Here is a 237,197-nt window from a genome sequence, read left to right on the forward strand (position 1 = left end):
AAAGGGGGAAAGCCTGGTGCCTCTCGGGTGGTCTTGAGGTGGGGGGCTGCAGCCCCCCTATGGATGCAGATGGCCGGCAAGGCAGAGCTTCCCTGGCGCTCTTCCACGGCCTGTTCCCAGGCTGAGCCAGGGAAGTAAGCCAAGAACATACGCAGCGTGTGAATCGGCAGAAGGATCCGGAACAGAATTCCCCTACAGCCACCGAGAAACAGTTGTCCTTGCGGACGGCGCCAGGATCAGGAGATGCCAGGCCTGGCTTGGCCACTTCACCCACTGCCCTGTAAAAATGAACCGAGCTGAGCTGGGGACCCAGCAATGATCAAGCTAGCCGTGGGGTGATGGGGGCTATAGGGCAGTGTTTCCCAAACGTGGCCACTTTTAGAGGAGTGGACTTCAACTCCCATAATTCCCCAGCCAGCATGCTAATAAAGTCAAAGACGGGTGGGCTTCAATCCCAGAATTCCCTAGTCGGCACTCTAGTGAATCTGAAGACGTGCGACCGACTCTCAGAATTCTGGGAACTGAAGTCCACACATTAAAGTGTCCAAGTTTGAGAAACAGTACTACAGATTGGGGAGGAAGTCTCAAGAAGACCTCTGGCTGGACAAAAACCCCCATCATCCCTGAGCCGTGCTGGAAGGGGCTGATGGAAACCTTAGTCTAGCTCCCTGGCCCCATAGGACAGAGAAACCATGCTATTCCTCGGGTCTACGAAGCCGAGGATTTTTCTCCGCACACCCTGAAATCCAGTTGTAAAGATCTCTGGTTCCACCCCGTCCCTCTTTGCAAAAACTCCGGTTTGGAAGCGGCCCCAGCTGAAATCTCCCCAAAGGAGGCATTTCCGAATATTGATGCTAAACCTTGGTTGACCTTCCAACAGGCCGGAGAGGCAAAGGAAAAGCAGCCAGCAAGCCAGCTTATGCTTTCCCCACCCCTTCCCGAGCCCCCGCTGCTGCATTTCCTGACCAAGAGATGCATGCTCAGCAGGCTTAAGTCAGGGGAAGGCAGAAAGATTTGAGGAGGGGGTCTCCTGGGTAGAAAGGGAGTGCCTCCCCCAAAGGCCGGCTGGTAGTCCTGGCTAATGATGCCTCTGCAGAATGCCGGGCCGGGAAGTTCCTAGCCCACCGCCTGGAAGACCCTCACGCGCTGTCTTTGCACCAGCCCGGCTGACTGGGGGAGGCTGCGGGCTCGAGCTGGCCACGCGGGCAGCCACGCTCCGGGGCCCTGCGGCGGCACGGTCTGCCTGCTCGCCACACACCCTGGCAAGCCCGCTTGCCGTGCACCAGCCTAGGCCTGCCGCTTGCACTGCCATGCCTTCTGGATTCTGCAGAGACCTGAGCCGTTCCCCTGCCCTCCACCCACCACCCCACCCCCGCCTGCTTGAACGGCAGCCCAGAGGCCCCTCGCTCGGGCCGGGCCTACGTGAGCCGAGCGACGGGCGGGGGGACAGGGCAGGCCACGGGCAGCCAACCAGCGGCCGGCCTCTTTCCTGTTTGCTTGCTAATTTCGGCTGGGAACACGGCTCTGCCATTCGACGCCCGGCTGCAACGCAGAGCCCTGGGCCCTCTGCCAACTGGGCAGGCATTGGGCTGCTGCCGAGGCTGGGCTGGGAGGCTGGAGGAGAGAGAGGCGGGGAGGGTGCAAACGCCCCCCCCAAGCCTGGGAAACTGAGGCAAGGCAGGCAAAAGCAGATGCAGCCCACCCCTCTTGCTCTCACCCCAGTTTTGCTTCCCCCCTCCCCCCGCGCCCCACTGCTCAATGCACCGTGCAACTTTGGATTCCTCCCCCCACCGAAGAGGCTGCAAGCATCTCCGCTGCTGCTCCTTCATTTTAGCCTCCATGTCTCCCTCCTTGCAGACGAAAAGACCCCCCGCCCGAAAACAGAGGGATTAGTCACCAGTGGGTGACTGAGACGGAGGCAATGAGATCGCGCACACCAGGTGGGAGACGGTGCCAGGATAAAAACGGGTTTCATGCCAAAGAGAGCAGAGAGACGAGAGGAAGCTGGCGCTGCCCCAGCTCCTCCGTGGACATGTCGAGCCTCCCCCCCTTTCCGAAGCCATCGGGATCGTAACAATACAGGCAGCCCTCGACTTACGGCCACAACTGAGCCCCAGGTTTTTGTGGCTAAGTGAGACATTTTGCTAAGTGAGCTTTGCCCCGTTTGATGGCCTTTCTCGCCACGGTCGTTAAGTGAATCATTGCAGTTGTTCACTTAGTAACCCGGAAGTGGCTTCTCCCCGCCCCATCGACTTCACTTGTCAGCTGGTCGCAAAAGATGATGTGGGACGCTGCGACCGTCATAAATGTGAGTCAGTTGCCAAGCGTCTGTATTTCGATCACATGACTGCGGGGATGCTGCAACAGCCGTCGGTGTGAAAAACGGTCATAAGTCCCTTTTTCCAGTGATGGCATAGCTTCGAACTATTGTAAGGATTACTGGCATTAATGGGTTTTTTCCCCCCAGGGAGTGATCTGGCCTTGCCAGCGCCAGTGGGTTGTGTACACACAACCACGCTGGATTTCCAAGCGTGCAATTAAAGGGGGGAAGGCAGGGGTGGCCTTTCTCCTCTCCTTAATCAGCCAGCAATTAGCAGAGGAAGTGCGGTGGGTGAACCGCTAAACAAGCTTGAGTCGTGCACACCTGGTGCGGCAGTTGCGAGCTGTTTCACCTGGTCTGAAGTGAGATTTTGTGAAGGAGCTTTGGAGGCAGGTGAGGGTCTCTTGGGAAGTGGGGGGGGGGGAAATACGGGGGGTTAAGAAAGCCTGTGGGGTGTCCAGGACCCGATGACTGAGGCTGCCATTTTGACTTTTTGGACCTCACCCCACGGATACCCCAAGGACTAAGTTCAACTCCAAACTTGATCCCCAGATCTGCCTCCTTCGGTTAGTGCTCTCTTACACTGTGTCTCAACCTTGTCAACTTATGATGGCTTTGCATCCTGATGGGTATATGTGAACTTTAAGACGGGTGGACTTCAGCTCCCAGAATTCCCTGGCTAGCATGCTAGAATTCTGGGAGTTGAAGTCCACCCGTCTTAAAGTTCACATACAACCATCAGGATGCTGCAATGGTCATAACTGGGAAAAGCCATCATAACTCATCTTTTTCACTGCTCTTCTACCTTTGAATAGTAACTAAAGAAACTGCATCTCCCAGTAAGCAGAACTCTGGACAAACATCGGGGTCGCTGGCATCAAAACTCAAGAGGTGCCCAATCCTGAGAGTTATACCAAAGATGGTTAATCCCAAACATAGTTTGCCCTGATGGCAAGCAAACAAGGTTGGCTGTTTTTATGACACCTTAAACCAGAACTCTCAAGAATTCTAGCAACAACTCTAACGGGAGACAAAGTGCCAAGTGTGTTTTATAGATTACTTAGCGGGATGCCTGAACCAGAAAAGAATTTTCTCAATTCAATAATAACACAATTGTTGTTATTTAGACCGAGAGGCTGTCCTTGGAACAACTCTGAGCGACTTACATTCAAAAAGGGGGAAAACAATTAAAAAGATGATGTTACGGTCCTGGGGTACATAACCACATTGGAATAAATTTGGAGGTAAATGCACCCCAAAATGAGTGACGAATGTTGAAAGAATTGCCAGAAGTTAAACAACAATAAGCATTAAACTTCAAAAAAGGCAGACAAAAAAATGTGCAGTGTGCCCCACATCTGTTACCCAGGAAAAAAAACAACAACCCTGGAGCACAATAGTCTCCAGATCGATGATCAGGACCCAGCCAACAGAGAGAGAAATGCGATAGAGTAATTGAAAACACCCTTGGCCTCCTACTCAAAGCTTACTTATGCTCTGTAGGTTATTATTCTCACTTTAAAAACCAGGAAGAGTCTCTGACGGTATAATGGCAGATGGGCGGGGAGAGGAACACAATCTATCTTACAACACAAAATATTGTGTATCGCATACAGTTAGGGGTCTTAGAAGCCAGCATTCTTACATGCCATTTGCCAATTCTGGGAGAAAAGCAGAGGCTAAACCCGAGGGGCGTGTGATGTCATAAGAAGGGGCGGGGCTTCAGGTGCCCGATTGCAGCTGCCATCTTGACTTTTTTGACCTCCCACCCCACAAACATCCCTACTAGTTCTAGTTCTAGAGGTCCTGGTGAGAGACACAGAAAACAAACAATTGCAAATACAAAGCAGTTCTCGACTTACAACAATTTCTTGGGTGACCGAAGTTACAAAGGGTCTGGGGGAAAAAAGTGCCTTTTTTAAAAAAAATGACCGCTATTCACACGACCGTTGCAGCATTCCCCAGGGTCAGGTGACCAAAGGCCAGAAAAGGTGACCGCATGACTCAGGGACACGACGACCGGTTTTGCCAAGTTTGAACATGTGACCGTGGGCTGCAACCATCGTGTCCCGGGGTCCCACGATCCCCTTTTGCCACCTTCTGACAAGCAAAGTCAATGTGTCCCTAACTTAACTGCAGTGATTCACTTCATAACCGTGGCAGGAAAGGTTGCAAAATGGGGCAAGATGCACTTTTTTAATGTAATATTATTTATTTTCTACTATTACAATTCATTAGTGCGTAATGAACGACGTGTTGTCTGGGTTGCTTAGTAATACAAGTTGAGTTTTTAACTCTCCGTCCCGTTTTTCCAGCCACTGATGAAATAAGTTCCGTGTTTGAAAATATTCTGTATCTCCTTTTTCTCCGATTCTCAACGTAAGTCTGTCCATTTCAGCACAGTCCAGTATTGTCTTGATTCTCTCTTCATCCAATGGTGTCCCTTCATTTTTTTCCAAAATTTCACTTAACCACCGTGTCGCTTAGCAACCTAAACGCTGGGCTCAACTGAGGTCATAACTGGAGGACCCACCGGTGCTTCCCAGCTGCTGCACCAGCTTATCCAGGACCTCTTCAACCCCCCCTTCCCCCCAACCTTCATACCGGAGAGCCTTCCGGCTGAAATGACGGACGCCTCACCATCCCCGCCGGTCAACACGGAGGGGCCAGGCTGGCCGGAAAGAGGGCAAGTCCCTCAACCGTCCAGGTTATTTGGGGCAGTCCTTGGCAAGCCTCCCTTCCAAGGGTGTGGTTTGGCACATCTTGTACGCGGCCTTTGGGGGTCCACCTTAATTATTTGCGCTCGGCTTCTCGTCTGGCGAAAGAAATCGGCCCGGGCATTAAAGCAGAGAAGCTCCCCGAATTCAGCAGAGAGAAGCCGTGCCAGAATTCTTTCCGTTTCCTACATTGTGCTCTGGGGCTCTCTAGGTCTTCATTCACACCGGGCCCCTCCAGTTTCCCAGGTGGCTGGGGTTGGCTTAAACAGAACAGAGCTGGAAAAAGGGACCCTGGAGGTCTTCTAGTCCAGCCCCCAGCTCAAGCTAGGGCATTTCTGACAAAATCTGTTTACGTGTTTTCTTTCTGCATTCTGTTATTTATATGCTCTGTATTTGCAGGCAGTCCTCTCTTATGGCCACCACGCAGCCCAAAATTTATGTCGCTAAGCGAGACACTTGTGAAGTGAACTTTGTCCCGGTTTGCAATTATTATTTTTTTGCCCCAGCAGTTAAGCGATTCACTGTAGTTGTACTTGGGAAAATGTCCGAAGGTTGCAAAAGGGGATCGCCTGACCCCTGTCATAAACACGGACCATTCGGCAGGCATCCGAATGTGGATCAGGTGACCGGGGGGGGTGGGTAACGGTCATAAGTGTGAAAAATAGTCTCAAGTCCCTTTTTTCACTGCTGTTGTAACTTTGAACAGTCACTAGAAGAACTGTTGTGTAAGTCAAGGACAATCTGTACTTGTTTTCTTTCTCTTTCTTTCTTTCTTTCTTTCTTTCTTTCTTTCTTTCTTTTTTCTTTCCTCTCTCTCTCACATCTATTTAACTCTATTATGTATTTCTCTCTTTCTCTCTCTCTCTCTCTCTCTCCCACCATAATCTGAAACTTTTAGCAACCTGCAGCTGGCAAAACAGTGCCTCTGGACATGTACAGAGAAGATTTCCGTCGCAAGAGCATAATCCGATCCTGTCATTGCATCTGTGGCACAAGAGCTTGCAACGTAGACCCTGCTGATTTTTATAGTGCATATAAACCCAGATTCTTATTTTAGAAAATTAATCACTGCTTGTCCGACAGTCACACGCTCCGAAAGGCCTTGGCGGCTGGCCCGCGTGCCTTTACAGCAGTCTGCCAGGTGTAGGGGGGACTCCTGTATTAGATACGACACATGCAAGACTCCTCTGCCGCTACGCTCTTCTTTTAATCCCGTTGGCCTAGTTAGAATCGCTGCCCAAGCAAAAAGGAAATAAATAACGGCACCCACAAAGCCACAATTCTCACGTTGTGAAGGCTGAAATATCTCTCTCCTTCGCAACACCTTGTGGTCCCCTTTTCTTGCTAAGCGTGAGATGGGAAGGCCGACGTCTGCTGCCCCCCTGGGTTCATCCAAGGCCACAAACAAGCCAGTGTTAAAAGCGCCGTACTGGGTAGATCTATAACCCAATTCACAGAAGGGGAAGACTGAGACCTTAAAGGTGCAGACAGATCGGCAAAGAGTCCTCACAACGCTCCCATCTTTGGGACTGCCACGAGACCCATCTTCTCCGGAGACCCACGTCCTGCCCTGGCTCTGATTCTCCAAGGGGTCGTCATCCTCATCCCTCAAGTCTCAGCCCCCCCTACAAAGCGCCTCTGGCCTAGATCCATCCAGTCCCATTAGGAGCTTGACAGGAAATTAAAAAAGGAAGAGAATAACAGAAATCAAACCAACTTCCTTCAGGTTCTAGGTTCACGTGCCTGACATTATACTGTTTCACACATGGAGAGGCAAACCGTCGTTTTGCAAGCAACAATTGTGCATCACTGCTTGTGTACAAGCCGAGAGAGGCACCCCAAACAGGGCCTAAATGCCAGAAGCCTGAATATGGCTGGAAAGAGACAGCCGATTCGGTTTGGACAGAGTAGAATAGAGGGCACAAGAGAGAGGGAAGGAAGGAAGGAAGGAAGGAAAAGAAAAAGAAAGGAAAAAAGAGGAAAGAAAGAAAGAAAGAAAGAAAGAAAGAAAGAAAGAAAGAAAGAAAGAAAGAAGAAAGAAAGAAAAGAAAAAGAAAGAAAGAAAGAAAGAAAGAAAGAAAGAAAGAAAGAAAGAAAGAAAGAAAGAAAGAAAGAAAGAAAGAAAGAAAGATTGATTAAAATAACGGGAAAAAGAGACGGGAAGAAACTAATAAAAGATGAAGGAATGGATCGTGAAAGACAGAGAGAGGAGAAGAAAGAGAAGATCTACGAAATGGCGAGCAAGCAAAGAAACAGCCCAGAACGAAACACATCGCAGAAGGAAAGGACAAAATGTGCCAGAGCAGCTCAAGGGACAGAGAAGAAACGGGAGAAGTAGAACTGATGGAAAAGCCAGAAGAGAAAGAGGGAAGGGGAAAGAGAAGGAAGAAAACAGAGAGGAAGAGGAGGAGATCTGCCAAAAAAGCTGAACATCAAAACGCAGGAGGAAAACGGAGCAAAGCCTGGAGGGTCCTGAAGCAAGCAGACGCGAGCCAGGGAGAGGGGACGGCGGAGGGCAAAGCCACAGCGGCCGAAGAGTGCCCGGACTTACCTGCCCCGGAGCCCCCCAGGGGGAAGGCGCCCTCGGGCCCAGCGTCCTGCCTAACTGCCCCATCCGTCGCTGCCATCCACTGACCGCCGACTCCTTGCCAACCCCCGAGCCGAGCGGGCTCCTCTCCGTATGTGGAACTGGATCCTACCTCCACCCACCGCGTCACGGCCTGGCACGGGGCCGGGAACACGTGATGTACACAAGACCTGTCATGTGTTCAGCCTCCGGCACACGAGAGCCACCGGCTTCCTTGCCCGGAGGAAAACAGCCCACAGCGAAGGCTGGGGAGAGGAAGGACACGTGGGAGGAGGAGGAGGAGGAGGAGGAGGAGGAGGAGGAGGAGGAGGCTGGCTTGGGACAGCAGCCAGTCGACATGCCTGCAAAGGGGAAAAGGCCGAAGCAGAAGGCAAGAGTCAGAGAGCAGCGGCCGCCAGAGGGTGCCCACGGAGCTGTGGGGGAGAACCCGGAGCAGTGCCAGGATGTGAGGCAGAAGAGAAAAAGGCCAATCCGGGAGCAACGGATTACGCCGGTGCAAAGCGCTTGCCAGGCAGCAGGTTAATCTTTTGAAAAGGTCCCTCCTCCTAGCCCAAACAACTTTCCAGAAGTTTCAACCACTGGCTGGGCAGAGCCGTGGGCACCCCAAACAACGGTCCCAGAGGCTGCGAGAGTTTGCAAGACTGATGCGGTGCTGGAAACACACCAAGGGCTCCTTGCAAAGTTGCCGACGGCTTCTCCTTAAGATGAACGTCCAGGGACTCCCAGAACTGCCCTTCGGGAACGAGCAGGAGCCGTGCCCTTTCTGGGCAGGGATGGCTCAGGAGCCCTGAAAAGTAGCCAGGGTGGGCAGGAGATCAGCTCCGGATTCTGAACTGGGTAGGGCTGGATTTAATCCATCCCAGCCACCATCCTTTGGAGGGAAGGAGACCGATCCCGGGTCCTTAGCCGAATGGACAGGTGCCGATTTCCCCAGAGCCACTGCCTTCTTCCCAAGGACGGAGAGGGTGAGTGGCTGAAATGGCCTTATTCATTTCAGCTCACCAAAGCTTCTCCTTACCTTTGATGCTTTGACCAGGACATCCCTGCGTTATACAGTCATGGTCAGGGCCGACGCACGCCTCCGCCCCGCAGGAAGCTCTCCCCGCTCATCTCAGCCAGGCTCCGCCGGAGACTGGAACTCTTATGGGCTAGTAGCAAACACTTCAAAAGAAGGAGAGGAGGGGCCAAGCGAGGTCTGCCTTGGCCCCGTGCCTGCTACGGGTGGAAAGGTGCCAGGTTTGTCCTCCCCAGGCAGAGCAGCCAGTGCGGCAAATTCTGCAGCCCGGGAGCCATGCCGAGGAGCGGGGCAGCGCACCCCCTGGGGGGCAACGACTCTCCCGCGGGCACACACACACACTACCCCCTCCCAACCGGCCAGGCGAGGACCCAATTGCACGGTCCCCAAGCAACCTATTTATCGAGGTCCAAATTCCTCTCAGCAAGCTGAACAGCACACACCGGTGGTCGTTTTCATTCCTTTCTGGCCCCCAAAGCCTCCTGCCGCCCCATAGGTTCTCTCCATGACCCACTTTTGGGAAGATCCGGCTGGATTTGACCTACATCCTGATCACCTTATCTCCCACACACTACGGGAGCCGGTCTGCCGGTATGGCTTCAAGACTGTTTTTTTTCCCCCCAAAAAAATTTAAACCCTCTCTCAAACTCAGGGTGCCTAGAGCACTCCTGGCAATGCCGGTCGATCCCAGAAGCCCCCCCTCTCTTCCCCCTCCCCAACTCTCTTGGAGACTTAAACTTGAAGCCTCCAACCTTTGTGAAAGCTTGTTGCCAGACCAACATTCCTAAACACGACCACAAAACGGGCTTCTTTCACAAAATTTCTGCTTGTTAATAATATGACTGCCACAAGAAGTGACATGTAGGGATTGGCTGGCTCGGTTTCTCTACAATCCTACTGTACCAAAATCCCTGCCAGTTGCAAGCTGTGCACTCTTGTTCCCTTGCTGCTCGTTTTTCCCTTTGAGAGTGCCTTTCGATATGAACATACAAATATCTATCTCTATCTATCTATCTCTATCTATCTATCTATGTATCTCATAGACACTGATGCAGACAAACACAATTGTGTGTGTGTGTGTACACACACACAGAGACGCGCACACACATACATATATACAGTAGACTATATCTCACTCACATATTCACACAAGTGGAGAATGCTGCAAAACTATCCAAGCAGAGATATTTTTGAAAAAGAGTTTTTCATGAGACCTCTGCTCCCCCTCCCTTTCTCTTGGGCGGATTCCCTGCGCCCCCCCTTCTAATCCACACGATTAAATAACCCATCTGGGGTCTGAAGGCAGCAGGCAGAGGCCATGATAGGAAGCCTGCCGCACTGTAAACAAGATGCATAGGGGGGGGGGGCTGAATTGCATGCACACAACCAGGGTAGAGGGAAAAGTCCGCCTTGGGGATCTGGCTGGCTCCTCACACTTACAGCGGGCAGCCCAACAGGGGCTCACCTCCCCCCTTTTCTCTAATTGCTGTAATCTAGTAGGTCTCCTTGCAGCCAAGAAGACTTCCCCCCCTTCCTCTTCTTCCACAGAACTACAGGCAGAGGAAGGAGGGATATATATGTCTTCAATGACAAACCTGGCCAGTTTATTTATCGCCCCCACTCCGATCCACATTCCAAAGGAGCTCAGCCACCGAGGATGCCACGACCCTTCCCCCAGGACACTTTTACCTGGAAGGGGCGGCAGTAGAACGGGGTGAGGGTCTTCTGTGCAAAAGGGAGAAAAAAGGGGGGGCTTCCCGACGCAAATTTCGACCAAACGAGGGGACGGGGACGCGGCGGGGGGGGGGGGGCTAAGGGGTCGGATGTTATTCAAGAATTTGCCGAGTCTGCGAGTCGCCACTCTCCCCACCCCCCGCGAACTCATCCATCACCTGGCCGCTCCGCGCGCGTGCCTGCGTCTCGGGGGTCCGGAGACCCCTGCAGAAACCCACCCACCCACGCCTACCCCTCGGCCTCCTCTGCCCCCTGAGCAGCCGGACTCTCCTGCCCGCCGCCGTTGGCGCATCCTGCCCGTCCTTGCAAAGGATGCAGCAGCCCCACGCGCGGAGCTGGCCGCGGGAGCTTTTCCGCCGGCTTTACCTGGGACCCTGCAGCCCATTCTCCATGGCTGGCCGGCTGGTTGGCTCCGCTTCCTTCCCTTCCCTTCCCGCCCGGGTCCGGCTGCTGGGCTCGGCGCGCTCTTCCTCCGCTCTCTGCGCCCGCGCTCCTCCGGCCCCCCGCCCCGAAGCCCACTCCCCTCCAGGCTACTCCCACCGCCCCTCCCCCATCCGCGCCATTGGCTCCCCCCCACCCCCGAGGAGGCCTCCCCCCCTCCGGCCGGGCAGGATCGCGACTCTCCGGCACGCCTCCCTCGGCGGAGCTGCGCGGCCATTGGGCGCAAGGCTGTCACTCCGCCGCCCGGGGGGCTCGGCCCCCTCATTTGCGGGCACTTGGCTGGGTCGAGGCTGCCCCCCCGCGGCTGCGGATGGGAGCTCGGAGGGGGGGGCGCGACCGGTGGGAGGCCGAATTCAGCGCAGGCAGCTTAGCCGCGCAGAGCCTGCCCTGAGCCAGCGCCGATCCGGAGCCGCGCCGGTTTCTTTGGACAGGTGGGAGCCTCTGTGGAGACACCTGGGGATGAAGGCCGCTGAGTGCGGGGGGGGGGGGGAGGAGGCAGCCTACTTCGGAGTCTGCAGCACCTTGCAGGACTGCAAGGGAGTTCACTCCGGATTAAGCTACCCTGGGCGCGGCTTGGCATCGAGACTTGCACGAAGCGCAAGTACAGGAGAGGATCGGGTGGAAAAGGGAAGGCGATGACAGAAGAGATCACACACACACACACACACACACACCGTGCATTGGTAGGGTTGGTTGGGCCCCTTTGCTTTCCCTACGCCCCCCAAACCCGGACGCCCGCCTCCAGGTTTATATGGTTACTGCACTTCAAATGGGATAATTCGAATTAAGCCCTAGGAGGTTAGCAGAGGCTTTTCCCCACACACACCCCTCGGGAGAGCAACCGGCTAAGACTATTCCAGTGTCCCGAGCCGGGTCCAAAACCCGCAGCCCTCATCGGCCGTTGGAGGAGGAGGAGGGTGTTTGTAGTCCAGCGCCCCTGGGACGGAGTTCCCCCTTTCCCCGCCAAGGGCTTTGCGAGGCGAGGCGAAGCGAGGGACCTGCTCCTGCCGCCGTCCCGCAGACACCTGTCCGGGCGCTCTCCCGGGCCGAGCCCGCCAGCATCTCGGACGGCGGAGCGGTTGTGTGAACGCGCCCCCTGGCGGGCCAAGGAGGAAACCTCTCCGTTCTCCGGCTACGAAACCCCTTTCCGCGAGGGGAGACGGACGGGTGGTCCTTCTCGGTGGAGGCGCTTAAGGCAGGATGTATTTGGGGAGGGGGGGGAGACACCCACTCGTTAACCATTCCTTCTCTTACGACGAAGCCCCCCAGTCGCTCAAAGGAAGCAAACGGGGAGAAGGCGCAGAGCCTCTGGGTGCCCCCAGGAACCGGCTTTCCGTCTCCCCTGGCCTGGCCAGCCCTTCCGATGGCTGCCTTTCCCAAGTGGGCGCCCTCTGCATTTCAGACTACAACTCCCATCCCTTCCAAACAACCAAAACATTCCAGGATCAACTGGGGCCGGGAATGAGGGGGCTTCGTTTTGGGGTTGCAGAATTCCAGGGAGGGGGCAAAGGGGGAAATCCTGGGAGGGGCTCTCCATGGCCACTGTCCACAAGAGGGCGTCATGGGATCTGGGGCTGGGCCCCTTGAAAAAGTCAGCTTGTTCTCATCTTACAGAAGGGAATACAGGAAAGAGCGGAAGGTGTAGGAGAATTGTAAAATAACAAGAGTTAGAAGGGACCCTGGAGATCTTCTAGTCCAGCCCCCTGCTCAAGCAGGAGACCCGGCCTATAACAATTCAGACAAATGTTGATCACGTGACCATGGGGATGCCGCAACAATCATTAAGTAGGAAAAACAGTCATAAGTCATTTTTTTTCAGAGCTGTTGTAACTTCGGTCGGTAAATGAACTGTTGTAACTCAAGGATTACCTGCAGCCAGTGCTTTTTTTTGTAAAAGAAAAAGGTGCCGGAACTCACACACATCATACAACCTGCCTTGCCTACCCTAAAAGGTTCCATCCAAAAAAGGTGCCGGAACTCCGTTCTGAGCGTTCTGTGACAAAACAGCCCTGCCTGCAGCAGATGCAGATTCTTTTCCATGCCCCCTGAGCCCCAGCTGGCCAAAATCCTGGCTTAAGGTCAGATTCCTGACCCTCGTTCAGTCTTTTGGCTCTTTTCCAGAGTTCATTTGTTTGTGCTTGACTGTTTTGTTTCACCACATTCTAGTCCAATGAATAATCCCTGCTACCCATTTGTAGTTTCTGGGACTGGCAAGTGTTTTGGCAACTCTTGTTTATTTTAAAATGAAAACATATTGTGAGCTGACAGCTTAAGCCTTAAGCAGTCAGTCTTGTCTATGAGTTCAATGTGAGTCTTGGTAACAACTTGGACATGTCCGTTCTGTGCAACACGGGGAAGTAAGATTTGTTGTTGTTAGTTGCGAAGTCGTGTCCGACCCATCGCGACCCCATGGACAACGTTCCTCCAGGCCTTCCTGTCCTCTACCATCTTCTGGAGTCCATCTAAGCTCACGCCTCCTGCTTCAGTGACTCCATCCAGCCACCTCCTTCTCTGTCGTCCCCTTCTATTGCCCTCCACCTTTCCCAGCATTGGGCTCTTCTCCAGTGAGTCCTTCCTTCTCATTAGGTGGCCAAAGGATTTGAGTTTTAGCTTCAGGATCTGGCCTTCTAAAGAGCAGTCAGGGTTGATCTCCTCTAGGTTTGCTATGGCCTTATTCTGGACTCTTTTCTCAATTTTTCAGCCCAGTTTTTGGCCCTTCTGAAACTTGGAACTTTTGTCCAGGTTTTAATCAGGCCCGGCCAGCTCAGGTTTTCAGCCCAGACAAGGTCATCTATCTTCTTCTGTGTCTTCCCCATTCTTAAAAGCGAATGAAAAAGTTGTATTATAAGGTAGGCTACAAAAGAAACAGGTGATTCAGTTCTTCTGAATCAAAAGTCTTAAGAAAAAGGCTGCAAAACTCAGCAGCAGAGGCCTTTTGCGTAAACAAGCTGGTGAGGATGCACTGCCTTACCGCAGCCTGCCTGAAAAAGTCTGGCAATGTTTGAATGTCAAATGTTGCTTTGGGAGTCAAGTTGAGGAGAACTGGTTTTTCATCTCTATTTTGGACAAGGTGCTTAGATTTTGAAAAGGAGCTAAACCAACTCAAATCAACCTGTCTAGCTAGACCTAGCACACCTCAGCTCCCCCAATTACATAAATGGAAATAAAGTCTTTTTCTGCCGTCAGTTTTCTATGTTTCCATAAATGGGACATGAAGTATTCAGGTACCAGAGCAAAAAATCTGATTTCCAAAAGAGATAATTAAAGATATGCGAGCAGTAGCAGAGGTTCAATAAGCACAGCTAATTTGGTCTAATGAGCAAAGTATCAGGCTAGATAGAAAGCAGACGACCATAAATTCCAGTCCTGCCTTAGCTAGGAAAGCTGACTGGGTGACCTTGGGCTAATGATCAGGAAATGGTGAGTTCTAGTCCAACTTTGAGCAGGAAAGCCAACTAGGTGATTTTGGGCCAATGACCAGGAGATAGTGAGTTCTAGTTTCGCTTTGAGCAGGAAAGCCGGCTTGGTGACTTTGGGCCAATGACCAGGTGACGGGGAGTTCTAGTCCCACTTTAGGCACAAAAGCCAGCTAGGTGACTTTGGCTAGTCACTCTCCCTGAGCCCAACCCACTCAATAGGGTTGTTGTGGGGAAATAGGAGAAGGAGCACAGGTAGTCCTCAACCTACAACAGTTCATTTAGTCACCAAAGTTACAACCACATTGAAAAAGTGACTGGTGACCATTTTTCACACTTACAACCGTTGCAGCATCCCTATGGTCACATCAAGATTCGGGCACTTGGCCACTGGCTCGTGTTTATGACGGTTGCAGTGTCCTGGGATCACGTGATCCCCTCCTGACCAGCAAAGTCAATGAGAGAGCCGGATTCACTTAACCACTGAGTTGTCAGCTGCAGTGATTCCCTTAACTGTGGCAAGAAAGTTCGTAAAATGGGGCAAAGTTCACTTAACAACCGTCTTGCTTGGCCACAGAAATTTTGGGGCTCAACTGTGGTCATAAGACAAGGCTCACCTGGTACATTTGCCCCCTTGAGTTATTTGTAAAAATATTAAAGGCAGGATACAAATCAATCAATCATTAGGCTTAAAGGGATTCCCAGCAGAAACCTCAACTTGCTGTTCCATTGCGGTGTTGCAAACAGCCCTCCGTGGTAGATCAGGTAACCAGCAAAGACGGCTCCGGCATCCTCTCCTCTCCTCAAAGTGTGTGGGGGGGCAGGTCCCTCTTTCCCAAGCCAGCGTCTGCCCCAACCTCCAAGAGTGGAAAAATGCAGAGTTGGACCTGAAGCAGAGAAGAAGCGAAAAGGCTGGGCTCTCCAACGAGGACGGTTGGGGTGCATCGAAGGCTGACCCAAAGGGCCATTTTTGACCACCAGCCAGGGATGCCAGCTGCCCCTTTAGCTAGTTTGGTGTCCTGGGGAAGTTGCTGGACCTGGAATTTCGAGGCCAAGTTCTAATCCTCCTTCAGGCATGAAAAGTGGCTGGCTGACTTTTGAGCTGGAGTTTTTCCCTCAGCCCAGCCCACGTCGCAGGGTTGTTGTTGTTGGGGAAAACTGCTACAGGGAGCATCCTATACCCCCACACACACACACATTTACGCAATAAATGTGCAATAAATAATTCACCGAGCCCGCCAGTAGCCACTGGGGTCTAATTTGACCAAAGGGGGAGACACAGCTGCTGGGTTGCAAACTCCGCTCGGCCACGGGTCTCTCATGAGAGCCTGGCCCACCGCACAGGGTTGTTGTAGCAAGTCAGTTCAGTCAAGTCCAGTCAGTTTAGCCAGGATGGCACAAAATGGAGTGAAAGGCAAGCTCTTTTCTGTTCGGCCACTTTCAGGCACGACCGTCTTGCTTTCCCGCGTGGACGCTTCGCGTTCCCCACGCTTCGCCTCCCCTCAGCGGACAGAACTCCTGCGCATGCGCGGTGGAAAACGTGGTGTGTTGGGGTTTTTTGACCTGCTGGGCTCGCCGTCGCCGTTCCCACGCCTGCCGCCAGAGTGAGCCCAACCCCTCCTAGCCCTGTTGCCTTGACGCATGCGCGCCCTGGCTTTAGCCCGGAAGCGGAAAGTGTTCCTTTCTCAGAGCGCCGGAGTCGATTCTCGAACGAGCGGTGGATCCCTCGCAGCGGCATCATGTGAGGAAGGCGGGAGGGAGATTAAGGGGCTGGGGGGGGGGGCGGCGACGGACTTGTCTCTCTCTTTCTTGTATGTGTGCGTGTGTTTTTGTGTGTTTGTGTCTGTGTAAAAAATGTATAGAGGCTTCTTATGTGCCTTACCGTAAATCTTGGAATAGACGCGCCTCTTGAAAGACTGATCTCTCTCTTCTGGAATAGCTCCCTCCTCTCACTTTATGGTCTGCGTTCTCCCCCTCCCCTCCAGTCCTCCTGCTTTTTTGGGGGGGGATATTTCCTTGTATGGCTGGGATGAACTCACCCAATTTGGGGGGGGGCTTTGTGGTGGGGGTGTAGATCTTTCCCTGGCACCCACTTACTGAGTGATCGTATTTCTATGCCCCCCCCTTAAAACGTGACTCTGGAGGAGCATACAATAAACAGCATAAAAAGGTAAATTTCAGAGAAATTATACAATTAAGAGCTTATGATGAAAAGGGAGAGAGCGCTAGATGCTGGAAACAATGTACTTCATCAAGTCACCATTTCCTCGAGACCCTTAGAGCTCCTTTATTTGGAAGGATGGAATTTTATTTGGGTGGAAACTCATCAAGGAGAGAAGCAACCTAGAACTAAGGAGAAATTTCCTGACAGTTGGAACAATTAGTGGAACAACCTGCCTGCGGAAGTTGTGGGTGCTCCAACGCTGGGAGTTTTTAAAGAAGAGATTGGACAACCATTTGTCTGAAATGGCATAGGGCCTCCTGCCTGAGCAGGGGGTTGGACTAGATGACCTCCCAGGTCTCTTCCGACTGTTATTCTCTTCTCTTCTATTTATATTTTTCGGTTCTGTAGTATGCCGATTACCAATTAGTGTAATGACTGATGGTTACATTTCAGGAATGTTCTTCTCTGCAGTTAACCTTGGTTCAACCTGTTTTTCTCAGATTCCAAGGCATACAAAGCCATAAATGAACCCATGGGCATGTACTGAGTTAAAACAAGACTGGCTGATTCGTAGGTTGTGGAAACGCAGTCTCTAGAGTCAATAGGATTGGGTGGCCATAATGACTTCAATGAAATAAGGAAATAAATTATGTCTTTTCAATTGCCCTCAGACACAGGGAGTGGGTTTCCCACTTCAGGGGACAGCCATAGCTTTTAAACCTTGCTGTGTTTGACCAGGAGAGATTCAGCACTGACTCCTGGTTTCAGTATCTGGTAGCTATACCGTCTTCCATCAAACAGCCCTTTCTTAATGTAACAGATCATTGCTCCCATTATTCTGGACCTATTTGGCTATTGGTTGGAGGAAAACATAGGTGGAGATTCCAGGCCTTGCAATCCATACATTTTTTTCCTCTTTTAAGATATACAGTAAGTTTGTGTCTTTGTAGTTGGAAACTAGAGAGCATGGACCCTAAGTAGGCAAATAGCAGTAATAACTTTCTACTGTATTCTGAAGAACAGCTGTAGTCTGGTGATTTATATGTGTAGCATCTTGTTGGTAATTGTTCTAAATTAGTGCAGGACAGAAGTTGGTGCTTTTCTGTTGCAGAATTACTGGGAGAGATTAATACGAGACTTTGCCTCTCGTTCCCCTTTGGTTATGCATGGTGGTTATCTGAACAGGCGGCATAATTTATCTACTGCATTTCCCCCCAATAATTTGGAGTATAGCGCTGTTAAGAGAACTTATTTCCATCCAATTAAAGGCTTATGGCATAACCCCAAAATCTAACATTACCTATTTATTTCCTTTTTTTTTTAGGAGCCTCTTAAACAAGCCCAAAAGTGAGATGACCCCCGAGGAACTGCAAAAACGGGAAGAGGAAGAGTTCAACACAGGGCCTCTGTCAGTGCTGACACAATCCGTTAAAAATAATACCCAGGTGCTCATCAATTGTCGTAATAACAAGAAGCTTCTGGGGCGAGTCAAGGCCTTTGATAGGTAGGTTCTCATCTGGAAACATCTGCATTCCGTCAGATTATCTCCGGGCTTAGTTTATATTTTCAGTGAAACGATTCTGTCGTGTTCTCATTCATTTGAGGTTTCTTGTTCAGGACAAATACAGGTGGTCCTCGTCTTAACAACCATTCGCTTAGTGACTGTTCAAAGTTACAATGGCAGTGGAAAAAATGACTTATGACTGTTTTCCAGACTTACGACAGTCGCAGCATCCTCATGGTCACCTAATCTGGACTTGGTGACCTCTAAGGTCTCTTCCAGCTCTATTCTAATCCAAATTTGGCATGCGCTTACGAGGGTTGCACTGTCCTGGGATCGTGTGATCACCCTTTGTAACCTTCCCAGCTGACTTCCGACAAGCAAAGCCAATGGAGGAAGCCAGATTCGCTTAACAACAGCATGATTCACTTAACAACTGCAGTGATTTACTTATCTGTGGCAAAAAAGGTCACAAAATGGGGGCGCAACTAGGTTTGCAACTGTCTTTCTTAGCAATGGAAATTTTGGGCTCGGTTGTGGTCCTAAACCGAGGACTGCCTGTATGCAATTGTGGGGTTCCCGAGAAGCAGAGGTGCTTTGGATCCAGCATAGGTACACACACAGCTGTCAGAACTGGTGCTTTTCCTGGCCTCAGGTGGGGTTCGTATGGACTGCAATGATGTGGCTATCGTGAATTCCCAGGAAAGCTCATAACTCCTTAAAGTAGCTGCCAGCGGGTAGCATAAACACATGGCACAGTGGACTCAAAGTTCTCTTCCTGCTTCAGATCCGTCTATTTTTCAGCCTTGAATTCTGGGGGGGATTCGAGGAACAGCAGGGTTGTTGGGAATTTACCAGAAGCCTCTCGTGGAATCTTGTCTCTGTATAACAGTCCTTTCTTCCACTAGGCACTGCAACATGGTGTTGGAGAACGTCAAGGAGATGTGGACCGAGGTGCCCAAGAGTGGGAAAGGCAAGAAGAAGTCCAAGCCGGTCAACAAAGACCGCTACATCTCAAAGATGTTTCTGCGGGGAGATTCCGTCATTGTAGTGCTAAGGAATCCCCTTATTGCTGGCAAGTAAACAGGCCGAGGTGGGTCACGAGCCTGGCAGCGCTAAGATGCCATAGACAGGATCCTTGTCAAGAGACTGGAATCTGTTGCCTTTAGTTTGAAGGCAGGGATATCTTATACTTGGCTCTCCTTCAGATGTTTCTTTTGTCACAAACGCATGGTTCTGAGGTGTGCTGGCTCATGAAATTCCCGTCATTTGAGTTTGTTGGTGGGGTTTTGATGTTTCCTTTTTTTCCCCTTTTTGTAATAAACATTTTGTTGAATTTGTTGAATTTGCTTCTTATTTACTGGCGCAGGCGCTTCTAGCCACTATTTCATGCTGTTGGAGAGAGTTACGAATAACTGGTTTCCCTCATCTAGTGATGTTAGATGGTTAGAGGATGGATAAAACTTGTTTGCACTTGGAGACAGTACAAATTTTAACCCATTTCTGACAGGGCAAGTCATTTTGGCCTTCTTTCCTCATGTCTTCACCACCTGGTTAGGCAGCATATCTTACAAGATTCTTGGATCAGACTGAATGAAGAGTATTTTGGCAGCCAGATGTCTTGCCGAGTGGAACAGAGTTTTTTTATCCAGAGGTTTGAGACTGGTCATGCCTACATGTGTTTTAGTTCAAAGAAAATAAGTATTTTTAGTTCTGTAAATGCCCTTTTCTTGCCTCCTTAAAATGCTTGATTTTTTTTTAATCTCTGGTAAGGAAGGGATATTTGGGGATATATTTACTAATTCCAGCATTTTCCATTAAATACTATCATACCCCTGATCAAACCCTAACACCAACAGAAAAAAAATCCTAATCCTGACCCCAAATCTCTAGCTTTAAGAGCTGAAAGTGGCGAGGCAAGAAATAGTCTAATACCAAGCGGATTTGTCTAATTCTCAAGGGGGGGAAATGGTAAAAATCAATTCACTCAAAAGGCCATGCATTTAAACGCTGAACTCGCACACAAATGCACATAGTTTGATTGCTACCCTCCTGCAATACAGAGTTTTAATATATGACTTCTTGTTTGCAATAAAGCAACTGATCTCAGTTTTTGATTCTGTAAGCAAGTACCAGATTTTTGGGGTTGAATGTCTGGAGAACAGATTTATTATGTCTGGTATGAAGTCTCATATCACAGTATCATAAATTTAACACAAATAACTTGTTAATTTAACCCTAACACACCTACAGTCTCAAAAATCAATTGGAGTTGGGTGTCGTAAAAAAATAAAATTAATGTAAATTTAACCATAAAAGATTAAGATTTGATGTGTTGCAGAATTTAATATTTGTAGCCAAATTGAAGGATGAAGTTTTTCTTCAGTATTAAGTTTGTGTGGAAGAGAAAAAAGTAATTCATACTAAAATTCCTCAAATTACTGCAATTCTGGTGTTCTTTCTACTTTCTTTTCCATAGTGTGTTGTCTGTTGTGCCATATGTGCCTTTTCTACCCAGCTCACTCCCCAGCCTCTGAAAGTGTCTTTACTGCTTTGATATTGGACCTTTTTACCACTTCATGCATCGTCTGATTATGTCTTTTGGAGCATCACCATTACATAAAAACACATTTATTTAAAATATCAATTATCTCCCAGCGAACACTCAGCTGAATACATCAAGCAAAATCTCAGGGTCACATGGGACAAACTCTGAACGGGGACAGATGTCTTTTTCAGAAGGGTCTTGGCAGGACTACTGCAGACTTTTCATCACACATGGGGGAACGAAGATAGAAATATGGAAAAGTACTTCCACCCTGCATTTCTGGGAAGTGACACAAACCGTTGCCTTTGAACATTGGTGAGATCAGTAGCAAGGCTTGTCATGTACTCAGACCGGAACAGGGGTGTCCAACCTTGGCCACTTTCTAAGACTTGTGGACTTCAGCTCCCAGAATTCCTCAGGCAGCCTTGAGGAATTCTGGGAGTTGAAGTCCACCAGTCTTAAAAGTGGCCAAGGTTGGACAACCCTGTCTTAGAACATGTCCTTACTCAGCACCTGCTCAGTAAATGCAACTCATCAACAGCTACGTGATCCAGAAAGCAAATTCTTAGTTTTCCAAGAAGCTTTTACTTAGTTCTGGGGAAGTGGGTCCAGTGCAGTGTTCCTGGTACCATTGTGAAGAATAATTGTGCAGTGAGCTGGTCACTGGCTGATGCTCAGGGTTTTCCATCACGGCTACGACAGCAAAGAAAAAAATCCTTTCAAGTCTTCCTGCCCTCTTGTGGAGAGACCAGTAATGGCTCTGATGTTTCCTTCCCAATCTAAAGAATGGTTTGCTAGTTCCACCCAAACGCCAGACTTTTAAATTCACTTGCCTGGCAGGAAAGTGTTACGAAGTGGCGGCACCTCTAACATGTTGGCGGGCATCCTCCCAGATGTGGAAAGCGGGCTGGAGCCGCAGATGCAGAGCAGGGTGCTTTCAAGGGCGTCTCGGAAGGATCGCACGCGGAAGACATAGACCACCGGGTTTATGGCAGAGTTGGCGTGGGAGAGGATTATGGTGGCCAGGGTCAGCTGAGTGGGGATGCAACAGGTCGGGCACAGGAGCATGACGGTGTTGAGGATGTGAAGCGGCAGCCAACACAGAATGAAGAAGAAAAGGATGAGGAAGAGCGAAGTGGCCATCCGCACCTCCTTGCGCATGATGATCTGGCGTCTCTTTTGGGCACTGATATTGACTTCCCCTTCGGCCACTTTCCGGATCTGACACCTGACCTCCAAAAAGATGCGTCCGTACAGCATCAGCATGACCACCAGGGGGGCCAGCATGCACACCATGAAGTTGAAGTAGACCATGTAGGTGTTGGTGATGATGCTGTTGAAAAGGCATTCCCTGGTGGGGGGCAGGGGGCTGTGCCAGCCCATCAGAGGCACCAGGCTGGTCAAGATCGACAGAAGCCAACAAGCTGAAATCACCAGCAGGGAATTGCGAGGGCTCAGGAGAGACTGGTACTGGAACGGTTTCAGGATGGAGATGTATCTCTCCACCGCAATAGCCAGTAGCCCAAAGATGGAGGCTTGGGTAAACATCAAGAGCAAACATAGCATCAAGAGACACAGCTGTGGCTTGGACTGGGGCAACCCCACATCAGTGAACTGGGCACAGGGGATGACCACCGCCCCGACCAGGAAGTCTGCCACAGCCAGCGAGAGCAGAAAATAATTGGTGACGGTGGAACGCAACTTCCTGTTCCGCAAGATGACTGTACAGATGAACAGATTGCCCACGATGGACAGCAGAGCGGTCAGGCTGTCACTTAGCAAATAGGGGATGTCCACCACAACCGGGGAGGTTGCGTTAGTGGCTAGCGAACACTGATGCACCTTCGCGAAGGATGAATTCTCCAAGCTACCCATTACAAGAGTGGAGCCATTTGGACTTTGTCAAGGAGAGTCTTCCCTTCCGTTTTTTGAAACTCTGCAGATCGTCGTCCCATCACCTTCCATGCTTGAGGAAAGGAAGCCTCGGTAAAATGGGGCTGGGTGAGGAGAAAACTCCGCTGAAAATTCCGCCAGGTTTTGTCATCATACTCGCTGCTTTACCCACATCTGTGAATCAGAAACATTTAAATTGTCCACATGTATAGCAAGGAAGCATCAGATGTACAAGGTGTCACGGTTCCAACACACAGAGACAAACAAAGAATTTGTGAGTTGACACAAGGTGCTGTATTTTGGGTCCTTGCTGCTCTCTGAGCTTGGTGGTTTCCTTGCAGACATTTCATAACCCAACTAGTTAACATCATCAATGCTTTAAGGGAGTGGGGTTTGTGGAGTGGAGGAGGAGGAGGAGGACTGTAGGATCCTTGGTGCTCTCTAAGCTTGGTTATTTTCTTGTAGACATTTCTTTACCAACTAAGTAACATCATCAATGCTTTAAGGGATTGAGGTTTGTGTAGAGGAGGAGGAGGAGGAGGAGGAGAACTATGGGGTCCTTGGTGCTCCCTAAGCTTGGTTATTTTCTTAGTTTTATTTAGTTTCATTTCCAAACTAACTTCATCAGTGATAGCCCACAGTTCTACCCCGAGCTACAAATATTCTCTTCTATCGGAAGGTGATGTATGTTGCAAGATTTAGTCTTATAAAAGCAAGAGCTTAGAATCACACCCTCAAGTTTGGAAAATAAATACTCCTTACAAAGAAGTGACAAGGGAGAGGATTTCTTTGGAAGACTCCAATTAAAGCTGGTATCTGACTTACCTAACGATCTTGGCTGTCATCCCCCAATGCAAAGGGGTGCCATCAAAAGCGAGAAACAACACCTGCAACCCTCCAAAAATCACCTCCTGTGCAATCAGAAACGTCTGGTCCAACTCCGTCTCATTTCTTCCTCTGCCTTCTGATGTTTATAAAAATTAGATCTGATAGGTCGCAGTCGGCATACAAAAGCTGCTGCAAAAGTAATAAAGCAAACAAACTCTGCTTTACTGCAGAAAAGGGAAAAAGAAAAAAGATGTACAGGAACAACAAACACATTTTAGATTCTCTGGGATGAGATGTGTAGCAAAGTTGTGATCATATTGCAGAGTTGCAGCCCTGAAATGGGGGGGAGGGGGACAGCAATAAAGCAGGGATTGATCTTCTGCTATCTCAAAACCCCTTAATTTTTCAGCCTCTTGGCTGCTGTGAAAAAGCCACATCATTCACACAAACATTCCCTTCAAAGAAACTCAATTCAAGGTAAACATTACATCCTCTTGCTTTGTTTTGCTTGTGGTGTTAGTATTAAAGCTAAAGGAACAGAGGCGGGGGGGGGGGGGGAATCACTTAGGAAATTTCAGCAAGTAGGTATCTCCTAAAAGTTTTTTAAAAAATTGTTTTACATCAGGGAAGCCTATATAAAATATATATTTTATCTGCGGAGAAAGAAATCAAAGGCACTGTAAAAGCTTTTATCGAATGCATAGTTCATTAAACCTGTTAAGCTGCTCAGATGGCGAAAGGAACCAAGCACAGCTGTGAATACAGCCTGGATAAATATACAATCCCAAACAGCAAAATACAAGCATAATCTAGGAATATAAACTTGGTGAAAAGGTCACTCATTGCAGGCTAGTTTTCCTATCTGCAAAACAGATAGCTTTATGTGCGTGAAATTTCATAGATTGATTTTTGTTTGTTACACAAAAGGGTATGAAGGATAGTTGTATGAAAACCACAATTGCCTTGGAGAACTAAATCAATATTGTTTGAATAAACATTCATTATTTGGGGGCAGAGAAGATTTCAAAGCAAATGAAAGAAGAAGCAACCTCTCTTTGGGTGGGCCCTTTTTCTCAAGTGTGTATTTATATTATTTAGTTCAAAGATTATCAAATTTATTTGCTGGCCATCTCATGGTTCAAGCTAAAATTAAAAATATCTATTTTTGGAAAACTCCCCCCCCCCCGCATATGATTATGCTTTCTTTCATATTATTTCTTGGCTAAATCCTTTTATTGGCATTATGCCAATTACTTATGGCTTGTGTGGGTTTTATTTTCCCTCAAAGGTAAATAAAAACGTAAATGGAATAGTGGAGCCTAATAGGCTAGAAACATCAGGACCTGCAAATATCTTTTACCAGACCAGTTTTGGCAAATGCATTAAATGTGACTTTTATTGAGCATATACATGATTTGCGTGTCAGGCTGGGATGCATTTGTGTAAATATATTCCACCATTTTGGTTCAAAATTGGGAAAGGAGTCCGGAAAGGCTGTATACTGTCGCCTTGCCTATTTCACTTATATGCAGAGCACATCATGAGAAAAGCAGGGCTAGATGAATCAAAAGTTGGAATTAAGATTGCCGGAAGAAATATCAACAACCTAAGATATGCAGATGATACCACTCTAATGGCAGAAAGTGAAGAGGAACCAAAGAGCCTCTTGTTGCGAGTGAAGGAGAGTGCAAAACTTGGGTTGAAACTTAACATTAAGAAAACCAAGATCATGGCATCCGGCCCTCTCAATTCCTGGCAAATAGATGGGGACGAAATGGAGGTAGTGACAGATTTTATTTTCCTGGGCTCCAAGATCACTGCAGATGGGGACTGCAGCCAAGAAATTAAAAAAAAGACGCTCATGGGGAGGAAAGCCATGGCAAATCTAGACAGCACACTAAAAAGCAGAGACATCACCCTGTCAACAAAAGTGCGCATAGTCAAGGCTATGGTCTTCCCAGTTGCAATGTATGGCAGTGAAAGCTGGACCATAAGAAAGGCTGAGCGCCAAAGAATTGAGGCCTTTGAACTCTGGTGCCGGAGAAGACTCCTGCGAGTCCCTTGGACTGCAAGGCGATCCAACCAGTCAGTCCTAGAGGAGATCAACCCTGACTGCTCTTTAGAAGGCCAGATCCTGAAGCTAAAACTCAAATACTTTGGCCACCTAATGAGAAGGAAGGACTCACTGGAGAAGAGCCTCATGCTGGGAAAGGTGGAGGGCAAGAGAAGAAGGGGACGACAGAGAAGGAGGTGGCTGGATGGAGTCACTGAAGCAGGAGGCGTGAGCTTAAAGGGACTCCAGAAGATGGTAGAGGACAGGAAAGCCTGGAGGAACGTTGTCCATGGGGTCACGATGGGTCGGACACGACTTCGCAGCTAACAACAACATTCCACCATTTATTCGTGGATAAGTCTAATAGTACCACAGTTATCCCTCTGAAATATAGTATATAAATTAGTGCTTCAAATGGCATGGCTGGAGTATTCTGGGAGTTTAAGCCCACCCATCTTCAACTCGAGAAGCTTGAGGAGCGTTGCCCTATCGATCAACAGCGACGGACGATCGAGGCCGCTCTGCAGCCATCCCTCAAAAGAAACCAACCCTGACATCCCATCCCACAAAAAAAGCAGCACGTCGCCCAAACCCCCGCCTTTATACTGGCGTCTGCTCCTGCCTTTTGGCGGGAACGAGAGCCACGCCAGCGGATTGGCCAGCCTCTCTTTCCCTTAAATTCCTCCCCCCCCCTCCACCTAGGAACCAATCGGTTCCCTCCGCCTGCCCTGTGAGGGGAGGGGGCGATTGCTCTCCCGCCGCTCTGGCCTTTCATGGGCAAACTCCGCCCCTCCCGCGAGCGCTTCTCCCTCTCCGCCCACTCCGGCACGCGCCCCCCCCCCCGCGCGCCTCTGAATTGCGCGGGCCCCGGGCTGGCACGAGCACGCGCCTCTGTGATTGCTGCTTCCAATTCCCCCTTCCCCCCCTCCCTTCGTGCTCGTGTCCGCCACAAAGGCAGCGAAGGTATCCTGAGGAGATCGTATCAGCTGCTCTCCTCCCTTCCATGAATGTCTCCCCCCCCATTGCTAGTTTACTGAGATCTGAGGAAGGGGGGGGGTCCTCGTCCTTCATTCCTCTCCTTTCCTCTTGCCCCCCCTCCCCTCAAAAAATATACATCAACTGTTATCCTCTCTTTGGCTAAAGCTCTTCTGGATTCTCTTTTCTAACTCAGGCCAAGCCTGGCTGGATGGTTTGTAGCCTTGAGCAGCCAAACTAGGTTTTTGGGAATAAGCCATGATGGTCAGGATGCATGGTACTGCCCATCGTGGTTTATAAGTCTTGGGTGGGGGTTCAATTTTGAGCAAGCTGGTCAAAGGAGACGAGGGTGAGCTTGAAATGGGGTGCAAAGGAGATCCCTTGGCTGAATCCCTTAGATGGATCTGTTCCTCAGACAGGCCGGAGAAGGGCTTTCGATGCCCTCATAGAGACGAATTAGCTATATTCTGCCTCATGAGCATCATCATTATCATCATCCTCTTTTCCTTCTCCTCCCCCTCTCCCTTCCCCTTCCTCCTTTTCTCCTTCCCTTTTTTTCTTTCCCTTCCTTTCCTTCAATTCCCCTTTCTTTTTTCCCCCTTCCCTTCTTTTTCCTTCTTTTTCTTCCTTTCCCCTTTTCTGCGTCTGATCCTGACATCTATTTGCCATCCTTACCAACTTTGGACCTCTCCGAGGGGAAGCCTTCCAGCAAAATCTGATGAAAGTGGCCAATTTTCAAAATCTAGACTGTTGACATCTTCCTTTATTTTCTCCTCTTGGAAAGAAAGTTTTACTTCTATACTGCCCCCTTCCCAAATAATCTTTATCCACCAGGACTTCCAGGCGGGACCTGGGTTCACTCTCAAAAAAAGGATTTTTAAGGGTAGTCACAAGTGGCTGTTATTTCCTTTCTGGCCTTCAGTTTGTAGTGCGCAGGAAAGTTAACCAAAGTTTACCTTTTGGATGGGCTATTAACTGCTGTTTGATTATTATAGGGTCCCCCCAAAAACAAATCTGTTCCCCTAGGCTGTCTCATGCTGTCTCTCTCTTATATAGTTCGTATAACACAATGTTCTCCACTTTTCTGTTCTTCCTGGAGAATCTTTCTAGAAGCTTCACTGCCATTTTGAATCCCTAAATTCACTGTTGTTGTTTTTTTACTGTACTGGTGTTTTCCCCCATTGGATCAACTGAATTTCGTTATTTATTTAAAACATAGCCAATTTTCCTCTCTATAGTTCTCCCCCAGTCATCTCAGGGTTCCCTGTCTATCACAGTGGCACTTTATTCCTCCCATTAGCAATTACAACGTCTGTTTCCTCGGGATCCTCCAACAGAACAATTGCATAATACTCAATACTTTCTTGAGTGTTGATCAATTTGGTGCTTTGACCAAATCCTGTTTCTGGAACAAAACTGTACCACTTGTGATCTTCTCTTTGGAGGGCAGCTCTTCTTGGTGTCTGGAATGAGTTTCATAGCTGATATATTGTAGTCTTGAGGCCCCTGCATATATATAGTAGATATTTGGTATATGAGCTCTGTAGGTCTGGTTTCCATTTAGCCCATGCAAAGAAAATATAGCATTCTTTTCCATTTAATTCCAAAATGGAGCATTCCATTCAGGGAACAGTTTGTTTGTTTTAGGGGTCTTCCTCTGAGGAACTCCTAATTCCTTTACTCTATTATATATGCAATTTGCCCTTTCTATTATAGCAATGTTTTTTAATCTTAGCAAGTATGCTGGCTGGAGAATTCTGGGAATTGAAGTCCACACATCTTAACGTTGCCAAGGTTGAAAAGCATTTTCTTAATAGGTTTCCTCTCAAACTCTTTTCACTTTCCCCATCACAGTTTTTTTTCCTCTTGTGTTTCATGATCCAGGAATCAAGAAACTTTCTCTTCACTTCTCTCGTTACAGATGTGGAACCAAATAGGGTGGGTTTGCTCTGAGGAAATGCAAGCAAACAGTAACAATTTCAAACAAAATTGTGATGACAGGTAAGGAAAGAAAGCAACCTAAAATCCAACATTTTCAATGATGATGATAATATGGTGATGTTAATAACCACTACTATCAAGTTAAGCAAATTGTTTTAATACAGCCCTAAGTTATATATGATATAGTACATATATGCATCTATCTGAGACTGTTGCATTGAATAGCATGAAATGGAAGGCATTAAAAGTTCTTCCAGTGATATTAATGTATTAAATATTAATATTTTACAATTTAATAACATCCAAAGGATGGTACTAGGTTGCTTAGGATGCTAAATTCTGTATTTGGACAATGAGAGTATTGCATCTGGAAAATAAAAATAGCAAGTGCTAATGTATATAGAAAGGGAGTCTATGTATGTATTTATAAGAAATATCTAACATTCCTTCTCTCTTTTTAATAGAAGGAAACGCAATAACTACACCAACACACTTAAAGAATTGGCTCAGATGTTACCCATACCACTTCAGACCAGTTGTAAGAGGTTGACAAAGGTATTATAATAATATAATTTATCATAAATGTTAAAGGAATGTTCTATAATTTTGGATCTACACAGAAATTCAAATTGGGCCCAATTGCACAACAGTGTTAATGTCCTGATTCCAAACTGTACTGAATACAAATGGCAGATGTTTCTTTTCCTGTTTCTGTTCTTTAATTTTGCATTTTTAATATTTAAATAGAAAGAAATCCTGCTCCGAGTCCTTCGCTACATTGAACATCTGCAGACAAGCATTGATAGAGCCAGGTCACTGCTCCAAGGTCGTGGCAGGGAGCAAAAAGGTAGGAAATGCCAGAATAGAGGCAGAGAACACCCATGGTTAGAAAGTGCAGAGGATATACAGTACCTGAGCAAAACTTGTGGTCCGTATTTTTTCTTTCTTAAAAGCAGTTGGATCTCAGCAGGTGGTGACACCTGCCCTGAAGAGAGAGCACAGAGAAGTCACACCACGGGCAAAAAATCCCAAACCTCTGGGCGTCTGCAAGAAACCCAGAAAGAAGAGACGGACCCGCAAATCAGGTCTGGGAAGTATTCCACAAGTTTGGGGTTTCCACACTTGCTGCTTCGGTGTGTTGTGCTTTGTAGGTTTTGCTTCCTTCCTCTGCATGATCAGCCAATGCAGCACTGTCTGTTACAGCCCATGGCTCACATCCATTGATGACCTCAGTAGTTTTAGACATTCCTTGTCCTCTATTTGGATCTTGAGTTGATACCAGGCAGAGGCAGGTAATGGGTGTGACATAATATGCTTGTTGCTTTTTGATGGACAGCAGGTATTGTGCAATAGTTGCATAGCTCATCCAAGAAAGAAATTAGATATGTGGGGTTTTGCCTTTCTGGGGAGGTTAAAAAGGGAAATAAAAAATGTGGGAACTGATTGAGCTAAGGAAATTGGTACTGCAGCTGGATAAACTCAGTGCAGAATTTTCTTACGGGAGAAGTGTCTTATGGCTCCTGCTTTGATGAGGCAGATACTGTCAAACCTGAGATTCAGCTCCTTGAGCATGGTTGCATCATCATTGTTTTATAGACCGGCGTGGTGGTGTCAACAGAAAAGTGTGCAAGTACCTTGCTTTGGAGGCTGGAAAGGACTCTGCCCATGCTGTCCCACACCTGGAGGAAGAGAGTCTGCCTGATGTGGGAGATGTGTCTTCTATTCTTTCATCCTTCCAGAAGCAATCAACTTCCTTTCCCAATTTTAAGGGTCCATTACCAGAGCCTAACCAGCCTGCAAACACTAATCTGGATATTAGCAAAATTGGACTCCCATTTGATCCTGCAGGTGCAATTTCTTTGTTGCTTTGTAAAAAAAAAAATCAGTAGAGAATAAATTGCTCTTTTGTGTCAGACATCTTATCTTGTAATATGGGAGAGGTTAATGAGGGTTTGTTTCCATCAAAGGAAAAGAAATGATTTATTAGATTGTGTCGGTGTCTGGACATAAGAAATTCTGTTTTGTAAGATCAACCATTTTCTTAGTCTGGCGTTCTGTTTCCCACAATAACCAATCAGCAGCCGTTTGATGTTTGCAATCCTGATGTTCAGCCCAAGGTCTGGCAGTCAGTACTTTACCCTGCCATGTGTCTCTAAACAAGTTGCTTCACTCTAATTACTAACAGGCAAGGAATATATCCTTTCCATATGTTTATATAAGCCATTACTGTCTGTGTGGCATGGCAATGAATTCCAAATAATTATGAACTGGACAGGAAAAAAAATATTCTGCTAGTTTCCAATAAGTCACTTTAATAGGGAGGCTCCCTCACCCGCTGAAGTATTTTTAGACAGAACTTGACATTAAGATGCAAATATTTTTGGTTGCTTGAAATAGATTTTCTCATTAAACCCATGGCATGCAGTAGTTTAGCAACATCCTTGTTAATCTCTGCTAAATCCACTAGTCTGTTAAAAACAATCCACCCTGGATACTTTACATTTTTTATTTTCCAGAGTTGTTTCATCTATATTAAATATTAACCCATGCATGTATACATGAGCATGTAATCCTTCCTTCCTTCCTTCGTGATTTAGCTCTGGCTTTTATCAATTTTCAGAAACATGTTCTTAACATAGAAAAAACGTTATTCTATTCCAATTTTGTTTACAATAAAACTTATTTTTTATAATCCACAGAATATAAATACAATTCTGACGAGTTTAACTTTTTTCCCCTCTCTATCCTTGAAACTGTTATTGACAGGTTGGAATTTTGATGGTGACCAGGAATGTAAGGATGAGAATACATTTTCTGTGTATTCAACACAAATGGCTTACAATAAACCGCATCAATATAGTGGGGGCCCTGGACACACATTGGTGAGGTAGGAATTGAGTGCTGTATTTTCATATTTTGTAAAACTGAATTCCTAAATCACTGTGGGTTTGTATTAGACCGTTTGTAAAATGTTTGTGGCTCTTTAAAACAGACAAGGACTTTTTGAAGTCAAGAAGCACGCCATCTCCATTCTAAAGCAGATGAAACACAGGTCTTTTTAGACCTCCTATTACTGACCTCAGTTGCTTACTTACATTTGACTGTGTCTTACTGTGTTAATTTTATCTAATAACAAGTGTTATCAGACATGATTAATACAAGTTAGACGTCTTTACCTGCCTTCATTCAAAACAGGAAGTTTACTTTGTAATAGGTGGTTTGAGGGGAATTTAAGATGGGGAGAATAAAATTGTAACTGAAAAAGCTTTGAGGATGGTGTTCAAATGGAACCTCTGTAAGCCAAAAGCAGCCATTAAAAGATTAATTACATCTTGTTCCCCTGAAATAGGAAAAATCCCCTGTAGTTCCTTCCTTTTCTTGTCTCATATTGTCTCTTCATTTCTTGATAAGCATCTCAATTGTTTTCAGGCAGGAGCTGGTGCACTATTATTCTTCTTGTGAAGAAGAGGAGGAAGAAGGACCCAAAGCCAGTCCTTGGCTCTCTATTCAGTCCCCTATGAAGTTCTCCAGTAGTAAGTGTTTGACTGAAAATAGGCAGAAAAGTTCAAAAAAAGCGCTGCTGAAGGGTTGGTGGGGATCAAGGCATCAAGTTTCGTAAGAATGAAGCTCTATGAAATTTAGTATGCTTTAATAGTTAAGAGGCTTACTAAATACGACTGAGAGGTAGCGGTGCTGTTAATAGGTTTGCGTCTTATGACTTCATCTGATTTTAAAATGAGTGCAGGTAGTCCTTGACTTAACAACCACAATTGGGACCAAAATTTCGGTTGCTAAATAAGACGGTTGTTAAGTAAATCTCCCCTGATTTTATGACCTTTTTTTTTGCTATAATAAGCGAATCCCTGTAGGTCATGCAGTCATTAAGCAAATCCGACTTCCCCCATTGACTTTGTCTGTCAGAAGCTAACTAGAAAAGTCACAAATGGCAATCACGTGACCCTGGGTTGCTGCAACTGTTGTAAGTGCATGCCGTTTGCCAAGTGTCCAGATCTGATCATGTGACCGTGGGGATGCTGTAATGGTTGCTGAGGACTGGTCGAGAGTCGCTTTTTTCAGTGCCGTTGCAACTTTGAACATTGCTAAATAAATGGTCGTAAGTCAAGGGCTTCCTGTATGTGGAAATACAGGTCCTCAACTTAAAATAGTTCATCTAGTGACCGTTTGAAGTTACAACATCATTGAAAAAGTGGCTTATGACCATTTTTCACATTTATGGCCGTTGCCGCATCCCTGTGGTCACATGATTAAAATTCAAACACTTGGCAACTGACTCATACTTCTGACGGTTGCAATGTCCCGAGCTCATGTTTTGAGACCTTCTGACAAGCAAAGTCAGCAGGGAAGCCAGATTCACTTCACAAACAGGTTACTAACTTAAACAACTGCAGAGGTCCACTTAACAACTATGGCAAAGAGGTCATAAGATGGGGCAAAAGTCACTCAACAAATGTCTCACTTAGCAACAGAAATTTTGGGAGGTCATAAGTTGAGGACTACCTGTAAATAGTAGCCTGTAAATTTGATTCATCTGATATTGCAGTGGGAAATATGCAGCTGTGTTCCCCTGGGATTGGAACCCGAAGCCACAGCTGCTCTGATTTGGGGCTGAGCCCTTCGCTTTTCTCTTCTCCTGCTCGGCTCCTCCCCCCACATATTCTCCAAGGTGTTCAAGAGGAACTTTCTCCAGGTAAATTGGCAGCAAGGAGGGAGGGAATCCTTAACCTGGGTGAGATCAGTTTGATAGGCAGCCTTTTTTCAAAAGCTTATCATGTTTCTTACCCAAAAGGATGGGTTTGTAACCATAGGCCCATTCCCTCCTGAGCTGATTTGTTGTCCTCTTTAAATATGAGCAGAACAAGTGGATTTAGAAAGATTTCCCGGGAAGTGGAATATTTTAAAACTGTCAACTTTATTGGCCTGTTATGGACAACAGTTTCTGTGGGAACTAAACATGGAGCGCCCCAAGACTTTATGAATCACCGGAGGCAGGTATCTGCAATGTTGCAGTGTGATTCTTAAGAAGAAATGTTACTCTCCAGTAAATGTGACATATGAACGAGATGAAAAGAGGGAAATGGGAGAGCAAATGACAAAACTTGCTTCTCTTGAAATGGGATGAGGGAAGCAGATGACTTTTAAAACATTTTTCAAAGAACATTTCGCTTCTTTGCAGTATTATTCGAAGATGTGCATTTGTCTCCTCAGTCCAGCAGTTTTTCTCATAATCCTGCTGGAACACACTTGAGAAAGGTAAGGACTTTGTTACTCAGCTTCCTATATTACATTCGTTCTTCATCTTCTATTCGTCTATTGCAGCTTTCAGAGTCTGAATTCCAGCTTTTCTCCATCTGTTGTTTTCCAGAAACGTGGAACTACAAATTCCATCATGCAACATGATGTGTAGTTTCTCGTATATTTGCTAGATTTATATCTTTATTTGCTAGATTCGTATCTTCCCTTTCACAGAAGAGGTCAAGGCAGTGTACAGGTAATCCTCAACTTACAAGCATTCATTCAGTGACTGTTCAAAGTTACAAAACGATTGAAAAAAAGTGAGTTAGGATCTTTTTTCACACTTACTACCATTTCAGTATCCATATGGTCATGCGATCAAATTTTGGAGGCTTGCATTTGCTCGACAACCATGCAATTCACTTAACAACCCCAGTGATTCGCTTAACAACTGTGGCAGTTTGAAGAAGTGACTGTTGCTTTATCCCATGCATAATCCCAAGACTTCTGACTTATGAACAGTCAATTGTATAATACAGGTAGTCCTCAACTTACAACAATTCATTTGGTGATGATTCAAAGTTACAATGGCATTGGAAAAAATAACTGATGACAATTTTTCACACTTATGACCATTGCAGGATCCCTGTGGTCAGGTGATCAAAATTTGGACTCTTGGCAGCTGACTCATATTTATGACAGTTGCAGTGTCCCACGATCACGTGATCCCTTTTTGTGACCTGACCAGCAAAGTCAATGGGGAAGCCAGATTCACTTAACCGTGTTACAAAGTTAACATCTTCAGTGATTCACTCAACAACTGTGGCAAGAAGGTCGTAAACGAGCAAGACTCACTTAACAAATGACTCACTTAGCAACAGAAATTTTGGGCTCAGTTGTGGTCATATGTCGAGGAGTACCTGTACATAGTCTTCTCCTGATTTTCCCCGCCACAATAACCTGTGAAGCAGATTGAGTTGAGAGTGTGTGACTGGTCCAAAGTCACATAGTGAACTTCTGTAGGAATATGTCCATGAAGATTCTCAGTCATCCAGGCGGTTGTTAAGACCACCTCCCTGGTGGTCTTAATCTTCCTAAGGACTGATACAAGAGCAGCATAACATCTTCCTTCAGGACTGATGCAAGAGCAGTATCCACCTAGGAGAAAGGATTTAGAACTCTTAACAACTCTGCCTACTCACCTAACAAGCCTGTTCAGATTAGGTGAGAAATGAAACCACCCTGGAGGACATATTTGGGGTCCCCCTAACCAACTTGCTCAGACTCTGGTAACTACTTGGATAAGCAGCGAAACATTTCAAACCAGCAAGAAAAGTCCAGTCGCCATGATTCAATTTCCAGTGGATTTCTGCAGCTGAGACTAGACTTCTATTTGGGCTTCCCGGCTGCTAGTCTGACACCTTAAATCTCCCCGTCCTGGGTCGCTGTATTGTTGTTCCAGATATAAATAGCCAAGAATGAAAAAGGCAGCCTGGTCTGTTGTGTGTCCTTTTTACTTCTCTCCATCTGAGGGGGTTCTCACACACTTGTCCTTTGCAATTGATTGCAATATCAAAGGTTGACTTGGGAAAGTTAATGAATAACTTAATGCAACACTGTTTCCTATTGTTAACTCACAGGATATTTTTCAGTAGAGATTGGTTAACATACTTGGCTTGAGGCTAATTGCATATATGGTATAATTGTCTATTGAAAATTTTTTATGTACTAGTATGTGCACTTGCCTGAAAAGCAGTCTGAGAAGCTAGGAATGGCTTAATGGTGGAGCAGAGGTTTTGCATTCAGAAGACCATCAATGTCCTTGTAACCTTCAGTTACAATGTAGGGTAGCTAATAATTCTCTGAAGACCTTGGCGAGTTTGGTCAGTTGCAGTTGATGGCATTGGATTATATCTGGAATATGCAGGTTTCTTTTAAGATAAAGGCCACCCTTGGCATCTGAGTTGTGTGCCAGAGACACGCTCTCAACAGGGTAAAGAAATGAGAAGACATAGGAGTAAATTATTCTAGAACAGGAAAAAAAAACTAAACACAGTTACTATGGCATTTCAGAAACATTTTTAGAGTGTCTTTGGGAGCCATGTGCTGTCTTAAGATCTACCATGTATAATATCTTGGTCCATATGCAGTTTCTTCAGCGGTCAAACTTTTTGGCTCTTACTGTGCCCAGCTGCATGCTTATTTATTTTTATTTTAATAGTGTTTCTAAGTTTAAGTAAGCAACTCTGCAAATCATGCATCGTTAAACTGATCCAAGACTAACTTCAGTTTAAATGATAAGGAAACAAGATTGAATGGTATTTTAGATAGGGTTTTGTGTTGGTGACTTATATACGTTCATGTAAAATCTTACATTTTAAGCCTAATATTCTTTTCTGTTCTTTCCTTCCCCTGCCTTCATTAATTCCATTTACAATGCCATCCCTCCGATTTCTTCCTTCTCTTGCAGTCAGCATTCACGCTGGATCACTGTTACCTTTCCTACAGTGAAGCAGGTAAAACCGAGTCCAGCCCCATGTCAAGAGTGAATGAAATAATATCCTCATGGAGAGAACAAATCCAAGAGGTGGGAAATGGTTTGTGAAGAATGGAACTGGTTATTTGTGAGCCAGAGAAATCAGGTCATGGAATCTTCTAATGTTCTTATTAAGGCCTACTCCTATATACTATATATATTTTCTGTCCAAAAGGTAGTCATTGTCACCCATATTTCTGTGGCTTTAAAACAGAACTGAAGAAATTAATTGAGACCCTATTGGTACCGCAGCTGTAAATCAGTTGTATATTGGTTAAAGGATCAGAGGCAGCCTCTTGAGCTTGAACAGCAGTGGTTAGAAACAATAGATGTTGTGATTGTTCAATCTTTTGGTCACTTCTGACTCTTCATGACACAATGGACATAATGTTTATGTCATTTTTCTGTCTCACTAAAGACATGTAGAATTCAGACAAGGTCACCTTCCTCCCATTTATTTTAGTAAGAGTTTCACAAATCCTACCAACTTTTAATAAAACCTTAACCTAAATACCAACAGAAGAGACAGTTAAAATACCATAGAATAATGAAATCCTTAATTTGAATCAAATATGTGGTACCAAAAGTGTTGCAAATTTGGAATGTTTTATATACTTTTTAATGTTTATAGGCAATTAAGACCCACATACCCATCTGTACAGGAATTTTAAAAATGAGCCCTGCGGGATGATCAAACCACAGCCATATCAATTCTACGGGGGTTTGGATAATGTTTGTAATAATCTTATACTGCTTTCTTAATTTGCTGACTATTATGAGTATCATCCACTCATATTAGTGTAGTAATTAAGATATGTTGATCATTTTAGTACATGTGTGTATTTATTCATATTTCAAAGAGGTTTTATGAGAGGAAGATGTTGACGGGAAGGTTTGTGATACTCTATAGAAATTGACATCCAAGGACATTACAATCCCTGGTACTAGATCTAGTGTATGTTTTACTCCTGTACGGTATTTCTTCATTAATTAAATGTCATCAAGTACATCTTACAGGTAGCCCTCACAATCACAATTGAACCCAAAATTTATGTTGTTAAATGAGTTATGCCCCGTTTTATGACTTTTCTTGCCACAGTTGTTAAGTGAATCACTGCAGTTGTTCAATTAGTAACACAGTTGTTAAGTGAACCTGGCTTCCCCATTGCTTGTCAGAAGGTCACCAAAGGTGATCATATGACCCCAGGACATTGCGACCGTCATAAAATGAGTCAGTTGTCAAGCATCTGAATATAAATCTTGTGATCATGGGAAAGCTGCAATGGTCATAAGTGTGAAAAATGGTCCTAAGTCACTTTTTAAAGTGCCGTTATAACTGCGAATGGTCACTAAATAAACTGTTGTAAATCGAGGACTACCTGTATTACATCCTAATTTAATTAGGGATTAAGTGACTTGTCAGGGAATTCCACAGCAAGTGTCCAAAATAAAGTCAGGGAGACTGACACAAGCTTGTAGTTATGTAGTTATATATTTCTCTATATATGTTTGTGTGTGTGTGTGAGAGAGAGAGAAAATATTAAATATATATATTCTAGAATATTAAATTATAAAATTCAAATATTTCAATATTTTCACACACACACGCATGCACACACGCACGCACAATATAACTACATATAGTTGTACATATATGTTAACATTTATAGCAGCCAAGATAGTCAGGCACATCCTGAGGTAAATCTAAACAGCAATACAGAGCCCAGACAGAAGAAAAAAAGGCGGGAAAAAGGGAAACTCCCCCTTTGCACCCCACAACCAATCACAGCGTAGATGGCCACATGCAGGAGCCCACCCTCTCCAATCAATCAACTGGCCAATGGTTATGCTTTACTGTTCTGCCTAGTAAATTCCACATCCTAACATGGCTGAAGTTATGTTCATCCTAGATCAAGTTCTGTTTTATTATCCGGGCAATTATTGGATATCAGCTCCCATGTCCCAGGCCTCTTTTTGCCCCTCGCAGTTTCAGGAGGCCCCCCCAGTGAGACCCGAAGGCCCGGCATCCCCCAGTGAGGAGGACAGCGACAGCACCTGGACCCCCTGCCAGAGGGGGAAGGCGCCGCAGGGAACCCAGCCGAAGAGGCAGAAGAAGCAGAAGCAGAAGAAGAAGAAGGCAGGCAGGAGAGCCCGGCGCCCACCAGCCGGCGGTGAGAAACGCATCCACGACTCGTCTCCCCTGCCGCTGAAGAAGAAGTGCGTGAACGGTTTCATCATGTTTTGTCGCCTGAACCGCAAGCACTTCATCCGGTGAGGAGAAGTGGAAAAGCAAATTTCTTTCAGGGAGACTAAACTGCAGCCAACTAAGGCATTTCCTATAATTAGCAGGTGTGCAGTATTTTAGTTTCTCTCAGTATAGAGGTAGTCCTCGACTTACGATCCACAATGGAGCTCCACAGTTCTGTTGCTGAGCGAGACATGGGTTAAGAGAGTTTTGCCCCATGTTACGACTTTTCTTGCCAGAATTGTTAAGTGATTCACTGCAGTTGTTAAGCTAGGGACACGGCTGTTAAGTGAATCTGGCTTCCCCATTGATGTGGCTTGTCAGAAGGTCACAAAAGGGGATTGCGTGACCTTGGGGACACTGCAACCGTCATAAATGTGAGTCAGTTGCCAAGCGTCTGAATTTTGATCACATGACCCTGGGGATGCTGCAACGGTTATAAGTGTGAAAAATGGTCATAAAGTCACTTTTTTCAGTGCTGTTGTGAGTTTGGTCACTAAACGAATGATCGTAAGTCAAAGGCTACCCATATATCTTCACCGCTAGAATAGACCTGTGATATCAATTATTGTCCCTTCTTCCTATTCTTATAGAGTGGAAGTTGGGGCTAACTTACTTACAGCCACAGTGAGCTCTTTGCTATGGCCAGATTTAACTAGGGACTTTTAAATTCAAGGCCAATATAGATTTGAAGTCTCGTTACTACTATATTGCCAACAGGAATCATTTAATTTTAATTTAATTTAATTTAATAATTTGATTTCTATACCGCCCTTCTCCCGAAGGACTCAGGGCGGTGAACAGGGCAATACACAATAAAAATCAGATACAAAAATTAAAAAAACATTAAAAACCAATTAAACATCATGCCCATAAAATCAATACATATTAAGTTAAAAAGCTAATTTTAAAAAACCCAACCCCATCCCGTCAGACCAGGCCAGCTTGTTCGAAAAAGAATGTTTTAAGATCGCGCCGGAAGGAGCGAAGGTCGGGGGCCGTCCGGAGCTCAACCGGTAAGCTGTTCCAAAGGTCTGGCGCGCCCACAGAGAACGCTCTCCCCCTGGGGGTCGCCAATCGGCATTCTTTGATCGGCGGCACCCTGAGGAGGCCCTCTCTGTGGGAGCGCACTGGACGGAGGGACGTTGACGCCGGTCGCAGGTGTTGCCGTAGGTAATCCGGACCCATGCCATGAAGGGCTTTGTACGTCATAACTAACACCTTGAACCTCACCCGGAGAGCAACCGGTAGCCAATGCAGCTCGCGGAGCAGAGGTGTAACATGGGAGTATCGGGAAACTCCCAAGACGACTCGCGCGGCTGCATTCTGCACCAGCTGGAGTCTCCGGGTGGACCTCAAGGGCAGCCCCATGTAGAGAGCATTACAGTAGTCTAGACGAGAGGTCACGAGCGCATGAGTGACTGTGCGCAAGGCATCCCGGTCTAGATAGGGCCGCAACTGGCGCACCAGGCGAACCTGGGCAAAGGCCCCCCTAGTCACAGCTCCAATATTTAGGGAAAATTTACAAAAAATGGACAAATAAATAAGGGAGCAGGTCCTCAAAGACCAGGCTTTTTAGCAATAAAGCAACAACATGTAATAAATATGTAAAAAAAATCACACAATACACTTACCAAGGTTATTTAGGCACGAAGAAACTATTTGCAGAATATTTGGCCTGGGTTAGCAATAACATTTAGACTTATATGCCACTTTACAGTGCTTTACAGCCCTATCTAAGCTGTTTACAGTCACCATATTGCCCCCAGCAGTTTGGGTCCTCATTTTACTGACCTCAGAAGGATGGAAGGCTGAGTCAACCTTGAGCCCTGTCAAGATTGAACTCCTGGCGGTCAAATTCCTGACTTGGATAATGCTCACTATGGAAACATTGTTTTCTTGAAACCTTTGAGGGATTTAGGGACATTGATACCTTGGCTGCCTGCTTCTCGTGAGTTTGATCAAACAAATGTTTTCTCTTCATAGCACTTGCCCAGGCATGGCTTCCACTGCAGCTACAAGGGAACTGGCCCAGCTGTGGCGTATGATGACAAAGCAGGAGCGGAAGCCATATTGGTATGTTTGTTTTGAACAATAGTGAATAATGGGATCAGGTAATTCTTTGGAGAATCAGTTGGCCATGTTGTGGAACTGGGGTGTCCAATCTTGGCAGGACTTGTAGACTTCCTCTGTGTATCACAACATTTGTTAAGTGAATCACGTACAGGTAATCCTCAACTTACAACAGTTCATTTAGCAACTGTTCAAAGTTATAACGGCACTGAAAAAAGTAACTTATGACCGTTTTTCACATTTGTAGCATCCATTTAGTCACATGATCAAAATTTGGATGCTTGGCAACTGATTCATATTTATGACTGTTGCAGTGTCCAGGGGTCATGTGATCAGCTTTTGTGACCTTCAGACAAGCAAAATCAATGGGGAAACCAGATTCACTTAACAACAATGTTATTTAACGACTGCAATGATTCACTTAACAACTGGCAAGAAAAGCTGTAAAATGAGGCAAAACTCACTTAACAAACATAAATTTTGGGCTCAATTGTGGTCGTAAGTCAAGGACTATCTGTAGTTGTTAATCAAATCTGGCTTCCCCCATTGACTTTGCTGGCCAGAAGGTCGCAAAAGGTGATCACATGACTCCAGGACTACAACTGTCTTAAATACATTCCAGTTGCCAAGCGCCCAAATTTTGTTTATATGACCATGGAAATGCTGCAACAGTCACGTGAGGACTGGTGATAATTCAATTTTTTCCCCAATGCTGTTGTAACTTTGAATGGTCATTAAATGTATGGTTCTAAGTTGAGGACTACTTGTATAGTGTGACTAGACAGATAATTCCAGCAGGAGACCTCTTGTTAGCTTCTAAACTTTCTTTTTATGCTCTTTCCCTCTTTCTCACAGCATGAAAGCTCGCCGATTCAGCCGCCTCAACAACCGAATTGTGAGAGACGACTTCTCCAGTGGTGATGAAGAACTAGAGCCGCCCAAACCCTTCCATCTGCTGCTTGCTGAGAAATCCATTCCCAGCATCCAGACAGTGGGCAACATCTCTTTGTTAGGCTGTATTCCATGATTCTTCCCCACTGGGATGGTAATGTATATCTGTTCAGTGGGGTCCAGAGTCCTCTCTCTGCTGATGAAGTTGGAACTTCCCTACCCATGGTTCTGCAATAGAGTGTGTGCCTACTCCATTTTTAGCAAAGTATCAAGCAATAGGAGCTTTACTGGTCTTGTTGACAGGGGGAATGTAGAGCAATAGAGAAGCAACAAGGAAGGAGATAATTTTACCCTGATGTCTCCCCAAGACATCAGCTTTCCCCATCTATTTTCCTTGTTTAGCTTTAAATTGTATTCTACCACCAATGTTTCATCTGTCGTTATGTGTTTGGGTTTCCTGAGCAGAATGAAAACAGGTAGATGGCCTTTCCCCCCCCCCCCCAGATTTCCAGATGTTCCAGTTACTACTATGTAGACTGTTCTACCTGTGTCCAAAGTTGATCTCTAGTGGTCTTGCAGGATCAACTGCAGGAAGAAAACAGCAAGAGTAAAAGGAATCTGTAGCTCTAGATGACGGGAAAACATGCCAAGTTTAAGATTTTATATTAAGTTTTATCCTTGATCTAAAAGCACAAAACCATTTGAAAGGATCTACTTTTAAAAATAATTCTAATGAACTGGAGACAAAAAAAACCAAGATTTATATATATTGTCTAAGCTTTGATCTTCCTCTCTTCCACAGCTTTGTGCCATAGATGTTCTTAAAGGCACCCCTTAGTTACCAGCAATTTAGTTCTATATTTGGCGAGTACAAATGGAATTTTTGAGGTCCATATACACTTGCTTGTTTCACACCAAGTTTGAAGCTTTATTATATAGTATTATTATATAGGTCTCTAGGTGTTTTAAACTTTTAACTGAGGCAAGTCCATTTGAGAGCTTGCTCTGGATGGCATTGAGTTTCCACTGACCCTTTTAGATGGGCCAGTACTTCAAAATCCCAAGGAAGGAATAATTCTTTAGGTTTGTTCAAGGAGAGTTAGGAGGTTTTAAAGAGACTAAACTGGTTCTGAGCTAAGGAGTTCTGAGTTAATGCTTCATATTAAGAAGGGAGAATTTTGTCTTTAGGAAGAGCTTAAATCAGGCTCTTATATTTTTGGTTGGTCTGGAATTTGTTTCAGCGGAAAACTGAGTCATCCCTTTATTCTTTTGGATTGTGTCCTCTATGCACAGATCAGTTTCTGTTTGAAATACTGTTTTAAACGTCAATGGGTTTTCCCATTGTTTTTACCTATTTATATATTTATTGGTAGTTTCCCCCTCCCCAAAACTCTATTTATAATTAAAATAAAATATGGCAGTAAAATTAACTGATTGGGTGCCTCTGTGTCTCTTCTCTGATCTGAGCTGGGTGATTGTGAAAGTGAAAGGCAACAGGGAGCAATCAATACATATTTTGATAACTCCATGTCATGTAGACCGCAGAACTCCTAACCAGACCTTAACATGTAGTCCTTGACTTACAACCATTCGTTTACCAACTGCTCAAAGTTATAACGACACTGAAAAAAGTAACTTTCAGCTATCCCTCACATTTGTGACCATGGTGGTATCTCCATGGTCACATGATCACAATTCTGGTTCCTGGCAACTGGCATATATTTAAGATAAGTGCCTTGGGATCACATGATCGTCATTTGCAGTCTTACCAGCCGGCTCCCAATAAACAAAGACAGTGGGGGAAACCATATTCACTTAATAATTGTATGATTCCCTTAACAACTGCAGTAATTCACTTAACAACTATGGAGAAAAAGTCATAAATTTGGGCAGAACTAGCTTATCAACTGCCTTGCTTAGAAATAGAAATTCTGATTCCAATTGTCATTGCAGGTCAAGGACCACCTCTACTTTGGAATATATTATTGTATGTTCTTCATTAATATGATCTTTAAATCAGCTTTATAAAGTAAGGATAAAGATTTCCCTGTCAGCTGTGTCCAGCTCTAGGGCATGGTGCTTATCTCTGTTTCTTGTTTGAAAAGCCAGCATTTCTGAAGACATTTTCCGTGGTCATGTGGCCAGCATGGCTATACACCAAAGGTGCACGGAATGCTGTTACCTTCCCAACAAAGTGTTGCCTATTAATCTACTTGCATTTGTATGCTTTCAAACTGCTAGGTGGGCAGGAGTTGGGGCAAGGCATGGTATCTCACCCTATCGTGTGGAGCTGAGGTCTCGAACACAGGCTGCCAGCTCTCCAACTCACAAGCTCAACGTCTTTAACCACTGAGCCATCCCGGTTTATAAAGTACAGCAACGTTATTAATACTTTATCCCCATTCTACAAATGTAGATCTGGGCCTGAGAGACTGATGATGTACTTCACGAGTTTGACATAGAAATAATATTTGCCCTAGAGATTTCTAGCCCACAGTTAGGACATATCCTCAAATAGAAAATTGCAGCCTCTGTCACTAATTCCAGAAATTACCAGAGAATATCCTTGTACCTAACATTTTTCTTTGGAGCCATGTCAGGTGGGTCAAGAGGCAAGACAGACTGACAACCACACAAAGATTTGTGCAAGAAGGAAACAAGTGGACAGTAGGTTTTTTACCTGGACACAAACCAAGAATTAGTGAATCTGGCTGAAGATAAACTTGTTTTTCAATTTTACATTTATTAAAAAAAATGGCAGAAAAAGGTGATTTGGCTTTGATGAACTACTTGCATACCAGTGGATTCCATTCAAGCAATCCGTACCAAAAGGCCTAAATGCCCATCCCACACCTTTCAAAAGGGATATTCCAGGGTTATCCCAATCCTACCAACTCTTGCTGAATCTCTGCAAAAAGAACCACCAGCAGAGGATCAGTCACAGGCTGTTTCTGTCTCCTTCCTTTCCAGGTTCCATTTGAAAACCCCTCAAATACGGTTCTCTGTCCAAATCATTAAAGTTCTTGGCACTGTGGCAAGGTACACAAATTGCATCTGTTCTCTCTAGGGGATAAGTGTTTGTATGTGCTCAGCTGTCCAGGCCTAAGTCCTAATTAACCTTAATTGGATGCTTTCTACTTTAAACAGATGTTCCTGCGGCAGACACCCATCCTCACCTTAAACTCCTGATTCTGTCATTATCTTAGGGTGCAGAGAGTGGAAAAATCAAGAATCTGGCCATTCAGAGAATGTGCAGATAGAGGAAATTTCAGATCAGATGGCTTCAAGCTTTTCTCACAATTAGAAAAAACACATGACATTTTCCATCCCGTGGAATGTGGTTCGTTTTTCCTCAGCATCCAATGTGATGATTCAATATGGTTGTAGCAGTTTCCCCTCTTACAAAGAGACACAATGTGATGATCCTTTCAATTGGAAATGGGAATACTTACATGGGGGGGCGGGAGGGCTAGAACAAAGAAGCAATCCACTGAGAATGTGGCAGTGTCTTATTCTATTGTTTCAGGACCCCAGATTTACGAGAGTGGAAGTGAGGGACCCCAGGAGGCTATTGTGGAGAGGCTGGTTCTGCAGGTAATCCACCCGTTGGGCATTGTGAAGAGAGGATCCCTTGGGAACTGAAAGCTGCAAGGCAGGGTAGAGCAGTGAGGGGCTGTCAATGGGGGAGCTTTCGTCCTCAGAGCTGGGGATCATGTGTCTGTCTCGGGGCAGGCCCTGTCCTTCCTTCAGAACGCCACCCTCGCCATTCTCCCTGCAGCCAAAAAGAAAAAAACAATGCCTAAGTCCACATGATTCCGAAATTCTATTGCCAAGATGACAACTAAATCAGTTGGTCTTAAAGTAATCTAATCAGTTGCACGTGCTAAATAAATATTTCAGCCTTCTTTGATCTGGGATATTTCAGGGGTGACTGCAGCATATTGTCAGAAAAATCAAGAGGGTGGCCATAATGGGGTGATTAAAGCCCCTCCTGTTTTTTATCCTGTGGTTTGATTCCATCTTTACTACTTTGGAATTAACTCAAGGCAGCAAATATCATAATACTCTTTCTTTCTCCTATTTTATCTCTGTGTTACATAAAAACTAGGCAAAGCTTCTGCTGATCAGTCATTGCCACCTTCTTGACTTTTGGGATTGTACTGTACTTTGCGGACATTTTTTTTTAGAAATTCATTGATTATCCATAACATATAGTTAAATCCACACATCTTAAAATGGGTTGAGAAACGCTGTCTTAGTGGCAGAAGCAGTGGCATGGAAGATGGAATAGCAAGGGAAATCTTTCCGTCTGCTTCCCGGTCATCTGAGATTCCCCCAATCCTTCTGTTCTACACCTGCTCATTTCCTGGCTCACCGTAGCCACCATCTGTATGTCTAGCCCCTCGGCCATTTTCTTGCCTTTGGCCCCAGGCTATTTTCTGTATGCTGCTGCCGTATTTAAAATTTTTAAAAACTTAATATTGTAAGCTGCCCAGAGTTACTCTGTGGCAAGATGGGCAGCTACCAAATTTTACAAATAAATAAATTCAAAATAGCTGCCTTGAATTCCCTGCTGGCAGAGAAGCCCCCTCACCTCTCTTTGGTCTCTGCTGCACGGTCTCTCTGGCGCCGATTCTTGAACCAATTGCTGACCTGAGTTGTGGTCAGCCCAGTAGCTTCTGCCAGCTCTCTCTTCTCACAAGGGGATGGGTAGGGATTGTGGATATACCATTCCCGTAACACACTTCGGGATTTTTCCTGTAGGAGAGCAGAAAGTCATTGAACTTAACATTACAGGTAGTCCTCAACATACAGACCTTTGTTTAACAGTTCAAAGTTACAACGGCCTCAGAAAAAGTGACTTACAATCCATCCTCAAAGATACCACCCCCTTTCACGTGATTGCAATTCAAGAGGTTGGCAACTGGGTTGCATTTATGATGGTTGCAATAACTTGCAGTGATGTAATTATGATTTGTGACTTTACATGTTGGCTTCCCGAAAGCAAAGTCAATGGGGGAAGCTAGATTTGCTTAACAAAAGGAGTAAAATTGGTCAAAAAATTGGGTCTGGTCACATAGTGATTTGCTTAATAATGACATCATATAGCCACTGAAATTCTTGTCCCAGTTGTGATCATAAATTAAGGACTCTCAATAATCAGACCAAAATTGTAAAAGCAAAAATTTCTTCTCTGCACTAATTGTAAAACCCCAAGGCCCCATCAAATCCTCACTTAAATCTCCCCCCACCCTGTTAAAACAGAGATTCTAAACTCTTTAACCTTCCCAGACAGAAACAGTACTTCAGGGTTTTTTAGCATTTTTATTGTTAATTTCTAAACATTTTCCAGCTGGGGCAACCAAATCTTTATTTGCTATAAATGTATTTAGTGGTCTTTAGCTTCTTTTTGCAGGAATCCGGAATCAGTAACTTAACTGCGGTTTTCTTCTTATTCCAAAATACTTGAACTGCTGCAAGTAACTTTGTCCTCTTTTGTGGTTAGACCAACTTCAAAAGCACACAGTATTGTTTTAAGTGTATATATTTCAAGGTCAGGTTAAATGTTAGAATGTAACCCATAGGGGGCAATGTCATCATTCTTTGATATTGGTTGTCTCCCAAAAATAAGCAATCGACCATCCCCTTTTATTTTTAATCAAGGGCGAAATTTTGCAAAGCCTGAAGGCTTGGGCCATTTCTGTAATTTAATGGCAAAGGAAAATCTTGCTTGACTGTAATAACGGAGCTAGGGCATATATTATCTCTCTTGCCTGCCAAAGGCTGCATAAAATATATGCGTTTTGAAACTTTTCCAGAATGTTCTTGGAGATGCACAATTATGGCCTCCCTCAGAAGATTATTCCAGAATGTTTCTGGAAGAATTTAGAGGAAGTAAGAAATGGCATGAAAGACCAAAGCAGGCAAGAGACCCCCCTCTCCAATAACCCCCCCCCCAAGCTAAATTTTGCAGTAAATAAGATGAATAGAGGCAAAGGTAACAGGGAATGAATGGCAGGGAATCTTGAATTGTGTATTTTCAGTAGACTTTTAAAGATGCAGGCAAGACATTAAAGAGTTTTGAGCGCTGATGTAGGGTGAGATTTCTGAACCTTACACAAGCCCTGAAAGTCTGGGGTCTACCATCCAGGGCACCTTTAAAACAGGCTACAACTTTTTCCTTTTTTTTCCATGATAAAAAGAAAAGGGAAAGTGTAAACCCAAGGGAGAGATCCTTATTCCTGTACAGATCTTTAATTATTTACCAAATTAAATTAATGAGAATTAAGCCAGGCAAAATTTTAATCTTCACCCAAGAAACATTTCTGTCTTGTCCCCTTTCTAGTTTCTGAAATAGAACCCCAGTTTCCAAAGACCGACGGCAGCGCTCAGCCTGAAAAAGTTTTATCTCCCAGTGGTTAAAAGGACATTTCAAAGGGCAGGTTTCTTGTATCAAACCAGCATTATGGCAAGACTAGTAGGAAAAAGAGTGGGATGGAAGGGTTGAAAAGAAACAAAGAGATGGTTGTCAGCGTAAGAGATTTTTTGGCAGGAGAAGAAAGCAGGAGTGTAGGTCCATAAAGAGGAAATAGAGGCAATGCAGAGGCTTAAAGATTAAAATAAAATATCCTAATGGCAATTAGGTAAAAGCTATTCCACTGGAAATAAATTGCCCCAGGGAGTTGAGTGTGATAGAAATACAGAAGGATAATTAGAAGAACATAGTAGATTTAGGCAAGAAATGACTAATTATAACCTTACTGGAATATCAGGTGGTTTATCCCAAATATAAACTTTTCAGAGAACAATTGAAGGTTTTTGTGCTTGAAAAATGGAAATGTCTGGGTGTTGGAAACAGAGTTTTCTTTGTTAGGAGCGGGATGTCCACAAGAGTTGAGAAATGCCACTGGACAAAACGCAATTCCAAGAAGACCTACCTTGAAACAGTAACTGGTTTCCTCCCCGTCCCAGATGGTCCGAGGCAAAGGGAATTTGCGACGCACCCGATATTTTCCAACAGCTCCCAGCGGCCTCCCACGCAACTTCTCCGCTTCGGTGTAGTGAGCCTTGAGCCAAAGTTGCTGAAGTTTGGGGTGGTTGTGCGGAGAGAACTGATAGCCCTCTAAGATCTTGTAGAGCTCCCGAAAATTGCCCCGGTGGAAGGCCACCACCGCTTTGGCCTTTAGGACGCTCTCGTTCTTGTGCAGGTGGTCACAAGCTGGCAGGGACCAGAGGAAGCGTCCTAAGCGCTCAATGTTGCCCCCTTGTTGCAAGACTTCACACACGCAAGCCACTTGCTCTTGCGTGAAGCCAAAATTCATGGTTAAGTGGGAAATGACGTGCTCTTTCCCCCAGGACCTCAAGTGGAGGCTCCAAAACTTTGTGGCTTTTCAGTTTATGGCGGTCCACCAAGGCCACTCAACATCTACTCTGTAGAAGAGGCTGCTGTCCTTGACACAAAGAAGGGAAGGTGGACCTCTGTGGTTGGATGACCAAGTCAGCTCTGCCTCCCTAAGACAAGAGAGTCCAAGGGAAGTGGAAGGCCACACTGGTGCCTTCCACGTTCCTCCCTTTGGTGGCCATGTCTTTTCTCCTTTCTCCCGGTCTCGGTACTCTCAGGACTCCTGTCTCCGTCTTCTGGCTCTAGAGACAGTTGCCCAGGGTAGATGTCTTGGGGGGTATCGGTTACAGGCCCAGCCCACACAGCCTGCAGCTGTGGCCAGCCATTGGCCAACTCCGCAAGAAGAGCGAGAGAGACTTTTACCATGTCACCCTGGGATGGTAAACCTTTCAGTGGAGGAGGTTGTGGGGGTATGGAAATGTGAGATGCCCCCTACCGAGGGGGGAGCAGGAGACCCACAGAAGAGGGAAGACCTGGCAGATCTGCTCAGAGATCAGCCCGTTTTTCCAAAATCAGAGCTTTTTTTGGTTTGCCCCTTATTGCCCCTTATCCGGCGTGGTTATCGTTGATTATTGTTAAGTAACAAAGAGCTAAATAGGACACAGATGCTTCTATAGCCACTGCTCATCTACTGTCCCTAAACTCTGAAGATGTTATCAAATGTAACCCGTCTTCAAGGTCATCTTATCCCTTTCAAGGGCTTTGCACTTCTTCTGAAAAAAAAGGGAGAAAGACAATAAGAGCGAGCGAAGTTCCTCTTTTCAGAACAAACAGGTGTGAGCAAGCTGGTTGCTGGTTCATCTTCCTCTTTCTGAGCAAAACAAGTGGAATTTTTCATGGGGTGGCGAGAATCCCTTCCACGACGGGCTTTTGTCTCCCTTTGTTCCTGGCCTCGCCAGGTGGTGACAGTTCAGGCAAAGAGCAAGGTTGCTGCCTCTGCCGTTTCCTGCTTTTCCCATGCAGAGATCATGTTTCGGACTCAGCAGGCAGCTATTCTCAAGACAAATAACCTGTTGCAACTTGCAAAAAAACAAGAGGCTTTTTGCAGCTGCAGGCGAAAGCAACATCCATTTCCAGCAAGGGATGGCTGGGAGGCAAGGCTGTATTTGATTTGTTGGTTCATGGTGTGAACTGTGCAAGATCTCAAATCTCTGCATGGAGGATCCTCCTCTCCCTTGCTGTGGCTTATGGGCTGTCATTGCCCCATGCTCGGTTGGCATCCCCGAGCCTCCGTTGGTGGACTGCTTTCCCCTTCCTCATTCAACAAAGGGAAGCAACATTGCTTGAACAGTAATTGCAACCTTGTTTCTCCCTCATTTCCAGCACACAGAAGCTAATCATTCTGAAAGATGGTTAAGATGGCTGGAGAGTCCGCAGCAGGTGGACCAAAATTTCAAAAGAGAGTAGCCATGGCAGTATGATGAAGCTTGATTTGTTTTGGACCATGTCTTGCAGATACATTTTCTGTTTCTGGAACATCCCTCAAGCAGGAAGAATGAGTTTCCTTAGAGTGAGGTACCCCTTGAAAAATAAGGATTCATGAAATTTTGCAACCTGTGCATTTTTTGGGGTGGTGGTGGGTCTGGTTGGCACACATTCTGGTTTGTCATCTGTTTTTCTACGACTGCTGAGACTAATTGGCAGGAAACCCACCTTAAATGTGGCATTTGCAGTTTTAAGGACTAGAAAATTGGTGCCTTCTAAATTCTGTTTTTTTTAAAAGCAAAAGATTGCATTTTTATTAGGCTGCCTTAAGCAGCTGAAGGCAAGGTAGAGTATTCATCTAATCTAATGGAATGTTTCTCAACCTTGTCAACTTTCAAATGTGTGGACTTCAACTCCCAGAATTCCCCAGCCAGCATACTATTGAAATTCAGTATATATTACATTCAATATTCATCTAATATAGCTTTTTTCAACTTTCAGATGCATGGACTCCAACTCCCAGAATTCCTTGCTGGCTGGGGAATTCTGGGAGTTGAAGTCCACAAATCTAAAAGTTGAGAAAGACTACATTAGATGAATATCGAATACGATATATACTGAATATACTATATATTCCATATATGCATTGGATATAGATGCGTGTGAAGTTGACAGGACTGAAAAACAGATTTAATGAATGAATCAATAACCTTACATACATAAACCTGACTCTGGTTTTCTTCTGCTGCTTCATGTTGCTATTCTTTTGATCTAATTTTCATCCCTATAAGCCATTCTCTTTCCTGCGTTTTTCATACAAGATTTAATCTCTGCAAAGGGTTAACCTCACCTGAGATTCCGTCTGGATCTCTCCAGCCCCCTCCCATGCTTTATCTTCCAATTCAAGGATCAGAAAGGCTGCCTCTGGCTGCCACCCAAGTTGGTATTACTTACACAGCCATCTGCGTAACACGATCCAACCTGGATCGCCTTACTTCTTCCCAGCAACTCAACTCTCAGGGGGAAGGACCGGCTTTGTTCCCAGGTTGAAGTCGCCCCAGGTTCACGAGCCCATTTTCCACAGGAAGCTCCCCATGCACTGGAATGGGCATCTGTCCAAATCTTTTATGATTTACAGGAGGCATAGGGGTCCATGGTGGTCGAAAAAGGCAAGATGGTGACCCTGAGTGTATGTACACACTAGTAACTGTAGAAGCTGGGTCAAAAGTGGCTCTATCACAGATTTCAACATCCATTAGTCCCAGCCCACCAGAATAATGCCAAGGGAATGTGGGCTTTGTAGTCTCAGCAGTCTAGAGGGCCAAGTGACAACCCGATGCAAACTTGAAAATGGGCAAATTTGAAAATGTGGTTTAAACATTGAGAACTTAACAGTCCTCAGCTATGGAAACAAACTGTCTCATAAACCAGTGTACAATCTCAATTCCCCATAGAATGAACACAGGCACAGACATAGTTTTAGGATAAAATATATATTTATATATATTTATATATATAAAATATATATAAAAGACACAAAAAGACGTAAAAAACAAAGGATATAAAAATATCTTATAGAAATGATTGCTTCTCACAAACGGTGGGAACAGATGTGTTTCTTTAGTACCTGACAGGAAAGAAGGCATATTTAGAGAAATTCAGAGAAATTACAATGCTATATTTGCATACACCAAGAAGGTGTCCCTTGTTGGAAAACAATTGCTTTGCCGTACTGATGGAATTTCTCTCAATAGAGTGAATTGTAAAGTTTCCCACCTTGCAACACAATAGGTCTCAAGTGGCAATTCCACCCAAAGATGGTTTCTGAACTGAGTGTACCTCCACTTGGTGAAAACCTTCATAGATTTACTTGAGTTATATGTTTTTGTCCTGGAGGACTGGATCTAATTGCAATGCAGACAGCATCTCAGCCACAAAGGGGCCCAACATTTCTGTTGCTAAGCAAAACATTTGTTAAGTGAATTTTGCCCCATTTTATGACTTTTCTTGCCACAGTTGTTAAGTGAATCACTGCAGTTATTAAGTCAGTAACCTGGTTGTTAAGTGAATCTGGCTTCCTCGTGGACTTTGCTTGTCAGAAGGTTGCAAAAGGTGATCACTTGACCCTGAGACACTGCAGCTGTCATTGAGTCAGTTGCCAATTGTCCAAATTTGGGTCACGTGACCTTGGGGAGGCTGCAACAGTCGTGCAAAAAATGGTCATTAAGTCCCTTTTTTCAGAGCTGTTGTAACTTTGAACGGTCACTAAATGAGCTGTTGTAAATTGAGGACTACCTGGGTTTCTTAGCTTGAGAGTTAATGGACAAATATGTTACATGTAGTCTTGACTTACGACTGGTCATTTAGTGACCATTCAAAGTTAGAAAAAAATTACTTTGGGGTTACTTGTGATCCAGATTCAAAGTTCTGGCAGTCATCAAATCAGACCTCAGGCACTCAGGAACACAGCAGTTTGCAGCATCCTGTGGTCACATGACTGCATTTTACGACGGTTTTGTCAAAAAGTGGCACTTCCGGTTTTCAGCAAAACCACTCCCCTAAGCAAAGTAATTTGCTCAGTGACCCCCAGAAAAAAGATTGTATATAATCGGGTCCATTATATGATGGATCTGTTTTGACTGTCACAACTGATGAGCATGATGGCAAAGCTCCATTACGGTCATAAGTTGAAGACTACCCATCTTTGAAAATGTCAGGTTGGTCCTAGTCAGAACCTGGAACGGATAAGTGTGTAAAAAATACATTTCAAAGTACTGTAGAGCCGTTTTGCAAGTGGAACTGGCAATCCAGCCCCAAGTCAAGTGATTGGAAGTGATTTTATTACCTTTTTGCCAGAGGTCATTAAGCGAACATGATGGTCCTAAGTGTGAATCCATTCATTTGAATAGGATTTTTTTGCCAGAATACTGTTAAAAAATGTCACAAATTGCGGTCAACCAGTTGTCAAGTGCCCAACATGTGCTCTTACCACAGGGGAGGGCAGGGTGGCGTGACCATTTACAATGGCCAATGGTTGCTTTACAGGCCATAAAGTCACTGTTCCTTAATCACTGTAAATGTGAATTGTCACGAAGCAACTGGTCATAACTCAAGGACTACTTGTAGAGATCTGGGCTATCTTATCTAGCTTAATTCTGTTCATATTGGCTAAAGACAACTGTCCAGGTATCCCTTAGTTCAGTTTCTGCTAGAAAAACCAAAATTTCCATCTGCAGTTTTTCTCTGCAAAAATCATCTTTAGAACAAAATATTTTTGCTTATATGGAACATATTTTAATGCTTAAAAAAGTATTTATATTTCTGAAGGACATGTAAACAGGTAGCCTATTAGGAATGTTTAATGCAAGATTATTCTATTATGGCATTGTTTTTCAACCTTGGCTACTTTTAAGATGTATGGACTTAAATTCCCAGAATTCCCCAGCCAGAGTTCTAGGAGTTGAAGTCATACGTATTAAAAGAGCCAAGGTTGAAAAGCATTGCATTAACACTTGACTTTCTCCACTCTATATGTGGCATCTTCAATTTATAGTAAATTCCAACTTCATTTTATAACTGGGATAGCTTTGGTTCTTAAAATCCATTCTCACATGTCACTCAACATCTTAAAATTTCCCAAAGGTTGTATGAATGTAGTGTGAATAAAATGGTACTTATTTTCCTTATATCCACATGATAGAATCAAACATACAGGCAGCAGAATTGCATCTAGTTTACACAAAGTATGGGGAATTTGTGTTTTTAGAAGGCCTGTCTTCTAGAAACAGATTTTATGCATATTTTTTTTCAGCCCTGGTTTTAGGATTTCAGCATGTTCAAAGAGAAGCAATCCATTTTGGGGTCCTCGGGGAGGAACTCTGTTTTGCAATAATGCAGAATTATTTCCATCTCTCAGGCCGTTCCATCCATACCATGTGAAAGTAACTATGGTGGACAGCTGCCTCTGGCTCTCCGTCCAAAAATGCAGAGATGTTCTAGAGTAACTCAAGATCATTGTGATTTAAGAAGCTTGTTCTGTATGTAAAATCTAGGTACCATTTAGCTGTAGGGCCGACCTGTGCAGAATCCACACCATTTTTGCATTGTCCATGGATAGGATTGTCATGGTTAGCCCAATGCTTTTGTAGTCCTCTTATCTTTAAGATTCAAAACATTCGTTCCACCAACAAGGCACATGTGCAGATAGATTGGAGAGACGCCCCAGCTGGCTTTTTCTGCTCTGGAGGACTAGGATCTATTTCGGAACAGGGTTATTCGAACTAAGATTGCACGCTCATCACCCAGAACGGCCTTCTCCAACTGATCCATCGGGACGCTCCAGGTGTGCTCGTTTCCCCCCCATCGTTCTCTCCATACTTCCAGAGGGGACGTTTCTGAAGGATGACAGGCTGTCCTCAACGGCACCAGAAAAAAACCCAGGAATGAAAGCATGGAAACTGGATAATTTTCCTGCCTCTTCAAAGGGGGATTTGAGATCATTCTTAGCACCATGGACGAGAGAACAGGAAATATTACTTTACAAATTTTCCTTGGATCGAGTGGGGTATTTCCAGCTTCCAGCTGTAGCGTGACTTTGAGGAGTATTTTCTAGAAAGGGAAGTTCAAAGAGGACATGGAAGCGTCTGACCTTCACCATGAGGAAGGGAAGCAGCTCTTTCTTTTCTGTATGAAGCATAAGTAGTCCTCAACGTACGACCACAATTGTGATTGGAGTTTCAATTGTTAAGTTGTTGCGGTCATAAATCAAGGCACCACGTGACTGGACTTGATTTTTAAGACCATTTTTGCAACAGTCGTAAAGTGAGTCACCACAGTGGTTAAGTGAAACACATGGTCGTTAAGCAAATCCATTCTTCTGAATGGACATTTGAAAACAATATGGAAACTGGCAAAAACGTAGCCACTGCAGGACACTGCAATCGGTTGTAAATGTGGGTCAGTTGTGAAGTGCCCGAAATGCGATCACATGACTCCAAGGGAGAACGCCTTGGTCATAACTTTAAGGAGAGATCATAACTAGCTTTTCAAAAGTCCATCGTAACTTTCCATGGTCATTAAGCGACCAGACATAAGTCGAGGACTCCCTGTACTGTAGTGTTTGCTATTCTGACAACCACAAAGAGATGCCCGGGTTGGCCGCACCAGCAGCATTTTGCCATGGCCAGCATGAAGGGCCGTGCAGTGAACCCCTGTAGTGTGACACCATTCCTGTGCAAAGATGGGACCGCAAGCGCCTTCTCCGATCGAGGCACTTTGAGTACTCGCAAACTCAGTTACTCTGGGAAGGATCAGGAGGTCCGCATTCTCAGTTTGAAGAAGGTTGTCCAGAAGGTGACGACTCACCAACTCTCCAAGTCTCACAGGTCCAGAGGCTCTTCCACTGGGACCGACTGAAGCTGAGTCAGCACTTTCTCGTCCGAGTCCAGAGCTTCGGGACCCAGGGCATCCCCCCCAGCAGCATCCAGCAGAAGACCCTCGCCCTCAGGCAACCGGAGCTCTTCCATTGACCCCTTCTCCATCTCAAACAGCCCCTCAGAGTTGTTCCCCTGCAGGTCCAGGCTCGCCGGGCTGGACCACACCCCCTGCGGCTGGGACATGGACAGGGTCTCTGGCTGGGAGAAGCCGGAAAGAAGGGAGCCTGGGCTGGCGTCTGGTCCAAAGGCCACACTGGCTGGCCGGGTGCTGTCGGAGGACGAAAGAGGGGAGACTTCGGAGGACAGCACTGAGGGGACTCCAGGAAGCAACCCACTATTGCCTTCAGAGGCCCCCAGAGCTGCCGGTGTGGTTAGCGCCACCTCCTGCTTGATGGGAAGAGTCAAGGTGGAGGCTGCCGGAGCGGAGAGGACAAGGGTCATCAGCATGCTAGCTGGGAAGGTGGCGGTGAGGTTAAGTTTGCCTTGCTGAACGGCCATGCCGGTGACGATGGTGCTATTGCCGGTGGCTGGGTTGGCCAGGAGGAGGTTACCTGGAGCAGAAAGACAACAGAGGATCCATTTTAAACAAGTTCCCTAAGCATTCTGGCTCCCCATCACTCAACCCCAGCGTCTGCCTCCTCTCCAGATTTAGGAGATGGCCTTGGGAAGGAAGGAGAACTGGTTAAGGGAGGCAACTTGGTCCCCAGAAAGTAGAACACATGACAGAGGAATTCACAATAACCCCACCTAGGTTTTTGTCCGTGATGACCAGAGGGACATGTGTGTATGTGTGTGCACGCTAATCCTAAATTACAAATATTCTCCTCTATTGGTACAGGGACCACCATTTCTAGAACAGGAACCCTCTTCCAAATTCTGGACTGCACTTTTGGTTTTCTGGAGAGCACTTAGCCTTCCTGTGATGTTAGGAGAGGTCTTTAATTACGGTTGGACAAGGCTCAGCCACCTCTGAAGCCGGGGTAGATAGATACCTTGTGCTGGGCTTGGAAGCTGCAGGGCTGTGACGCCGACGCCGGTGTTAAGAAGATGGACGTTGTTCTGGCCAAGGCCTCCAGTGGCCCCTGTGCCTTGTGGGGTCCCAGCCACGGGCCCCACCTTGATGGGGGTGGCACTTGTCAGGATCTGGATGGGGCTGCCCACGCCCTGTTGCAGAGTCACCACCTGAGAGGTGGGCACCACTTGGGGCAAGGAGATGAGCTGGGAGCCCTGTGCCACCTGAGGAATGGAGACCAGCTGAGCTGGCGGAGCCCCATGGGACATGGTGTAGATCTGGGTGGGAGACACTGGGACCATCTGAGGTGGAGACAACAGCTGGGCCCCAGGAACCGTCTGGGACAAAGGGACCACCTGGGAAGGGGGTGATATCTGGGTGAGCGGGAGAAGGGATGGGGCAGAAACGTGGAGGACGGTGGCCTGGGCCGTAGAGGACCCAGGGACAGAGAGGAGGGGGGCGGCGGTGACGGCAGGAGATGCCACCACTGTGGACCCCTGCCCGCCGCCTACTGGCCCTGTTCCCTGGGAAGTGGGCAGCGCCTGACCGACAGGGATCAGTTTAGCAAGAGGCACAATCTGTGGATTTTGGGGCGCTGCCGGTTGAGGGGCTACGGGCAACAGGGGGAGCGTGGGACTTTCTTCATTCGAAGGGACCACTTGGGGCATGGACACCGCAGCCAACAGCGCCCCCTTGTGCTCAGAAAGGAGCGGGGAGGTCTCCGGGAGAGACAGGAGGGGAGGGAGGGCTGCCCCCCGCCCATCCTCTGACTTCATTTCCACCCCGAACGCCAGCGGGTCGACGTTCTCTGACTTCACCTCTCCCTGGAGAGCCAGCGGGTTGAGGATGACCGTGGCGGGGGAGAGGGTTTCCGAGGGCACTTTGCCCATCTCCTCCGTCTTGGAGGGCTTGGGGCTCAGCAGGCTGGCAGAGCCGTTCAGGAGGACGGGTGGGCTGGGGGCTGCTACGGGGCTGAGGGTGATGGTTTGGTTGTCTCCTAGAGTCAACCCGTTCAGGATGACCCCTCCGGTGGGGGTCTGGATCACCGAGCCCCCGTTCAGGAGCATGGCCGGGGGGGAGCTGGCGGTGATGAAGTTCCCGTTCAGAAGGATGGAAGAGGCGCTGGTGCAGGCCGCCGGCAGGAACAGGCCGCCAGGGGCCGCGATTCCCTCATGGCTGGTGGACAGCCCCCCAGCGGCTTCCATGTCTTCAGGACCACGGCTGCACTCGTCCTCTGTGCTGGGGTTCCCATCAGATTCACTGCAGGAGAAGTCAGATGGTCAGTTCCCTAATACAGGCAGTCCTCAACTTATAACCCTTTGTTTAATGACTCTTTGAGATTACCATAGCACTGAAAAAGCGACCTATGTCCATTCATCGCACTTACAACTCGTACCACCCCCTAAGTTCACACGATCAGATGCTTGGCAAACGATTCACATTTATTACGGTTGCATAGTGTCCCGGGGCCATGTGATCCCCTTTTGCGACCTTCCGACAAACAAAGTCAATGGGGAAGCCAGATTCACTTAACAACCAGGTTACTAACTTATCAACTGCAGCGATTCACTTAAGCATCTGAGGCAAGAAAGTTCATAAAATGGGGCAAAGCTCACTTAACAACTGTCTTGGTTAGCAGCAGGAATTTGGGGCTCAACTGTGGTCGTAAGTCGAGGACGGCCTGCGATGCTGGGGTACAGGTTGCCCACCAAGACAATCCTTAAGGAGAAACAATCTTCCACCTCTCTACAGCTCCCCAAATTCAGGCCACTGCTTAGGAACTCAGGCGAGGGACCTCATTTAGGGATCCCCGTTTCTCCGGGCCAGAACAAGCTTCTCACTTTCTTCCTAAAAATTTTCTTTAGGAGCTGAAGGGGACCTGCACCAAGGAGCAGCAGCTCCATCTCATCCGGCAGTCAGCTTCCACCCTGCAGTCAATCACTTCTCTTTGCCAAGCTCAGAAGAAAGTTCTGGGGATTTCTAGAAACCGGGAGATGGTGAGTTCTAGTCCTACCTTAGACATGAAAGTCAGTTTCGTGACTTCCCTCTCAGCCCAACCCACCTCACAGGGTTGTTGTTTTGGGGAATATAGGGAGGCGGAAGGAGTATTAAATATGTTTGCAGCCTTGAGTTGGTTAATGAAAATAATCAAGGCAGGACATCAACAAATAAATAAAGAATATGTCGATCCAATTTCCTTGGATACTGGCGGGCTGGTGCAAAGGAACAGTTGAGTTGTTTTGTCATCAACTAAAAAAAAATAACCCCATATTTCAGCCAACCTGAAAAGTGTGCTGAGATAAACGGCATATAAATTTAATAAACAAACAAACAAACTTAAGCTGCAGGGATCCAAGTAGTAATGCAAATAATAATAATAATAATAATAATAATAATAATAATAATAATAATAATAATAATAATAATAATAATAATAATAATAATAATAATTTTATTTGTATACCGCCCTTCTCCCGAAGGACTCAGGGCGGTGAACAGGGCAATAAATACTAAAATACAAAGATGCAGTATGGAAATTTCAGCCTCCTCTTTCCCAGGTGTGAAGTCCTAACCCTGGTTGAATAAACCCCCTTTCTGTTTTCCTAGAGTAGGGGTCTCCAAACACAGCAAGTTTAAGGCCTGTGGACTTCAACTCCCAGAATTTCCCAGCCAGCCTGTTGCCAAGGTTGGACACCCCCGCTCTAGGAAAATCGAAAGGCGGTTTATGGACTGGCTGAGGAATTCTGGGAACTGAAGTCCACAAGTCTTAAGCTTTCCAAGTTTGGAGACCCCTGTGCTAGAGCCTGGTGCCCCCAAAGCTATGGCTGGATGGCTTCCTGTGGCTTCCGCCCTCAACCTGTCCACCTCATGGCTATGTTCCACCGCAACCTAGCCAGCTTCTTTCAGGCTTACTCTAGAGCAGCATTTCCCAACCTTAGCCATTTGAAGATGTGTGGACTTCAACTCCCAGAATACTCCAGCCAGCCATGCTGGCTGGGGTATTCTGGGAATTGAAGTCCACATATCTTAAAATGGCTAAGGTTGGGAAACGCTGCTCTAGAGGTTCTGCACGCCCAGCCCGTGTTTGTAAGCATTCCCAACCCTTGAGGAAGAGGTGGAGCTCCGCTATCTGGAGGAGGAGGAGGAGGAGGAGGAGATGGCTCTGGGTCCCCACCCTGGGAAGGGAGGAGATCAGGAGAAAAAGGCCCAGCGAAATTCAATGCCCGGGATTCAGATTTCACAACAAAGGAGAACAGTCTTCCACGTTGTGTGGGCTGAAGACCACGGAGGCAGGACTTCAGCTGGGGAAAAGGAGGACCTACACAAGCAGGGAAGGAGCTGCCGCAGGGACAACTAAGCAGGGACAACTAAGCGGGATGGAGGCTCCATCACACCTCCCTCGAAGGGAGGCCATGGGCGGGGAAGTTCTCCCCCTTGAGGTTCTCCTAAACTGCCACAATACCCAGAAGAACGATCAGCTGCCTAGAGCAATGCTTCTCAAGCTTGGCCACTTCCGGCCAATTGTGGGAGTTGAGGTCCCCATGTCTGAAAGCAGCGACCAAGGTTGAGAAACGATGGCCTAGCATTTCATGGCTTCATGGAGTAAGGAGGAGGAAAACTCTGGGGTCCTTGGTGCTCTGCAAGCCTGGCGTTTCCTTGCAGACGTCTCGTGGCCCAACTAGGCAACATCATCAGTGCTACTCCTGCTGATACTGAGCACTGATGATGTTCCCTAGTTGGGTCACGAGATGTCTGCAAGGAAACCACCAAGCTCAGGGGGCACCAAGGACCCCCTCATTTCACTCCAGAGCTACAAATATTCTCTTCTATTGGTAGCGTAGGCTAATCCTGGAGTCCCCAAGGCGGCATCAGGGTCTCTACCCCCGCCCCCCGTAGGTTCCCCACCTCCTCTGCTTTTTTTCCTGCATTCAGAAAGTTCTCATAACTCCAAAGCGGAAGCCAGCTGACACACTCGTCTCTAGCACCCCAAGAATGGTTCCAGGCACCCAGGGGAATGAAATGATTGGTGGATAGACCGGGAAGTCGGGGGGGGGTCTCCTTTGCTGGCATGTGTGCCCACAGGCAAGGCGAGGGAGGGCTGGAAGGGAGCGATCTGTGCACCTCTGGCTGCCTTTGGGGTGGTTGGGAATTTGCACCTGGCCAAGTTGCAGCCCAGGAGCCATTTTGGGGGATGGGGCGGGGTGGGCAAGCCCTCCCAACAACCATTTTGCAAAAACAGCCCCCATTGCATTCCCCAGATTCCACGGGTGTCCCCTCCCCAATGCAGAAATGGCTGGGGGCAGCAGGTGAAATCGACTGCAGGCCTCCTCGGGCTCTGGCTTCAGATTCATCCTGGTTTGGAGCTTGCTTGCAGAGTTGGGGGGCTGTTTATGATCCAGACGTGCAGGAGTTGGAGACCCAAACTGTTAGGGCTGCACGCCCCGTCCCATTTTGGGGTGCACTGGTCCAGGCTTTGAACCTCAGCCTCGCCGGGGATTATGGGGAGCGACCTCCCACTTCCTTCGCAACCCTCCGCCTCCCAGACCTTCGCAAGGGGCCCGGAGAGCCTGCGCAGGCACGTGGAGGCTCTACCTCTAGCCCAGCGTTTTCCAACCTTAGGAACTTGAAGATGCGTGGACTTCAACATAGCTGGCTGGGGAATTCTGGGAGTTGAAGTCCACGCATCTTCAAGTTCCTAAGGTTGGAAAACGCTGCTCTAGCCCTGCCTAGCCGGACCCCAAGGCGCAGCCGAGCGGGCGCGCTCTGCCCACGCCCAGAGGGCCGCCTGCCCCGACCGGCAGCTCCCGCTCACCTCTTGCTGGGCGTGCCTCCTCCTCCTCCCGCGGCTCCTCCAGCCGCGCCGCCGCCGCCGCCGCCCCGGTCGCGCTGCCGCCGGTTCTTGAACCAGTTGCTGACCTGGGTGAGCGAGAGGCCGGTGTCGCGGGCCAGGCGGCGCTTCTGCTCGGGACTCGGGTAGCGGCTGCGCCCGTAGGAGTCGCGCAGGGCGGCGCGGGAGCGGCGCTTGAAGCAGTAGACCGTCTCCTCGCCGTCCCAGATGGTGGCCGGCAGCGGGAACTTCTTGCGCAGCCGGTACTTGTCGACGGCGCCCAGCGCCCGGCCCCGCGCCGCCTCCGCCTCCCGGTAGCGCGCCCGCAGGTAGAGGTCCTGCAGGAAGGGGTGGTGGGGCGCCCCGAAGGGCCGGCTCTGCACCAGCCGGTACAGCTCGCCGAAGTCGGCCTGCTCGAAGGCCAGCAGCGCCCGCGCCTTGGCCAGGCTCTCGCCCGCCGAGCCCGACGCCTCCAGCCGCGCCGCCTCCTCGGCCGGCAGCGAGCCCAGGAAGCGGCCCAGCCGGCCCGGGTCGCCCGCCTGCAGCAGCGCCTCGCACACGCACGAGACCTGCTCGGCCGAGAAGCGCGGCAGGCCGGCGGCCGCCCCGGCAGGAGGAGGAGAAGGCGCTGCAGCCACCGGAGGCGCGCCGGGCTCCGCGCGGGACGGGGCGGGCGGCGAAGTTGGCGAAAGTTGGCGCGGCTCCGCTCCGCCGCTGCCCGGGGCGGCCGGCGGGGCTGCGGGTGGGCCGCGGCCGGGAGGCTCGGCGGGCTCGGCGGGGAAGGAGGCCATGTTCGGGCGCGGGAGTCCGGCCCCCCTCGCCTGCCCGCCCGGTCCCCTCCCCGTCCGGCCCCCTCGCGCCCCTAGCCGCGCGCGCCTCCCCCCGCCCGCATTCTCCCTCCCGCCCCGCCGCTGCCCCCCCCCAGCCCCTCCCTAGTCCGCCCGGCCCTCCAACTTCACTTTCTCCTCCTCCCCCCTCCTTGGGGCGGGGCTCCTCCTCCTCCTCCTCCTCCTGCGGCCAGGCGCTCTCCCTTCCGGCGAGGCTGCGCCCAGCCCAGATCTCCCTGCCCCCTTCGGTTGGGATCCCCCCGTCCCGCGCCCCGCGAAGCTCCAAAGCAGCTCCGGACGCGCCAGACGGGTCCTTTCCAAGATAAGTTGCTTTGCCCCCCCCCCCCAGTCCCCTCCCTCAAGGAGGGGGAAACCTGCTTGGACTGCACTTGTCGGGCCCCTGGGAGCCCCTCCGAACTCCAAAATGGGGTGCTCCGTCGCTGGAGGTTTGCAAGAAAAGATTGCACTGCCTTTTGTCCCGGGTGGGATGAGGGTTTTCCCACCATGAGCATGGGGTGGACTAGAAGACCTCCGGGGTCCCTTCCAGCACTGGGATTGGAAGAGAGCCGGGATGGACTTGAACGTGGGTTTGCCCTATCCTGGATTTCAAATTCCACAAAGCTCAGCCAGAGTTGGGTGGGGGGAGGCTTGAGGCTAAGGAGAAAGTGCCCTGCCCTGTTCAGCACCTGCCTACTGATCAAGGGGCCTTGGTTTCCCAGGCCATGGGTCTGTTGCCCCCTTGTGTGTCCCTGTCCTGGTTACTGTTTAGCTCTGGTTCAACTTCTCTTACACCAGCGCTGTCCCAACTTCGTCAACTTGTGGCTTTCAACTCCCAAAATTCCCCAGCCAGCTTTTGTCCTTCAGGCTTTATCCACAAGTCTTAATGAGGCCAAGGTTGAACACCACTGTCTTAGACAGTCTACCTCTCTCTCTCTCTCTCTCTCTCTCACACACACACACACACACACACACTAACACATACGGTGCACTTAGTTGGGGAAGGTTGCTGTGAAAAGCAGGTATAAATTCCTTGCCTACTTCCAGGTGTAATTTGGAGAGGCAGCCATTGAAGGACAAAGCTGCAGGAGCACAATCCTTCCTCCACAGCCTGTGTGGCCAGGTCTGGCCAGGATCCATGGGGCAGCAAGTGCTGAAGGGTCAGTGAGGGCATTCTGGGTGGTGGCATCTCCACTCAATAGGGCCCCAACTGCTGTCAACATGGCTGCCATCTGTATTCAGGGACAGCTGCCTACCACGAATTCCCTTTATCACAATTTTACTGCCCTCGGCATTCCTTTTTTTTTTATGGCGGCTTGAAAGCTATTGAGATAACAAAGTTATAAATATTTCTGCAATACAGAATATAACACAGTAATAATGTAAAGGGAGGGGACTTTAGAGCTTTCAGAAAACCCCTAATCAGGGCATAAAAGCACTAACGTTGTGGAACTGTGAGCCTCTAATAGTGCATGAATTTGTATGAAACCCCCACTGCCCCTGTCTGTGGAGACCTCAATATTATGTATTTATTGGTCTCCCTCCCTCCCTCTCTCTCTCTCTCTATCTGTCTGTTTCTGTCTCTCTTTCTAATCTATCACATCTCTGTCTCTGTTTCTGTATCTGTGTATATCTATTCACCTGCTCTTTCACTCTATTCAGTGTCTATTATCTATCTTATCTATCTGTCTGTCTGTCGTGTCTGTCTGTCTGTCTATCTATCTATCCTTCTTTCTATCACATTTACAAACGAAAATGTCACAAATGATACATTTTAAACTGTTAATTACAACAATGCTCAAATATTGTGGCCCTTCTGAGGGCCAGCTGGCTTGGGAATTCTGGGAGCTGAAGTCCACAAAGTTGCCAAGGTTGGAAAAGTGCGCTCTAAAGAGATAAAAGCCCTGGTTCTGATCAAAATCTCTTCCCCTGTCCCTCATCCCCATGCTATCTCAATCCTCCCACAGACACACTTTTCATTGCCTAGTGTTCGATGAAGACTTACGAGAAACTTGAAAATCTGCCATTGTTATATGAAGTTGGCCTAACTAACCACTTGAAGAGAGAATTCTAGAATCAACTGCCATTCCCAGGCTGAGCACTAGGGGCCGCTGTTGGCCACGCACATTTGTTAATGATTAATGGAGAATTCTGGTTACTTAGAAACAGGAAAAAAACAGGGACAAAACTTCTTAATATCTATAGGTAATAAGTCCTGTTTGCAGATAAGAAATTGCAGTGGTATGTTGGACATCCAGGCATGGGATAAAAATGGGGCAGGAAGGCTGCATCTGTTTTAAAATCAGAAATCTGGAAGCGTCTTTTCTGACTAATCAATTTTAGTAGAAAGTTTTGTGAACTGCCTTTTAATAAAATCACATTTTATTAAATCTATTAATAAAATAAAATAAGAAAGTGCACTCCCAGAGTCGTGATTTTTTTTTGCTAAATGGAAGCTCCTCAAATATCTAATCTGTTTTGTTATTTGAAAAGATACATAGCATAACAAAGTATTACTAAGTATTCAGTGTTTCCTTTGTTTCAGTGTATAGGAAACCAAACAGCAGGAAATGCTTAGAAAAATAAAAATAATTTTTTGGAAGTATTTCTTAGGTGCAATATATAAGGAAGAGTTAGATGGCCAGAATTTTTTTTATGACTCTATCAGAAACTAATAATTTATTGATGTTGGATGCAAAGTTCATGCTGGCTGGGGAATTCTGGGAGTTGAAGTCCACCCATCTTAAAGTACCACCACAACTGTGCAATCAAAGCCCGCAATCCATATAAGTGGAATTAATCACATGGCAGCCATTTTGATGTTTTTGAACCCCCCAGCTCTTTACTTTGCTCCTGATGAAACCAGAGAGAAAAAGAGCTGTGAAAACTTTGCCATTTAGCTTTTGCTGCCTGTGAAGGCAGCCTGGAGGGTCTCTGCTGTCAAGGGGCAGTGTGAAGGTCTCTAACCTATGGCCCCAAATGTTCATTGGGGCAGGAGGATGAAAAGGGGAGGCTGAGAACGCCTGCAAACCATTCCCAGCCAGCTCCCCCTACTCCCCAAAAACGCTGGCTGCTCCATGGTTCCATTTAGGCTGCAGGAATGTTGCTGCGCTAAACATAGCTTGGTGGAGCCTGGCCAGAAACAGCTTGCAAGGGGGGGTGGGGGTGGGGTGGGATGCCTTCCAGCCAGCTGACCCCATCACAGCAGGCAGTGGGGGGGGGTGTTAAGGGCACTCCCTCAAGCAGAAGTAACCCCCCTCAAATGTCCTCACGGCCTGGATGGGTGGGGGAGAATCCCACCCCTCCAATCCTCTTCCCTGTTTACATCCTTATCGCTCTTGTGCACATAAATGGGTATTTATGAGTTTGCACTGAAGGGTTCTGTCTGTCCTCTTTGCAAATGAAAATTCCAGTCTTTCCATGCTGTTCCAACAATCTCAACTCCATCCTACCCGACATCCTAAGGCAAGGTGTATTTTTCCCACATGGTAGGAGGAAGCCATTGGTAGAAAATGGCTTGGTCGGATCAGGTCAGACCACTGATGTGTGAATGAGTTAACCCCTAGCAAGGAAGGGTTTGCACGAGATCTGTTGGAAGGCTGGTCCTTCAGGATCCTAGTAGGTGCGGGAGTAAGCCAGACTGGCTTTTTAATTAAGGTGGTGTCAATCAGAATAGACCTTGGAGGTCTTTTAGTCCAATCCCCTGCTCAAGCAGGAGGAGTTGTTAGCTGCAAAGTCGTGTGTCCGACCCATCGCGACCCTATGGACGACGTTCCTCCAGGCCTTCCTGTCCTCTACCATCTTCTGGAGTCCATTTAAGCTCACGCCTACGGCTTCATCAAGCAGGAGACCCTATACCAATTCAGACAAACGGTTGTCCAGTCTTTTCTTAAAAACCTTCAGTGTTGGAGCACTTACAACCTCTGGAGAGAAGCAGTTCCATTGATTTAATTGTTCCAACTGCCAGGGAATTTCTCCTTAGTTCCAGGTTGCTTCTCTCCTTGATGAGTTTCCACCTGTCGCTTCTTGTCCTGCCTTCAGGTGTTTTGGAGAATAGCTTGGCTCCCTCTTCTCAGGGGCAGCCCCTCAAGTCCTGGAAGACGGTTATATCACCCCTAGTCCTTCTCCTTAGAGAGCTGAACAGTGCATCAGGAGCAAACAATGTTCCAGACCCCCAAAGTCGACAGCATAACTGTGCTTTGCTGAGGGGCTTTTTAACCCCCCTGCCAGAAGCTGCAAGACTCATAAACCTGATGGACCCCAGGCAGGGAAGGGTTAAAAGGGGAAGATCAGCCTCTTGGCCTCTGACTCCATTCCTGAGACCTCTGAACGGGCACCCCAGCCTGATTGCTCCTGCACAGGCCTTGGCACAGGACGGCAAGCCAGGCTGGACTGGGCAGGAGGGCAAGGTGTGGCTTGTGGGGGGGGGGGGCTGAGCCTGAGAGGGAACCCAGGTGGGGGGCAGAAAGAGGGCTGGTGCTTTTTTTCCCCAGAGGGGGCCTGGGGGGAGAGGTTTTGGGCGCCTGGAACTCGGCAGACCAGCCAGGGAAGGCCAGCCGCAGGGTGTGCCAAGCACAGGCAGCCAGCCACGGACAGACGGACAGACGGGGTGGGAAGGGAGCGTACAAGACCCGGAGAAGGAGCCTATTTTGGCTCGAAAGGCAGCGCACTTGGGACACTGGGAAAGGCGTGGAAAAACTGGCGCCTTGCATGTTTGTGCGCTCCGGGAGGGAAAAGAGCCTCATCGCTTCCACTCTGGATGATCACAAGGCAGGCAGGAGAGCCAGCGTTGGGGGCTGTGTGCGGGAGAGACCCTGTGTGTGCACCAGGAAGGGAGGAACGGCTAAGGCTGGCTCAGGAGTGTGCGGGAAAGAGTGTGAGAGAGTTGTAAAGAAGTTGTCCAGCCCTGCTGTTGTGGGACAGTGAGCATCCCTCCCAAGAAGCCGGTGGATTAAAGAACGTGTGTGGACACCCAGGAAGGAGATGACCAGCCAAGTGGGTGCCCGCTTGATGTAGCCCCTCCCCACAGCTGCAGCCGGAGACCCTAGGCTGCAGCCGGAGACCCTGTGGACAGTGCACCCAGGCTGGAGGGAGCCCACTTGGAGCGTCCCCAGCGTCCAGCTGAGCTGGCCCCATGGCAGCAGAGGTCCGACTGAAGAAACTGGAGGAGCTGGTCCTTGACCCCAGGGTGGTGGGCTTGGAGACCCTGGTGGACCTCCTGCTTTGCGTGCATCATGAGCTGAGCACTTCACCCCTGGCCCAGGAGAAATACATCATGGAGTTCCTGCAGTGGGGTGAGTCCTGTTGGTATCTGTCATGGGGGGGCTGGGGAGATCTTGATTTAGGGTGGTTGATGTGCTACTCCAAAGGGGGCAATGAGAAGGGGGGAGCACCAGATTCCCGGAGAGTTTGTGGCTTTTGGCCACAGCTGCCCAGAGTTGCTTTGCAAACTGAGATGGGTGCCATAGCTAGTTTGGTCTAGTAGTGAAGGTGCCAAGCTAGGAACTGGGAGATGGTGAATTCTAGTCCCATCATAGACCTGAAGGCCAGCTAGGTGGCTTTGGGCCAATCGCTAGGAGACAATGAGTTTCAGTCCCTCCTTAGGTGTGAAAGCCAACTGGGTTACCGTGAGTGAATCACCAGGAGACGGTGAGTTCTAGTTCCACCTTATGCATGGGTGACTTTGGGCCAGTTCCTCCCTCTCAGCCCAACCCACCTCACAGGGTTGTCGTTGTGGGGAAACACAGGAGGAGGAAGCAGTACTCTGTGTATTGGATGCCTCGAGTTATTTATAAAAACAATAAAGTTGGGATATAAATAAATACAAAGTAACCCCCCCCCCATTGAACAAACAAACAAATAAAATACCCTCAATTCTATTTTATCTTAGACTTTGGTTAATCTGAGCTCTGAAACTTGGGAAAAGATTCGTTTTGGGGTGCTGAAAGCGATATCTACCAGCCTTTCATAAATTAGGCCATGACTAATTGTGGGTTGTGGGTCATGCTTCTGGGAATTTGTTTTCAAGCTGAGAAAGTTGTCCCCAGCGTCGTTTTTGGTCCTATGGCCTTCCCTCTTTCAGGCAGGGTGACTCAGGCCTGGGGGCGCCCCAGCAAACCTTTTCTGGATTGTGAGCTTTGCTGAAAGGCTGTGCTGTCCAGAGACCGAGATTTTAGTTGTTAAGGACAAGTTTCTCTTCAAGAGCTGTCAAGGCGGTTCATCTACACCTGAACATTTGGGAAAGTAACCAGTTTGAAGCAGGAGGAGATTATCTAAATGTTTTATGTTTTACTTGGGCCCGCCCAAAAGGAAAGACTCGCACAGATGACAAAAACGGCTTAGCTGATTGCTTGGAAATAATGACCTAATGCCTGTCCTGAACCTGGAAACCCCGAAATCAAACTGACAGCAGCAGCAAACTCTTTTGCTCAAAATCAACATGAAGGACATGCTTTGTGCTGCAATTATTTTTAGCCATTCAAGATACTAACTAAGAGATGCAATTTACTTTTTAATTTTTTTTATTTACCACGTTATTCTTTTTTTAAAACTTAACCCTGAAGCCTTTTTTGAGGATCATCTTGGTTTTCCCCCTCTTTTTTCCCTTTCTTTGAATTCCACTTTGCCCTTTTTTCTCTATGCATTTTTTTTTCATAATAAATGCTTTTTAAAAAAGAAAAGAAAAGAGAGAGGGTTTCTTCCCAACTTACCCAGGGAAGCTTGAAAAATCAAACATGAAGAGTTAAGACTAAAGTGATAGAGAGGAATGGATACAATTAAACCTGTTCTTTGAAAGTCACCATTCAATCATAATCACAGTGGTCAAGTTGGAAGGGACCTTGGAGGTCATCTAGTCCAGCCTCTGACGAGTTGGGTTTATCACTGAGATCCTGGAACCTGGAAGCCTGGATTTGTGGCTTTAGGGTTGAATTTACTTTTGAACTGGCACTTCCTTATTTCCCTACGACTGGAGGCTGGACCAAACTTTGAATCCCTTCACACATCCTTGTTTCTCTCTCATCTGTTAAGCATGGTCTCCTTAGAGGAAGGGGGGATTCAATCCATGCGACTGCCTGTTTTCTCGAATAAGGACTGACTCCTGCTGTGGGCAGGAGATTGGACTGGAAGATCTCCAAGGTCCCGTCCAACCTTAGGCGTCCATGATTCTTTGTGGTCTACTCACGAGTTTTTCTTGTAAGAGCAACTAAGATGATTAAAGACCTGTTGACTGAAACATACGAAGAACGGTTGCAGGATCTGGGAATGGCCAGTCTAGAGAAAAGAAGGACTGGGGTTTGGGGGGGGGGACATGATAGCCGTGTTCCAGTATTTGAGAGGCTGCCACAAAGCGGGGGGGGGGTTGTCAACCTATTCTCCAAAGCCCCAGAAGGCAGGAGAAGAAACAACGGACGGAAAACTAAGCAAGGAGAGAAGCAACCTGGGACTAAGCAGAAACTTCCTGACAGCGAGGACAACGAATCAGTGGAACGACCTGCCCCCAGAAGTTGTGGGGGCTTCATCATTGGAGGCTTCCAAGAAGAGACTGGACAGCCACTTGTCTGAAATGGTTCTGGGTCTCCTTCCTGAGCAGAGGGTTGGAGCAGAAGACCTCCAAGGTCCCTTCCAGCGCTGTTCGGATTGGCTGTGGAATTCTGGGAGTCGAAGTCCACACAGGTCTTCCAGTTGCCAAAGTTGGACACCTCTGATGTAGACCAAGATAGCTTTGATTTTTATAGTTCCCTAATGCCGGGCGAGGCGTGATCTGGAAGATTTGTCCGGTAGAGCAGAGCCTGGAGCTTCCTGGACTCCAGTGAGAAGTTTCTAGGCTGCTGTGACTTTGGAAAATGCCATAAAAGGCCTCCTGCGTAGGGCAGGCTGGGCCTTCTCTCCGGTCTTTGCCTTTTCTGTTGCTCCACGGCACTCTTTATTCCCCCTGGGAAGAAATTGCGCATTTTTCTTGCTTTTCCTTGCAAAAGTGGCCCGTGGGCTTGCCGGGAATGGGGCAAGGGCTGCTGGCGGATGGGCTGAAGTGTGGGGCAGGGGGAGGTTGTGAAGGGCAGGAGACTGGCCGGATTTGGCTGTTAACTCTCGGGATATTCAGATGAACACAATCAGCTTCTGATGTCCTTAATCTTAAAGAGAAATAAGGATAGTCCTCGACTTACAACAATTCATTGAGCATTCAAAGTTACAACCAGATTGGGGGGAAAAATGACTCATGACCGTTGCAGCAACCCCACGGTCACGTGATCAGAATTCGGACGTTTGGAAACTGACTCGCATCTAAGACGGTCGTGGCGTCCTGGGCAGTCACATGATCCCCTTTTGCGACCTTCTGAGAAGCAAAGTCGACGAGGAAGCCAGATTCACTTAACCCACTGTGTGACTCACTTAACAGCTGCAGTGATTCACTTAACAACGGTGGCAAGAAAGGTCGTAAAATAGGGTACAATTCACTTTAACGACTGTCTCACTTAACAACAGAAATGTGGGACTCAATTGTGGTGGGAAGTCAAGGACTACCTGTATGTGTAGAATTTCACCCTCAGCTTCAGGCCTCATCTGGAGACTAGCTGCACCATGGTGAAAGGCACTCTGCACATGCTTCTTTGCTCTTGATGGGGGCTCTAAGAATCACTTTTTCCGAGACTGAACCCAGCCGAATCCGGATGAAAAGCTGCATCTTTGGACTTTGACAGTTTGTGTACAGCATAAAAGTTTCCATAGGCAGGAATGCTCCACGCCCCCCTCCCTCCCCCCCTCCCCCCCAGCCATGAGCAGGCGGTCTCCCAGGGCCCAGCTGGAATCTGAGAATTGTTGCAAGCCCAGATTCCCAACCCAGCCGGTGCCCGAAATAGGCACCCAGCGGAGCAGCTTCTTTCCCTGTGTCTGGCAAGCCGTTTGGCTGGGCTGGGGAGGGAGGCTGCTCCCCACACACACTTGGCTGGAGGGTTGTGTATCGGTTGGAAGAGGCTAAAAATAATCCCAGGTCTCCAGGATCCCAAAATATCTTATGGCCTGTGTTTATTGCAGGAACTGAGCGCCTTTGCCAGTGACGGATAAGTGCAGTCAGGCAGACTTATAGATAGATGATATGATAGATAGATAGATAGATAGATAGATAGATAGATAGATAGATAGATAGATAGACAGACAGACAGACAGACAGACAGACAGACAGACAGACAGACAGATACATAGATATAGATATGGGTGGAAGGATGGATGGATGAATAGATAGATGAGAGAGAGAGAGATGATGGATGGATGGAGATAATAATTGATAAATAGATATAGATAGATGAGAGACAGATGATGGGTGGATAGATGGATGGATGAGATAATAGTTGATAAATGGATAGATAGATATAGAGATAGATATGGATGGTGAGTGGATAGGTGAATAAATGAGCATGGGATGGATGGATGGTATGTAAATAAGATAGATGATATAGATTGATCGATAGATGATAGATGATGGAAGGTAGATTAGATAGATAGATAGATAGATAGATAGATAGATAGATAGATAGATAGATAGATAGATAGATAGATAGATAGGATGGATGGACGATAGATAAGACAGACAGATAGATGGGAGTTGCAGAGCCAATCTGAGAAGCAGCAGGAAAGCTGGGTTACTCTGCATTTTCAAAATAACTCTTTTTAAGTGCTTGGTCTTTACTGCTACTTAGGCTGACCCCAAATGAATCTTGCTATGCAACAGGATTTGTTCCCAGTATTTAAGTGCCATTACAAAAGTTATTTATTTATTAGACGGCTCATTGCATAAATTCTTCCTGAAAATTGCATCCAATTGCTCAACGTGACTATGTCAGAAATTTAAGAAATATGAGAGTGGGGGGAAAAAACAGCCCTGCTTGTTTCCCTTCTGCCCTTGGAATTTGGTCCTATTTTTGTCCTTTCTTGGCCGGTGCCAAGCATCGGCTCCTGCCAGCCTTTTCTCTCTCTTGCCCTCGCAGAAGCAAGCAGGAGGGGGCTTCTGAGCAGCTCTGCCTGAGTTCTCAGCTGCCCCCACCAGATCCTTGGGGAAGGAGGGGAAAAAGGCTGCTTGCTGGGCCGTTGCAGACTTCCTCTCCAAATTTGTCCCTTCATTTTTAATGCCTCTCCTTTTTTTTAAAAAAAAGAGTTGCCTGAAATGAGGTGGTTTTCTGTCTGGAAGAATTTATTCATTTATTAAGAACATGTTTCTTTATACACCTGTATCACCAAACGCTGAGTGGTATATAAAAACACAGAAGAACCCCCCCTCCCTCTCTTCTTCTTCCCCTCCCTCCCTCCCTCCCTCCCTCCCTCCCTCTCTTCCCCCAGTCTTTGAGGACCCTTCCCCAAGGTGCTGGCTGGGGACGATGAGTCTGGTCACCTCTTCCCCTCCAAGGTGCCTGCGTGGCCTCTGGGCGCTCCACTTCCCCTCCCCGAAGCGTCCCATTCCAGCTGCCTCCATCACATCCTGCAGCTATATTTACGCCTCTTCTTTGCCAGCAGGCTGAGCTGTTCTCCTGCCAACCCTCCCTGCCCCCCTCCCCCCCCTAGATCTCTTCGCTTGATCTTTGGGTCGCCATGTGAGGAAGTTGTTTGAGATCCTTGAAGACTTTATCCTCCTTCTCCGCTGCCAAATCTGGAGATCTGGGCAGGCTGGCAGCGGAGTCACCCGGGGAGGTTAAATTTGAGGGCCACCTGACCTCTTCCTGGTTGCAGGTCACGTGGATTCCCCACCCCCACCCCAGTCAAGTTGGCACCCACGCATTTATTTTTAAGGCCTGCGGGCAGAAGGCAGACCTTGGCGCCCCGGCTGAGTCACAGATCCAGGATGGTCGTGGTGGGATGCCGATCCTCTCCGCGGCTACTAGTATTTGTGGACACAAGAGTTTGGCCAGGGCCAGGAGGGGATTAAGGGGTCTGGCCGTCGCAAGCAAGGGGAAAAAGGGCTTATCGAATGATTGATCAAATGTATATGACACTAAGTGTATTTCACCGTTGACTGATTCCCTTCCTGCCGTTTTGCTGAGCTCAAATGGTCATCTCACATAGAGTGCAGGTTGTCCTCAACTTACAATAGTTTGTTTAGTGATCATTCACAGTCACAACAACAGCACTGGAAAAAGTGACTTGGGACCTTTTCTACACACTTATAACCGTCGCAGAGTTCCTGTGATCACTTGATCAAAATTCGGACACTTGGAAACTGACTTGTATTTATGACGGTTGCCGTGTCCCGGCGACATGTGATTCCCCTTTTGTGACTTTCTGACAAGCCAAGGGGGAAGCCAGATTCACTTAACAAGCGTGTTACTCACTTAACAGCTGCAGTGATTCACTTAAGAATATTAAGTGATTAGACCACAATCAGCCAGTTGACATCCATGCCTAAGGCTGGACTAGAACTCCCCGTCTCCTGGCGATTGGCCCAAAGTCGCCCAGCTGGCTTTTCATGCCCTAAGGAAGGTCCAGAACATGCCGAGATGGTGTCTCACTTCTCCTCCTTTAATCTCTCCAGTTCAGGGCTGCCGGATAATTTAATTAACCCAAAGTGGGCATTATACGAGGAACCCCAATAATCTCCTTTTCCTTCTCTCCAGCGGAGCCAGTAACCTCCAGACTGAAACAGCTCCAGCTGCGGCGAGATGACTTTGAGATCCTAAAAGTGATCGGCCGAGGAGCTTTCAGCGAGGTGAGGAAGGAAGATGGGCCACCCTAGAGAGTAGCTGTAGGGACCCCCAGAGGGATGTGCTTGCTGGTAAAACCCAGCATTTGTGGGATCCTCTGTCCTAGCAGAAGTGGCCATCAATGACTAAGAAATCTCAGGTGGGCGGAAAAGGATGAAATGAAACGGTCCCTCTGTTTTAGGAAATTATTCCAAAGATTTTAGACAACTCTGGGGTGATTGGGAGGAGGTGTGGAAGGACGCAGCTAGTACGTCATAATGGCTGCGGGAATAACCTTGAGGAACAGGAGGAAGATCCGGTTAACAAGACAAGAGTCGGATAAAAGAAATCCGAGTCCCAGGGCAGAAAGGCAATCTGAGAAAGCGTCTCACAGTCTTGACTAAAGGGAAGGAGGGGAGACGCACATTCAGACCGGCAAGATTGGTGTCAGCCTTCTGAGGCAGAGCAAATTTGGAAACCAACAATGCATAAGCTAATACAGGTTTCAGACCTGGAATAATCTAAACCTTTAAATAGAAACAATCTTTGGCTCCATTTGTTCAGAAAGGTATTGTTTTATTAGAGATCAAATATATTGCAGTATTGCAAAGCCAGAACTGAGAATCACAGGCCAAAATCCCTAACTTCTATTCCCCCCACCCTTAACTATCTCTTATTGCCCACCCCAGTGTCACCAATCAGGTTCAGGCAAAAAGTTTTCTTAATGGACCGTCCCAGTGTAGTTTGGCTACCCTGCTTCTAGCTGGGTGACCTTGAGGCAGCTTCTCGAGGAGATGCAGCACTTACTTTCATTTTCCCAAACATTTCCCCCCTTTCATTCCGCCTCCCCACAGTTCGTGGCAGTCTGTAACAGCATAGCAGCGAAGCACAAGCGAGCGTAAGGTGGCAGCTACCGTAACAATAGGAGTTTTGTTAGTTTTATCTTGCACGTGTCTCTCTTGGCTGTTTTACCTGTGCAGGTGGCAGTGGTGAAGCAGAAGAGGACCTCTCAGGTGTATGCCATGAAAATAATGAATAAATGGGACATGTTGAAACGGGGAGAGGTAAGAGTAGAGGCAGAACATCTGCCAAGCCATCATGGCTACCTCGTCAGGATTTCAATCAGTTCCCAGCCAGGTCCAATTTTGCATGAGTCCCTCCAGCCGGATTCCTTTAACATTTTGCTGCTCGAGAATCCAAAAAAAATTGCCTTGAATTTTATTTTTCAGTGCAGATTTTCTTAAGACGTGCTCTTTGCTGTCCACCTTTTCCTGAAGTAAAGTCTGTAGGTTCCCACAACCACAATTCAGACCGGGATTGCCATGGCTAATCAAGATGCGCCTGATTTTTCCAACCTTTTTTGCCACGGTTGTTAAGCTAATCATTGCAGTCGTTAAGTAAATCAGGCAATCACTAAGTGAATCTGGCTTCCCCCCTTGGCTTTGCCGGTCAGAAGGTCGCAGAAGGGGATCACGTGACCCCAGGACACTGCAACTGTCGTAAATACATCTCAGTGGCCACGTGCCCAGATTTTGATCATGTGACCATGGGGATGCTGCGACGGTCGTAAGTGTGAAAATCGGTCCCTTTTTTTCCCCAGTGACATTGTAACTTCAGATGGTCACTAAATGAATGCTTGTAAGTCAAGGACAGCCTGTGTTTCCCACGCTGATGGCAGGGAAGTTTTGTTTGAGATTATGTGGCCTGAGACCAAAAAGTGTAGATAGAGCCTCATCCACTTGTGCCCGTCACTGTACGAAACAGAAGGTTTGTCCAAGGACGTCCCTCTCTTTGAAATCTCAACTCTTCTCCAGGTTTCCTGCTACAGAGAGGAGAGGGATGTGCTGGTGAACGGAGACAAGCGCTGGATTACGCAGTTGCATTTTGCCTTCCAGGATGAGAATTACCTGGTGAGTCCCGTTCTTTGGTGCAGCTGAAATTTATTTATTTATTTTTATTTTATTAAATTTATATACCGCCCTATTCCCGGAGGACTCAGGGTGGTGTACAGGGAAGATTAAAACAAACATACAAAAATTAAAATCAGATTAAAACAATTAATTAAAGTCCCCGAAATTTAAAACTAAAGCCTAATAAAAATTAAAACCCCTCAGCCTGGGCCAGACAGCTCAAAGAGCCAAGTTTTCAGGTCCCTGCGGAATGAGCGAAGGTCGGGGGCAGTCCTAAGTTCCATGGGGAGCTGGTTCCATAGGGCCGGCGCGCCCACAGAGAAAGCTCTTCCCCTGGGAATAACCTGCCGGCATTCCCTAACCGGCGGTATCCTGAGAAGGCCCTCCCTGTGGGAGCGCACGGGACGAAGGGAGCTTGATGCCGGCAGCAGGTGTTCCCTCAGATAACCCGGACCCAAGCCATTTATGTGGATGTGGCTGACTTTGATTTACTTAGACAAGAGCCAAGGTTGCCTACCCCTGGAAGAGTTTAAAATATTATATTATATGAGCCGTGGGTTAGAATGCAGGATTGCAGGCTACTTCTGCTGAGTGCAGTTTGATTTTCAGCCACTCAAGGTTGACTCAGCCTTCCCAGGTGGGTAAAATGAGGATCCAGATTGTTGGGGGCAAGAGGCTGATTCTGTAAACGGCTTAAGAGAGGTGTGTAAAGCACGGTGAAGCGGTGTAGAAGCCTAAGTGCTATTGCCATGTTATGTTATGTTATATTACATTACATTATGCTGTTAGGTTTTATGTTATAATATATATGATATGTATGATATATATGATATATGATATACTAGGGTTGAGTCTATAGTATGATGGAGGTGGCAGTAAGCCTGCCTAAGATCAGTCTCATCCCTCTACCTTATCTCCTACCTTTCTCTAGTACCTGGTGATGGACTATTATGTTGGGGGTGACCTCCTGACCTTGCTGAGCAAATTTGGTGACCGCATCCCACTGGAGATGGCCCAGTTCTACTTGGCCGAGATGGTGATGGCCATTGACTCCATCCACAGCATGGGTTATGTGCACAGGTACATGGGCTGGGGGAAGCGGGGTTCTGAAGAGGCAGAGGTCGACCCATGAGATGTTTACAATCTTCAGAACATCCTTCTTTGTGTATACAGGTCCTCAACTTACAACAGTTCATTTAGGGACCGTTCAAAGTTACAACAGGACTGAAAAAAGTGACTTATGACCAGTGGTCACATGACCATTGCAGCATCCCGATGCTCACATGATCACAATTCAGACACTTGGCAACTACCTCATATTTCCAACGGTTGCAGCGTCCTGGGGTCATGTGATCCCCTTTTGTGACCTCCTGGCAAGCAAAATCAATGGGGAAGCCAGATTCACTTAACAACCACATTACTAACTTAATAACTGCAGTGATTCACTTAACAACTGTGGCAAGAAAGGTCATAAAAGGAAGCAAAACTCCCACTCAACCACTATCTTGCTTGGCAACGTAAATGTCGGGCTGCATTGTGCTTCCTGTATTTCCTGAGTTCCTCTGTGGTCCTTCCGCCCATCCTTTTGCCAATCCTCTCCTTCTCCGCCTGACAGAGACATCAAACCCGACAACATCCTGCTCGATCGATGTGGACACATCCGGCTGGGGGATTTTGGATCCTGTCTCAAGCTACGAGAAGATGGGACGGTGAGACATTCACCCGGGTGGGGTGGGCAACTCTCGGAGTGCGGAGTTTATGGGGAAAATAACCATCATGGCTTAACAATTGTCAAGGAGTGTGCTTTTGATCCAAAGAGCTTTCTGATTTCCCATCAAACCTACGCACAAACCATGATTACCAGTGGAAGGCTTATACTTCATGGCAGTCTGGCAGGGACGGCTGAGGGGGATCCCACCTCGGTCCCCCACTTGTGGGCTTTCCAAAGACCCCCACCTGGGCCATATCAGAAATAGGATGGGGCAGATCGGACTCTGGTTCCGAGGTTCTCACCCCCATTCTCACGATGGCAGGTCTGTTCCACAGTGGCAGTGGGCACCCCGGATTACCTCTCCCCGGAGATCTTGCGAGCAGTGGAAGATGGGCTTCATTCCTATGGCACAGAATGCGACTGGTGGTCTCTGGGCATTTTTGCCTACGAGATGTTCTTTGGCCACACCCCCTTCTTTGCCGACTCCGTCGTGGAGACCTACGGCAAGATTCTGCACTTCAAGGTTGGTGGCCAGAAGGCAATCGGATGGGTTGGGAGGGTTAACATGGCCCATTTCTGGACTGAGATGTGAAGTTGTTGGCGATAGCCTGTGCTACTGATAGAAGAGAATCTTTGTAGCTCAGGGTTGAGCTGTGCGGTCCTTGTTGCTCTCTGAGCTGGGTGGTTTTCTTGTGGACATTTCATGATCCAGCTAGGAAACATCATCAGTGCTAGAGGGAGTAGGATGTGTGGAGTGGCGGAGGAGGAAGAGGAGGACGACTGTGGGATTCTTGGTGCTGTCTGAGCTCGCTGGATTTCTTGCAGACATCACCAAACTAGGCGACATGGTCAGTGCATGCCCCAGACCCTAACCCTGCTTTCACTTACTTGTGGCTTCCTCCTTTGTCCCAATGATCTTTTCCAAGGAGCATTTCCAGTTTCCCCTCTCGGCCCCAGAGATCCCCCCGGAAGCCCAGGCCTTGATCGAAGGGCTGATCTGTTCCCGGGAGACGCGCCTGGGACGTAACGGCGTCCAGGACTTCAAGGAGCTCCCGTTCTTCATCGGCATCGATTGGCAGGGCCTGCGGGACTGCACCCCGTCCTTTGTGCCCGAGTTTGCCAACGCCACCGACACGTGCAACTTCGATGTGGTGGACGACTGCCTCACCGACATGGTGAGCGGGGGAGGGGTACGTGATCTCTTATTTTTCTCCCCTCTCCTCCCTGCTGCACCCAGGGCCAGCCCGTGCCGTGCTGCCCTGCTGTTTCCTGACTGGGCTGAGTTTGAGATGAACTTGCAACAGTTCATCTAGTGACCATTCAAAATTACAACAGCCCTGAAAAAAGGGACTTATGACCATTTTTCACATGACCGTTGCACCATCCCCATGGTCACATGATCGAAATTCCGACAGTTGACAATTGACTCATATTTATGACGGTCGCAGTGTCCCAAGGTCACATGATCCCCTTTTGTGACCTTCTGACTAACAAGGTCAATGGGAAAGCCAGAGTCACCTAACAACCATGTTATTTACTTAACAACTGCAGTGTTTCACTTAACAACTGTGGCAAGGAAGGTCATGAAATTCACTTAACAATGGTCTCACTTAGCCACGGAAATTTGGCGCTGAATTGTGGTCCTGAGGACTACCTGTAACAGAACTGGAAGGGACCCTAAGCCAGGGGTAGGCAACCTTGGCTCTTTTAGGACTGGTGGACTTCAACTCCCAGAATTCCTGAGCCAGCATGGCTCAGCATGGAAACCTCTCCCTTTCCCCTCAGCGTGGCTGGCTCAGGAATTCTGGGAGTTGAAGCCCACGAGTCATAAAAGAGCCAAGGTTGCCTGCCCCTGCCCTAGACCAGGGGTGCCCAACTTTGGATCTTTAAGACTTGTGGACTTCAACTCCCAGCATGCTGGCTGGGGAATTCTGGGAGTTGAAGTCACAAGTCTTAAAGTTCCAAAGTTGGACACCCTTATCCTAGGACCTACACCATTTCAGACAAAATGGCTGTCCAATTTCTTCTTTTATAAAAATTAAGAAAAAAGCTTAAGCAAGCGGGATGGTTTCAGCAGTTTGATATCCAGAAAAATCCTCTAACCCCCCCCCAAAAAGACCCCCATCTCTTACATCAGGGGTGCTGCCTTTAGTCCTGGCTCTCTGCTAAAGGCTCAGCTCCGTCTGGAAACGTCCCTCCGTTTCTTTGCTTCTGCCTCCCTCTTTTTTCCAGGAGACCCTGTCGGACGTCCTCGAGACCTCCCCCCTCGGAGTGCAGCTTCCCTTTGTGGGCTACTCCTACACTTACATGGCTGTGAAGTAAGAAGCACTTTTCTGCTTTGGGACAGTTGCGTAGGTTTGCGCTAAGGCTAGGCTGGAGCTTGCGACCTTAGGGCTTCTTCCCGGTGCCAATTCCCGCGATAGTGTTGGATCCAAAGATTGTCCTAGGCAGGTACTTCACCTGCAGAACTGACCCTTCCAGGTGCTCCTAGGGCGGAGTTTCTCAACCTCAGCGACTCTAAGACGGATGGACTTCATCTCCCAGAATTCCCCAGCCGTCACTCTAGCGAACTTTTAAGATGGGTGGACTTCATCTTCCAGAATTCCCCAGCTTTATGGCACGGGGTGGCGGGGAGAGTCGTCGCCTCCCTCTGCTTTCCAGTAAAGGTCACACAGAAGGTCACGAAGCCCTGGCTTTGGCCCCCGGAGCTGGGCCAGGAGCTTAAAAAAGGACCAATGCGGTTGGTGGGGGCGGGGCAGCCCCCCTGCGATTGCATTATGGATATTTTAACTCTGTTTTTTGGTTTTTCCTCTAAGAGGTTTTGTGACAATTGTTCTCTTAGGAGTTGTTACCCTCCCATAGTTATGTAGTGTGACGAGCGGCCATGGACCTGTTCTCCACAAATAAATATACCCAGGGGTGACGGGGTCAGAGAGGAGCAGCTGGAGATACAGATAGTCCTCGACTTATGACCAAAATTGAGCCCAAAATTTCTAGTGCCAAGTGAGACAGATGTTAAGTACATTTGGCCCAGTTTTTGACTTTTCTTGCCCTGATTGTTCAGTGAACCCCTGCAGCTGTCAAGTTAGTCACACGGTCGTTAAGCAAATCTGGCTTTCCCCCATTAACTTTGCTGGTCAGAAGGTCACAAAAGGGGATCACGTGGCCCCCACCAGGACACGGCAACCTTCATAAATTTGAGCCAGTTGCCCAGCGTCCGAATGTTGGTCACGCAACCACAGGGAGGCTGCAACGATCGTGCGAATAATGGTTTTGTCCCCCATTTTGGTGCGGTTATAACTTTGAAAGGTCACTAAAGGGACGGTTGTAAGTCGAGGGCTACTTGTGCAGATGCCGTGGCTGGAGAGACAAGGTCTGTGAGACTCTCCCTTCCTCTCAGACAGAATCATCCCGAGGGACGAGACAGAGGTCCCATCGCTATGGAGGTGGAGGCTGCTGGGAAGACGCCCTCAGGCCATGCGCAGAAAGCGCCTCCAGAGGAGCTGGTGGGTAGAAAAAGGGGAATTCTCTATCCCGTCTCGGGTCAGGCAGGAGGTGGCAATTGTGTATTGGTTATTATTTATTTGGTCAAGCGTGGTTACACACACAAGGAACTTGCCTCCAGTACACAAGCATTTGGTGTACTCGGAAAACAAGAGGCTATAATACAGCTAGTCCTCAACAGTTTGTGTAATGGCCATTCAGAGTTACAAATGGAAAAAGTGAGTTAGGACCGCATTCATAGTTACGACCTTTCCAGCATCCCCACGATCACGTGATTAAAAAAATTCAGATGCTGAGCCACTGGTTCATCCTTATGGCGAACATTGCCTAACGCTTAAACGCAGGGCTGAGTTTTATTAGCATAATCTGGAGATGCAGCGGAGGCCATAAAGACTATGCGACACTCAGTTCGGTGTTAACACAACCACCCTTTGTGTTTCCTGCTAGGCATGTAAACTGCCCGATGGGCAGAAGCTGGACCAGTCCATGTTTCTCGAACTGCAGGCAGCCTTCGAGGAGGAGCTGAAGAGCCGGGAGATGCTGTGTCAAGAGCTCAACGTGGTCAAGGTGGCCAACCAGACTGTTGCCAGGTGAGTTGTAGAGGTCTGTGTGTGTGCGGGGGGGGCCCTCTGTGGTCCAAAAAAGTCAAGTTTTGATCACGCCTGGCATTGTCTTGACTTTTGAATCACCCCTGCTGGACAACCCCTTAGGGAGGCATCAGGGAGGGATCTAGGAGATCTCCCTGGTTAGATGTCCCTCTGGATCTTCACCATCTTCTCCAGGTGAGCAAGGAGGCTTAGAAGTCCACAAAAGACCAGACCGTTTGGTCCAGTCATGTCCAACCTTGGCAATTTGAAGACTTGTGGACTTCAACTCCCAGAATTCCCCAGCCAGCGTGACTGGCCCTCCAAAAGACCCCGACTATGTTGACCCTCTATTTTTTCTCCTCCCTCCTCCCCACCCAGCCAGCTAAAGGACGCCGAGAGCCGAAATGTGGAACTGGAAGCTCAGATCAAACACTTGAAGGACCAGATGGCAGCCATGAAAGCAGCATCTGAGGAGGGCAAGTCCTGTCTTCTCCTGTAGACCCCTCCCCATCCTGACCAGCTCTGGCCTTACTTGCTCCCCGGGGTGACTTGGGGCACCCCCAGAAGTACAAGTCGACCTCAACTCACAACCATTAGTTTAGTGACTGTTTGAAGTGACCCACAGCACTGAAGAGAGAGACTTGGGTCCCACTTATGACCGTTGCAGCATCCCTATGGTCACGTGATCAAATTAAAATGATTGGCCACTGGCATGTATTTATGACGGTTGCGCTATCCCAGGGTCATGTGATCGCTTGTGACCTCCCCAGCTGGCTTCCAATGAGCAAAATAAATAGGGGAAGCCAGATTCGCTTAACAACTGCAGTGATTGGCTTAACAACTGTGGTAGAAAGATGATAAAATGGGAGAAAATTCATTCAACAACGCGAAGAGGATCCCTAGCATGGAACACATGAGGCTTTGCACTTTGGAGCGCAGTGGTTTTCGCCCGAGGCAGCTGCTTGCATGCCCAATACCTCTGAGCATGGATGCGTGTCCCAGCCCCCTGCCGAGAAGGCCTCGGCCCCACATTTTTCTTTTCCTTCCAGCTGCTTTAGGCTGGAGCCCATCCTGGCCCCCCAACCTCACCCAGCCTTTCTTCCACTCCGTGGAACGGACAGCTCATGTAAGACTCTGTGGAGAGGACAAAAAGGGGATTTAGGGTGAAGGTACTTTGTCGTGGGGAAGGAGACCCATTTGGGCTTGCTTTGCTGGGATTTTAGGGGTGGGGGTGGGGGTTGCACCTCTTTTCCTGGGCTCTGGTATCTTCCTTCCCCCATTTGAACATTTTGTCTCTTTTAAAGAGCCACCAGCTAGGTTAAGAGCCGGAGAAAGTGGCAGTGAGGGGTTTTCTTTTCAAGAGGACTAGGAACTTGGTTTTGTGAATGTTCTGTAGGTGCTACAGGATTGTGCAAGGAATACAGGCCACCCCGCGGGTGTTTCCTGCCCTTTGCTGCCCGTCGGTGGACGCTGCGCCCTGCTGACGTTGACCTCTGCTTTCTCTTTTCAGCCAAGTGGCACCATGGCATCCCGGCTCTGTGAATACCCGCTTGTGGTACCTCTGTACCGGCACTTGCTGCTCTTTTCGAGGGTACGTGGGCTGCTCTCTTGGGGCGCACGCTGCTTCCTCTTCTCGCTCTGAGCACTCACTCCCCCAGTGCATGCCTTCAGCTAGTTGTGGGTCTGTGTCCGTCTTCTGCACACTCTTTCCTTCCTTTGTGGGTACCAAGCCTGGTGGCAGCACGAGAACTCTGAAGCCCATCGGCCTGTGCCCCGAGAGCCAGGACACTCTCGTTTTGCCCTTGCGGGTCAGGCCACAAGTCCGCCTGTCGCAAGACCTCCGAGGCACCTGCAGGCTTATGAACCTGGGGAGGTTGACAGTTCTGTCTCTGCGTGATTGACCGTTCTGCTTGGCTGCCTTCTCCCTTGAGAAGCTTTGTTCCAGCTTTAAGATTCTGGAGTCAAAAAACCAAGGAATTGCACGATGGATAAACTCATAGTGCCCGACTCCCACTAGAGTTTCACAGTCTTGGAAATAAGCGAGCCGGAAGGGACCTTGGAGGTCTTCTAGTCCAACCTCCTTCTCAACCACGAGACCCTGTACTGTTTTCAGACAGGCGGCGGCTGTCCAGTCTTTTCTTAAAAACCTCCAGTCTTCCTCGATGGGTGTTAGGAAGCCCACCCAACCCATCATTCTTTCCCCCACCTCCGCACCAATATTTCACAGCCCCTCGGCTCAGAACCTTATAACCTCTGACCCCAGGATATATTTGAAGAGGCTAATTTTGAAGCTGTTCCAGTTTGCAATCATCCCCTTGCCTTGCAGAACTTTTACAGACTAACCATAAATGGTTTCCTTAGTCCTGAATTTTCCACCAAAATTTCTCTCTCCCCACCCCCATAGTTTTATAAGCCTCTTTCTATCCCCCCGCCCCCCAAGACACTTCCTTCCAAGCTAAAAAATCTCTCCCGACATTCCTAAGTCTTTCTTTTTCAGAGCGTGGCCCGAGCGGATTATTTGAGGTGACTTCCAGATATTTTGGCCAGGCTGAGTAGACTTTTATCTTGAAGCATCCGGACATCCGTTGCTCAAACTGGGCCGAGAATATTTGCAGCATTGAAACCTGGGTTCCAATTGTGTAATTCAGACGAAAGTGTGTTTCAGCTGCGGAGACTGGGGATTTAAGAGGTGGACCTCAGATCTTTCAGCCGCACACGGCGTGGGCCGCTTCTGGCATGCCCTACCCAGGCCAGGAGGGGCGGGATGGGGTCTCTGCCATCCCGAGAGCTCTTTGGGGGCCTGGCATCTTGACCAGTCTGCATTTCCTTTCCAGGTACGTAGACCCTGCATCGTCCACGTGGGATACTTGCTCCTGTGCAACGGTGGGCTGGGACTGGATGCCTCCAACTGGGGCCGAGCGGAAACAGTTTGAACACTGGCCAGGGCAAGGAAGAGCCGGGCACACCAGCTGCTTGCTGCTGCCCCAGCAAACCCTAGAAAGGGGACAAGCCCCTTGGACGGAGGATTCCCTTGGGCCAAGACGGCGAGGCCTGGTCCCGGAGGTCCAGCTGCCCCTCTGCTTCTCTCCTGGCTGCTTCCTTTGCTCCCAGAGGCCAAGACCACCGACCCACCGTCTCCACGGAGAGCACCAGGGGAAGCAGCAGGGACTGGAGTCCGTCCAGGGATCCTGCTTTTCAAACATCTTTGCACTCTCTGTACAGACCCTGCTATAGAAAACACCCCCGTCTTGGATGGCACTTTGCAGTGAAAACGTGCTTCGTTCCCCCCAAGGCTATCAGGGGCTCCCAAGAGCCGAGACGGAGCAGCTGTGCCAAAAATGCTTCGTCCGGGACGCTGTGATTCTTCCCACCAGGCCGCTGCAATGAATTTTGAGCTGGCAAAAAAAAAAAAAATTCTCCCCGTGACTTTTGCTGTTCTGGGCACACAGGGGTCATTCTGCACCTGATGCCCCTTTGGGAGATGAGGGTCGGAAGGGCCGGTGGCAGGAGAAGGGCATCCCGATCCTGCCTTCCTCGGTGACCCACCAGAAGTAGCAACATCCCAACAAGAAGGAAGGTGACGGCGCCCACCCGCCCCAGTGGGCTTGCAAAGCCCGACTCTTTCAGAATTAGCCGAATGAGGCACTCGGCCAGCTGTAACCTGGCCCTTCCAGTCATGCTTCGAAGTTTGGCTTGAAGGCCAGAAGCAAAAAAAAAAATAATGCCCCCCCCCCCCCCCGCAAGGCCTTATGGTGCCTGTGGACTCCACAGGGGGATGCTAGTTTTAAACTGCCAGACACCGTTTGTATCTGCACTTCTCCACTTTGGAAACAGCCAGCTCTGTAGCACTCCAGGGTTCAATCCACCCACTCCTTAATAAGTTATTTCGAATGGTGAGGCAATGTGGCAGCCTTTTCTGCCTCAAAGCTGGAGACCCAAGTCTCTAGTCCCTATGTTTGGAAGATTGTATGCATGTTTATATAAAACAAAAGTGCATGGAAGCAAAACCTAGCTTGTGTGTGTGTGTGTGGGGGGGGGCAAATTGTTAGTTTAGCATCTTTCACTTAAGCTCCTCTGGGTGTCCCTCACCTTCCACGCCCCCGTATTTATTATTCCTCCTCTGTGTAACGTGGCGGATTGGCTGGGTGCAAGAAGACACTGTACATTCTGCCACTCTTGAGTTGAGGATGTTCTCGTTTTTTTAGTAGGAATAAACAAGATTATTTCCTGGTTTTTGTGGGATGGCTGTGATAGAAGTGCCCTGTATGTGTGGGTGTGAGTGTGGACAGATGCGTGTGCACACACACAAGTGCAAGGAATCAAACTCAAGCACACAATCCCTTCCCATCAGGATTTCCACTCTTTGCAGGTGCTCCTTGACTTACAACAGTTTAGCAGCGGTTTGAATTTACAGCAGCAATGAAAGAAGTGACCTAGGGTCTGTTTTCACACTTAACGACCGTCGCAGCATCTCTGTGGTCACGTGATCAAAATCCAGGCGCTTGGCAACTGGCTCCTATTGCAGGGTCCCAGGGGTGTGTGTCACGTGATCCCCCTTTGCGACCTTCCGACCAGCAAAGTCAATGGGGGAAGCCAGATTCACTTAACAACCGTGGCAAGGAAGGTTGTAAAATGGGACAAAATTCACTTTTAACAACTCTCTCTAGGCAAGAGAAATTTAGGGCTCAATTTGGAGCTGTAAGTCAAGGACTACCTGCAGTCTCGCTCCCAGATTTGATTCCCCCACCACCACAAGCTGCCTTCCCAGATCCCCTGCCAGCAATCAACAATCCTCGGGGGAGTCTGAGCTGTGAAAACGGTCTCTTTAGTATAAATAGGCATTCACCATTTCTATAATTTAAACGCTTTTTCAGACACAACAGTAACAAACGTTTAGAGCAGGTAGTAAAGTGACGAAAGGCACGGGGGGGGGGGAGGGCATCGGCAGCTTCCAGATGTGTTCTTCTGCAAAGTTGGGGAGTGGGGAGGGCAAAGGACGGGAGGGGGGAGAACTTGGCTGCCAGACACCAGCTGGCTTCTTGCAAAGAGGGCCAGACATGCATGGGGAGGGGGGTGTCAGGGAAAGCAAATTAATACTGTTTTTCTGAGGTCCATCTGTCTCGCCACAAAGAATCCAAGCAGATCGGGTGGGAAAAGGGATTCTCCTTCCCCCCCTCTCTTCACTTCGGGATGGGGGTAAAGGGGGTCCATGGTTGTATGGCTTTTTAATCCTGGGGGAGAGGAGACAGGCCTGTGGTCATTAAGTCCTCCGTCTGCCCTGGGGTGGGGTGGGGGGGGCGTCTTTTTGCCGGGCTGAATTTTTGCAACCTGCAGAGCCTGAGATGAACTGAACAAAGCCGATGGTGCAGCGAACGGTTCCTTGTCGGTATGGAAGTTTATCAAGTGACCTCACAGCCAACGGGATAAACCCCGGTCCACTTGAGAAACGAATGCAGGCTTTTACGGCTTTGACCCAAGATGAGCCAAACCCCGCCTGGATCAGAAAGGAAATTGCAAGTGATGAATGTTCTCCGAAGCCGGTGTACGGAACAGCCATGATTAGAACTAGCTAAGCCACAAACATTTTAACCCACTTCTAGGATCAACTGGCTTTTAAAAATCAGTCCTAGCGGGCGACTCTTCCTACGGCTAACTTCCTAACCCAAACACTGCCTCGGCTACCAGCACGATCAGATGGAGCATGTGTGAATACGCCAAGACGCAGCTCTGACTGCGCACAGCCTACAAAGACGACGGAGGAGACCAATTTGTAGAGACCCAGAGTCTCTTCCCATGGAGTGCTTTTTCACGAGGCAACTGGACTTGGTTTTCCTTTGAAGACGTTTCACTTCTCATCCAGCAAGCGAAACGTCTTCAAAGGAAAACAAGGAGGTCCAGTTGCCTCGTGAAAAAGCATCTTTGGGACAACTATGACCTGGAGGACTGGGAATCTCTATAAACCTCTAATGCGCTGTTTCTCAACCTTAGTCACATGAGGATGAGTGCTCTTCAACTCCCAGAATTCTCCAGCCAGCTGAGGAACACTGCTCTAACAGAAAAAAAACCCCCAAAACAATTCAATGGGGCACGTGTAGAAATCCTACTTCATTTATACCTTACTTCTACCTTACATAGCCTCTAAAAGTGAGCCCAACTCTTTTTTTTCCCCACTGATCAAGTTCACTGGGAAACTAAACTGGTTAAAAAATCTGCACTGTTGCAACCAACCACTGATTCAAAACCAGCCATAAATAACCATAAATATAAAAAGACACGAAGACTATCCTTAATTGTCCACTGGCCCAAAGCATAGTTGGGATATTTTTGAGATTCCATGCTAAATTTAAAACGCTTTTAAAAATGTTTTGGTTGGCTCCGAATCTGGTTTTGGAGAAGCTGTTTTTTTTCTCCTAAACATGGCACAACTTCTCAAAATTCACCTTCTGCAACCCGAACCCTAAATCAGACCGAAGTCGAGTGACCCAAGAGAAAACCGAGAATTCAAAATCTATTCCATTGTTTCCTTGGCAATGTCAAGATGTTTAGACTCCCAACTCCCAGAATGCATCCTGGCTGAAAGTTGAAAGTCCACACATCTTAAAAGTTGTTGAGGTTGAGGAACATGGCTCTACTCTACGGACTCAAATAGCCAACCCAGGAACAGGTAAGAGTTCCCCCGCACGTGCGTGCTAGTCGTTTCCGACTCTAGGGGCCGGTGCTCATCTCCTCATCTCCGTTTCAAAGCCGAAGAGCCAGCGCTTGTCCGAGGACGTCTCCGTGGTCATGTGGCCGGCATGACTAGACGCCAAAGGCTCATGGAACGCTGTTACCTTCCCACTGTAGTGGTCCCTATTTTTCTACTTGCATTTTTTACATGCTTTCGAACTGCTAGGTTGGCAGAAGCTGGGACGAGTGACAGGCGCTCACTCTGCTACGCGGCACTCGGGATTCGACCCGCCAAACTGCCAACCTTCTGATCGACAAGCTCAGCGTCCCAACCCACTGAGCCACCGCATCCCATGACCACATAGCAATAAAGGAGAATATTTGTAGCTTAGGGCTGAAATGAGGGCTCCTTGGTGCTCTCTGAGCTTGCAGATGTTTCATTACCAAACTAGAGAACATCATCAGTAGATGGCAAGGAGGGAGGTTTACAAGCACTGATGATGTTACTTAGTTTGGGTAGTGAAACGTCCGCAAGACAAGCAAGCTCAGAGAGCACCAAGGAGTCCTCATGACCACAGAGCCTTGGTCCACTGCAAGGCCATTGTTCATGAAAGACCAAGCCTCTTTGAATTAGTCTGGCACATCAAGATGGAGAACGGCAGCTCCAGAAGCCGGGATTTGCCATGAACCATCTTAAATATTGACTTTTGGTGAAACAAAAACCTTTGACAATTTCCACAGCAGGCCATCTCAGAGTCTACGCTAAGCAAGCTAAGCAACTGACCGGACAAGCATCAGATGCTGCCGCTATGTAGCCTAGACTGGTGCTTCTTGGCCTCAGCGACTTAAGATTTGTGGACTCCGGTTCCCATGGCTGGCTGGGGAATCCTGGGAGTGGAAGTCCACACACCTGAAAACTGGCTGAAGTTGAGAAGCACCGGTCTGGATGCAGACTGGTGTGTGTGTGTGTGTGTGTGTGTGTGTTTTTAAAGATTGTAGCATGAGTCTATGCAAATCAACAGTGGATGTGCTGGGATCGCTGATGCATAAATACGTACGTTTGTCAATCGGCAGGACAGGCAGCCATGACAAACTAGTGTCAAGAGAGAAAGGATCGGATTTGGCCAGAGATTGCTGTCCCAGCCATGAGACCCCAATCGGAGGGAGGGGGTCGGGGACCGGAGCTGACCGGTGAAGCAAGCTGTCCTTGAGTAGCATCAGGTAGTAGCCAACGGCACGAGGACCAACCGGTGGAAAGAAAATCCGTTTCGCTTTGAGAGGAATTCTGAGGATCCTTCTGGGCTGGAAGCGGAAAACCGAAGCCGAGGTCCACAACACAACAAAAGACGTCGGAAACAACGAATGGCAAGAATTCCCTGGCAGTATCGTGCTGGATCTTGAAAGACTGAAGGGGCGTCTTTAGGAGTCCGTTGGCTGAACTGGGGGGAGGAGGAGGAGGAGGAGGAGGAGGAGGACCGTCCACTTGGAAAGGAAGAACTGTCTTCTGGACAGAGGTATGACGGCTACCTCCGGTCAGCAGAAATACTGGGACTTCTTGGGCAAAAATGGAATTAGGGTTGTCCATTAAAGCAAAGGGGGCAGACAAGGACCGTTGCACACGGTAGGGAATCATTGTTACCTCCCCTGTACAAAACAGATTCCTTCTGGGTTTCCCCCCCCCACCCCAAGCCGCCAGGAAGATGGAGTTTAGGAAAGGTTGGGCCGGGTCAGAGCAAAGCGGGCCGAAAGCCGGCCAGAATTTGTGTCTGGATGAAGTGGGGGAGGGGGGGAAGAGGAGGGAGTGGGGGCAGCTCAGTTCACCCTTGTGCAAAATCTGCCCCTACAGCACCCTGTGCTCAAACCTTAGCATTAAATAATGAGTTTGTTAATTAATACTTTTAAACAGCGGAGAGGGGCCAGTCGTCCTGCGCTACGTTGTTGTTCTCGAGAGGTTAACGGTTAGGATTCCAATGGCCACACAGTTGGGAAGAGACAACCTGTACACACATCGAAAAGGTCGGAAAACTTTCCCCTCTCGGTCAGGTTTGCTCTGCGGAGGAAACACTCCCCTCTCCGGGTCCAAACTGGAGAGCAGCCAAGCGTTGTTAGTGCCGATTACACGATTGTGCCGCTGGGAGAGCCCCCGTTGTGGGAATTCAGGGTCTGAAAAACGAAAGTTGAAGACAGGTTTAAATATCCAGGTGGCTTTTTAGTCACGTGGGATGAATCAGCAGACATGAAATTAATCTGCGGTGGTCAGGCCTGCCTTCTGCCTACTAATTAGCACGCAACATCTTCCTGCTAGTCCAAGGGTAGGCAACCGTGGCTCTTTTATGACTCGTGGACCTCAACTCCCAGAATTCCTGAGCCAGCTATGCTCAGGAATTCTGGGAGGTGAAGTCCACGAGTCATAAAAGAGCCACGGTTGCTAGCTAGTCTGTCATTCTGGCCATTCGCAGTCATGCAAGCCATCGGGAGGGAAAAGGCAGGCCCACTTACCGCCTGGCCCGGCCTGGCCCAGGTGCAGATCAGCCCTTCTTGGCAAGCGGTGATGATGCAGTCCTCCAGGAAGAGCAAGACGGTCAGCCGCTCGTGGGCGATCTTCTTGCACACCAGCGGCTCCAGCAGGGGCACCTCGTGGATGCGGGGGCACAGGGCCGTGCCCAGGACCTTGGCCGTGTCCAGCTTGCTCTTCGGCACCACGTTCAGCTTGTCACTGCTCTTGCTGATGTTGCCCAGGCTGTGGTAGCGTTTGTGCTCTTTCTCCGCATTTTTGTCTCGCCGCTCCTGCAAGGTGAGGGTGGCAAATTTGCCGATGCTGAAGGGCACCGTCCCGTCGGCCGCGTGGCTCTTGGCAGCGCTGGTGACGGCCGGGTGCGGCAGGCTGTTGGAGCGCGACAGGGAGCGGGGAAGTGGCCCTCCTCCGCCGCCCGACTCAGCGGCCAGGTTGCTGCCCCCGCTGCCCGAGGGAGGAATGCCGGCGCCGAAGGCATTGGTGAGAGTTCGGGTGCGGGGCAGAAGATGGTGGGAATAGAGGACGTCTTCGGTCAGGTCCCAGAGGCAGAACTGGGTGTCCTGCCCAGCGGACCCAAATCGGTAGGTGACCGAGGGGGTACTTTTGGCGCTGTGCTTGGACAAGTGGGAGAGGGTGCTGCTGGTCCTCACCCGCCGGAACTCGGACGTTTCCTGGAGATCCTCGTCGCTGCCGCTCAGCTCCCCACTCTCGTCGTCCTCCTTGCTGGTGGTGTAGGGGTCGAAAGCCACTGCGTTGACCCAGGACTTGTGGCCGTGGCCCCGGGCGATGACCCGGCCCTCTGCAAAGGACCAAACCGTGACCAGGTCGTCTTCACCCCCCGTCACAATGTAGCGTCCGTCAGGGCTCCAGCAGACGCACAGCAGCCCCCCAAAGTAACTCTTCATCATGCCCTGCAGGAGCATGGAGTCGAAATGGAAGACGCGCAGGCAACCGTCTTGGCTGACGCACGCCAGGTAGCGGCCGTCGGGCGAGAAGGCGAACTCGTTCAGGGCCCCCTCACCCACCGCCCACTTCAGGAGCGGGTTCCGGGCGTTCTTGCTCTTACAGGCGTAAACCGTGAAGCCCTCGCCTTGCTTGAGGAGGGTGTACTGGGGGGCGGCCGAGACGCAGGGCTGCTCCACGTTGTATAGGTACAGGTGACCGCTGGCGTGGGAGGCCAGGAAGAGGCTCTCCGATTCAGGGATCCACTTCACAAAGGTGACCTTTGACTTGTCGATGAGCCTCTGAGGAAAGACGGGGAAGGCAAAAAGAGCCAGAAACCAAGATGAAAAAGACCCTCGGGATTCGGTCCCCAGTGCCCCTCGAGCAGGCAAATTCTGAGCAGGCCCAAGAAAACCCAGCCCGCTCCCCTTTTCTGAAAGTCACTCCCAATTGGCTAGATGATGGAGATCTTCTAGCATTATTATTATTTATTCAATTTCTGTAGCTGCCCATCTCAGTGAATGAGTCTGGCCAGCTTACAATTCCAAAAAATACATTATAATTAAAAATACTAAGTACATTTTAAAACAAGAAAACAGTAAAAACATGAAAACAGCCCGATTATTATGAATTCCTACTTCACGTGGGGAGCATGGAAAACACAAGCCAGAATTGAAGAGGTGGGATTGATCAACGCCTACTGGATGCTTCCATTAAGCGCAGAAGAATGGGAGACTGTCTTTCAGCAGATTGCAATCTACAAGCCAAATTTGACGGTTAATTGCTTCTTCTCCAGGGCACGGTTCTACGACAGTGGATTTGCTGAACCTTTGAGTCATCTTTCTGTCAAAGCTCAAAAGCCACAAGCCGTACAGTCTTCAGAACTGCTGCAATAAAGCTGCAGCCTGATTAATCTGCTGATTAGAATCGGTAATGAGGGAGGTCATTAAGAAGAGATTGAAAACAAGAGAGACTTAGGGAAGGACAGTGTTCTCCAGATGTTCTGTTCTAGAACTCTCATAAATCCCAGCATTCACCAGCCAGAGATGTGGGATACAACAATATCAGCTATCAAGAAGCTATTAGCCGCCAGTTCCCACTTAACGGAGCCAGGCTGAGCCGAAAAATCCCTGCAGCGATCCTCCCATGATACTCTATGGTATAAATAATGCTCCCCTGGACTTACCTCCTCATTAAAGAGCTTACTGGTATCTTTTTTGATCAGGTCCAAGTATTGCACTTGCCCGGCTGAGAAGCCAACCAGGAGCGATATGCTCTCGGAAGCCGCCGTGAACTGGTTGAAGTCGTGGCAGGTGGGCTGCGTCCCCTTATAGATCCGCTTGTCGATGGGTTTCTTCAGATCGATGGACTGGGAAGACCATGAAAGGCAACAGAGATTAAAAAGCAAAAAAAGAGCAAGAGGCAAGAAATCTAAAGCGGGAAAGGAAAGCGCACCACAAAACTGGTCGCTCGCTCTGGCTGGTCCTAAGCCTTTTTATAACAGCCATGAATAATTCATGTTTGCCCGTTGTTGGTCCAAAATTCTTTTAGATTTGCTACTTTGACTATGTTACTAATGAAGTAGTTCCTTATTAGCCAAAACACCCACACTGGATGTTCCAATTTTGGGGAAGCTACCTTGTCTGTGGAGAGCCTCACTCATCCACCTCACGGTTGGCCCAGAGGTGCTTTTTCCAAAAAAGGTAACTGGACTTTTTTGATTTCTTTCTTTGAAAATGTTTCGCTTCCCATCCAAGAAGCTTCTCCAGTTCCGACATTGTCGGAAGCTTCTTGGGTGAGAAGCAAAACGTTTTCAAAGAAGAAAACCAAGAAAGTTCAGTTGCCTTTTTGGAAAAAGCACCTCTGGGGCTTCCCTGCCAGCAAATTCTTGGAGGAGCCCCATCAAGACAGCCCTTCCCCTCCCCTGCAATTCTGCTTTGCCTCTTCCTTGCCCATCATCCACGCAGGCTCTCCCCTCCTGGGGCTCGCCAAGTCCTCCTTGCACCCCCACATCTGGGCGCCTCCATCCACCCCCACCCCAGGTGACCCCTCCAGCCCTGGATCTCCTTCTTCAGCCCCCCCCCCGCCCTCCAGGGCAAATCTTTGCCCCTTCTTTGCCCAAACCTTCCAGCTTTGCCCATCACCCCCACGGGCTCCCCCCTCCCCAAATCCTCCTTACACCCCCCCCTTGACCGTCTCCACCCGCCCCAGCGCTCCCCAAGGCCTCCCTAAGCCCCACACCCGGGGCTCACCCTGCGTCCCCGCCCGGCCGCGCCCGCCACGCCCGAGTAGAAGTAGAGCTCCCGGCCCAGGTTGAAGCAGACGCGGCTCCGCTCGGCGCCCGGGCCGCCCGCCTCGCCCTCCGCGCAGGGCTCCCCGCCGCCGCCCGCCAGGCCCAGCCGCACCAGCGAGAGGCGCACGGGCGGCAGCGACGGGGCGGGCGGCGCGGGGGCTCCGGCGGGCGGCGGGGCGGCGCTGCCGGCGGGGAGCGCGAGGGCCGCGGCGGGGGCGGCGGCGGGGGCAGCGGCGGGGCGGGCGTGGGGCTCGGGGCCGCCCAGCAGCCGGTAGGAGCCCTCGCGGGTGCGGAACTGGCTCTTGACCTCGTGCGGCGGGGCCGGCGGGGGCGGCGGCGGCGGGGCGCTTCCGTCCGAGGCCGGCGCCGGGGGAACCAGCGCCGCCGCCATCTTCCCGCCCGGCCGCCGCCTCCTCCCGGAAGTCGCGACCCCTCGCTCACCCCCAGGCGCCGGAAGTCGGGCAGCGGAGGCCGGCCTTCGCGGGCGGCGGGGTTGCCGGGCAACGGTGCGCGGCACGGGCTGGGCTTGGCAAGGGGGGAGGCGGTCGCCTTAGCAACGAGTCGAGGAGTTGGAGGCTGCGCGGACAGATTCGGATTCGAGCTGGAAGGGGCCTTGGAGGTCTTCTAGTCCAGCCCCCCCTCAAGCAGGAGAACCTCCTATACCGTCTCAGACAAGGGACTGTCTAGGCCAGGGGTAGGCAACCTCGGCTCTTTTATGACTCGTGGACTTCAACTCCCAGAATTCCTGAGCCAGCCATGCTGAGGGGAAAGGGAGAGGTTTCCAAGCTGAGCCAGGCTGGCTGAGGAATTCTGGGAGTTGAAGTCCACGAGTCATAAAAGAGCCGAGGTTGCCTACCCCTGGGCTAGCCTCTCCTTAAAAACCTCCAGGGATGGAGCACCTAGAACTTCTGGTGGCAGGTTGTTCCACTGGTTAATTGTCCTGTCGGGAACTTTCTCCTTACTTCCAGGTTGCTTCTCTCCTTGATGAGTTTCCATCCGTCATTTCTCGTCCTTTCCTCTGGTGCTTTGGTGAACAGCCTGGCCCCCTCTGCCTTGTGGCAGCCCCTCAAATACCGGAACACTGCTATCATGTTGCCCGTTTCTTCTTTTCTTTAGACTAGCCAAACCCAAGTCCTGCAGCCGTTCTTCCTATGTTTTGGCCTCCAGGCCTTGGATCATCTTAGTTGCTCTTCTCTGAATTTTTTCCAAACTCTCAACATCTTTTTTGTGATATGGTGACCAAAGCTGCAGTATTCCAGGTGTGGTCTTACTAGGACTTTATAAAGCGGTACTAATACTTCCCGTGATCTTGATTCTATGCCTTTTTTTAATACAACCCAGGATTGTACTAGCTTTTTTGGTTGCTGCTGCTGCACACGGCTGGCTCATGGTTAAGTGATCGTCCACTAGGACTGCAAGGTCCCTCACTGTTTTTGAGCCCGGTCTCACCCAATCTGTATGTATATTTTTGATTTTTCCTGCCTAAATGTAAAACTTTGCTTTTGTCCACATTAAATTCCATGTTGTTGGATAGAGCCCATTGTTCCAGTCTGTCAAGACTTCAACTCCCAGCTGGCCGAGGAATTCTGTGAGTTGAAGTCCAGAAGTCATAAAGTTGCCAAGATTGGAGAGCCCTGGCCCACAGCATGAATCCCACCCCCTCAATTTGCCTGTTGCACGTGGGAAAGTGGCTGAACTCCTTCGGGGCTTCCCTCTGCAGAAAGCACACCAGGACCAGGAAGGATAGCTGAGGTGCTTTATTGAGAAAGCAGGGACCCCAATTTCCCAGTCTCCCCCCAACCCTGCCCCGGCCCTCCCTCCCCCCGTCAACTCTCCATCTTCTCTTCTTCCTCAGGGCTGGACTTGGACGGTGCTGGCAGTGCTGCCGGGGGCTCCTCGGAGGGGCTGGCTGAACCGGCCTCTGCGGCTTGGCTGTCCTTGGCTGTCTCTTCTGGGACAGGGGTGGACAGGGCCGGGGCTGGGGTCTTGCCGGACGACCCCTCATCTGAGCTGCTGCTGCTGCCACCCCCTTCCTTGCTGAGCAGCTCCTGTGGAAATGCGACGCGACGGCCATCAGAGTCAAAATCAGAGACGGGGAAAAAACAGCGAAAGCCACGCGGGGAATTTCAGACAAATGTGTTTTCGACCAAATAGGAATCCGAGGGAATAGCCTGGTTTTTGGCTGGGAAATGCTACGATGGCAGCACCCAGGAGACAAATGGGCAGTGGTTTTCACTGAGGACTGCAAGAACCCCCAACCCCAAGCGTTCAATTAAAAGAGCCAGTTTGATCTCAGGCACCAGGCTAAAAGCAGGAGGCAGTGAGTTCTAGTCCTGCCTCAGATATGAAAGCTGGCTGGTTGACTTTGGGCCAATCACCGGGAGACGGTGAGTTCTAGTTCCGCATTAGGCACAAAGGTTGGTTGGGTAACTTTGAGCCAATCACCAGGAGATGGTGAGTTCCAGTCTAGCCCTAAGCATGAAAACTGGCTGGGTGACTTTGGACCAATCACCAGGAGACGGTGAGTTCTAGTCCCGCCTTAGGCATGAAAGCCGGCTGGGTGACTTTGGGCCAGTCATTCTCTCTCAGCCCAACAACCCACCTCACAAGGTGGTGGTTGTGGGGAAAATGAGCGGTGGAAGGTGTGTTGGTGATGTCTGCCACCTTGCTTTATTTGTAAAAATAATAAAGGCGGCATATAAATAAAATAATAATAATAATAATAATAATAATAATAATAATAATAATAATAATAATAATAATAATAATAATAATAATTAAAAAAACCTCAAAGAGAGGAATACCTTGCTGGGCCAGTGCCCTTCTAAGCTGGAATCCAGCAGGGAACTCTCCGCCCCAAAACTCTCCTCTTCCTCCTGCATGCTGATGAAGATGGTGGGGGTCTCGGCTTCCGCTTCGGGCCCGTCTTCCGGCAGGTCCACCAATTCTTCAGCAGGAAGAGGGGTGGGTGGGCCAGCAGGACGAGCTTGTTGCTGCTGCTGCTGCTGCTTCAGTTTTTGCTCCTCTTCCAGCTGCCGCTTCAGAGCCTTTTCCTGGGCCAGGCGCAGGGCGATCATGTCCTGGGACACCCGAGGCAGGAGAGGCTGCGGCTCCGCTTCTTCCTGGGAATCGACCAGATTTGGTTTTAGGTTCTATCAGAGAACTTCTTCATGCCTTTTAAGAATCCGGCTAGCCTAGATCCAGGCCCGACCTATTCGGGGAGTTTAAGAGCCCTGGTGGCTGGTTGCAATGGGTAGTCCTCGACTTACAACAGTTCACTTAGAGACCATTTAAAGTTGCAACGGCTGTGAAAAGAACGACAGGACCATTTCCCACACTTACTGACCATTGCAACGCCCCCGTGGTCACGTGATCCAGACTCAGGGGCTTGGCAACCGGTTCTTCCCTCTTCCCTTCCAACACTCACAAAGCCAGACTCTTCCCCGGTGCTGTTGCAATTCCCTACAATCCAGGGGCGCCCGGTGCAATAATTCAACTCCCTTCCCCCCCTCCCCCCGTCCTCCTGGTGCTGACCTCTCTCTCTCTTCGCAGGGTCTTCGTCCTGGACGGAGCAGGGCCCCTCCCTTCCTCCAGGGGCTGGAGTTCTTTGCCTTCCGTTTCCTGTTTGTTGGTGGCCTCCAGAATGGCCATAGTGGAATTGGGGAGGTGGGCTTGCTGAGGGTAAGAAGGACGCTACGTCAACTGGCAGAACTTAAGGCAGCAAAAGGAAGGTGAGCTACTTCTCAGAAAGAGACTCCGAAACACAAATGCAAGGTTATTTCTGGCTTCAGCTTTTCAACTAGCATCTCGCTATAGATCCACTTCTGCTGAACACCTAATTCCCACAGCACTGTCTTATGCCTGAAGATATTGACCCATGTAGTAGGGCTGTATTACTAAGATCCCTCTCATCTTTCCTATTTCCCATTGGTATCGATGATTATCACTTTGTTGTTTTGCATGTACACTGAGAGCTTCTGCACCGGAGACAAATTCCTTGCGTGTCCGATCACACTTGACCACTAAAGAGTAATTCTATTTCTATTTCTAATTCTAATCATTCTAATTCTAATAATATTAACCATTCTAATTCTAACCATTCTAATTCTGATCCAGTTCTGCCCTGGTAACTGCATTTGAGAATGTATGTTTTGAAGCAAACAGGGCAAATGGCCTGCCAGGCACCCAGGGGTCTTATTTCTGTCTGATGCCCCTACCTGATGTGGGGTGAAGGAGCGGACGTGAGCAAGGAGAGGCTCCCGCAGCTCGGGACACTTTTCAAAGATGGCACTGAGCTGCTGCGGAGGCAACTGGAGGATGACCTGGAAGGACTGGGGCTTAGTGCGCTGGCAGCATTTGATGAAGCCCTCCCAGACTTTGGGGTACTTCCACACCTGGGGAAGAAGCAAGAGTTCAAAAATGCGGCTGAGCATCTTGAGTCGTTCCCTCACTCTTCCAATCATTAAATTTACTGGCCGCCCATCTTAGCAGAGGGCAGCTTACAGCAGGGGTCTTCAAACTTGGCCCTTTTATGAGTTGTGGACTTCAACTCCCAGAATTCCTCAGCAGGCATGCCTGGCTGAGGAATTCTGGGAGTTGAAGTCCACAACTCATAAAAGGGCCAAGTTTGAAGACCCTTGGCTTACAGTATTAAAAAGAATAAAACTATATAAACAGTACAAAACTATAATACAAAATACAATCGCTAAAAAAGAAGGGGAGGGAGGGAGTAAGATGGGGGGGGGAGGTGGGATCTGATATTAATCTACTAGCCACCTCCAGCATGAAGCCCCCACTTTGGAGCCCCAACTGGAGTGGACAAGGTGTTCCCGTGATGTTCCGTTCACCCATTCAATTTCTACAGCCGCCCGTCTCAATCCAACTGACTCCGGGGGGTGAACAAGGCCAACAATTAAAACCATAACTGGTCTTCAGGAAAAGAATCCCCTTGCCGTACAGGTACGTCCTTGGCTTGCAACCCTGGCTTGTTTACTGGCCATTCAAAGTTGCCAACAGCCCTGAAACAAGCGACTTACGACCAGTTCTCACACATACGGTAGTGGCCAAAATTGTGGACACCTTTTGGGGAAAGTGTATTTTTGAGGTTTGATGGCTAATAACACCACTTTTTTTGTAGTAGTAGTAGTACCATAAAATTATATATCAATGGAAAGATAATTTAATCAAGAATGTAATGCAAGAAAGTTTGTTCAATTATCCGTACTGTATTCTACGAAACGTTATAGCCAAATAACCATAAAAAGGAAGCACAACTTCCTGCCACATTCCTAGGGAGTTTCTGACAAGCAAAATCAAATCACTTCACGAGGGTGATTTGCTTAACGGTGGCAAGAAAAATGTTTGTTAAAATGGGGCACAATTCACATAAGGACCCCCTTCCTTAGTGGTGGAAATCCGGGGCTCCGTTGTGGTCGTAACCCGAAGACTGCTGGTAAGGTTGAAATCCAAGGGTTTAAGGAGCCCCCAAGCACTCTTCCCGGCCCCCCAAACTGACCTGCTTCGAGATGAGGCGTGAAAGGATATTCATGACGAAGCCGCCCAGGCGGGGGTACATGGTCAGTGACTGGATGACCGTCCGCATGAGGAGCATGGGCAGCGGGCTCTGCTCCATGAGCTGCTGCATCACCACAGCCAGCACCTCCGAGGTGTAAACGTTATGCTCCGCAAAGCACAGGTTGGTGGCTGCAGGCAGCAGAATCAAGAAGGAGTGTTCAGAAAAGGAGCAAAAGGATGCAAAACGGGGCCACACGCTGATGTGGCACAACAAGAAACAGGAGCCCAAACTAGGATGTTGAATAACCTTGATATTATTCTGGTACCTGTCAGGTGTGGGAAATCAGAAATCCAGACAAATGAATAGGAAGGTTTACTTACCGCAAGCTTAAGCTCTCTACAAGACTCTGAACTACTAACGGCCCAAGCAAATTGGGGTAGATAAGTCAGCGTAATTCAAGGTGGGCTAGGCTTAGGCCTCTTGGCACGAAGAGACTCAAGGCTGATGAGATGTTTGACCCTTCCCTCCCTCAGGCTCAGCCTGATCACCTACAGTACAGCCTCTTCAATTGTGGTAGCTTTCTCTGTGGTTTGTCCGAAACGAGATAGGGCTTCCTGCCTGAGCAGAGGGTTGGACTAGAAGACCTCCAGGGTCCCTTCCAACTCTGTGATTCTGCTTGGAGGCATGGCAAGGCAGAGGCTACACAAACGAAGGCGAATCTGCGTGTCCCAGGATAATGTTGCAGGATCCAATCTGGGCTGGGTCACCAAGAGCAGAGGCTTTCGTCTTCCGAGCTTTTGGACCCATGCTGGAACCCATCTTCAGGGGACTTCTCTCTAGCAGTGTGTGTGCTGTTCTGGGTGTGGTATTTATAGGGTGCCTGTTGTAAGTGGCTTTTTAGGTGTTGATTCGGTTGTGTTTTAAGTTGTTAGCTGTCCTTTGCTTGTGCTGCCCAGCCCTCGCCTTCTAAGTACTTGATAGGCTGGGACTGAATCATCACTCATGTTGACTGATGAAGAGCCTGTTCTGCAGGCTTCAATCACTTTCCCCAGCTCGAAGATTGTTGGACGAGAAGGCACAAAAACAGCCAGGGAAGCGATTGAAGTCTGGGAAGCTCGGAAGCCGAAACCTATGGTCCCGGCGAAGGGCCCAGATTGGATCTTGCAGAGGCTACGCATTTATGTTTTTCCTGGAGAGGGCAGCAACCGAAAATACAAAGCAACCATACTGTGAGAATTCCAAGGGTCGCCCAACTACATTCCCTACCAGATATTATGGTGGCCTCAGAGCTTTCCTTCCAACCCAGCTTCAAGTAGTAAGTTGGGACACTTCAGTCAATACGGCCTTTGGAATTCTGGGAGATGTAGTGCCCACCCATCCAGAAAGATGGCCCCTCAAGAGAAGCATGATGAATTTAACTGATCAAGTGGAAGGCAGCCAACCTTTGATGATGGACTTCATGTCACATTTGGTGGAATCAATGTTGTGGAGGGCAATCAACAGCTCCCCGGGATTGAGGGGGGAAACCGCCGAATTTCCTTCGCCTGTTGAAATTGACAGCAAGAGAAATTAAGTCAACGCAGGATCTCCGGAAGCCGAGGAAGCAGCCCACAATCAAGCAGAGAACAAAAGCTGCTTGGTTCATTTCTTCGGTTTGACAACCTGAGTCCTTCTCCATCACTCCCTTTCCCGACCTTGGCATTTATTCCTCACTGCATGAGAAACACAAACTCAAGATCGGGAGTTTGCCGCCGGGATGGGGTTCCTACCATGTTGCGTTCCCAGCAGCCGGTTAAAAACTTCCTTCACCACGATGGGATTCAGCTTGATGAGTTTGGGCAAAGCCTGGATCACCTCTTTCTAGAAAGAGTGAGCAAACTGACCGTTGACCTCATGCCGGGAGAAAGAGGCTCGTTTTAGATTTTCTGTGAAGGAAAATCAGCCCCCCCCCACCCCTCTTCTTTTGTCGGTCTTCTGATGACATTGGCTTCTCCGCCCCGCCTGGGACAGAGAAGTGCCAGTCCTGAAGGCCGTGGGGCGCCAGTCCCCTACTCCGTGAAATAATTCAAATTAAAGCTTCCTCCATCGTCTGCTCTCCGGCCTCTGACTTGAGCACAATGCCTGTTTCGTAAGGCAGCCTTCTGTTCGCACAGTGCTCGACAGAGGCCTCCGAGAAGCCTACAATCGTGGACAAAGCCCTCCTGCTCAATGCAGGCAGTCCTCGACTTACGGCCGCAGTTGACCCCAAAATTTCTGCCGCTAAGCAAGAGAGTTAAGTGGGTTTTGCACCTGTTTTGCCCCAGCTCTTAAGTGAATCAGGGCAGTTTTTTAAGTTACTCACACGGTTCTGAAGTGAACCTGACTGCCCCCCCCAATTTTGCTTGTTAGCAGGTCGCAAAAGGGGATCAGGCGACCCCCCCCCGGACACTGTGACCGTCATAAATATGAGTCGGTTGCCAAGCGGCCCAATTTTTATTACGTGACCCTGGGGACGCAGCAACGGCCGTTCAGTGTGGAAAAGGGTCCTAAGTCACTTTTTTCACTGCCGTTGTAATTTTGAACAGCCGCTAAGCGAACCGTGGCAAGTTGAGGACTAGCTGTAGCTGCCTTTCCTGCGTGGCCAACCTGGCATGGGCCGTGGGAAATGGCCACGGGAGGAGCAGATCGTGGCTGCCAGGTAAAAGCAGAGAAAAAGGCACCTTAAAAACGCCTCCCGACAGAACCCCAAAGGCACCTTTTCCAAGCCGTTGAGGACAGGGATAAGGAATCGGACATCTGGGAGCCTTTTGTTGTAGAGATCTCGAACTCGCTTCACCAGCTCTGGCGATGGAGGAACTGCGGAGGGAAAACCGTGTCGCCTTGAGTGGCTCCGGAGCCCAAACGACCTGGGTCGAGAGGCCAGGCGTGCCCGGAAGAGGAGAAGAGCCCTCGACAGATTGCCCGGCAAAAGTTGTGGCTACCTTTGTCGGTTAGGCTGTGCAGGCAACGGGTCACTAGAGTCTCAGCCCCTTTGGGGCAGTTCTTCACCAGCTTCAGCAGCTCCTGAGAATTCATGCCCATCCCACGGATCTGGAAATCGGGAAGAGTAAGCATGGGGAAGGCAAGGCAAGGAAAAGCCACTTGCCCGGAAGAAGAGGCCGGATCTCGGCTGACTCACCGGCTGCTCAATAACCCTAAGGACGGTCCGCTTGATGTCGGCAATGGCCTCCGTGTAGACAGAGGCCAACTCGTGGATCAGCTTGTGATTCTGGGGGAGGAGGGCCAAGTAGAGGTAGAGGCAGTGCTTGATAGTCTCCTCGGTCCAGGGGGCAGCCACCTCTGCAAGGGAAAGAAGGTGGAAAAGGCAAAGGCTAGGCAGCCGTGATCCAGCAGGGGAAAGGAAGGGAGGGTGACCGTTAGGAAATGCCTGTAAGGGGAAAGCAGGCAGAGCTGGAGAGAGGCGGAGCCAAAAGCACCATCGGCCTAGAATCGTTACGTTCCCACAAATGGTCTAAACCCAACCCTCCTTGAATGTGGCCGACCTGTTATCTAGTCCCGATTTAGGGTCAACGGAATTGAAGAGGGGTTGGACTTAAACTGTTTGTGGGAATGTAACGATTCTAGGCGGATGACATGCTTAACTCTCCCCCCGCCCCCAGCTCTGCCAGCTTTTCTCCTACAACACCCAGCCAAGCACAGGGGAAGCCGCGAGTGCGGAATTAGCCCCCGAGTCCTTGCGCAGCTGCAAGAGGTCCGGAACTGACCCCCTGCCTCACGTTCCATCAAACCTTCTCTGTGCGAAGGTCGACGGTCTGGGGAGATTCCTGTATAATAGGCAGAATGCAATAAAGTAGCAAGCTTGAATTTTTTTACATGTGTAGATCCGGTTGTTTGTGTGCTCTCTTGAAGATCTCCTTGCTCCCCTCCCAACCCCCTGTCGGACGAGTTACCTGTATCTTTGTCAGCGCCAAAGAGAACGGAAGGGGGGTTGGGGTGGACCAGGAGCTGCAAATAATTCAGGGCAAATTTCTCCACGTATTCCCGCAGATGGTCCTTCTCGTACATCCGCTTGATGAAGAGGAGGGCCTGCTGACGAACCTGGGAAGGAAGCACAGCCAGCCCCGAAAGGGTCATTTAATGAACTGTCCGTATTGGGAAATGTAGGATTAGCATTCTTAAAGAGCTGCTGTACTTGAGACGATTTGGCCCAACCGCTGGCCGTCCCAGGCCAGAAGACTCACCTTGTCCTTCTCGTGGGAGCTGAGGTCCAACAGAACGTGCAGGTACTCAAACTGCCTGGATGGACGCTTGAAGATTAGATCACGGAGGGTCGACATGCCCAAGTATGTCCGGCTCTGGAATCGGAATGTATAAAAGAGGGAAGGAAAAAATCCCATAGATATTGTTAGTATGTTTAAAAATTTCCTCATCTTATGCTTTTTCGTAGGGCCATAAATATTTAGATGTCTCATTCCAGACAATCGTACAGTGCAGGGGTGGGCAACTATGGCCCCTTTACGACCTGTGGACTTCAACTCCCAGAATTCTCAACCCTCTCAGGAATTCTGGGAGTTGAAGCCCACAGGTAGGGAAAAGACTTGAGAGAAGGATCTACTATTGGCTCAGTGTACTATTTCCTTATTCTACGTAAGGAATTTCCTTCCAATTTTTCTAATGGAAGATTTTTTTGGGGAGCATTACTGAAAATTCTATGAAAGGTTTACTCTTTTGGAATGCCTGAAGAAAGATATTAATTCCGCCCCCCCCAAAAAAAAGATTGATTTGATTTTTTTAAAATCCAAGATTAAAACTAATTTTTAATGAATTTCTCAAATTAAATTAGGTTTTCAAAAAGTGGTTGGACAGCCATTTGTCTGGAATGGTATAGGGCAGGGGTAGGCAACCTTGGCTCTTTGATGACTCGTGGACTTCAACTCCCAGAATTCCTGAGCCGGCATGGCTCAGCATGGAAACCTCTCCCTTTCCCCTCAGCATGGCTGGCTCAGGAATTCTGGGAGTTGAAGTCCAGGAGTCATCAAAGAGGCCAGATTGCCTACCCTTGGTATAGGGTCTCCTGCCATGGGCAGTGGGGGCTGGACTAGAAGACCTCAAGGTCCCTTCCAACCCTATGATTCTATCATTTGCAGCATTTCAAATCTGTGGGTATATCCCAGTCCAGTTCTTCTCAGCCTGGTGCTCCTCACATGTCACCCTGAAATTCAACTCCCATAATCCCCAGCCAGCATTAACCCTGAAGCTCTGAAGCACAAGTTGTGATGAATGAGAACTTCCGCTTGTGACACTGGCTGGGCAGGCTGGAATTGGCAGTCCCATATTTGAAGGCTATTCAGTTGTGGTAGCTGGGCTATTGTCTTGGAGACGCACCTCATCTTCACAATACTTGCGTATCACTTCCAGGGCGCTCTCCGTGATCAGGGGGGCTTCCAGAACAACCTTGGTGAAGATCCTACAACAGACACGGTGGAAGCAAACACAGAGAATCAAGAACTCACGCTGAATGATCAGGAGGAGGTAAAAGTCAGTAAGGCTGGAGAGCAGCACCATTTCAGCCAGGAAATGTGAGTAAAAACCTCTCGGCCAAGAAGAGGAGCCCAGGGGAAGCAGATTTTTAAATTATTTACATGGGTGTCATTCGAATTAGGAGCCTTTTCAAAAATCAGTTCCCAATCTAAGCAGGCATATACATAGAATGAAGGCTATTGCTAAGCACATTTGATTTGTGCTTTAGATTGTAAGCCGCCCTGAGTCTTCGGAGAAGGGCGGGATATAAATGGGATTAAAATAAATAAATAAATAAATAAATAAATGGGATTATCGGAGGAGACGGGACCAAAAATTCTTGTCCCTTCAAAATAATTCTAAAACGAGGAGAAAAACTAGGAAAGCCACTTTAGTCTGGTGGTTAAGGCACCCAGCTAGAAACTGGAAGACGGTGAGTTCTAGTTCTGCCGCAGGCATAAAAGCCGGCTCAGTGACACTGGACCAATCACCAGGAGACGGTTCTCGCCTTAGGCATGAAAGCCGACTGGGTGACTTTGGGCCAATCTCCAGGAGACGGTGAGTTCTAGTCCCCCCCTTAAGTTATGAAAGCCAAATGGATAACTTTGGGCCAGTCCGTCTCTCTCTCAGCCCAACTCACCTCACAGGGTTGTTGTTGTGGGGAAAACAGGAGGAAGTTGTGTTGGACATGTTCACCGCTTTGAGTTATTTGTAAAAAAAATTAAATAAAGGCTGGATGCAAATCAATCAATCAATCCAGCTAATTCTTGTGCCAATTTCAAAATCAGTAACTTCCGCCTCAGAGATTTGCTCAAACTCGGCGGCAGCTCTAATTTGAGGATACTGCCAGTAACTGGGAAGTGAAAAAGGCATTAGGGTCCCAAACAACAAGGGAGGAATTCCCTAGCCCGGATTCCTGCCCCCACCGCCGAGTATAGCCGGCCTGCTCTGCAGGGCCAACAGCTCACCCATCCTTCTGGTCGGGCTTCTCCTGCAGGCCGGAGAGCAGGCCGATGAGACACTCGTCGTAGTTGTTGAGGGAGCCGGTGGGGTATTGGCTCAGGTAAGCGTTGTACTCCTGGTAGAGCCAGGCGAAGGCCAGGTCCAGCCGGTTGCGGATGTCATCCAGCACGAAGGTCAGGATCTCCCGCTTCAGGGGGACCTCAAACTGGGTCACCAGGGAGGAGAGGATCTTCACCCGGGCCTGGAGGAAGTATGGGGAGGGGAGGCTGGGCTGAGGCGAGGCTGTCCCAGCCCTGAGTTGCCCGTTGTGGCCATCTCCCCCCACCCCTCCTCGGCTTACGTGGGCGGCCCCGCTGCAGGCCACCGCCTTCTCCGAGCGCAGGATCCGCTTCACGGCCGCCAGCTTCAGCTTGTCCTTCTGGGCGTCCGCCAGAGGCTTGATCACATCGTTCAGGCGGAAGATCTTCTTGCGGCCGCCGGCTCCCACCAGCCTGGAACACAACCGCAACGAGGCCAGTTGCCGAGAGGGGCCGTGGCCATGCAGGAGATGGGGAGGCTTCCACTGGTAGGGGGCTGGCTTACAACAGTTCACTTAGTGACCGCTGGACAGTTACCACGGCACTGGAAAAAACGGACTTAGGACCGTTTTTCACACTTAGGACCGTTGCCGCAAACCCCCGTGGTCACGTGATCAAAATTCGGACTCTTAGCCACTGACTCGTACTTACGACGGTTGCAGTATCCCAGAGGTCACGTGATCCCCTTTTGTGACCTTCCGACAAGCAAAGTTAATGGGGAAGCCGGATTCACTAAACAACCGCGTTACCAAGTTAACACCTGCAGTGATTCACTTAACAACTGTGCCAGGAAAGGTCGTAAAATGGAGCAAAGTTCACCTAACTGTCTCGCTTAGCAAAATAAAGGTTGGGTTCAACTGTGGTCATAAGTAGAGGACTACCTGTACTGGCAAAAAAAATCCATCTATCTATCCATCTATCTTCCACGGAGCCTGCCAGTCTCTCGTCTCCTGTGAATACACCGACTTCCTGTTGTGCGTCGCACGTCTGCTGGGTTGGGCACAACTGAGCCTTCCTGCTACGACTCACCTGGGCTGGGTGGAAGGAATGATGGGCTCCGGGCGCCGCTTGGCCTGGGGCGCCTCCGGGGAGGAAGCTGAGCTTGCCGCGCCCACCACGGAGATGGCCTGGCCGGGGTGGATGGTGGAAAGGCGACGCTTGATCAGCGGGCCTTCCGCCTTGACGACCTTCTCTCCTTTCACCGCCTCCTTGGCCTGCTTGACCTGCTCCACTCCTGCCCAGGAAGACAAGAGAGCTGTCGGAAATGGTAGAGGGCGTCCTGCCTGAGCAGGGGTTGGACTAGATGACCTCCAAGGTCCCTTCCAGCTTTATTATTATTAAGGGGTCAGAGCAGTGTTTCCCAACAGTGGATCCTCTTTAAGATGGCTGGGGAATTCTGGGAGTTGAAGTCCACCCATCTTAGAATTGTTCAGGTTGAAAAAATCTGCATTAGAGAGAGGAACAAACTCCAAATATTCCATGAATCCTCAATAAAAAGTGTCGGGATTAAGCATCCGATGAGGATGGGGCAATTCTTGAAAACCTGCCCCCACAATGCAGGTCGTCCATGACTTAACAACTATTTGTTTACTGACTGTTCAAAATATTTACCCCACTGGGAAAAGCGACCTGTGACCGGCTGGGAAGGTCGCCACTGGGTGATCACATGACCCCGGAGCAGGGCAACTGTTGTAAATACAGGCAGTCTTCAATTTACAACCCACAATTGAGGCCAAAACATACGTTGCTAAGAGAGAAATTTGCTAAGTGACTTTTGGCCCACTTTACGACTTTTCTTGCCAGAATTGTTAACTAAGCCACGGCAGTTACTCAATGAGTAGCACGGTGGCTAAGTGAATCTGGCTTCCCCCATTGACTTTGCTTGTCAGGAGGTCGCCAAAGGGGACGATCACGTGACCCGGGGTCACTGCGACCATCATAAATATGAGTCAGTTGCCGAGCCTCTGAATTTTGATCCCGTTTGGCCCTGGGGATGCTGCAACGGTCGTGTGAAATATGGTCATTAAGTCACTTTCTTCAGTCCCATTGTCACTCTGAAGGAGCACTAAACAAATTGTCATAAATTGAGGACTGTGTGTAATTCACAGGGCTCCTAAAATTCCGCCCCCCACCTGATCTGTTCGGCAGACCTACCTGGCCCCAGCCCCCCCGCGGTCATCTGGGTGGCCATCAGCCGCGCCAAGTGCTTGATCTGGACTTCGGTCCCAGCGGATTCCACCGGTGTGTACGTCGCTTGGAAGGAAGCTGGCATGTTCTCTGGCAGGTACACCATGCTGATGAGCACCTGGGGGCGGGAAGGGCCAGAACGGGAAGCCCGGTCGGTCAAGCAAGGTTAGGAAGGGACAGGATGGGATAAGAAGAGAGAACCTTTCTCGTCGCTTTTCTGTACAGGTAGTCCTCCACTTACACCCAAAATTTGTGTTCTTAAGTGGCATCTGTTAAGTGAGTTTTGCCCCACGTTACGGCAGTTCTTGCCACCGTTGTTCAGCGAATCACCGCAGTTGTGCAAGTTAGGTTGTTAAGTGAATCTGGCTTCCTCACTGATTTTGCTTTTCAAAAGGTGGGAAAAGGGGATCACATGACCGGGGGGGGGGCAAAGCAATGGTCATCAGCATGAACCAGTTGCCAAGCCTCTGAATTTTGATCACGTGATGGTGGGGATGCTACAAAACGTGAAAAGCGGTTATTACTTGTAACTCAAGGACCACCTGTATACCCAATGGCCCACACGGAAATGGAATTTCGATGCACCGTTCTCAAAAACCCACCAAGGATTAATAATAAGCATCAGCATCCAAAAATGCCTATAGATAGATAGATAGATAGATAGATAGATAGATAGATAGATAGATAGATAGATAGATAGATAGATAATAGATAGATAATAGATAGATAGATAGATAGATAGATAGATAGATAGATAGATAGATAGATAGATAGATAGATAGATAGATAGATAGACAGACAGATAGAACAGCACAATCCATTTTGAACATAGTGGGGAAAAAGAGTCTTGAGAGTTTACAAGGTTGATACTAAATGGCACAAAGTTATTACAGAATCTAGTAGTATAATATAATCTGGAAGTAGTATAATTTGGTATATTTGATATTTTAAATTTGCCAAACTGCTTTCCCCCAAAACTCCACAACTAAAGCAGGAGGCACATCAATCCAACACCGGCAGAGGGACGAGTATTCTGGGTCCAGGAAGACTGCCCCTTCCACTCTTCCTAGCTCTAAAGCGGGGCTTTCCCACCTTGGCCCAACTTTAAGGCTTGTGGATTCCAACTCCCAGAATTCCCCAGCCAGCCATCTATGTCCACAAGTCTTCAAGTTACCACGGTTGGAAGCAAAGAATTCTAGGCTTCTTCAACACCAAGGACACTTCTCTCCAGGGGCAGAAAATCCTCGCGAAAAACCAAAGAGCTGATTCAGCGGCGAATACCCACCAAGTTGGCCACATTATCCGGAGTCAAAAGGGGCTGCAGAAACTCGGCTGTGATGTCTATGTCTGATTGCGTGCTGATCTGTATGGAGGGTTTGGGGCTGGGCACGGGCCCCTGCTCCAGGTCTTTGTCCTCGTCATCCTCCCCAAGGGGTGGTTCTGCAACCAGGAGGAGAAGGAGGAGAAGTTGCACCACGGCAAACATCAGTCTTTGGCAAAAGTGACTGCCCCGCCACCGGCGAGGCCTCCCTGCCCTTTAAAGGACCGCTCACCAATCTTCATTTTTTTCGAAGTGGGGTCGCTCTCGTCCCGAGGGCGTTTGCGTAACTCCTTCAGGTTGGGCATATTGCGGGTGATTTCAGCCTGCTGGGTGCCCAGGTCCATCAGCAGGGTGGTGATCTGGGACTGGAACTCGACAGAGGCCGGGTGCTTCAGGACACTGAGCAAGTGGAGCTTGAGGTTCTTGCGGACGCTGCTCACCTGGGATTTGGCCAGGGTGGGAGGGAGGTTGGCTGACGGGAGGAGAGAACAGAAAGCAGGTGAGCCATCCGGACATGTGGAGGACGTCCCCAGGTTCCCTCCAGGAGAAACAGGCTCGGGGAAAGAACTAGAGGCGGGACTGTTGATCACGGGAGGTTTTTAAGCAGAGACTGGACAGCCATTTGTCTGAAACGGGTTAGGGTCTCCTGCCTGAGCAGGGGGTTGGACTAGAGGACCTCCGATGTCCTTTCCAATGGTATTATTCTATGTTCTAGATCACCTGAACTGTACAGCCAGCCACTGATGCAGCGACTCTGCAGGGTCTTACCGTGCAGGGTCTCGTAGGCCTGGATCACCTCTGACATGAACATCGGCCGCTGTCGGGCGATGGAGGCCAGGGAGCCCAACGCTGCCGTCAGGTTGATGCTGGAGATGGCTGGGTGGACCATGAACTTCAGGAGCTGTTCGAGCGCGGCCTTCCCTTCCTCCCACAGGACATCTGGGGAGTGAGGGGGGGGGAGAGAAAGAGAGGGACTTAGTAGACCTAGGCTCCAAGAACCAAGAAGGACACCTAATGACTCCTTCAGCAGACTTCTTTGTTGCCTGTAGTCAGAATCTTGCCACACTAAAGCATTCTGCTGCCTACCTGAGCCTACACTCAGGGAACTGTTAGGGAGGAGCCGTCTTCACCCTCTTTCTCTCCCATTAACTCTCTGAACTGAGTTGTCTCTTTGCTCCTCTGGAATGCAGCCCCTCCCTCCTGGGAATCCGGCCCACTTGATTCCATCCTATTATTTCATTAAATCGCTGCCCTGCCTTTTCTAAAGCAGTTTATGCAAGACTCTCCACTGATGGGAGTTCCACAAGTGAGGGAGAGCAACAGGCCCAAAATCTTCCTGTGAACCTCCAAATCTTAGAAAGAATTTACGTCTGACTTCCCCCTAGTCTAATGTTTCTCAACCTTGGCAACTTTTAAGATGTGTGCAAAGCTGGCTGGGAAATTCTGGGAGTTGAAGTCCACACATCTTAACAGTTTTCAAGGTTAAGAAACACTGGACTAGGGCAGGGGTAGGCAACCTTGGCTCTTTTATGACTCGTGGACTTCAACTCCCAAAATTCCTGAGCCAGCATCAATCCAGATCCTCATTTTATCAACCTTGGAAGTTATGGAAGGCTGAGTCAACTTTGAGCCCTGTCGGGTCGGACTTTAGATTGTGGGCAAGGTTTTCCCGTGTCAGCTGTCCAGTTAGCATTTCCAGAAAAAGACACTCCTGGTTTTACCAGAAGTATAATACTTTGCTAAAAATTTACATTGGCACAGAAGCAAAACCAACTGTGGTTTTCCCGCTCGAAAACTTACTTAATTAAACAATAGATTCCCTCGTCCCCACCTAGCTGGTGTTCACACTATCCAGTGGTACTACTTCTTCTTGTTATGGGAAAAATCCACTTCCGGTTAGTAGCACCGAGTTCTCAAAGAGGCCTCACTTGCCTAGATAACATCCCCCCCACTTTGCATTTCACAATCTTGCCAAGCTACGAGCAAGGAAGAAAATAACAGGCGAAAGGGCGAATCAGTCTCGGCAGCCTGCAACGGTGCCCTTTAACCGCTCCACCAACAGGGCTCCTTACTGTACTTGATGTATGTGTGGTCCGTGGGAACCCGGTCGAGGCTGATGTCGTTCTCGTGTCGCTTGGGCACCTCCGATTCCGGCATGCGGGGCGAGAGGGTGATGATTAGCCCCTCCACGAACTTGATGGCATGAGTGCGGATCCCGTCATTGTCGGAGTCCAGCAGCTGGATGATTTCGTTGGTCATGGCCGAGACCATCTCCCAGCAGGCTTCCTGCATCTCATTGATCACCCTGGACTTCACCATCCACTGGGCAGCAAAAGAAAGGAAGAGAGCCCGTGAGCAGCTCTGCACCCTAGCAAGGCCAGTTTAAGGGGGCGCAGGCAGATAAGGGAGGGCTGCTACAATCCCTGTGCCTTCATGACCACCCCCTGCTCCCCACTCTGGGTTTCTGAGTCCTGTTCACTTCTGCCCATCCCATTCCTCTAGGGTGGCGCAAGTCTCAGATTCCACTTTTCATCTCAAGGAGTGATGAAGAGGTCGGGAAACTGCCAGTCAGCTTGGAAGGGTCAAGGGAGGCTGTAGCTTGGAGTCCTTGCACAGCTGCGAGCCTGTGCAAGGGAAAAGCAAGCCGTCTGGGGAGATTCTTGCAAGGTGGGCAGGAGACAATAAAATTGTTGAGTTTTGTTATTCACAAGTGGCTCCGGCTGCCTGCCTCTGACAGGTGAGCAGGCAAGCCATTTTGGCTCCTGGGGATCAGCTCACCTGGAGGGCCACCTTATACAGCTGGGTCATGGCCAGGATGGCCTTCTTCACCACGTTAACGTTCTCATCCCTCAGCAGCATGTTCAGGTTGGCAATGAGCTTGAGCAACAGCTCCGTGTCCCGTTTGCTGAAAACGACACATTCAAAAACGGGAATGAGTCCAAACAGGACGAGCTGGAAGTCTACAGATATGGCTGCGACAGAAATAACAGGAAGCACTTCAGGACCGGGTTGTGGCCTGTCTCTGCCTTGGAGGCACGAGGGGAAACTGAGGATCAGAATGGAAAATTCTCCAGGCCTTTCAAAAATGGCTAAAGCAGGGGTCTCCAAAGTTGGCCACTTTTAAGATTTGTTGACTTCAATTTCCAGAATTTCCCCAACCAGTATGGCTGGCTGGGGAATTCTGGGAGTTGAAGTTTGTAAGTCTTCAAGTAGCCAAGGTTGGAGACTCCTGGTCAAAAGACCTGGCTCTGCCACCTCGCTTGCAGCTGTGGGGCTGGTTAGCGCCCTAAAAGTCTTTTAATTAAATTTTTAATATTGCTTCTCCTTTAAATTTTTTCCTACTGTTTTTAGTGGTTTATTTGTACCCTGCCCAGAGTTTCTCTGGGAGAGAAATGGACAATTTCTAAATTTGATAAATACATAAATAAATGAAAAAGACACCATGGACTTACCAGGTTTCCTCTATGAACCCGATTACAAATTTCCGCACCTCCACGGACTTATCTGCTTGGAAAGCGATGATCTCCTACAGCAGGAAAAGGGACGGGATTTATTTTCATTGGTTTGGGCCTTTTCAGTCCCCCCCAAATTAGAACAGAGCTCGAGGAATAGACAGGAGCAAGCACTGAACAAGACCAAGAGCTAAGTTCGGTTCTAGCAGCCACTCTCTCCCCAGCCCCTGATTATTCTGGAAGGGGTTATTCAAACCCAGCTGGCTGGCACAAATTTACAGAATAACAGAGTTTAGAAGGGGCCTTGGAGGTCTTCTAGCCCAACCCCCTGCTCAAGCAGGACCTGTACCAGTTCATACGAATGGCTGTCCAATCTCTTCTTAAAAACCTCCAGTGATGGAGCTTTGGGGCAGGAAGAACCACAAAGCAGACATCATGAAGAAAAAAAGGATTCCCAGTCAACTCACATCCAGAAAGTTATCCAGCAATGAAGGGTCCTTATTTATAATCAATTCCTGGACCTAGGAAAGGGAGTAAAGAAAAGAAAATGAAGAACAATACAGCCAAGCAAGAAGGAAAACCCAGAAAAATCCTTCTGGCACATCATTAAACTATTTGAGTATTGCTGCGGGCCAGCCACAAGTCACACAGATGTAAGCAAACAGCCCTTCTGTACAAAAATTGTGAGAAAAGTCCAGGGAGGGATAAAGACCCCAGAAACTTTAATAATTCACTGAAGATTAATTCATTTGGCTCTCAGATGCAAAAACAGCTCTAACATATGGAATTGCCTATGATTTTAATCCTGTAATACAGAATTTCTCAACCTTGACGACTTTAAGATGTGTGGACTTCAACTCCCAGAAGGCTGAATTCAATTCCCAGAATGCTGGCTAGGGAATTCTGGGAATTGAAGTCCACACGTCTTAAAGTTGCCAAGATTGAGAAGCGCTGCTCTAATAGGTTAACGGTAGCCTATGATACAGGTACTTCTCAACCTACAACCACAATAATGTGCAAAATTTCCATTGCTAAGCGAGTTAAGTGAGCTTTGCACCGTTTTACGACCTTTCTTCCCACAGTAGTTAAGGGAATCACTGCAGTTAGCGATTCAAGTTAGTCACACGGTCGTTAAGTGAATCCAGCTTCCCCCATTGACTTTGCTTGTCAGAAAGTTGCAAAAGGGGATCACGTGACCCTGGGACACTGCGACTGTCATAAATATGAACCAAGCATCTGAATTTTGATCACGTGACTGCAGGGATGCTGCAACAGTTGTGTGAAAAACGGTCATCAAACACTTTTCTCAGTGCTGTTGTTAACTTTGAATGGTCACTAAATGAATGGTTGCAGGTTGGAGACTTCCTGTGTTGAGCTATGCTGACCAGCTCTTTTAGATCATTTTCATATTGCCCAGCCTTTAAGTATGAAGTAAACTTTCTTTTGCCTCCCCCTATTTTTTTTAAACAACCTCTCACAATTCTATGTATTCTTGAAATTTATGCAGAAGGTAATCAAGCTGTTCAAAATTTATGCAGAAGGTAATCAAGCTGTTCAAATATATAGAAGCTAAAGTAGAGGAAATTAGACTATCAGCTCCTCTAACAGTGTTTCAACTGGCCAGAGAGGAGACCATTTAACTGACGAAAGCCTGGATTCAAATTCAAGAAGAGGAAAAACAGTTACTTCACTCACTTGTTTAAGGATTGTGATTTTAGACTCGTTGACTATTAAAGCAGCTTGATTCAGCAAATCCACAACCTGGTTATTTAAAAAAAAAAGAAAGGAAAGAAAATCAGTATCAGGAATAAAAAGAAAACCCAGAGAAGTCTATAATATGTACGGGAAATCAATGAGTGTAATAATTCCTAATAATTGCTGTAACAGAAAAGAGACTGAATGGGAAAGAATTTGAATTTTTTAAAAAAATATATTTTCTTGCAAATGATTGGAAGAACAAATGGACTGAAGGATCAAAGTTATAGAGCAGGGGTGGGTAATTATGGCCCCTTCACAACCTGTGGACTTCAATTCCCAGAATTCTGGCTGACTCTGGAATTCTGGGAGTTGAAGTCCACGGGTCGTGAAAGGGGGCATAGTTGCCTAGCCCTGCTGTACAGGAAGGTGGGAAGAAACTGTAAAGATGAGAAGTCCATAAGTCCCACTGGCTTTGAGATGTTGGGCTCAAATCATGACAACATGGATCCCCTTCCAGCTTCATAACCCAGGAGTCTTACTTTCTCTGACGTGGTCATGGTGTCGATCTCCGCCGTTTCTTCTCCCGAAAAGAACTGGGAGGCAATGCTCATCCGCAAAAGGCCAGGGTCTCCCACCCCACTTGTGTTCGCCATGGCTTTCCACCCTCGGTCAAGTCAACAACAAACAAACTCGACCTAGAAAAAAGCACAGGGCATCAAGGTTAAAGCAAGCTACGGTAGGAAGAAACTAACCATGATTCCAGAGAGTAACTTGCAAAGGTCTGATCCTGGAGGGACTACTGAACAGAGTGTGTTTTTCAACCTCAGCAAGGTTAATAGGTATGGACTTCAATTCCCAGAATCCCACAAACTCCCAGGATTCCCTGGCCAGTTGGGGAATTTGCCAAGGTTGGGAAACACTGGTCTTAAAAACCAGATTTAATAAATGGGTCTTTATAATTTCTCCTGCAGGAGCTGCTCCATCCAATTGCTCCGGTCTTGGGGCAGTGAGTTCCACAGGGTCACATCGTGCTGGATGAGCTCCTGAAAGGCAGGCTGCTTTGGAGGGTGGCTTCCACTTGTCACAGTGGCGGGGATGATAGGGGCACATGCAGGTCGGGGAGAATGGGAGTGTATACTGGCTGGGGATGATGGGGACACAGGTTAACTGACGATTATGGGGAGCTGACAGAATGATGGGGTATAAGGCCGTTTGGGGATGATGGAGCACAGGTTAACTGAGATGATGGGGGGCTGGCAGGGGATAATGGGAGTATAGGGCTGGCTGGGGATGATGAGGCTACACGCTGGCTGGGGAAGATAGGGATGTACACGCGGGCTGGGGATGATGGGGATAGGAATCCAGCGTTTCCAGGCTGACCCATCCGAGGGCCGCCATCTCGTCCTGAGTACCCCCAAAAGCCCAGACATCGCAAACCCCCCCCCCGGATACCTCCCCATTCCTGGAGGGTTCTGACACCCCCACGGCCCCCTCCGTTTCTATGACAACTGCTAGGCCTCTTTCAGCGCGGCCTCCTCTTACCAGCAGAGCCAGGCAGCGCCTTTCCTTCGCCTCAGGAAGCGAAAAGGAAATTCTTTGCTTTCTGTCTCCCCCCCCCTTATTTTTTTTCCTAGTCAAGCTTCCGCAAGACCCTCCGGTTGGCAAACGCAAATCCCCCTTGCCTTGAATGAGGCACCGCTGCGCATGCGCGAGAAGCAGCGACTCTTGGGTAGCGTAGTTTGCCTCGTCCGCCCCCCAAAGGCTCGTTTCTCCCTTTCTATTAAAAGGGAGGAGGAGGGAGGGGAGGTTAGGCGCGGGCCGCAAGGCACCCTGGGTAGAACGGCTCTGACGATCGAGCGGCGTCACGCGGTGCAACCGGTCAAGGAGGCGCGGCGTGCAAAGGATTCTGGGAGGCGTAGTTATCCTGCGAGAGAACGTGCGTCGCCGCGGGGAATTCTGGGGAGTCTGGAAGCGCCTCCATTTTATAACGTTAGGGGAAAATGTGAGGGAAGTTGCGCTGTTCTCCTGAGGAGAAGGAGGGTCTTTGGCGTGGGACCGGCTGGATTATTTTTCCTCAGGAAATATTTCTGACAGGGTTAGGGTTGTCCTTTTTCAAATATTTGGCCGTTTGGTATTTGGTTAAAATAAGCTAATTGAATAAGCTAATTTTTTCCTCAAAAGAAAAAAAAAGGAATATGTCTGACGGAACTCATTTAAACGACATGATATATGCCCACAGCTATGGTGAGAAATTGAAATACAAAGAAAGAAAAGACATAAAAATGCAAATACAAATACAGGTAGTTCTTGACTTAACAATAGTTCCTTTAGTGACCGTTGAAAGTTACAACGGGTGCTGAAAAATGTGACTTAGGACCGTTTTTCGCACTTAACCTTTGCAGCATCCCCATGATCAAAATTCACAGACGTTTGGCATCTGACTCATCTTTATGACCGCTGTTGTGTCCCACGATCACGCGATCCCCTTTTGCGACCACCTGACCAGCAAAGTCAATGGGGGAAGCCAGAGTCGTTTTAACAACTGTGTTACTAACTTACAAACCAGTGATTTGCTTCCCAACTGTGGCAAGAAAAGTCGTAAAATGGGGCAAAACTCACTTAACAAATGTCTCACTTAACCCCAGAAGTTTGGGGCTTGATGTGGTCATAAGTTGAGAAGTACCTCTAGCTGCCTTGGGTTATTAGTGAAAATATGGTAATGATGGCAGGATACAAAGAAACACAATTTAAATGAAAGCAAGATAATGCAAAAAGACTGCAATATTTGAATTTTTAAAAAGTGTAAATAGAAAAACTATCCTGCCCTTCCAACTGTATCCCCAACCACAAGCCATGGTTTAGTTCTTTGAACTTGGCTCCTAACATTAATTGTCATTAAGGTTGACTCAAGGTTGACTCAGCCTTCCATCCTTCCGAGGTAGGTAAAATGAGGACCCAGATTGTTGGGGGCAATTAAGCTGACTTTGTAATAATGCCGCTTGGGGTGTGTGTGAAAGCCCTAATAAGCAGGCATATACATAGAATGAAGGCTACTGCTAAGTTTGTAAGCCGCCCTGAGTCTTCGGAGAAGGGCGGGATATAAATGGAATTAAAATAAAATAAATAAATAAAATTAGTTTTTATCTGACTCCTAAAAAATATTCCAGATTCTAAATAGGTAAAAATAGTGCATGCAAGTGGCACCTTCCTAATCAGAGGACAAAGTCCAGAGCAGGCGCACACAATTCATAGAAAGGAAAGGGCTGCATTGATGATTAAAGCACCCAGCTAGAAACAGGAGATGCTGAGTTCTAGTCCCACTTTAGGCATGAAAGCCAGCTGAGTCACTTTGAGCCAATCATCAGAAGACTGGGAGTTCTAGTCCCACCTTTGACATGAAAGCCAGCTGGATGGCTAGGCCAGTCACCAGGAGATGGTGAGTTCTAATTTTGCCATAGCCATAAAAGTCAGATGGGTGACGGCCAGGAGATGGTGAGTTCTAGTCCTGCTGTAGGCACGAAAGCCAATTGGGTGATTCTCATCCAATTGCGCTCTCTCTCTCTCAGCTCCTCCCACCTCACAGGATTGTAGTGGGGAAAACAGGAGGAGGAAGGTGTGTTGCATATGGTTGCAATCTATTTGTAAAAAGAATAAAGGCGGGATACAAATAAATAATAATTGAGAAGTAGCTGGTATCACAATCTCTTTGGCATTTAGCAACGGGGTGCCAGGATGGGTGCTGGCACTCTTTGTGAGGTGTTGCAAGTGCTTGGCAATATATCTTTCAGGGTGTCACTGGCAAATCAGTTTGGCAGTAGCAAATTTCCATTATTGAGTTTTTAGAGAACAAGGTGGGCTGCACCAGGTTGCTTGGCAGGCTGTATGTGGCCCTGGGACTCTCTATTATGTAGGCCTTGTCTAGAGGCTAAACTGTCTACATTTGTTGCAGGATTTATTGAAAACAGACACACACACAAAGGAAAACCAAAACAACAGTAAGGAAAAATCTACTCAAATCTACCCTAGTCCTGCCTTGGTCCATTTGGTCCATCCATTGAAAGTGATACCAGAAGTAAACTAAACAAGCGAAACATACTTAAAAACTGGAAGAAAACTTAGCATTTTGCAGGACCCGGAAAAATGGGGAAGCGGGTTTGGCTTCTTTTTATTTTTAAAAAATCCCCTCTGGGTCCTTTAGAGGGAGGCATTTCTCTGTTGCCAGATATTCATGTTTCTGCTGCTCAGGACCAGAGTTGAGAAACCACTTGTGGGTGCTGCCGGGCTGGGTCGTTAATCATTGCTGCAGAAGTTCAATGGATGCCACTGTGCCTCCAGAAGACAGTGTGGTTCTAATTGTTTTGATGTTGGAATAATCTTTGCATTGGATAGCTTTTGAGGCAGTATTCTATAACTTCCTTTGAAGATGCTCTGGTGAAAAAGCAGAACCAATATAAAAATATACATATAATTATAGTCCTGGATGGTTGTAGAGGGAACTGACCATTTGTTCCATTAAGGCCTAGTTAAGAAAAGTGTATTGGTCAGTTTGATTGTTCTTATATTCTAATTAGTTATCATCACTGGAGGTTTTTAAGAAGAGACTGGAGAGCTGTTTGTTAGGAATGGTATAGGTTGGACTTCCAAGGTCTCTTCCAGCTCTGTTATTCTGTATTCTGCATTCATTTCTTGCCTTTTGTTTGACAAAACCATGAGCATAACCAAATCCTATGTGTAGTGTTGATCCCAGATGGAAAAAAAGTACTGTTTCCCACAAACAATACCTAGCATTAGAAATCTCATTGCAATGTCACCTGTGTTGTATCTATCCAGCTCTATAGCTGATTCAGGAAACCATGATTAAAAGAAATCTTCACTTAATGCTGTGTGTGAACCTGCATGGATCAACAATATTTCTGAACAGTCCAGGTTTGGTGATGTGTGGAGAAAAACTGGCCTTAATTCTTTGCAAAGAATGAGCACCAGGTCCTAACTGTACTTTTTCCTGGCCATCAAGGTTGTGTTTAAGGGCTATAATTCTGTTTTCATATGTCTTAGAGCAGGGGTCTCCAACCTTGGCCACTCTAAGACTTGTGGACTTCAACTCTCAGAATTCTGGGAGTTGAAGTCCACAAGTCTTAAAGTGGCCAAGATTGGACACCCCTGACTTAGAGCCTTATCAACTAATAAGTAAGGGCAGTGCCCATACAACCTGGTTTAAATATTTTTTAAATTACGTGAGCCACCACCCTGGCTCATGTAAGAGTCCTTGCAGCCTTCTCTCCTGGCCAGGGTGCAAGAATTCTGTCTCAATAAAAGTGGTTCAGAGACCCGAATCTCCTTTACATGCAGGCTGTGAGGAACTTAGCCACCATTTGGGGAATTATCTACACTTGGCTGGCTACCTACAACATGCTCAACCAGAAGCAAACAAAGGACTCTAGCACGCTGCATGTTGGAATTACATTATTCGTCCCAGACAATGGGAGAGAAACCAGGATTGAACAATAAGTCTCGTTGCAGGGTCCAAAGTATCATTCCCCATTTAGGAATGAGGAGGGGGCAGGGATAAACATACCCCAGCAAGAATCCAAAGCTGCTCCTAAGCTAATTGGAGAAACCTTTGGAGTGGAATTCAGTTTTCCTTGCACTCCCTCTAGCACCCAAATTTTTGATTACTTGTTCTTCTAATTCCTTTTTACCTACTGCAAACCGACCACACTTTGTCTATGAAATTCTCAATCATCCAGGTCATGGTTATCTCAAAAGTATTTTTCAAAAAGGCTGAAGAACTGAAGAAGCTTCTTGGATGAAAAGTGAAATGTTTTCAAAGAAAAATCCAGTTGCCTTTTGGTGAAGCACCTTTGGGATGACCACACTTGGATTGGGCTTTTCATGATTTTTAGACTGATACAAGACTTCCTTTGTGTGTATGTTACAGTTGTGGGTACTTTGGGTCTTCTGAAAGTCCAACAAAATGGTTGCTAGGGGAGTGGGGGAGATCTCTGTTACCCTGAAGACCCAAAATCCACTTCCAAGAAACCAGATAGCGAGGCTGAGATCTGCCATCCTCTCAACCTTACTTTTGTCTTCCTTCTAGTTAACTGGCAGATTTTTCAAGCCAAGCCTTGAACTGTAGCATTTTTATTTTATAAGGATGCCTCAAGAGCCAGGTCCAGAAGTATCTGTGGATGTCAAGATTGTGATGTTGTGCTTTGCTCAAGAAGAAGATAAGCTAGTCATACATCAGTCTAATAAACTGTTTTAATAAACAGTTTGTGGACTTCACATCAGCCCAGGTTGTTATTTACAAACCATAATGGTAGGTCCACATCAGGCATGTCCAAGCTTGGCCACTTTAAGATTTATGGACTTCAATTCCCAGAATTCCCTAGTCAGCTATGTCCCAAAGCTATGCTGGCTGGGGAATTCTGGGAGTTGAAGTCCACAAGGTTGGATATCCCTACCCTGCAAACAGAGTGCATGAAGAGAATAAACTGTTGTGGCTTCCTGAAAGATTACAAACCCAGCCAGTGTCCCTCTTCCCAGCTGTAAAAACAAATATTTCTGTTTGATTTATTTTCTTTACTCTTATATTTACTTCTCATCTTTTCTCTGGCAGGTCAAGACACAACATCCCGTGCTCCTCTCGTGAGGTAAGTAGGCTGAGAGACTATGGTCACCTGCCTTGAATGAGGGACTTGAACCCAATTCTCTCCTTTTCCTAGTCACATGCTGGTGATGACCTGGAGTTATCTTGCATTGATTGTCAATCTCACTGCTTTAGAACCTGCCTTTGCAAATCTGGGGCTCCAGCTGCAAAGTGGAAGGACGGTTTACTTGCAAGGATTATTCATCATAGTCACCCTATTTATCCATCATATTTATGTAGCTGCTTGTCTCTCGAAAGGTGATTCTGGGCAGTGTACAATAAAAAAACCCATAAGGCAGTGTGATATAAAAAAATCTATTTGTAACTTAACATTATACATGTAGTCCTCGACTTACAACCATTTGTTTAGTGACTGTTCAAAGTTACAACAGCACTGAAAAAAGTGACTTATGACCATATTTTACAGTTACGATATTTGCAGCATCCCCATGGTCATATGATCAAAATTCAGACACTTGGCAATTGGCATCTATTTGTGACGGTTGCCGTGTCCCGGGGTCAGGTGATCACCCTTTGCAACCTTCTGACAAGCCAGTGGAGAGGCCAGATTCATTTAACAACCGTGTGACTAACTTAACAACTGCAGTGATGCACTTAACAACTGTGGCAAGGAAGGTCGTAAAAATGGGGTAAAACTTAACAAGTGTCTTGCTTAACAACAGCAATTTGGGGCTCAGTTGAGGTTGTAAGTCAAGGATTACCTGTATAAATATGATGAAAATATGATAGATATCCAGTCTTTCAGTGCAACAAACACCTGCCTCATCTTTTTTCCCCAGGCCTGTGCAACCCCTGAGATAGACCCAGGTAACTTTCAGCGCTCAGGATGCTTAACAAGCTTGCAAGATCATACCCCCCCCCCTCTTTCTCCAGTGTCTCTTGATCATCTCCCCCTGCGCCAGCAAACCAGGCCATTCTGCCATTTTTCAGCAGCAAACAGGAAGTCCTGGTTAATCATCAACAGGGCAGCCCCACGGTGACAGGTGTGGGCCAAGGACGCCAAGAGATAAGGAAACAGACGGTGCTGGTGGTAGTAGCAGAGCTGGAAGGGACCCACCCTGTAGATAACATGTCGCCTAGCTGTCGCTTAACCTTTTCCAGCCCATCTTCCATATGTTTTGGAAAGGCAACCGGAGGGTTGTTGGAAGAGAACGCCAAAGGCGATGAATCGGGACGATTCTGATGCCCATTTGACTCGGGGATCAGTTCCAGAGAGTTTAATGGGCTTTGGTATCTAGGCGGTGTGTTTTGCATGGTGTGTCTCACCCACAGCACCCACCAGGGATGCATTTTTATTTCAGAGCACACGTCACACCTCCCGGGGAATAACCCTCTTTTTCGAAATGGATATGAAAAAAATAGATGCAAGCTAAATGTGGGGAAAAGGTTGAGCCAGTCCTTCTTTTGCAGCTAGGCTACCCTGCCAGGTGTTTGAGGGGAAAAACAAAACAAACAAATAAAAAAAAACAACTAGCTGTGAAATGTGGGCTGGAAGGCTGAGATACAAATTTGCTATTTTTCCCCCCAAACATGAAGGTAGGGTATCGTCCCTTTGAACTGGAACTGACGTCCGTTTTGTCTCCTTCAACCAGTTGCACAAAGCGAGGGTTTCCCCCTTTCCAGAGTCCTCCGGAAGTTTGAAAGCAAATGGAAAACAGCCCTTGCAGTGTTTTCTACCAGGGGTGTCCAAGCTTGGCAGCTTTAAGACTTGTGGACTTCAACTCCCAGAATTCCCCAGCGAGCCACGGGCAAAGGGATCAAACACAATGTCTGATCTGTCCTCTTCTTGGCCGACATTGTAACTGTCCTGCAGAGGGCAAAGGACGGCTTTCATTGCAGAAACGATCCAAGTTTTGCCAACTGGTAGAATCAACAGCAAGGGCCACAAGAGTGTTTGTGCGTGTGCACCTTAACCTGTGCAAACCCAGCCCTTGTGTTTTGTAGATCACACCTTGGGTTTTACCGGGCTGTGCGAATCTACTCAGCAGTGGCTGATGAAATCAACCATGATGATAATCTGATCCGTTCAGTCGCGTCTGACTCTTGGCGATTCTATGGGCCTGGTCTCTCCATCTCTTCTGATCTTGCACTGCTTCTTTGAGTTGTTCTGTGCTCCGGCCAGTGTCAGCTTTGATAGTGTCCAGCCGCTGTGTTTTTTTTGACGGCCTGGTTTCCTTTTACCACTAACTCTTCCAAACATAATTGCTTTCTCCAGTGAATTTCCCCGCAAGATATGCTCAAAGTAAGTGAGATGCAGTTTCGTGATTTTGCCTTCTAGTGACGTGTTTAGTGTGAACACGCTTCGGTACTTGCTTGTTAGCTATCTTCAGCCGTAGTCAACCATAGAAAGTAACCATGGTCAAGTCAATCATATGTTCCCGAGATGTTTTTAAGCAGTCCTAGCAGAACAAAGCACATTTGATTTATTTATTTTATTTATTTTATTGGTTTTGTATACCGCCCTATTCCCGTAGGACTCAGAGATGCGACTGTCTCTCTTATTTTATTAATTTTTCCAGAGTTTTCTTTCTGTCACACATTTGAATCATCGCTCACATTTTTTTTTGCAAGCTGCAGACCTGCAGTTTCTCCTATCCATCCCTTCTCCCCCCAGCCACCTTGACCAGTCTGGATTCCCCCCACGTATCCCATCCTGGCCAAAAGGATTACTCACTGGGGTTTGATTCAGAGCATTTTATCATGGTAAAGAAATTGTTAAAACTGAGAAACTATCTGATCCTTGTCCACACTTTAACTAGGGATGCTGGGGGTTATTTCCCAGTCCTGGTAGCGCGAAATACAAAATCTGGTATTTTTCCTTCCTTTTTTACTAGGACTATCAAAATATCAGCTTTAGGGTTAGGATTCTCTGGGCTGTCAGATTAGATTCCTGGGAACCAGCTGTGACTTTCCCCAAGAACTCAATTATTTATATGTTTCTTGTTTATTTATTAGCACTTTTAAGTTGCCCTATCATCAGGTGGAGCATAAGAATATACAAACATCCTCTAAGGTAAATATAGTGACGTAGCCCTCCAATACAGAGTAAAATTATTCCCTTGCTTCTAAAATTTCAGTCATAAGGTGCCCTGAGCGACTGGAGATTGTGGTCAAAAGTCAACATGGCGTTGCACACGTAAGAAAGAGACAGAACTTGGGGGGGGGGGGAAATCACCATGGCTACCATCTTGACTTGTTTGACCCCTGGAGGGGCTAGCAAACCTTTGGACGGGGGAAGGTATTCCAAAACATCAGGCTACCATAGAAAAATCCTGCCTTCTAGATCATTTTAAGGCAGTGTTTCTCAACATTGACACCTTGAAGATGTCTAGACTTCAACTCCCAGAATTCCCCAGCCATGATTTTTTTTAAAAAAAAAAAATATCCCTGAGTCCCTCCTGAGTGTTTTTGCCTTTTCAAACCAATCTCCCCAGTTTTGTTGGGTTGTTTTGATTTTTTTTCCAAAGGAACAAATGCGTTTTTTTTAAAACAAACAAACAAACAAATCAGAATGGTTAAAGGGATGAGAAAAAAAGAGATTTCTGATTCTGCAGCTCAGAAAAGAGAGCCCGGTTCAAGCTGTTTCCATTCTTAGCTATTGAAATGAGCCCCATTTTGCCCCCTCCCTGACTCACCGCAATCTGGAAAAAATATGAAAAAGCTCCAGTTGCGCACTTTTGGGGAGAAAACAAATGCCGATGATGCAGGTCCTCGAATTTTTTCTGACAGTAAGAACAAGTACTGGAAGAACTTGCCTCTAGAAATTGTGGGTCCTCCATCAATGGAGGTTTTGAAGAAAAGATTGGACGGCTATTTGTCTGAAATGGTATATGGTCTCCTGCTTGGGCAGGGGGTTGGTCTAGATGACCTCCAAGGTCCCTTCCAACTCTGTGATTCTGTTCTTTGAGGCCGCAGCTTTGCAGGAACCCCTAACTGGAGGCGAGAGACGCCTTCTCTGGAAAGCTCCTGGTTCACACCTGTCCCTTTAAGAGCCCTTCTGCACCCCTCCCTGCATAGACCTGGAAGGGGGAGAGTAAAATAGCCCTCAGGTAATCCCTCCTGGCAAACAGGGCTTGTGTGCTCAAGATAGAGGGCCGCCCAATCCCCCTCCAGAGTGAAACGGCCGGGCCTCTCCCCTCAGCCCCACAGCCACCCAAGGGCAAAGTAATCCATCAAATGGGGACGGGCCTGCTGGCAGCCCATTAACCATTAACCTCGGGGTATCTTTGCGGCCTCCCTGGCCAGCGCCAAGAGGGCGTTCCTGGGTGCTCCGGGCTTGGGTGGCACCCGTTGGTTGATGCCAACCTCTTCATTTCGCCCTTAGGAAGGCAGCTTGGCGCCTTCTCGGTTCCGTCTCTCAGAATGCTGCTGTCCTGGTTTGGTGAGCCTCAGCTCTGGGTTCAAATTCTGATCAACCGCCTGGGCAGCAGGAGGGAAAGTAGCAATGGCCTTGGCTGATCCTAAGAGCTGGTTGTTCTGGGTGGGACGTTGATGGGGGTCTCCGCGGTTGCTGTCACTGAGCAGTCATCCCAGATGCAGGCACTGGCGAACCCATTGTGGCCCCCAGGACTTCATGGGTGCGTCCAGGAGATCACCGAGAGACATCCTGGGTAACATCATCAGTGCACTACCTAGTTTGGTGATGAGACATCTGCGAGAAAACCACTGAGCTCAGAGAGCATCAAGACCACCCCCTCCTCCTCCTCCTTTCCATGAACTCCGCTTCCTCCTAGCACTGATCGTGTTACATAGTTGGGTCATGAGATGTATGCAAGGAAACTACCAAGCTGAGATAGCACCAAAGACCTCACAGTCGCTCTCCTCCTCCTCCTCCCAAACCCCGCTCCCTTCGAGCACTGATGATGTTACCTAGCTGGGTGAGGAAACGTCTGCAAGGAAACCACCCAGCCCAGAGAGCGCCGAGGACCCTTCATTTCAACCCCGAGCTATAAACATTCTCCTATTGATACAGCTACTACCTTTCAAGCCACTTTAATCTCTTCCCTAACATGGTCTCTCCGTGTGTTTTGGGCTAGGACTCCTATTCCCAGGAGGATGGGAGCTGTAGTCCAGCCCCTTTACAGAAGAGAGTCGCAGAAGGACCTCGAGGCTGCTGGGCTGGCACTGCCCCTTCAGCTCGAGCCCAGGAGGGAAAAAAGAGTAGGGCCAGGTGCTCCGAGTCTTATTTTCCCTCCGTGGCTTCTGAGAATCTACCTTCTCCCACATCATCTCTGGCCTCTTTCTCCCTTCCTCCCCCCACCCCCCCCACCCCGCCAAGTTCCCCAAGCCCATCTCTGTTTCCACCCGGCACACGCACGCACGCACGCACGCCTGATTTGTCCTCCAGTCCTGCACCTCGGGAAGGAAGCTGGCAGCCTGGACAGGCGCATCATTATGCTGGCTGGAAGGAAGCTGAGGTCTTTGCATCCAGCCTACCTAGCCAGATACAAAGGCCCGAGTGTTTGGTGTCGTCACCTACCCCCCCCACACACACAACCTCCTCCCCCCCTCCCCGCTCGCCTGTTCTCCGAGGCTCAACAGGCTGGCTGTGTTGATTTAAGAATGTATGGATCTATATAAAACCATTCCCAGCAACCAGGGCCAGGAGACGGATGTTTTCAGGGAACTCTAGTGAGGATGTGAAGCAGGGTGGAGGCAACAGCCCAACAGCACGAAGGTCAGAGAGGAAAACCAGCTGCTTGTCCCAAAGGTGCATTTTCCAGACGCCAACAGGATTTTCTTGGTTTTTTTTTCCTTTGAAAACGTTTCGCTTCTCATCCCAGAAGCTTCTTCAGAACTTACCTCGTCCATGCTGTGACTTTTTGGTGCCAGAGAGGGACCATGGCTGAAGCTGAGGTCTGGGAGTCTAACTTGGGGGGTGGGTGGAAGACCAACCACCCTCTTATAATTAGAGGGCAGAGAAGGTTGGTCACTCGCTCTTCACCCACCAGTTCCTAATGGACACCTAGCTGTTTCTAAAACTGGCTAAAATTTAAATTTTTCTATTTTTTGTACTTTAACGTTTGATTGTACACCACCCAAAGTTCCTCTTTGAGAGAGATGAGCAGCTCAGAAATCTGAAAAATAAATGTATTCGTTGATTTAATTTGTATCCCGCCTTGATTATTTGTATAAACCACATAAGGTGGTGAACATATTTAATACTCCTTCTTCCTCCTATTTCCGCCACAACAACAATCCTGTGAGGTGGGTTGGGTTGAGAGGGAAGAACTGGCCAAAAGGCACGCAGTTGGCTCTTGTGCTTAAGACAGGACTAGAACTCACCATCTCCTGGTGATTAGCCCAATGTCACCCAGTGGGCTTTCACGGCTAAGGCTGGACTTGAACTCCTGGTCACCTGGTTTCTAGCCTAGTGCCTTAACCACTAGATCAAACTGGCTCTCAAAAAATAATAATAATAAAAAAAAACCACAAATGAAATAAAATACATAAATAAAATAAAATAAGCAAGTGTGCTCTCCCCTCTCCTGACCTACCCCCAAGCTCTGGTTTCCCTGCTCCATAAAGGACCGCAACAGGTTCCGCTATTGATCGTGTTAGAGGTATCGGCCCAGGGTGTAGGCTGCTTTTGAGCAAAGCTGCCTTTTGCAATGGACTGATGGAGAATTTGTCAATGCCCATGATGGTGTCCAAGTGGTGCTCCAGCTGTTTGGAGCCAAGGCACCTATGACTATGGGTACCACCCTTGCTTGCCTTTGCCACAGTGGTTCTATTTCTATTTGCAGATCTTTGTATTTCGTTATTTTCTCCAGCTCTTTCTCTTCTGTTCTGCTGTGTTCAGGTATTGCCATGCCCATTATCGTTATTAGAAGTAGTAGTAGTAGTATTAGTAGTAGTAATAGTATAGTATGTGTGTGTGTATGTGTGTGTGTGAGACAGAAATTACACTCTTTGTGACACTTCTGTTTTTACTACTCTGTCCAGTAGTAAATTAAATAAAATGCTAATTTGTATATATATGTTAATTTATTATAAGCAAGAAAGACTGGGTTTTTTCCCTTATCAGTGATCAACTTTGCTGCCTTTTTCACAGATACAGAAAATCAGGCACTTCCCTCTAATTGATTAGACTCTTTTTGAAAGTTTTGTGCTTTTCTTCATTTATGTAGCTGAATACCTCTTCCCTCTCTTTTAAGTTTTTAATAATTGCCTGGAGCTTTATTTCTTTCCTGCTCTTATTTCCCTTTTGGGTGTAAGTTGTTGTTTCAATCACATGATTAAATCATTCCCATTTTTATCTTGGGAATTTGTTGTCAGTATCTCTAATGATAAGGAAAGAAAGAGGGAGGGAGGAAAAGAAGGAAGAACAAGGAAAGGAGGGGGGAGGAAGGAAGGAAGGAAGGAAGGAAGGAAGGAAAAAGAAGGAAGGATTTTCACAGGTGCTTAACTGAGGTTTCTTTGGGTTCCTGTTTTATCGGGGGGGGGGGGGCAACGGTCTTCCTGATTTACTGAATCAGCCCTTTCAGATTTACATCCTCTATTGAGCTTGCTTAATTGAACCGTTCCGTTTTCATGAAGCACAGGCCCAGGCTGGCTGAAGGGAAAGCAGTGAACCGGAGCCACCATCCCATCCGCCCAGAAAGTAACGGAGGCAGCCGGGGCCGGTCTCCGGCGAGCGCGCCAATAGCCACCGCCCCTGCAGAGGAGCATGAAAGGGACCTTTGTAGTCTCAGGCTGGGCATGCCAGGAGCCAGGGAAAGCGCCGGGCGCTGTGCCCTCCTGCCAGTTATTTATAAGGGCCAGCAGGTATTCCACATCCACCCCCAGCCCATTGCTGGAGTCCGTGGCAAAGTCACCTGATCCTGCGTGGCCGCTCTCAGCCTCCTCCCCCCCCCCCCCCAGGCTGAGGAGCCAAAAGTTGGCTGACATCACCCGGTGCCTTCTGGGCTCCGGGGGTCTCCAATGAGGCCAGGCCAGACATGCACGTATGTCGAGAATGTCCCTTTCTAAAAGGCCTGATTCGGGAGCTCCCGAAGCCCCCGTTGGGTCCCGTTCCACATTTTTAACTGGAGTGCCACCCTGCATCTCTCAACCCCCTGAGGAGACTCCAGGGATCCATCCAAAGCTTCTGTCTGTCTATGCCTGCCTGCCTGCCTTTGTTTGGAAAGGAAATGCTGGGCAGGCACCAGGCTAGAAAGTGGGAGATGGGGAGTTCTAGTCCTGCCTTAGCCATGAAAGCCAGCTGGGTGACTTTGGGCCAATCACCAGGAGATGGGGAATTTTAGTCCCGCCTTAGCTATGAAAGCCAGCTGGGTGACTTTGGGCCAATCACCAGGAGATGGGGAATTTTAGTCCCGCCTTAGCCATGAAAGCCAGCTGGGTGACTTTGGGCCAATCACCAGGAGACTGGGAGGCCATATCCCGCCTTAGACACGAAAGCCGGGTTTAAGCCCAAGTCACCTCACAGGGTTCTTGTGGTGGAGAAAACAGGAGGAGGAGGAGGAGGCCGTTATTTATATTAAGCTGAGATTTGGTTCACCCCAAAACGTGGTTTCCAATGTTTTCGCCTCAAAGAAATATAGGCTATGGGTTGTTAGTCAACCTGGTCTTCCTGGTTGACTTACATCCTAATTAAGTTCTGAATTTAGCCAGTTTAGTACCTCAGATGTGGGCCTCTAAAATTCTCTTTTTCTTTGCCACCTTTCTTGTGCAACCTGCTGCTTTTCCAAGATTCAGATTTCAGCTCTTAAATTTCACCAGCGTGTCTTCTGGCTATCACCCTGGCCAGAAGATGTCACACTGTCAGGAACACCCCAATTTTGGGGGGGGGGGAAAGGAATTCTCCAAATAATTATTTGGCAAAAAGACCCATGCCCTCAAAATCAGTTTTTTTTTAAAAAAAGAGAGTACCAATAGAAGAGAATATTTGTAGCTCAGGGTTGAACTGTGGGGACCTTGGTGCTCCATGAGCTTGATTGCTTGCTTGCAGACATTTCATTACCAAACTAGGTAACATCATCACTGCTGAAGGGGGGAGTGGGTTTGTGAAGAGGAGGGGGGGAGGACAGTGATGACTTTGGGGTCTTGAGCTAGAATCCGTGGTGGTGAACCTTTGGCACACGTGCCACTCTCTGTGGGCACGCGTGACATCGCCCCAGTCCTAGGCCTTCAGCTGGGTTTTATAAAACCTTTTCGCTTTAGACTTCCGCCGCTGTGTGCAAAAAAAGAAAGATTCAATCAATTTCAACTTCTCACGGGAAAAAAACAAAGTTGGAATTGATTGATTGAACTTTTTAGTCCCACCCAGTCTGCTGTTACCACCGCAGCCACGCTCACCAATGGGCCACATCCATGCAGTTGGCCACACCCACCCAATGGGTCACGTCCACCCAGCACCCGACGATACATAAGTGGGTTTTGGGTTGCAGTTTGGGCACTCGGTCTCTAAAAGGTTCACCATCACTGAGCTAGATGATTTCCTTGCAGACGTTTCATTACCTAACTAGGTAACATCATCAGTGCTAGAAGGGAGGGGATTGGAGGGGGAGGGGGAGGAGGAGGACGACAATTGTTGAGATACTTGGAGCTCTCTGAGCTTGATGGTTTCCTTGAGACGTTTTATGACCCAACTAGGTAACATCAATGACAGAAGGGTGATGGAGGAGGAGAATTCAGTTCAGATCACCCTCCCCTTTCTTATTTTCACATTATTTTTTGTCAACCTCTGTTTCAAGCCTACCAGAGGTCCATTTCTTGACCTCCTCAGGCCAACATGGAGGATATGGTCTTGGCTGCCTTTGCTGTCTGAGCAAATCCCACCTGCTTCCTTAGAGCCCCAGTACGCTTTCTTCCCCCCCCCCCCCAGCCAGAGGAGCGCATCCAGCTGGCCGAGGCAATTCTCTGGCTTGTTTGCCTTCGTAATGCACCAATGGGAAGGACTCGCCATGGCAAAGCAAACAGATCAAGTTGTATGGAGCAAAGAGCTGGGGAGGAATGGCATCAGTTTGCCACCTCCACCTCCACCTCCACCTGCCAGCCTCAACAAAAGCCTGATGGGTGTGGATCACCCATGGGTGTGGATCAGGATGTGGGGCATCCTGGTGGAGATTGGGTGGATGCGTGGGATCCTCAGCCAGGGGAAAGCTGGTCTGGGAAGTAAGTTCACCTGCAAATACGTCTCAGGTGAGGATGCTAGGGCAGCCAATTCTCACACAGCAAGGCTACCTTTTGCTGTCTTGTTGATTCATGTAGAGCGGGCTTTCCCAACCTTGGCCACTTGAAGACGGGTGGACTTCAACTCCCAGAATTCCCCAGCCAGTCCACCCGTCTTCAAGTGATCAAGATTGGAAACCCTAGTTTAGAAGTTGGTTTTCCATCAAGCAGTGCTCAGCCATTGATGACACAACATTGCAAACCAGTCGATGGAGATAAGCACTCCCCAAAATCTGCTCGAATCTCTGCCTCCAGGTTCCTCACACACTAGGAGACCAGTTTGTTTTAGTGGGTTAAGGCACCAGGCTAGAAAACAGGAGACCGAGAGTTTAAGTCCCATCTTAAAAGCTGGCTGGGTGACTATGGGCCAATCACCAGGAGACAGGAGTTCTAGACTCACCATAGACACCAAAGCCGGCTGGGTTACTTTGGACCACCTTCTCTCAGCCCAACCTACTTCACAGGGTTGTTGTGGGGAAAAGAAAAGGAGGAATGTGTGTTGAATGTGTTTGCCAACTTGAGTTATTTGTAAAAATAATAATGGTGGGGTAGAAATAAATAAATGAAACAAACTTGCCTGCAAGTGCTGCCTATCATGCTTTGGATCCCTGTACTTTTCCACCCATGCCCAGTTCCGCCCGTTCTTATTTTTCTTTCTCAGCCTGCTCTCTCTCCCTCTCCCTCTCTCTGTCTCCTTCCTCCCTCCTCACGTTGCCTGCTTTCCCCCCCGGACTCCGTGTGCCAAGCCCAGAGCTGATTTCAGCATCTTATTTACAGCTTCCATCTGGCCATTGTGGTCTACCCCAGGCAGCACACACCAGGCCTTAGCATAATCAGAGCTTTGCTCAAAAGGGTCCATGGGAAGAAGGAAGGGGTAAAAAAATAAGATGGACTGAAGTGTTTTTCATTTGGAATGAGAACAGAGGGTGACGCCAGGTCGTGGGCTCTGGCAGATAAATTTAGCACTTCTTAAGAATCCAGGTGGCTGTTCTTTCTTCTTTTCCGTCTAGCCTGAACCCCCCTTGAAAAAGGATATTGAAGAAACATTCACCTGGGCCCCAAACAGGATAGAGTCCTTTCTCTCGTCTGAATGAAAGTGTTTTTATTTATTTATTAGTTGAATTTATATACCACCCTATTCCCAAAGGACTCAGGGCGGTTCACAGGGCAGTTAAAACAATACAAAAAGAGAATAAAATGGAATTAAATTAGTACAAGCCCACAATTCATAATAAACCGAAATGAAATTTTTGCTAGTTCAAGGGATGCTTCCGGAGCTGTTGGATCCATGCATTGTAATGACACAGGCAGAACAAAAACAAAAGGAATTTCCTTCTTAGTAGCCTTGCTCCTGAGAACTATCTAAGAGGACAAGTGGAATTGTCCGTACTTTCTAGGCTCCGTCAGGCACACAACCTGAATGTCATACAGCTGGTGCAAAGGCAGAGTGCTGTAAAACTCTGGTTTGGAAGGACTGCAGAGATTTCTTTTACTAATATCACTTAATGTATGGCTGCCTGGATCCCTTAACATACTGAGGTTTGAGAGGTCCTGAGCCTGGTTGTTTCCTTGCAAATGTTTCATTACAAAGCTACAAAGCATCATCAGTGCTAGGTTAAGCCCCCCCTCCCCTCCAGCACTGATGATGTTGCCTAGTTGGGTCATGAAACGTCTACAAGAAAACTACCAACCTCTGAGAGCACCAAAAACCCCACAGTTCTCCTCCTCCTCCTCTTCCTCCTCTCCATAATCCCCTTCCCTTCTAGCATTGATGATGTTACCTAGCTGGGTCATGAAACGTCTGCAAGAAAACCACTAAGTTCAGAGAACACCAAGGAGCCCTCAGTTCAACCTGAGCTACAAATATTCTCTATCAGCATACTGAGGTGTGCAAACATTTTATCCCCCCTTATCGAACACGGTGTTTATGGTATCGTAGTCCAGACGTTTCAAGGCTGCCTCGACCACTCATCCTCTGGACTGGTCACATTTCCATATTGGGTCACTTCCACAGGCAGCAATGCCACCTTTGCCCAATACTGGGGTCCCTTTCATTTTCAAGGCTGCTTTATAAAACTGCACTTCCTCTTGACTGGGTTTGGAAGAAGCATCTTAATTATCGCCTCCCTCCTCCCCCTTTCCCAGTTTCTTGGCTCCGGGAAAGTGAAGTGTTCAATTTAACTTCATGTCAAACAAAAGCAAGTTTGTCTTCCGTGCATACTTCGTGGTCATCAACCTGCTGTGGTTTGGTGTGGTTTTGTTCTGCAATGCAAATGCTCGAGCATCCATTTGTGTGACTCAGGCAGGTGGGAAACGGTTCCAGATGAATGAGGCCCATTCAGTCTGGGATATTCTGGTGGGCCTGGACCATTTTTGAACCAGTTTCTGGCTTCCTTTTGGCTAAGGTGGAGCTGGCCCGTTGGCATCTTACCAAACTAGCTCAGAGAACGGGCATCCCCGATTGGTTTTTACAACTCAGAACGGTAAATCCCAAACCAGGAAACAATATCCTGTTCCTTTGAGGCCTCTGCAGCCACACCTTGCCTTTTATCACTCTGCAAGAGTAGCAACCAGGAAGTTGTGGTGCCTGCGTGCGCCTTCTTCTCCCTGGTTCATGCTGGACACAGGCAGAGAGAGTTTGCAATCCCCAGAAAGCCGTAGCACTTGCAGGTGCTCAATGCGATGCTGAACAGTGGCCTAGGGCTTTGATGACTTGTGGACTTCAACTCCCAGAATTCCTGAGTCGGCAGGGAGGGTTCAGGAGTTCTGGGTATTGAAGCCCACAAGTCATCAAAGAGCCAAGGTTCCCCACCCCTGGCCTAGGGGGACCTGAGCAGAGTAGAATCCAGCCTCGGAATAAGGCTTGTTACCCTCAGCGAGGTCAGCCCATAGATTTATTTTTATTTATTAGTTTTTTTTATCCTGCCTTTATTACTACAAAACTCAAGGCAGTGAACATACCTCATGTGCCTCCCTCCTCCTAGTTTCCCCACAACAACCACACTGAGTTGGGCTGAGAGAATGACTGGCGCAAAGTCGCCTAGCGTGGCTCTCCTGCCTAGGGCAGAACTCATAGGGTGCTAGAGATTGGCCCACAGTCACCCCAATGGGTTTCATGCCTAACGTGGGACTAGAACTCACCGCCTCCTGGTTTCTAGGCCAGCACCTTCACCACTACAACAAACTGGCGCTCTGTCTGGTAGCTTGGTGGTGGCAGCCCTTCTTGCAGGGCAGCCCCAGCTGGAGAACTCAGGGGCCTGGGCCTTTCTGCTTTCCCTTCCCTGGCAAAGGTGGCCCAGAGGAGCGGCAGAGGGCCGGCCTTCTCTCAGGCCAGTCTGCGGTGTTTTCAGCGAGGAGGTGTTGCTGGAATGACCCTGCCCCTCCAGCTCTCCGAATAAAGGCCTCTTTCTGGTCAGTGTTTTAGGCTAACCCTCCTTGGCCTGGACACTCTGAAAAACAGCCCTGCAAAGGAAAGGAGAGAGAGGGTCAAATGGAAAGGAGGAGGAGGAGGAGGAGGAGATGGTTACCTCTCTTCTCACTTGGGAAAGTTTCCCTTGGGGGCAACTGGTGGGCACTGCAGGGACGCTTTGCGCCATCCTGCTCTACCCGTCAGAGTCACAAGAGCGATTTGCCTCTTTTTCAGGCATGGAGCCCTCTGGGTTCCTTTGAGTGTTGCATCAGGCTTGCCTTCATTATGCAGGCTTGGCTGGGGATGAGGGGAGGTGTAGCCCCTCCAAATGTGAAAGGCATACGGCTTCTTCGTGACACAGCTTTCTGCAAAGATTGGGGGGAGGGGTACAGCTACCTTAGGACCTTGCAGCCTAGGAAGTGGGCTTGGCGGCGAGACGGTCCCTCCCTAAATGTTGCCCCAACCTATAACTGGGGGAGGATTGGAACCCAGCCCCCTCCCCCCCCCAGGCCTGCCTGAGTAAAAGGAAGTTTGGAAGCGGCTGGATTGCAAGCTCGGGGTGTAAATTTCACCTTGGGATCTCCTGGATTACAATCAACTCAGATCAGCAGAGCTGGCCCCACCCCACTTCCCATCTGCTGGTGGGGGTCTGAATGGGCCTATTTAACGGACCGGTGTGAGAACCAGGCCCCTGAAGCATTTGGATTGTGAGGCCAACTGAGGCAGAGGGCTGGCTGGGGATGAGAGGTGCTGTACTCCAGTCTACCAAGGAGTAGAAAACCAGATTTTGTAGCATCTGATGTGTCCATGGGGGGGGGGCGGCCCTGCCGTATGTCTTGACCTGGCTGATTTCTGCCTAGCGAGCCAGGAAGCGGGGCGTCCTCTGGTCTTTCCCGGTCCGACGGGGCGGAGGGCGTCGGCCACCGCCCCCCCCCGCCCTCCCCAGGCACAGAGGCCCCTTCTTCCCTCCCGGCCGGGGTGTTGTTTTTTCCAGGAATGTGCGGAATCGCGCTGCGTCCGGCCAGCCGGCGGATCCGCGCACACTGCCTCCATTCAGGCCGGCGCCCGAGACGGCAGAAACCGCACGGCGGGCTGGCTGGCTGGCACCCCGCGGGCAGCGGCCGATCCGCCCCTGCGAGAGCAGCCTTCGCGCCCGCCTGCCCTGCGAACGGCACGCTGGGCTGCCGCTCCCGTCCCCGGCCCTGACGCGTCCTCAGCCCGGCTGCCGGGTCTCCCAGCTCCCTTCGGGAGGGCGCCGGGTTGGGGAAGGCGGAGGTGGCAGGGCCGAGCAGAAGGGAAGATCCGAAAGTCGGGAGCGCCTGGAAGCTTCTCTTCCGCCTTAAAACTCAGCGGGTTAAATTGTATAGTGTTCATCTTGTCTCCGCGAGCTGCCAGAAAACTCCCTTCGGATAAAACAACGCCTTAGGCAGAAGAGAGGCGAATAGACAGCCCCTTGTCTGAGATGGCATAGGCTCTCCTGCTTGAGCGGAGGGCTGGACTAGAAGACCCCCAAGGTCCCTTCCAGCTTCTATTCTATTCTATTCTATTCTATTCTATTCTATTCTATTCTATTCTATTCTATTCTATTCTATTCTATTGGAGACTAGCTCAGGGTTGGAAAGAGGGGTCCTTGGTACTCTCTGAGCTTGGGGGATATTTTTTGCAGATGTTTCATGACCCAACCAGACAGCATCATCACTGCCAGAAGGGAGGAGGAGAAGGATGAGGACTGTTGGGGTCCTTGGTTCTCTCTGAACTTGGTGGTTTTTGTGTAGATGTTTCACGACCCAACTCTGTGAGAGGAGGGAGGGGGTTTGCAGAGAGGAGGAGGAGGACTTGGTGTTCCCTGAGCTTGGTGGTGTTCTTGCAGATATTTCATGACACAGTTAAGTAACATCTTCAATGCAAATCCACTTTCTTTAGTACTGATGATGTTACCTAGTTGGGCAATAAAATGTCTGCAAGAAAACAACCAGGCTCAGGGAGCACCAAGAACCCCACAGTCCTCCCCCCCCGCCCCCACCAGATCTTATTCCCGGAAGAGCAAGAAACCCCACTCGGGACGACGACACACAAACTCAGGACGTGCTTCTGGGACATGCCCCAAGTGTGCTGTGCTTGACCACGTTGTTCCTCCCTGACCCCATTGCCCAAGTGTCGGTGCCCCAGCGAGTTAGTGATTAATCTGCTGTGCAAGGGCAGCAGGTGGGGGTGGGATCTGAAGCCCTGGGTGCCCCCCCTCCAAGAGATGGGCATTGTGTTCGAGGAGTAAACAACCCTGGGTCACAAACTGCCCTGCGTGGGTGGCAGTAAAAGGTAACTGTTGGAAATGTAGCCTGGGCCTTCTTGGAAGGGGGTCTTCAGGAGCTGGATGGGAGCTGAAATTAATAGGAGGGGGAGTCCATTGGACCCCTCTCCAGTTGCTCTTCATAGTCTATTCCAGGGCTGTCCAATTTTGGCAAGTTTTAAGACTTGTGGACTTCAATTCCCAAAATGCCCCAGCCATTTATATTAAGAAATGGGCAATTAACCCACTTTAAGTAGAAAGCTAACAAGTCAGGCAGAAAGATCTTTCTCCCTGAAATGTTGATTCTGTGTGTGTGTGTGTGTGTGTGTGTGTGTGTGTGTGCATGCACGCGCGCAAGTAATCTAAACACAGCACCATTGCTTTCTACAGGTTGTGGCAGCTAACACAGGGATCTCCAAACTTGGCAACTTTAAGACTTGTGGACTTCAACTCCCAGAATTCCCCAGTCAGCATGGATATCATGTCTCTTTGCATGCCCTCACACACAAGGAATGAAAGATAGAATGGTGACCATAAAGTGAGATTAGTTAATGCTTTCTTGGTCAACATATCAATACTGTAGACCAGTGTCTCTCAACCTTGGCAATTTGAAGATGGGTGGACTTCAACTCCTGGGAAGTTCAAATTGCCAATTTTGAGAAACGTTGCTGTAGACGTTGCAATCAAAACAGATTTCCCCCCCCCATAGATATCAGTTTTCTGTTTTTTTCTGGATTGTATTTTTCTCTTAAAATCATTTCTGTGATTTGGATAATAGGTCAGATGTTACTTCGAAAGGGAAAGCAAGATTTCATGATGTATCTAGGCATAGTTGACTTGGAAAAAAGATGTTAACAGTGATTTGTTTATTATCAATAATAATCAAACTATTTATAAGGTCTCACTAGGGGTTAGGAGTCATTATATCCCTAAGGCAGAGGAACATTTTTGTTGTTGTTGTTCTAATCACCCCGAAAAGCAAGAGAGAAAGACACAGAATTGAAACCAAGACACCACCCGGAGCTGTCTCTAAAGCACGATATATTAAATCAACTCTTACCCTTTTCCCAACAGAAAGCACATGTATTTAAATATAAAGCCATTACAAAAAAATGTTTGAATTATATCCCCTGTTCCTCTTCAGGCTGTGGCGTAATCGTCTTTGGTGTAACCAAACCCCTTTCTGTATGTGTAACAATGGAAGTCCTCACCAAGTTCGATTCTGACCTAAATGGGTTTGAGTATCCCCAGACAAAATTTGAATCATCAACTGTAACATTTCCATTGAGACAGCAAAGTCCTAGGCTGTAGCACAGCCCCTTCCCTCTTCATTTACGTACGGACATTCACCCAAACTCCAGTTCTGGAGAAATAAAACCTAGCGAATAGCTGAAACATTCAGAGTGGGGCCCCTCAGGTCTGAGACGGTGGGGTTTTGCCCTTGGGGAATCCATGCTGACCAATGACCTCCACGTCAACGTGGACAGGGATCCATGACTGCCCTTGTTAGCAGCAAGGCACGGACCTGGTTATTATTATTATTATTTTCCTGGCTGTTCCCTGCTCCCCGTTACTTTGGGCACAAGAGTCTGTTGAAGTAGAAGGTATTGTTGACCACGATGAGATTTGGAAAGGTCATCCGAATCAGGTAGACCAGGCCTCGCGGTGCGCTCCTTTCCTCTACCCGTGTTGTAGCTGGCTGGTGATGGGAGGAAACCTCTCAGGGATGGCCTTTCTGGTGTTTTTGGCCAAATTTCTCTTATCTGTCCTTTTGATTTGACGGTAGGGCAGCCGCCTTACGAGGCATTGAGCAAAGAGCGGCTGTAGAGGCTCTGGTAGTAGGAACCAGTCTCGCTGAGCGAGGTGGAGGTCTCGTAGGTATGTTTACTTTCCACCGAGTGTGGGGAGTTGTAGCCGCTATACGCCATAGCCTGCTCGTAGGATTTCAGGTCGATCTTGTGGCTTTGGTCGGTGGACATCAAGTTGGTGATGGAAAAAGGATGGTTGAAGTTGAACTGAGGGTCCATTTTGAGATCGTTCGGAAGATCCAGGTTGGTAATGGAGTTGGCAAAGTAGTGACTAGTCATAGATTGTGAGATGGGAGCTGGGGAGGCCTCGGACGCCGGGGAGGAGCCCTGAGCTCCCGAACAATCAAGTTGGACCAGACTTCTTTGCTCCTCAGAACCATGGGAGGTGTCTGAGTGGCCAGACTCAGCTCCTTCTGAACCAGGGTTGGGACTCTGACCTTCTTGAAGGCCTTCAGAAGCCTTCGCGGCTTGCTCCCGAGCGTGGGAAGCCTTGGAGCCGGTCTTCTTAGCCTTGTCCTCGATTTTGAAACGCTTCTGGCGTCTCAGGTAGCAGCCATTTTCAAACATGTTGCCCGAATTGGGGTGGAGGGCCCAGTAGGACCCCTTGCCTGGCTTGTCCGGAGAACGGGCCACCTTGACAAAGCAGTCGTTGAAGGAGAGCGAATGACGGATTGAGTTCTGCCAACGTTGCTGGTTCTCACGATAGTAGGGGAAGAGATCCATGATCCACTGGTAGATCTCGTTGAGGGTCAGCATTTTGCTGGGGGCCTGCTGAATGGCCATGGTTATGAGGGAGATGTACGAGTAGGGTGGCTTGGCATGGGTCAGCGTGCGCCGGTAGGACTTGTTGATCTCTTTGGGCCTGCTCATGTTTGAGGGAGAGTAGCCCAGAGGGGCCATGGGTTGGCCAACATTTTGGTAGGGTGAGAGTGAATTGAGAGTGGGTGGCTGGGCTCCCAGCGGCGTCAACACAGGGCTGACTGGAGATGCCACTGTTGGAAGACCCATGGGGCTGGTGGCGTTAGCCAGTCCCGTGACCGAAGGGCCGCTCAAGCTGCTGTTTGGGTAAGTCATATTTATAGAATTGGGAGAACTCAGCGGATTGAGGGTCACGTAAGAATTAATGGGGTTCATTGGCCCCAAACTGGACGCCATTGTGCTGACGGAAGGAAAAACCTGAGGAAAAGAGAAGAAAGACTTGGTTAGAAGATAGTTCTCTGGGTGGGAGAGTCGCAAAAGAGGCAGAAAACCCATAGGTGAAGCTTTTCCCACTGTTGGGGTCAAGCTGAATATTGATTTATGCAGCTGCTTCCGAGACAGTTCTAAAGAAGCAGAGGGTTAGCTGCTGGTTGTAAAAATCAGCTGAGACGGTCTCAGGAGAGAATAATAGAAAGGGAAGACACAGTACAGTTTATCTAGGGAATGAGAAGGACAGGGCCCCAATGATTCATAGGGGCTAGCCCAATGTAGTTCCATGGGATTGACAGAACTATTATCTCTGTTTCATTAAATGGATCGGCCCAACTTTTTCTATGAGGTCTTGCATTACCTACCACTCATTGGAAGAATTTTTTTTGTTCCTGTTCCCTTTTCCAATAATACCCCCAAATACCACCAAACTATAATTTTGAATGTGACAGAAGGAGAAATTTAGTAAATGCCTACCTGGAATGCGACCACACTGATTGGGTTATATTTTCATTAATGGTAGGTAGAATAAAATGTAGAAGGGTAAACCGCTGGTCCCAGTGACTGTACCCAGATTGGATCTTGCAGAATGAAATCACATCCAGTTTTGGCCCTGTATCACCCAATCTTTCTTAAAATGCAGCCCTCAACCCCCTGCTCAAAAGCCACGCTTGGCTCTTAGTTTGCAGCATAAAAAAATTGGGATCTTTTGCCATAAATAGAGGCGGATTGGTTGATGTGTAAGTTAAGCAATTTCCCATTTGAGCCTCATCTTGGCTATGTAGGATTTGTTTGCTCAAAACCACAGAAGAGAGAATTTAGATACTGATGTTTAAAAGAGCAGGGATTCCACCACCCACTTAGTATTGTTTATATAAGATAGGGACTTAATTGACAATCTGATTTGTCTTCCTTAATTAACAAAAAATTGTTGCCAAGGGCTAGGTGAAACCAGTAAATGTTGATTGGTGTCACGCTGGCCGTCGGCTGCGTCTTCAGAACAGCGAGAAGGAAATGGTGAATTTTTATAGGGTTTTATGGAAACGGGAAGTGCACCTGAAGAGGTGAGCATAGGGTGGGGAAACCCAGATTCAGATCCCAGAACACTTGGGACATTTCCTGGATCTGAGTCGTGAACACCAAGCAGGGAAGGAAAGATCAGAAAGCAGGGCTGGAAACAAATCAAGGCAGCTTCCTCCAAGCCAGTCTTCCAGATGCTTTGGATTACAGAGCCCAGAAGTCACAGCCATTGCTTAGCCCTGGGATTTGTAATGGCAACATTAACATTCCAATTTTGTTGGAAACTTTATGATGGCACGCAACACCCCCCCACCCACACACACACACCTCTCAAGGAACAGAATTCTCAAGACTTCTAGAGAACTTCAGTTCCTGGGTTCCCATGATCCAGGAGCCTCTCATGTGTGCAAACTACTTTGGGGCTATTCAAATCACATCCTGTGCAATAAAAGTAACCCAGAGAGCATATCTGAAATTAAAAATATTATGTACGGCATGCAGAAAGTCAGGGCAGAAATTTTGGGCTGAGTTGTAGTTATAAGTCAAGGACTGCCTGTATAGTCCCCATGGCAACACCGTGATGGCTGTGAAGACTGGACCTTCTGGTTCAACCATCATGGAGGGTCCTGAACGATCTCCCCTTTTGTTTCCTGGACTGGATCCACCCAAAGACACCCATCCAAATATTTGCTTTGTACCCTTAAGAAACCTATTTCCTTGTTCCACCCAGAGCCTTGGAAGTGAACGGGACTGGTGCCAGTATTGTGGGGCAGGGTAACACAATGTGGGGCAGAGTTCCCTGCCACCTAAGGGAAACTAACGGCTCCCAAAAGGAAATGGTTGGCGGGAAGGACTTTTTTTCTCCATCCGTTAAAACCAGCCTCACAGGTCCATTCGGGACAGGGAGGATCAACTGTCCTACTCTGAGCATCTGGAAGAACAACTTCTTTCTGATGACCATTTCCCCAATGCGGGGCCTTCCAGATGTGTTGGACTGCATCTCTCAGGATTTCCCCATCAGAACTATGGTCTGATGCATCTGAAAGGAGGACCTGGTAGAACTTTCTGGGCGCCTCCCAATCAGTTGATGGTAGGCCACCAGGCCAGGCCAGGCCAGGCTTTGGCCTAATGCCACGTTCTCAGGTAAGGTCCTAAATCATAGGTAGCCCAAGCTACCCTTTCTTAGGCAAACATTCGAGTTGTCTTTGACCGATGGCTGGAAAGTCTGGGCCTGTTGAGCTTTGTAGGTCAAAGGCCTGGTCCATTAAAGAGATCCCCAGTCGGTTCTTGGGCTGAAAAGAAAGTATCTATATTAAAGTTATCTTAGGAAGGCAGGACAAGAAGCAACGGGTGGAAATTAATTAGGAAGAGAACCAACATAAAAATAAGGAGAAACTTCCTGACAGTGAGAACAATTAACCAGTGGAATGACTCCAGAAACTGTGAATGCTCCAACACTGGAAATTTTTAAGAAGAGACTGGACAGGCATTTTTTTTGAAATGGGATAGGGTTTCCTGCCTGAGCATGGGGGTTGGACTAGAAGACCTCCAAGATCCCTTCCGACTCTGTTATTCTGCTATTTTGTGCCTCGTGCTTAGGAAAGAACATTTTGGAGAGTCATCCTCAATTGACGTCTGATCCTCAAGCAGCGAGTCATCACCTCCGAGCAGAAAAACGTACTTTCGGTTGACTCTGACTTGGTTCGCTTTGTCCTGGATGCGTATTTTGCAGCTTAGGCTGGTGGGCCAAACCTTCTAAATCCTTTTTAGAATAAGGGAAGGAGATTAGTCCTGACCAAGGCCAGGGTCCCATTGTCTCTGAGATCACAGATGGCTTTTGAACCGTCTTTCCTTATCTTAGATTACAACAAGCTATTTCAGGGCCACTCTTGAAGACCCTTGTCACATGACTGGGATTTACTAGCCAGATGCTTCGTAGGTCCAGCAGGAGCTTTTTCCCCTGAGATGGACAGCAACCTTTGGAACCAGCCCTGGCAGGATTCCTTGACAAGGAGGTCCTGAAAGCCCGGCCAGATGCCCCATCTCTTGCTCCAGGGGTAAAATCTCATTTTTTTTACTCTGAAGGGTAAGGAGCAAATACAGGTAGTCTTGTGAACACAATTGAGCCCAACATTTATGTTACTAAGTGAAACGTTTGCTCAGTGAGTTTTGCCCAGTGCTGGGATTCAGCCAGTTCGCACCACTTCGGCAGAACCGGTAGCTAATTTTTTGTTGCCCGGGCCCAGAATGGACTTCCGGAAGCAGCATCCACACCGAGAACCGGCTGTTGACCTATTTGAATCCCACTACTGGTTTTGCCCCATTTTACAACCACGGTTGTCAAGCGAATCACTGCAGTTGTTACGTCGGTCACGTGGTTGTTAAGTGAATTTGGTTTCTCCCATTGACTCGGCTTGTCAGAAGGTCGCAAAAAGTGATCACGTGACCCCGGGAACAGTGCAGCCGTCATAAATATGAGTTGGTTGACAAGCATCCGAATTTTATTCCCATGACCGTGGGGATGTTGTTGCAACAGTCATAAGTGTGAAAAATGGTCATAAGGCACTTTGTCAGTGGGGCTGTAACTTTGAACAGTCACTAAATATACTGTTGAAAGTCGAGGACTATCTGCATATCTTTATAAATGTAGGCTGATGTGTGTTGTGTGTCCCAGATCTGCCATGTCTTTACAAATAAACCAGCTGTGCTGCATACTTAGGAGTTTGATTGTTTCTGACACCAGAATGGATGCAGCAAACATCACTTGCTACATAAATTATAAACTATCTGAGAGGTAACAGTTGTTATAGCTCTTCTCCCCACCCCCCCATGCCCATAGGCAGCTTAATACAAGGATGAAGCTTATCCTGGCTCAGGTGTTGGACTGGCTACTCTTGGTGGAGTCTAAACTTTTCTGCATAATTTTGTGAGCTGCAGCCAGCTTCTTCTTCAGAATGAATATTCACGGGCTGTATGAAATATTAGAATATTAGATAAGCCCACTGGGTCTCAAGTCTTCCATAACTTGAGGGCTGTCACAGAGGAAAGGAGGCCAACCCATTATTCTCCAAAGCCCCAGAAGGCAGGACGAGAAGCCACGGACAGAAGCTAACCAAGGAGAGAAGCAACCTGGAACCAAGGAGGAATTTCCTGACAAGTGAGAACGAATAATCAATAGAACAGCTTGACTCCTGGAGTTATGGGTGCTCCATCATTGGAGGTTTTCAAAAGTAGACTGGACAACCATTTGACCGGGATGGTATAAGAGCTGCCCAAGCAGGAAGTTGGACTAGAAGACCTCTAAGCTCCCTTCCAGCTCTGATTCTTTGTTCTATCTAGGCCAGGGTAGGCAACCTCGGCTATGCTGACTCAGGAATTCTGGGAGTTGAAGTCCCTGAGTCATAAAAGAGCCGAGGTTGCCTACCCCTGATCTAGGCAGTGTACAAAGGCCAATTTAAATCTGGAATTGGGAGCTGTGAGCTGAAATCTCCAGATGGGGCAAAGATGTGCCTCTTTGCCACCCAAAAACCTTGGAAGAAATAATCTTAGTTTTCTGGAAAGACAGGGCAATTCTGCTCACACAGGGCATGGATCCCCTCATTTCTCCATTATTATTTTTTTCCATTTGCATTTGGTGAATTCCAGCATTCTTCCCTCCAGATTTCCTGAGTCTGGGGGCAGGGGAATAAAACAGCTTGAACTGCAGTTTTGGGGAGGGAAGATTTGGTTCCTCCAGGGCCGCCCTCATCTTCCAGATAGGCTCAAATCCTCTCCAAACAGCCCAGCAGACGCTGGGATTGTGCAAGTGAGCCCGGGGCCATCACCCCTCACCCTTCCCCCTGGGTAGGCAGGCAGCCTTGGACATTAGCATCTGTTGTTTGCCTGGGGTCTGGCAATCAGTGCTGGGCTTGGTTCTCTCCCAAAAGGACGGGGAACTCTTATCCCACCCCACCCCACCCCACGTGTACAAGATGACCTTTAGAGCAGGAGAGCAGCAGAGCTGCGGCCCACCCCTTAGTTGGGAAACTGGAGCTCAACCCCCTGGTGCAATTGAGAGAGAGAGAGAGAGAGAGAGAGAGAGAGAGAGAGAGGAGAGAGAGAGATGCAGAATTCAACAGAATAATATTGGAAGGGACCTTGGAGGTCTTCCAGTCCAACCCCCTGTTCAGTTAGGAGACCCTGTAGCATTTCTGACAAGTGGCTGTCCAGTCTCTTTTTGAAAGCCTCCAGTGATGGGATACCCACCGTTTCTGAAGGCAAGCCATTCCCCTGATTGATTGTTCTGGTCTTTTCAAATCTTCTTTGACCTATGTTTTTTTTAAAAAATTTTTTATCATTCCAGCCGACCTTTGACTGATGCCATGCAGTTTCCATCCTGACCCCTTATCCAGTATTGCGGGCAGAGATTAGGAAAAGCTCTATTCCCTCGGGATAACAGTCGATGAACTGAACTGGGATAATCACTTTGATTTCCCAGTCGGAGTGCAAGCTTGGGAAGGCTTACTCAGAAGCATGTCTTGCACGTGATCCCAAAAAGTGAGCCCACCCCCACTCCCGTCAGCATCGAGCAATTGCAACATTGTGCACCCTGGGTCGCCCAGACCACTGGTTTTTTTTTAAAAAATGCACATTTTGTCCTTCCTAAAACACCAAGCTGGTGGCAAATGACCATCCGTTTGTAAGACCACCTTGAGTTGGGGATCAAGAGTTCTTAACTAAAGAACTCTTGATCCTTTAGGGCTAATCTGGGTTAGATGAATGGATTAAAAAACTTCCAAGGACTAACCCCCACCCCCTTATCCTCCAAAGTTGCAATTCATTGGGCCACCTTTAGTTAAAATTTTGCAATACAAGGAAAGAGTCAGAAAGTCTGTTCCGCATTAGAAACAGCATGCTTCTCTTAGATTCTCTTTCCCCAATTTTGTTGGCCTCCAGATTATTTGATTTATACTGTAATCCAAAGTCTAGATACACATGACAATAATTCCAAAGAAATATGCTATTTTTCCTTCCTTCCTTCCTTCCTTCCTTCCTTCCTTCCTTCCTTCCTTCCTTCCCTCCCTCCCTCCCTCCCTCCTTCCTTCCTTCCCTCCCTCCCTCCTCTCTCTCTCTCTCTCTCTCTCTCTCTCTCTCTCTCTCTCTCTCTCTCTCTCTCTCTCTCTCTCTCTCTCTCTCTCTCTCTCTCCCCTTTCTCTTTTTCTTCTTTTCTTTTTCTTTCTTTCCATCCCTCCCTCCTTTCTTTTTTCCTTTTCCTTCCTTCCTTCCTTCCCTTACTCATACTAAGGATCCCAGCAGGGGTAAAAAATTTAGAACTACTTGTCAATGAAAAACCAGCCAAGGTGTACAAAGGCAAAATAGCCATTTAACTGGGGTCTTTAGCCTGAGGGGGAGGAGGTATCCCAGAGGAAGGGTGACTGCATACCATCCAGGAGTGGGGGGGGGGGGAAAATGGAGTAAAGTCCTTTCTCCGACAGGTACTCTGTGCTTGCCCTGAAACTACAGTTCCTAGAATTCAGGGCACCGGAGCCAACCTATCTCAAGTACCTTGCAAATTTCATCCCCCCGCCCCCAATTTGCTGGCTTCTTGTCAAAATCAGAACTGGCAACTACGTGGCAAATGCGGTGTTTGTGCTGTCCCTCCGTGTTTGAGTTGACTGCATGTCCTGTCACTCTTGTTCAAACTGTAGGCGGCCAAATTGGACCCTCTCCCCCAGGCCACAGGTGCCTCCCCCCCCTCCGAATCTGGCTGCCAAATTAAAATGTCTGAAGTGAGAACAGGCAAGAATGGTTATGTAGATTCAGGGTTGTGGGGCATGGGTTATCTAATTACCTTTTAATTAAGGGCAAATGGCTTAGTGTTCTAAGCAGGAAATAAATAAATGTTGCTTTGTTCTGGATCGGCCTCTTTGGGAAGCGTTCCGCCTTCTAGCATCCTATCCAAAAGCTGAGGGTGGCCTTGCCTGAAAAGAGCTGTGGCCTCTTTTGTACCTCCTCTCCAGGGTGATTTCTCAGAGCCCTGGAGCTGACCACCCCCCACCCCAATCGGCCGCCCAGGTATGGTTCCAGCCTTGGCAACAATGGAGGGAGACGTTTCAGTTGAAGCCAGCGTGGTCTAGTGGTCAAGGCACCAGGCTAGGGAGCAGGAGACCACGAGTGGCTAAATAGGAGGAGGAAGAAGGTGTGTTCACCGCCTTGAGTCCTTTGCAAAATAGTAAAGATGACAGACAGATACATAAATAGATAACAGATACATACAAGGGACTGGATGGATGGACAGACAGACACAGATGATGGATAGATGGATGGACAGAGAGAGATGTCCAAGCCGCTTGCAAGCCATCTGTTGGTTGGGCTACAACTGGCCCTTCTTGCAAAAGACCAACGCAAGCGCTGGGCTGTTGTTGTGCAAAGCTCTCAGGGCAGGGTCCTCCTCCTCTCCCCGGAGGGTCAGGAATCGCCCCTGGGTTGCTCCCCCATTTTGAGAACTAGCCCGCTTCGGGTTAAACTCTTGCAGCCGGTCCCTCCAAGCTCAGCTCACAAAAAGTAGAGGTGGGGAAAGATAGAAGCTCCTCAAGGAGGAGGGATTAGGACAGCTGCTAAGCAGAGTGGGAGGACCAGAAGGATTCAGGCCAAGGCCACCGATTGTGTTTTCCTGCCCGGGGATCCAGGTTTTGAATGCCAGCCGGCGCTGTTCAAAACACGGGCAACAACCTTCGTGCCAAACGCTGGCCTCCTCTTGTACACGTCACTCCGCTATTCATGGTGAGGGGTTTCCCTTCCAAGTCTCCCTGGCCATCTCGACTGGCGCTTTCCAGAAAGGCTGGCTTCAATTTCCTCCCACTCAAAGGAGCTGGTCCCTTACACCAGGGGTCCTGCACGGCTGGCTGAGGAAGAGTAGGAAGTCCACAAGTCTTAAGGTTGCCAAGGCTAGAGACCACGGCTTTGTACTCTTGCGGGCTGGGAAGCAACATATTTCTCTTTCCTCCAGCTTTGTTTGTTTGTGTGTAACCTGCCTTTATTCTTTTTACAAATAACTCAAGGTGAACACATACCTCCTCCTATTTTCCCCACAACAACCCTGTGAGGTGAGTTGGGCTGAGAGTGAAAGACTGGCCCAGGCAGCTCTCATGCATCAAGTGGGACTAGAACTCACGGTCTCCTGGTGATTGAGCCAAAGTCACCTGGGCGGCTTTCACAATTAAAATGGGACTAGAATTCACTGGCACCTGGTAATTGGTACAAAGCCACCCAGATGGCTTTCGTGACTAAGGCAGGACTAGACTCCTCTTTTCTGATCTGATGCTGTAACCATTAGACCAAACTGGCTCCAAAACTGGTTAAATCACTGATTCCGCCATGAGGTTATTGGATCAGGAAAACCGCGCCTAGTTTTAGCAGCGCACCAGCCTTGATTAAAAGGGTTGCGTGATTTGCGTTTCAGCAGATGGTGTCAATCAGGCTTCTAACGCTGATCCAGGATATGATTTATTTGTTTGGGCAGAGCTTGCCATGTAAACATGGCCACTGGGCTTTGTTAATGTGGCTTAGCGTGTTGTATGAAGCCAGCCAAAGCAATATTGAAAAAAAAAAGAAGGTTGTGGCCAGTTGCTATCCCAACAGAAAATGTCTCACAGCCCCTCCCCAGATCTTAAGCCGACTCACTCGGTTTTCCCACCGTCACTCATCGCTTGCTCGCTCATGTTTGCAACTTGACCATTTTAGATTTTCTTACCAACACAGGAGGAGATATTGTTAGTCTATGATAGCAAAATAAAAAATAAAAAATCACAAGGTGTTTGTTAGTACCATCTTCATCTAACCAATTTTATTAAATTGTATTAGTAGAAAAAGGTGCTATCCAAGTCTTCCTAATTTTAACACACAAGTGGTTCCTTTTAATTTTGCCTTTTCTGTGTTAGATTGAAATTGATCCCTATACAGAGAACCACCCCAGGCAGTATCAAACATCTTTCTATATTTCTAATTTCCCGTTCTCATTTCCTGCTGCTTCCACACCTTGCTAAAAACTACATTATAAACCTGACTGATTTTTACTGCTGAAAATCAGATTTTTACTGCTGTTTTTGCTGACGCTGCAAAGTGCTGTCAGAACTAGCTCCGTAGTTTTGTCATCGTGGCTTTGATTTCCAGAATAAAGTCTCCAGCTAATTTGATTTTAAACCTATTTTATTAGTGCCAAGCGAAATGACACTAATGTGGGCAGTTCTCCAGATCTGTTCCCCAAGCACAACGTTGCTAGAACCAGGGGATGGGCGAGAGAAAGTAAAAGTGAAAAAAAGAAATCCAAAATCTATAACTCAGACCTGCAGTCCAGATTAGGGTGAGAACTGGTAGTCCTCGGTTTACAACCATTTGTTTAGTGACCATTTGAAGTTACAACAGCACTGAAAAAAGTGACTTACGGCCGTTTTTCACACTTAGGACCGTTGCAGCATCCCCTGTGGTCACATGATCAAAATTCAGACCCTTGGCAACTGATTTATATTTACGACGGTTGCAGCGTCTCAGGGTCACGTGGTCCCCTTCTGCGACCTTCTGACAAGCCAATGGGATTCACTTAACAACCCTGTTACTAACTTAAACGCTGCAGTGATTCGCTTAACAACTGTGGCAAGAAATGTCATAAAATGGGGCAAAACTCACTTAAGAACTGTCTCGCTTAGGAACAGAAACGTTCGGCTCCATTATAGTCGTAAGTCGAGAACTATCTGTAACACTGAATGCATGCATTTGTCTTGGGCTATAGATGCTACTCTGACCTGGCCGAAAATCAGAATTAAAAAAAGAAAACTTGTCTTCTTACTGGAGGTTTTAAAGAAGAGACTGGACAGTCACTTGTCTGAGATGGTATAGGTTCTCCTGCTTGAGCGGGGGGCTGGACTAGAAGACCTCCAAGGTCCCTTCCAGCTTCTATTCTATTCTATTCTATTCTATTCTATTCTATTCTATTCCATTCCATTCCATTCCATTCCATTCCATTCCATTCCACTCCACTCCACTCCACTCCACTCCACTCCACTCCATTCCATTCCATTCCATTCCATTCCATTCTATTCTATTCTATTCTATTCTATTCTATTCTATTCTATTCTATTCTATTCTATTCTGTTTTAGCAAAAATAATGATGGGCGTTTTCCCTTGGTGAAAACCCAAAGCAAGTTCCTGAGAAATATTTGCCTAGTTGCATTTGAAACGTGGCACAGTTTGAGTCTGCACCTATCTGCAATACCGCCCTGATTAGAGGCAAAAGATTGTACCAACAGAAGAGGATATTTATTTAAATGGATGGAAAGAAGGGTGGCAAAAAATATTCCTCCCCACCATTTTTGGCCTCTGGACGGAGTGTCCATCCCGCTCAGCGGGTTTCTATTTGCTCCATTCCACGAAGACCACAGAAGGTGCTAAAATTAAGTTGATTTTCCTGCCGGGCAATGTTTGGACCAATTTTGAAAGTCTGGGCGCTGGGCGTGATGATGGATTGGTCCACGAAGCAGGAGGGAGGCATGGAGGGGTAAAAAAAAAGAGTGGTTGTCTTGAAAACTTTTCCCGGCGCCAACGCCATCTGAGCTTGCAATAGATTTTTTTTTTAAAAAAACAGAGCTCTCTAGAAAGACATCCACATAAAATGGCCAAATTTTTAACAGGCCCTGCTCCTGTGCCTCTGCCCTGTGGCACAGCCGAAGAAAATCTTCTGGTCTTGAAACGCTGTCAAGGGCAAAGGAGCAGGTCTAATTTAAAAACTTGGTCAGCCTTTTCTAGCTGTGGGATTCTGCCAGCCAGCCAGAATTTGTTCGCTAAATCAAACATTTCAGGTTAAGATGTCCGGAAACAGAATAATAGCAGTTTCTTTAAAGTCAGCCTTTTATCTGTCTCTTTCTCATGGTACTCAGAATTAAGAATAGTTAATTAAGCTATGCTATGTAACTGCTGATGGACCACAATGGTAGAAAGAGAACTCTGGATAGAATATATTTCAAAAGCCCATCAGGTACCAATGTAGTAGTAGTAGTAGTAGTAGTAGTAGTAGTAGTAGTAATAATAATAATAATAATAATAATAATAATAATAATAATAATAATAATAATAATAATAATAATAATAATAATAATAATAATAATAATGTTGGAAGGGACCTTAGAGGTCATCTAGTCCAACCCCTACTCAGGCAGGAAACTCTATACCATCTCAGACATTAAGCCAAACTTTAATACAAGTAGTCCTCGACTTATGATGATTTAATGACCACTCCAAGTTACATGGATGCTGAAAAAAGGTGACTTATGACCGCTTTTCACACTTACGACCGTTGCAAGCATCCCCATGGTCACATGATCAAAATTCAGACGCTTGCCAACTGACTCATACTTATGGCGGTTGCAGGGTCCCGGGATCATGTGATCACTTTTTGGCGACCTTCTGACAAGTACAGTCAATAGGGAAGCCAGAATCACTTAACAACTAATGTAAGTTAACTAAGTTAAGCAGGGTTCCAGAAATGCATTTAGAAAGTTTTAGGGGTTTGCCCAGTAAGTAAAATCCCTTTCCTGTTTTCATTTTCCTGTCAATGAGCGGGTGAGTCATCCTGCCTGGATCTCCAAAGGTGAGATTTAAATAAGCAGAATGACAGAGTTGGAAGGGACCTTGGAGGTCTTCTAGTCCAACCCGCTGCTCAAGCAAGAGGCCCTATGCCAGTTCAGACGAGTGGCTGCCCAGTCTCTTCTTGAAAACCAGCAGTGATGGAGCAGCCACAACTGCTGAAGGCAAGCTGTCCCACTGATTCATCGCTCCAACTGTCAGGAAATTCCTCCTTAGTTCCTCCCGGTTGGTTCTCTCCTTGATCAATTTCCATCTAGCGCTTCTTCTCCTGCTCTTCTTCGTGGCAGCCCCTCAAATATTGGAAGGCTGCCGTCACGTCAGCCCTGGTCCTTCTCTTCATTAGACGAGACATTTCCAATTCCTGCAACCGTCCTTCATACTTTTCAGCCTCCAAGGAAGACAGTAACCCTCACCTCTCTCCCCCACTGCCCCACGGAAGGCCCACTGGCGGGTGTGTAATGCTGAGGAAGCCCTTGGCTTCCAAAGTGCTGGAAGTTCGTGGACACACATTGACCACTGGCTGGTCTTCTCACACTGATGGGTCTGAAATGGTCTTCCAGACTCTGAACGAACCTGAGACCAATTCATCTTCCTCTCTCGAGATCATGCCAAATCGGATTTTTTTTTTGGATTATGCCAGTCCTAACCTGGCAGGCAAAAAAACAAAAACAAAACAGTTCCTCTTATGAGCTCCATCAGGAAGTAAAAAAAAACCCCAAAATGGCAAGAGTCAAAGTTGTGGTGACTCTATCTGCCTTCCGTCTGGGTCCGCAGCAGCAGCTGGCACAACTTTTACAGATGATGAATGGGGCCTGCTTCGCTGCCCACACCCCGCCCCCATCGCTGCATATGCAGGGGAGGAATTAAATCAATAAATATACCTGTGAAAGGAGGGAGGGGAATGTTATGTGCTGACCCCCCCCCAGATCCCACCAACTGTGAAGTTCACTTCTGGGGTGATTTCAAGCAACCTCATGAATAAATGGCATCCTTCACCTTCCCGACCCGCGATTTTAGATAGATCGGTCCTGTTCCGAGGACATTTAAATCTCCTTTAAGGATCCTTTACAGGTAGTCCTCGGCTTCACGGCCACAACTGAGCCCCAAAGTGAATTTTGCCCCATTTTACGATCTGTCTCGCCACGTCTCTTAAGTGAATCCCTGCGGTTGTCAAGTTAGCCACACGGTTGTGAAGTGAATCTGGCCTCCCCAGTGACTTTGCGTGTCCGAAGATCACAAAAGGGGATCACGTGAACCTGGGACACTGCAACCGTCATAAATATGGGTCAGTTGCCAAGGTCCTGAATTTTAATCACGTGACCAGGGGGGACGCTGCAATGATCGTAAGTGTGGAAAGCAAATTTTAAGCCACTTCTTTCCGTGCCCTTGTAACTTTGAACGGTCACTAAATGAGCTGTTATAAGTCGAGGCCTGGCTGTGCTTATTTTAAAGGGGCCTCTGCAATAACCTTTGTTAAGACTCCGGGTATTTTCCTGGTCCGCCCCTTCGCCTCCTATCTAAGGCGGTGTGCAGTTCACGTCCGTAAGGATTCGTCACCTTGGGTGTGGGACACACACTTCTTTTATTGTGCAGGTGTGTTTGCACGTAAGCTCAGCCGGGCTCTGCCTTCGGTGGGGAGGTGGTCACTCTTATCCTGCAATCAGGAGGCAAGCAGTGAGCAATTTCTCTCCTGAACAAGAAGGGCCCATCCTGAGCCTCAGGGCAAAATATAGCTAGTCCTCGTCTTGCAACTGTTCACTTAGTGACCGTTCAAATGGCGCTGACTTAGGATCATTTTTCGCACTTGCGACCGTTGCCGCATCCCTGTGGTCACGTGATCAAAATTCAGCCGCTCGGCGAGTGAGTCCTATTTAGGATGGCTGCCGTGTCCCCGTGTGTGTGTGTCAGGTGTGTTATTGTTGTTAGCCGCCCTGAGTCCTTCGGGAGATAGGGCGGCATATAAGTCCCAATAATAAATAAATAAATAAATAAATAAATAAATAAATAAATAAATAAATAAATAAATAAATAAATAAATAAAAGGTGATCCCACTTTTGCGACCTTTGGACAGGCAAAGTCAATGGAGAAGCCAGATTCCCTTAACAACCGTACTGCTAACTTAACCACTGTGGTGATTCACGTAACGGTGACAGGAAAGGTGGTAAAATGGGACAAAGTTCGCTTAACAACTTAGAAATAGAAATGTTGTGGTTGTAAGTTGAGGACTACCTGTTCTTGATAGGAGGGAGGCTGATGGTGAGGGCCACAAGTTTAGATTTCGGGGGTACGTGATGTAGAGCTTTTCAGTCTGCAGCATAAAGTGGGTGCAGCTCCCCGGGTGCAGATGTATCCCAAGCATAGAAGATAGGATAACAGGGCTGGAAGGGACCTTGGAGGTCTTCTAGTCTAACCCCCTGCTCAACTAGCAGAGCCTATACTGCAGGGGTCTTCAAACTTGGCCCTTTTATGACTTGTGGACTTCAACTCCCAGAATTCCTCAGCCAGCGAAGCTGGCTGAGGAATTCTGGGAGTTGAAGTCCACAAGTCATAAAAGGGCCAAGTTTGAAGACCCCTGCTATACTGTATGGGGCAAATGGGAGTCCACTCTCTTCTTAAACGCCTCCCGTGTTGGAGCGCCCACAATTCCCAGAGGCTCTACGGAACATTTTATTGATCCTCTTGTTTACTGGATTTATAGCCTTTTCTCCCCAATGTTATAACTGAAAGAGCAACCTGAGATGGTAGTTTCAGCTGAGAGAGAACTACTAGTCCAGAATTTCAGGGGACGGGGCTTCGATCTGATTCTCCCCAATGCCAGCCCAGCATTTCACTGCCACAATCAATTTTTTAATGGGACAAGAAGGGGGAAGTAATTAAACCTATCATAGGAGCATAATGTAGGTGCTTAATTTTGATGAAGAGGCAGCGAAATGGAAAGCAAAGTAACATGTGTCTTTGTGCTATTTATTCCCAGCTCTTGGCTCAATAAAAGCTCAGTAAAATTTTCCCACTCTCCGAGGTCAATTAATTTCGTAGCTGCAAACTTAAAATTTTCTACAGAAGAGCCTCAGCGATGAGAAAGAAGCTGTTGTGGATTCAGAGTTGCACCCGGCTCCAAAGTTACTGATTAATCTGAATCTTTCCAGCGGTTTACAGAAAAAGCCCCAGTCGTAAAATCTTCCGCAAGATAATAAACATATATTAATCTGCAAGGGAGACGATATGAACCTCAACAGCCTCATTTTCCCAGCACGTAAAGCCGATGCCTTTAGTCCAAGCTCAGTTTAAAGTGTTTTTTTTTGCAGGACTGCACATTTAAATTGGTTCCTCCCATAAATTAAGTTTGTACGGGCAGAAACGATGGATTTTGGTGGAGCAGGATTGTAATTCTAAGAGTGGTGCTCAAAGTTAAGGAGGTACATGTTTAATCTGGGTGGTAGCTGTTTTGGTGAAGTGCTCCCGACACTTAACAAAACCTGACAAAAGACGATACAAGTAGTCCTCGGCTTACAACTGTTCATTTAGCGACCATTAGTTACTGGAACAGGCACTGTATATACAACTTTATTGATTAGCCCTTGGGCCATATCAAAGGGCAGAGTTCCAGCAACAAGCCGTCACCAAAACTTGATAAAAGCAATCCAAAATGGAATTTGATAAAATACAATTTAAAATAGAATTAAATAAGATACAATTTAAGATGAAATAGTAATAAAATACAAATTTAAGATATAGATAAAATATAACATTATATTTCGGAGTCGCCCTTACAATCTACCCCAATCAGTCCCACATATGCAGATCTTAACCGGATCATTTTGTTTAAATACTAAAAAAAAGTAACTTATGACCATTTTTCACATGACCGTTGCAGCATCCCCATGTTCGTGCGATCAAAATTTGGACGCTTGGCAACTGACTCATATTTATGACGTAGTAGTAGTGTCCCGGGGTTACATGATCCACTTTTGCGACATTCTGACAAGCAAAGTCAAGGCAGAAGCCAGATTCACTTCACAACCAGGTTACTCACTTAAAAACTGTAGCGATTCACTTAATAACTGTGGCAAGAAAAGTGGGGGAAATGGGGCCAAACTCATTTAGCAATTGTCTTGCTTAGCACCGCAAATTTTGGGCTTAACTGTGGTCTCTGGGCAGCTAAATTGATACACACACACACACACATATTTAAATTCAATCAAGATACGGGTTGTGATGAAACGCTGGGAAAGGGGGGGGCGCAGAACGGGATCTTTGCTGAGAACTCAAATAGTTTGCTAAAAGAGAGGCCAGCTAAATCCTCTCCGCTCAGCCTGCTGTCTGATTTTTCCTCTTGGTGTTTATTTATATCAAAGCGGGCAGCTTTGGCACGGAGCAAACTTTTCCAGTTCGGCCAACCTGAATTAGATTACCCAGATCACGGGTGACTGTCATTGAGCAACGGCGCCCTGGCCCGAAGTGTCGCAACCTGGGTTATTTTATCTCAACAGCCAATTTTTTCCCCCCCTCAAATCTGATGAAGCAATTGATCCCTTGCAGTTTCTCTCCCTCCTTCAGCCCCAGTTCCTCTTCCGGCTACAGGGCATCCCTTCTTTGCATGCCGTCCCCCCCCCCCCCGGACAAAGGGATATTCACGGCAGGGCAGCTTCCTGGCCGGCCCTGCCTGGAGATGGTTGGGGTGGGGCTGCAGTTAGTTTGGTGTGTGCATGTTTTACTTTGCGGAAAAACTGAAAAGGCCGCCTTTCCCAACCAGCGACCCAAACGAGGAAATGAATCAAAAAAGACTTTAGCATCCTCCAACAAGGCGGACATTGTAGGGCGCCCAGTAACATATGGCAGTTCTTTACGGACAGGCCGGATCGGCTGATTGTTTAGGTCGAACCCATTTTCCTCCTCCTCCTCCTCCTCCATGGGGGGGGGCTTTCATCTGGTTAATTTTTGTTAATAGTTGGGGTGGTTTTTATCCTCGCACTGTACTTTGCTTGTTCAAATGGGAAGAAAAAAAATAAAAGAAGAAAAGGAATAATACTTAATCTCTCTCTGTGTGTTTGTCTGTGTATGTATATGTATTAAATAAGCAAATATAATCAGCCTTGTAGTGCATAATTTTGAAGGCCTCTGGACTCAGTTTACAGCTACCCAGTTCTGAGAGTTTGCAATGCCAAGTCCCCATTGACTTATTTATATGTGTTTGTGTGTGTGTGTGTGTGTGTGTGTGTGTGTGTGTGTATACACACACAGTGGGATGGGTGTTTTGTCAATAAATATAATTAATTAATGTAAGATCACTTTCTACTGTGATTATAATGGTTCGTCATACAGTTAGCCAGATGTTCAAATTGGATTTGGCTTTTTTGTCCACCTACTGAGTTATTATTGTTATCAACAATAACTATTGTTATCATCATCAACTGGAATATTACTAGAATGTCCATCAATAAAAGAATAACAAAGCACAGCAACAAGAGATCTCAAGATGGTTGCAGCAAGGATTTCTGCTGTTTGGAATGGCCACCAATACTCTTTTCCATGTTATTCCATACCATACCATTTTCCAACTGGGAACAGAAGGAAATATGGGGATGATGGTTGATGCTAAGCCCGCAGCCTCCCGGGGGGTTAAAAAAACCAAAGAAAGCAAACAATGGTTCAGCACAGGGGTCTCCAAACTTGGCCATTTTAAGAGTTGTGGACTTCAGCTCCCAGAATTCTCTAGCCTGCCATGGAGTCCACAAGTCTTAAAGTGGCCAAGTTTGGAGGCCCCTGGTTTAGCAGAAAAGAATGAGAAGGTTGATGATTTGGGAGCCCTTGACAAGCAGCCTTTGAGTCCTGTAAGTGGTTTAAGGTGACTTTCCAAACCTGGAGGCCTCCAGAGACACTAAAACAGCTTGTCTCTAGAAGTTGTGGGTGCTCCATCATGGAGGCTTTAAAGAAGAGACTGGACAACCACCTGACTGAAATGGTACGGGCAGGGTGTTAGACTAGAAGACCCCCAAGATCCCTTCCAATACTGTTATTCTATTATTCTGATATTCTAAGTACTTGAAAACAATCGGGTTGTCTGGATTAACATCCTGCTTGACCTGCAAAATCCAAGACCACCAATTTCTCCATGGGCCCATTTCGTGGTCTTTGGGGAAGGATAGCCCACTGTGATGGAGAGTTATTTTTTCTCTCAAGCCTCCCACTGGTGGTGTTTTCCCAAGATCAAAGAAACAAGCCTACAGTTCACAATACACATTAAGCAATTTATTGACTTACACAACTGATATGGCAGCCTGTTTTATATACCAAAACCCTGGGCGGTTCACTGCAACAGCATTAAAAACATGTATACAAAAATGTCATTATGTGTTTCGGCTGTTTTAGGCATAAGGCATGACATTTGCAACAAAGATGGTTAAAGCCGTGCTGTAGCACGACGAAGGGAGACATCCTGCAACTCAGTGGCTGGATCTGCATATAATCAAGAGTCCTATAATTTGTTGGATTGACTTTTAATAAGCAGATAGTCCTTGACTTAAGACCACAACGGAGCCCAATATTTATGTTGCTAAGCAAGACAGTGGTTAAGTGAGTTTGGCTCCATTTTACAACCTTTCTTACCAGGGTCATTAAGTGAATCACTTTTAAGTTACTAACACAGTTGTTAAGTGAATCCAGCTTCCCCATTGACTTTGCTTGTCAGAAGGGCGCAAAAGGGGATCAGGTGACCCCGGGACACAGCAACGGTCATAAATATGCTACAGTTGCCAAGCATTTGAATGTTGATCACATGATCAGGGGGAATGCTGCAACGGTCCTTAGTGTGAAAAACGGCCGTAAGTCACTTTACGCAGTGCTGTTGTGAGTTTGAATGGTCACAAAACGAATGGTTTAGTGGTTAAGTCGGGGACTACCTGCACTAACTCACCCAGCGTTGTGTACAATTATTCTCAACTACGGTTTGTTCAGCCAATCATAGGAAACAACTCCTGGTTTGGGCGCAATGGTGGGAAAGCCTTTGAGGGCTGTTCTCAACTGGCAGAAAACAGGGGTGCCTTTTTCTCGCAGCTAAAGTCGCGGGTGGTTCGGTGGGCTACATATTTATGAGCTGGATGACCTTCTGAATCTAATCAGTCAGTAAAGGAATCCCGATGTCCTGCCCACCGTTGCAAATTAGGCCCAGCTCTGTCTTCCTGCATAACTGGTGGCTTCTGCGCATTCCCACGGACTCATCCCTTTACGGTACGGGACCTCTTGAAGTCCAAACAATAACAGGCAGGTATGAGCCAGTCAGTTGACGTGAGCTGCCTCGGGCCAACCTTCTAAGGTCTGAGAACGTGTCGGCTCAAACAAGGAGTGCTGGCTCGGCAAGGCTTTACCGAAGTTTCTCTAGCCTTCCCAGCCTAATCATCAGGCTGAGTTTAACTTGTAGATCTATGAGCAGGCTTTTGTTGGTGAAACGTATCATTTCTTTTCCTTTTAGAAAAGTGTATTATTTTAATATAAAAATTATACCATGGTATTACTATTACGAGGCGTCCTGGGCGTTCTCTGAGCTCGCTTGTTTTCTTGCAGACGTTTTCATGACCCAAACTAGGTAACATCATCAGTGCTAGGTTAACTCCCCCTCCTTTCTAGCCCTGATGATGTTACTAGTTTGGGTCATGAAAACGTCTGCAAGAAAACAACCCGGCTCAGAGAACGCCCAGGAGCCCCTCAGTTCAGCCCTAAGCTACAAATATTCTCCATCTCCGTTAAGTTTGGGCTAACTGTGTTGAGGATACAGAATTTAAACATTTTTAAAAAGTTTTTTCCCCCATTGATTAAGGAAGGCACCAAGTGCTATTTGTCCACCGTGTGCCACCTCGGACTCTTCTGCTGTTGTTAAAGGATCCTTTATTTGCAGAGATTGGCTAAAAACACGAGATGCGATCTGAAAGAGGATTTTTTTCCACCACCACTTCTGACCATCAAATCCTTTCTGCTGCCAGAAAGAGATTTCCTAGTGAAAATAGGTTGCTTAGAATTCCATGCCTGCAAAGGAAACTTAAGAATCTCTTTGCAACAGACAGATCCAACAGTAGATCGCCTAAAATTCAGTGTTGGAAAGTTCCTCGACTTAATTTTTGCATCAGAGGAAAAGATTTCCTTTTGCCAGCCTGGAATTTCTTGCTCATCCTGGAGTTATTGAAGTGCAGAGAAAGACTGAGCTTTAATCTGCATTTACTTCCACTGAGATCAGCAGGGTGCCATCCACAGGTAAATGGGTATAGTTTTCAGCTGCTGCCTTAATCTTTTCAGAAAATTCTGTTGATTTACTTAGTTGTAGAAAGGATTAAGACCAGAATGAATTTGGAAGAGAGTTGGTGGCCGAGAACTGCGAGGAGCAGAATTCGAGGCCGGCATCCCTGGTACAAAAGCGCATTCTTCAGGTGATAAAACGGGTGCAGATGGTGGCTTGACTGGTAGCTGAACATGGGCAGCATGGAAACATCCGTAGAAACAGCCAAAGACAGTTTCCTGAAAGGGTGTGTATGAAATCAACCCAGCTCAAGATCAGACAGGAGGGTGGCAATCAATCCACCATCAACCCCCTCGCCAGCAAATTCCCTTCCCTCCTCAGCGCCAGTTTATGGAGCTGTTTTGGAAATTGGCATTGCAAACTCTCTGAATTAGGTAGCTGTAAACTGAACCCTTCAAAATCGGTGCGTTATGAGGCTGACTTAATTTAAAAAATATTCATTAAAATAAGGGCAAGAAAGAGGGCAGAGAGGGTGTCCATTTTCTTGTGCGGCTTTCATTTTATTAAACAATTCGGCTTCTTAAGAAGCGCTTGTTAACTGCAGCAAAAATGGCCACTATGGAAAAGTAATTGGGTTTTATTCCTTTAGATGAATATGATGATGATGGTGATTCAAAATAAAGCAGTCCTGGTACCAATTTGTCACCAGGTTGGTTTGAAGTGCAACTCTTTTAACCCAGGCATCTGGCTGGGAGTGATGGGAACTGTAATCCAACACTTCTGTCAGGGTTTTGGGGAAATCTAGAAGCTCTTTGGCAAGATTGAGAGAATTGATTAGAAGGCAAATTATTAAGGTGGTCTGACTGCTCCTTTATTTACAAAGTTACGGTTTATTTTAAAGCTTATCGGGCACAATGCCAAAGAAATAATAGGTTTTTTTTAAAAAAAATTCATTAGATAAAATTATAAGCCCCTTCTTTCGTTTGGGGGAACCGAGTGGAATTTCCAGACCTGGGAAATTTATAAATAATGAAAAATGATTTGATTCTGAATTTTCTAATTTGTCACTTTGGGATCAAGGGCTTGTTCGAATTAATGGATCTTAGCTGGAGATGGGAGTCCATTCCTCTCCTATTAAATGTGATTGAACTGGGCTGACACTTCTTTTTCTTTTTCGATATCAAAATTCTGTTACGCCATACGCCATAATAACAATGATCAAAATGCAAAACTCAATCAGCTTATACGACCAGTCTATTTTAGTTTATTTTTAGTTTAGCTTATACCTTAAAGAGTTTAGTTTAATTTTAGTTTTAGCTTTAGCTTTAGCTTTAGTTTAGTTTAATTTAATCATTCTCCCCTAGGCAAAAAAGAGGAAGAAACCATCTTGCTATCTACAATATTTCGTAGGTTTTCCTACTTTCTTTTGTGAAATCCCACTTCAGGACCCTTCATTATTTTCTAGATACGCACCCTAACCACAAAGGAAGCACAGATCTCTTCTTTCCCCCTAAACCACCCAGATTCCTTCAACACGACTTCTTGTTAAAAACAAAAAAACAAAAAATCCTCCCGTCTTCCACTCCACGTACCTCTGTGGGTTCGTTGTAATACGAGGTCCACTCGGAGATATCGTGCGATTCCATTTTGACCGAGCCCAGCATTCCAAAATTCCGGAGAGGAAAAATAATGGCTTGTCCGTGCTTAAAATTTCAAGGAGAGCGGGAAATCCTGGAATTGGTTTCTTAGGGAAGTGTAACGCTTTTTTATTTTAAGGCTCCTCTTCTTCCCCGAAATGCCTTCGTTTTTGAAACTCAGCCTAATCCCACAGCCTGAAAAGAAGATGGGTCTCAGAATGGCCTGCCTTCCTCTTCCCCCCCCCCCAAAGTGTGCAGTGGCACTTTGGGAGCCAAAGACTCAGGATGCCCAGAAGTCAGGCGAGTCAACAGGTTTCCATGATTATAGGAAAATCCAGTTTTAGGACCCAAGGTCCAGGGTGATTTGCAGAGGGCTCCCTTTGGGATGTGTAAGCTGTTCGTTCCGGTCGAAACCTGGACGGCTAGTTGTCCCGAGGTCGTCTCTCAGTATCTGAAGGGCTGTCACCTGGACAGGTCTGGGTCTTTATAAAGCTACCTCTTTATCCCAATACTCCTCCTGCTGGTGGACAGTTAAAAAGTTACCGCGCTCTCTAGTTATCTGTCCTTGGCCAGCCAGCGAAACCTGGTCCCTCTGCCACCTGGTGGAAGGGACACCGTTGCAAGAATGTGGGTGGCCAAAGGTTGCCACCACCAGAGGCTTGGTGGAACTTCGTGGAGTGGCAACCTCTATTAAGGGGAACATCTGGCTACTGTTTGGTATCAGGTCACTAGACAGCTTGGTGGTGACCAAAAGATTGCAGCTTACAGGTATATTAAATTTATTTCACATTGTACGTACTGCAATTTCTGCTCCACACCAAGCAGGGACGTATTGGCTATGTCTGGTCTAAGGAAGAGAAGGATGAGTGGTGACATGATAGCCATCTTCCAATATCTGGGGTCTGCCGTAGAGAAGAGGGGGTCAACCTATTCTCCAAAGCAACGGATGGAAACTAATCAAGGAGGCATCCAACCTGGAACTAAGGAGAAATTTCCTGAAAGTGAGAACAACGAACCAGTGGAACAACTTCCCTCCAGAGGTTGTGGGTGTCCAATGCTGGAAGTTTTAAAGAAAAGATTAGACTTACCACTATTCATTTCAATCAATCAGAATAGAGCTGGAAGGGACCTTGGAGGTCTTCCAGTCCAGCCCCCTGCTCAAGCAGGAGACCCTACCATTTCAGTCAAGTAGCTGTCTAGTCTCTTCTTGAAGACCTCGAGTGATGGAGCCCCCACAATTTCTGAAGGCAAAAGCTGTTCCACTGATTCATTGTCCTCACTGTCAGGAAGTTTCTCCTTAATTCCAGGTTGCTTCTCTCCTTGATTAGTTTCCATCCATTGTTCCCTGTCTTGTCTTCTGGTGCTTTGGAAAATAATTTGGAAAATAACTCATGACTGTTTGTAGTTACAATGGCCCTGAAAAAAGTGACTTATGATCATTTTTCACACTTATGATCCTTGATTTAAGGGGCTTAATGAGAACTTGGACTCTTGGCAACTGGTTCCCATTTATGACGGTCGCAGTGTCCTGGGGTCACACGTGATTCCGTTTTTGCCACCTTCTGACAAGCAAAGTCAAAGGGGAACCCAGTTTCACTTAGCAGCCGTGTCCGTAACTTGCAGTGATTCACTTAATAACTGAGGCCAAAAAGGTCATAAAAATGAGGCAAACCTCACTTAACAACTGTCTCGCTTAGCAAAGGAAATTTGGGGCTGAGTTGTGATCATAATTTTGAGGACAGCCTCTATTGAAAGCAGCTCAATATAGAGGCATCCCCGGGAAGGGGTCAAAAAGGAAAGATGTTGGCTATCACCATGGGTCAACCCTCTGCCCTTTTCTTATGTTTGTCCGTGACACGATTTCACAAAGTGAGCTGCAGCTCATGAAAGCTGCTGCCTTTTAATAAAGTGTGTGCGTCACAATAGTTGGTGCTGTTCTTATTTTTGGCTTTCCTGTACTCCTTCTACTCGCTCTCCATCATAAGCCAAAGGACGATTCCACAAGACTTTTAAGACTTGTGGACTTCAACTCCCAGAATTTCTGGGAGTTGAAGTCCATAAGTCTTAAAGTGGTCAAGTTTGGAGACCCTTGCTGTAGATCCTTGATTGCGGAGGACTGATGAGAAGGATCCATTTCCCACATGCTCCAGGAGATCTGTCCAGCTTCAGCTGACCAGGTTAAGGGCAAGGAGGTGGGTGGGTGAGCAAGCAAGCTGGGAGAAGACCCCTGGTTCTTCCTCCAACAGTTGAGGAAGTTGTCACCGTCTATCCCAGGGGTAGGCAACCTCGGCTCTTTTATGACTCGTGGACTTCAACTCCCGGAATTCATCAGTAATTCTGGGAGTTGAAGTCCACCAGTCATAAAAGAGCCGAGGTTGCCCACCCCTGGTCTATCCCTTCTAGGGTGGGTTGTCCATGAAAGGTGATAAGAGACCAGAGGCCCATCACTGTAGCCCCTGCCGTAACCTTCCTGAGAAATTTGTGTGGAGAACAAACTGGATAAAGGGCAACTTCAGAAGGCCAGCAAAGTTGTACGTGTGTGTTTGTGTGTGTCAGTACATACGCAGACACACCATATCAGAGAAGGAGAGGAATCCATGGGGGAAAAAAAAAGATAACCAAGTTTATTGACAGAGACAAGTAAAATACAAAAACAAATTTAACCTTCTCTCTCCCCTTCACCCCAAAGTCTTCCATGTGGGAATCTGATCCCCACATCTTCTCCTGTCCGACCTCTTCCCCCGTTGCAACACAAACACACACCAAAGTCGGCAGAACCACCAACAGTGAACAGATGTGGAACCACACACACACACACACACACAAACAGATCAGAGGTTATGGGGTAGTGCCTGTATTTTAGTCCCCTGTACCTCCAAATCCCATCACACCGAGTGTGCCATTTCTCCCCCCTCCCCTTTCTGGATTTATGGCCACATTTCTTTAATGAAGAATCTGATTTTTTTTCCCCTCTCCACCTAACACCACCTCTCTACTCAAGAGTCAGGAAACCAACAGACCCAGGAGATTCTTCTCTAGGTGGTGAGGAAGCAGAACTGAACTTGTGCGGCTGTTCTTTTGCCCAGTGCCATCCTGAGCAAGGCCAAGCAGCGCCCCCATCCAATTGGAGCCCCTGTACCCATCATTCTTAGCCTTGGCTGGCTGAGGGGAATGGGTGTGGAAACCCTACTCATCTGTAAGGTATGAATACATCTGAAGATGTGTCCTCTATGCTTCTCTTATTCATTCAGGAGAAGCTCATGCAGGAGAAAGTAAGTGGCAGTGGATTAGGTCTGTATTCATAGTTTCCTCCGCACACCCCTCTCAATCCTGGCCCTTCTTGGCCCTTCTCTACTCTCTTCCACCTGACAAATTCTGCATTTTATCAACAAAAAACCCCCCAACCCTTATTTTTGGTGTGCATGCTTAGTCTTTTGGTATGAAAAATACCCCCCCCCCCGCCTAACTTTAAGATCAACACGCGAGGCACTTTTTCCATCCCTCTCCTTTCTCCTGCTTCACCGCTTCCTCCTATTTTTCTAGACCCCCTTCTCCTCCCCCCCCCCCGCAACCATTCCCACACAGCATGCCTCCTTCCCTTCCCCTCCCTGGATCCACGCAGCATCCAAACCCAGTTAGTTTCAGACTCCTGAACTTCCCAACGAAGGTGCACAGATCCAGAACGGCGTCCAGCGACGAGCTGTGATGGCCGGGCCGTGAGAACTACACATACAGAGACTGGCCATCCAACGGGGAGGAGGCCTCTGAATAAAGCAGAACGGGGGAACGTGGCAAGTGAAGCTGCAACCAGGTTTAAGTAGCACCTAGTGGACCAATGTGGGGTTGGAGAAGTTTTGGTTCGGGGAAGAGTCAAACATCAAGACATCGGAGGAAGTAGGCTGTGGCATCTTTGTGGCGGGCGAGATGCCCCGAGAGATTTCTGAGCTCTTCAACCCCACATTTCGGTCTCTCCTTCCCACCCCGCAAGTGAGTAGTCCATCCGCCCAAACCCTCGCCCACCCCTCCCCCTGTGGTAGGTTACGTAGATGTGATTTCAGATATAAGCTGGCTATGGAAATAGGATTTTAAAAATAGAACTATATACAGCCCCCCGCAAATCCGCAGCGGGTTACAGAGGATGTCTGAGGGGGAATAAGTTACTCCAGTCCCTGCCCTGGCCGCAGGAGCCAAGGCGGGCAGGGGGCATGCCATGGCACACACCGTCCCGGATCGTAGCCTCTCCTCTCGGCCAGCTTCACGGATCGCGCTCCTTTTTTACTTTCACATCCCCCGCCAAGATGGTGGCGATCTCGCCCTGCATGAAGGCCCAGGGCACGTTGGAGCCCACCAGGGGGCACTTCTCCCCGCTGGGGCAATAGACTTCGCCGGCGGCTCCTTGGGCCTTAATGAAATCCCGCGAACAGGGGAAGCAGAACTTGTGGCCCGGCACCGAGGGACACTGCACGAAGTGGGTGTCCTCCAGCCGCTCGTGGCAGATGGTGCAGCAGAGCGGGGCACTGCCTGCCCCTCCGGACGAGTCGGGGGCGCTCTGGGTGCCGCTGGGCTCGGCCGCCCCGGAAGAGTGGGCTCCGGACGATGAAGACGAGGAGGAGGAGGAGGAAGAAGAGGTGGTGGTGGCCGCTTGGCCCGGCTCGCCGTTGCGGGGCACCAGGCGGTGGGGTCCCGACGCGGCCGGCGAGGCCGGGCTGGTGCTGTTTTGCCGGGCGGTGGTGGAGTGCACGGGGTTGAGCTCCTTGCCGCCCAGCGTGTCGGCCACGTTCTTCAGGGCCGTGATGGGCGAGGGGTCGTTGCGCAGGGAGCCCTCGGGCAGGCCGGCCTGGGCGGGCAGGTGGGCCAAGCCCGGCGGCGGCGGGTACAACCCGGCGGCGGTTGAGGATCCCGGGGGCAGCCAGTGCTGGCGCTGCTGCTGCAGCTGCTCCTCGCCCGTCAGCTTCCCGGCCGCCAGCTCCCCCTCGGGCTCCGGGGAGGCCTTGCGGCGTCGCAAGCCCGGGCGGGCGGGCGGCGCAGCCCGCAGCAGCACGTTGGGCGGCCCGGCCACGGTGGCGGCGTCGAGGAACTGCTGGGGCAGCGCGTCGGGTGCGGGCGGCTCGCGGAAGTAGCGCACGGCCTCGGTGAAGAGCTCGGCCAGGAGGCGCCAGTCGCCCGAGCCGTGCCGCTTCTCGTACTCCAGGTACTTGTAGCCCGAGGAGAGCACCTTGCCCGGCTCCTTCAGGCAGTCCTGGAACATCTGCTTGGCCACGGCCAGCACGCCGGCGAAGACGTTGCCCGAGCCGCAGGGGTACTCGGCGAAGAGCTTCAGCTCGTACTCGTAGCCCGGCCGGGCGGCGGCGTCGAAGGCGAAGATGCGCCCGGTCAGCGAGTGGTCCTTCTTGAAGCGCACCGTGAAGGGCGCGCAGCCGCACAGCGCCAGCAGCTGCTCCCGCACCGCCTTGGGCTTGCCGTGCCACTCCTCGGCGCGGGCCCGCATGGCCTCGTTCAGCTCGGCCAGGCACTCGCTGTGCCGCGCCTTCTCCTTCTCGTACTCGTAGCCCGCCCGCGCCGCCGCCGCCGCCGCCGGCTTGGCCAGCTCGCCCAGCAGCGGCGAGGAGAGCGGCAGCGGGCCCGGGGCGGGACGCGCCGCCGCCAGCATCAGCCCCGGCGGAGGCACCAGGCCGGGCGGCGCCGGGCCCACCAGAGCGCGCCGGGCCGTCGGGCTCTGCCGGCTGCCTTCCCCGCCGCCCGCCTCCTCGCCGCCGCGGGCCAGCCCGTTGGGCAAGCGCGGGCTGAGCGCGTAGTCGGGGCCGGCCAGCCGGGCGCGCTCGTAGCGCTCCAGCCCCGCCGCCGTCCCGCCGCCGCCGCCGCCTCCGCCTCCCGCGCCGTCCTTGGCCTGCTTGGCGCCCGGCGGCCCCGGCGAGCGGCCCTCGGGCATGGCGTGGCTGCGCTTGAGCTGGCGCGCCGTCTCGATGAGCAGCTCGATGCGGTCGGCGCCCTCGAAGTTGACGCAGCCCCGGCAGACGGCCTCGCTGAAGTCCCAGATCATGGCCCAGGGCATCTTGGGCAGGTCGCACAAGTAGCACCATTGTCTGCGGGACGCCTGCACCGAAGACATCTTGGCCGACGCCCCCCGGGCCGGAACGCCGCCGCCCAAACGCCCGCGCCGGAGAGAGGCGGCGGGGGGGGGGAAGGGGCTCCGAGCGGGGCGGGGAGGAGGCGGGCGGGCGGGCAGGCCGGAGCGGGCGGGCAGACGAGGCGAAGAGGGAGGAAAAAAGGGGGGGAATCCCCTCTCTTCGCCTGCCCTCCTACATGGAGAAACTTACATAAGTCCCTCGCGAAGCCTGTCGGGAGATGTAGTCCTGGAACTGGAGGGAGGCGGTCTGGGCTCGCGGGGCGGGGGGGCTCTTAAAGGCGACCGTGCCGCCCTGCCGTCTGATGGTAGCGGAAGGGGGGCTGTCCCGGATTGTGGAGGCTTTGCAATAAAAGTAAAAATAGGAGGATATTTTTGGAGCCCCCCACTTAGCCACATGAGTCCCAGAGATGGGGGACTACAACTCCCGTCATTCCTCCCGTGCGGCAAAGAGCTGGGGGGGGGGGGGAAAGAGGCGTTTGGGTGACCGGTTGCGCTCAAACGGGGGTCTCCAGACCTGAGCACTTTTAAGACCTGTGGACTTTCAACTCCCAGAGTTCCTCAGGAGACATGCGGCTAGCTGACTGGGGGATTCTGGGAGTTGAATTCTGGGAGGTGAAGTCCGCAAGTTGCCAAGCGTAGTGACCCCTGCACTTAAGAACCCCTAAGAGGGTCTTGGGAGCGGGTCGCCCAATTGAAATGCTGCCTGGGTGCTGCATTGGAGTTTGGTACAGTAGCTGCATTAGCCGGGGATGATGGGCGCAGCAGCCACTCCCCTGGGAGGATCGAGTGGAGAAGCAGCAGTGCCTCATGGCATCCTCGCACCCCTGTCCGTCCTCCACAGAGGTGTTCTTTTGGTCCCAAAGCCATGTTGATTGAAGCAAGTAAATCTTGTGCAATGGGCAGCATATGAATTTTAATAAATAACAAAGAAAGTAGGGGTGTCATTATAACAGCTTCTTTTCCCCAGGAACTAAAGATCCCCCACTTTCTCCCTTTCCTGCCTTTGCCCGTACATTCCAGATGTGCAAAAACTGTCACTCGGCCGTTGCCGAAGGACCGATTCAGACAGCCACCTTCCCTGTAAGTCGCAGATTTAATTTCCAGCTTCTATCATGGGGGGTCCTGTCTCCACCGGCACCGCTGCCTGTTTTTGGGACGTGCAGGTCCAGGTTCCGAGGCTCAGGATGTCTCTGCCCCTCAAAACGTTGTGCCTGCTCTTCCTACGTAGGATACCCAAGATCCAAGAAAGAGTTAACTGGGTTCTTCAGTGTTAAGGAAAAGGGAAAATACATTACCCACTTTGCAAAGCGGCTTGCAAGTCCGGATGTGGGGCTGTGGTGCATTTCCGGCTGCTCGACTTCCTCTTTTTTTCCCTTTTCTTTTGCAAATCACCCTCCCTTTCCCTGCAGTTCAAAGTTCAACTTTAGGGGTGCTGCTAAGGGGGTTCTCAACAGGCAGGGAAAAGGGGAACACCCCCCCCCCCCGTAAACTCCACAAGGAAGAGGCAGTGATGATGCAAGCATAACTTTTCACACAGCCAGAGCAAATATCAGGGTTAACTTTCAGCCACAGAGCTGACTTGCTGGCCCCGCTGTGGTTAGCTTGCAGAGAATAGACTCAGCACTTTTTAACCTGCTGGTTTTTCAAACTTGGCAAGTGTGCGGGGACTTCGACTCCCAGAATTCCCCTAGCCAGGGGAATTCTGGGAGTTGAAGTCCCCAAGATCTCACAGTTGGCAACCTTGGAAACACACTGGGTTTAGCGGACCCGCAATTCCTCGTTGCGTTGTGCATAGGAGCTGCAGGCTCCATCTTTTTTTTTTTAATTTAAAAAGTTTTACAATACATTTTGACTTTAATCCCCCCCTCCCCCACCCCTATCTAACCCTCCCTATCCCTCTCCCCCATTCCCTCCTCCCCCCCCCCCCCCGACTTCCCAGAGCTAAATACAGGGTATAAAATCAAAAAACAAACATAAGCACCCCTATGTTATCAACAATAAACTATTAATTCTATCTCCCTCTAGCTCATATATAATGAATACAAACAATATTAATATTACAAATAAAGTAAAAAAAAAGAGGAAAACAGAAAAAGAGCTTTACTCAGAATAGATTTTCTTAATCCCAGTCCTTATTCATATTAATTTCAAAAAAAAAGAAAAAAAACTTTCACCTACTATTTACATTCTCCAACCTTTCTCTAATTTCTAAACAAATTCTCAGTTACGCGCCAAAAGCGCCTATCTTTATTAACCTTAATAATCTCCAACCAAACTAAACTATGATCAGAAATAGTTCTTGCATGTATCACGCCAAATGTCTCGCAGTTCCAAATCATCCTTGAGTTCAAATAAAAAGAGTAAAAAAAAGGTTTAAGCAATCTGTAAGACAACTTTTTGTTAATTAGGAGCTTGCATACCCATTCTTAGTTCAACACATACTTTTAGTCCATAACCCTAATATTGTTCTGAACCAGCCCTCTTCTCGCAACCCCTAATTAAGAGAAGAGTCTGGAAAGCGTCCAAGGCTAAAAGGCTTCTGCCAAGATTTAATTACGCAGTTAACAAAAACACAAGAGCTTGTCTTCTCAAGCGGAAAAGTTGCTTTCAGCAACTAGCCCCTCCCCAAACACTTCTTTTATAGAGAGCTCAGGGCGTGGTCTCCCTGTGCCTCCTCCCGAGGAGTCCCATAGTCTTTCTTTGTTTGTCCCTGCTCGTCTGCCTCCTGCGTCGGGCGTCCTTGAACAGGGCCAGCTGTGGGTCATCATCCTCCGCACTCTCGGGCTCACACAGCTGAGAAGAGGTCCCCGGCTGAGGACTCTGCAAAGCCTCCAAATCATCATCAGCCGGTTCGTTTCCCTCCTCCCCCACATCTGAGTCCTCCGATACATCGGACCCGGCTGTCGGACCCACAGGCTGGCCCTGAGTCACAACACTATCCCGCACCGCAGGGCCCTTCCCTCGGGTCTGCCGATCCGGATGCGGTCGGGATGGGAACTGTTCGTGAAAAGCAGTCAGCAACGCAGGGGCATGAACGGCGGTCGCGTCTTCCCATGTGAAGTCCTCCGGCCCGTACCCTTTCCACTCGATCAGGTACTGGAAGCGACCTTTCAGCCAGCGGGAATCCCTGATGCTGGCGACCTCGTACTCGGGGGTGCTGCCTCCATCACGAGTTCCTGATGGGGGAGGTTCCGCTTGGCGAAGTGGACAGGCCGGTTGTTCGGGGACCAACAAGGACCGATGGAAGACGGGGTGCACGCGCAGGGAACGTGGCAGAGTTAAACGATAGGCGACCGGGTTGATGACGGCCTCGACTGGGAACGGTCCAAGGTAACGGTGGTCCAGCTTCCTCGCCGGCCGAGTGGATGGTAGGTTCCTGGTGGACAGCCAGACCCGATCCCCCACCGATAGTGGAGGCGTATCCCTTCTCGACCGATCGGCGAACCTCTTGTAGTCGGCCTTGGCCTTCTCCAGCTGCCGTCGCACCAACCGATGGATCGCCTGTAACTCCGCCATGAATTCGTTCGCTGCCGGCTCCGGTGAGTCCACGGGAGAAAGAGGGAAGAACCTGGGGTGATAACCCACGTTGGCCAAGAACGGTGTCATCTGCGTGGAGGTGTGTTGCGAGTTATTAAAGGCAAACTCGGCTATGGCCAAATAGTCCACCCAGTTGTCCTGCTGCAGGTTAACATAGCAGCGCAGATACTGCTCTAAGATGCCGATGACCTTCTCGGTACCCCCGTCGGTCTGAGGATGATGCGCGGACGAGAGGCAAACCTTAATGTCCAACGCCCGCATCAACTCCTGCCAGAAGCGGGCTGTAAACTGGGCCCCCCTATCGGAGACGACCCTGTCGGGAAGGCCGTGCAGCCGGAACACCTGTTGGATGAACATGCGACTAGTGGCGCGAGCTGACGGTAAGCCGCGACAGGGGATGAAGTGCGCCATCTTGGTCAACATGTCCACCACCACAAACACTGTTGTGAAGCCGGAGGATGGGGGTAGATCCGTCAGAAAGTCCATGGACACAGCCCCCCAGGGTCTCTTGGGCGTTGGCAAAGGCTGCAGTAAACCAGGCGGGGCCCCTGTCGCTGACTTGGCCTGCCTGCATGGGACGCAGGAGGTGACATAAGACTGGACATCGTGTCGGACTCGGGGCCACCAGAAAGTACGGGAGACCAGGTTCAGAGTCTTGAACAGGCCAAAATGCCCCGCAGCCGGGTTATCATGACATTGGCTGAGGACGAGTCCCCTGAGTGGCCCTCCTGGAACATAGAGCCGGTCACGATAATACAGGAGTCCATCCGTGACCGACCAAGGCGAATCTGGCCCCACCTCTTCCTTCCGCTGAGCCACCCACGCCTCCTGCTGCTGCGCCTCCCGGATCCGAGCCCGTATATCCACCGGCTCCCGTACCGCAGCAAAAGACTCGACGGGGATCACTGTCCTGGGCGGAAGCTTGTCTTCCACTCGGGTGTACTCGGGCTTCCTGGACAGAGCATCCGCTCTCTGGTTGTGCCCGCTTGGTATGTACCGCACCCGAAAGTCAAACCTCGCAAAGAAGAGGGACCACCGGATCTGGCGTTGGTTCAAATTCCGAGCGGTCTGCAGGCTTTCCAGATTCTTGTGGTCCGTCCGGACCTCGATTTGATGCTGCGCCCCCTCCAGATGATGCCTCCAAGCCTCGAACGCCGCCTTGATGGCCAGCAGCTCCTTCTCCCAGATGGTATAGTTGCGCTCCGAGGGATTCAATTTCCGAGAGTGATACGCGCAAGGGAAAAGGGTACCGTTGGGCGTCGCTGCCTGGAGTAACACGGCCCCAATGGCAATGTCGGAGGCGTCCGCCTCCACGACAAACGGCCGTTGCGGGTCAGGATGCTTCAAGATGGGCTCCTTCATGAAGGCATCCTTCAAAGCTTGGAACGCCTGTTGTTCGGGGGCGTTCCACTGGAACCGAGTCTTCTTCTGCAGGAGCCGGGTGAGGGGGGCTGTCAAGGCAGCAAAGCCAGGGATGAATGTCCGATAGTAGTTGGCAAATCCAAGAAGTCGCTGAACATCCTTCACGCGACGCGGGGGTTGCCAACTCTGCAACGACTCAACTTTACTTGGATCCATGGCGATGCCCTCGGGAGAAATGCGGTGGCCCAAGAAATCAATGGTCACCTGGTAGAACTGGCACTTCTCCAACTTGGCAAACAGCCGATGTTTCCGGAGGCGCTGCAGGACCTGACGGAGATGCTGATGATGCGCTTCACGCGACGGGGAGTAAATCAGGATGTCGTCCAGGTAAATCACAACAAACTGGTCCAACAGATCCCGAAAGATGTCGTTCATAAAATGCTGAAACACAGCGGGGGCGTTGGTCAGGCCAAACGGCATCACCGTGTACTCGAAATGTCCATAGCGAGTACCAAACGCTGTCTTCCACTCATCACCCGGCCGAACCCTGACGAGGTTGTAAGCTCCACGCAGGTCCAGTTTCGTGAAGATCTTAGCCTCCCGGAGTCGGTCCAAGAGCTCGGGGATGAGGGGCAGCGGGTAGCGGTTACGCACCGTGATAGCGTTGAGTTTCCGGTAGTCACAGCAAAGCCGTAACTCGCCCGACTTCTTTTTGACGAAGAGCACGGGCGCAGACACTGGCGAGGACGAGGGCCGGATGAATCCACGAGCCAAGTTCTTTGTCAGGAAGTCCCGCAATGCGGCCAACTCGGGCTCCGACATGGAGTACAAACGCCCCACTGGGAGAGGCGCATCAGGGACTAGGTCAATGGAGCAGTCGTAGGGCCTGTGCGGGGGTAATTGGTCCGCCTCTGACTCGCTGAACACGTCAGCAAAGTCGGACAGTACGGGAGGCAAGGAAACCCCTGAGGAACCCTCCACCTGGCCGGCACAGATATGGCGGGTGTGGTCCACGCACTGCAAACTTGGGAAGGTGACCAAGTTCTGAGACCAATAGATCTGTGGATCATGCGCCCGGAGCCACGCCAGTCCCAAGACCACGGGGAAGTGCAGATCCGAAGTGACGTAAAACTGAATGGCCTCCACATGGGTACTGATGGCCATACACACGGGTTGCGTGGCGGCCGTGATAGGCCCGGACAGGAGCACTCGACCATCGATGGTCTCCACAAGCATGGGCGGATCCACCGGACACTGGGGAACAGCCCATTTGGCCACAAAGGCCGAATCCATAAAGTTAGTGGTAGCCCCAGAGTCAATTAAGGCATGGACCGGAATCCCCTCTGGCTTGCCAGGAAGGATCAGTCGTGCCTCCAAAATCAAATGCCGTGGAGGTTCACAGGCACCGTCGGAACGGCGTCGCTCGGCGTGATCGTTGTGGGTCGCCCGATCTTTCACACCGTCTAGATCGGGCTCGGGCCGTATTCCCGATAGCAAAGCAGGGGACTTTCTCGGAGCAGGCTTGGTCACTGACGCCCGCTGACGCTTCTTTGGGCAAGAAGCAGCCAAATGTCCAGGGTCCCCACAGTAAAAACACAACCCCTCCGATCGTCGTCTGTCCATTTCCGTCACCGATAGACGGGACCTAGCGGCACCCAGCTCCATTGGCTCCTCCCTCTGGACTGGGGGCTCACGCACAACAGGGGCGGCAGGGGTCTGTGGGGTGGCACGGCGACTCTTACGCTGCTGCAGCCGGGCATCGATCTGCAGACAAAGATGGATCAGCCCATTCAGGTCTGAGGGAATGTCCACGCGGGCCAGCTCATCCAACATCTCCTCTGACAAGCCATCCTGAAAGGCATCCACGAGCGCAGCCTCATTCCAGGCGGAATCCTGGCTAAGCAGCCGGAAATCGCTGATATAGGCCTGTAGGGGGCGCTGACCCTGCCTCAAAGCTTTCAGACGTCGGGTGGCGGTCTGCGCCTTAATCGGGTCCTCGTACATGAGGCGCATATGGTCACAAAACCCCCCAAAGTTATCCAACAAAGGGCTAGGCTGTGCCAACAGAGGCGTGCCCCAACGAGCTGCATCTCCCGACAGAAGGCTCAACACGAATCCCACCTTATCTCGGTCAGTGGGGAAATCAGCTGCTCTCACGCTGATATAAAGCTGGCATTGTCCCAGGAAGGCAGGAAACAGTTCTGGTTTACCAGCAAATTTATCCGGCATAGCTAACTGACATTTCCTCCTGGGTGGGGGGGCAGCATGTACCTGAGCCTGCAGTTGTGCCACCTGAGTGGCCAGCAAGGTGAGTTGCTGGTTGAGCTGGGCATTCTCGGCAAGAAGCTGCTCCATCGTAGTATTAAGGGGTGGGTGGCTGAAAGCAAACTGTTCTGAACCAGCCCTCTTCTCGCAACCCCTAATTAAGAGAAGAGTCTGGAAAGCGTCCAAGGCTAAAAGGCTTCTGCCAAGATTTAATTACGCAGTTAACAAAAACACAAGAGCTTGTCTTCTCAAGCGGAAAAGTTGCTTTCAGCAACTAGCCCCTCCCCAAACACTTCTTTTATAGAGAGCTCAGGGCGTGGTCTCCCTGTGCCTCCTCCCGAGGAGTCCCATAGTCTTTCTTTGTTTGTCCCTGCTCGTCTGCCTCCTGCGTCGGGCGTCCTTGAACAGGGCCAGCTGTGGGTCATCATCCTCCGCACTCTCGGGCTCACACAGCTGAGAAGAGGTCCCCGGCTGAGGACTCTGCAAAGCCTCCAAATCATCATCAGCCGGTTCGTTTCCCTCCTCCCCCACATCTGAGTCCTCCGATACATCGGACCCGGCTGTCGGACCCACAGGCTGGCCCTGAGTCACAACAAATATACTTTTCTAACAAGCAAATAACATCAATCTTAAATTGTGTTAAATATTAAAAAAAAACTTTCTTTCTCCTCTATGATAAATTTAATCCATTGACATTCTAATTTAAAAATTTAATCACCAATCTTGACGCTCCAAAGCTTTTGGAGCACGTCTGTCATGACCCCCAAAACTTCTTTGGACCGCACCCCTCCCACAGCTTCATTGTAAGTACACTTTGGAGATTCCATAACTTTCTGCTGGTCTTGCTCTTGCTCTCGTCTCGCTCTTCTTAGGGCGGCACGCGTCATCCTCTGGCCTCCTGCAACAACCGATGAGACTGTATCTTGATCCCCACCAACACCATTGTCCTCTGTCTGTCTATCTGCAACATCTTGAAGCTTTCCCTCGCCGTATCCCTTTACAGCTTCCAAAAATGATAGGGGGGTTGCTTTTAACACATTGCTATAAAAATCACGTGCCTGGGCCACAGTAACCAGACGATATCTTTTACCTTCGTGCGTCACCACCAGTCCAACTGGAATCTCCCATCTAAACTTAATATCACATTTCTTAAGTTCCTGTACTAGAAATGCAAAATCTTTCCTTCTCCTTAAAATCTTCGGAGGAATCTCTTTTAAAACCAAGACTTCTTGCTCAGCCACTACCAGTTTAGTATCATAAGCAGCTTGAATGACTTCATCTCTAATTACTCTCTTTGTAAAATAGACCACCACATCTCTGGGTAACTTCCTCTGTCTTGCAATCCATGAATTTACACGAAAAATTTTGTCCATATTTCCCTCAATTTCAGATGCTGGCTGGCCCAATACCCCTTCCAGAGCCTCAGAAATCAGCTGCTTTAAATCTTCTTTACAATTCTCCTTTAAACCCCTGATTCTAATAGCATACTGCATCTGATGATACTGAACAAGGCTCAATTCTCCGTCCATTTTATCCCTTATATTTTCATTTTCTAATACCTTTGCTTCTAATATAGAGTTCTTTTGACTGAGATCCTTCACTTTTACATCCAGCTGTTGCACACATTCAGCTACAGATTCAATCATAGACAACATGTCCACCCTCATTGCTCTAAACTTCTCTTCCATCTTCTTCTCCAATTTCTCCATTTTCTCCTCCATTTTCTCCTCCAGCCTTTTCAACTTTTCATCCATCATGTCAGACATCAATTGTGAATGCTTTCCAAGAGCATCTTGTAAATCCTTAAGCGTCAATGCCGGAGGAGGTGCAGGAGGAAGCAAAGCTTGCAATGAGGTCTGTTGCACCAGGGAAGACCCCGCACTCCGAATGCAGGCTCCATCTTTTGATGGGCAAGTGCCAGATAAACCTTGTGAAAACTGCAGGAGGCATTGAGCTTCATAAGGCTGATCCAGCCACAGTTCACGGATCAATTTTCTCCTTCCAAAAGCCAATTTTTCTCCTGGTTTTGACTACTAGGGACAAATGATTTTGGTTGTTATGCTTTCCTAGCTTGCTTCTTATGGGTGAAATTTAATAATAATCAGGGCTTTTTTTGTCATAGAACGCTCAGAACGGAGTTCCGGGACCTTTTTTTGGATGGAACCTTGTAGGATAGGCAAGGCGGGTTGTATGACATGTGTGAGTTCCGGCACCTTTTTCTTTTACAAAAGCACTGATAATAAATAATAATAATAATAATAATAATAAATAATAATAATAATAATAATAATAATAATAATAATAATAATAATAATAATAATAATAATATAATGTTGGAAGGGACCTTGGAGGTCATCTAGTCCAATCCCCTGCCCTGACTCTCTCGTGCTAATTTTTGCTTTTCTGATGGCAACAGGAGAATGCCACAAATCTGGGATAAGCCTCCTTTTTATTCCCTGCAGTATTTTCCGGTAAGCCCACCGTTTTATTATATTTCTTCCTCCGTTGGTTGCTTCATGCCAATGTGTGGCAAAACCCATGGGGCTGAGTGCAGAGAGGGCCCCCCCTTTCCCCCTCTTAGCTAGAGCAACGAGGCTCCATTGCTGTTTCCCCACAATAGAAGGAATAATAAATAGAATTCTGGCCCATTTTGTCTCTGTGGTGGAGATGGGACAGCTCTGAATTTCGCAGAGTCATTCAGCTTGGGGGGAAAAGTTGATCATGTAGAGAAGTTCACAGCTGACACCTTTAATCTCCGGCGCTCCATCACTGGATGTTTCATGACCCAACTAGGTAACATCGTCAGTGCTAGAAGGGAGGGGGGGTTTGTGGAGAGCAGGAGGATGGGGAGTGTGAGAGGAGGAGGAGAACGACCACTATGGGGTCCTTGTTGCTCCCTGAAATTGGTTCTTTTCTTCCAGACATTTCATGACCCAACTAGGTAACATCGTCGGTGTTACTGAAACTGAACACTGATGATGTTACCTGGTTGGGCGATGAAACGTCTTGTTGAGCAGTGGAAATTCCTGTCCCAATTGCGACTGTAAGTTTATTTATTTTCTTTATTTATTTTATTAGATTTATATATTCATATATATATTTATAGTTGAGGACTACCTGTCTGAGCAAAACCAGCAGTACGAAACATTCCCCCCCCCTTTTTTTGGTTTTTTTTGTTGAGAATTGCTTAAATGACCGATTTTATCCATTCTACATCTTAAGAAGGGGTGCGCAGGAGAGTGGAATTGCCCCTTCCTCATGGACAGCCCCTACCCTTGCTCCCCACTCCTGTCACAGGTGTGCAGGCGAGAGCTTAATGAATCCCAGAGAGATCTGATTGTATGAAAATAGTTTATTGAGCTTCTAGCCAGTCCAGGGTCATCAAGGCTTTCTTCTCTACAATGCTCCACCGATCCTCCGGGTTGCGGCCTGGCGCGAAACCTAACCAAAAGTTAAGTTTGTTTTCCAGCCATGGGACGGGCAGGCTACAGGACCAGCTCCCCATACAGTAAGATGGAGCAAATACAACCGTTGCATTGTGGGAACAGAACTGCAGGAATCCTGGGTCTCACTCAGGAACCCGTCCAGTTTACAGGTAGTTCTAGACTTACAAAAGCTGGTTTAGTGACCGTTCGGAAAAAAAGTGACTTACGACTGTTTCTCACACGACCGTTGCAACCTCCTCGTGAACCTGGGATCTAAATTCAGACACTTGGCAACCTGACTCATATTTATGACAAGCAAAATTGACGGGGAAAGCCTGATTCGCTTTACAACCATCTTACTAACTCTTAACCACTGCGATGACTTGCTTCCCAGCAGTGGTAAGAAAGGTCGTACAACAGGGCAAAACGCACTTAACGCACGTCTCGCTTAGCAACAGAAAGTTTGGGCTCAATTATGATCGTAAGTCGAGGACTACCTGTGCTATAAGGCCCAATCTTTTTTTTCCCTGAACCTTTCCCAGCAAACCTTCCCTTTGGAATCAAAGACTGACCTCCACAGATGGAGAGGTTGGCCATGGTGCGTGGGTGGCCCACCAGGCGTAGCATAAATTTTTGCCCTTAATGCTTGGACTACAAAAATCAGCAGAGGTGGCCTCAGGGACTGGCCTGGAGTGCGGTCCCTGGCACGGGCAGCACGGCCCCTGGCGTCGGAAGAGGGGGCAGTGCAGAGGGCTCCTGCCCTCCCTGTGGGAAGACAGAGGGCAAAACGGAAACACTCATCCCAGGGAAGCAGCCCCCATCTGCCTTTCCTTTTTGGATGAGGGGGGGGGGAAAGCACATCTGTCCTGGTGCTCACAAATTCTTCCAGCGTCCTCTGCGTTTTTGAGTTGGGGTCCCCTTCCTCCGCTTCGGCACCGGAGGGGCCCTGTTTGGAGATGGCACAAATTCGGCCACGTGCTCTTCCTGCCCGGGAGGCAGCTCCGACTTGGCAGGCATGCCCTCCCGAGGAGAGGCAGTCTCTGTGCCCGGGGCTGCCGTGGGGAGACCGTATTCCCCCTGTGGGGGCAGCAGACCGTTTGGCAGGGTTGGAAGGAGGGGCAGCAGTGCCGCCACCACATCCGTGAGCCGTTCCAGGCCTTGCCGCAGGGTGTAGGTCAGCTCCCGAATGGCTACAGCCGTCTCCCTCTGAGCCTGAAGGAAATCCAGAGGGGGCTCGGCAGGCAGGTCCAGCTGGGCACGTCGGCGCCGCAGGGGGGGCGAAGTCGAAGGGCAGGGAGTGGTACCCAACAACTCTCCCGGGGAGTGTTCTGGATGCGGCCGGCAGCCTAAGCGGGACGGAGACGGAGCCAGCTGGACAATCTGCAGTGACGAAGGTTGGCCTGGAGGGGGCGGTGGCGAGTCGCGTTCCTTGGGTTTCAGCAAGCAGGAAGGCTGGACAGAGGTCTCTGGGCTGCCGGGGCCGTTGAGCCTGGTGGGCAGATCTGTAGGGGCTAAGGAAAGAGAGTTACTGTGGTGGAATGTGGTCTGGATTCCCAGGGGCTGCATTTCAGAGGGGAAAGAGGCAGCAAAGTTTAGATGAAGTTTGTGTGAGAGAAAGAGGTTGAAGACGGCTCCTCCCCAACAGTTCCCAGAATATATCTTTATTTAGACAAATAGATTTGGGTCCTTGGTGCTCCCTGAGCCTGGTTGTCTTCTTGCAGACATTTCATTGCCCAACTAGGTGATATCATCTCTGCTAGAAGGCAACGGGATTTCTGGAAAGGAGGACGAGCAGGAGGTCCTTGGTGGCCTCTGAAATTGGTGGCTTTCTTGTAGACATTTCATGACCCAACTAGGTAACATCATCAGTGTCTTTACAAGTTACTTTAGTCTGGCAATAAAGAAAATTACTCGGAAGTAACTCCACGTGTTACTCCATGTGTTACCACCTGACAGTTACCACCCTACTGTCATCTCCTACCAAGCTGCTGCTCCTGACGCCACGCCCCCACCAATACCAAGGGAGGGGGGCGTCCCGGACCTCCCGTGCCAACACAACTGCCCAGGAATAGCACGCGTGACGGCTGAGTTTCTCTAGGTCGATATCTGGCTGGTATTCAGGGAAGGTGGCAGAGAAACCTCACTGGGGTCTCTCTGCTTGCCTGGAATAAGCGAAAAAATTCTTTTCACCTCCTGCTCCGTTTTCCTGGCCATGTTTCTGTTGATTTGGTTTGCTTTGACTTCTGACACGAGACAAAAACCGCCAACGGCCAATAACTCTCCTCCTTGCTCTATTAGGGGTGTTTATAATTCGGGGGAGGAGATGGGAGCTGTGCCTATGTGGTAGAAGCCCCTGCTTTTTACATAAGCAAAAGGGTGTGTGGTTGTAATTGCACAAGTTCCCATGGTTGAGAAACATGGGAGAAATGCACAAAGAGGGAGAATAAAAATAACATTCCTTCACGGCTTCAAACCCCCCCCCCCAATTCTGCTGAGGCTCTTCTGGGAGCAATCTGTGCCTCTGACCACGTCTAGAGTGCTTTTTATTTTGTCCGGGTGCTGTATTTGCAATTGGGGTGAGGCTCCGAGGCAGAGAGAGCTTCAGAGGTGATGCCTAACACCACGTCTCTCTTTTAAAAAAGAGGAAAAAATTAAAAGCCCTGCACTCCTCCACCCACTGGTCATTTGGTTGTCTGAATAAAAATATGCCAGAATTTATTACAGGGAGTCCTTGACTTACGACCACAATTGAGCCTCAAATTTCTGTTGCTAAGTGAGTCGGTTCTCAAACGAGTCTTGCCCCGTTTTACAACCTTTCTGGCCACAGTAATTAAGTGAATCTCTGCAGTTGTTAAGTTAGCAACGCGGTCGTTAAGCGAATCCGCCTTCCCCCGTTGAGTTGGCTCGTCAGAAGGTCGCAAAAGGGGAATCACGTGACCCCGGGACGCTGCGACCGTCACAAATACGAGTCGGTTGCCAAGCGTCCGAATTTTAATCGCACGACCACGGGGATGCTGCAAGGCTCGTAATCGTGAAAAAGGGTCCCAAGTCACTTTTCCCGGTGCTGCCGTAACTTGGAACGGTCGCTAAACGAACGGCCGGAACCTGAGGACCGCCTGTGGTTCTTCAGTTGTCTGAATAAAACATGCTGGAGTTTGTTAATCCAGAAGTTTTTTGTTTGTTTAAAGAGAGTTTGAAAAGAAGGTGGCAGAGTTTGTAAAATCTACATCGAGGTAACTGGATTCTTTATTTTGTTCCCTCTTTTGCTGTAGGGCAGGGGTCTTCAAACTTGGCCCTTTTATGACTTGTGGACTTCAACTCCCAGAATTCCTCAGCCAGCTTTGCTGGCTGAGGAATTCTGGGAGTTGAAGTCCACAAGTCATAAAAGGGCCAAGTTTGAAGACCCCTGCTGTAGGGGGTTCCTCTTTCACTTCCATGCACCAGCCACAGCAGGGAGATGCACCCCACTGTTGCCTCTTTAAAAATTGGGGGCGGGTGGGGGGGCAACAGGGGCCTGGGCTCAATCTTTCCCCTTAAGCCCGCCTAACTGGAAGGCTTGTCCTGCCCCACGCTGCCCATATCGAAGGAAAAGGTCTTCTTTTTATTTGGAGAGGAAGTTAGACAGTTGCTGACGGTCACAAACCGGCTCCAAACAAACGCAGCATTCAAGCAGGCCGTTTCCCAAACCACCAATAATAATAGAAAATAAGCAGGAGCGAAACCTTAGTGGGAGTGAATAATTAAACCGAATTAATGAGACAGCGTTGGAATATTTGAGGGGCTGTTCCAACAGCCCCCTGAAGGCAGGAAAAAGAAGCAATGGATGGAAACTAGTCAAGGAGAGAAGCAACCTGGAACTAAGGAGAAACTTCCTGACAGGGAGAACAATGAACCAGTGGAACAGCTTGCCACCAGAAGCGGTGAATGCTCCAACACTGGAAGCTTTCAAGAAGAGATTGGACAGCCGTTGGTCTGAAATGGTATAGGGTTTCCTGCCTGAGCAGGGGGTTGGACTAGATGACCTCCAAGGTCCCTTCCAGCTCTGTTATTCTGTTAGAGAAAACTATTCTATTGGCTGGTCAGTAGAAGGGAAGCACTTGACCCATGCTCAGAGGCCCCTGACAAGCCTGCCGCCTTTGACATCTGAGCCCCTCTTTCGTTTCAAAACCAGCTACAGCTCCTAGCAACTGTCTTCTCCCCCCGCCCCCCAGGACCCAATTCGGTCCAAACGCCAGCCCTCCTCTTGACAAGTCGGTGCAGAGTGTGCCTGCTCCCTAATGCCCACCTGACCTTTTGGCCCCAGGATCGCAGCTACTCACCCCTGCCCTGCTCTGCTGCCGCTTGGTAACCGGGCCCCCCGCAGCCGGACGTGCCCTGCAAGACCCCAGACTCTGCCCCTCCTGGACCTGGACCTGGCATCAGGCCAGGCCCCAGGATGGCAAAGAGCGTCTCCTCTTCGGCCGAGAAGGCCTCGTCGCCGGTGCTGCCGGCCCCTTGGGTGGAGTGGGGCACCCGCGCCAGCTTCTCCTTGGTGCGCCTCTTGAAGTCATTCCAGCGCTTCTGCACCTCCTGGCCGGTGCGTTTCCAGCTGGTGATGCTGTTGATCTTGCCAGCGATGCCCTCCCAGACGTGCCGGCGTTCGGCCACCGTCACCCGCCGGCTCTGGCTGCCGTAGAGCTTGCCGTAGTTGGCACGCACTTCCTGGATCAGGATCTGGTTCTCCTCGTAGGAGAAGCGAGGTTTGCGAAGGCGGGTGATCTCCTCGCTTTCCCCAGACATCTCCGGCCACCCCACCGGCTCCCTTCTCCAAGGGGGGGCAGAGGGGGGCTCCTGCCAGGGGTTCAGCTGGGAACGGCGAGGCTGGCGGTGACAGGTGGGCGGGTGGCAGCTGATGCTGGGTCTCCTACTCCAGCGGGTGAGTGAAAAGCTCGTTTGGGCATCGCTGGGCGGGAGCCTGGCAGCCTGCAAGCTGGTACAGGGGACCCCCTCCCAAGAAGAAAGCGCTGGGGGGGGAATCTGCAACACAGGATGCTCTCTAGGGCCACCTTCGCCTTTCGGGCCCCCGGCTCCCCATGAATGCCCACTCAAGGCTGCCCGCCTCCATCTGATGCCAGTCTCTTCCTCCCCTCCCTCTTTCCGCCCCCTCCCCCTCCTCCTCCTCGAGCATGCTCACTGCTTAGCCGCACTCCCAGCAAGCCACAGGGGCATCCGGGTGGTTTCCAGAGCAACCATGGCCTGCTGCCTGCCCCTGCCCATCCCCCACCCCCATCCTCCTCTGTCCAGCCCCGAAGGCCGCTGCGGCCACCGGTTGGCACCGCCGGCAGCACTCCGAGTCACAACCCGCAGGTTGTGGGGTGCAAAAGGCATGAAAAGCAGAGCTTGGCACCCCCAGTTATAGGGGTGAACCCTTTGGAGGATGGGGGGTTGGGTGGGGAAAGAGGATTTTGTCATTTGCTTTTGCAGAAGTGGGTCTCTCTGCCGCTGAGAATCCAAGTTGCCTTTCATCTCCTCCGGTTGATCTTTAGCCTGCAGCCACTAAGGTCTTATTTGGTCCCCATTTCCCCCAAATCGGGGATTCCGCAAAGATGTTAAATAATAAAAATAAAATAAAATAAAATATAAAATAAAATAATAAAATAAAATAAAATAATAAAATAAAATAAAATAAAATAAAAAATAAAAAAATAAAAATAAAATAAAGTAAAATAATGGGCCTATTGTTGGACAGGCAGCCAGCAGGTGGCAGTGGTGGAGCGGACGAGCATGCAAACTCGATTCTAGGCTATGCTCGCTGTTTTTTCATTTTAGATGTTATTAAACTTAATATAGTGCCTTTCCCCCCCCCCCCCCCTCAACCATGGCAATTGGATGCTTTGTGGACTTCAACTCCCAGAATTCTGGCTGGGAATTCTGGGAGTTGAAGTCCATATAGTTTCAAGTTGCCAAGGTTGAGAAACACTGTGTCTGTATTTAACGTGGTCCTCCTTCGCCAATGTTAATTTTCTAATGAATGCGTTTTAACTTTGTGTTAAACTTTATTTTGCTTATTATCTATTAAAGATGGATAGATGGATAAATAGATGCACAGAGGTACTTCTCAACTTACGACCACAAGTGACCCCCAAATTTCCAGCTGTTAAGTGAATTTTGCTCCATTTTGTGACCATTTTGCCACAGTTGTTAAGTGAACCACTGCAGTTCTTAAGTTAATAACATTATTAAGTGAATCTGGCTTCCTCGTTTTACTTTGCTTGTCAGACGGTCACAAAAGTGGATCACGTGAGCCCCGGATACTGCAACTGTCACGAATACATGCCAGTTTCCAAGTGTCCAAATTTGGATCACATGGCCAGCATTGAAAAATACTTTATTATCGGCTTACGGTTCAGTTTATGAGATCTCACTTTACTTGCCAACTCCTTCGGGGTCCCCAGAGACAGGTTTGCGTACAGATATTAAAAAATTTAAAAGTATTTACGAAGATTTCCCCGCCGTGCTTTCCTTCCGGGGAAGGTGCAGGCTGTGAAATTGGACAACCAACATGGGTGAGTGTGTCTTTTCTTTTCTTTTCCTTTTGAGCAAAAAATTAATTCTCCAGCAAGTCCAGGAGGGGGCTAGGTGGATAGAAAGGAAGGGTGGATCCCCTGGGTGGATCCCTCAGCCCCCATCAGGAAATGGGGGGGGTGAGGAAGGAGGTTGAGGTCCCCCTTGGGGGGGTGGAGGATGGGGGTTCCTTAGGGGCTCAGCTTCCTTGGCCTGGCATCTGACAGCAGGACGGGGGGGGGGGTCTGGGGAGTTTGTGGAGCGGGAGGGGCGGCTGCGTCCAGGCTGCCCGGAGTCCAGATGTGTCAGCCATGGACAATAGGCGAGCAGGAAAGGACAGACAGATGGGCCACCCAAGACAATGGCCGGCCGCTTAACATTCAGGAGCTGTTCTCCGCTGACTTGCTGCCCCCCCCTTCGCTATTGAGCTGGCCAAAGACTGCCAGGATGAAAAGCCCATCTGCTCCAGGCTCTTCCCCGCCCCCCCCCTGCCGCCCCCATTCACTTGAGAAGCAAAGAGGGCCTGAAAGAGAGGCTGCCGCCTTCTCTTCTCCTAGGGCGGCAAATGGTGTCCTGGGGTGGGGGTGCGGGGTTCAGCACAGCTCTAGGCATGTGAATCTTTTTCTTTCTCTTTTTCTTTCTTTCTTTCTTTCTTTCTTTCTTTCTTTCTTTCTTTCTTTCTTCCTTCCTTCCTTCCTTCCTTCCTTCCTTCTGTTTCTTCCTTCCCTCCCTCCCTTTTCTCTTTCCTTCTTTCTCTTCCTCCATTCCCTTCCTTCCTTCCTTCCCTCCCTCTTCCTTTCTCTCCTTCCCTCTTCCTTTTGCTCCTACCTTTTCTTCCCTTCCTGTTTGTCCTTCCTTCTTTCCTCCCTCCCTCTTCTTTTCTCTCCTTCCCTCTTCCTTTTGTCCTTCTTTCTTCTTCCCTTCTTCCTGTTTCTCCTCCTCCTCCTTCCCTCCCTTCCTCTTCCTTCCTCTCCTTGCCTCTTCCTTTCACTCCTACCTTCTTTCTTTTCTTTCCTTCTTCCTGTTTCTCCTCCCTCCCTCCCTTCCCATTGGCCATTAGAGAGGCTGGGGAAATTGAGCTATCGACTACCTAAGTTTCTGGATATCTGAGCCACTGCAAAGGGAGGGAAGTCAAAGGCCCGCCAAGAGTCCTGAGCATCGGATTTGGGCTTAGGGTGCTGGTGATAAAAGGCCGGTTCGGCAAAGCACACCCCTAAAGGCTTTGTGTGCGGAGGGGCCATGGACAAAGATGAAAATGATTTTTTCCAAACAAAATATTCCCCAAAGAGCACTCCGGAGTCCATGAGAGATGGGTCCTGGGCTGTTTATAGCCCTGAAAGTCCGTAGCTGGGAGCAGGATCGGGGCCAAATGTATCCCCAGCCAGGATTTGCTAAGTAGCTCAGCATCCCCATTTCAAGCTCGGCTGGACGAGATGCTGAGCTCCTCAGAAAAAAAAAGCAGTTCATTTATTTTTGTGCTTATGTGTGAGGTCGGATCCGTGGAGCAAGTACAAGGGGGGGCGGGGGGGGGAAATGGACAGGCAGCCTGTGCTATAAACGTCCAGCCTCAAAAATCTCTGCTTTTCGCTGCAGATAGAAAAAGAAGGTAGAGAAAGTCCTCCACCGATGACCCACGCTGAGCCCAAAGCTTCCCTCGCTCAGCCCGAGAGCGGCTGAGCGAGCTTTGCCCCATTTTACGGCCTTTCTTGGCCACGGTCGGTCGGTCGTGGGGATGCGGCAACAGTCGTGTGAAAATTGGTCCCAAGTCCCTTTTTTTTTCAGCGCCGTCGTAATTTTGATCTGTCATTAAACAAACTGTCGTGAGTAGAGGACCAGCTACATTTGTATTAGAGGAAACCGGGGCCTGAAACCACCGTTTGGGTTAAGGTCTTTTGTAAAGTTTTTTTGTCTATTTTGTGAGTTCCAGCCGGGCACGGCTTGCAGGGAATGGGCGGTTTGATAACCCAGGCAGGAGAAAATTAAGGTGGTGTCCCTCGGACAAGGGCAGGCCAGAGAGGGGGGACTAGGAAGCAGCCGGAGGCGCCTTCCTCGGTTTCCCCTACGGTATATTTTAAAAGAAAATGTTCCTGGGAATAATCTAGGCCTCTCTGCAATGGCATCTTTCACGGGGCCCAGCGTGGAGCCCCTGTGAGGCAAAATCAGGGGTGCCCCTCCTGGGAAACCGGGGCCGGGTGAGGAGCAGCCCCCTAAAAGTGACACCACCACCCCAGATGGCCTTGTCTGCCTCTGCAAGATGAAGGTTTTCCCCTTGATGCTCGGAGCATCCCACCTGCACCGCTCCTCCGGGCGTCCCCCTCCAGCCTCCTAAGAGCCCTGAGAGGTAGGCCTGGAGGAGGCAGAAGGGCAGCCCAGCGGGTGGCACAGCACAAGAGGAAAGGAGGAGGAGGAGGAGGAGGAGGAGGAGGGAAAAGGCAGGAAGGATGGATGGCACACTAGAGGACAGACAAGCAACCTTCCCCCCCCTCCTAAACCGCCTTTTCCTTTCCCCACCGGCTCTGCCCTCCCCCTCTGCCCCCACCCCCGGCAGCTGCCTCCTCTGTCCTCCCCCTTCCCCCCCTCTCCTCTCCTCCCCTCCCGCCCAGCTGCGTCCCCCCCCCGGGAAGAAGAGCGCCTCTCTCTCGTTCCGTGCCACTCCACCGCCCCCCCCCCCCGCCGCCTTTCACTTGTCGGCTCCTGGCAGCCAATCTGCTGGGGGGGGGACGGAGAGGGGTGGGTGGGTCTCTGCGTCCGCGTCAGGGGGGTTGGGCGGCTCCCTCGTCCGCCAGCCCCCCCCTCCATCCTCCCCCCTCCCTGCCGGCTGCCAAGAGCGATGCGGGGAAAGCGAAGCCGCCGCCGCCGCTGCCGCCGCCCTCCTCTCGCGCTCGCTCGCCCTTTCCCAACGCGCTTCGGTGGGTTTCGCCCCCCTCGCCCCCTCCCCTCCCCGCCCCCCGCTTCCTCCCCCCGCCGCCGCTGCCGGGGCTCCCCCGTCGCCTTCCCAGCCCCGTCCCCGCTCGCCAAGCAGCTACGCGGAGAGGGGACCCCCGGGGCGGGTGGGTAGGGGGCTTCCTCGTCTCCTTGGCGGGTGGTGGCGGGGGGGGGGTTCAGCCTCCCAAACCCCCACACCCCGCTTTTCCTGGGGGGAGGAGGGGAGGCTGGAGAGAGAGAGAGACTCAGAAAAGGAGGACTGGGTCGCTCTGGGGAGCCCCCCCCCCAATTCCCGTCTCGACCGCTCCGCTTCCCTGCTCCGGGTCCGTTGCACCTGGATGTCTCCGCTCTTCCTCAGCTGGGCACACCTCCCTCCTCCTTCTCCCACCCCTCCCTAAAAGCTGAGCGTCTTGCCCCCCCCCACCCCCACCCCTCCCCCTGCTGGAGTCTCCCGGGTACGGCGGGGGGGGAGTCCTCCGCGCCCTCGGCTGGAAAATGCTGGCAGGTGGATCGGTCCATCAGAACGGGCTCTTTCCTTCGGCCCCCCCGCAGCCGCCGCCGTCGACGCCGTCCCAGCCGCTGCCGCAGCCGCCAGGGGGGCCCCAGCCTCAGCAGCCCCCCCCAGCCGCCCCGCAGCCCTCCATGGATTCGGATCCCCCCGACTCCAGGAAGAGGCCCTTGGAGACCCCCACCGAAGCCAGCAGCACCAAGCGGAGCAACACGGGAGGTGAGGCCGGCGGAGGTCGCCCAGCGGGCTGCGGGGGGGGGGGCGCAGACCGGGGTCGAGGCTTGCGGTGAAGCGAGGGAGGGGGGGGCTTAATCTAAAGATGTAGGAAATCAACGGGAAAGACCCTTCCCCGTTTCGAGCCGGCTTCCCAACCTGCAAGGTGAACCGCCTTCCCTGGGCTGGGATATGGGGACGGGGGGGGGGGTGTCTTGTCTGGGAATTCCGACAGGGACCCCTGGCTCCTTCAAAGACCCCCCCCAAGACTTTGCTGCAAAAGAGTCTTCTTTCCCCCCCCCATCTGAATCATCCCCAAAATCTCTTTAAAGAAGAGGGGGTGGCAAATAGGCTAGCAGGATGGGTCTCTTTCTCTGTCAGGGCATCAGAAGCCCCTTAGGTCTATTTTTCCTCCCCGCAACCCAATTTGTCTCCTCTCCCCCCACCCCTTCATTTCCTTCCTTTTTTCGTTTCTCCCCCCTTTTTTTGGGGGGGCGATTTCTTCTCCCAGCCTCCAATATATGATTCCCCCCCTCCTTCACAGCCCCCCACCCCACCCCCGCCCACAATTTGCAGCTTCCAGGATCTTACTTGGATCAAAAGAGGATTTTCCCCTCTTTGGGGCTTGGGTGAATCGGGCCCTTCCCTTCCTTCCCCAGCCTTTCTCCGGGAAAGCGTCTGGGCTCCCACTTTCCGCCTTTCCTGCCTGGAAAGGGGTGTGGAGGTGTGGACGCACACAAAAGAGGACCCACACAAACACACACACACACACCCTTCTTTTCCCCTCATTTTTCCAGCCCTGGGTTCACCTCAGCCCTGTCACAGCTGGCGGTGTCAAAATGGAGTCGGGTTGTCTGCTTAGGAAAGGAAGGGAGTGGAAAAATTAAATTATTTTATTTAAAAAAATTTTTTTTTTGCACCCAGAGGGACTGTGGAAAACCTGTCAGCCCCCCTTCTTTCTCTCGCCGCCCCCCCCGCCCCCGCCTCTGCAGCAACAGTGGGGAGGAAATGGAGAGGGAAAGGATGTGAAAATGGGAACAAAAACAAGGATGCGAAAGGGACCGGGTGATCCAGGGATTTCTGGACAAGGAAGGAGGGACGGTGCCAGCTAAGAATCTTTTGGGATGTGCTGGGTTTATTTGCTGCTTTTGTGAATGGGGGGGGGGAACCCCGCTTTGAAAAGGATTGGCTTTGAGATGTGGATTTTAATCATCGGGCTGTCTAAAAAAATAGGAATATTTTAGTAATCCCTTCCTTCCTTCCTTCCTTCCTTCCTTCCTTCCTTCCTTCCTTCCTTCCTTCCTTCCTTCCTTCCCCCCTCCTCCTCCTTCTCCCAAACAGGAGAATTAGCAGTCGGTTTATGTCTATTTTCTACACACTCTTCCTCCTCCTCCTCCTCCTCCTCCTCCTCCCCTGCCTTCCTTCTTCCCTCCCTCCTTCCTGCCTCCTTCCCATTCCTTTCTTTCTTTCTTCCTCCCTCCCTCCCTCCCTTCCTTCCTTTCCTCCCCTCCCCTGACCGGCAGAGCTAGTGTCTGTGAAGGGCAACTTCAATTCTGCGAGGTTTCAAATGCTTGTGTGTGTGTGTGTGTCTTCCTCCCCCGTGCTCAGAATAGACTCCTTCTTATCATGATGGTGATTACATCGTGATTGCATCTGGGTTTGTTTTATTGCTTCGAATGATGATCGGGCTGTAGCGGCACCCAGCAAAAGGCGAAACGCGTGGCTGCCCAGGCAGGCAGGGAGTCGACGCTGACACCCCCCACCCCACCCCGCCTCACCAGGCAATTAATATTTGGCGATGCTGATCGGGAGAGCTGCAGCGTTAGGGTGGAAAGCAATAAATATGGCTGAGAAACAGCCGTGGGTTCCTTGGAGGAAAAAGTCCTCCCGCCTTGATGAGGATGTTCGGAGCAGAGAGATCTGAAATAAATGAGGCTAGGAGAGGAGGCCTGAATAGCCAAGGGGGACTTGGCTATTCAGGCCTGGACATTAAAAGGTAGGAAGGACGGTGGCAGGATTTGGGTTGGGCTAGTCTAGAGAAAAGAAGGAGTGTGGGGGGGGAGAACGTGATAGCAAGATTCCAGTATTTGAGGGGTCGCCACTAAAAAGAGGGCGTCAAACTAGTCTCCAAAGCACCTGAGGGCAGGACAAGAAATAATGGATGGAGAGAAGCAGCAACCTGGAATTAATAATAATAATAATAATAATAATAATAATAATAATAATAATAATAATAATAATAATAATAATAATAATAATAATAATAATAATAATAATGATAAGTTGGAAGGGACCTTGGAGGTCATCTAGTCCAACCCCCTGCTAAGGCAGGAAACCCTATACCATTCAGACAAATGGCTGAATTAAAGAGGAATTTCCTGACTTTTAGAACAATTAACCCGTGGAACACCACTTAGCTCCAGAGGTTGTGGCTTCTCCATCACCAGGGTTTTTTAAGAGGAGACGGGGTCAGCCATTTGTCTGAAATGATATAGGGTCTCCTGCTTGAGCAGGGGGTTGGACTAGAAGGCCTCTAAGGCCCCTTCCAGCTCTGTTCTGATTGGCTGATTGACTTGAGGAATAAAAACAGGCCAGAGAGGAGGATTCCCGGTTGGGTGGCCGTCCCAAGCAGCCTGCCTCAGAGATCATGAAGCTGAGTCCGCCTGCGGAAAGCAGACCGGGGTGTATCAAAAGTGGTTTATTATTTTGAAAGGCAACTGGGTTGATTTTTCTTTTCTTTTCTTTTTCTTTTTATTTTTTGAGGAAGAAGGAAACATTTCGCTTCCTATCCTGGAAGCTTCATCGGCTGCAGCTTCATCAGCTTCCAGGATAGGAAGCGAAACGTTTTCTTCTTCCTCCAAAACAATAAAAATAAAAAATAAAAAAAATCAGTCCGGTTGCCTTTCAAAATTAAAACCAACCCCACCCCACCCCCCACACAACACTTTTGATACAAGGATGACCTGGATGACCGAGAATCTTCCTAGACCTCAGACTGACCCTGGTGGTTAAAAGCACCCGGCTGGCCCTGCCTCAATTTTGCTTTTATTGGGGTTGGGGGGGGTGTCAGCCTGGGTGACGTTGGGTGGATTCCGGGATGGGTTTCAGGGAAGAAGAAGGGAGTGAATTGCACGGCACCACAGGGAGGGAGGGAACACACCGAGATGTGTTCGTAGTACCTAGCGTGTGGACAACGGACGGTGGTGGTGGAAATGCGCACGGGGGAAGGCCAGACAGGCCTCATGGCCCAGCCCGGAGGTCAGTCAGCATGGGGGGGGGGTTGTCTTCAAGGAGCATCTGTGCATGTGTGCATTTGTGCCTCCCCGAACCCCGAGGGAGTGAACCGGGTGGGATGTTTTTTAGCCTGGATCAAGTTAGGGGTCTGGCTTTTTTAAAGGGAAGGTCGCTGGAGCATGTCGGAAGGGCGAAACAGGAAGGGATGCAAATGATCGGATTAATTCCAGCTTGGCGTGGCTGGCCGCTAATCCCAGCGCCGGTTTCATGGAGTCTCTGGGAAAAAGCATCATTGGGACCAGGCGGTCCCTCCGACAATGAGCAGCCAGGCCTTGCTGGAGCCGGGCAGAGATGGCGTGGCATCATCGCCAGCTGGGCTGACTCAAAGGAAGAGCTGGAGCCGTCGGCAAAGGAGCCCGGCAAACCAGATCTCGGGGGTCTAGGAGTTTGCGGTTACAGGGGCTGCTGTGGGCTGGGGAAGGGAGGGCGAAGCCTAGGGCTAGGCAGAAGATCCGGTTGAGGAACTCTGGAAGATGGATTTGGGTGGGTATTTTTAGCTAGGAAGCTCCTCGGCAGCCTTGCGAGACGAGGTGGGACGGTGGAGTTTGCAGAGGCTTCCTGACATCCCAGCCTGACCTTGCCTTGGGGGTTTCTCCTTCACGCTGGTGGACAGCTCAGATCTTTGATGGTCCTCCAAGAAGCCAAGCGTTCTTGGCTGGTGCAACAGGAGGCTGCTGCATCTCTCAAAATGGCTGCAGAGGCGACAACTGCCCAGGCAAAGCTTGCTTACGAGGGGAGAGGAGAGCCACAGGGGAGGTCCAAGGCCGGAAGAGAAGAGGTCCCTTATAGCCACCATCACCACCAACAGCCACCAGCAGGTCCTTCACCTTTTAGAGGGTGCGTGGGACTGAATTAATACGCAGAGAATGTACAGATCTGGGCAACACAGGGGAGCGGTTTTCACAAGGACCTGGGAGCAGAGAGTAAGGAGCTGAGGAATCAACCACCTTTCAAAGTTTGGGAGAGGAAACAACTCTTCCAGCCGTGGCCCGGTCTGGTTGTCGCTGTGATCATTGTTGGCTTTCGAGGCAAGATGCCTTCAACCCCCCCAAAGCCCAATCAAAGAAGCAATTAGCGGTTTGCACCAAGAAGCGGAAGCCTTGCGTGCAGCAAACTGTTTTCTGGGTCCGCAATGTAAAATAATCAAAACGGGCCGGATCTGCACTGGATTCAACGCTACTCACGTGCACACAATCCCCACCACCACCAATGTTGGTTAAAACTAACCCAGTTTGTTGAAGTCCACACACCTTAAAAGACGCCAAGTTCGAAGACCCCTGTTCGGAAGTGCTAAATGACCAAGCGATCGGCTAGCTTAGTTGGAGTAGTATACCTGCATCTGTAGACATGATGGATTAGTTAGTATCAGAATTGAAATGCTCAAAAAACCTTAATGGGACAGGACAATGCCACTTTAAATCCCAGAATTCTTAGCAGCGGCCTTGCTTGTTGAAGACTTCTGGGAATTGAAGTCCACAGAGCAGCGCTTTCCAAACCTGGGTTAATTATCCAAAATCGGTGAAAAGTGGTTTTTATGAACCCATGACCCATCGCAACGGGGACATTTAAATGGACTTAGAACGTTATCAGGGTCTTATAGTGTTTCACAAACCTGGCCATTTTTTAAGACGTGTGGACTTCAACTCCCAGAATTCCCCAGCCAGCTATCTTTAAGTGACCACATTTAAGAATCACTGGCTTAAAAGGTTCGGAATAGATGAAATACCAACAAAGAGGCCGTTTTCAGAAATCTCAAGGTATCCGATTTGGGATTGCTACCGATTTGCTTTGGCCACGATTCTCAAAGAACGAAACGAAGGGGGAAAGTACGGCTAACCTGCCTATCAATCTCAAATATATAGATTTCACACACCGCCTTGAACTCGTAAAATTCCTTGGCTCTCCCTCGGCAGGTCAGTTTTGAGGTTGGTGTCAAGTGTTTTTAACCCTGGTTTCTTGTGAGCAGTGAGTTTCAGGGACACAACCTTGTGGTTTTCCTGGCAGTAATTTGGAAGCCAATTTCAGAGAGGAATTTGATCTCCCAGTGGTGGGGTTTCCTGATGCTCTCCCCCTACTGGTATCTTCAATTTATATCCATTCATCTTAGTGACCGTTCAAAATTACAACAGCACTGAAAAAAGTGACTTACGACTCTTTTTCACACTTACGACCACTGCAGCGTCCCCTCGGTCACATGCTCAAAATTCGGATGCTTGGCAACTGACTCATATTTATGATGGTTGCAACCTCCCCGGGGGTCACGTGTTTCTTTTTGCATCCTTTTGACCAGCCAAGTCAGTGAGGAAAGCCAGATTCGCTTTACAACCGTGTCATTAACTTAACAACTGCATAGATCAGGGGTCTTCAAACTTGGCCCTTTTATGACTTGTGGACTTCAACTCCCAGAATTCCTCAGCCAGCAAAGCTGGCTGAGGAATTCTGGGAGTTGAAGTCCACAAGTCATAAAAGGGCCAAGTTTGAAGACCCCTGGCATAGATTCACTTAACAAGGGTGGAAAGCAAAGCTGTAAAATGGGACAAAACTCAATTAACAATTCTCTCACTTAGTGATCCACAACTGCAGCCATACACTTAACAAGTGTGGCCAGAAAAGTCATAAAACGGGGCACCTAACAAATTTCTCACTTAGCGATGTAAATATTGGGCTCCGTCGTGGTTGTAAGTCGAGGACTACCTGGAGTCCCCACTTCAGATCTTGGGGAGGGGTCAAAGACAGAGAGACTCTGAGGCTCTTCAGCCCAAGGATTCCCCAAGACAGGATGCCGTGTGCCCATCACAACACCCCAGCAGTGTCTGCAGGGCATTTCAAACAAGTCAAGATGACACCTGGGACCGTTCCCTGTGGACACCCATTTGCAACAATATCATGTGAATGACACGGATTGTGCCCTCTCCAATGGACACACCACCTCCTCGCCTTTTACAGAAGAGGGCCACCTTGAAGGTAGCAAGGAAATGGCTTTATCTCCAAACAGGTCCCTTAACGTGAGGGGTCCTTGATGCTCTCTGAGCTGGGTTGTTTTCTTGCAGATGTTTCATGACCCATACTAGGTAACATCATCAGTGCTAGCAGGGAAGAGGAGGAGGAGGAGGAAGAAGAAGAGAAGGAGGAGGAAGAGGAGGAGGAGGAGGAGAAGCAGGAGGAGATCTGTAGGGTCCTTGATGCTCTCTGAACTTGATGGTTTTCTCGCAGACGTTTCATGACCCATACTAGGTAGCATCGTCAGTGTTAGAAGGGAGGGGGAGTTAACCTAACACTGAGCAAAAATGACAATAAGACCTGGTCTTATTTTGGGGAAAACATGGGTATAGGCAGTCCTTGGCTTATGACCACAATTGAGCACCACGTTTCGGTTGCTAAGTGAGAAATACGTTAAGTGAGTTGTGCCCCATTTTATGACTTTCCTCGCCACAGTTAAGGGAATTTCTGCAGTTGTTTGATTAGCTAACCTGGTTGTTAAGTGTGTCTGGTCTTGCTTGCCAGAAGGTCGCAAAAGGGGATCACATGAACCCGGGGACACTGCAACTGTCGCAAATGTGAGTCAGTGGTCCAGCATCCGTATGTAAATCTCGTGACGGTGGGGATGCTGCCACTGTCCTAAGTGTGCAGAAGGGTCATAAGTCCCTTTTTTCAGTGCCGTTGTAACTTTGAACGGTCACTAAGCAAACGGCTGTAAATAGAGGACTAGCTGTAAATTTGGATGGATCTTGTCTTACCCCGGCTTGCTGGTTTTGCAGAGCGGCCCTCGTCTTTAGCCTCCCGTGCTCCTTGATGGTCCAGGCAGGGACTGGCTGCAGGCATGCAGGGTGCCCCTGGAGGATGCTGGGATGACAATCGAGAGAGCGTGGCGGTCCTGGCGGCGATGGTGGCCGGGGATTTAATCAGGCACCTTAAGCCGATTTGACGGGGATGCTGGCTTAAACTGAGCACAGGATTGCTGGAAGCTGCAGTTTAGTTTGCTCATCTCCTAAAGCAGCTTTTTTTTTTCCAACTTTGGCAACGTGAAAGGTGGATGGACTTCAATTCCCAGAATTCCCCAGCCAGCTGTGGCTGGCTGGGGAATTCTGGGAGTTGAAGTCCACAAGCCTTCAAGTTGCCAAGCTTGGACATCAGAGCCAAAAACCTAAGCCACTCAGCTTTTAGTGGATCACCCGGCTTTTGGTTTCTGACTCCAAATCAGGAGTGGTCAACCTTGGTAACGTTAAGATGGATGGACTTCAACTCCCAGAATTCCCCAGACAGCCGTGGCTGTCTGGGGAATTCTGGGAGTTGAAGTCCACAAGTCATAAAAGTTCTCAAGGTTGGAATTACCTCTGATTTAGAAGCAGAAGGTGATCAACAGACAGAACTAAAAAGAAACTAGAAGCTAAAACAGAAGCAGCTGAAAGACAGCCGGCAGAACTCAAAGCTGGGGGCATGAAGAGAGGGGAATTATTTTTAGAGCTCAAGGTCAGCCTCTCAGATTGATTTGGGGTTGGGGTCCAGACTTTCTCCCCACTTCTAATTAAAGGGAGAGGGACTTTCGGCAGATGCAAGGATGTCGGATACTCGCTATATTGAGGAGGCCTCGAAATGGAATTAGTTGGACAGAAGATGGTTTTCTGCTTCAACGCAGTGTTTACAAGCCGGGGAGAAGCCTGGCAGGGTGCAAAGAGTGAAGGGGGCCTTTATTTTTATTATCTGTTTATATCCAGCTTCCTCTGTTTGCCCCAAAACAACAACCCGTTGAGGTGGGTTGGGCTGAGAGGGAGGAACTGGCCCAAAGTCACCTGGCCGGCTTTCATGCCTAATGTGGGACTAGAACTCACCGTCTCCTGGTGATTGACCCAAAGTCACCCAGTTGGCTTTCATGCCTAAAGCAGGAGTAGAACTCACAGTCGCCTGGTCATTGGCCCGAAGTCACTCAGCTGGCTTTTATGCCTAAGGCAGGATTTGAACTCACGGTCTTTTCCTTTCTAGCCTGGTGTCTTAACCACTAGACCAGGGGTAGGCAACCTCGGCTCTTTTATGACTCATGGACTTCAACTCCCAGAATTCCTGAGGCAGCTGACTCAGGAATTCTGCGAGTTGAAGTCCATGAGTCATAAAAGAGCCGAGGTTGCCTACCCCTGCACTAGACCAAACTTTTCAAGTTTTCAGAGAAAGAGGCCTGAAAATTCATCCCGACTTTTCTCCGAGTCGGAAGGTAGAAACGAGGAAAAGCTGCTTTCTCTTGGCTGATCAGCTTGGGCTCCGGTACAGTTCTAATGACTTAGCTGCTTTAATCCACCTGAGAGGGAATTCCTTTAAGTGGATTTGGACTGAAGATCCCTCTGCTTAGAGAAACACTCACGGGAACCCTCAAAGACGTCCAAGAATAGACGTCCGTTGAGTTTCTCCCGGCCTCCCTCAGGAAGAGCCTTTAAAGATGGCTTGTTTTTAAATTGGAACACATTGTAGTTGAGCCAAGTTTCTACAAATGGTTTAAACGCGTCATCTGGAGGGACGTCACAGCGACCCCTTTGAAGGCTACGGTCAAGCAGAGGGAAGCTGAGATGGGCGCATTTCTTGGTGCCAAGCGTCGGTACGCCTCGATGCGACGCAGTGGAAGAAGGGAAAAAAGAGAAACATCAAGTAGACATTATTAAGCGAGCTGGCTAGGGGATTCTGGGCCTTGAAATTCATGCATGCTGCCTGGGCAATTCTAGAAATTGAATGTGGTGCATGCTGACTAGGGAATTCTGGGACTTGCAGCCCTTGCAGGCTGGCTAGCTGGAGAATTCTGGGAGTCAAAGTCTGTGCATGCTGGCTGAGGAATCTTAAGGACATCTTAAAGTTGCAAAGGTTGAGAAACACTGGATTAAACCCAATCTTTTATATACTAAACGTGGTTAGCTGAACTGACAACATATATATGTATATATATATACCACACCACCCTTCTTCGTCTGTCTCTAGAAGCAGCATCAGCTGAAAGCAAACATTCATTTTTAGGGTTTAGGGTTATCCCTTTTCAACGGTGCCTGCTTGCAAGTATCAGGGGAGAATACTCCACCAGCCCTGTCTTTTGTAGGAAGACCCATGTGTGTGGCCACAAGGGCCCAGCTTCAAAAACAAACATCTGAAGGAGAAAGGACCAGATTCCTTAAAGTAACCAAGGGCAACAGAAAGCATCTTTTAAAGAAACCAAGTTATTTTCCAGGAAGTAAACAGAACGTCTGTTATTCTCAGCTCCCAGGCCCCAAAACACACAAAGAAGATAGTCAGAAACTGTGATGACTTTTCTGTGTTAGTGAGTTATGCCTAATCAAGGAGTGTCCAAGCTTGGCAACTTTTAAGACTGGTGGACTTCAACTCTCAGAATGCCTCTGGGTCAATCACCAGCAGGTGGCGAGTTCAAGTCCCACTTTAAGCATGATAGCTGGTTGGGTGACTGTGGGCCAATCATCAGGAGGTGGTGAGTTCTAGTCCCTCCTTTATCATGAAAGCTAGCTGGGTGACTTAGAGTCAATCCCATCCTTTCAGCCCAAACCACCTCACAGAGTTGTTGTTGTGAGAAAAACATGACAACGAAGGAGTATTAGGTATGTTTGCTGCCTTGAGCTATTTCCAAAAATAATAAAGGTAGAATTTAAAAAAAAATTGTTAAAGACGTGGGAAGAAGGTCACAAAGTCTTCTGAAAAAGGAAAGGTATTTTTAGGCCAAAATCCTCAAAATCCAGAGTGAAAGGAGAGCAGCTAGAGCAGGGGTATCCAACCTTAGCAACTTGAAGACTTGAAGACTTCAACTCCCAGAATGCTGGGGAAACTTCGGGGTAAAATTCCCCAGAATTCTGAGAGCTGAGGTCCGCAAGTCTTGAAGTTGCCAAGGTTGGATAGCCCAGCTCTAGATGCTCTCCTTTCATTCTGAGAATTTTGAGGATTTCCCCTGCCCTGAAGTTTTGGAGCTATGCTCTCCTTTCATTCTGAGAATTTTGAGGATTTCCCCTGCCCTGAAGTTTTGGAGCGTAGCAAGAGCTTCAGGCTGGCTGACACTGCAAGGAGTGGACTTGATGGATCCATTACTTTGTCGGCAAGTGCATTGACTTTCCGCACAGCTATTTAAGGCAGGAGCCCTGAGTTGCAAGCATTCCAATAAATTCTGTATGGCTGCAAAAGAAAGAAAAAATTGCTTTACTTTGCCTGCAATCCATCTCTAGTCAGACAGATCCCCAGGGTGCATCTAACTTCTAATCTCTGTTTGTGCAAATCGCTTTAACTCCATCGGCTAAAGGCCTCCCAGCCACACATTTGGAATGTTTGAAAGTCTGGGTGATTTGAAACTTGTCCCTTGTCTCGGTGTTGCTGGCTCTGTATGTGTATTTCACTCTATTCCGGGGATCCAGCTTACGATCCGGTTTGTTTTGCAAACCTGGAAAGATGGATTAGGGTTAGGCCAAGTTTATTTTTATAAAGAATTAGCACCACCTTTCGAAAGCTTTAGTACAGCCACACCTGGACTACGGCATCCAGTTTTGCTCACCACATTACAAAAAAGATGTTGAGACTTTGTGCAGAGAAGAGCAGCTAAGATGATCGAAGGAGACTGGAGACGAAAGCACACGAACAACGGTTGCAGGATTTGGGTCTGGATAAATCTAGAGAAAAGGAGGACGGGGGGGGGACAGGATAGCAGTCTTCCAATATCTGAGGGGCTGCCACAAAGAAGAGGGGCTTAACTTATTCTCCAAAGCACCTGAAGGGCAGGACGAGAAACGCTGGATGGAAACTAATCAAGGAGAGAAGAAACCTGGACTGTCTGAAATGGTCTTGGCTTTTTTCCTGCTTGAGCAGGGGGTTGGACTAGAAGACCTCCAAGGTCCCTTCCAGCTCTACTCTGATTTGAAATTTACTCTTGTGCCTGAACAGGAGTTTAAAATCCCCCACTTCCTAGGGTGGGTTTAGATTCTAGAGCAGGGGTAGGCAACCTTGGCTCTTTTACGACTCGTGGACTTCAACTCCCAGAATTCCTGAGCCAGCATAGCTCAGCTTGGAAATCTCTCCCTTTCTCCTCAGCGTGGCTGGCTCAGGAATTCTGGGAGTTGAAGTCCGCGAGTCGTAAAAGAGCCAAGGTTGCCCACCCCTGTTCTAGAGGGTTCTCCATCCAATGATTTCCCCATCGCTGGTTTTCATCTATCCCGAACAGCCGCGACGGTCTCCATGGGGAACCTTAGCCTTCCTTTCTGTAGGTCACCAAGGGAAACAGGGCAAAGTTGTGCTGCGGGATTTTGGTTGGTTTTTTTTTCTTTTTAAAGCACTGGAAGAGAAGGCATCTTTGTGTGCATGTGTGAACGAGAGACCTGCCCTCACAATCGGAGAGTTTAATTGAGCAATTGGGGGTGGGTGGGGGGAGAGAGATTTTTGCAATCGGAGGAGCAGCGCTGAGACCAGATCACATGTTTTTCTCACCAGCTTCTCCATCACGTCTTCCCGGGCCTAGGTGAGACGGCAGCCGAAGTAGGTCAGCCTCCTTCTGGGGTAACCAGCTCTGTGTCCGTTCAGGTCAGGTTAAAAATAGACGCTCCTGAGCGAAAGGGAAGGGATGGATTTGGAAGGCCGGATAAGAGCAGACTTTCTCCCTCTGCTCTTGCGCCGCTCGCCATATGCTTTCCCGGAGAAACGCCAAACCAGATTTAATCTGTTGTGGTGGTGGTGGTTGCAATCGAGGGGTGTGTGTGTGGTGTGTGTGTGTGTGTGGAGAGGGGATTGTAAGCAGGATGGAAGGCGGGAAGTCCTTTCGCTCGGACTCCAGAGTTGCCTTGAAGCCCAAGATGGACGCCAAGGCACTCGACAGGAATCCTGCGAGAGGCAGCCTTGTGGCTCCCGTCCACAGCTGCAGTCTTTCTCGCCACAGCTGTTCTGTGGATCGCTGCGGTCCTTAAGGGAGCAACTCGGTGGTTAAGTGAGTCCGGCTCCCCCCGTGGACTTTGTTTGTCAGAAGGTCGCAAAAGGGGATCACGTGATCCCGGGACACTTCGGCAACCGTCATAAATAGGAGTCAGTGGCCAAGCGTCTGGATTTTGATCGCAGGTGGCCGCAACGGTCCTAGGTGTGAAAAACGGCCCTTAGTCCCTTTTGCCAGTGCCGCTGTAACATCACACAGTCACTAAACGAACGCTGTAAGTCGAGGGCTGCCTGTATTGGAGAAGGCAAGTGTTTTTGCGTCCTGGGAGCCGATTCTTCTATCTCTAAACTGAGTCATTATGCGATCAAAAGAGTAGGTAAAGTGGCAGCAGTGCTCCTCCAATTATATCCAAATATCTGAAAACGCTTCGGCTAAAGGAGCCAGGGCAGAAATTAATATTTTAAGCACAGCCACGGAGGCTGGGAAGTTAGCACGCTTGACACAGCTCAGTGGGCTTGAGTCTCTGGGACAAAATCGTAATTCTCTCTCTCTCTCTCCCTCTCTCTCTCTCTCTCTTTCTCTTTCATAACGGAACGCTCATTTTGAGCAGACAGAGCAAACTAGATTATGCTACTGATTATTAAATTACGGCAAGGCCACTTTGCTTCAAGCCTGCAGTTTCAGGATTGGCTTTTCCTTGGTGCTGGAAATAGCTGCAGTCACAGCTTTGGATTGTAATGCGAGGATGAATTAAACAGCCCAATTCACACAAGCCTTAAGAAAACCACAGTTGCCACTGACGTTAGGGAAGACTGTTCTGAGGAGGAGTTTGAAAGTGAGGGTGGAGTCAAAGCGGGTGAGGAATAAAAAGAGTTTCATTCAACTCGGAAGCAAAGTCAAGCTCCTAGTCCTCAAGGTTGCACAATGGAATACAGAATACTGAATAACTGAATAACTGAATAACAGAGCAACAGAATAATAGAAGAACAGAGTTGGAAGGGACCTTGGAGGTCTTCTAGTCCAACCCGTGCTCCAGCATTTGCCATTTATAGGGTTTATAGAATGGAATAAAATAGAGAATAGAATAGAATAGAATAGAATTCTGATTGTTCTACCCGTTGTACAACTGTTGCAGCGTCACATGACCAAATTTCAGACACTCGGCAAGTGGCTCAGTCATACTTATGACACTCGCAGAATCTAAGAGTCACGTGATCCCTGTTTGTAACCTTAATAACTGTGGTGATCCACCGGACAAGTCCTAGTAACAGTCTCACTTAGCAACCGAGATTTTGGGCTGAATTGTGGGCCGTAAATCCAGGATTACCTGCATTTATGCGGTGGTGGCCGGATTGTGTGTGGCTTTTAGTTGTTCATTAGGGTGTCAATGGCTGTTCAGTTGTTGATTGTTGTTTCAGATACAGTGCTGAGTTGGAGAATTAAGAGAGTTTTGGGATGGGCCGGTCTCCAGAGGATATGACTTGGCTTTCTGCAGAATAATTTGTTTGTAGGTAGCCCTTAATTCGATGGTGGGGCTACAGTTATGGGGAAAGGGGATAGGGTTAGGAAAAGATCCCACTTGTCTGTATCTTGCTTCCTTCCTCCCCATCTTTTAATTATAAATTATTATTATTATTGTTGTTGCTATTTATTATTTTCATCTTTAAAGGCTTGTAATGTTTGTAAGCTGCCCAGGCGCACCTTTAGCCTAATAAATACATAAGAATAAATTAAAAGTCCGGATCCCAGCTGGGCCTTCCTGCCCTTTGCAGTTCTTGTCTGAAAGCTACACAAAGTGACACCGTTCCTTGATGGGCCTCAAGGCTCAAGCCCAGTTACAGATGATCCTCAAATTACGACCGCGATTGAGCTCAAAATTTCCCCCGCCACCCCAAGATAGTTGTTAGGCGAGTTTTATCCTGTTTTACAACCTTGCTTGCCACGGCTCTGAAGTGAATCCCTGTGGTTAGTGGAGCGAGTCACACGGTTGTTGAGCGAATCTGGCTTCCCCCGTTGACTTTGGTAGTTAGAAAGTCAGAAAAAGGGATCCCGTGATCCCGGAACGCGGCAACCGTCATAAACGTGAAACAGTTGCCAAGCGCCTGAATTTTGATCACACGACCGTGGGGAGGCCGCGACGGTCGTAATGGGAAGCCAAAGGGTTGTAAGTCCCTTTTTCCAGTGCTGTTGTAACTTGGGACGGTCACTAGCAAGTGGTCGTAATTCGAGGACTCCCTGGAGTTGTTTCCTAGATTCATCGCAGCCAGAGAAAGTGGCGGCTTTCGCTGGATCGAGAATGCCTGCGATGCCTCGCGAGATTTTTGCCTCTCTTTCCTTTCCCGCAGAAGAGGGCGAGTACTTCCTTAAGGTCCTGATCCCCAGCTATGCCGCCGGATCCATCATCGGCAAAGGGGGTCAAACCATCGTCCAGCTGCAGAAAGAAACCGGGGCCACCATTAAGCTCTCCAAATCCAAGGACTTCTATCCAGGTGAGTGGAGCCATCCGCCTTTCTCCCCGCCAAGCACAGGCGAGTGGCGTAAAGCAGCACGTTTTGGTTGGCTTCTGCGATATTGCTTCTTTTTTCCCCCTCCCCCTTTCTCTAAATATTGTGGGGGTGCATTGTACATTTCTGGGCAAGTATTAACTCCAAAACGGAACACAAGGTAATCCTTGGTGTACGACTACAATTGAGCAATTCCCCAGCCAGCATGCTACGGAATTTGAAGATGGGTGGACTTCATTTCCCAGAATTCCCCAGCCAGCGTGGAGTTCATCTGCTAATTGTCTTAGCTTGATGGGGAATTCTGGGAGCTGAAGTCCACAGGTCTTCAAGTTACCAAGTTTGAGAAACCTTGAGGAAAAGACTTGCTGTGCTTCTGCTTGAGCTGTGCTGAGGCTGTGGAGTCTTGTCTTGAAGGGGTGTGATGGGAATTGTAGTTCCAAAGCCCCCAGGGTTTCTCAGCAGGGAAAACCTGATCTAGCTCTCTCCATTCCCCGTCTCATGACCTTGGACCTCTTCCTTTGCATCTGGCTTTGTCTCCATTTCCTTGCTCAGGTCTTCCACCATCTGAATGGTGCCAAATCCTATAGAATACAATGGAATGGAAGTACAAATTAGAATAGAATAGAATAGAATAGAATAGAATAGAATAGAATAGAATAGAATAGAATAGAATAGAATAGAATAGAATAGAATAGAATAGAATAGAATAGAACAACAGAGTTGGAAGGGACCTTGGAGGTTGTCTAGTCCAACCCCCTTGCTCAGGCAAGAGACCCTATCCCATTTCAGACAAATCTCTTCATAAAAACCTCCAGTGTTGGAGCATTCACAATCCTATCCTTCTATATTCAGAGAAGGCTCAGCCGACCGAAGGATCTGCAGAGGGCAACCCTGGGCACGGGGTGGGACAGGGTGGGAAACAGGGAAGAGCAAGTCCAGGCTACAGAGGGGACCGGATGAGCACGGGCATCCCTCCCCTTGCCCTCTTTTTGGGTCTCTTTAATCCCAGCTGGGACTGAAGGACAGACAACCCTTGGGGTGGGGCAGCCCGGCTAAGCTGCTTTGCCTTCTCAAACCCTCCACAGCTGGTTTGAAGTGGCTAGCCAGGAAATCCTCCTGCTGCAAATAATATATATATATATATATTTTAAAAAAGGATGCTTGGGCGGATGAAAGAGACAGCGAGAGAGGAAGAAATCAGCCTGGATGGTGTTGCCATGGCGATGGGGAGCAGGTGCCCTATTTGCTGGCAGCTTCCGGGAGGGAGCCCTCCCCCCCTTTCCCTCCCCTCCCCTCTCCTTTTCCTCCAAAGGGGAAGGAACCCTCTCTGTTCGACAGGATTTGGCAGGAGTGGAAAACGTAGTGTGAAGAGGCAGAACTGGGTGCCCTTGACGGCGCCTGGCGTTTTGGGGGCATTTGCAAAAAAAAAAAAAAAGCTGCCTGCATTTGCAAAAAAATTTCACCCTGCCGTTGGGTGGGGGATTAAACCCGGGGAGGGCCGCTCCCTTCCTAGGCCCCAGGCAATCCGGCTGAAAAATCCGACACGGTTTGCAGCTCCTGCTACCGGCTGGGCTTTCTCTGAACGTGGAAGGACAGCTTCTGGTGCCAGTCAGAGGAAGGAGGGCTGGCGAGGGTGGCAGGCCTGGGCAGGGAAAAGGACACAAAGCGAGATTTGGGTTTGGCCAGTCTAGAGAAAAGAAGAAATAGGGGTGACATGATAGCAGCCTTCCAGTATTTGAGGGGCTGCCACAAAGAAGAGGGGGGTCATGTTATTCTCCAAAGCACCAGAGGGCAGGACGAGAAACAATGGTTGGAAACTGACCAAAGAGAGAAGCAAGCTGGAATTAAGGAGAAACTTCCACACAGTGAGGACAATTAACCAGTGGAGCAGCTGGCCTCCAGAAATCGTGGGCGCTCCATCACTGGAGCTTTTTAAGAAGAGATTACATAACCATTTCTCAGAAATGATACGGGGTCTTCTGCTTGAGCAAGGGGCTGAAGACCTCCAAGGTCCCTTCCAGCTTTGTTCTATTCTATTCTGTTCTGTTCTATTCTATTCTGAATTGTAATTCTATTTTATTCTATTCTATTCTATTCTGAATTGTAATTCTATTCTATTCTAATTTGTAATTCTATTCTATTCTATTCTAATTTGTAATTCTATTCTATTCTGATTTGTAATTCTATTCTATTCTATTCTATTCTGATTTGTAATTCTATTCTATTCTAATTTGTAATTCTATTCTATTCTATTCTATTCTGATTTGTAATACTATTCTATTCTGATTTGTAATTCTATTCTATTCTAATTTGTAATTCTATTCTATTCTAATTTGTAATTCTATTCTATTCTGATTTGTAATTCTATTCTATTCTATTCTATTCTATTCTATTCTATTCTATTCTATTCTATTCTATTCTATTCTATTCTATTCTATTCTATTCTATTCTACTCTACTCTACTCTACTCTACTCTACTCTACTCTACTCTACTCTATTTTCAAAGGAAGAGGTCCAAGGTCATGGGGGTGGTGGAGTGGAGAGAGCTAGAATTCTTCCAGCTAGAATTGCTGGAATTAGAAAAGGAATCTTAACTTTTGCAAGCAGAGATTAAAAAAAAACTCAGCCCAGATTTTTCCAGCTTCCGTTGCCGAGGATGGAGGCTTGGATTGAGAATTGCCTCTGTGTTTTTAAAATTCAGACTCCTGATTTGGGGACTGGGAGAGGCAGCCGGGGAAAAAAAAAGAAAAAAAAGAGGGGGGTCTCCTCTGGATCAAAATTAGGGGTGCTACAATCATCCTGCACCCCAATTTACACCCCTGGAAGTGTGAATTTTGTTTGGGATCTTCTGCAGACGTTTTGCATGGGATGTTTTGCAGCCATAGAGTTTTGGGGCGGGGGGGGGGAAGAGAACGGAAAGGAAACAGGAAGGGCCCGCTGGGCAGGGCTGGACCAGACCGGCCGGCGGGGGAAGCGGATTGAATAGCAGGAAATGCGCCTGGCGATAAGGTGAAGGGCCGGACACAGGCTGAGAGGCGGCACTTCAGGGGTGGCGAGGCCTGAAGCCGACGAAGAAGCCTTGCAGGATTTGGGTCTGGCCAGTCTAGAGAAAAAGAAGGACGGCGGGGGGGACGTGATAGCAGCGTTCCAGGATCTGGGGGGGCTGCCCCAAAGAGGAGGGGGTCAGTTTATTTTCCAAAGCACCTGAAGGCAGGACAAGAAGCAACAGATGAGAACTAAGCAAGGAGAGAAGCAACCTGGAATTAATGGCTGGCTGGGGAATTCTGGGAGTTGAAGTCCACAAGCCTTAAAATGACCTGTTTAATGGGGGTGTTTCTACGCGCCTGCGAGCCCTACCTCTAGGGCCAGAGGTGTCTCTTCCTTAATTTCAGAGGTGCAGAGGAGCACATTCTGCACATGCTCAGGAACACACCCACCACGGCAGCTTCCCGTCAGCCAGGAATGCCTTCTCCCTGAGTTAGGATGCTGGGGGTTCCAATATGATGATGGGGGGGGGAGCGCTCTTGGTCTTTCCCCCAAATGCGTCTTTTCATACCGTCCCCCCAGTGTGCTCCCCCCCCCCCGTCCAAGGCCACATGGGCAAGGTGGTCCCCTCTTTTCTTCATCCTCTGGTTGCCTTGGCGACAGTCTCCTCCCCTCCCCCACCAAGCTGCCTCCTCTTGCTGATGAAGGGGTGCTGGTTGCCGTGGCAATGGGCCCTGGAGGCCAGCCGCCACGGATTGGGAGGGCGGGGAGAGCCGCCCGGTGGGTTGCCATGGCAAGAAGCCGAGGATGGGGGGGGACCCATCTTGGGGATGGGTGTGTGTGATTGAGTGGGGGCAAGCAATTGGCTGGAGGGTTCAGTCTTCTAGAAATACTCTATCTCCTCCTTCTCCTGCTTTTCTTTCTTCCTCCTTCTCCTTTTTTGTTCCCCTTCCTTCCTTCCTTCCTTCCTTCCTTCCTTCCTTCCTTCCTTCCTTCCTTCCTTCCTTCCTCCTTCTCTTTCTCCTCCTCCTCTCCCTCCATCTCCTTCCCACAACAAGGGCACAGACCCTCGGTGCTGCAGCCTTCTCTCGCCCCAAAGCTGCATTTATATCTCCTCCTCCTCCTCCTCCTCCTCCTCCTGCTGGCTCTTCCTTTGCTGAAGCCGAGGCAGAGTCGGAGCTCCCCCTGACCAGAGCCTGGCCACCTGGGCACCTTCGCCTCTCAATAAAAGTGCGGCCACACGGGGAGAAGCAGAGAACTGCAGTGGGCGGGGCCAGGGAGCAAAATGGGTGGGTCCATGTCATCCCAAGGGCAAAGATTCCCAAATTCTGGACGAAAAGAGCCTGGGGTTGTTTGGCTTTGCATTTTGAACGTGGATGTCAACACACAAAGCGAAGGGAATCCTGAAGTGTTTGGCTCTTTCCTCTTTTCCCACACAAAATGGAAGGAAGGCAAGCTGGACCCTCCATTTGGGGTCCCTAAAAACAGAGCATCGGGGTCCAAAAGCCTTGGACTCCACATTTGCAAGGAGTAGGATCGAGTAGCAGCTGAGAGAGAGAATCTTTCTTCCTCCAGGATGCTGGGATCCAGAACACTGCAGGGTGGATCAAGGAAGCAGATCCTCTTCCCAAACGCCTTCGGTTCTTGGCTCTGAATTTTTTTATACAGGTCGTCCTCGACTTACGACCAGGACTGACCCCCAGATTTCCATTGCTAAGCAAGACAGCTGTCATGCGGTTTGCCCCATTTTACGATCTTTCTTGCCCCACTCGTTAAGTGAATCTCTGCAGTTGTAGTTAATTGCGTGGTTTGAACCGGGCTTCCCCCCTTGTCTGCTTGCCAGAAGGTTGAAAAAGGGGATCGCGTGATCCCGGGACACTGCGACCGTCATAAATAGGAGTCAGTTGCCCAGCGCCTGAATTTTGATCCTGAGACACTGGGGATGCTACAAGGGTTGTCAGTGTGGAAAAGGGTCCTAAGGCCATTTTTCCAATGCCATTGTAACTAAGTGGACGCTGTAAGGCGAGGACCACTTGTATTAAATTTATAGACTGCCCAACTCACTATCCAAAGCCGTTCATTGTCGGTTGCCTTTCCAGGATGAAAGGGACCCCCTTCCAAGGCTGCCGAACACTCGGATAGAATAACCGAGTTGGAAGGGACCCTGGAGGTCTTCTAGTCCAGCCCCCTGCTCAGACAGGAAACCCTATTCCGTTTCAGACAAACGCTATTTTAAAATGTGATTTTTCTTCCACGCAGGGACCACAGAGCGGGTATGCCTCGTGCAAGGCACCGCGGAAGCCCTCAACGCCGTCCACAACTTCATTGCCGAGAAGGTGCGGGAAATCCCCCAGTCTGTGGTGAAACCGGAGTCGGTCAATATCCTGCAGCCACAGACCACCATGAACCCCGATCGAGCCAAGCAGGTGAGGAATGGTGGGTTGTTTCATGCCGGAGGGGTTTTAAATTGCTCGTGGGAAAATGCACAGTTTGGGAAAAGAAAACAGGAGGCCTCTGCAGGATTACAGCAAAAGGCATTTTGCTTAATTGGCTTCTGATCTGAGGGTCTTCAAATGGATAAGACCAGGGTTTTTTAAACTTGGCAACTTTTAGATGTGTGGACTTCAACTCCCAGAATTCCTCAGCCAGACATTAGTTGAATAGAAATAGAAATAGATAGAAATAGAAATAGAATAACTTTATTGTCACTTTGAATGTACACTAATCGGCATACATTAAGATGAAATTTCGTTGCATTCAGCTCTCAAACATGCCGGCTGGGGAATTCTGGGAACTGAAGTCCACCTGTCTTAAAGTTCATTAGCATACTGGCTGGGGAATTCTGGGAGTTGAAGTCCACGCATCTTAAAGTTGCCAAGTTTCAAAAACACTGGATGTGCCCATAGTTCCCATCATCCCCAGACCAGTGAAATTTCAATGAGTTGTGTAATCCAACACATTTAGATGCTATCGGATTCTGCCACAGCATTATTATTTGAGAAAGGGTGTTTTTTGTGTGTTTTTTTTGCTCCTGTTACCTTACCTATTGATGGGTTGCAAAATACTAGAAGTATAAGAGTTAAGCAGATGTTTCTCAAAATATCCACCCCAAATGTTAAGGCTTTTTATTACCTCTCATTTTCATTCCTGTGCACCTAGTCTTCAGGCCGTGCGCTATTTTTTACCGTTTTGCTGGTACAGCCGAGAATCACCTGGGAGACGTAGCGCTTATTTTAGTCTTTAATTGATGATTAAACATTGCAGAGGGCTGTCAAACTAGACTTCTCTTTCTATTATTTGCTAGATTTGAAAAGGAACCTAAATACAGGTTCCACCCGTGGACTGACAATCAGGCATTTTCAAATCTAAATTTCCAAGGTATTCCTTCTGAGAGAGATTCTCCATTTCTCCTGCATTAAAAACCAGGTCCTGTTACATTTCAGATATGCATATTTTTATCTATTAAATTTATAGGCCACCCATCTTGCTGTCGAGAGTGATTCTGAGTAGCTTACGGTGCAATAAAGTAAGACTATAAAAGCACATTTATCAATATAGAAACACTTAAAATTATTGGAATTCAAGAGAGAAAAAGAATAAAAACCCATCAGAATATTAGGGTCTGATGCTTTCCACTCTCCAAATCAAACCTTAAAAAGTTGCCTGAGTCGCCACATGGGTGGCAGATAAGTTTGATAAACAAATAAAAATAAAATATATCAGCAAAAATGCAAAAACACAATCTACCTTCTGTTTAAACAAATAAACAGCCCCAAACCGATTCTTGCTTTTATAAAAAGGCAGCTGCACAGAGAAAGATCTGTATTTTTCCTTACAAGAAGAAAATGCCTGAAAAGCTATCTTCCTTCCTTCCTTCCTTCCTTCCTTCCTTCCTTCCTTCCTTCCTTCCTTCCTTCCTTCCTTCCTTCTTCTCTCTGTCTCCCTCCCTCCCTCCCTCTCTTTCTTTCTCTCTCTCTCTCTCTCTCTCTCTCTCTCTCTCTCTCTCTCTCTCTCTCTCTCTCTCTCTTTCTTTTTCATTTTCTCCTGTCTCTCTTCCTTTTTCTTTTTTTCTTTTTCTCTTTTTCTTTCTCTCAATTTCTCTCTCTCTCTCTCTCCATTCAAGCTTCATGTACAGCAAAAAGATTGGATCGCAGGTCTGCATTTTCCCTGGATTGTGCCGTTGCTATGACAGCTAGTTGTGGGTTGTGGCCACAAGCCAGGCACAAAGATGATGCCACATTTGCACAGGAGGCAGGAATGTGGTACAGGAGTCACTTTATCTGCCCACCTGGATAGAGGTGGAAAGAGGGAAGGTGTTTCTTAAATACATCCTTTGCTTCTAAAAATACCTTTCCTTTCTCAGAAGACTTTGTGGCCTTCTTCTCACATTCTTATGAAAATGCCTTTAAATTTTTTTTTTAAAATCCTGGAGTATTTGGTGACAAAGATCCCTAATACTCCTTCGTTCTCATGTTTTTCTCACAACAACAACAATCTGTGAGGTGGGTTGGGCTGAGAAGGTGGGGATTGACCCTAGGTCAAGGGGGAAGCCCGAGTCACTTAACAATCGGGTTACTCGTTTAACATCTGCAGTGATTCACTTAGCAACTGTGGCGGGAAAAGTCGTAAAATGGGGCAAAACCCACTTCACACATTTCTCACTTAGCAACATAAAAGTTGGGTTCGACTGTGGTCATAAGTCAAGGGCTACCCACATCCACTCCAATCTCCAGAGCCAAAGGCCTTATTAAAGCAACACACCCAAGCACAGACAAACACAAACACGCCGTCTAGTTCAAGGCGCCGCACATTTAATTATATCTGAATTCCAGGAGTATCACTTAATCCCAGTATCCACTGAATGCCTTCGGACTAAAGCCATGTGTGGTCGGTCTGCTGTTCTGCAGAGGCACCCCAAAACCTCCCCTGGGCGCATCCTTGTCTCCCTAAAGTCACCACCCTGGCACACGACCAAACAGCAAAAGTCAGCTTTTGGGCCTCGTGCACCATTTATATTTTCCCCTCCTTGTTGGTAAAGGGCACCTGAGGTTCCAGCTATAAGTAGAACAAGTTTGGCTTTCCTCTCCTGGGTGCATTTGGGCGTGTGTGTGCGCTCAGACACAGATTTCACTTTCTATCATGTCTAAGATGGAAGGCCTGGAGTCCAAACGTGTCAAAACTTCGCCTGTCCCTCCATTTAAAGGGCATTGTCAGAAGGGGGGGGGCGGCAACCCGGAAGTGTCCTTTCTTGAGTTTTTCAATGGAGGGAGAATGACGCTGTCCGGGGTGCTGAAGGCAGTTTTGCAATGAGGCTGCCTGGCAAATAAAGAATATAGGATGATTTTTTCTTTAAAAAGAAAAGCTGGGGGGGGGGGAGAGGAAGGAAATGAATGGGCCTGCATGGTCTGCTATTTATTTTATACAACTTTTTAACTTGCCACTGACAAGACCCGGGTGAACTGGATTGCAAAGGAGTTGAGAAAGCAGTACAGGTTGTCCTCGACTTACAACAGTTTGGAAGTTACAGCAGCATTGAACAAAGGGACTTGAGACCATTTTCCATCATATTTACGATGGTTGCCTTGTCCCCAGATGGCGTGATCCCCTTTTGCGACCGTCTGACAAGCAAAGTCCAAGGGGAAGCCAGATTCATTTCAGAGCCGTGTTACTAACTTAATAACTGCAGTGATTCACTTAACAACTGTGGCAAGGAAGGTCATAAAATGGGGGCAAATCTCACTTAACAAATGTCTCACTTAGCGATATATATTTTTGGGCTCAACTGTGATTGTAAGTCGAGGACTGGCTGAATCAGGCTGGCCCTCTTTACAGGGTGGTTAGAATTTCTGGAAATACATTTACGTCAATGAGCAAGTGATTCATTCAATTGCTACTTTCATCTGGCGTGATTAACATGATGGTCTGGTTCCCACGACACACTAGCTCAGAAACAACACAATCCTATTTTAGCCTAGTTTAGCACAGTGCGCCATCCTGGCGCCTATCTAAGGAGACTTACAGGGAAAGAGAAGCCACAATCCCAACTCAATGCTCTTCCTCTCGTGTCCCCCAAATTCAGGCCAAGGTGATCGTCCCGAACAGCACTGCCGGGCTGATCATCGGCAAGGGCGGGGCCACCGTCAAAGCCATCATGGAACAGTCCGGCGCTTGGGTCCAGCTGAGCCAGAAGCCTGAAGGCATCAACCTCCAAGAACGCGTGGTGACCATCAGTGGTGAACCCGAGCAGATCCACAAGGCCGTCGACATCATCGTTCAGAAGATCCAGGAGGATCCGCAGAGCAGCAGCTGCCTCAACATCAGCTACGCCAACATTACCGGCCCGGTAGCCAACTCTAACCCGACCGGATCGCCCTACGCCAACTCGACAGACGTTCTACCAGCGGCCGCCGCCGCTGCCACCGCTTCGGGCTTGTTGGGCCACACCAGTTTGGCCGGCGTCGGAGCCTTCCCAGCTGCCCTGCCTGGTTTTTCTGGCAGCGACCTCTTGGCCATCAGCACAGCCCTCAACACCTTAGCAAGTTACGGATACAACACCAATTCTTTGGGGCTTGGCCTCAATTCGGCTGCTGCTTCTGGGGTCCTGGCCGCGGTGGCTGCCGGAGCCAACCCAGCTGCTGCGGCTGCCGCTAACCTCTTAGCTTCGTATGCCAATGAAGCTTCTACGAGTACCACGGCCCCAGCTGGTGCAGTTGGCGCTTTCACCTTGGGCTCTTTAGCAGCGGCCACCGGGGCGGCCAACGGCTACTTAGGGACCGCCTCCCCGCTGGTGGCCAGCTCCTTCCTAGCCACTGAGAAGCTGGTGGAAAGCGCCAAAGATATGGTGGAGATCGCGGTGCCAGAAAACCTAGTGGGTGCCATTTTGGGCAAAGGTGGGAAGACGTTGGTCGAGTATCAGGAGCTGACAGGGGCCCGGATCCAGATTTCCAAAAAGGGGGAGTTTATTCCAGGTACAAGGAACCGTAAAGTCACCATCACGGGCACGCCAGCCGCCACTCAAGCTGCGCAATATCTCATCAGCCAGCGAGTAACGTACGAGCAAGGAGTCCGGGCCACCAACCCACAGAAAGTGGGATAAGAGGAGGGCAAAGGGAAGGCTTGCGGGGGGGGGGGGAGAGGAATAGGTTCAATCAGCCCTTTATTGATGAAAAATGGTAACCGCCATGACACCGGCCCCTGCCCAGCGCCCTTCTCTCTGCCATACACACACACACAGACACACAAACACACAGAGCCCCCTCTGACGGGGAAGCAGCCCTTCATATTCTGCCGGACGTTTATTTCACCAACGGTGTGGCCTGATTGTGTATATATTTCTCTCTCTCTCTCCAACTATCTATATATATATGGCGACCTTTTCTTTTTTTTTTCAGTTGATGGATTTTAATAGAAGAAAAAAAAAGATTTTTTTTTAAAAAAGAAAAAAAACAGTCCTCTTTCTTTCCCTCTTTGTTCCTGGGTTTTCCGAACGAGTCCGATGGGGCAAGGACAACCTCTGTAGACAGTCTCTTTCCTCTCTTCGCGAGAGGGCAGATCCGCTTTGGCCTCCCTGGCTGGGCTCCTCGTGTCCCTTCCCCACGTCCGTCCGGAGTTTGGACCACGGACGGACGATCACGGGTCGGGTCTGAGAAGGAAAAGGGCGGTGGGTGGGTGGGGGGAGGGGAAGAGTTAGGCCCAGGCCGAAAGCGTGACACGATTCCCGCCGTAATATATTCCGCTTCTCTCTCGTAGCGAAACAAGGGCAGCAGGTTTGTGCTTCCGAGTCTCGTCATTTGTTCTAAGTCAAGATGAGGTTGGAGAAGGAGAGGTTGGGCTAGAGTCCCAGGGGTGGGGAACTTTGGCTCTTTTATGACTCGTGGACTTCAACTCCCAGAATTCCTGAGCCAGCTATGCTGAGGGGAAAGGGAGAGGTTTCCAAGCTGAGCCAGGCTGGCTCAGGAATTCTGGGAGTTGAAGTCCACGAGTCATGAAGGGGCCATAGTTACTCCATGCTGGCTCAGGAATTCTGGGAGTTGAAGTCCACAAGTCCTAAAAGAGCCAAGGTTCTCCACTCCTGGATTTAAACCGACCCTCTAATGGGGTAACAACTTTGTTCAGTTCAAACAACTATTATTTAAAGTCCATTGTTGCAGGTAGTCCTCAATTTATGACCACCAGTGAGCCTGACATTTCCATTGCTAAGCCGAGACAGCCGGTGGTTCAGTGAACTTTTGTCCACATTTTACAGCCTTTTTCCCACAGCTGTTAAGCGAATCACTCTAGTCTATAAGGGAATCAGGCAGTCCTTTAGTGAATCTACCTTCCCCCCTTCCATCCCTTGACTTTCCCTGTCGGAAACCGGCTGGGAAGGTCGCCAATGGGGATCACGTGACCCCGGGCCGCTGCAACTGTCGTAAGTACATGCCAGTTGCCAAGTGCCCATATTTAGATTGACCCTGGAGATGCCGTGACGGTCATGAACGTGAAAAGTGTTCCTAAGTCACTTTTCTCAGTGCCGGTCACTAAATGAATGGTTGTAAATTGAGAACTACCTGTATACTTATTTTTAATAGGGAAAGCCTGTGTCCATTTTCTCCGTTTCCCAAGCCTGGTGATCAAAAAGAAATCAAATGAGGTGCTTAGGTGAACGTGTTGCAGATAAGATCTGTCTTCTGTGTTCTGGACGAGGAGGAGGAGGAGGAGGAGGAGCTTGAGCCGGGGGTAGAGAACTGGATCCAGAGAGAGCGGAGAGCTTTTGTGATCGGTGTCTTCTTCTCTTGCTGGGAATCTGGCCCAGAGTCGGCATGGTGACTTCCTGTGGTTTGGGATGAGTGTCCCCCATTGCAAACAAGGTTGGACCTACTGAGGTATAACATGTTGAACTTCCTGAGGTACAACATGTTGGACCTCCTGAGACCCAACATGTTGGACCTCCTGAGACCCAACATGTTGGACCTCTGTGTCCTGGAAGGAGATGGTCTTCTTGTGTGATGAAAGTCGGACTCGTGGAGTCAGGGTGTGGAGACCTTCTCCTTCCTGTGGTCCACCTGCTATTTGTTGGGTCTTCCTTCCCAGGCCAGGTGCGTCCCCTCTAAGCTCACCTCTAGTTGTGTTTGGGTCACAGAAGGACCTTCACAGATGTTTCAGGAGGTGCCATCTCAACCTGGAAAGGCTCAAACCCCAGATTTTAGCTACAACTCTTAACAACAGCTGCAGGAAATCTGGAAGGAACAAGGTGGCAGTGAAAGCTCCTGTTGCCTCAGGGGGCCAGTCAGATGCACCCGGTGAAGACGAGGAAGTTGTCAGTATTATGGGCTGTCGAGTTTCTCTGCAAGCCCAGATATTTTCTTTCTGACTTTCTTCTTCTCTCTCTGTTCACTTATTCTGGTATGGTGTTCCTCAACCTTGGCAGCTTGAGGAGGGGTGGACGTCACCTCCCAGAATTCCCCAACCAGCAAAGCTGTTGTATCTCAGGAGGCTTCAGTCTCCCAACAGAATTTTGGGAGTTGAAGTCGACACCTCTTCAAGCTGCAAGGTTGAGAACTTGCTGTAGTATAAACCAGCAGTATTACTAACCCACCATGGTGAGTTGGCCTTTACTCATCTGCTCCCTTCATTCATGAATGCTCCAGCGAGGGAGTTCTAGTCTTCACGTTTTGTTTTTTTAAAAAAAAACATATAGTTTGATCAGGGCTTCCTGTTCTCAGTGTAAATGTTGAGTAGCCATGAAGGCCACATCAAGAACAGGTCCCACCACCCAAGTGGTGGCTTTCCTCTCAGTAGGACTCTGCGTCTCTCTCTCAATCTTCTTCTTATTTGGTTAGCTGCTGCAGGGTGACCGCTGGGTTATCTGCTCCTCTCCATCTCTCACCCTCAAGAGGGTGCAATGGATGAACGAAGGAATGAATAAATAAATTAAAAAACAACAACAGGGTATCTCCCTGCAATGTTTACATATTGGGCTCGTGACGTTCTCTCTGTCCGTAGGGAGCTCGCCAGCTTGTCTGCTTTTTGAAGGTGGTCAGCATTTTAACCAAGATCTTCTCGATCGTGCTGTGTTCCCCCCCCCGAGGGTGATCAGAGTCTAGAGTTGGCCAGCAAACAAATCAACCACACGTTGTTGCAGTGTTTGTGGTAACTTGCTCTTTGTGTGTTCCTTCTAATGATGGTAGTGGTGATCCGAAAGGGGCTGGAAAAGTTAGCTTGAGTGGGGAACCTCAGATTGTTGGCTTGTCTGGTGGTTGATAGTTCCTGGTTCTGTCATTCGGCAAAAGGCCTCAGTTGCAAGGTCAAAGCCTACCTCTTCACGGAAGATCCCACCAAGGTGTACAAAATAGGGTGATGTTCCTGGGGGACGTCTAACCCAGGCATTATGTTGGTTGAACTAGGCTGGTGAGCTAAGGTTTCTTGAAGTTTGGGAGGAGAAGTCCCACATAGGAGGGCCCCAGTGTTCTCTAGGAGAGAAGTTGCTGGCTGGTGCATGTGGTGTCCTCCTCACAACTTGAGACTTGAAGAAGCTGGAAAAGTAACTAAAGAGAGAAGCTCTCAAGCCAAGGGCTTCTCTTGATGGCTTGGCCAGGTCCTTCTCTGTCCCTCTGGCACAGATTTTCCTATGCTGCATTATGGACTTCTGCAATATTTTGATGACTCTCTCAAAGGGAAAATGGTTCCTTTCAGACTGTCTCCCAACTGCCAGGTGGTGGTTCAGATCTACAAGGAAGGAACTTAGCACACGGCCCATCGTGTCTCGAAGCTCTTAAAACAAAGAGTTTGAGCAACCGACCGGCTCGCTTAGGCCAGTGGTTCAGGCCGGTAGGGGTTGGGATGTATAACGGGTGGGGGTTAATTAATCTCTTAGGTAGTAGCATGTGTCTCTTTTCCTTCTTAGGCCGAAGGGAGGGTCTTAAGACTCTAAAAAACCACTAGAGAACAAAAAAAACCACAAAACAAAAAAAAACCCACGACAAAATGTGAAACTTCTATACTATTGATGTGTGTGTGTGTGTTGTTTTTTTTAAGGAAGCAATATCTCTATAGCATCTTGCACTGATTTTATGGAGTAAGAATGACTGCAATTCAGCATTTTATCGACCAAGGTTTGCAGTTAGGGAATGCTTTGCAGGCAGTGAAAAACCCTGCATTTCCTCCCGGCTCAGATTCTTTTTTCTTCTTATTTTTTACAACGAACAAAAACCCTGTTGCAGTTTTGCAGGTGCATTGCATATCATGCTTTCCTTGGGGTGGGGGTGGGGGCTTTGGGTGGGGGGGTGGGGGGGTGGGCTGGGGGGGAGAAGGACGATATGGAACGGATTTTGTGCCAAACTGCGTCTTTTTAAATATGGTCAGTGTTTTGAAGGGAGAAGAAGCCTCTTGCCAATTTCTGCCCTCCGCAAAAAATAAAATGAAAAAAAATTGGCATCTATTTCCACAGTACACATAGTCCTCGGCTTAGTGACCCCAATACGGATGGTAATTTCCGTTGTTATGCAAAGGGGACCTTAAGCAAGTCACGCCCAAATTTTACGACCTTTAGAGCTGTTACCTGAATTGCTGCCATTGTTAAGCAAATTGGGCGGTTGTTAAGTAAAACCAGCTTCCCCTGTTGACTTGGCTTGTCAGGGGTCAGGCTGGGAAGGTCCAAAACGGCGATCAGGTGATCCGGAGACATTGCAACTGTTGCCGGTTGACAAACGCCCAAATTTTGATCCCCTGACCCCGGGGGGGGGGAATTCTGGGCAAGGAGGGGCTGCACGTCCCTTTTTTCCCCCAGTGCCACTGTAATTTCCATCGGTTGTTAAACGAATGGTCGTAAGTAGAGGACAACCTGTGTCTGGTCTCTGCTTCTTCCTATTTCGCACCCACCTTCCTTTCTCGAGCACAATTGTGTGCCAAGGAAACAGAAGATTTGGCAATAAATAAGGCGCAGGGCAGTCTGCCTCGACTTGGGCCTAAAAAGTCTCTCCTTTCATAGATTCTTGCAAAACTGATGATTGTCAAAAAGGATCTCTGCCTCTCGGTCACAGGTTTTGGACCCTCCCAATCTGAAATTGCAGAAATCAGCTCCCTTAATTCTGTTCTTTTCCAAAGCTGCTTTCAAGGCTTTAATTCAGGAAGGCGGCTTGCATACTTTGCAAATTCTGCAAATTGAAAAAAAAGGGGAAAAAAAGGAAATGGCCATTTACACACACACACACACACACACACACACTGCAAATTCATGCCGGTTGCCAAGCACCCAAATTTTGAATTTTGATCCCGTGACCATTGGGGATTGGTCTTTGACTGTAACAAACCAACTTGACTTGACCATGGGGAAATGCTGCAGTGGACATAAGTGTGAGGACTGGGTCGTGTCTCTTTTTTCCCAGTGCCATGGTCACTCCAAACGGTTACTAAACAAATGATTGTAAGTCGAGGACTACTTGTATTACCCTGAGACTTTTTTTTTTAAGCAACCAAAAGTTTGGGATCACTGAAAGATAATTCTGGTCTGCAAAATACCTTCTCCAAAGAACAAATGCACTTCAGGAATATTACTGACCTATCCTGTTTAAAAAGACGCACTTTTCCCCCTTCCATTTTTGAAGTGCCAAACTATTATTTATAGGGAACGTGCAGCTTTTAAAATAAAAATGAAAAGAGGAAAAATGTCGGGGAAGCTAGGGGCATTTTAATATTTAAAAACAAACGTTTAAAAAAAAAGATAAGCATAGTTAGCGGATCTGGAAGCTGGATCCTTAGTAGCTTTTAAATATATAAATATAAATATATATATATATATATATATAATTTTTTTTTTCTATAAAAAGAGAGAGAGAGACCGTTGAGGACTTTCTGTCACTGTTTAGGAATCTCTGCAGCTGACTTGATGCAAACGTCTGGTTGGTTAGAAGCCTGATTCCTAAATATTTTTCACCACAATCCTAAGGGTGTGATTGTCTCTCCTGATTCCTTTGGGGAACTGTGAATCTGCTTAGCGAAACCATGTCGGTGTTCTTTCCATTGGGGTTGGGGGGTTTTTTTGTTTTGTTTTTTAGAAAGAAGAAAGCAAAATGAAATTCCAAATCTGATGAAATGCCATATTTTTGGTTGGGGGTTTTTTTTTGGAGAGCAAAGAGAGGTTTCCTGCATTCGCTGAGCCTAACCCTGCTTTGGTAGAAAATGTAACCTTACTCAGGCAAATGCTGGTTTGCGAGAAAAGAGGAAAGGAGAGAGGAGGGCCAGGCAGATTATTAAGCAAATCCTAAGTGACGGATTGGAACCCAGCTCTAGAAAACGTGGAATATTCTTCCTCCAGCAAACTGGGGTTTGGGGTAGGAAAGCAGCAGCCTCTTTGGACACCCAACAGGCCCAACCTGGCAAAAATTAGATTTCAAGCCAGGGGATTTTTTTTTCAGCCTGGGTGCTGCTAAATTCCCTCCCCAACGGTGTCCTCTCTCCATCCTAAACCAGAATGAGGTCTCTTTGATTTCGGTGCCACCGACGTCCCGTTTCAATCAGTGCTGCTTGAAACATCCCAATGCAGCCGTGTCTGCTGGTTGTATTCCATGTTGGGATATGACCTGTCGTGAGTCTCAAGGGTGGGATGTTGTGGGGGGGGGGAGGAATTGCTCCTGTATTTGACCTGGTTCCCCTAAGCTCGATCCACTGGGGAAACGTTATTGTTCCCGATCGATCCTTCATTGACGGTGTCACTTGGCTGGAGAGAAGAAAACAGGGCCAGCGATGGCAAACGTTGGCGATCCAAGTGCCCGTTTTTAACCCTGCCTCCTTTCTTTGCCAGATTCCATTACTGGGACTTACTGGTGCCTCCTGGTTCTCTCCCCCCCCCTCCCTTTTTTGATCAGTTCCTAAAGCAGCCCTGCCTGGATGCATGGGGACCCTCCCCTCTTCGTGCGCAGAGGGACGTTGTTGCTTGAGCCAAGCAGTGGTGAAATGCGTGTGGACTTTTGAGCTTTTCATGTGCCAAATATGAGCCAGATGTTTTTCTCAAACTCTTTAAGGACAGATTTGGGGGTGGGTGGGTGGGTGGGAAGGCATCTGGGCAGGTGGCCTGGCCCAGCTGGACTTGCGTGATGTTCCCCCTTCCCAGTCTCCAAACCAAGGTCTCCTGTCCTGCTTGGATTCCCTATCTAAGTTGCTCCCATCTCCGGAGCAGGGCAAACCTACTTGGTGCTTCTGAACCCAAGCTTGAAAGAGGAAGAGGCCGAAAGAGGGTCAGTCCTGGAGGACAAAAAAAAAAGGGGGGGGGGTGTTTAAATTTTCCTCTCCCCAAATTCCAAACCTCGAAGGACCAAGACGCAGCGTCGTCATAACTCCTAGGCCACCGTCGCCCTGCCGGAGAACCGCAAGTAGCGAGTTGCGTCCTCGCGTCCCTTCCCTTCCCTTCCCCTTGCATCGATCATCTCTCACTGTGGTTAGTTTCTTTTCTTCTTCCTTTCTTAATTTCCAGTGTTTGGTGGCAGGTGGAAGGGGAGAAGCGAAAGGGGCGAGTGAAACTTCGGCAACCCGGGTCTCGGTGGCGACCACACACAGTTGAACGTGAACGTTGTCAGGCGCAATTCCTCACCACCATTCCTCGTGTGAACGCCCCTGTGTTGAGAGTGCCGAACCTTCATATGTATATATTTTTTTTTCCTCCACCGCCCCTTTCCTTAAAAGCCGCCTGGTTCTTCTTCTTTTTTTTTTTTTTTTGGTTTGTGTCAGGACACACCCATTAACAACCTGGAGCATCTTTTTCCATTCAGCATTTTGACACGTCCGCCCACCACAAAGTTCTCTCTATTAAATATATATATATATACATATATATATATTATTTTAAAACAAACACACACTTATCTAAAGCAGCGTGGACTCTTTATTACACTAGCTGGCTACCTCCGGACTGCTCTTTCCCCCCCTCCCCCCAAAACAATCCACCTTCATCTTCCTCCGCATCAAGAACATTTCTCGAGTGTTGTTTTCTCGGGGGAACGCAGCCTTTCATCTTTTTCCAAAGTTTGTTTGTTTGTTTTTTCCAAAGTCAACTTTCGCATCATCCGAATTTTGGGGGAGCCCCATCTTGAATCCTCTCGCTGCCGGGGACCGGTCATCTTGTTCCGATCCGTCTTCTGAACTTTTTGAACTTCACCCTTTCATCATTTCGAACTTTTTAACTACCCTCCTTCTGTGTTCATCCAACCTGTGTTTTATGGAATTCTTCCTCATCTTCCATATTACAAAAACAAAAACATTTCAAAATTATATATCTAAGTATAAATATTAAGGGAGGGGGGGGCAAAAAAGAAAAAAAAAACATCCGCAAGAGACTGTCCAAGTCTTAAAGATTCAAAGAAGGGATTTACTGTCATTCCCCCCCCTCTTTTAACTGTGAAGAAAAAGAAAGAAAAAACGTTTCTCCACCATTGCTTCATTGTAAATGCTTGGTTTCTGTTTTAAACATGTCTGTGGAGTGGTGGTGGTGGGGGGAAAGATGGGTAGAAGGGAGAGACTGTGACCTTTTTAAAATATATATATATATATATATATTACTTTATTTTTTGTGTTCTCAAACATCAGAGGCACGGCCACATGCATAAAAGAACTGGAGGTTTGGAAAGGAAAACAGGTCCATTAATTGAACGCCTGCAAAAAGTTGCAGAGCAATGAAGATGTGAGGATCATGTTCTATTTATGATTTGCTCATTAATGCAATTAGAAGGGATGTCGATTTTGGGGTGGAATGGTACCACTTTCGTTGTGAGGGGAAATTATCATGTTACCCTTTTAAACCCTCTCACGCGGAACAAAGAAAATATACCTTACCTTTCCTGGTACAGGCCTTTAGAGAAGGATACATACAAAAAACACTCCCCCCCCCAAAATGAAAGTCTCTTTGTCCCCCATTCAAATTTGGGAGGCATTTCCAAGATGGTCCAAATGAATCTTCTGGTGACCCGGATGGATGAGATGGCACCATTCACATGTTAACCTAACTCATTCCCCCAAATTTGCAGCGAAACAGCAGGATGAGTGGCTGATTTGGGATTTGCTCTGTTCCTGTCTTCTTGGCGAAAAGAGGGAAGAGTGGAAATACGGGGCAGCAGCTGAGAATGAGTTGGAACAGACAGAGGATAATCTCAACCCATTAGGAACGGTCCAGTTTGAGTAGTGAGGTGAATCCTGTTCCCCCCCCCCCCCGGGATTTCTAGAACCAGGAAAAGGAGAACTACAAATTAAAACCTTTAATTTTGTTATGATTCAAGTTCCACTGTCTTTAGATAGCCATGTTTCCTGGCCTTAAGTGGTCAAGAGTTCTCATGCCTTTCATGCCTTTGAGAGTAGTGTTTCTCAACTTGAACCATGTTAAGATGTGTGGACTCCCGACTCCCAGAATACCCCAGCTAGCATAGTCCACACATCTTAACGTGGCTTAGTTTGAGAAACACTGCCTTATAACAACATGTCTCTTTCCTTCTTAGTGACTATATCTTAGAGAGTCGCAGGTAGGGAGGCTTCCCTACAGATGCCCCTCAAGGTTTGGTCAAGTTGAAACCACAGGGAAAAGCTGGAGAACTACAAACATCCAGTTTTCAAGACGGTCAACCCAAGTCAAGATAGTAGCCACTGTGGTGCAAGCAAAGTTCTAGAGAACTTCCATCACACAGCTGCAACCACTATCTGGACTTTTTTTGACCATACCTTCTATGTAGACCCTCTTGGGGACAGGTTCTCTCCAAGCAGGTTGGGGTTCAATTCCATTCTTATCCTTGGTCAACCTCAAGCCTGATCATCCTCATAGCCCGAGTTGTCCATTTTGGAAGGCTAAGGCAGCTGAAGGTTCACCGTTCCCACTTGAAGAAGACCAGCGAGGCTTGTTTCGTTACGGACACTACAAACCTCCAATTCCTTTTATGCTAACTTGTCTGCAAATCATTCCGGATCTTTTTCGTTCTCCATCCAACCTCTCCTTTTGAATAGCAGTCTTCTTTAGTCTTACAGGGTGGTGCCAAAGGGAGGGGCGGCACAGCCAAGAATGGGGGTTGTGGTCGAAAATGGGTTGTTGTTGTTTTTTTTAATTGGTTTTTTTTTTATAAAAAAGGAGCAACTAAGTAAAGCGATTCCATTGTTCTGGCTACCTAGCAAAAAAGAGGAAAAAAACAAATAAGAAAAAAAAATTCTGAATGTCTTGGTAGGTTTGTGTGTTTTAGTGTAAAGTTGTGTATTGATTTTGTGCTTGGTGGAGTCAGCCGTTTTTTTTTAGTGCTAATACTATTAACTCATTTCTTGTCATGATAAATGTCCATTCATGACATCTCTTTCGTCTTCTGTTGTCGTTTTTTCTTTACATTTCACAACAATCTCTTAACCCATTTTTACTACTAATGGAGCTGGGGAGGTGGGAGGGGGCCTCAGACAACAACAGGGCATTTAGGGTTCATCATTTCGCCCCTTCACACACCCTCCTTCGTCCCATTAACCGGGCAGAAGGTCATTCTCGAACCACCATTCCACCCACACACCAGGTCCCTTCAACTGTGTTGGACTTCCTTCATCCTGACCCACCAGAGGTGTTGTCTGTGCCGGAGATCACAACGTATTTGTGGCAGCGGCTCTCAAAAGTGTGGCCTGGGGACTAGTGGGGGGTCCCCAAGACTCTTTCAGGGGTTCTGCCATGTCCAATGTTTTAAAAATTTCTCCAATTAAATTTGTACAGGAACTATGGATAGGCACGCCCCTAAACTCTTTTTTCTTGAGATCCTCAATCAAACGCTCAAGGGATCTGGAGACAAAATTATTGAAGAACCGCTGGCTCATTTTTTGGATCCCCGATCCAGATGGCCCTGCAGGACTTTTTGCGTTTGGCTAAAGGTCACCTGTTGGTTGCTCCCCATCCATGCCTTCAGCTGTAGGTGGTCAATTCAGTCCTGTGCCCCAAGGAAGCTGCCCTGCTGTTTGTCTGCGTGAAGCGTGGTTGAAGGATCTCACAGGGGGAACAAAGAGGGAAGAATGACACCATCCCAAAAGGAAGAGGCTCGCTGGGGCCTATATGTTATACTGGGATGGCCATTTTCTTCCCTTGGGGCATGACCCAATCAGTCCTGGACTCCAAATGTCTAAATCAGCTAAGCTCAAGTAGTTCTATGGAAGCTACCTCAGATACATCATGACTTCTGCAGAGACCACAACCCCCTTGGTGCCCTATTTCAGCAGGTCTGTTGGTGACACTGGGAGTAGAGAAGTTGGGGGTCTCCCAGGAGGGGCATGGTCCATCGGCGCACCGGCCCCCACAACTGCCACTGGCCAGGGAGGACAAGCCTTGGATTCCTGCCTCGTCTACATAAGGTCCCAGAACTTCTCCAACTCTCTGAACCAGGGGTCCTCAAGCTTGGCCACTTTAAGACTTGTGGATTTCAAATCCCACAATTCCCCAGCCAGAGAATTCTGGGAGTTGAAGTCCACAAATCTTAAAAAGTCGCTATGGTTGGAGACCCCCCACTCCAAAATATTCTTCCTTCAGTTTGCTCCACGTGACCCGTCCCAACCCAGTCAGGTCTCCTGATCCATGACTATGAACGACACTTAATTGCCTTAATGGGATCAAACATCACGATTTGGCTAATTCACCCCCACCCCCGCTCTTTCTTAGAAAAGGGCTTGCTGTGTCATGATCTTTGGGCCAGATGACTGGCAAGGCTTCATGACATCACCAGCTCTTTTTTCCATTGGCCAAGTAGGCAGGTAATAGGCGTGGCCTGGCCACAGCAGCCAATCGCTGTTTGGGAGAGACAGTCTGGGCTTTCAGGTCTTTGCGATCAGTTCTGTGATGGAAAAGCTTGGGGAGGGGCCCCCCCACCCTCTCTTTCTCTCCATCTCTTTGACTTGGAGGACCACGTAAGCAAAAAGAGGTCAATTAATTGGACAGACTCTGTTTTGACAAGTCTGCTCTTCTTTGAACCCTCTATAAAAATCCAGATTTAATGCCCCGGGGTTCACGGGCGGGGGAACCTGTCCCCCTTTTTAGTCACTACATTTGAGTGTTGACCTCCTGAAAGGTGTTCTGAGCTTGTGAGAGCAAAACACAACCTAACACAACTGGAGTCTCAGAAAAATCCGATGGGGGTAATTCGACCTGCAGAAACCGGAGGGCAAGGTAAGCGGGATAGAAAGAGAGACAGGCCGAAAAAGATTATTTTCAGCGTGGGGCCCCTTTTGAAACCGAACCCAAGCCCGAATAACATCAGAAGGAACTAAACCATAGTTGCAGAGAGTCCTCGACTTATAACCGTTCATTTAGTGACCGTTCAAAGTTACAACAGCCCTGAGAAATGCGACTTATGAAGGGTTTTCGTAGTTACCACCTTCGCAGCATCCCCACGATCACCTGGTCAAAATTCAGATGCTCGGCAACCGGTTCATAGTTACGACGGTTGCTGTGTCCTGGGGGTGTGTGTGTGTCATGTGATTTTCCCCCCTTTGCATCCTTCTGACAAGCAAAGTCAACGGCGGGAGCCGGATTCACTTAGCAACGGTGGCAAGAAAAGTCGTATAAGGGGGCAAGACTCACTTATCAAAGGTCTCATTTGAGAAAAGAAATTTTGAGCTCCATTTTTAGTTGTAAGTCGAGGACTGCCTGTATTTTCACCAAGTTCCCACATACGGCTTTAAGAAAAAACCCTTTGGAGTGCTGAGTGGCCGATGAGAATATTGAGAGCTCTATGAGAAATTCATCTGTTTATTTACCCTTCTCGATTGGGTGCTTGGGTGGGGAAACCCTGGTTGCTTGGGAGAGAACAGAAGATCCTCAGCTTACGACCACAACTGATTTTCCGTCGACTAGAATTTCGGCTGCTAAGCAAGGCGATTGTTAAGTGAGGCACACCTGATTTTACAGCTGATTTTTTTTTGGCAGCTTGTTAAACAAATCATTGCAGTTGTTAAGAGAATCCTCTGGTCGTTAAGCTTCCCCCCCCACCACACATGGCTGGTTGGGATCCCCAGGATGCTGCAGCTATTGCAAATTCACGCCGGTCGCCAAGCACCCAAATTTTGGTCCTGTGACATTGGGGAACGCTGCGGCGGTCGTAAGTGCGAGGACGTAAGTCCCTTTTTCCAGTGTCGTTTTAACTCGGAAGGGTGGCTGAGTGAGTGGTTGAAACTCAAGGAGTCTCTGTGGGCCCAGATGATCCGTCTCTCCTCCCCCAGCGAATTGCAACGGCCCCAGAGGAAAAAGCAGACCTGGAACACAACCAAAAGTCCTATTTCGATACAAAATCTGAGGTTTAATCAAGCTCCTGGATTAAACATGATACGACTGGCCGATTCACACCGCAGTGCTAACCCCGAAGGAAGAGCAGGTTCCCTAGTAACCACCGATGCCGATTAAAAGGGACTTTCTGAACGTGAGCAGCAGCTGGCGGAGGGATCCTGAAGGGGACCAGGGGTATAAAGCCCCTTCCCCACTAGAATTGTCCCCCAGGCCTCATTTCTTAAACTCCTTTTTAAATCAAGAGCAAGGAATCTTTGAGACAGTTGTCAGAAACTCGACATAAAAGTTCAGTTTTAGCTGGCCAAATGAACAAAGCCACGTTCTCAGTTCGCATCAAGCAGGGATGTCCAACCTTGGCCATTTTAAGACTTGTGGACTTCAACTCCCAGAATTCCCCAGTCCACAAGACCACAAGCTATGGGGAATTCTGGGAATTGAAGTCCACAATCCACAGGATGTGCTGGCTGGGGAATTCTGGAATTCTAGCTGTACACGTACAGCTTGTTCACTTGAGCTTGTTCACTGAGGGCCGGTTGACTGTCACGACTGCCTGTGTGACTTTAGGATGGTGTTGCTTGAAGTCAGCCTTGCCAATGTGGTGAGACTCCAACGTGTAAATGCTTAGCAGGGGATGGGGAGCACACAGAATTAAAAAATAGGGCTCTCCTTGACCAAGTTCATTGCAAGGGTTCTGAGTTCGAATCCAGATTGCTCAAGGTTCACTCTCCAAGGACATAAACAGCCACAAACTATAGAAGTTCAATTTGCCCAATTGCATTGATTTATTGCATTCATAAGGTAAGGACCCCGATTTCCAACTTCTGATGGTTTCGCTTAGTGACTGCTTCACTTTATGACTGAGTGGCCAATTGATTGGTAGTACTTTCATCTCGGCCCCTCATCCCTAATGAGGTAGGTTAAAGCTAACTGATCCCAAAATACCTCAGTAGACTGGCTCCTGAGCATGTCGTGAGTTCCAAGCTGGATCTTCCACAATTCTAATTCCTGAACTCAGCCTCCCCCAACCTCTGCTGCTGAATTTGAACTCTCGCCTCTAACCTGTGCATGCATCGCACATTTTTGGACGGTGAGTTTAACCACTAAAATACGATTGCGAAAGATTAAAAATGAATTTAAAAGTGCAAATGCGTTGAGGGGGGGTGCGCAAAGGATAGACTTTTAGCTGCAAGAGAAATAGAGAAACATTTGTCTGAGGACAAAGTGTGTTTTCTCCGGTTTTGACAAGCAATCAGATTTTAAAAATGGTTGTGGGCTTCTGCTTTCGGCCGATTGATCAAAGGGCACTTTTTATTTAATTAAAACTAGCCTAACGGATTCCGCTCGACAATTCATCAACAAAAAACGTTCACAGCTTCCCTGTTCCGTTCTTTTTTTTCCAGCGGTGCAATTTTGACTGTCTGCAAGAAAGGGACCCAGGGGGTGGGGTGGGGTAGGGTGGAGGGGGCTTTTGAGAGACACACACACACACCCCGTGCCAAGCTGGCCTTTGGCAGGAGGTGGGTGCAATTCGGACGAATGCCAAGAGGCAACGGCCTGAAGCTGGTGCGCCTTCGCCTTCGTTTAAGACTTGTGGACTTCAACTCCCAGAATTCCCCAGCCAGCAAGAGAGAAGTCTGCACTCTCTTCAGGGGTTTGGAAAGACCCGTCACCTCTTTCTCCCCCCCCGGCCTCCTTTTCTGAAGTGAAACATTCCTGGGCCTTTTCACCATTCCTCCAAGGAGTTGGCTTCCCGTCCTTGCACCGTCTTGGCAGCCCTTTTCTGGAGTTCACCAGTGTCTTTTTGGGGTACAGATAGTCCCTGACCTATGACCACAACCCGGGACCAGAATTTCCCCCGCTAAGCAAGGTAGTTGTTAAGCAATTCGCAGCCAGTTTTACGACCTTTTTGCCACCGTTGCTAAGCGAATCATCATAAGAAATGAAGAGCTGCAGACAATCATCGGCTTACCATCGTTCATTTAGCGACTATTCAAAGTTACAACGGCACAGGAAAAAATGGACTTAAAACCGTTTTTCACACTTACGACTGCTGCAGCATCCCCGTGGGTCGTGTGATCGGAATTCAGACTCATATTTATGACGGCTGCCGTGTCCCCCAGGCTTACCTTCTGTCACCTTCCGACAAGCAAAGTCAACGGGGAATCACTTAACAGCTGTGTTGCTAACTTAACAACTGCAGCGTTCAGTGCAGGAAAGGTTGTAAAATGGGACAATGCTCAATTAGCAAATGATTCACTCAGCAACAGAACTTTTGGGCTTAATTGCGGTCATACGTTGAGGACTTCCTATAACCTGTACTTCAAAACCAAAGAATTGATCTTTCTTTTGCAGGCAACCTGTACAGACCGTTAGGATTATTATTAGAGTTGAGTACACAGTCAGCTAAATGCTAAGACTGGATTTATTATTTTTATCCACCTATTTATTAGGATTGCTCTAAAGAACAGCAAAAAAATTGGACTCGGTTATCTGTATTGGAAGCCCCTTTCTGGTACCTGGAGGGGAGGCGGTTGCTTAGCAACGGCTGCAGTGTTATTTGCAACCTGCTGGGCTTAAGTTCCTAACAAGATATATAAAAAAGGGAATCTTCAGCTCCAGTCCTCATTTCCCATAAGGCTCAGGCACAGGAGCGGTGTGTGTGTGTGTGGTGTGTGTTTCTCACGTATTCTTCTGATGGGGGCACCCCTGTAGTGTACTGTATATCCACAAGACCACCAAAAAATATTTAGCTCAATGACGGACTCTGAGAGTGAATTCAGAGCCATGTTCAGCCATGAAAAGGTCCAGCAACACTCAATCAATCAGAATAGAGCTGGAAGGGACCCTGGAGGCCCTCTAGTCCAGCCCCCTGCTCAGGCAGGAGACCCTATACCATTTGTGACAAGTGGCAGTCCAGTCTCTTCTTGAAAACCTCCAGTGTTGGAGCCTTCCCAAGTTCTGGAGGCAAGGAGTTCCACTGGTTGGTTGTTCTACAGTAACTATCAGGAAATTCCTCCTTAGTTCCAGGTTGCTTCTCTCCTTGATGAGTTTCAGGGGCTTTGGAGAAGAGCAACCCCTGAGATATTGGACCACGGCTATCATGTCACCCCTGGCCCTTCTTTTTATAAAACTGGCCTAGATTAAGGAATGATTCAAAGGAACAGCAAATAGGAAGAAACTGAGGAAGAGGAGGAGAGATTTATTTTCAGGTAGCATCTATCCAGGGAATACAAAAGGTTTGAAACAAAGATTTGCAAAAAAAGTGATCAGAGAAAATGTCCTCCGAAAACGGATGAAAAGAAGAAAGAAGAATTAATCAAGGAGAAGGGGGACAAGCAAATATACCGTTAAGGTTGAGCGTATATTTGCACACACACACACACACACACACACACACACACACACACACACAGAGAGAGAGAGAGAGAGAGAGAGAGAGAGAGAGAGAGAGAGAGAGAGAGAGAGAGAGAGAGCACAGAAGGGAAGGCAATCGGCATATGAACCTTGCAATTCAGCATCCAGATCAAGTTGCGCTCCCTAGCGGATTCTTTGAAAACAGCAAAATTGGCCTAAATAATTCTCTTTTGGAATTTCAACTTACGGACATAAATGAGCCCAAAATTTCTGTTGTTAAGTGAGACATTTGCTAAGTGAGTTTCGTCCCATGCTGCAACCTTTCTTGCCACAATTGTTAAGTGAATCCCTGCAATAGAATCTATTCTATTCTATTCTATTCTATTCTATTCTATTCTATTCTATTCTATTCTATTCTATTATTATTATTATTATTTGTAATTCTATTCTATTCTATTCTATTCTATTCTATTCTATTCTATTCTATTCTATTCTATTCTATTCTATTCTATTCTATTCTCTGACCAGGCAAGAGCCCAGGTTTATTTCTGGAGAAACGGATGCGGGTTAAAGGATGAAGAATGAAAGTGAAGCCACCAAAGGCAGTCCAAATCTTTTGTGCTTCTCCGAGGCCCAGTTCTGACTTCCTCTTGCAGATGTTCTTCCCTCCTCCCCCTCCTGGTACTCGGTACCACCCTGCTCGCCTCTTTCTTGTCCCCATGGCGATGAGAGGCAGCCCCAACAGGGGAGAAGAAAACATGCCCCCCCCAGTTTCTCCCCAGCATTTGCCCTCTTCTTTACAGGAGGAGGCAATTTGAATTGCAGCCCTCAAAAAGGTCCCGGACACTCCGCAGCTGCGTCAAGACGAGGTGAAATGATTGTACCGTTCTCTGCAGATAGTCCTTAACTTACAACCACAAGGGAGCCCAACGTTTCTGTTCTTAGGTGAGACATTTGTTAAGTGAGTTTGCCTTTCCCCCCCCCACTTCTTACCACAGTTGCTAAGAGAATCGCTGCAGCTCTTAAGTTAGTAACCCTGGTTGGAAAGCGAACTTGGCTCCCCCCTTGACTTCGCTTGTCAGAAGTTTGAAAAGGGGATCCCGGGACACTGCGACCGTCGTAAATAGGAGTCAGTTGCCCAGTGCCTGAATTTTGATCCCGAGACATTGGGAATGCTACAAGGGTCGTCAGCATGGAAAAGGGTCCTAAGGCCATTTTTTCCAATGCCATTGTAATTTCAAATGGTCACTAACTGAACATTGTAAGGTGAGGACCACCTGTATTTAAATTTATACGCTGCCCATCTCACTATCCAAAGCCATTCGTTGTCGCTTGCCTTTCCAGGACGAAACCCCTTCCAGGAAAAAGGGACCCAACCCCTTCCGAGGCTGACAAACGCTCAAATAGAATAACAGAGTTGCAAGGGACCCCGGAGGTCTTCTAGTCCAACCCCCTGCTCAGGCAGGAAACCCTATACCGTTTCAGACAAATTTTAATCACATGATTACGGGGATGCTGCAAACCAGCCAGCCAGCATCAGCAGAAGGAAGCTTAGCCCCTCTGCGGTGGTTCCTCCAATCAATGAATCAGTGAATCAATCAGAACAGAGCCGGGAGGGACCTCAGAGGTCTCCTAGTCCAACCCCCCCCCCCCGCTCAAGCAGGAGTCCTCGACCTGTCCAGCTTCTTCCTGAAGGCCTCCAGTGATGGAGCACCCACAACCTCCGAAGGTCTCGCATAAGGCCCTGTGTCTCCCAGGGGTCCCTGTGGGCATCCCTGCTGCCCAGCTGTACTGCGGTGTTACTCCTGCTGCAGTTAGCTTGGTGGTCCCAAAAGCAAAGTGTAGCAAACACAGTGAAGAGAAAGAAGGAAACATTTATCCAACGGGATGGAAAGCGAAACGAAACAAAAAACAAAAAAAAGAAACATGCACATGGATGTGAATTTTGTTTAAACAGTCTACTTGTTTTTTTTTAAATGCCTCTCTCTCTCTCTCTCTCTCTCTCTCACACACACACACACACACACACTCACACACACACACTCACACACACACACACACACACACACACAGAGAGAGAGAGAGAGAGAGAGGTTTTATTCTTTTTCAGCTCCTAGCACTTGGAAATAGCAAAAGGCAAACTTTGCAGCTCAGTGCAAAAGCATTATTATCATTTCCCCTTCCGAGGAGAATTCTTGTGTGCAATGACTTATGTGCAAAAGGAACAATTGGGGAAAAAAACAACAGTGTGTGGGGGGGCACTCCTTCACGGTTTAATTATCTCCACATTCAACCAATAGCCAACGAATGAAACCAGAGTACCCCAACTTTAGCCACGTGAAGAAACTGGGAACCCCTCTGTTACGTACCGTAACGATGCAAGCCATGCACCCTCGCCCATTGTGGAGAAGCTAAGAGGCATTAGGATGGCGAAACAGCAATATAAACACAAGGTGGAGAACCACTTAGCAGACAACAATCCGAGGCAAGTGTGGCAGGGACTGCAGCACTTAACCAACCACGAGGGCAGTACGAGGAGCATGGTTGACACCGATGCCTCGTTGGCTGAGGAGCTGAATATCTTGTTCGCTCGCTACGAGGTAAAAAGACCAGACCCCGTAGCCTCTGCTGGCCGGCCTTCTGATTCTCAGCAACTCATCCTATCTGAAGACTAAGTGAGAACTGTATTGAAGGCTGTGAATCCCAGCAAAGCCGCAGACCCAGATGGGGTGCTGGGGATAGTGGTTAAGAACTGTGCCGACCAATTAGCAGGGGTCCTGACAAGGATTTTTAACATCTCCTTGCAAAGGGCATGTGTACCATCGTGCTTGAAAGCAGCTACCATTGTCCCAGTCCCCAAGAAAACTGTAGTTGAATGCCTGAATGACTACAGACCTGTTGCATTAAGGTCTGTGGTCATGAAATGCTTCAAAAGATTGGTTCTCCAACATCTCAGGACATGCCTCCCACTGGATTTTGATAAACATCAATTTGCCTATAGGGGGAACAGGTTGACAGACGATGCCATAGCTACTGCTTTACACTCTGTAGCAAGTCATCTCGAGAAACCTGGAAGTTATGTCAGGATTCTTTTTGTTGATTATAGCTCGGCTTTCAACACCATTTTGCCGAGCATTCTCATCGAGAAGCTGACTGACTTGAAATTTTTCCCCTCCATCTGCGATTGGATTCAAGACTTTCTTAGGGACCGGTTACAAACAGTGAGGGTCGGGTCTGCTTTGTCCACCCCCCTCAAGCTTTGCACCGGCTCGCCACAGGGCTGTGTGCTTTGCCCCTACCTGTACTCTTTGTACACATATGACTGCGTATCATCCGACCCATCTACTGCGATAATTAAGTTCGCAGATGATACGACTGTGGTGGGTCTTATTACAGGTGGGGATGAGACAGCATACAGGGCGGAGGTACAAAAACTATCCACGTGGTGTTGTAACAACAACTTGCACCTGAATATCGGCAAGACGAAAGAGATGGTGCTAGACTTCCGGAGGAAAAAGGAGGAACCTGCCCCACTTTACATCAGGGTGGACTGTGTGGAGAGTTTCCTCCTTTAAATTTCTGGGAGTCTACCTCTGCGAAGATCTGACCTGGAAAGTCAACACAACCCAGGTGGCCAGAAAGGCCCAAGAGAGGCTTCACTTCCTCAGGGTCTTGTGGAAGAACAGGGTAGAACAACGGCTAATGACCCTCTTTTACCAGTCTACTATAGAGAGCGTCCTCTCGCATGGTATTGTGGTTTGGTATGCTGGTCTGACAGCCGTGGATAGGAAGGCATTACAGAGGGTGGTGAGCACAGCACAAGACATGGTGGGTTGTCCCCTGACACCACTGGATGACATCGCCAGGGCTCGCTGCCTTGGAAGAGTGAGGAAAATTCTCAGGAATGACTCACACCCTGGATGGTATCTCTTTACTCTCCTACCATCCGGTAGGAGATATAGGAGTATAGCCAGCCGAACTAACAGGCTGAAGAACAGCTTTTAACCATGGGCCTTTTGAACGGGAAATAATTTTATAAACTTTTATGCATGATTGACTTGTGAGGCCAGTGTGTTGTGCAATTAGTTCACATGGTGTAATAAGATGGAGGGTTTGTGTCACTGTAAGCTGGGGGTTGGGGGCACGAAGGGTGGTTCAACCAATCTCAATGTATACATGGTTGTACTTTGACAATAAAGGTTCATTCATTTTAGTATTAAAATTTCCTGCCAAGCCGAGGCTAACCCTCAGGGGCTAGCTCAGTGGCGATGAACCTGTTGGCACACGCGCCACCGCCGCCAGCAGCAGGTCCATGAGACCGCCACCGCTGCCACCCAGAGCAGGACCCCTGCCCAGCACAAAGGAGGCAAAGCGGCCAACTTGCAAGCTCGAGCCGAGGTGGTAGAGCAGAGGTCACCAACCATTGTCGATTGATGGACTGGAAGAAAAAGCAGGGGGAAGCATTTTACATGTATGCATGCGCGCATGGGGCTGCGAGCACGCACCCGCTGCAAATGGGGCGGGTTTGGTGCCTGCGTGATACTCACTAGCCCTGCCCCGTTCTTCCACGGTGCGGTGTCTTGTATCTGCACCCCGCAGTGCTGCGGCGGCCGTTTTTGCCCCTTGCAGCACATTTTTGTGCCCCCAGGTTTTGCATGCCAGAGGCGGCACTCAGAGGCGCCTCCCTGCCCCCCCCCAGAGCACCACAATGCTGATGCGGCCCTGGCACTTTGCGATAAGTGGGTTTTGGGTTGCGGTTTGGGCACTCGGTCTCTAAAAGGTTCGCTATCATTGGGCTAGCTTAACCGGCAGTCCCAACACTTTCGGCAGGAGCATTTGTATTTGGGGCGGGAGAATTCAGGCAGGTAATTGGAGGAACACCTGAGGGCTTATGTGCGTAAGTACCGGCCATTACCTGTAGCTGGGCAGTTGTTTTCTGGAGACAATAAAGAGATGCTTTGACGCTGTGTCGCTCCTTGCCTATTGACTTAACAAACTACATAAAACCCTCGGTTCCGTGGGTCTGCAGATATCCCCCACCCACACTGAACTGTAGCCCAAATTTGGGGTCTTCTGGGTGGGGTGCAAGGCAGACCCCCACCCCTCCTTCCCAGCTGCTGGCTCCAACTGCCCCTTTCCCTGCTGCAGCCTGGAAAATGGTGGGGTGTGGGGGCTTCAGGAGGTCCAGATTAAGCCCTCCTCTCTCCCTGCAAGTTTGAGTAAAACTGCTTTGGAATAACGGACCACTTGGGGGTTGTGAGAACGTCCCCCCCATGATGAATCCCCTGTTACCAATAAAGGAGAGTATTTGTAGCTCAGGGTTGAAATGAAATGAGGGGTCCTTGGGGTGCTCTGAGAAGACCCCCTAATCTCTTTGGGGATGAACAGAGTGGGATGGGGGGGCAGGGCGGTGCCAATGTTTTCCCTTCTCTGTGAAGCTGTTCAGTCAGTTAGAAGAGAGTTTCTCTCTCAAGCCCCCCCCCCACCCTGCCTCAGCAGGACAGTTGTCTGCATGAAAGATACAAACTTCCGGTTTGACCCAGGCCCCAGGCAGAAATCTTGCTGGCGGGGGAAGGAGGGGCGGCTTTCTGCAAGGAGGAGCTGGAAACGTAGCCTGAAGCTGCAACCCAGCCATGCAAAACCAGGGATGACCTGGCTGGGGGGTTATCAAAGGTCCGTGCATCCAAGAAGGAGGGGGGGGAGGAAGAAAATCCAGCAGCATTTAAATGCAGCCCCTCCCCCAGTTCTCTGCAGACACATCAGTCTTCCTTCAACTGGGGTCACCTGCAACGGTGGTGGACTGCGACACCCATGCTCCACACCAGACCTGGAGGTCCTCTGGGTTGAGCTGGAAGAGTGAGCGAGAGGTTGAGCACGGGCGACCCAAGGTGGACCATCGGAAGTGAACGCTGGTGGTGTGGTGGGAACGTTCTAATTCAGGGTTGCTCAACTTTGGCTACTTGAAGATGCTTGGATTTCAAGCCCCACTCAGCATGCTAATGACCTTTAAGGCGTGTGGACTTCAACTCCCAGAATTCCCTAGCCAGCACACTAGTATGCTTGAAGACGTGTGCACTTCAAGTCCCAGAATTCCCCAGCCAGCATGCCAGTGAACTTGAAGATGGGTGGACTTCAATTCCCAGAAGTCCCCAGGCAGCCAATGAAGTCCACCCATCCCTATCCCCTCCCGATCTTATACTTTCTGCTTCCTAGATGCCCCCCCCCGGGGGGGGGGAGTTTCAGTGGTTATTGGAGAATTGCTGCTATTCAAGCAAATTGCCTGGTGTTTGGGGGCCAAGGCTGTTTCCTAATTTGGTCCAAATGCCAAACTGACTGTTTAATCATTTTTGTTTCTCACTGATTGCAAACTGTCAGAAAAGTGCATTTGGATTTGCAGGGTGCGTGATATGAACGAATCAAGTTTCTAGCCCCTGGGAATGCTCAGGTGATAAATGTTTGTAGAAACCTCTCCAGGAGGAGAGGTCTGATTGCCTCTGCCAGTAAAAAACCAGAACGTTTTGTGACACTTCCAAACTTTTAAAATAAGCATGGCTGCCTGTTGTATTTCATTTTAAGCTGCTTATAAATCCATTCTTCCTCATGCAGACAAGGCAAATCTAATATCGGCCACGGGTGGCAACCCTTTGCGTGCTATCTTAAGTTATAGAAAGCCATGCCACAATAAACGTGTGCAAGCTAAAACAAATGATGGTTGTGCAAGTATCAAGAGCCAAAAAAGAGAATCCAGAATTTTTCCAGAGAGTTTTCATTGCTAGAAGTGAAGACTTGATCCTCCCAAGCATTATAAAGTTATGCGGATTGCAGAAATAAATGTTGATTTTCAACTTTTGCACAGCTTGCAAAAAAACCCAAAACAGGTCACTTTCAGTTTGTGAGCTCTTACGTTATTCCCTCTAACTAGTGCATCAAAATACTGCAAACTGCACCTTAAGACACAACTATGCAACTTGAACAAAGTGAAACCTGCTTAGTTCCAAATCAACATTAAATCTGGAGGGAAGATTTAAGCATCGCATGACAACCCAGGAAAATTCAAGACAGGGATTAAAAGCAAAGAAAGTGAAGCAGTGATTTGGTGCAATCATGAACAAACACTGTTTATTAAACGTCAACATGTTACTAGTTTTAAAACAATAATCATAATAAACTTACACATTGCAAACCCAGATAATAAATACTGCTCAAAGTGTCTCAACTTGTCTAAGTGGGCCAGTCAGGAACACTTCAAGAAAAGGAACGAAGCTCACCACCTATTTTCCTTTTTATCATGGTTAATTTAAGACAAACGGCAACTTCCTTTGCACATAATTCAGGACAATCACAAACAAACAAAAAAGACTTCTGAACTTACAGGTTTAATTTTGGAAAACAGAGTCCTGCGTGTTTCTATCCAAAACTGAA

The 237,197-nt window shown here is 48.5% G+C and overlaps 12 protein-coding genes and 2 long non-coding RNA genes across 21 annotated transcripts; 6 read left to right on the forward strand and 8 right to left on the reverse strand.

The window, feature by feature from the left end:
• The first annotated feature begins 15,887 nt into the window (after nucleotides 1-15,887).
• SNRPD2 (small nuclear ribonucleoprotein D2 polypeptide) lies at nucleotides 15,888-19,236 on the forward strand. Its single transcript, XM_081335428.1, has 3 exons — nucleotides 15,888-15,971; nucleotides 17,719-17,898; nucleotides 18,804-19,236. Coding segments are annotated over exons 1-3 (357 nt in total). The 5' UTR covers nucleotides 15,888-15,969; the 3' UTR covers nucleotides 18,979-19,236.
• A 2,032-nt stretch (nucleotides 19,237-21,268) lies between these two features.
• LOC308671838 (adenosine receptor A1-like) lies at nucleotides 21,269-22,318 on the reverse strand (the record flags this gene model as incomplete). Its single annotated transcript, XM_081334321.1, has 1 exon — nucleotides 21,269-22,318. The coding sequence occupies one exon, from the start codon at nucleotides 22,316-22,318 to the stop codon at nucleotides 21,269-21,271; it is 1,050 nt and encodes a 349-aa protein (XP_081190447.1).
• Nucleotides 22,319-28,113: 5,795 nt separating this feature from the next.
• Nucleotides 28,114-41,267, forward strand: MEIOSIN (meiosis initiator; the record flags this gene model as incomplete). The annotated part of the gene is made up of 13 exons (XM_081334430.1): nucleotides 28,114-28,193; nucleotides 28,598-28,688; nucleotides 28,881-28,980; nucleotides 29,090-29,218; nucleotides 29,730-29,981; nucleotides 30,900-31,020; nucleotides 31,563-31,666; nucleotides 32,695-32,841; nucleotides 33,328-33,404; nucleotides 35,857-35,973; nucleotides 37,916-38,193; nucleotides 40,154-40,243; nucleotides 41,096-41,267. The coding sequence occupies 13 exons, from the start codon at nucleotides 28,114-28,116 to the stop codon at nucleotides 41,265-41,267; spliced, it is 1,758 nt and encodes a 585-aa protein (XP_081190556.1).
• Nucleotides 41,268-43,893: 2,626 nt separating this feature from the next.
• LOC308671974 (homeobox protein six1b-like) lies at nucleotides 43,894-48,453 on the reverse strand (the record flags this gene model as incomplete). Its single annotated transcript, XM_081334512.1, has 3 exons — nucleotides 43,894-44,903; nucleotides 45,726-45,889; nucleotides 48,070-48,453. 3 exons carry the CDS (start codon nucleotides 48,451-48,453, stop codon nucleotides 44,654-44,656), a joined length of 798 nt encoding a protein of 265 aa, XP_081190638.1. The 3' UTR covers nucleotides 43,894-44,653.
• Nucleotides 48,454-51,463: 3,010 nt separating this feature from the next.
• On the reverse strand, nucleotides 51,464-62,024 carry SIX5 (SIX homeobox 5; the record flags this gene model as incomplete). The annotated part of the gene is made up of 3 exons (XM_081335110.1): nucleotides 51,464-55,944; nucleotides 56,386-57,665; nucleotides 61,219-62,024. 3 exons carry the CDS (start codon nucleotides 62,022-62,024, stop codon nucleotides 55,337-55,339), a joined length of 2,694 nt encoding a protein of 897 aa, XP_081191236.1. The 3' UTR covers nucleotides 51,464-55,336.
• Nucleotides 62,025-66,492: 4,468 nt separating this feature from the next.
• Nucleotides 66,493-84,595, forward strand: DMPK (DM1 protein kinase). 5 transcript variants are annotated; one of them, XM_081334774.1, is made up of 15 exons: nucleotides 66,493-67,351; nucleotides 73,658-73,749; nucleotides 74,704-74,787; nucleotides 75,538-75,633; nucleotides 76,565-76,713; nucleotides 77,249-77,342; nucleotides 77,667-77,867; nucleotides 78,271-78,519; nucleotides 79,577-79,662; nucleotides 80,745-80,850; nucleotides 81,296-81,438; nucleotides 81,814-81,911; nucleotides 82,485-82,561; nucleotides 82,946-83,026; nucleotides 84,270-84,595. In XM_081334774.1, the coding sequence occupies exons 1-15, from the start codon at nucleotides 67,192-67,194 to the stop codon at nucleotides 84,366-84,368; spliced, it is 1,815 nt and encodes a 604-aa protein (XP_081190900.1). In that variant the 5' UTR covers nucleotides 66,493-67,191; the 3' UTR covers nucleotides 84,369-84,595. The 5 variants fall into 5 exon arrangements, with proteins under 5 accessions (XP_081190900.1, XP_081190901.1, XP_081190899.1 ...); XM_081334773.1 differs by having other exon boundaries at nucleotides 66,497-67,351; nucleotides 78,271-78,534; XM_081334775.1 differs by lacking the exon at nucleotides 79,577-79,662 and having other exon boundaries at nucleotides 78,271-78,534; nucleotides 80,749-80,850.
• A 1,649-nt stretch (nucleotides 84,596-86,244) lies between these two features.
• DMWD (DM1 locus, WD repeat containing) lies at nucleotides 86,245-94,242 on the reverse strand (the record flags this gene model as incomplete). The annotated part of the gene is made up of 4 exons (XM_081334772.1): nucleotides 86,245-90,264; nucleotides 90,601-91,860; nucleotides 92,745-92,927; nucleotides 93,811-94,242. 4 exons carry the CDS (start codon nucleotides 94,240-94,242, stop codon nucleotides 90,217-90,219), a joined length of 1,923 nt encoding a protein of 640 aa, XP_081190898.1. The 3' UTR covers nucleotides 86,245-90,216.
• A 1,369-nt stretch (nucleotides 94,243-95,611) lies between these two features.
• Nucleotides 95,612-116,187, reverse strand: SYMPK (symplekin scaffold protein). Of its 4 annotated transcripts, XM_081334701.1 has the most exons (27): nucleotides 116,106-116,185; nucleotides 115,103-115,258; nucleotides 114,561-114,626; nucleotides 113,333-113,386; nucleotides 112,866-112,939; nucleotides 112,192-112,318; nucleotides 111,486-111,735; nucleotides 110,182-110,352; nucleotides 109,646-109,885; nucleotides 109,378-109,532; nucleotides 108,060-108,210; nucleotides 106,935-107,139; nucleotides 106,169-106,319; nucleotides 105,834-106,069; nucleotides 104,731-104,812; nucleotides 103,587-103,700; nucleotides 103,296-103,443; nucleotides 102,524-102,684; nucleotides 102,327-102,435; nucleotides 102,101-102,201; nucleotides 101,136-101,226; nucleotides 100,809-100,910; nucleotides 99,367-99,554; nucleotides 98,069-98,245; nucleotides 97,386-97,526; nucleotides 96,656-96,973; nucleotides 95,612-95,899 (listed from the first exon to the last, which is right to left on the reverse strand). In XM_081334701.1, exons 2-27 carry the CDS (start codon nucleotides 115,214-115,216, stop codon nucleotides 95,678-95,680), a joined length of 3,948 nt encoding a protein of 1,315 aa, XP_081190827.1. In that variant the 5' UTR covers nucleotides 115,217-115,258; nucleotides 116,106-116,185; the 3' UTR covers nucleotides 95,612-95,677. The 4 variants fall into 4 exon arrangements, with proteins under 4 accessions (XP_081190827.1, XP_081190825.1, XP_081190826.1 ...); XM_081334699.1 differs by having other exon boundaries at nucleotides 105,834-106,319; nucleotides 116,106-116,187; XM_081334700.1 differs by lacking the exon at nucleotides 116,106-116,185 and having other exon boundaries at nucleotides 105,834-106,319; nucleotides 115,103-115,268.
• LOC308672091 lies at nucleotides 104,848-110,246 on the forward strand. The gene is made up of 3 exons (XR_014027343.1): nucleotides 104,848-104,924; nucleotides 108,014-108,189; nucleotides 110,129-110,246. It is a non-coding gene; the product is annotated as an uncharacterized lncRNA (long non-coding RNA).
• Nucleotides 116,188-117,947: 1,760 nt separating the features above from the next.
• On the forward strand, nucleotides 117,948-121,498 carry LOC308672214. The gene is made up of 3 exons (XR_014027370.1): nucleotides 117,948-118,055; nucleotides 121,183-121,216; nucleotides 121,289-121,498. It is a non-coding gene; the product is annotated as an uncharacterized lncRNA (long non-coding RNA).
• Nucleotides 121,499-138,898: 17,400 nt separating this feature from the next.
• FOXA3 (forkhead box A3) lies at nucleotides 138,899-161,628 on the reverse strand (the record flags this gene model as incomplete). Its single annotated transcript, XM_081334431.1, has 2 exons — nucleotides 138,899-140,086; nucleotides 161,557-161,628. The coding sequence occupies 2 exons, from the start codon at nucleotides 161,626-161,628 to the stop codon at nucleotides 138,899-138,901; spliced, it is 1,260 nt and encodes a 419-aa protein (XP_081190557.1).
• A 3,525-nt stretch (nucleotides 161,629-165,153) lies between these two features.
• IRF2BP1 (interferon regulatory factor 2 binding protein 1) lies at nucleotides 165,154-167,908 on the reverse strand. Its single transcript, XM_081335111.1, has one exon. The coding sequence runs from the start codon at nucleotides 167,708-167,710 to the stop codon at nucleotides 165,857-165,859; it is 1,854 nt and encodes a 617-aa protein (XP_081191237.1). The 5' UTR covers nucleotides 167,711-167,908; the 3' UTR covers nucleotides 165,154-165,856.
• Nucleotides 167,909-179,190: 11,282 nt separating this feature from the next.
• On the reverse strand, nucleotides 179,191-183,166 carry MYPOP (Myb related transcription factor, partner of profilin; the record flags this gene model as incomplete). Its single annotated transcript, XM_081334391.1, has 2 exons — nucleotides 182,637-183,166; nucleotides 179,191-179,828 (listed from the first exon to the last, which is right to left on the reverse strand). The coding sequence occupies exons 1-2, from the start codon at nucleotides 183,094-183,096 to the stop codon at nucleotides 179,191-179,193; spliced, it is 1,098 nt and encodes a 365-aa protein (XP_081190517.1). The 5' UTR covers nucleotides 183,097-183,166.
• A 5,114-nt stretch (nucleotides 183,167-188,280) lies between these two features.
• Nucleotides 188,281-213,540, forward strand: NOVA2 (NOVA alternative splicing regulator 2; the record flags this gene model as incomplete). Its single annotated transcript, XM_081335117.1, has 4 exons — nucleotides 188,281-188,512; nucleotides 203,030-203,173; nucleotides 208,433-208,599; nucleotides 212,253-213,540. 4 exons carry the CDS (start codon nucleotides 188,281-188,283, stop codon nucleotides 213,267-213,269), a joined length of 1,560 nt encoding a protein of 519 aa, XP_081191243.1. The 3' UTR covers nucleotides 213,270-213,540.
• Between the last annotated feature and the right edge of the window lie 23,657 nt (nucleotides 213,541-237,197).

This window comes from Vipera berus (assembly GCF_964194415.1).
Source record: "Vipera berus genome assembly, chromosome: 9".
NCBI classification, from domain to species: Eukaryota; Metazoa; Chordata; class Lepidosauria; order Squamata; family Viperidae; genus Vipera; species Vipera berus.

What these genes read in the sequence shown, in the direction of transcription:
- SNRPD2 (XM_081335428.1), top strand. An exon ending in CGAGTCAAGGCCTTTGATAG is followed by an intron (nt 17,899 to 18,803) that starts GTAGGTTCTCAT and finishes TTCTTCCACTAG; the next exon opens with GCACTGCAACATGGTGTTGG.
- DMPK (XM_081334773.1), top strand. Translation starts at nt 67,192, where the DNA reads ATGGCAGCAGAGGTCCGACTGAAGAAACTGGAGGAGCTGGTCCTTGAC. An exon ending in CCGTGGAACGGACAGCTCAT is followed by an intron (nt 82,562 to 82,945) that starts GTAAGACTCTGT and finishes TTCTCTTTTCAG; the next exon opens with CCAAGTGGCACCATGGCATC. An exon ending in ACTTGCTGCTCTTTTCGAGG is followed by an intron (nt 83,027 to 84,269) that starts GTACGTGGGCTG and finishes TTTCCTTTCCAG; the next exon opens with GTACGTAGACCCTGCATCGT.
- SYMPK (XM_081334699.1), bottom strand. Translation starts at nt 115,216, where the DNA reads ATGGCGAACACAAGTGGGGTGGGAGACCCTGGCCTTTTGCGGATGAGC. An exon ending in TGGCGCTGACAAAGATACAG is followed by an intron (nt 102,685 to 103,295) that starts GTAACTCGTCCG and finishes TTTCCCTTGCAG; the next exon opens with AGGTGGCTGCCCCCTGGACC. An exon ending in GCACAGCCTAACCGACAAAG is followed by an intron (nt 102,202 to 102,326) that starts GTAGCCACAACT and finishes TTCCCTCCGCAG; the next exon opens with TTCCTCCATCGCCAGAGCTG.
- IRF2BP1 (XM_081335111.1), bottom strand. Translation starts at nt 167,710, where the DNA reads ATGTCTTCGGTGCAGGCGTCCCGCAGACAATGGTGCTACTTGTGCGAC.